Here is a 261,031-nt window from a genome sequence, read left to right as displayed (position 1 = left end):
ATTTAGTCATGCAGATATGACTGTGCCGATAGACATCATAATAAGTATCTTTCCCCCCCACTTTAGAGATTCAGAGAGGGCTACAGTCAATGGAGAGTATTGCAAAGCTAATTAGAAGAATATATGCAGATATTGACCCAGACATAGCACAGTTGCTGAAGGAGGATGAGGATGCCATCACAGACATTCATGTATCCTTCGATGGCACTTGGCACAAGAGAGGATTCACTTCCAACTACAGGATAGGTATGTGAATAGACATTGTAACAGGTCTAGTGATAGACTATGAGGTGTTGTTTTCATACTGCCATGCATGTGTCATGAAAAGAAAAAGTGGAATTAGTGGGGAGGAGTTCAGGGAATGGAAGGATTCACATGCAGATCACTGTACTCAAAACTTCTCAGATTCGAGCAACGCAATGGAGCAGGAAGCAGCTAAACGCAGTAGCCAGTATGGCAGTAGCCACCTTCAATGAGGGAGCCACTGCTATATCAAATGTGATGGACAAATTGTGGCTTGACAGCACTTTGGTGACACTGGAAGCAATCAGAGAGGAGGATGTGAGGAGTGTTGTGAAAGCTGATGCTGCTTCAACAGAGTGTGCCAAGCGTAGGCGCAGGTCCCATGACAAAGTCAAGAATGTAAAGCGGGACCAGCAACAACTCAAAGAGTGCTTTTCATATGGGGCAGGCATAGCTGATTAATGTTCTGCACAGTTCAACAGCCATACAACATCCTTGAATTTGACAAATTGAACAAAGTGATATGAGAATTTGCCCAAAATGCATATTTTTGAAACAGATCAGTATTCAAAGCATATGCTCTATCGCTCGAAACAAATCTATTAAACGTACTAATGTATTTGTAAAGGGTATATTTGATGTGTATTTGTCAGTTTAGAAGTGATATATGAATAAGAGTTTAATTAATGTGACATAAATTGTCAAATTTATAGAAAATATATTTTAATTGCATTAGCCTATCTTTATCGGCCATTTTCTCAAAATGACACGTTCCCCATGCGCCAATTAATTTTTCTTAGTCTTCCAAGGACGTACATTCACATTATTCCACATACAGGTTCTTAGGTCTTATAGTCAGACTTTAACTGAGGCCTTTTTTATATACTGTGACGTTTTGATTTTAAGTGTCATTTTATCTGTAAATATATGCAAAATATGCATCTGTCATACATGTGAATAGTGTTTTTTAAATAATTCCATGAAAATATAATATTTTGAATGACTGATCTGTAAAAGTCTGACCTTTGAGTGTCTTATCACAATAAAACCCACCCCCAAAGTCTTCCTTAAAGCAATGTGTTGAAAAACGGATTATCTTAATATTCAAATTAGCATATTAGGAGGATTTGTCTCATTTGCTTATTTTAATATTAAAATATATAAAACTTGTAATACAATAATATGTTGTATTTATATATAATTTCAACTGGTAAAGTTTCAGTCTGATGAGACTAAAGAAAAAAAATCTCTCTTAGCCTGCTGTGCCTGGCCTTAATTGACCCTCTGATAGGGGGTTTCTAAAATAAAATTAACATTTTTGTTTGTAACAGAGGAGGCAGTCGGCATGTCTATTTGTTCCATCCGTACAAGCCCTTCAAATCACTACTCAGCCATCTCGAAAATAACATATTTTCACACAGTGCTGTGTATTTTTAACCATAAAGCATTTGGTCACCCTTATGCTGACAAGGTCCCATCGCTATCAGAATAACAATGTTGTGAATATGACAAACACGATGCACTCATGTTGTGACAGACACATTTTCATCATAACACAAGTGACACGTAACATGTCCTCGCTATGTTTACCATTTCATAACACAATCGACATCATGTCAAATCAAGACAGGCTGTATCAACCATTAGCAACAATCAATGTCAATTCTGACAATGAAATCTGTAAATGAAAAATATATAAAAACACACTATCCACCTATCCAAACTTTGTTTTTATCTTTGTCTATCCCTAAAGAGCAGCTTCACAGAAAACTAGAGACAAACACACATTCATTTATGCATATTTGCCTGTGACATTCATTCGGTAAGAAGCCTTGAGCAGCTCAGCGAACACTTGGATGAAATGGGAGCTTGTATTGTGCATCATAATACACCTCTGAGCAGAATTTATTTGATTGATATGTCAGGTAGGAATGCTACACACCAGAAGGAAAGCATATTTTAAAAACATGACCATTAGTCTTCCACAACGCTTTTGTCTGTCAGACATAAGGCTAGCAAATGTCCCCCAAAGAGGGCAAATAGGGAGAAGCAAGATAAACCTGATTAATCTCAGAAGGCCAGATTTATTTAACGAAATATGTAATACCATGGAATAACCATGTCACGGAAACTGAACCTTTACCAAAAAATACATCCTGTGCACTCACCATGATTTGTAGGACATTTCTAGGAAAGGAGACAATTTTACGTCAACACAGCTAATTTCAAAAGAACCCATAGGAAGAAAAAAATACATTTCAAATATATTTTTTACATGCTTTTTTTAGGATACATGTGAATATTTGAAATTGGCCAAATAATGTATTTCTTTAAAATATATATATATTTTAAATACACTCCAACATATATTATGTGTGTATGTGAAATGTACACTGGTCTTTCCATGACAGACTGACCAGGTGAGTCCAAGTGATCATCCCGTATTAATGTCACTTGTTAAATCCCCTTCAATCAGTGTAGATGAAGGGGAGGAGACAGGTTAAAACAGGATTTTTAAGCCTTGAGACAATTGGGATTGGATTGTGTATGTGTGCTATACAGAGTGTGAACGGGCAAGAGAAATTATTTAACGCTTTTGCTTTGCTGAAAAAAAATGACATCCATTGTGGTATGGGTCAGATTGACCCGCACAGTTTAACCACACTCAAGACAGTCAAAGAATCAAGTAAAAACAGCCAAAACTTAATTCTGTCGTCAGACCTTTCAGAAAGAAGAAATACAAGAACATTTGATTTAAAAAACTTGATTTTTAAGAACTATTTATTAAACATGTTTCCTTCTCACGAACAAGCATTTTCTGTTTCCCCAAGTAGGCATTTTTCTTGTATTTCCCAGTAACAGTAACACTTAGGTGTGATATGACCATATTGGTCAAAATTATCCCTTCAGTCTTTCTCTCCACATGTTGAACACAATGTACGTGTGTGCTTTCTGCAGATGTATTTATTGCATTCTACACAAGTGGTGCTGGTTTACCTATCTTGTCGAGGGGGGCAGAGCAAATCGTGTAGGCCCTGGAACAATTTTGATTATATTGGAAGGTGACAGTCCTCCTTGACTTTGTTGTGGTGATGGTGACCATTCTATATTACCATCTTTAGGCTTTCATATCCTCTCTTCTCTGGATGATGGTTGTTGCATGCTCTCTCCATCTGATGGAGGGGATAGTATGGCAGACTCCTCAGAATCTTCTTCACCAAAGACAAATTCACAATCGTGATCTTCAACAGCATTGTCCTTTATCTCTGAAATGTGCTCTGTCACTGTCACAGTCCAGCATTTGTGATAAGGCTTCATTGATTGAACATCTTTTGGAGCTCATTTTTGAATGTCTGTGTCAGAGATCTGCTGCTCTTGCACTGAGAAAGAGATGCTTGGGAAAGCTCCTTTTCACCCAAAAATAATTATAAAAATACAACCAGAACCAGTCAAAACAATACACATCAAATACGCTTGTTTAATTTGGAACTGTGCAAATATCTATACACATGAAAGCCTCTGGGTCAAAATGACCCACAACATCATGTTAGTATACAAAATCTACTCATACATTCCACAACACATCAGTGTGTCCACATTTTGAAATTAGGTTCATGACCCTAAATGAAGAAAAGTTATTTAATTTAATGGAGAAAAAGTGAGATTAACTAGAATATTAGACAACTCAAAAGTGGAAATGGGTCAAATTGACCCACAACATAATAGGAGTGTTTAGTGCCTTTGAATGGGGTATGGTATTAGATGCCAGGCGCACCAGTTTGTGTCAAGAACTGCAATGCTTCTGGGGTTTTTCATTCTCAACAGTTTGCCGTGTGTATCAAGAATGGTTCACCACCCAAAGAGCATCCAGTCAACTTGACATAACTGTGGGAAGCATTGGAGTCAAAATGGGGGGAGGGGGGCACAAACTCAGTATTCGGCAAGGTGTTCCTAATGTTTTGGTATACTAAATATATATCATGTATGTTAAATGCATCGGGAAATGTATTTCATGTATTTGAAAAAATATAGTCTGAAACACGGAACAATGTATTTTGGAATATATTTTCACATGTATTTGTCAATATATTTGATAAATGTATTTTAAAGTTTATTGTGATATACTTATTTTAGATCCAGCACAGGCTTCATAAAATCCATTTAAAAAATGTAATAATTAAATAATTACTTTTTGAAAATCTTCCTCTGATTTGCAATCCAAAGGGTCCCAGCTACAACATGCATGGTCATTTTGTTAGATAAAATCCTTCTTTATACCCCAAAAAGTCGGTTCAGTTGGCGACATCGATTTCAGTAATCCACTCGTTCAACATGCAGACAAAATAATCCAAAAAGCTACTGCTAATCTTTGTTAACCTCTTGATACTACCCATCCCGGATCCGGGATCGTGAATACAGCCTCAGGCTCATTAGCATAACGCAACATTAACGATTTCTGAAAATCGCAAATGAAATGAAAATAATATGCCTGCTCTCAAGCTTAGCCTTTTCTTAACAACACTGTCATCTCAGATTTTCAAAATATGCTTTTGAACCATAGCAAATCAAGCATTTTGGTAAGAGTATTGCAAGCTAGCTTAGCATTTTGCGTAGCATTTAGCACGCAACATTTTCACAAAAACCAGATAACCAAATAAATAAAATCATTTACCTTTGAAGAGCTTCGGATGTTTTCAATGAGGAGACTCTCAGTGACATAGCAAATGTTCAGTTTTTCCTGAAAGAATCTTTGTGTAGAAGAAATCGCTCCGTTTTGTCCATCACATTTGGCTACCGAAACGAACCGAAAATTCAGTCACCAAAACGTCAAACTTTTTCCGAATTAACTCCATAATATCGACCGAAACATGGCAAACGTTGTTTAGAATCAATCCTCAAGGTGTTTTTTCACATACCTCTTCATTGATATGCCGTTCGTGGAAGCCTGCTTTCAGCTGAAAATGACGCACCAATTTCGACGGAGGACACCGGGTGGACACCTGGAAAATGTAGTCTCTTATGGTCAATCTTCCAATGATATGCCTACAAATACGTCACAATGCTGCATACACCTTGGGGAAACGATAGATAGGGCAGGCTCATTCCTCTCGCATTCACAGCCATATAAGGAGACAATGGAAAACAGAGCCTCAAAAATCCTGCTCATTTCCTGGTTGCCGTTTCATCATGGTTTTGCCTGTAGCTCCTGTTCTAGGGCACCCACAGACAATATCTTTGCAGTTCTGGAAAATTCAGAGTGTTTTCTTTCCAAAGCTATCAATTATATGCATAGTCGAGCATCTTTTTGTGACAAAATATCTTGTTTAAAACGGGAACGTTTTTCATCCAAAAATGAAATAGCGCCCCCAGAGTTTCAAGAGGTTTTAACAAGCAAAACTATGTTTCTAAACAGTCTTCAGGTACCCTAAAATGCATTTAAACTATAATATTCTATATGGAACGAAGTATGTTAAATAGAAAATTAAAATTAGCAAGTGCGCGTCCTCTTCATCGTGCGCCCACAGACTGATTTCCAAGCCTGAAACCTTGAACAAAGACTGTTGACATCTAGTGGAAGCAATCTGGGAGCTGGAATTGCAAAGGACCCGTAGCGTTCCATTGAAAGAGAATAGGATCTCAAAAAAAATAATTCTGGTTGGTTTTTCTTGGATTTTTGGCTACCATATCAATTGTGTCATACAATATTTGAACATTTATTTGAATATTTGTCTCATACAATATTTGAACATTTCTTTAAACTTCAAAGTGTTTCTATCCAATGGGACCAATTATATGGGCCTGAGAAACAGGCAGTTTACTTTGGGCGTGTCAGGCAGGCAGAAATTCTGAAAAAGGACCCTAGCCCTAAGAAGTGTTTAAAGGACTAATTGGATCATGACAATTGATGTAAGTGTTATTGTTATACTAAAGAGGTAATTAGTATGTACGTCTTAGGATGTATTCATGCACTGGTGTATGGATTTGTATGTATATTCACATGCAAGTATATAAAGCATGTGAAAGACTGTGTGATTGTGCATGTAAATCTGTGTACGTGTGTACAGTAAGTATATTATTTGTGCATTGGTGTCAGTGTGTTTGTGTGCACACGTGTGTGTGTGTGTGTGTGTGTGTGTGTGTGTGTGTGTGTGCGTGTGTGTGTGAAACCTGCTGAGTCATACCTATAAATCACCCTGCTGCACTATTTAATGAGACCTGCCTCCATGTGGCTATAGCAGCACCCAGCCTACTCACTTCTCCCATCTCTACTCAGATGTCTATCTCCCTGCGCCCGGTCGGCAGACACAGCACACACATGGCAGGCTAAGGCGGAAATGCTAAACAGGCCCAGCACAGCACTGACTTACTGGTTGGCAGGCACACACGCACACCCTGCAGGGTGTCAGGGTTAAGTGGGATCACACTGATGCCAGTCCCAGCAGCCACCTCTGCGGGGCCAGTGACGGCCCCCACCAGGGGAGGCCCTGGCCGTGACCTTTCTGTTGTTTTCCGAGTTTTCCGATTGGATCAGAGTTGTCTCGCCGGGCGAGAGAAGTTGGAGGTCAGAGCTTGTATTCCTTTTTCCACATTGTGCCCCGATATTTGTCGAGGCAAATTCACTGTGACTGTTTGAGATGTAGTGGCATGGTAAAGCACAGCCCCCAGGGAGTGATGGATGTTGGATGGTGGCGGCTAGGGATATTTTTCCTGAAAGTACAAGCAGGCTCTATTTGCCTGTAACATTGGGATGGGGAATCGATCTAGCCCCAACTTTCTGGTTTGTTTGTAGGGGCACTGTAGTGTATTAAAAAAGCATAGCACAGGAAAATGTGTATTGCACCATTTGTTTTCACATAAAAGCACATAACTAGTAGAGATTAGAATAGATCACAATATTGCACAAATGTTGTTATTTCTGCTGTAACTGTACCCAACCTGACACATCACACACAACATGAAAGGCTGGGTGACACTAAACTGGCAATGTTGAAAGGGGCACAACAGAGCAACAACTCCTACATTTGTTTTCTTCCATTTTGTACATAGCTCCCTTGTTTATCACAAAAAAAACATCCACTGACCCACACACAACCTGAGAATCTGTTTATGACAACAAAAACCCATCCACTGATTCTCACACGACCTGGCAACCCGTTTGCTCCAGCCAGAGGAGATAATAGGAAGGCACCGCCTGGCCACATTGATCTCCCTGGTCACACTGGAGTAAACTGTGTCAGTGGGTCCTAATACCCAACACCCGAGCCATACCCATGCCCTCAGCGTCATATGCTGGGAGCAATGCCAAGGGGGAGGCAAGCATGCAGAGCGCCGTCAACTGCGAAACTGCAGATGCAGAGCTTTTCTCCCCATCCTCTCATGCATATTAAACTCCCCCCCAGCCACCTGCTCGCCATACATCACACCCTACTTTCTTGTGCCCTGGAATTTTAATCAAGCCACAGACAGGAAGCACCGCCTAGCCTTGCGCTCTATGGTGTGGTCATGTGAATCATTTGCCAGCCTCTCGCTCTCAAGCTCAGGGCGGGAGTAAAAATGACTTCATTTCTCCAACTATCCGCTTGGAACAAATGGGAACAGTCACACCGAAATTAGAGGAAAATAAGAAATGAAGAGAGAGAAAAATTGTCTTATCTCCCCTTCCTGGGGTAACACCCTGGCTTGTTATCTTTTCACTTGAGTTGCCGCAGCATGGCTCTTTCGCTCCCATCCTCTGAGGTCCCTAGTATCTTGCCCCAGTGAAAGTGATTTAGAGTAAGCCAAACAGAGCGCAAGAGAGCGAGAATAGAGAGAGAGAAAGAGAGAGAACAATAAGTGGGCGATCCAAATGACAGTTTTACTCAAATCTAATTTTATTTGTCACATGCCGAATACAACAGGTGTACATGTAGCGTGAAATTCTCACTTACCAATAAGCCAATAACCAACAATGCAGTTCAAGAAATAGAGTAATATAACAATAACGAGGCTATAAACAGGGTATACCGCTACCAGGTCGATGTGCAGGGGTACAGGTTAGTCAAGGTACAAGTAGGTAGGGGTAAAGTGACTAGGCATAGATAATAACAAGCGGTGATGCAATTGGTCAGGATGCTCTCGATGATGCAACTATAGAACTTTTTGAGGATCTGGGGACCCATGCCAAATCTTTTCAGTCTCCTGAGGGTGAAAAGGTGTTGTTGTGCCCTCTTCACGACTGTCTTGGTGTGTTTGTACCATGATAGTTTGTTGGTGATATGGACTCTCGACCCGCTCCACTACAGGCCCGTTTATGTTAATGGGGGCCTGTTCGGCCCTCTTTTTCCTGTAGACCACGATCAGTTATTTGTCTTTCTCACATTGAGGGAGAGATCTGCCTGTCTCACCATTGTCGATGATCAGGCCTACTACTGTTGTGTTGTCAGCAAACTTAATGATTGGCCATGCAGATGTGGATTATAGGAGGGGAATGAGCATACACCCCTTAGGGGCCCCCATGCACGCCTGAGAGGCCCCAGTGTTGAGGATCAGGGTGGCAGATGTGTTGTTGCCTACCCTTACAACTTGGGGGCGGCCCGTCAAGAAGTCCAGAATACAGTTGCAAAGGGAGGTGTTTAGTCCCAAGGTCCTTAGCTTAGTGATGAGCTTTGTGGGCACTATGGTGTCGAACACTGAGCTGTAGTCAATGAACAGCATTATCACATAGGTGTTCCTTTTGTCCAGGTCGGAAAGGGCAGTGTGGAGTGCAATAGAGATTGCATAATCTGTGGATCTGTTGGAGCGGTATGCGAATTGCAGTGGGTCTAGGGTTTCAGGGATGATGGTGTTAATGTGAGCCATGATCAGCCTTTCAAAGAACTTCATGGCTACCGACATGAGTGCTACGGAGGTAGTCATTTAGGCAGGTTTCTTGGGAATAGGGACTGTGGTGGTCTGCTTGAAACATGTAGGTATTACAGACCCGGTCAGGGAGAGATTGAAAATGTCAGTGAAGAAACTTGCCAGTTCTTTCGCGCATGCTCTGAGTACATGTCCTGGTAATCCCTCTGGCCCCGGGACCTTGTGAATGTTGACCTGTTTGAAAGTTTTGCTCACATCGGCTACGGAGAGCGTGATCACACAGTCATCCGGAACAGCTGGCACTCTCATGCATGCTTCAGTGTTGCTTGCATCGAAGCGAGCATGAAAGGCATTTATCTCGTCTGGTAGTCTCACGTCACTGGGCAGCTTGTGGCTGGGTTTTGCCTTTCCGTAATGTTTTGTAAGCCCTGCCAGAGCTGGTGTAGTAGGATTCAATCTTAGTCCTGTATTGATGCTTTGTCTGTTTGATGGTTCGTCTGAGGGCATAACGTGATTTCTTCTAAGCATCCAGATTAGTGTGCTCCTTGAAAGTGTCAGCTCTAGCCTTTAGCTCGATGCGGATGTTGCCTGTAATCCACGGCTTCTGTTTGGCATATGTACATATGGTCACTGTGGGGACGACGTCGTCAATGCACTTATTGATGAAGCCGGTGAGTGAGTTGGTGCACCCATCCATGCCTTTGGATGAATCACAGAACATATTCCAATTCTGTATTGAGCGAGTCACTGGTACTTTAGTTTTTGCTTGTAAGCAGGAATCAGGAGGATAGAATTATGGTCAGATTTGCCAAATAGAGGGCGAGGGAGATCTTTGTATGCATATCTGTGTGTGGAGTAAAGGTGGTCTAGAGCTTTTTTCCTTCTGATTGCACTTGCTGGTAGAAATTAGGTAAAACTCGACGATACCCATGGACAGGGCCAACCAGGCAGGATATAACTCCACCCAGTTTGCCAAAGCACAGCCCCCACACCACTAGAGGGATATCTTCAAATCACCAACTTACTACCCTGAGACAAGGCCGAGTATAGCCGACGAAGATCTCCCCCACGGCACGAACACGAGGTGGGTCGCCAACCCGGACAGGAAGATCACGTCAGTGACTCAACCCATTCAAGTGGGTTGATGGATGCTGTATGCGTACCATTCAGAAGGTGAATTAGCAGGACAACATTTTTAAGTGACTTTGAACGGGGTATGGTAGCAGGTGCTAAGTGTATCGGTTCGGATCAAGAACTGCAATGCTGCATTTTTTTTCACGATCAACAGTTTCCCGTGTGTATCAATAATTGTCCACCAACCAAAGGACATCCAGCCAACATGACACAACTGTGGGAAGCATTGGAGTCAACATGGGACAGCATCCCTGTGGAACACTTTTGACACCTTGTAGAGTCCATTCCCAGACAAATTGAGGCTGTTCTGAGGGCAAAAGGGGGGGGGGGGCAAAACTAGGGTTGTGGCGGTCACAAAATTCTGTCCTCCGGTGATTGTCAAGCAAATAACTTTCAGTCTCACAGTAATTGTGTGTTAATTAACATAAACACTTTTTGTATCTCCTGGCTTCCACACTGATGCAGACCTTTGGAACATCTACATTTTAAAATGTCTAATGAATCCATTTAATATAGCCTACACCTTCTCAATGCATCCATTATTTATTTTAGACAGGTCCAAAGAAGCATGATATGAAGAAAATGTAGTCTATTTCAGAAGAACAGAGTAGCATACTCTGAGTTGTCCTTATGTTAGGTCATGTTGTGGCTATGTCAAATGGCTGTGGGCTACACTAGTTCATTTAACAGACAAGATTTGCTTAGAATTACGTGCCGTTTTTTATAGTATGAAGTATATAGTATATTTTCTCCAAACGATTTGATGGAGTGCGCACATGTGGCTATTCTGTGTGAAGCGGTTAACAAAGAAATATGTACTCCTATATGCTTAATTTAGAGTTACATTAATAACTTTAGTTGTTCTACAAACATTTAGCTATACAGTACCAGTCAAACGTTTGGACACACCTACTCATTCAAATGGTTTTCTTTATTTTTTATATTTTCTACATTGTAGACATCAAAACTATGAAATAACACATGGAATCATGTAGTAACCAAAAAAGTGTTAAAGTGTTATATTTTAGATCATTAGATTCTTTAAAGTAGCCACCCTTTGCGTTGATGACAGCTTTGCATACTCTTGGCATTCTCTCAACCAGCTTCATGAGGTGGTCACCTGGAATGCATTTCAATTAACAGGTGTGCCTTGTTAAAAGTTAATTTGTGGAATTTCTTTCCTTCTGAATGCATTTGAGACAATCAGTTGTGTTGTGACATGGTAGGGGTGGTATTCAGAAGATAGCCCTATTTGGTAAAAGACCAAGTCCATATTATGGCAAGAACAGCTCAAATAAGCAAATAGAAATAACAGTCCATCATTACTTTAAGACAGTCAATTTGGAACATTTGAAGAACTTTGAAAGTTTCTTCAAGTGCAGTCGCAAAAATCATCAAGCGCTATGATGAAAATGGCTCTCATGAGGACTGCCACGGGAAAGGAAGAACCAGAGTTACATCTGCTACAGAGGATAAGTTCATTAGAGTTACCAGCTTCAGAAATTGTAGCCCAAATAGATACTTCACAGATTTCAAATAACAGACATATCTCAACAACGACTGTCCAGTGGGATTGAGAACAATACGGCGGGGGCAGCAGCAGCAGAGACAAGGAAACAGCCCTTTTCTTAAACCCTATTCTGGCAGGATTAGTTTTACTGGTGATGGTCAGGTAATGTAATGCACAAAACACCACATCTGTGGTGAATAACCTACTGTTATAATACAATCCAAGCTATTTATAATACAGCTTGGATTCAAACCAGGGACTGTAGTGACGCCTCTTACACTGAGATGCAGTGCCTAAGACCGCTGTGCCACTCAGAAGACCCATTACCTGATGATGGCTCACTGCTCTTCGTACTTGGCGGCTTCAGCCTCCCAACATCTGCCTCCGATTAATTTACTGTCTAAACTCTCCTGATCAACACCATTGCATTATGCCTCTCTCTAATGTCAATATGCCTTGTCTACTGCTGTCTTGGCTATTTTTTACTGTTTTATTTCACTGTAGAGCCTTCAGTTATTCTCAAAATGCCTTAGATAGCTCTTCAGTCCCACCCCACACACATGCGGAGACCTCACCTGGCTTAACTTGTCCCTCCAGAGACGAAACCTCTCTCATCGTCACTCAACGCCTAGGTTTACCTCCACTGTACTCACATCCTACCATACCCTTGTCTGTACATTATGCCTTGAATCTATTCTACCACGCCCAGAAACCTGCTCCTTTTATTCTCTGTCCCCAACATAGTAGACGACCAGTTATTATAGCCTTTAGCCGTACCCTCATCCTACTCCTCCTCTGTTCTTATTCCCCAGGCGCTATTATCCTACTCCTCCTCTGTTCCTATCCTATTCCCCAGGCGCTATCATTTTTTGACTTCTGTAATCGCAAAAGCATTGGTTTCATGCATGTTAACATCAGAAGCCTCCTCCCTAAGTTTGTGTTATTCACTGCTTTAGCACACTCTGCCAACCCTGATGTCCTAGCCGTGTCTGAATCCTGGCTTAGGAAGACCACCAAAAGTTCTGAAATCCCCAACTACAACATTTTCTGTCAAGATAGAACTGCCAAATGGGGTGGAGTTGCAATCTACTGCAGAGTTCTGTCATGCTATACAGGTCTGTGCCCAAACAGTTCGAGCAGTTCTACTTATAAAAATCCACCTTTCCAGAAATAAGTCTCTCACTGTTGCCGCTAGTAAAAGACCCCCCTAAGCCCCCAGATGTGCCCTTGACACGTATATGAATTAATTGCCCCCCATTTATCTTCAGAGTTTGTACATCCCTAAACTGGGATATGCATAACACCCCGGCCGTCCTACAATCTAAGCTCGATACCCGCAATCTCACAGAAATTATCATGGAACCCACCAGGTACAACCCTAAATCCATAAACACGGCACCCATTGATATCATCCTGAATAACCTGCCCTCTAAATACACCTCTCCTGCCTTCAACCAGGATCTCAGCAATCATTGCCTCATTGCCTGCATCCGTAATGGATCATCGGTCAAACGACCACCACTCATCACTGTCAAACGTTTCCTAAAACACTTCAGCGAGAAGGCCTTTCTAATCAACCCGGCCCGTGTAAACTGGAAGGATATTGACCTCATTCCGTCAGTAAAAGATGCCTGGTTATTCTTTAAAAATGCTTTCCTCACCATCTTAAATAAGCATGCCCCATTAAAAAATAAATACAACTAAGATCAGATATAGTCCTTGGTTCAGTCCAGTCCTGACTGCCCTTGACCAGCACAAAAACATCCTGTGGCATACTGCATTAGCATCGAATAGCCCCCGCGATATGCAATTTTTCAGGGAAGTTAGGAACAAATATACACAGGCAGTTAGGAATGCAAAGGCTTGCTTTTTCAAACACAAATTTGCATCCTGTAGCACAAACTCCAAAAAGTTCTGTGACACTAAAGTCCATGGAGAATAAGAACACCTCCTCCCAGCTGCCTTCTGCACTGAGGCTAGGAAACACTGTTACCACCGATAAATCCACCATAATCGAGAATTTCAAAAAGCATTTTTGGCCATGCTTTCCACCTGGCTACCCCACCTGGCTAGCCCTAGCCAGGTCAACAGCCCTGCACCCCCCACAGCAACTTGCTCAAGCCTCCCCCATTTCTCCTTCAACTAAATCCAGATAGCTGATGTCCTGAAAGAGCTGCAAAATCTGGACCCCTACAAATCAGCTGGGCTAGACAATCTAGACCCTCTCTTTCTAAAATGATCCTCCTCAATTGTTGCAACACCGTTTACTAGCCTGTTCAACCTCTCTTTCATATCGTCTGAGATCCCTAAAGATTGGAAAGATGCCGCGGTCATCCCCCTCTAGACCCAAACTGTCACAGACCTATATCTATCCTACCCTGCCTTTCTAAAGTCTTCGAAAGCCAAGTTAACAAACAGATCGCCGACCATTTTGAATCCCTACGTACATTCTCCACTATGCAATCTGGTTTCTGAGCTGGTCACGGGTGCACCTCAGCCACGCTCAAGATCTTAAACAATATCATAACCGCCATGGATAAAAGACAATACTCTGCAGATGTATTTATTGACCTGGCCAAGGCTTTCGACTCCGTCAATCACGTCATTCTTATCGGCAGACTTGACAGGCTTGGTTTCTCAAATGACTGCTTCGCCTGGTTCACCAACTAATTCTCAGATAAAGTTCAGTGTGTCAAATCGGAGGGCCTGTTGTCCAGACCTCTGGCAGTTTCTATGGGGGTGCCACAGGGTTCAATTCTCGAGCTGACTCTTTTCTCTATATACATCAATGATGTCGCTCTTGCTGCTGGTGATTCTCTGATGCACCTCTACGCAGATGACAACATTCTGTATACTTCTGGCCCATCTTTGTACACTGTGCTAACGAACCTACATACAGCTTCAATGCTATACAACACTCCTTCCGTAGCCTCCAACTGCTCTTAAATGCAAGCAAAGCTAAATACATGCTCTTCAACCGATCGCTGCCTGCACTCGCCTCCCCATGTAGCATCACTACTCTGGACGGTTCTGACTTAGAATATGTGGACAACTACTAATACCTGTCTGGTGTCTGGTTAGACTGTAAACTCCTTCCAGACTCACATTTAAGCATCTCCAATTCAAAAGTATATCTAGAATTGCTTCCTATTTCGCAACAAAGCATCCTTCACTCATGCTGCCAAACATACCCTCGCAAAACTGACTTTCCTACCGATCCTTGACTTCAAAAATAGCTTCCAACACTCTACTCAGCAAATTGTATGGAGTCTATCACAGTGCCATCTGTTTTGTCACCAAAGCCCCATATCCTACCCACCGCTGCGACCTGTATGCTCTCGTTGGCTGTCCCTCGCTTCATATTCGTCGCCAAACCCACTGGCTCCAGGTCATCTATAAGTCTCCGCTAAGTAAAGCCCCGCCTTATCTCAGTTCACTGGTCACCATAGCAGCACCCACCTGAAGCATGCGCTCCAACAAATATATTTCACTGGTCATCCTCAAACTCCTCTTTTGGCTGCCTTTCCTTCCAGTTCTCTGCTGCCAATGACTGGAACGAATTGCAAAAATCGCTAAAGCTGGAGACATATCTCCCTCACTAACTTTAAGCATCAGCTGTCAGAGGAGCTTACCGTACATTGCTCATCTGTAAGTAGCCCACCCAACTACCTCAATCCCATGTTGTTGTTGGTTTTTTGCTCCTTTGCACCCCAGCATCTCTACTTGCACATGTATCTTCTGCACACCTATCACTCCAGTGTTTAATTACTACATTTTAATTATTTCGCCACTATGGCCTATTTATTGCCTTACCTTACTACATTTGCACACACTGTATATATACTTCTCTATTGTGTTATTGACTGTACGTTTGTTTATCCCATGTGTAACTCTGTGTTGTTTGTGTCGCACTGCTTTGCTCTATCTTGGCCAGGTCGCAGTTGTAAATAAGAACTTGTTCTCAACTGGCCTACCTCGTTAAATAAAGTTGAAATAAAAAAATAAAATAAAAAATCTTTCCAACTCTCTCTTTCCCCTCCTTGCCTGTTTTGACCACACCCTTTCCCAGTCCCCTCCCACTCACAAGGCAGGCAATACGCTTGACCTAATTTTTTACTAGAGGCTGTTCGCCAACTAATCTCACTGCAACCCCCCTCCAGGTCTCTGATCACGACTTTCTTTTCTGTCTCCCTTTCCTCCAACCCTAGCCACTCATCCCTAACCAGATGGTCATGTGCCATCTCAATCTTCAATCTCTCTCTCTCACACTGCTCTCTCCTCTTCTATCTTATCATCTCTCCCTTTGCTAAATCCTGTCTCCTGATTCTGCCTCTTCGACCACACTATCCTCCCTTTCCACATCCGGTGACTCACACTGGTCTCTTTCCTCCCAGCCAGCTCAGCCCTCCCCTCCTGCTCCGTAGCTGAGTGACTCATCGCGAGCTTATAGAACAAGGCTGCGGTCAGCTGAGGACCTATCATCCTTTCACTCCCTCCTCTACCTTCTCTTCCCCTTCCTGTATCTACTGCTAAAGCCACTTTCTAGCACTCTGGCTTCTGTCTCTAACAAGCTTCTTCCTCTAACTCTAGGAAACTATTTTCCACTTTTTCCTCCCACCTTTTAATGCCACTCCTTCCTCCCTCTCTTTGGACGACTTTGTCAACCACTTTGGAAAGAAGGTTGATGACATCCAATCCTCATTCAGCCTTTTGAATCCACTGGTCCCACTCACACAGAACTACCCTACGCCTTGACCTCTTTTTATCCTCTCGCTCCAGATGAAATCCTGCAACTAATGAGGTTCGACCCCCAAAAACCTTCCCGCTCAATCCCAATCCCCTCCTCCCTTCTCCAGACCATCTCTGGAGTCCTTTTTCACATTCCTCACTTCCCTCATCAACTCATCCCTGACCACTGGCTTCATCTCCTCTGACTTCAATCAACAATTGATGACTCTGACGTCAAAAACTACAGACCGGTATCCCTTCTATTTCTTTCATTCCAAAACACTTCAGCATGCTGTCTCTGACCAACTCTCTCGCTATCTCTCTCAGAACGCTCTTCTTGACGCTAACCAGTCAGGTTTCAAGATGGGTCACTCAACCGAGACTGCTCTTCTCTGTGTCACGGAGGCTCTCCACACTGCCACAACTGACTCTCTAAGATCTATCTGCTGCCTTCGACACCATGAACCATCAGATCCTTCTCACCACCGTCTCGGGGCTGGGTGTCTCAGGCTGCACACTCTTGAATTGCATCCTACCTGGCAGGCGATATGAAGAGGATATTTTTCTGTACCACGTACTCTCCCTACTGTTATCTCCTAGGACTCGGTTCTAGGCCTGCTCCTCTTCTGTCTATGCACCAAGTCATTCTGCTCCGTCATATCCTCACATGGTCTCTCCTATCATTGTTATACAGATGACACCCAACTATTTTTCTCCTTCCCTCGTCTGACACCCAGGTGGCAACATGCATCTCTGCATGCCTGACAGATATCTCAGCTTAAATGTTGGCCCACCACCTCAAGCTCAACCTCGATAAGACATAGCAAGCTCTTCCTCCCGTGGAAGGCCTACCCACTCAAAGACCTCTCCATCATGGTTGACAACTCCATGGTGCCCCTGCCCAGAGTGCAAAGATCCTTGGCATGACACTGGACAACACCTGCTGTTCTCTGCTAAAATTAAAGCAGGGACTTGCTCCTGCAGGTTCATGCTCTTCAACATCCGTAGGGTATGACCCTACCTCACACAGGAAGCAGTGCAGGTCCTAATCCAGTCACATGTCATTTCCCATCTGGACTACTACAACTCGCTGTTGACTGAACTCCCCGCTTGTTCCATCAAACCCCTGCAACTTATCCAGAAAGCTACAGTCCGCCTGGTGTTCAAACTTCCCAAGTTCTCCCATGTCACCCGTTCCTCTGCACACTCCACTGGATTCCAGTTAAAGCTAGAACTGCCCTATGAGTGTTAGGCAAGTACCGTGGGCCAGTGCCATGGTCTTATTGTGGAAGTAAAGTCTTGAAATAGATCCCATTTGAACACCATTCCTTGGGAGTTTATTGAATTGATAATACAGAGTATGTAGTCCACTGTCTTTTTAAACTCCTAAGAATGATGTATTGGATGTCGAGGCTTAATTAGATATGCAAGCAGGACAGACACCTGGGTCCACTGAATATGAAACATATCCATATTTCCGTTTTGGCGTAGGGCATTGCAAATGTGTAAAGAGGCAAAAAAGTTGCACAGTAAGACTTCCTTTGAACCACTGGCCCAATGCCAAGTGACAGGCATTCACCATGCTTGTATTGGTTGTTATAAGGATAGCACATCTTCTAATGTATTATCAATGCATACTCGAAGGCACTGTAAATGCAGTGATAAGTAAGTTAAAATTGGTAACTTCCTCCATGTATTATTTTTTTTATAATAAAGTTAGGTTACACTAAGATGCTCTCATACATGTATTTTTAAACTGTGATTACTTTAGTAGCAACAGTATACTTACATAGTAATTTGTGCAAAATACCATACAAGGTTTATGAAAAATCATAAAAACAGTTATAGGTTCGCCAATATCTTCGTGTCCATCTGATCTGTCATCATCTTTCAAGGCCTCACAAAAGGTGTGAGATTTATCAATCAATACCCTGGAGCAACAGATTTATTTGGATGTTGTGGCACAACTAAGGGATTATTTTTCTCTAATTTAGAAATGCATCTCTTTCTCACATGGGATTGGTCAACCGAAGCACGAGGTGCTGAAAAAGTGATGATGCACATATGACCGGTTTAATGCTATGATGGGGGTTGTGACAGAACAGAAAAGGCCCATAACAACAACAACAACAAAATGATCAAAGATGTATTCCAATTGCACTGCTGAATCTAAAGTAGGGGGGGGGGGGCAATATACCAGCCAATCCGCTAGGCTTGTAATCATATTATGGCATGATGATATTTACATTTACATTTAAGTCATTTAGCAGACGCTCTTATCCAGAGCGACTTACAAATTGGTGAATTCACCTTCTGACATCCAGTGGAACAGCCACTTTACAATAGTGCATCTAAATCATTTAAGGGGGGGGGGGGTGAGAAGGATTACTTATCCTATCCTAGTTATTCCTTGAAGAGGTGGGGTTTCAGGTGTCTCCGGAAGGTGGTGATTGACTCCGCTGTCCTGGCGTCGTGAGGGAGTTTGTTCCACCATTGGGGGGCCAGAGCAGCGAACAGTTTTGACTGGGCTGAGCGGGAACTGTACTTCCTCAGTGGTAGGGAGGCGAGCAGGCCAGAGGTGGATGAACGCAGTGCCCTTGTTTGGGTGTAGGGCCTGATCAGAGCCTGGAGGTACTGCGGTGCCGTTCCCCTCACAGCTCCGTAGGCAAGCACCATGGTCTTGTAGCGGATGCGAGCTTCAACTGGAAGCCAGTGGAGAGAGCGGAGGAGCGGGGTGAGGTGAGATATGACCAAACAGATCAATTTGACCCCTCTAATAATATACTATGAGGAATTTGATGGATTGAAAATTATATTCCCATGGTAGCTACTGGCTTTCTGTGGCTTTACACTACACAGTACTAGGCTACTCAATTCCTCATTTCATTATTGGATCCCCCCACCGCCAATTATCCTTGGTTTGGTACTAGTTTGTGCTTGGTTTGGTACTTGTGGTTTGTGAAGGAGGCTTGTAAGCAGAATGGAGACAAAACAAAACCCTTAATTCTGTGGGCTAACTTGTAACAAATAAAGAATTCAAGTCAAATCATAAGAATGATATAGAAAATGATATTTTTCTAATTGAGAAGGATTCTATTGAAATGTGGCGGGCGAGAAACAAGTGATAATTGGTACCGGCTATATTGGGCTCAATTTTGTGAGTTCAAAGACAACTTTGGTAGTAATATGAACTTTGAAACAAGTGGTGTCTAGTAGGCTACAGAATTAGGGAAGGGTTGATTCTCTGAACAGCAAGTAATAGGCTCAAGCAAACCTGTTTCTTTCCTCAGTCAGGGGCAGCCTGGCTGTCACAGACTCTGCCCAGGCGCAGCAACCTATCCTCCTTATTTGTTTAGAAAAAAAATGTGTATGCCAAAAAATTGTTGGGGAAAGCAATCATCATATTTATACAACCTAATAATAAACCTAAGAAGAACCACCTTCATATTTTATTTCAAATGAGAAAATCTGCATATGTAATCTCTTTATTGATTGAAATGCGTGTGACATTGCAAAGCAGTAAGCTGGTTTATTTATCCTTCACTAATTACTTCTTCTTGATTTCAATATGGAAGGGAAACCAGGGTAAAAGGTGTTCTTATACCATATTTTAGTGTAACATTGTAGCAGTTCATTCAATTGGGAGTGGTAAGGGTGGAGTGGTAGGATGTTCCCCCATGATGAAAGAGGGTAATGACTGAAAAGGTTTGGGAAGCACTGATCTAGCTAATGATTAGTACAAATGGCCCCCCAATGGCCCCCCAATGGTGGAACAAACTCCCTCACGACGCCAGGACAGCGGAGTCAATCACCACCTTCCGGAGACACCTGAAACCCCACCTCTTCAAGGAATACCTAGGATAGGATAAGTAATCCTTCTCACCCCCCCCCCTCCCCCTTAATGATTTAGATGCACTATTGTAAAGTGGCTGCTCCACTGGATGTCAGAAGGTGAATTCACCAAGTTGTAAGTCGCTCTGGATAAGAGCGTCTGCTAAATGACTTAAATGTAAATGTAAATACAGATGGGCATGTTTCACCATATTTATTTGTATCCACTAAGCTGCATCAGTTGGGCTACAGGTAATAATAATTATTGCTAAATAAAACACCAGCATGATAATGTTGTTAGGCTCATTTTTGGAGAGGTAGATTATATTGTATTGGTGTTCCCATCATTTTATTGTCACTAATTGTGGAGTAGAAAAGTCACCAGGTCTGCATTCAGTACAAAATAAATGTAATGCAACGTAAAGATTAAGTGGAAACTGTGCTGTTCTGAATAACCACTTGAAAATCGGAAAGAGGTTGGGTTGTGGGTTCAACATGCACCAATACCTTTCAAATACATCACTCATTGCTTTAAGCAATACCCTGCCACACTAACAAAACAGAGCAAGTGTAAAGTCTGTTGAAAAATGTTGAAGAATGTGTTGTTTAGTGCAAGCCATTACGCAACATACAGTGGTTCCTCCATCAAAAGTTGCGAGCTTACGCCGCGGGACTTAGAGGTAATTTGTGCTTTAGTATGGTACCCTGCATCACCACTTCATTGCTTCAGACCAGCGCACACGGGAGTTAGTGCACTGATTATGCTTTTGGGTCCAACTGTGTCTCATACTGACAATGAATAGGTGACATAAACCTAAATAGAAACGGATAATTGTGCATGACTTCAGTATTACTTACTAAAACTGTTGTCACACTAAGGTTTTTATAATTTTATTTTGTTAGGATTATTTGGCTCTAACTGTACTACTGTAGGCTACTCCCAAGACACTGCATAGCAGTGCAAGCTGCGTTGCTACAGATGCTGGTTTAATACCTGTGCTGTCCTCGACTTGGAGACCCATGAGATATTTGTTGGTGTTTTATTTTTTCTCCCTCAAAAAACAAAAAATAATCATTCTAAATGACAAACTGGCTTTATTTACAAATTAGTAACAATTTCTCACCCCATGTTTAAAAAATGGCCTTTTTCTCACTCATTTTATGTTGTTTGAATACGAAATCATCTCCAAAATATTTAAGAGGCATTGCACTAATAATGGCACTGAGTAGGGAAACGTTCCCACTGTTCTGTTCTTAATGCCGGTCTGCACATTCAAACTAAAACAGTGTAACTAATAATTGCATCTTTATGCTTTCATTAATAAAATAATGATAAAAATACTCTTTCAAAATGCCAATGTTTATTTAGTTATGGATCCATAATGAATTACTATGGGAATAAATATCACTGAATTACAGAAATATCCTCTATATGTAATTATTGGCGGAGAGCCACATCATATTTTCTGATATACTGTAGGCCTACCGTAGACGACATGAGTCTCACTAGTGTTGAGTAATGAGCTGTTAAAAGTGGTCTAGGTCTTATTTATTTAAAGAGCATATTTATTGAAATAACTTTTTCAGCAACATTTCACGCTGCTCTGAGACAAGCATGGGGACTGGTCTTGATAAATCAATGAGATTTTTATTTTCACTGAATCTCCGTTTGGGTATTGGTTAGACTAGAATTAGAAAATTAGGGTGTATGAATGTTATGCTCTTAGTGTGAGCTTTATTTAACTAGGCAAGTCAGTTAATAACACATTCTTATTTACAAGGACAGCCTTCTCCTTCCTTCCTTCCTTCCTTCCTTCCTGTCGAGGAATTGAATCCCAGTTTCCCACGAACACTGGATTCTTTAGCTAAATAGCCCAGTACTGTACTCCCGACCGTCACCATATATTCTGTTCCATCCTAACAGGAACCCAGAGGAGAGGGTTTTTCGTTTTCCTCGGAATAGAAACACCATAATATTAATCAAATGAATCCCAAACTCTAAAAGTTATTGGAAAAGTAGACATTGTGATTACAATAAAGCATGTAAACAAGGTGCTGTGTTTTTATTTACAGGTTTTCAAACACTTGTAGCCTGATTAGCAGGACAATAGACTCTTTATAGCCCGGCTACTGTAGGTGTGAACATCCACCTACCTGCAATGTATTCGATGCTTAAGTACTCTGAAGTGTTACATTTCTAACTCAAAATAGCAGTACAGTATTTCTTCATCAACATCTTTATTCTTTCGTTAATAAAATAATGATGAAAATACTCTTTCAAAATGCTGATGTTTATTTAGTTATGGATCCATAATGAATTACTATGATAAAAAAAATCTGTGAATTACAGAAATAATGGAACAAAGTTTTCTCATGAAGGTTAACAAATTGTTGCTTAGTGGAAAATACTCTTTCAAACACACAGTCATGTTGTACAGCGCCCTTATGGCTATTAAGCAAGGATATATTTTGGCATTTATGGGCGGCACGCAATTGGCACAGCATTTCTCTCCCTCTAAAAATAGAAATGAATGTTTTGGCCTTTGCAAATATTATTTTGACCTTTTATTCAGATTACCATCACTCTCCTTTGTTTGTTTTTTGAAAATGAAATAACCTCCAAAATATTGTTATATATTATCAAGTTGATGACACAGTCATATAGCCAACACCTACATAAAGCTGAGTGACTCACTCATTCATTGTTTTGGATCTAAATAAATAAGTACCAACATTCTTTCTGATAGTCTTTAATAAATAAATGTTTTGTTTATCCTGACCTGAACACCATGTACAGTATTATAATGGCCCATTAGCAGGACAATTTACCTTTACCAACACCTTTCTGTATTTTGATCCTTTGTTCCGGAGTGGATGGGGGCTCCCGCAGTGCAAAATGCTTTGCTATAGATGCAGGTACGATACCCGTGCCGGCCGCCACCGGGAGACCAATGAGGATGCTTTTGGTTTTAATTTAGAATCCTCCAATCCTCTATATGTAATTATTGGTGGAGAGTCACGTCATAATTTTCGATATACTGTTGGCCTACCGTAGGGGACATGAGTCTCACTAGTGTTGAGTAATGTGCTGTTAAAAGTGGTGTAGGTCTTATTTATTTAAAGAGCATATTGAAGTTAGAAGCAATGGCCTGGAACTATTTTAGCACTGTTTCATGCTGCTCTGAGACAAGCATGGGGACTGGTCTTGATAAATCACTTAGATTTTTATTTTCACTTAAACTCCGTTTTTGTTATTTGTCAGACTAGAATTATAAAATTAGGGTACAGAAATGTTACGCTCTTTGTGTAACCTTTTTTTTGAATGAGGCAAGTCAGTTAAGAACAAATTCTTATTCACAAGGACAGACTATTCCTTCCTCCCCATCTGGGAATTGAACCCTGATCTGCCATGTGCCCGGCCTGCACGACATGGGGATTCTTTAGCTAAATAGCCCAGTACTGTACTTCCGACCATCACGTTGTACAACGCCATATTTTCTGTTCCATCCTAATTGAAACCCAGAGGGTTTTTAATTTTTCTCGGAATAGAAACACCACAATATTAATCAAATGAATTAACCAAGTGCCAATCAAAAGTTACCCGACTCACCTACTCATTCCAGAATTTTTCTTTCTTTTTAATATTTTCTACATTGTAGAATAATATTGAAGACATCACAACTACAAAATCAGTTTAAAACAAATTCTTACTTACAAGGACAGCCTACACCTTCCTCCCCACCAGGGAATTGAACCCAGTCTCCCACGTGCCCGTCTCCCGCGTGCCCCCCAGTCTCCCACATGCTCAGTCCAGAGGCGGCAGAGCCCCTCAGTCCAGAGGCGCCAGAGCTCCTCTGTCCAGCGCTGCCAGAGCCTTCCTCTCCAGCGTTGCCGGAGCCTTCCTCTCCAGCGTTGCCGGAGCTACCCATCTGCCCAACGCCGCCTGATCTGCCCGTCTGTCCAGAGCCGCTAGAGTCTCACGTCTGTCCAGAGCCGCTAGAGTCTCACGTCTGTCCAGAGCCGCTAGATTCTCCCGTCTGTCCAGAGCCGCTAGAGTCTCCCGTCTGTCCAGAGCCGCTAGTCTCCCGTCTGTCCAGAGCCGCTAGAGTCTCCCGTCTGTCCAGAGCCGCTAGTCTCCCGTCTGTCCAGAGCCACTAGATTCTTCTGTCTGTCCAGAGCCGCTAGAGTCTCACGTCTGTCCAGAGCCGCTAGAGTCTCACGTCTGTCCAGAGCCGCTAGATTCTCCCGTCTGTCCAGAGCCGCTAGAGTCTCCCGTCTGTCCAGAGCCGTTAGTCTCCCGTCTATCATGAGCCGCTAGAGTCTCCCATCTGTCATGAGCCGCCAGAGCCACCAGTCAGCATGGAGCCGCCAGTCAGCCAGGATCCACCAGAGCCGCCAGTCAGCCAGGATCCACCAGAGCCGCCAGTCAGCCAGGATCCGCCAGAGCCGCCAGTCAGCCAGGATCCGCCAGAGCCGCCAGTCAGCCAGGATCCGCCAGAGCCGCCAGTCAGCCAGAATCTGCCAGGATCCGCCAGAGCCGCCAGTCAGCCAGAATCTGCCAGGATCTGCCAGAGCCACCAATCAGCCTGTTTCTGCCAGAGCTGCCAGTCAGCCAGGATCTGCCAGAGCCACCAGCAGTCAGCCATGATCTGCCAGAGCCGCCAGTCAGCCAGGAGCTGCCAGAGCCGTCGGTCAGCCAGAGGCTGCCAGAGCCGTCAACCAGCCTGAGCTAACTCTCAGTCCTGAGCTACCGCTCAGGCTGAGCTACCCCTCGGTCCTGAGCTACCCCTTGGTCATGAGCTACCCCTCGGTCTTGAGTGGGGGGGAGGGGGTACGATCACATTCTGACCATAGTTCTTGTGCGTTTTCCTTGTTTTAGTGTCGGTCAGGACGTGAGCTGGGTGGGCATTCTATGTTGTATGTCTAGTTTGTCTATTTCTATGTTTGGCCTGATATGGTTCTCAATCAGAGGCAGGTGTTAGTCATTGTCTCTGATTGGGAACCATATTTAGGTAGCCTGTTTTGTGTTGGGTTTTGTGGGTGGTTGTTTCCTGTCTTTGTGTTTGTTGCACCAGATAGGGCTGTTTCGGGTTTTTCACGTTTCTTGTTTTGTATATTGTTCTATTTTCATCTTTCATTAAAGATGTATAAAGATAACCACGCTGCATTTTGGTCCGCCTCTCTTTCACCAGAAGAAAACCGTTACAATAATATTTTCCATTCCATCCTAACGGAAACCCCAAGGGTTTCGTTTTTTCACTATTCTCAGAATAGAAACACCATAATATTAATCAAATTAATTAAGTCAAATTTCTTAAAATCAATCCCATGTACTATGTTATTACAAAAATGTTTACATTTCTGTAGTAATGCCAATATGGGAGACTATCAAATGCTTCTCAAAGTTGCCCTCGAGTGGTCGAACTAGCAGTAACTTGCATTAATGTAAAAAAATGTCTAAAAATGAAGGAACAGTATGACACAACTTTTAAAGGAGGAACACTGTAGCAAATGTTAAATCAAACTGAATGCACCCCAGAACTAACTTTCTCACAGTCGTTCTACAAACAAATTGTCAAGCGTGATTACTTTCTGAACTGTTAGAGCTAGACCAACTGTTGAAAATAATTAAGAAATGATTGGGATATCATTTGTGGTTGGGATATATTAACCCAATTAACAGGAAAGTATTGGATGTGTTTTCCCTTCAAAATTCACCAGAAACAAGACGTGTGTGTGTGCGTGTGTGTGTGTCATGGTTGGGGTCAATCCAACAATGAATTTGAATTTAATTTGAATTGTCCACACCCCACAGGAAGAAGATCTTTAATTTAATTTGAATTGAAGGAATTGAAGAAAGTATAATTTAATTTAAAGCAATTCAAACCAATTAAACTGAGAAGTGACATATCAGTCTAATTCATTTGACAAATATATTATCAAAAGGATATGCCACTCACTTAATAATGCAAATAATTACATATACCATTTCAAAGATGTCAAACATTATTTAGTTTTGTCATGAGATGTTAGACTGTTCCCTTCCATACTGCAGGGTGGCGGCAGGGTAGCCTAGTGGTTAGAGCATTGGACTAGTAACCGCAAGGTTGCAAGTTCAAACCCCTGAGCTGACAAGGTACAAATCTGTCAGCCTACCCCTGAACACGCAGTTAACCCACTGTTGCTAGGCCATCATTGAAAATAAGAATTTGTTCTTAACTGACTTGCCTAGTAAAAAAAAAGTGCTTGATCTAATACATTTTGGGAAATGTATTTTTTCTGATATTTAAAAATATTAAGGGAATTATTAATTATTATAGACAACCCACAACATGATCTTATAATATTTCCAGACCACTACAAAAATACTTGATTGTTGTAGGAAAATACGTTTTACTAATGAAATGTTTGAACCTTCTGCTGTAACCATACGTGATGTCAAAAAAATATTCTATGGTGTGTAGAATAAATAAGCAATTTGAATTTCATTGAATTAAATTCTACATTAATTCAAGAGCAATTCACAACTCAATTCAGAATTGACCCCAACCTTGGTGTGTGTGTGTGTGTGTGTGTGTGTGTGTGTGTGTGTGTGTGTGTGTGTGTGTGTGTGTGTGTGTGTGTGTGTGCAAACATGGCTGACTGTCTTTTTTGCGGTGGAATACCTGCATTGCAGTGGCTGTGCATAGCGGCCATGGCTCAGTCAACAGACAGAGCAGTGTGTGTGCAAAGCAGAGCAGGGCTTGTGCAGGGTCAGAATGAAAGAGCAGCACATGGAGGTGAAAAATGTCATGCCACAGCCATTTATTCTTACCCAATTCCAAATCAAAGCAGGTGCTTTCAATACTATCTAAAATATAAGAGAACCTGCAACAAATAACATGTTAAAATAACATGGATAAATGATGTCGATAGGTAATGTGTGATTTGTTCAATTTGTAGGCCTAATTTGCCTATCAACCTCCTTCACCCTTTTGTCAATTGTAACCAAATCTTTTTTTCACAGTATCCATATTTGTTATGTACTATGCATCAAACATTTGAATTATTCTGATAATCTTTATAACAAAGCCTCATCAGAGTACAAATAATTAATTCCCATTCAACAAATGTGTAACGTGGTGTATCTGTACCTCACCTTACTGTAGATGATGTCATCACTGTTGATGATTAACAGGAAGGAGTGGAGAGACAGCAGTGTTTATTTAGCTCCGCTCCGGTAGCCTATTCAACCTGAACCCCCGTGTCATGACACCTGCTCCTGAATATTATTTATATAAAGTTAGCACCGCAAGCTCCTGAGTAGCCTTGTCAGTGTGAATGGAAGCTGTATGTATGATGATATAGGCCACGATCATAGAGCCAAGATATTTGGCAAAACCATCAAAAATCCTTACTGTTTATACAATAAGCCAAATCAAGTAGTAATCCAGGTCATTTTGACACATCTCTATCCCTCTGTAATCTTTCTTTCTTGGTAAACAAATGTTTTTTTTGCTGTGATTCTGATGTTTATATGTGACCCAAAGAAAATGGTTCTTCAATAATGGTGTCTCTGTGACATCTCTCTCTCTCTTTCTAACAGTGGCCCCCACATCCCCTAGTCTGCGTTCAGAGGTCTTCAAGCCTTGCATCGATGACAAGGACCTGGCCTTCTGCCTCAACGAGGGCGAGTGCTCCATCATTGAGACAGTAGCAGGAGTGCACAGACACTGCAGGTAAGTCTCTCGGTGTGTCTCTGTCTGTATTAGTTCACTGTGTCTAACTTGTCCTAGCCTGAAGATTCAGACCTTACACTTGCAATAATTACATATTACCTGTAAGGTTTGAATGGCAGGCTGCAGTGATCAGGACACCGCGGAGCAGGCGCAAGAGATTGTGAGGAAAACGTACCTCAATCCAGGGACGGGAGATGGCGCTGTACTCATAATTATCCCATTATCCAAATTGATACATCGAGAAGATTGAAATACTGCTAGTTTTTAATTAACCGGGTACTGCACACATACTTTTTTTCATAACAAATGTTTTGAAGATTAAAGCTTTCTGATAATGTAGCAATAATTTTAAAAAAAAATTCTACCCCCCACACAAATACGTTTTTAGTTTTTTTTGCCTCATGGAAATGCTGTACCATACGGGTACTAAAACACCAAGGAAAATCGGATATTTTCAGAACATTTCTTAAGTCAAATATAGCAGAAACAAGCACTCTTTTCATTATAGGAAATGATTCTGGCATCCATTCTTCCTCGCTGTCACTGTCCTCAAGCTCACTGTCCTCACTGCTCAATTAGGCTCCTTTAGCCCTGTCCATTGCCTGTGAATGTCAGTGGATATGTTGGCAAAAACATTGACCAATGCAGTAAATTGCCCTGACAAGTAGCCTAACTGCACAACGCTGCCCTGAGGCAACAAAAATAAAACTACCTTTTTTAAATATAAACTAAATATCTTCAAAACCTATCAAATATGCTTCATTAGAGATTCCTACAAAAGTACATACTTTTTATTGTCAAGTTATCTCTATTTAAACATGCAAAATAATTAAATGTATCTTACCTTTCACTCACACCATGCGCTCACGTTGCTCTGCTTCCTACCCCAACTCATACATCATACCAACTTCTGTACCTCATTTGATTGTTTACAGGATTGTTACATGTCGTTGCATATTGTCATTTATAGGATCAAAATATATATATAATTATATAGGGGCCAAAAGGTTTTCTGTTGCACGAGGGCAACGATGTGCAGTAGAGGGTTATACTGCCATTTTCGTCAGCATACTAGGCTAGCTAATTCTAATGCATCCCATTGGATTCGACAACACTTCCGGTGGCTACTCACCCCAATGCTACCTGTCACATTTTCATGGAATCCAATGGGCTGCTATAGTATTAGCTAGCATAGCATGCTGGGGAAAACAGCAATTTATATAAAAAGTAGCAGAATTCCAATCATCTTGATTCACCATTCAACATTTTGGGATAATTAGGTGTACAGCAACATATTCCCTCCCTGGATTGAGGTACGTTTTTCCAGCCATATACCACGCCGGGCTCTGGCAGTTTACATTCTGGCATAGCACCACTAAACTTGTCATTGCTTATTTCAGAAGATGTTTCGGTCGACTTCTTTATGTATTAAAGAAGGATATTAAAGAAGGATATGGATATTGGGTGACCTGGTGGCACGACAAATGCACAACTATATAGTTAAATTATACCTAACTTCAATGTTGTGTTAGGTACAGAAAAGCACATTTAATACACACATAGCAGTGCAATACATTGACATAATTAAAAAGGGAACATGTATACTGTCACCCAATACAATTGCATTATGTTCTATGTATCAGACACATCTTCCTTGTTGTGGCAAAGTGGAGCCTATTCTCTTCTCTCCTCTTTGCTTCTCTTCCCCACTAAGCACGAACCTGTCTTTTGGACACCTACTGTCCGGACTGGTCGTCTTCTTTTTTTGGTGTGGTCTGTTCCACAGATGTAGAATTTTAGTCCGGTCCAGACCAAATCAGAAACAATCATAGATGTCTGGCCCAAACTTAGACGTCTATGATTCACAAGTTTGGACAGCACAACACAGTACAGTAGAACACAGTACATTACCGTACAATAAAGTATAGATTAATACAGTAGAGTATAGTTTACCCGAATGTACTCTATTCTACTGAACTACACTGTACTGTACTCTACTGTACTGGACTGTGCTGTACTGTACTGTGCTGTTCAAACTCATGAACCAGCCTAGAAGTCTATGATTGGTTCAGATTTGCTCTGTTCTGGACCATACTTGTTTGGAGGCAAAACAAATTCAAATAATACCCAGCATGCATTGCAAGTGTTAGTTTTTACATTATTATTTTGCATTCAACTGGTATATAAACAACAACATATCACAATCATAGAAAGAAAAAAACATATGTTATTGAGAATGGTATTGTAGATGAAGTGGTCTGTTGTTTTCAACTACAGGATGGACTACTATGAACATCATGCCATATTTATGTTCAAACACTATGTTTAAACTTTCATTCAGAACCGAAAATGAATGTAATTTTCACTTCCGGAAAATACGTCTTTTCAATGTCCAGAAAATACATATTTTTACCTTTCATTCAGAACCTAAAATGTATCTAACATCTACATCTGGAAAATATGTATTGTAGATGATTTTCTACATAATTTGCATACTGTGTCTCTTCTATTCAGCTGCAACAAAACACAACCTGCTAGTTTCACAGCTAAACCTACTTAACATAATTGATGAGGGATAGAATGGAGCTGTGCTCCGAGTTTCACCACGATGACCGGTGCAGTTGCTCAAAACATTACACTTTTGTGACAGACCATCTCTCCAACCACACTCATGGGTATAATTAACGAAGGAATCCATGGTAGAGAGGAAGGATAGGGGTGACTTAACCCGAGGACTAGTCCGCTTTGCAAGTGCCAGTGTTTTGAAGCAATGATTACAGGTTTCTCTCAAGAGCTTCAATTGAATGGTTATTTTTCTGAATAACTGGATAGTAAATGGTTCTAAATACATGGGACCGTGACGGAATAATAGCGGCTTTCTCACATATGGAGCTAAACTGTTGTACTATTATTGTTGTGAATTCCTGCTTTTGTAAATAACAGTAAAGAGGTTGGAAAGATGATAGTGAAACGTGCCGGTGCCTATCACTGGATGGGTCTTCCACCAATCACAGTTTGGCCGCATCCGAGCATCTCTGATGACCATATACGGATTAAATCAAAGATAATTTAATCAGAGAAGAGTCCAATAGGATGCCAATATCAACCTTTTCTCTTGTTTTCTCCGACCCTGTTTAAACATGTGGGGATAGATGAAAGGCAATACTTTATTTTCTCTTGAATTACTTGATTTTGAAAAACATGGTCATTGTGGATGTTGTTTCAAACACAATGAAATGGAGAGTGCTTTCTAAGGTGATGATAATTCAAAACACCTGTATGCTTATGCATAGGCCTATATATGAGGCCAAGCCAAAAATGATTGTGCCATTATACAACACATAGCCTACCACATATTACCCATGACAGAAAAACAGAAAAGAATACTGATTTACAATATCTTTAATACATAATTAGCCTACAATTATAGTGAATTTGTATTTGGTTTTGAATCCCATAATGTGGAGGGCATTTTTTGTATTTTCATAATTGATAGGCTTACATATTACCATTAGCTCTAGAATATCTCACCACCGTGTGTTTCCATCTTCTCCCCTCTCTCCTTCAATCCAGAGAGACGGGCTGTTAACAGTTTAATGAAACATGTTTGTTGTGAAAACATGTTACTATAGATGTTACCAAGCAGATTTCACTTTGTTTCCCAAATAAAGCACTGGGTAGCTGCAGGAACAGGGTTGGAGAGCCCATGGCATACAGAGTTTGGACGAAATATAACCTGTTGCCAGGTGAAATAACTGGAGTAGCCTACCAACATGAGTGAAACGAACCGGCAGGAAAGTGGCCTCCACTCGAGTGTATAAAGATGACTTGTCTTTTTCCCCCTGCCCCTGTTCCTGCCATTTGATAATGGGCCATTCTAAATCGGAACAAATGTTAAATATAAGTAAGGACGAGACTAAATTGAGAATAGTCTGATGGGTGAAAATATGATCACTTGATGAGACAACAGCATATGCAGCCTGAGGCAAGGAATGTGCAGCCTGAGGCAAATCATCAATAGCCTATGGTCGCATCATGCAGCCCATATATCTTTTGATTGTTAAGGCATTCTATGGATTGTTTCTAGCGTATTGAACGAGTTTCAAATTATCACTTTTACGCTCAACATAGCCACTTCATATGCACACTCACTCCAGAAAGGGAAAAATATTCTTTCTATTTTATTCAGCTAAGTTCAATTATATTCTTCTTACTATTAATCATAAAATATAAAATAATGGCACAGAACTTATAAGCATATCTTGTCTGCTAAATTCTACAGCTTAGGGCATGGCACATAGCAAGACAACATACCAACTTTTCTTCTTCTGAAATACAATTTCTTCCTATCATAATGTTTCTTTAGACCTGCCTAAAATAAATAATGGATTTATTGTGATGGTGCATATTCAGTTAATTATTATACTTTTTAAATGTAGATGTTCCAAAGGCACGTATCAGCGCTTGTATGCTGCTTGTATGTGTGGAGGCCTGGCGATGCTAAACGTGTTTATGTTTGTGGTCAATTACTGTGAGACCGGCATTCTTTTGCATGACAATAACCCTGCCAACAAAATGTCACAGATCTAGTTCAGAGGCATAATTTGCTAACTGATCTCGTTTCCTGACACCCACATAATGAGTTTGATGGAAGAGGTAGATGAAAGAACCCATCATAACTGTATGCCGTCCTACACTGGCTTTAGATGAGAAGCTGCAGATATTCGTCAATACACATACTGTATTAGAAATTATATCACCAAACGGTTATCTTGTACTATAGAGCTGTCAACTATGATGTCCATATTAGGACAGTCTCAGCTTTACAAGTAGTTGTGTCAGTCTCACAATGACACTACTCCTTGTGAGGTTGAGCCTGTCCTAATATGGACACCTTAGAGAACAGGAAGGGAGTCAATGTAATGTGATTATAACATTAAGGGTTTGATAATGTCTAACACCGTACCCAAACCATCTGTGTGCACCATCGTGAGCAAATTGATTTTGTCCTCCCACACCAAACGCGATCACGACACACAGGTTAAAATGTCAAAAATTATATTAATTTGGGGACAGGTCGAAAAGCATTAAACATTTATGGCAACTTAGCTAGCTGGCTTGCAGTTGCTAGCTAGTTTGTCCTATTTAGCTAGCTTGCTGTTGCTAGCTAATTTGTCCTGGGATATAAAAGTTGAGTTGTTATTTTAACTGAAATGCACAAGGTCCTCTACTCAGACAATTAATCCACACATAAAACGGTCAACCGAATCTCTCCTTCTTCCAGGCTTTTTCTTCTTTGGACTTTATATGGGGATTGGCATCTAACTTTCATAGTTACCATGATGACCAACCGAACTCAGTTCATCTTTCAATCACCAATGAGGAGATGGCACATGGGTATCTGCATCTATAAACCAATTAGGAGATGGGAGAGGCAGGACTTGCACTGCGTTTAGCCTCAAAAATAGAACTGACTTCCATTTTAGCGTTTGGTAACACAGTCGCTCGTTGGCGTAATAACATGTATATTTACATTTATTTTTGCAACGCTCGAGCATGCAACGCGAGCAGTGTTGGTGTGCTCGTAATAACTGTCAACAATTGCATAATTGATCTGTCAGGTGGTTGGGGAAGGTATTACGTTGAAGCGACGGACATTCATTGGGATTGCAGATCTCTCCGTCTGCCTCCTAGGTTGTCTGGCTCTCTCTACTGGCTTGCTTCATTGTGTTAAATATGAGGAATTTACATTTGACTTTTTTTTTCGTGCTGGTCCCCTGTGGGAATTGAATCCACAACCTTGGCGCCATGCTTTACCAAATGAGCTACACGGGATCACGGGTTTACTGTTCTCGGTGTATATGTCAAATCCTCAAGACACACAACAGCATAAGGTAGTTCTTTTCTTACCATTGCTATGGTAACCTCTCTCTTCTCATTAGGCTGTCAGACCAACAACAGAGAATGCGTGTGCGCGCATATATTCACACACACACACACACACACAAGCATGCTACGACATGCTGACAAAAGTCTCAGTATTCAACATTAAAACTGTGCTTGCTGTTTTACGTAACTCCCGTTTCATGGAGCAATGCACTCTTTGATTTTGAAATATGCCTCTATTCTGTTATCCATTCATGTCTGTTTTAAATATGTGATAAATTGCACATCATTAAAATAATCCCAACATAATTTAAATGAATAAGTCTCAAATTAAATATTAGATTGAAAATATGCATATTCGATTGATTCATAAGCAATGATGTGGCAGAGTAGCCTAGTGGTTAGAGCTTTGGACTAGTAACCAAAAGGTTGCAAGTTCAAATTCCCAAGGTACAAATCTGTCGTTCTGCCCCTGAACAGGCAGTTAGCCCACAGTTCCTAGGCTGTCATTGAAAATAAGAATGTGTTCTTAACTGACTTGCCTAGTAAAATAAAGGTAATAAAAAAATAAATGTTGTCAAAGTGTATTAGGGCACCATAATGGAACATTCTAAAATTTCTATCTTCTCATTGAATTCATGAGGGATTCTAACTGAATATACTGACACCTACAGGAGACAGCAGTGCTGTATGGGATTGTGCTTTCAATACAGCACACTGTCAATGCATTTTGATCTTATATTTTTAGGGTGAGCACTATGTTGCTATTCCAATGAATACACTGAAATCTACTATGCAGAGACAAATGGGTATACGATTCTGTTGGCCAATACAATCCTAAATATCTTGGTGTGTGTGTGTATGTGTGTGTGTGTGACTACATTTATATGTGAATGGATCTTGGTGTGGGAGGCTGTACATATTTTATTTTACACATAAATCTACAAAGATTCAACATTCACACTAATTTTGTCTTTCATTTTTCAAAATAGTTTGAACTTATAATAGGAAAGAGAGTAAAAGACATTCTGAATATTTAGTGAATAAATAGTTTTCTGTTTTAAAACCCACTAACAACAATGGTGATGACAAATAACAGGGAAATAGATATAACACACAAACACACAGGTATGCATACACACACACACACTTGCATGCACAGAAACAGACACACACTCACACAGAGGGATCCAGGAGCCCCTGACAGGTATTAACAGGATCTGATATTAATTATATTAATGAAGACATCTTCACTTTTTTTTCTTCTTTGCCTCTCTTCCCCATTCTTTCTGTGGGAATCCAGTTCCACGATTAAATTGTCACCGCACCATCAGACCTTGACAGCTGCACTAATCCATGTGGCTGTCGCTCCTCAACTCATCCGTTCTGAAAGAGGAAAGTGTTTGCCAGGCTCGGAGCCGCTGCGAAGCCATACTCTAGGAAAAAACTATCTAGAACCTAAAAGGTTTCTTCAGCTGTTCCGAAAGGAGAAACCTTTGAAGAACCTCTATTGGTTCCACATAGAACCCTTTTGGGTTCCATGTAGGACCCTTTCCACAGAGGATTCTACGTGGAACCCAAAAGGTTTCTTCCTGGAGCGAAAAATAGTTATCCTATGGGGCCCGCCGAAGAACCCTTTTGGAACCCTTGTTTCTAAGAGTGGAGTGGGCCATGCATAAGAGTGGAGTGGGCCATCCACCATCTCTCCCCCACGCAATAAGAAAGGGAACGTAATTAAGATTTGCGAGCAGCCGTATTACCTGTGAGCAAAACCCATGACAGCCCACCTGAGGCATTAGTCTCACAATTATATGATCTAATGTTGCAGCAGTGAGTGAGCCGGGGTGCTGTTTGAGTGTGGCTGAGTTTGATAGCCGGTGTGCTATAGGCCTCAGGAGTGTCGCAATCGGGCCATGAGTGGTGCTCAATTGTGATGCCACATGACTGGGAGTTGAAAGGCAGTGGAAGCGTGAAGGATTACATTTTCAATTTAGACGGATGATGCAGCACACCGGTCTCCAACAGGGTGTGCAAGCTTTTGTTTCAACGTAGCACTAACACACCTATTTCAACTCGTCTTGTCCAGTCTAATTGCATGATAAGTTGCTGAATTGGATGTGTCAGTGTTGAGCATGAACAATCAATCAAATGTATTTATAAAGCCCTTTTTACATCAGTCGATGTCACAAATTGCTATACAGAAACCCAGCCTAAAACTCCAAACAGCAAGCAATGCAGAAGTACCGTGGCCAGGAAAAACTCCCTAGAAAGGCAGGAACCTAGGAAGAAACCTAGAAAGTAACTAGGCTCTGAAGGGTGGCCAGTCCTCTTCTGGCTGTGCCGGGTTGAGATTATAACAGTACATGGCCAAGATGTTCAAACGTTCATAGATGACCAGCAGGATCAAATAATAATAATAATCACAGAGGTTGTAGTGTGTGCAACAAGTCAGCACCTCATGAGTAAATGTCAGTTGGCTTTTCATAGCCGAGCATTCAGAGTTAGAGATAGCAGGTGCGGTAAAGATTGAGTCGAAAATAGCAGGTCCGGGACAAGGTAGCATGTCTGGTGAACAGGTCAGGGTTCCATAGCCGCAGGCAGAACAGTTGAAACTGGAGGAGCATCATGACCAGGTGGACTGGAGACAGCAAGGAGTCATCAGGCCAGGTAGTCCTAAGGCATGGTCCCAGGGATCAGGTCCTCCGGGAGGGATATAGAGAGAGAGAATACTACAATTCACACAGGACAAGACAGGAGAAATACTCCAGATAAAACAGACTGACCCTTGCCCCCCCAACACAAATGATTGCAACAAAAGCCTGCACACCCTATATCTCCATGATTGGAGTTGGAGATTTAATTGATAGACTAGATTAAGTTAAGAATGAAAAGACAATACTATATCTGTTTTTATCTGTGACTTTGGTGCATTTTACAGATCTAAGTATAAAACTCTAAACTGATAACACGTGTAATTAAGAACCTTTGATTGTGCATTCGTTGGAGATTAAAGCATCTTTCACCCCTGAGTCATTCATGCAAAATCTTTTTTTTTATTCCATGAAAACATTTTGTTAAGTCACCAATTCATCAGATAATGTTTAGTCATTTTAACTAATATTTAAATCCAATAGCAAAAATACAAGATACAATTTTCAAAACAGATCTTTTTGAACGGCTTAATTGAAGGAATAGTAGAAGGTAACATACTTTCCCATCTAGTATTTGTCTAGAACATCACATGCTGCACTTTTTCAGGTTCACTGTGAACCACATTTTCTATAATTTGTATCCAAGTAAGGTTGTTGAGAAATATGTTGAGAAATACAGGTTCTTACAGGTTCAGCATCCTTATACAGTACACAAATAGAACAAATCCTCATAAATAAGGGTATTGTACAGCAATAGGCTACAGTTTGTATATTGCAATAATGAAACATTGTACAAGATCACCTTTTCTATGTGACTTGAGAACGGTCTCTCTGCTTGACATCAATCATCAGCTTACTGTGTATCTATGAAATTCAGATAATGTGTGGAATATACTGTTATATACAAAACAGGTTGTACATTGTACACAACACCATCATTTCTAATTATTGTACATAATAACCCTTTCAACTTTGTCCTATTGAAGCATACTGGCTGGAGGATCACGATGTAGTATTTACAGCCACAGCATATGATTGTGCACTGTGAAAAGCACATACTTGAATATGTATGCAAATTGAAAGTACTTTGGGGAGTGAATTTTGTTAATTAATTTGTTGTTCTGAGTCCATAGAAAAATGAAATTAGAGTTTTGAAAAATTAGCCATTGTGGTGATCAGATTTTTGTGCTAAAAGTTGTGCACCACAATGCATCAAAATGTGGCCTACACAAAAACGTTTTGCCCTGAGTGCCATCACTACTTTACTTTCATCTAAAGGCATCCGCATGCATCCCATCCAAAACAGCTCGGAACAGTTTGTGTTTAAATTATGATGCCAATTTATGACATTTTTGTTCTTTTGGCCATCGTCAATGTTTTTATTAGCTGTTTGTGTACACAGCAAGCCGACCATTGGAAGCCAAAGTCAGTTATTGGCCAACAGTAGGGATTCTTGATTTAAGTGTTCGTTGTCATTCACTTAAGAAATACTGCACCAAACATCCCAGTTAGATGAACAATTGCATACATGGACCTACATGCTTTGTTTAATGGTTTGAAGAAGTGGAGCTTTGGACGTCATTGATGGTGTACTTCTGATAAAGTGATCGAAGTTAGCTGTGTGCTGATGCAGTGTGCTGATGCATGTATCACTTTATCAGAAGTACATCATCAATGACGTCCAAAGCTCCATTTGATCGCATGCTTCTTCAAACCATTAAACAAAGCATGTAGGTCCATGTTTGCTGAGCTAGGCACCAGCCGAACTGAAGCATGCGGAAGTCTTAAGGGAAAATAAAAAAATGAATATTACTACCTGTGAGTGTAAATGTCATTCCTGTTCATGTTAAGTTTACATAATCCAAACCAAAAAAAACACGTCTTTTTTTCGAGAACAATATCATTGTTACATATTATAACAAGTTATACCACCTTATTGCCTCCCAACAATGGGAATTACATAAGCTTTTAGGAATCTCATACACTTCTATAAGCCTGACATTTACTCTCAGGGGTGGCTAAAAATAACTATCTCAAAGCCATGCCCCTACTAAACTACGCCTCCAGTCTTCTGATTTGACCTGCTGGGTCATATCTCAATAAACCAACACCAATAACTAGTGATGTTACATTTGATGCCGGAACTCCGAGGTATGCATCAAATCTCTAAGCAGCTAACTTCGAAGCAGTGTGCAGATGCGTGTATCACTTTATCAGAAGTGCATCATCAATGATGTCCAAAGCTCCATTTGATCGCATGCTTTTTCAAACCATTAAACAAAGCATGTAGGTCCATGTATGCTGATGATTCAACTATATACGCATCAGCAACCTCAGCCAATGAAGTCACTGAAACCCTTAACAAGAAGTTGCAGTCTTATTAGAATGGGTGGCTAGTAATAAACTGGTCTTGAACATCTCTAAAACTAAGAGCATTGTATTTGGTACAAATCATTCCATAAGTTCTAAACCTCAGCTGAATTTGGTAATGAATAGTGTGGCCGAGATGGTCTGCTTTTGTTTTACACCACACTCCACGAAGCTAGTCCTACAGGGTGTAATTTGATCTTATTTTGATTATTGTCCAGTCATATCGTCGTGTGCTAAAAATAATGACCTAGTTAAGCTGCAGATGGCCTAGAACAGCCCCACTCGTCTTTCTCTTCATTGTAATCAGAGGGTAAATCTTTTTTTAATTCAAATTTATTAATTGAACCTTTATTTAATTAGGCAAGTCAGTTAAGAACAAATTCTTATTTACAATGACGGCCTACCCTGGCCAAACCCAGACGACACTGGGTCAATTGTGCACTGCCCTATGGGACTCCCAATCACGGCCAGATGCATGCCAGTCTCTCTTTGCTAAGAGTTGAGGAAAGACTGACTCTGTTACCTCTTGTTTTTACAAGAAACATTAATGTGTTGGAAATTCCAAATGGTTTGCATAGTCAACTTACACACAGCAATGACACACACACTTACCCCACCAGACATGCCACCAGGGGTCTTTTCACAGTCCCCAGGTCCAGAACAAATTCAAGGAAATGTATAGTATTATACAGCCATAAGTGCATGGAACTCCCATCCATCTTATATAGTGAACAGCAAACCTGGTTTCCAAAAACATTGGAAAGCAACATTCCACTGCACAACGCCTCTCCCCATGTCACCTACTTGTTGTGTGTACAGTATGTACTGACATGTATACTACATGACCAAAAGTATCTGGACACCTGCTCGTCGAACATCTCATTCCAAAATCATGAGCATTAATATGGAGTTGGTCACTCCTTTGCTGCCATAACAGCCTTCACTCTTCTGGGAAGGATTTCCACTAGATGTTGGAACATTGCTGCGGGGACATGCTTCCATTCAGCCACAAGAACATTACTAGAGACTCAGAGCTACAAAATGGTATATCATACACTGCATTTCTGAGGAACAATGGGAAAGTAATTCTGCTTTGAAAGTTGATACACTTGTAAACTCACTTTTAAGAAAATGGCCTTTGAATTTTCTAGTGAGGTCGGGCACTGATGTTGGGCAATTAGGCCTGGACCGCAGTTGGAGTTCCAAATCATCCCAAAGGTGTTCAATGGGGCTGAGGTCAGGGCTCTGTGCAGGTCAAGTTCTTCCACACTGATCTCGAGAAACCATTTCTGTATGGACCTCGCTTTTTGTACGAAGGCATTGTCATGCTGAAACAGGAAAGGGCCTGCCCCAAAATGTTGCCACAAAGTTGGAAGCACAGAATCATCTAGAATGTCATTGTAATGTAGTGTTAAGATTTCCCTTCACTGGAAAAAAGGGGCCTAGCCCGAACCATGAAAAACAGCCCCAGGCCATTATTCCTCCTTCATTAAACTTTACAGTTGCCACTATGTGTTTGGAAAGGTAGCGTTCTCCTGGCATCATCCAAACCCAGATTTGTCTGTCGGACTGCCAGATGGCGTGAAGCTTGATTCATCACTCCAGAGAATGCGTTTCCACTGCGCCAGAGTCTAATGGCAGCAAGCTTTACACCACTCCAGCCGATGCTCTGCAATGCGCATGGTGTTCTTTGGCTTCTGTGTGGCTGCTCGGCCATGGAAACCCATTTCAGGAAGCTCCGACGTATAGTTCTTGCTTCCAGAGGCAGTTTGGAACTCGGTAGTGAGTTTTGCAACCGAGGACAGACAATTGTTACACGCTATGCACTTCAGCACTCGCCTCTCCCATTCTGTGAGCTTGGGTGGCCTACCACTTCGCAGGTGAGCCGTTGTTGCACCTAGATGTTTCCACTTCACAATAACAGCACTTACAGTTAACTGGGGAAGCTCTTGCAGGGCAGAAACTTGACAAACTGACTATTTGGAAAGGTGGCATCCTATGATGGTGCCACATTGAAAGTCACTGAACTCTTCAGTATGGGCCATTCTACTGCCAATGTTTATTTTATTGAGATTGTATGGCCGTGTTCAGCTGCAATGGGTGCAGCTGAATTCTAGTAATTTGAAGGGATGTCCACATACTTTTGGCCATGTAACATGTATATACAGCGCAGTCGGACAGTATTCAGAATCCTTGACTTTTTCCACATTTTGTTATGTTACAGCCTTATTCTAAAATAGATTTTTTTTTTAATTTAGTGTCTCATCAACCTACAGACAATACCCCATAATGATGAAGAAAAAAATGTTTTTTGAAAAATGTTTTAAAAATAAAAAACTTAAATATCACATATTCATAACTATTCAGACCCTTTACTCAGTACTTTGTTGGAGCAACTTTGGCAGCGAAGTCTTGGGCACAACTGTATTTGTGACTCACAACCTGGATTCGGTCTTATGTAGAAAAATTAGAAATTGTGTTTTTTACATTGGATAAAAGTAGAGACTCAGAGCTACAAATTGGTATATCATACACTGCATTTTTGAGGACCAATGAGAAAGTAATTCTGCTTTGAAAGTTGATAAACTTCTAAACTCACTTTTGAGAAAATGGCCTTTCAATGTTTTGGTATCTAGTGAAGAGATCTTCTTTGTTTACACCCACCCACTCAGCATTATTCACACCCTCTTAAGCTTTAGGCCCACCCCATCTCGATTTGCTCTCGTAGGGTTCAGAGTGCACACTTGACGCTTTGGTGGATGATTTGTTTACCTATGGATAACATGAAAACAGCCTAACCAGCTCTGCAGGCATCAATTTTATTACGCTTTTTTTGCAGTCGTTTACTGACACTGGCCATATTCAATGGGTGTTGTACCCCTCTCCTTAAGACATGTAGCGAGCTAGGTAAACAATGAACCGAGCTAGGTAAACAATGTGTAAGATCACACACATCACGTAACGTTAGCTAACGAGCCAGCCAGATAATGTTAGCTAGTTAAAACCTCTTGATACTCCCCATCCCGGATCCGGGATCGTGAATAAAGCCTCAGGCTCATTAGCATAACGCAACGTTAACGATTTCTGAAAATCGCAAATAAAATGAAAATTGCCTGCTCTCAATAGCCTTTTCTTAACAACACTGTCATCTCAGATTTTCAAAATATGCTTTTGAACCATAGCAAATCACTAATTTGTGTAAGAGTAAACTAGCTTAGCATTTTGAGTAGCATTTAGCACGCAACATTTTCACAAAAACCAGATAACCAAATAAATAAAATCATTTACCTTTGAAGAGCTTCGGATGTTTTCAATGGTTACATAGCAAATGTTCAGTTTTTCCTGAAAGAATCTTTGTGTAGGAGAAATCGCTCCGTTTTGTACATCACATTTGGCTACCGAAACGAACCGAAAATTCAGTCACAAAATGTCAAACTTTTTCCGCGAAACATGGCAAACGTTGTTTAGAATCAATCCTCAAGGTGTTTTTTCACATATCTCTTCATTGATATGCAGCAAGGGAATTTCAGAATCGCATGGAAAAATACCAGCATCGCACCAATTTGAGATGACACCTGGAAAATGTAGTCTCTTATGGTCAATATTCCAATGATATGCCTACAAATACGTCACAATGCTGCAGACACCTTGGGGAAACGACAGAAAGGGCAGGCTCATTCCTCTCGCATTCACAGCCATATAAGGAGACAATGGAAAACGGAGCCTCAAAAATCCTGCTGATTTCATGGTTGCCGTTTCATCTTGGTTTTGCCTGTAGCTCCCGTTCTAGGGCACCCACAGAGAATATCTTTGCAGTTCTGGAAAATTCAGAGTGTTTTCTTTCCAAAGCTATCAATTATATGCATAGTCGAGCATCTTTTTGTGACAAAATATCTTGTTTAAAACGGGAACGTCGTTTTTCATCCAAAAATGAAATTGCGCCCCCAGAGTTTCAAGAGGTTAAACAACAATTAACATATTACCACATGGCGCAGAGTGCCAAATCATGTTGTTACTACCCTGCATGAATATGCTGGGAGCTAACCAACTAGGTTTGATGTTAGCTAACTAACAATTAGGCTCTAACTAGCAAAGCAAACATCTCTGGGGTGTGAATAACAACGTCACCTCAGGAGACAGCAGGCTAATATTAGCTAGCTAGCTAACAGTACACTTTAGCTTAAGACATGTTACTAGCTAGTTAGGTAAACGATTAACCTAGCTAGGTAAACAACATGTAAGATCACACACACATCACACAATGTTAGCTAATGAGCCAGCCAGATAATGTTAGCTACTTAAACAACAATTAACATATTTTGGGTAAGTCAAATAAGAACAAATTCTTATTTACAATGACGGCCTCCCAAATGGCAAAAAGCCTCCTGCGGGGGCGGGGATACTATATAAATATATATATATAAATAGGACAAAACACATATCATGACAAGAGAGACAACACAACACTACATAAGGAGAGACCTAAGATGACAACATAGCAAGCCAGCAACACATGACAACACAGCATGGTACCATACAACATGACAACAACGTGGTAGCAACACAACATGGTAGTAGCACAAAACATGGTACAAACATTATTGGGCACAGACAATAGCACAAAGGGCAAGAAGGTAGAGACAACCTTACATCACGCAAAGCAGCCACAATTTTTAGTAAGAGAGAGTGCAATGTGTGCAGTGATGTGGCCTTTAGAGCATTGGTGGAAAATCTGATCGCCGAATGGTAAAGAACATCTAGCCGCTCAAGAGCACCTTTACAAGCCCGATCTATAAATTATGTCTCCGTAGTCTAGCATGGGCAGGATGGTCATCGGAATCAGGGTAAGTTTGGCAACTGGGGTGAAAAAGGAGAGATTACCATAAAGGAAACCAAGCCTAGATTTAACTTTAGCCTGCAGCTTTTATATGTGCTGAAAGAAGGACAGTGTACCATCTGGCCATACTCACAAGTACTTGTATGAGGTAATGACCTCAAGCTCTAAACCCTCAGAGGTAGTAATCACACCTGTGGTGAGAGGAGCATTCTTCTTACTAAACCACATTAACTTTGTTTTGAAGGTGTTCAGAACAAGGTTAAGGGAAAAGAAAGCTTGTTGGACACTAAGAAAGCTTTGTTGTAGAGAGTTTAACTTCTTGGTGACAGGGGCAGTATTTTCACGTCCGGATGAAATGCATGCCCAAATCCAACTGCCTGCTACTCATCCCCAGAAGATAAGATATGCATATCATTAGTAGATTTGGATAGATAACACTCTGACGTTTCTAAAACAGTTTGAATCATGTCTGTGAGTATAACAGAACATATTTAGCAGTCGAAACCCCGAGGACAAACCATTCAGATATATTTTTTAAGGTCACCCTCTTTTCAATGGATTTTCATTGGGAATCCAGATTTCTAAGGGACCTTCTTGTAGTTCCTATCCCTTCCACTGGATGTCAACAGTCTTTAGAAATTGGTTGAGGTTTCTCCTTTGTGTAATGAAGAAGTACGGCCATCTTGAACGAGGGTCACTTGAAGTGTACTGTTAGATAGAGGCGTGTGACCAGAAAGCATGCTACAGTTTGTTTTCTTCCTGTATTGAAAACAGATCATCCCGTCTTCAATTTTATTGATTATTTACGTAAAGAATATACCTAAAGTTGTATTACAAAAGTAGTTTGAAATGCTTTGGAAAAGTTTACAGGTAACTTTTGAGATATTTTGTAGTCACGTTGCACAAATTGGAACCAGCGTTTTTCTGGATCAAACGCTCCAAATAAATGGATATATATCGATGGAATTAATCAAACAAAAGGACCATTTGTGATGTTTATGGGACATATTGGAGTGCCAACAAAAGAAGCTTGTCAAAGGTAAGGCATGAATTATATTTTATTTCTACGTTTTGTGTCGCGCCTGCAGGGTTGAAATATGGTTTCTCTCTTTGTTTACAGAGGTGCTATCCTCAGATAATGGCATTGTTTGCTTTCGCTGAAAAGCCTTTTTGAAATCTGACATGTTAGCTGGATTCACAACAAGTGTAGCTTTATTTTGCTCTCTTGCGTGTGTGATTTAATGAAAGTTAGATTTTTATAGTAATTTATTTGAATTTGGCGCTCTGCATTTTCCCTGGCTTTTGGCCAGGTGCGTCCCACATATCCCAGAGTGGTTTTAACACAAAATCCGGGGAGGGGACAGCTAAGTATATGGCTGTATAATCTGCATATAAATGGATGAGAGTTTCCTACTGCCTGAGCTATGTTGTTGATGTAAATTGTGAAGAGCGTGGGGCCTATGACCGAGCTATAGGGTACTCCCTTGGTGACAGGCAGTGGCAGAGACAGCAGATGTTCTGACTGTATACACTGCACTCGAGAGAGCTAGTTAGCAAACCAGGCCAAAGACCACTCAGAGACACCAATAAACTTTAGCCAGCCCACAAGAATGGAATGGTCGACCGCATCAAAAGCTTTGGCCAAGTCAATAAAAAAATATATTTAAAAAATATTTCTTAGAATCAAGGGCAATGGTGGCATCACTGAGGACATCAAGACATCAAGAAAGCCAGCCATCAAGAAAGCCAGTCAGTTGATTATTGACAAGTTTTTCCAACACTTCTGATAAACAGGGCAAAATAGAAATAGGCCTATAACAGTTTGGATCAGCTGATCTCCCCCTTTAAATAAAGGATGAACCATGGCTGCCTTCCAAGCAATGGGAATCTCCCCAGAAAGGAGAGACAGGTTAAAAAGGTTGGCGATAGGCTTGGCGATGATAGGAGCAGCAACCTTTAAAGAAGAAAGGGTCTAAACCATCTGAGCCAGATGTTTTTTGGGGGTCAAGTTTCAGGAGCTCCTTCAGCACCTCGGACTCAATGACCGCTTGCATGGAGAACGTTTGCAGTGGGGCAGGGGAAAAAGAGTGAGAAGCGTCAGGGCTAGTCGCATTACACGGGGTGGGAGATGAGGAAATGTTGGTTGGGCAAGGAGGCATGGCTGAGTCAAATAAGAATCCTGATTTAATAAAATCGATCTTCTTAGGGATAGCCCCCTTTTTTCAATTTTTGCTTCAAATGACATACTAAATATAACTGCATGTAGCTCAGGCCCTGAAGCAAGGATATGAATGTTCTTGGTACCATTTGAAAGGAAACACTTTGACGTTTGTGGAAATGTGAATTGAATGTAGGAGAATATAACACAATAGATCTGGTAGATGAAAATACAAAGAAAAAAAACTTTTCTACCACCATATTTGAAATGCAAGTGAAAGTTCTAGCCATCATTCTGGTTGTAATTCCGATGGTGTCCACAAGACGGTAGCAGTTTATGTGCAATGTTTTAGACAGATAACTTGAAATATGCGAGTTCTCCATGACATTTAGTGTGAAGTCACCCAGGTACATATGGGAAAATCGTGAAGGAGACAGTGGCATTCATATTACATTTTTCTGCAAGAATATTGAACTTGTATTTAGCTTTTCCAGTATTAGTAGCCATATTAAAAGTTCAACATTCGCAAAACAACCAGTTTTCATAAATCTGAATATTTGTACAATTGTTGTGAGAAAGGAAAAGGCATGCTGTCGCAAAAGGTTAGCACCTACATTTTGCGACAGACACAGGGTTTCCAGATACTCCCGTAAAGCCCAGCTCATTGGTTATCTAGCTAGCTTTGTTTGACCCCGATTGGTGCTTATTTGACAAAGTGACAGTGGTTCAAGTGAAGACCACCTGCATCATCGGCGTGCCATGAAGGCGGCAGTCTCTGACCAAATATGGTGTCCTATAGAATACCAACATCTCACTAAAATACACAGCCAATTTTACCAGCCAAAGAGATAGAGAGAAAAAGCACATAGAGATAAAAATGAATCACTAACCTTTGATAATCTTCATCAGATGACACTCATAGGACTTCATGTACATGCATGTTTTGTTTGATAAAGTTTATATATATATCAGGGAATCTGAGTTTACATTGGCGTATTAGATTCACTAGTTCCAAAAACATCCAGTGATTTTGTATAGCCACATCATTCAACAGAAATACTCTTCATAAATGTAGATGATAATACAAGTTATACACATGGAATTATAGATATACCTCTCCTTAATGCAACCGCTGTGTCAGATTTTTATTAACTTTACGGAAAAAGAAACCCATGCAATAATCTGAGACGGCGCTCAAAAGTAAAAACACCACATCCGCAAAGATGGCGTCAACATAAACAAGAAATTACTTGATAAATATTCCCTTATCTTTAACTTCTTGTGTCGAGCAATCCAGGATCCGGGATTCTATTTATAGCCTCAAGCTCATTAGCATAAAGCAACGTTAACTATTCATGAAAATCGCAAATGAAATGAAATAAATATATTTGCTCTCAAGCTTAGACTTTTGTTAACAACACTGTCATCTCAGATTTTCAAAATATGCTTTTGAACCATAGCAAAACAAGCATTTGTGTAAGAGTATTGATAGCTAGCGTAGCATTTAGCGTAGCATTTAGCGGGCAACATTTGCACAAAAACCAGAAAAGGATTCAAATAAAATAATTTACCTTTGAAGAACTTTGGATGTTTTCAATGAGGAGACTCAGTTACATAGCAAATGTTCAGTTTTTCCTGAAAGATTCTTTGTGTAGGAGAAATCGCTCCGTTTTGTACATGTAGTCTCTTACGGTCAATCTTCCAATGATATGCCTACAAATACGTCACAATGCTGCAGACACCTTGGGGAAACGATAGATCGGGCAGGCTCATTCCTTGCGCATTCACAGCCATATAAGGAGACAATGAAAAACAGAGCCTCAAAAATCCTGCTCATTTCCTGGTTGAAGTTTCATCTTGGTTTTGACTGTAGCATCTGTTCTGGGGCACTCACAGACAATATCTTTGCAGTTCTGGAAAAGTCAGAGTGGTTTCTTTCCAAAGCTATCAATTATATGCATAGGTGAGCATCTTTTTGTGACAAAATATCTTGTTTAAAATGGGCACGTCTTTTTATCCAGAAATGAAATAGCGCCCCCATAGCATCAAGAGGTTAATGATCTACAGTGCCTTGCGAAAGTATTCGGCCCCCTTGAACTTTGCAACCTTTTTCCACATTTCAGGCTTCAAACATAAAGATATAAAACTGTATTTTCTTGTGAAGAATCAACAACAAGTGGGACACAATCATGAAGTGGAATGACATTTATTGGATATTTTAAACTTTTTTACAAATCAAAAACTGAAAAATTGGGCGTGCAAAATTATTCAGCCCCCTTAAGTTAATACTTTGTAGCGCCACCTTTTGCTGCGATTACAGCTGTAAGTCGCTTGGGGTATGTCTCTATCAGTTTTGCACATCGTGAGACTGATTTTTTCCCATTCCTCCTTGCATAACAGCTCAAGCTCAGTGAGGTTGGATGGAGAGCATTTGTGAACAGCAGTTTTCAGTTCTTTCCACAGATTCTGGATATGTTTATTTCTGAACCATTCCATTGTAGATTTTGCTTTATGTTTTGGATCATTGTCTTGTTGGAAGACAAATCTCCGTCCCAGTCTCAGGTCTTTTGCAGACTCCATCAGGTTTTCTTCCAGAATACAGGAGTATTTGGCTCCATCCATCTTCCCATCAATTTTAACCATCTTCCCTGTCCCTGCTGAAGAAAAGCAGGCCCAAACCATGATGCTGCCACCACCATGTTTGACAGTGGGTATGGTGTGTTCAGGTTGATGAGCTGTGTTGCTTTTACGCCAAACATAACGTTTTGCATTGTTGCCAAAAAGTTCAATTTTGGTTTCATCTGACCAAAGTACCTTCTTCCACATATTTGGTGTGTCTCCCAGGTGGCTTGTGGCAAACTTTAAACGACACTTTTTATGGATTTCTTTAAGAAATGGCCAGATTTGTGCAATATACGACTGATTGTTGTCCTATGGACAGTCTCCTACCTCAGCTGTAGATCTCTGCTGTTCATCCAGAGTGATCATGGGCCTCTTGGCTGCATCTCTGATCAGTCTTCTCCTTGTATGAGCTGAAAGTTTAGAGGGACGTCCAGGTCTTGGTAGATTTGCAGTGGTCTGATACTCCTTCCATTGCAATATTATCGCTTGCACAGTGCTCCTTGGGATGTTTAAAGCTTGGGAAATTATTTTGTATCCAAATCCGGCTTTAAACTTCTTCACAACAGTATCTCGGACCTGCCTGGTGTGTTCCTTGTTCTTCATGATGCTCTCTGCGCTTTTAACGGACCTCTGAGACTATCACATTGCAGATGCATTTATACGGAGACTTGATTACACACAGGTGGATTGTATTTATCATCATTATCATCATCATTTAGGTCAACATTGGATCATTCAGAGATCTTCACTGATCTTCTGGAGAGAGTTTGCTGCACTGGAAGTAAAGGGGCTGAATAATTTTGCACTCCCAATTTTTCAGTTTTTGATTTGTTAAAAAAGTTTGAAATATCCAATAAATGTTGTTCCACTTCATGATTGTGTCCCACTTGTTGTTGATTCTTCACAAAAAAATACAGTTTTATATCTTTATGTTTGAAGCCTGAAATGTGGCAAAAGGTCGCAAAGTTCAAGGGGGCCGAATACTTTTGCAAGGCACTGTAATCCATAGACGGTTGTTTTCTCCATCTCCTTAGCTATCAAACTAATTCCACTGATTTCAAAACTCGGTCCCTCAGAAAATGGTGAGTGACACTTATGCAGTTCTACTACGCAATATATATATATATTTAAGGATGCGTTAAACAGGATTACCTACACATACTAACTAACGATTTTATATGTATTTATGGCATACACATTTGTTATTTAAGCACTTGAAAGTTCACATGTTCCAGAAGGCATTTCTGCCCCCAAAAAACACATTTTTGCTAAAAAACTAAAGTTTACGTTCAAATGGCTGTCCTGTGAAGTAGTGATTTGCGACATACGCCTCGTTTCCTGAAAAATTTGGTTGAAGGCTTTCCAACTGCATTAGCCCTACAATAAGATCATTGGCATGTTTGACCCAATTGACTTTGTACCCCTTTTCCTTAAACCTTTGTGTGAGCTACAGTGCCTTCAGAAAGTATTCACACCCCTTGACTTTTCTACACTATTGTTCACTGTCCTACACATATTAACCCAAAATGTGAAAGTGGAATTAGGATTTAGACATTTTTACAAATTCATTCAAATGAAAAGCTGAAAAGTCATGACTTAATATGTTCTGAACCACTTTGTTATGGCAAGCAATAAATAAATTCAGGAGTAAAAATGTGCTTAATCTAAATTCATTGTCCAGTATACAGTAGCTATTACAGTAAAATAATGCCATGCTATTGTTTGAGGAGATTTCACAGTTATTGAAAAGTTATTAATAAACCAATTAGGCCCATTTGGGCAGTCTGGACACAACATATTGAAAAGAAACGTAATAGTTCATTGGATCAGTCTAAAACATTGCACATACACTGCTGACAACTAGTGGCCAACATCAAAATTGCAACTGGGCTGGAAAAATACATTATGGCCCTTCTCAAAGATGATGGAACACAAAAAAATACAAGAGAACTGTTTGTTTTTGCATCATCTTTTATCAGATCTGTTGTGTTATATTCTCCTACATTCAATTCACATTTCAACAAACTTCCAAAGCGTTTCCCTTCAAATGGTATCAAGAATATGCATATCCTTGCTTCAGGTCCTGAGCTACAGGCTGTTAGATTGGGTATGTCATTTTAGGTGAACATTTTGAAAAGGGGCGGATCCTTAAGAGTTTAACAAGTCACATAATAAGTTGCATCAACTCACTATGTGCAATAATAGAATGACTACCTCATCTCTGTACTCCACACATACTGTAGAATAATCTATAAGGTCCCTCATTCGAGCAGTGAATTTCAAACACAGATTCAACCACAAAGACCAGGGAGGTATTCCAATGCCTCGTAAAGAAGGGCACCTATAGGTAGATTCTGTCTTTGTAATATTCTGTTTTTGTAATTTTCCTTTCATTTAAAAATAGTAGGATCCCTTGGGAGTCTTTTGTAAATGAATCATCCCTGAGTTCTTAGAATTTTCTTTCCATAGTCCTTTTCATTTTGCATCGCTATTGCACCTCCTTTGTCAGCAGGTTTTATAATGATAGTGGAGTCCTTGTTGAGTTCCATAAGGGATTCTTTCTCTGCTTTGCACATATTTTGGGATACCTTGTATTCTGGTTTCTTAGCCAGGAGATGATGTGTTGATCTTTCTCAACTAGTATGTTTCAAGAGGGATTTCTTTTGTGCTTTTCCTCTTAAAATATATATTTTCCCTTATCATGTCCTCAGAGCGAGAGTCAAGTTCATTGTCATTCAGGTTATCAATTAGGAGGAGAAATGATCACTATGTCCTGTCTGGTTATATTGGCAGGTGCATATGACCAACCCCATTACCAAAGAACTCTGTCAAGCTCAAGCTGAGGAAAAACGTTTGGAAGTCTATAACTGCATCAAAGTCATTGGCATGTGATGTTGGGATGAGTGACAGTCAAATCAAACAAAATCACATTATTTGTCACATACACATATTTTGTTCCTAGCTGCAACAGTGTAATACACACATCTAAAACTAAAATAATGGAATTAAGAAATGTAAAAATATTAGAATCAAAACAAAGTGTACTTATCATGTGTATGCCGAATAGAACAGGTGTAGACCTTACAGTGAAACGCTTACTTACAGGCCCTAACCAATAGTGCAAAAAAGGCATTATGTGAACAATAGGTAAGTAAAGAAATAGAACAGTAAAAAGCCAGTGAAAAATAACAGCAGCGAGGCTATAAAAGTAGCGAGGCAACATACAGACACCGGTTAGTCAGACTGATTGAGGTAGTATGTACATGTAGATCTGTTTAAAGTGACTATGCATATATGATGAACAGAGAGCAGCAGTAGCGTAAAAGAGGGGGTGGTGGGTGGCGGGTGGCGGGACACAATGTAGATAGCCCAGTTAGCCAATGTGCGGGAGGACAGGTTGGTCGGCCCAATTGAAGTAGTATGTACATGAATGTAAAGTTAAAGTGACTATGCATATATGATAAACAGAGAGTAGCAGCAGCGTAAAAGAGGGGTTGGGGAGGGGCACACAATGCAAATAGTCTGGGTAGCCATTTGATTACCTGTTCAGGAGTCTTATGGCTTGGGGGTAAAAACTGTTGAGAAGCCTTTTTGTCCTAGACTTGGCACTCCGGTACCGCTTGCCATGCGGTAGTAGAGAGAACAGTCTATGACTGGGGTGGCTGGGGTCTTGTACAATTTTTAGGGCCTTCCTCTGACACTGCCTGGTGTAGAGGTCCTGGATGGCAGGCAGCTTAGCCCCAGTGATGTACTGGGCCGTACGCACTACCCTCTGTCGTGCCTTGCGGTCGGAGGCTGAGCAATTGCCATACCAGGCAGTGATGCAACCAGTTAGGATGCTCTCGATGTTGCAGCTGTTGAACCTTTTGAGTATCTCAGGACCCATGGCAAATCATTTTAGTTTTCTGAGGGGGAATAGGCTTTGTCGTGCCCTCAAGACTGTCTTGGTGTGTTTGGACCATTCTAGTTTGTTGTTGATGTGGACAACAAGGAACTTGAAGCTCTCAACCTGCTCCACTACAGCCCCGTCGATGAGAATGGGAGAGTGCTTGGTCCTCCTTTTCCTGTAGTCCACAATCATCTCCTTAGTCTTGGTTACGTTGAGGGATAGGTTGTTATTCTTCCACCATCCGGCCAGGTCTCTGACCTCCTCCCTATAGGATGTCTTGTCGTTGTTCAGGCATGTCGTGTCATCTGCAAACTTAATAATGGTGTTGGAGTAGTGCCTGGCCATGCAATCGTGAATGAACAGGGAGCACAGGAGGGAACTGAGCATACACCCCTGGGGAGCTCCAGTGTTGAGGATCAGCGTGGCAGATGTGTTGCTCCTTACCCTCACCACCTGGGGGCGGGCCGTCAGGAAGTCCAGGATCCAGTTTAGTCCCAGGATCTTTACCTTAGTGATGAGCTTTGAGGGTACTATGATGTTGAATGCTGAGCTGTAGTCAATGAATAGCATTCTCACATAAGTGTTCCTTTTGTCCAGGTGGGAAAGGGCAGTGTGGAGTGCAATAGAGATTGCATCATCTGTGGATCTGTTTGGGCGGTATGCAAATTGGAGTGGGTTTAGCGTTTCTGGGATAATGGTGTTGATGTGAGCCATTACCAGCCTTTCAAAGCACTTCATGGCAACGGACATGAGTGCTACGGGTCTGTAATCATTTAGGCAGGTTGCCTTTGTGTTCTTGGGCACAGGGATTGTGGTGGTCTGCTTGAAACATGTTGGTATTATAGATCAGGGACATGTTGAAAATGGTCAGTGAAAACACCGCCAGTTGGTCAGCACATGCCCGGAGCACACGTCCTGGTGATCCATCTGGCCCCACAGCCTTGTGTATGTTGACCTGTTTAAATGTCTCACACATTGGCTATGGAGAACATGATCACACAGTTGTCTGAAACAGCTGATGCTCTCATGCATGCCTCAGTGTTGCTTGCCTCGAAGCGAGTGTTACGAAACCCTTTGGCCCGGCAGTCTACCTGCTTCAACAGCAGCTAGCTAACTAACCAAAAATACAGTGGGTGGTCCGCCCAGTTCTAACTAGTGAATGTAGACAAAGTTTACCTACGGGTAGTGTATGCCCATGGGCAACTTGTCTTGGTACCCCCTTTCCCACCATCAAACAAACAGTCAAACACCATAACAAAACAATACTCACAGGATAACAGACAAAGTGAAATGTAGTTGCAAAAACCAAAAGAGAGATCTCTGCATACAAATAGAGATGGAGAGAGACATTGATGACTGATTGGGGAATGATGATTGCCACCTGTGAGGAGGGGAGAAGGAGAGAAAATAAATACACACAGGATACACACAGGATACCTGTATCCGTAACACTTCCACCCTTATTAAAAGAGCAACCCATGGGGATTGAGACCAGTCTTTACAAAACATACCAAAAATCATAATTTACACACGAGACAAAGCATCTGCTAATACATTATCAGAACCCTTTTTGTGGCAGATCTCCAAATTATAAATTTGCACAATAAGGGCTGCTACGCATAAGGCGCTGGTTCTGGTTGTACATCTGGTGGAGAAACATTAAGGGGTTATGGTCAGTATATACAATTACTGGTAGGGCACTGGAACCAATATATACTTGAAAGTATTGCAGAGATAACAAAGCTAGAGCTTCTTGTTCAATAGTTGCATAATTTCTCTGACATTTGTTACATTTTTGTGAAAAATAACAAACAGGATGATCCACTCCACTCTTGTCCTGCTGCAGTAGAACAGCACCAGCACCTCTGGCATTAGCATCTACCTCAAGTTTAAACGGTTGTTCAAAATCCGGAGCAGTAAGTACAGGGGTATTACATAAGAGTGCTTTAGCAGTATCAAAAGCTACCTTACAATCAGGGGACCACTCAAACAATCTTGCCGGACTGAGTAAATCGGTCAGTGGAGCAACTACCGCAAATAATTTTTTACAGAAACTATGGTAGTAGCCAACCCTCCCAAAAAGAGGCGTAGCTCTCGTCTGGTGGTAGGTGAGGGGAATGCAGTTATAGCCAAGACCTTGGCATCAACAGGGCACACCTGTCCATGCCCGACCTCTTTGCCGAGATAGGTAACAGTAGCCTTCCCAAACTCACACTTTGCTAAGTTCAGGGTTAGAGAAGCAGTTGCCAAACGTTCACATACTACCCTTAGAGAGTAAACAAGATCTGACCACTCAAACAAATAAATCACTTGATCATCAAGGTAAGCACTAGGAGGAGATGTGTCTTCTGATTGATGACTGATTGGGGAATGATGATTGCCACCTGTGAGGAGGGGAGAAGGAGAGAAAAGAAATACACACAGGATACACACACACACAGGATGCCTGTATCCGTAACGGCGAGCATTGAAATGATTTAGCTCGTCTAGTAGGCTCGTGTCACTGGGCAGCTCGCCGCTGTGCTTCCCTTTGTAGTCTGTAATAGTTTGCAAGCCCTGCCACATGACACGAGCATCGGTGGTACGAATACTGGTATACATTCAATCTCTCTGTGTCTTAATCTCTCGCAATATCTCTCTCGTTATTGAGCTCTCTTTTGGTTTTTGCACCTACATGTTACTTTGTCCCCACCTCTGAGTATTGTTATTTTTTTATGGTGTTTGTTTGACGGTGGGAAAAGGGGGTACGAAGACAAGTCGACCATGGGCATACACTACCCGCAGGACTACTTTGTCTAAGAACACTATGTAGAACTGGGCGGACCACCCCTGTATTTTTGGTTAGTTAGTAGGCTGTATAGTAGTAGGCTAGTCTAGCTTAGGGGTATTTTTGGATATTTGTTTCTTTCCTTGGGTCCAGCTCAGCCCCCCCCCTCCCCCTCCACCTTTACCATGTGTTTGCAAATAAACCCTGAGTGTTTGACGGTAGATATTAGTTGTCTGTGGTTATTTCGTTCTCACCGTTACTTTGTCAGTATTACACTTTGCATGAGTTATGTTACGGGTCTCGATACCACCCCCCCTAGACTGCTGGGCCAAAGGGATTCGTAACAGTCGGAGACGGTGTAGTATGATTCAATCTTAGCCCTGAATTGACGCTTTGCCTGTTTAATGGTTTGTCGTAGGGCATAGCAGGATTTCTTGTATCCTTCCAGGTTAGAGTCCCGCACCTTGAACATGGCAGCTATACCCTTTAGATCAATGCGAATGTGCCTGTAATCCATGGTTTCTGGTTGGGGTATGTACGTACAGTCCCTGTGGGGACGACATCCTCAATGCACTTACTGATAAAGCCAGTGACTTTTGTGGTGTAATCCTCAATGCCATCGGAAGAATCCTGAATGTTGCCTGTAATCCATGGCTTCTGGTTGGGGTATGTACGTACAGTCACTGTGGGGACGACATCCTCAATGCACTTATTGATAAAGCCAGTGACTGATGTGGTGTAATCCTTAATGCCATCGGAAGAATCCCGGAACTTGTTCCAGTCTGTGATAGCTAAACAGTTCTGTCGTTTAGCATCTGCTTCATCTGGCCACTTTTTTATAGACCGAGTCACTGGTGCTTCCTGCTTTAATTTTTTCTTGTAAGCAGGAATCAGGAGGATAGAGTTGTGGTCGGATTTACCGAATGGAGGGCGAGGGATAGCTTTGTACGCGTCTCTGTGTGTGGAGTACAGGTGATATAGCATTTTTTCCCTCTGTTTGCACATTTAACATGTTGATAGAAATTTGGTAGAACTGATTTAAGTTTCCCTATATTCAAGTCTCCGGCCGCTAGGAGCGCTGCCTCTGGGTGAGTGGTTTCCTGTTTGCTTATTTCCTTATACAGCTGACTGAGTGCGGTCTTAGTGCCAGTATCTGTCTCTGGTGGTAAATAAACAGCCACGAAAATTATACCTGAAAACTCTCTAGGCAAGTAGTGTGGCCTGCAATTTACCACAATATACTCTACTTCAGGCGAGCAAAATCTAGAGACTTCCTTAGATTTCATGCACCAGCTGTTGTTTACAAATATGCACAGACCGCCCCTCCTCGTCTTACTGGAGTGTGCTGTTCTATCTTTCCGGTGCAACGTATATCCCACTGGCTGAATATCCATGTTGTCATTCAGCCACAGTTCCATGAAAAATAGGATATTACAGCTTTTGATGTAGGATATTCGTGATCATACCTCGTCTAATTTATTGTCCAATGATTGCACGTTGGCGAGTAGTATTGACGGTAACGGCAGCTTTCCCACTCACCTTCTCCGGGTCCTCACGAGGCATCCGGCTCTTTGAATACTGTGCCTGCATCATTTCCTCTTGCAAATAACGGGGATGTCGGCCCTGTCGGGTGTTTGGAGAATGTCCTGTGCGTCCTGCTTGTTGTAGAGAAAATCTTTGTCTAATCCGAGGTGAGTGATCGCGGTCCTGATATCCAGAAGCTCTTTTTTGAAGTAAGATACGGTTGCAGAAACATTGTGTACAAACTAAGTTACAAATAACGTGGGAAAAAAACACATAATAGCACAATTTGTTGGGCACCCGTAAAACTGCTGCCATTTCTTCCGAAGCACTTTTTCTGTGATTGAGCAATATCAGCATTGATACAGTAGAAGATAATATAGTATATACATATGAGATGAGTAAAGCACTATGTAAACATTATTTTAAAATGATTAAACATACTAGTGTTCCATAAAAAAAGTGGCCAGTGATTCCAAGTCGATGTACAGTGCCTTGCGAAAGTATTCGGCCCCCTTGAACTTTGCGACCTTTTGCCACATTTCAGGCTTCAAACAAAAAGATATAAAACTGTATTTTTTTGTGAAGAATCAACAACAAGTGGGACACAATCATGAAGTGGAATGACATTTATTGGATATTTTAAACTTTTTTAACAAATCAAAAACTGAAAAATTGGGCATGCAAAATTATTCAGCCCCCTTAAGTTAATACTTTGTAGCGCCACCTTTTGCTGCGATTACAGCTGTAAGTCGCTTGGGGTATGTCTCTATCAGTTTTGCACATCGTGAGACTGATTTTTTTCCCATTCCTCCTTGCATAACAGCTCAAGCTCAGTGAGGTTGGATGGAGAGCATTTGTGAACAGCAGTTTTCAGTTCTTTCCACAGATTCTGGATATGTTTATTTCTGAACCATTCCATTGTAGATTTTGCTTTTTGTTTTGGATCATTGTCTTGTTGGAAGACAAATCTCCGTCCCAGTCTCAGGTCTTTTGCAGACTCCATCAGGTTTTCTTCCAGAATGGTCCTGTATTTGGCTCCATCCATCTTCCCATCAATTTTAACCATCTTCCCTGTCCCTGCTGAAGAAAAGCAGGCCCAAACCATGATGCTGCCACCACCATGTTTGACAGTGGGTATGGTGTGTTCAGGTTGATGAGCTGTGTTGCTTTTACGCCAAACATAACGTTTTGCATTGTTGCCAAAAAGTTCAATTTTGGTTTTATCTGACCAGAACACCTTCTTCCACATGTTTTGTGTGTCTCCCAGGTGGCTTGTGGCAAACTTTAGACAACACTTTTTATGGATATCTTTAAGAACTGGCTTTCTTCTTGCCACTCTTCCATAAAGGCCAGATTTGTGCAATATACGACTGATTGTTGTCCTATGGACAGAGTCTCCCACCTCAGCTGTAGATCTCTGCAGTTCATCCAGAGTGATCATGGGCCTCTTGGCTGCATCTCTGATCAGTTTTCTCCTTGTATGAGCTGAAAGTTTATAGGGACGGCCAGGTCTTGGTAGATTTGCAGTGGTCTGATACTCCTTCCATTTCAATATTATCACTTGCACAGTGCTCCTTGGGATGTTTAAAGCTTGGTAAATCTTTTTGTATCCAAATCCGGCTTTAAACTTCTTCACAACAGTATCTCGGACCTGCCTGGTGTGTTCCTTGTTCTTCATGATGCTCTCTGCGCTTTTAACGGACCTCTGAGACTATCACAGTGCAGGTGCATTTATACGGAGACTTGATTACACACAGGTGGATTGTATTTATCATCATTAGTCATTTAGGTCAACATTGGATCATTCAGAGATCCTCACTGAACTTCTGGAGAGAGTTTGCTGCACTGAAAGTAAAGGGGCTGAATCATTTTGCACGCCCAATTTTTCAGTTTTTGATTTGTTAAAAAAGTTTGAAATATCCAATAAATGTCGTTCCACTTCATGATTGTGTCCCACTTGTTGTTGATTCTTTACAAAAAAATACAGTTTTATATCTTTATGTTTGAAGCCTGAAATGTGGCAAAAGTTCGCAAAGTTCAAGGGGGCCGAATACTTTCGCAAGGCACTGTATATAGGGCAGCAGCCTGTAAGGTGCAGGGTTGCGTAACCGTGTGGAAGCCGGCTAGTGATTGCTATTTCACAGTCTGATGGTCTTGAGATAGAAGCTGTTTTTCACTTTCTCTGTCCCAGTTTTGATGCACCTGTACTGACCTCGTCTTCTGGATGATAGCGGGGTGAACAGGCAGTGGCTCAGGTGGTTGATGTTCTTGTCCTTCCTGTGGTCCTTCCTATGGTTGATATTTTTGTCCTTCCTGTGACATCAGATGCTGTAGATGTCCTGGAATGCAGGCAGTGTGCCCCCGGTGATGCGTTGGGCAGACCGCACCACCCTCTGGAGAGCCTTGTGGTTGTGGGCGGTGCAGTTGCCGTACTAGGCAGTGATACAGCTCGACAGGCTGCTTTCAATTGTGCATGTTTCCTGAAGTCCACAAACAGCTTCTTGTTTTGTTGACTTTAAGTCCCTTACCTAAGTCAGGTGAGCATCCTGTTGGACAAGTTTATTACTGTGTCTTCCTCCGTGTGAGTGGTGGAGGACTTTGCGTGTTGCAGTCTTCCTGCATGGTCCTCTCCTGCATTTCTTTTGGGGAAGCAGGGTGAGTGGTGGTTGTGATGACAGCCTATTCAATGACATCGTACGTTCACCAAAAAATACTACATATTGGTCACTGGAGTTAGAGATGAAGGTGGAGGTTGATCGCCACATCAGTGGTCCTTTAGGAGTGCAGCTGGGCTGGTGTTTACCCTTCCATCTTGATCGTGGGGGAGTGCCGATTGGCTGTCTCCGGCCATCCCTCCAGAAATACACCTTCTGCTCCTTGTAGTCCAAGTATCCCACAAAAACTTTTTCAGCTTGCTTGTCTTCGTCTCATCTGCAAGTTTGAATGTTTTCCACATTGCTCAGAATGTTCTCTCTTTTGTCTTTGGCGGTGATCTTGCTTCCTAGATCAACTTTTAGCTGTTTCACTTGATCTCTGGTCATGCTCAATTGTTCTGTCACTTCATGTATGGTCAGGGCCATTAATTCAAAAGATAATTTATTAAGAATCTTGCATCATCGGTCGTAAAAAGAGGGGTTGTTCAAACCAAGAGAAGGTGCTTTCAGGAGAGGACCATCCAGGCTGCATCACATCCGGCCGTGATTGGGAGTCCCATAGGGGGGCATAGAATTGGCCCAGCGTCGTCTGTGTATGGCTGGGGTAGGCAGTCATTGTAAATAAGAATTTGTTCTTAACTGACTTGCCTAGTAAAATAAAGATCAAATAAATGTTAAATAAAAAAATGAATACAAAAATTGTAATAATCTGTATTCATTATCTTGCTTTGGTCAGCAAGTTGAGTCAGCTATTTCAGCCATAATGTCAAAGGACAGGTAGACTCGTAAAAAATGAGTCTCAAAAAGGAGTGCTGCATCTTAGACAGTTCATGTTCAAAAGCTGAAGAAAACTGCAAATAAATAATGTTCCTATAGTTTTGCACATAACATATTTAATATAAAAGTATTACAATTGTCTACATATTGTAACAAAGTGATAACTATCCCAACATTAGTATATGCATAGGCTTTTGAAGAACTCATTCACTTGTGAAAGCCTTATTAAAGCTACAAAAGTTTGTTCCATTTTAACATCTGAGATTAACCAGAATGACATTCACTCTCACAGGTGGACAACGATAACTATCTGAAAGCCACGCCCCTACTAGGCCACATACCTGAGCTGACCCGCTGGGTCATATCTCAATATTTTTTTTATTTCACCTTTATTTAACCAGGTAGGCTAGTTGAGAACAAGTTCTCATTTGCAACTGCGACCTGGCCAAGATAAAGCATAGCAGTGTGAAAAGACAACAACACAGAGTTACACATGGAGTAAACAATTAACAAGTCAATAACACAGTAGAAAAAGAAAAAAAGAGATTCTATATACATTGTGTGCAAAAGGCATGAGGAGGTAGGCGAATAATTACAATTTTGCAGATTAACACTGGAGTGATAAATGATCAGATGGTCATGTACAGGTAGAGATATTGGTGTACAAAAGAGCAGAGAAGTAAATAAATATATAAACAGTATGGGGAAGAGGTAGGTCAAATTGGGTGGGCTATTTACCGATAGACTATGTACAGCTGCAGCGATCAGTTAGCTGCTCAGATAGCAGATGTTTGAGGTTGGTGAGGGAGATAAAAGTCTCCAACTTCAGCGATTTTTGCAATTCGTTCCAGTCACAGGCAGCAGAGAACTGGAACGAAAGGTGGCCAAATGAGGTGTTGGCATTAGGGATGATCAGTAAGATACACCTGCTGGAGTGCGTGCTACGGTTGGGTGTTTCCATCGTGACCAGTGAACTGAGATAAGGCGGAGCTTTACCTAGCATGGAGATGACCTGGAGCCAGTGGGTCTGGCGACGAATATGTAGCGAGGGCCAGCCGACTAGAGCATACAGGTCGCAGTGGTGGGTGGTATAAGGTGCTTTAGTAACAAAATGGATGGCACTGTGATAAACTGCATCCAGTTTGCTGAGTAGAGTGTTGGAAGCTATTTTGTAGATTCGAGGATCGGTAGGATAGTCAGTTTTACGAGGGTAAGTTTGGCGGCGTGAGTGAAGGAGACTTTGTTGCATAAACAACCAAACCATGCTCTTTTTAAAGAAAACAACCCAACTAAGTAACCCAATTCCTAGTGATAGCGGTGCAGCTAACTTTGAAGCAGTGTGGCGATGCGTATATCACTTTATCAGTAGTGTTTTCAAACCTTGTGCGTTTTTCAGATTCCAAGCTGCTTTCAAACACTTACCTCTACTGGACATTGTACTTACAATGTTTCATCTAAACTGTGCGTAAAATATCAGCCCACAGAGAGAGGCATGAGATTAAACTTCACTCAACTTTCTAGAGCAGTGGTCAACAACCTATGGATCGTGTTTGACAGGTCGATCTCCAAGGCATTCCTAGTCGATCGCCATACATATCTGTAAAAAACCCAACGATAAAGCTTATAGTTCCTTTTTTCTTTTTTTTGTCTCGGGCTGTTGGCGGTAAGTGCACCTGATTCAGCTGGCCAAACTGTTGCCATTTTAAACCATTTCATGTGTCTGAAGGTAAACGGCAGGCCCTTCCCGGCGGGCCCTATAGGCCTTCTGCAGGTCAATTGGATGGATCAGATAACCGTGTCTGAAGTAACATAGCAGGCATAAAAGAAAGCTACAGCAAAGTTGATACTGTGAGATTTCAAAATGTTTAAAACCGTGACTGTGTGGGTTCATGTTTAAGTACTCATCACTGTCAACACCTTTGTATTCAACACTTTTATAATCTATAAAATGTGTGTTCTTCCTATTTCCACTCAGCTCTACAACAAGAACTGCAGCAGTAATGAATGAGTAGGAAAGTGTGTCTATAGGCTTGCGTTGTTGTTATTATTAGCGGCTTGGGTCTTTTTAATGTCAAGGAATATTTCGCTTTCTCTGTTCATAGGAGTAACATGAATTTGTGAGTGAGGCAAAAATAATGCGGTATGACTGGAGTTTCACGATTAGCTGGAAGAGGTATCACTTTTCGGTCAGTGTCAGTGGAGGAAAGGGAAAGAGGAGGGATGTTGAGAGGCTGACCCTCAGTCTGCTGCTCTCTCCCTCTGAGACTGACCATCATATGCAGTCACCATCAACCCAGTAAAATAAAAAGCAAATTATTTAAATGTATGCTCACTCAGCTGTGCTTCACAAGTAATATAACAACCAATCTATTACTGGTGTGATCATATAGCCTACCTCAAATGTTTTTATATAATTGTAAAAAATGGCCTGAACAACAATGCATTGACAGGGCATTTTAAGCAAAGGTAATTGGTCATGTATTGGGCCTACAGCTTACTGTTACAATACTGTTTTTAATTGGTTAATGTTGCATAGGCTTACGTTATTTAAGTCATGTTGAAAAAATCTGAGCGGTAGATCTTGACTCAGAAAAGGTTGGGGACCACTGTTATAGTGTTGACAGGGAAATCTCTATCAACATTTCTCTTTACTGTGGCAAGTGTGATCGAATCAACGCAATATTAACCACTTTCAATCCAATTTACCAAAACAAAACAAACTATGCAAGATATGTTGTAGGCAGAACGCATCGGAGAAGGATTCTATTGCATTGATACAAACTACTCAGTGCATACTATACACAGATCAGTGCGGAATAAACAATCAGAGCTGCAGTAGCCCAACAGTTGAAGTCAGACGTTTACATACACTTATGTTGGAGTCATTAAAACTTGTTTTCATCCACTCCACAAATTTTGTAAACAAACTATAGTTTTCGACAAGTCAGTAAGGACATCTACTTTGTGCATGACACAAGTAATGTTTCCAACAATTGTTTACAGACAGATTATTTCACTTATAGTTCACTGTATCACAATTCCAGTGGGTCAGAAGTTTACATACACTAAATTAACTGTGCCTTTAAACAGCTTGGAAAATTCCAGAGAATTATGTAATGGCTTTAGAAGCTTCTGATAGGCTAATTTACATAATTGGAGTCAATTGGAGGTGTACCTGTGGATGTATTTCAAGGTCTACCTTCAAAGTCAGTGCCTCCTTGCCTGACATCTTGGGAAAATCAAAAGAAATCAGCCAATACCTCAGAAAAACAATTGTAGATCTCCACAAGTCTGGTTCATCCCTGGGAGTAATTTTCAAACGTCTGAAGGTACCACGTTCATCTGTACAAACAATAGTACGTAAGTATAAACATCATGGGATCACGCAGCCGTCATACCGCTCAGGAAGGAGAAGCGTTCTGTCTCCTAGAGATGAATGCACTTTGGTGCGAAAAGTGCAAATCAATCCCAGAACAACAGCAAAGGACCTTGTGAAGTTGCTGGAGGAAACAATAACAAAAGTATGTATATCCACAGTAAAACGAGTCCTATATCGACATAACCTGAAGGACCACTCAGCAAGGGAGAAGCCACTGCTCCAAAACTGCCATAGAAAAGCCAGACTACGGTTTGCAACTGCACATGGGGACAAAGATTGTACGTTTTGGAGAAAAGTCCTCTGGTCTGATAAAACAAAAATAGAACTGTAGCAAATCTGTGGGCAGAACTGAAAAAGTGTGTGTGAGCGATGAGACCTGACTCAGTTACACCAGCTCTGTCAGGAGGAATGGGCCAAAATTCACCCAACTTATTGCGGGAAGCTTGTGGAAGGCTTCCCAAAACATTTGACCCAAGTTAAACAATTTAAAGGCAATGCTACCAAATACTAATGGAGTGTATGTAAACTTTTGACCCACTGGGAATGTGATGAAAGAAATAAAAGCTGAAATAAATCATTCTTTCTACTATTAATCTGACATTTCACATTCTTAAAATAAAGTGTTGATCCTAAATGACCTAAGACAGGAGATTTTTGCAAGGATCAAATGTCAGGATAATAGTAGAGAGAATGATTTATTTCAGCTTTTATTTCTTTCATCACATTCCCAGTGGGTCAGAAAAACTCAGTTTAAATGTATTTGGCTAAGATGTATGTAAACCTCAGACTTCAAATGTATATGCAAATAGACCATTGCCATATATGGATCTGTGCCATTTACTTTGAACTGGACTGTGTTTACAGCATGAGTGATTGGAAGTAGATGCACTTGTTTTGAGATCAAAGCGAGAGCTCCATGTAGTCACGTGTACACATTTTGTTCATATCCTTTGCTAGTTAGTGAGCTATTAACCCAGTTATAGATAATTTGTTGTCAGCAATAGGGGAGTGATTGCTTCCTACAAGAGCACAAAACATATACATTTTTAGACGTCTTTGAAAAGTGAGTCAGGTAAAGAGCTTTTTTGTCTCAAAGGGGCAGTGTTGTATTTTGAGACAGGCTTGAATAAGCTAAGGCAGAGGGTAGCATCATTTGTCAGATTTTCTGTAATAATGGTATGGGAATAATAATGCATTTTATTTTGTAAAGTGGTTTCTTGCATCAAACAACACAACAACATGTTCAGTCACCTCCTTGTTTAAAGGACAAGTGGATAAACAGGTTAACCTCTCTGGTACAAGTGGGATGCTAGCGTCCCACTTCGACAACAGCCAGTGAAATTTCAGGGTGCCAAATTCAAAACAACCAAAATCCCACGATGAAAATTATTCAAACATACAAGTATTATACACCATTTTAAAGAGAAACTTCTTATAAATCCAACCACAGTGTCCGATTTCAAAATGGCTTTACAGCCATTTTCCAACCAAGGAGAGGGCTCACAAAAGTCAGAAATAGCGATTAAATTAATCACTAACCTTTGATGATCTTCATCAGATGGCACCCCCAGGTCTCCATGTTAGACAATAATTGTGTGTTTTGTTCAATAAAGTTAATATTTATGTCCAAATACCTCTGTTTTGTTGGTGCGTTTAGTTCAGAAATCCAAAGACACAGTGCGCACTCTCAACATCAAGCCGAAAAGTCAAAAAAGTACAATAAAAGTTAGTAGAATCATGTCAAACGATGTTTAAAATCAATCCTCAGGTTGTATTTGTCAAAAATATTCAATAATATTTCAACTGGACAAAAGCTTCGTCAATAGAAAATGAGAATCAAAAACGGCGCATTCCCGATCACGCATAGGACTCATGTCTGGAAATTAATACTTATTTTCCACCATAATTTGCAAATAAATTCATTAAAAATCCTACAATGTGATTTTCTGGATTTTTTTTTCTCCTTTTGTCTGTCATAGTTGAAGTGTACCTATAATGAAAATGACAGGCCTCTCTCATATTTTTAAGTGGGAGAACTTGCGCAATTGATGGCTGACTAAATACTTTTTTTGCCCCACTGTACCTATTCATCAGATGGACACACTTCCTCTCCCAGACACCCACATGCATGTGTGTTTGAGCACCAACACACACACCTCACTCCCTTTCTTGGCTTCCATGGCAACCCTGACGTGAACCTTCCCCCAATATAATCTTTCCCCCACGGGAACCACACCCGTTGGCATTCTCACGAACAATCGCAACATTGTTTCAATAATATATAGAACTTTTCTCGCAGCTCTGGTATATAAAGCTTTTTTTGGCCTTGCTTCCAATTTATTCTGTCGCAGCACAATGACCAAACTATATACTTACTGTATGTGAGTCTCTTGACCATATCTTTGATCATGACACTGGTGAGGAGGAGAGAGTCCTTGTTAAACTTTGACACAATGTGGTCTGTGATAAATAGCACAGTAGGTTTCATCTGAGTATTTGTTATAGTCAAAATAATACATAATTATGCTTTTTTAAACTCAAAAACGAGTTGTATGAGCTCAGGTCAATGAGGCCTACGGCCATAAATAGCAAATATAAGTTCTAAACTGGTAATGTTCACAATAACTTAAATTGATAAAAAGATCTAACACAACATTAGGTGATGTGTTATTATGGATTTATAATTAGCTATAATGGGGTGGTCATTTTGGACCAGGAACACAGAATTAATTAACATTAAACGAACACAACAGGTGGGTTAACAAAAAGTAGGCTGTGTCGTACCCTCACATAGGCCTACCACCTCAATTTGAGCACTGGTTTTAACTTGACACCAAGTCCTTCACTGACACAGAGGAGTGTTGACACTATTGGAGGAACTCTCTCACAAATCTATGGACAGCCAATCATTTTGTCTGTCAAACAAGTAGGCCTACCTCACAAAGCACTCTTGCTGTTAGTTAATTCAAATTAAAATAATGATTGTTTAAATGTATTACTTGAATTAACCTAATTTCAGCACCATGTTCTGTCCACCTAGCGATTGATTGCGCCACAGCTGACGCTTCATGTCATTGAAGTTACTCAAATCTGGCTTATTGTGAGGTCAATATCTCTGATAAAAACTTTAATCGTGGGCAACGAAACATGTTGTTTCATGGCCTTTGGAAAGGCAAATATCAATGGTGCCAGTGTGATGAATATGAGCCCGGAGCCAACGGCAGCAACCCATGTGAGTACTGTGGCATAGGCTAGTGTATAAGGAAAGTACCCCTTGACAGGGCTGGGATGGGATGAATTATAAATGAAAACCTGCAAAACAGCTCATGTAAAGCAGGAGGAAAAAAATGCACCACCCTCCCCTGTGCCCAATAAAAATCCACATAACCCTACCCAAAGCAAAAAAAAATGTTACACCTCCCCTCCCCTATTTTGGACCCCCTCTCCCCCCAGTAATGTTCAAACTGTCAGTGATTGATTCAGACTTGGGACCACTGAGGTATAAAGAACTGGAGACTGCGTCCGACATGTTTGCATGTTTGTCATAACGTCATCCAAAAACATGGCAGACATTGGATGAAAATGAAATGTTAATATCCTGTTAGTGACAGGAAAAATATCAGCCTGAGCCACAATTATTTTAATAATTCAATTGATGTTTTGTGGACAAAGGTGATGACTAAAGTGACTTACTTGAAATGTTCAAATCTTACTTCTCTATGTGGCCGTGTATGGAAATTGTCTTTCTAAGACGGGTTTCAGTTAAACTGCAGTACCGATGCAAGACAGTAGGAGCAGTCGAAATCGTGCCTCTAGACTGGAACCACGTCCCCCGATTTTCTTTCTATATCCAATATTTTTTTCTGCCTTTCCACATTGTTTTACATGTGACCCTTATCAGATTTGTGCACTTACACTAATGTTTCCTCAGAAGTAGCACACGGATGCAATGCTCATTTCCTTAAAATTTTGAGATGGTTGTCAAGGTAACAGTAGGTCATGTGCAAAAGAAAATACATCAGAGTAAACAAATGTAATCTAGCAATCAGGTTTGTACCAATATTGATATCCACATATGGAGCTGGTATAAAAGTCTTTTTTTGCTGTTTATACATTAGGGAAAAGAACAGATAGGTATCAGATATGCAAATAATTGGCAAAAGATCTGAACTAGGCTGCCTTTGTAAACGCATCTAAAGTGTGTGGACTGTCTGACCAATCAGTGATATTAAATTAGCCAAATGGACTAGCAGGATGGGAAAGGAAATACCAGATGGGAAAGGAAATACCAGCAGTGCAACGATCTTTGAGGCCCTTATTCAATAACGCTGTAATAACATAGCAACATTGTAGTGAAATTCGAAAACAAAATTCACATTCACTCCCAAGTGCCCTTATTTGTTATTTGTCTGCGTTAGACCTTAGAACTTCATATTAGTGGTGGAGAGTGCTTGGGTATATCACTAACCTAACAATACCACAATATCATGGGCCTGACTACCAACCAACACCCAGACAGACATCACACGCACAGTTGCACACACAGAAATGCATGAGTAGAGACATACTGCATGTATACATATGAATCTGTTTTTCTCTCTTTCTCTCCCACAGACATGGCTAAATATTCATGGGGTGTCTATTTTGATGTCGCAGTGGGTGCCTTGGCCATGATTGCCGATGGAGCACTGGCGGAATTGAATTTAAATCAAATGAGTGAAGTAAGGGAGAGAGTGATGGAAGGAGACAGAGAGAAGTAGGAGAGAGACAGTGTTTTTCCCTCAAATTATGCAGATTGTCAGCGCGACAACTTGACCAGATTAATCTTCATAACTGTGCAAACAATAAAACGAATGGGAATAAATGGGCTGTTATCATAATAGATGGACGCTGTTTAAAGAGCCTGGACCAGGGAGGTTGCCTGGTCCCAGATCTGCTCGTGCTGTTTAGCCAGCTCAATGATCATAGGAGTAAGCAAGACAGCACAAACTGATCTGGGACCAGACTAGGGAGGTTGTGCAGTACTTTATGCTGCAAATCCCAATTTAGACAGAAGCTAATGGCTTCTGTCTTGTCCATAGAATCAAGATCAGTGTTGGGATTTGTTAATTGAAAAAGTAATATAAAAAAGAACACGCTACATTACCATATTACTTTGCATTGAAAGTAACGCGTTATATTACTCGTCATATTACTTTGCTTTTATGACAAAAATCTCAAAAGCTCATAATTTTTTTGACTGTCGGAAGGAGCGAAGCGAGCTGTGCACGATATACCGAAGATAGGATACTAATATCTAAAGCCCTGTCCACATGGACGATACCAAAAATTCATAATTGCATTGTGCCTTAGGATAATTTTCTTGTCCCTAAAAACGTAATCAATAGGTGAATTTTTCGACTGGATGCGCAGCCTTGGGAGCACAGACAGTTTCGTAATCGGACAACTTTTTTCCCACTGTGTACATTCACTGGATATATTCACTGCAGTATTAAGCCTAATATTTAGCTAAAGAATGATGGGTTAATATGCATACGCTTCCAACTTAGGCTACACATCTCCAGCTTGTCTGTCTTCACTATTCTTTCAAGCAATTACACACCTGTCCTCTCTGTTGCTTCAACGATTCCCATTAAATCTTGTGGAGTCCCATGAGAGAGGGTGTTGGTCAGAACTTGGTATATCAAGCCGTGTTAGCTGGGGATGGATAGTCTTTAACAATCCTTGGACAGTGTACATACAGACAGATGCACGCATGTACACTCCTGTTTGATATGATAACTAGCTAGCTTTATCCTTTATCTAGATGATTGGTGGCTTTTAATATAAGTTCCCTGCCTTGTCTGTCAGTGAAGCCACCAAGCATTGAAGGAAGGTAGCTAGCTAACTAACGAAAGCTACTTGTTGGTAGCCCTTAATATAAATGAGCTGGCAAAAGCTAGGTACTGGAGTGATTGTCAGGTAACTTTAGTCACACCACCAGCACACGTATCCTGTTGCAGCCCCTCCTCTCCACACCCACATTGTCTATGTTCATTAATTCAATATTGTGGATAACATTAGAAAAATATATTAATGCAGTCCAACTGATTATCCGTCTTCATTGTTTAAGTTTGGATATTGATTGAACGAATGGTACACAGATGACATACAGTATGTCTGCTTAATTCATTCAATTGAGGGCTCCCAAATTGTATACAGTCCTAATTTCCTGCAGCAAGCAAAAAAACAACAAACCAAACTCTGTGGCTATTTCTAAATACCTGCTAATGAACCTCTGGATAGGCTCATGTACCTTGAATTGCTGTGTATAAATACAGTATCTACTACAAATTATCCTTTGCTAACGTTCAAAGTCCTGTAGTGCACTGAATATTCATCACTATGTACACGTTTGTCTTTTTTTCTTAACGTAATGTAGTGTTGTCTGTTTGATAGGCCATCGTTGGAAATAGGAACACATCACAAAAGACTCGCCTAGTAAAAGCATGGTAGAAAATATTGCTGTGAAAAAATTCTGGGTCCCTAGAAAAAAGGTGTTTTGATTCAAATTACTATTTGCTTGTGACCTATTTTGTTAAATGATGATTTAAATGGTCTAAGCGTACTTTCACACCTGTGTGTTAATAAAAGAAAGAAAGCAACCATTTTCATTACCTTACAGTAAAAGAGAGACAGAGAAAGAATTAACATCCCTCGGCACAACAGGAGCATAATTGAGCATGTTACATGAATCTAAATAAAGGTTACAAGTAAAAAATGATATGTAATTAAGCTTTCTTTCAGCAATCTCCCAGATTTACAGGGTAAACAAATGAAGGCCGATGATTTTCCCCCAGTTGTACTCTCCACGGACGCATACTTAGGGCTTTAGTCAAAGCAGCCATTACGTTTCACTCAGTCTCAAGAGAGCACAAAAGACCCCAAAATTGCAGACTTACATTTGGTTTTCTTTGCTGCTAAAATGCTTTGCATTGTCACCCTCCTGAATGTATTTAGTTATTTGCTTAACAAGTCAAAAAATATGTTGCATGGACTCACTGTGTGCAATAATAGTGTTAAACAGGATTTTTGAATGTCTACCTCATCTTTGTACCCCACACATATAATTATCTATCTCAGTCAAGCAGTGAACACAGTGAACACAGATTCAAACACAAATAACAGGGAAGCTTTCCAATGCCTCACAATAAAATGGCACCTATTGGTAGATGGATAAAAATCAATTAAGCAGACATTGAATATCCCTTTGAGCATGGCCAACTTTTTAATTACAATTTGGATGGTGTCACCGAGTCACTACAAAGATCCATGCATCCTAACTTGCTTGACAGAGAGGATGGAAACCACTCAGGGATTTTACCATGAGGCCAATTGTGACTTTAAAACAGTGACAGAGTTTAATGACGGTAACAAGAGAAAAGTGAGGATGGATCAACGACATTGTAGTTACTCCATAATACTAACCTAAATGAGTGAAAAGAAGGTAGCCTGTACAGAAAGAAATATTCCAAAACATGAATTCTGTTTACAATAAAGCACAAAAAAACAGCGACAAAGGTGGCAAAGAAATTAACTTTTTGTTCTGAATACAAAGCATTATGTTTGAGGCAAATCCAACACAACACATTAATGAGTACCACTCCTCATATTTTCAAGCATTGTGGTGGCAGCATAATGTTATGGGTATGCTTGACATCCGCAAAGAATAAGGAGTTTTTTGTTGTTGATAGAAAAGTAACAAATAGAGCTAAGAACAGGCAAAATCGAGAGGAAAACTTGGTTCAGTTTGCTTTCCATGTCACACCCTGACCATAGTTTGCTTTGTATGTTTCTATGTTTTGTTTGGTCAGGGTGTGATCTGAGTGGGCATTCTATGTTGTGTGTCTAGTTTGTCTGTTTCTGTTTGGCCTGATATGGTTCTCAATCAGAGGCAGGTGTTTGTCATTGTCTCTGATTGGGAACCATATTTAGGTAGCCTGTTTGGTGTTGGGGTTTGTGGGTGATTGTTTCTGTATTTTTCACACCAGATAGGGCTGTTTTTGGTTTTTCACGGTTCTTGTTTTTGTATATTGTTCTATTTTCATCTTCATTAAAGATGTATCTAAATAACCACGCTGCGTTTTGGTCCGCCGCTCCTTCAACAGAAGAATCCCGTTACATTCCAGAAGACACTGGAATACAAATTCACCTTGAAAATCTATGGTGCGACCTGACAATGGCTGTGCAGCAATAATCAACAACTAACTTAACAGAGCTTGAAGAATTTCTAAATAATAATGTGCAAATATTGTACAATCCTGGTGTGCAAAGCTTTTAGAGAAAGACTCACAGCTGTAATTGCTGCCAAAGGTGATTCTAACGTGGATTGACTAATGGGTGTGAATACATACAGTACCAGTCAAAAGTTTGGATACACCTACTCATTCAAGGGTTTTTCTTTGTTTTAATATTTTCTACATTGTAGAATAATAGTGAAGACATCAAAACTACGAAATAACACACATGGGGTATGAATTCTTTTTGCATTTGGGATGCAAACATGGTATTCCAAGGTTAGCGTTCATTCATAAAAAGCACTTGTCAAAGCAGATAATCAAGGGATCACACCCCGCAATGAGCAGTGTGAACAACTCAACATAATGAATACAATCTCGCATAGTTTATTAAGGTCTGAGCATACATTCACCACAGAGAATATTCAGGCGTGTGTTGTCTCACCTCAAGATGTGCACTGAAATACTGACTGGCACTGAAATGACATCTGCTCATTGTGCTCTTGAGGAGCATGTATGTTCACATACACACCTGTCAGGAAAGAAAAACAGATATGAAATTGTTTCAGAGAGACTCCATTGATGCTTACTGTTTGTTGTAGTGGGCATGGCAGTGGTTTAATGGCTCCGATTCCTCTTCTTTTTCTGCCAATATCTTTCATTTTCCCTCCAAACAGCAGTCCACTCGGAGCCAAGAAGAATATCCCACTTTAAAAGAGGAATTCTGCCAACCTGTGCTGCTATCACATTATTCTGTACACCAGGGAGAGACTACAACACCTTTTTCATCCAAGGATTGGGTGGGAGGTGGTGGGAGGATCGAAAAAAAACAACCTTTTCTATCGAATCTTAATGACAGCGCAAGGTCACAGCCATATTTCACCAGCATTGGGAGAATCAGTGAGTTGTGCAAAGCCTCCACCATAGTCTGCATTGCTTATACATTCAGAGAAAGGTGGCTCAGCAGCAAAAGCAGCAACAGACAGGGAAGAATAACAATATCGTTCAGGTAGAACGCATCGCACCACAAGGGCCCTTCTCTGCATGCTGTCAAACCCAGGGGCATGTTGCTCATCAAATCAGGACAGTAAGAGATGAATATCTTTTTTCATATTTTTTTTCCAAGGAGGGTTATTTAGACAGTAAAAGAAACTGGTGGGGATTGAACAAACCCTCGGGGTTGTAACATGTGAGCATACTGCTGGGAGTGTTACCACTAGGCCTTGCAAGCACCACAGAAATGCTTATCTTTAATCTCAGGTCGACGAATAGGAGCTGGATTTTCTATTGCCATGCAAAACCCAACAAGAGACCCAACCCAAAGTGACATTGATGACAAGAAACTGAAGCTAGAAACGGATCATAGACCTGCTAAGAAGCATCACCTTTTTCTTGACTGACAGATCCCCTTTTACACCATCACAAGTTAGCGAGCTGAGCTATGAGTTTATGTTCCATGATGATGCAGAACACTTTACATGAGTGGACAGAGGTACTCTTAAGCTCTCAAGAAGAGTTTGCACTGTTTCAAACACATCAAGAAATCCCCGGTATCTGAGCAGAGGGGAAATCTCCCTCAGCCCCGGATCAATCAAATTACAGTGATTGCTCAACTAAAAGTTTTGAGATTTATGCTGAGGGATTTAGAGGTAATTTGTGGTTTAGTATCGTGCCCTCGGTCACTTTGTCACTGCTACAGACCAAAGAGCACTGATTATGCTTACTGAAAAATACTCTTCCAAAATTAATGGAAGAGGCATGTGGAAGGGGGAAAAGACAGCATTCAGAGATGATGATTGACTGAGTCAAAAGCAGCATTGTCTCTTATCGATGGTGGTTATGATGTCATCTAGGACCTTGAGCGTGGCTGTGGTGCACCCATGACCAGCTCTGAAACCAGATTATATAGCGGAGAAGGTACAGTGGGATTTGAAATGGTTGGTAATCTGTTTGTTAACTTGGCTTTCGAAGACCTTAGAAAGGCGGGGTAGGATAGATATAGGTCTGTAGCAGTTTGGGTCTAAAGTGTCTCCCGCTTTGAAGAGGGGGATGACCGCGGCAGCTTTCCAATCTTTGGGAATCTCAGACGATACAAAAGAGTTTGAACAGGCTAGGAATAGGGGTTGCAACAATTTCGTCAGATCATTTTAGAAAGAGAGGGTCCAGATTGTCTAGCCCGGCTGATTTGTAGGGTCCAGATTTTGCAGCTCTTTCAGAACATCAGCTATCTGGATTTGGGTGAAGGAGAAATGGGGAGGCTTGTGCGAGTTGCTGTGGGGGGTGCAGGGGAGTTGACCGGGGTAGGGGTAGCCAGGTGGAAAGCATGGTCAGCCGTAGAAAAATTATTTTATCTCAATTATCGTGGATTAATCGGTGGTGACTGTTTTCTAGCCTCAGTGAGGTGGGCAGCTGGAAGGAGGTGCTCTTATTCTCCATGGAGTTTACAGTGTCCCAGAATTTTTTGAGTTTGTGTTACAGGATGCACATTTCTGTTTAAAAAAGCTAGCCTTAGCTTTCCTAACGGCAAGTTGGTTAGGATGATATCTATGAGGGTGCGCGTGTTTACGGATTTGGGGTTGTACCTGGTAGGTTCATTGATAATTTGTGTGAGATTAATACCCCATCCCTGATCCGGGAGCGTAATCATCAACTGACACTAATTAGCATAACGCAACGGACATAAATATTACTAGAAAATATTCCTATTCCTAAACACAGCTTAGCCTTTTGTTAACCCATCAGGTTAACCCTGTCACCTCACAATATATCTCAAAATATGCTTTACAGCCAAAGCAAGACAAGCATTTGTGTAAGTTTATCGATAGCCTAGCATAGCATTATGACTAGCTAGCAGCAGGCAACCTGGTCAAGAAAATCAGAAAAGCAATCAAATTAAATCGTTTACTTTCGATGAGCTTCAGATGTTTTCACTCATGAGACTCCCAGTTAGATAGCAAATGTTCCTTTTTTCCAAAAATATTATTTTTGTAGGCGAAATAGCTCCGTTTGTTCTTCACGTTTGGCTGAGAAATCGACCGGAAATTGCGGTCACTACAACGCTGAAAAATATTCCAAATTAGCTCCATAATATCGACAGAAACATGGCAAAAGTTGTTTATAATCAATCCTCAAGGTGTTTTTCAAATATCTATTAGATAATATATCAACCGGGACTGGTAGCTTCTTAGTAGGAGAGAGAATCAATTGCCGCATTTGTCCTTTATGCACAAAACACTCTGAGAGACTTCAGCTGACCACTGACGCAATGTTGACGTTCAGGCTCATTTTTCAAAATAAAAGCCTGAAACTATGTATTGCGACACTAGACACATTAGGGAAGCCACAGAAAAAGGAATGTGGTTGATATCTCATTCACTGCTAAATAGGGACGCATAGGAACGCAGAGCTTTCTAAATAAGAGCGGCGATAGCTAGAAAGCTGGTGACGTCGATCTCCGAATGCCGCCCGAACAAGTAGAGGAGCTTTCGGTGAAAGTCGTGACAGTAACCCCCTTGACGCGCGGCTCCAGCATGACACCGGCCTTGGGGATTATCCAGAGGGCAAGGCGCAGGGAGATCCGTCTGGCGACGGTGAAACTCCCGCAGCAGTTCGGGGTCCAAAACATCCGCAACCGTGACCCAGCACATCTCCTCCGGGCCGTACCCCTCCCAATCCACGGAGTACTGAAGGCCCCCTGCCCCACGCCTATAATCCAGGATGGAACGAACGGAGTATGCCGGGACCCCCTCGATATCCAGAGGGGGTGGTGGAACCTCCCACACCTCAGAATCCTGGAGTGGACCAACCACCACAGGCCTGAGGAGAGACACATGGAACGAGGGGTTAAAACGGTAATCAGAAGGAAGCTGTAACCTGTAACACACATCGTTCACACTCCTCAGGACTTTGAATGGCCCCACAAACCGCGGACCCAGCTTCCGGCAGGGCAGGTGGAGGGGCAGGTTTGAGGTCGAGAGCCAGAAATGGGCTCCCGGTGTGAACACCGGGGCCTCACTGCGGTGATGGTCCACGCTGGTCTTTTGGTGCAGCGTGGCTCGAAGGAGGTGAACATGGGTGGCCTCCCATGTCTCCTCCGCGCGCCTGAACGAGTCGTCCACCGCAGGAGCCTCGGTCTGACCCTGATGCCACAGCACCAGAACAGGCTGTGGCAGAGCTTCTTCGAGAAGAAAGCATAGGGGTGGAGTTTCGGTGGCGTACCCGAGCACTGTGAGGGCACGGCTCCTATCCCAGCCTCGGACCTTTCCACCTCTACTATGAATACCAAAGAGGGATCCGGATGGGCTAGTACGGAGGCAGAAGTAAACAGAGCTCTTAGCTGCCCAAAAGCCCTGTCCGCCTCAGCCGACCACTGCAACCGTACAGGACCCCCCTTCAGCAGTGAGGTAATGGGAGCAGCCACCTGGCCAGAACCCCGAATAAATGTTCAGTAGTAATTGATAAACCCTAAAAATCGATGCACCCCTTTAACGTGGTGGGAGTCGGCCAATTACGCGCAGCTGCAATGCGGTCACGCTCCATCTCCACCCCTGGTGTGGAAATGCGATACCCTAGGAAGGAGATGGCCTGCTGAAAGAGCAGGCATTTCCCAGCCTTGACGTACAGGTCACGCTCCAACAGTCATCCAAGTACCCTGCATACCAAGGACACATGCTCGGCGTGTGTAGCGGAGTATATCAAAATGTCATCGATATACACAACTACACCCTGCCCGTGCAGGTCCCTGAAAATCTTGTCTACAAAGGATTGGAAAACTGATGGAGCATTCATCAACCCATACGGCATGACGAGGTACTCATAATGCCCTGTGGCGGTACTAAATGCTGTCTTCCACTCGTCTCCCTCCCGGATGCGCCCTAGGTTATACCCACTCCTGAGATCCAGTTTAGTGAAGAAGTGCGCCCCATGCATTGACTCAATCGCCGTGGCGATAAGAGGTAGCGGGAAACTGTACCTCACCGTGATTTGATTGAGACCTCTATTGTCAATGCATGGGAGCAGTCCTCCATCCTTCTTCTTCATAAAAAAGAAACTTGATGAGGCGGGTGAAGTGGAGGACCGAATGTACCACTGACGCAGGGATTCAGAGACAGATGTCTCCATTGCCACCGTCTCCGCTTGCGACAGAGGATACACGTGAGTCCTGGGAAGCGCAGCGTCTGCCAGGAGATTTATCGCACAATCCCCCCGTCGATGAGGTGTTAATTGAGTCGCCTTCTTTTTACAGAAGGCGAGAGCCAAATCGGGGGATGCGCATGGTGGAGACCTGGTCTGGACTTTCCACCAGGGTAGCACCAAAGGAAACCCCTACACACCTCCCCGAGCACTCTCACGAACACCCTATGAGAGACCTTTTTTGCCAGGTATTGGTGGAGTTATGATGAGCCAACCAGGGAAGGCCTAAAACCATGGGAAACACAGGACATTCACTGGGGAAGAGACTGATTTTCTCCTCGTGACCCCACTGCGTCTCCATGGCCAGAGAGATGTTTGCCTCCCTGATTAGCCCGGACTCTAATGGTCGACTATCCAGAGCGTGTTCCGGGAAAGGTCTAACTACAGGAATAATGGGGATCCCTAAACTAAGGGCTAGCGTTCTGTCAATAAAATTCCCAGCTGCGCCTGAATCGACGAGCACCTTATGCTGGGAATGCGGGGAAAACTCAGGGAAACAAACAGGTACAAACAGGTGGTCAACAGAGGACTCTGGATGAGTGTGGCACAGATTCACCTGGGGTAACGCCAGAGTGCCCTGCCTGCTGCCTCGACTCCCAGAGAGACCGACACGGCACCAACCGGCAGTGTGCCCTCTGCGGCCACAGATGGTGCATGTGATGGCCTCTCCTCCAGCCTCCCTACGTGCAGTCCCTTCCAACTCCATGGAGCGTGGGGTGCAGGAAGATGGAACTGACAGAGCCCCCTCTGGACGTCCAAGGGTGACCAGCAGGTTATCCAACCGGATGGACAAATCCACCAGTTGGTCAAAGGTGATGGTGGCATCCCTGCAGGCCAGCTCACATCGGACATCCTTGCGCAGGCTGCGTTGATAGTGGTCAAGGGGGCCCTGTCGTTCCAACCTGCTCCGGCAACCAAGGTCCAGAATTCCAGGGCGAACTCCAGGGCGCTCCTCGTCCCCTGCCTCAAATGGAAGAACCGTTTTCCCGCCCCTCTACCTTCATGCAGATGGTCGAAGACGGCCCCAGAAGCGGCTGAACTCCTTGAAGTGGTCCAATGCCACGTCTCCTTCTCCCCACATGGCGTTTGCCCACTCCAGAGCTCTCCCCGAGTGGCATGAGATGAGGGCGGACACTCTCTCACTTCCCGAGGGAGCTGGGTGAACGGTGGCCAGGTAGAGGTCCATTTGTAACAGTAACCCCTGGCACTGTACTGCCGTTCCATCATACTCCCTGGGAAGGGAGAGACGCATCCCACTGGGACTGGCTCCGGCCAAGACGGGTAGAGGTAACTCCGTTTGCGCTGGTCGAGGCACTGGAGAGACTTCCTGTCTCTCCCAGCGGTCCATGGTCTGGACAGAGCGATCCAAGATGGCACCAAGATGACGTAACATTGCAGAGTGGTGGGCTATAAAAAAATATCCTAAACTTTGATCATCCCAGAGAGCACCATTAAATCCATTATTAAAGAAATTGAAAGAATATGGCACCACAACAAACCAAGAGAGGGCCGGCCCACCAAAAATCACATGACCAAGCAAGGAGCTCATTAATCACAGGGGCAACAAATAGACCAAAGATAACCCTGTAGGAGTCGCAAAGCTCCACATCGGAGATTGGAGTATTTGTCCATAGGACCACTTTAAGCCGTACACTCCACATCGCTTGGCTTTAGAGAAGAGTGGCCAAAAAAGCCATTGCTTAAAAAACCTCTTGGAACTCCCCATCCCGGATCCGGGATCGTGACTAAAGCCTCAGGCTCATTAGCATAACGCAACGTTAACGATTTCTGAAAATCGCAAATAAAATGAAAATAATGCGTCTGCTCTCAAGCTTAGCCTTTTCTTAACAACACTGTCATCTCAGATTTTCAAAATATGCTTTTGAACCATAGAAATTGACTAATTTGTGTAAGAGTATGCAAAGCTAGCATAGCATTTTGAGTAGCATTTAGCACGCAACATTTTCACAAAAACCAGATAACCAAATAAATAAAATAATTTACCTTTGAAGAGCTTCTGATGTTTTCAATGAGGAGACTCTCAGTTACATACCAAATGCGCAGTTTTTCCTGAAAGCGTCTGTGTAGGAGAAATCGTTCCGTTTTCTACATTGCATCTGGCTACCGAAACAAACCGAAAATTCAGTCACCTACAACGTAAAACTTTTTCCGAATTAACTACATAATATCGACCGAAACATGGCAAACGTTGTTTGGAATCAATCCTCAAGGTGTTTTTTCACATATCTCTTCATTGATATATCGTTCGTGGAAGCTTGTTTTCCTCTCTGAATCCCATGGAAAAATACTGGCAGCTGACTTTTGCGCACCAATTTCGGCGCAGGACACCGGGCGGACACCTGGTAAATGTGGTCTCTTATGGTCAATCTTCCAATGATCTGCCTACAAATACGTCACAATGCTGCAGACACCTTGGGGAAACGACAGAAAGGGTTGACTCACTCCACTCGCGTTCACAGCCATATAAGGAGACAATGGAAAACAGAGCTTCAAAAATCCTGCTCTTTTCCTGGATGCCGTCTCATCTTGGCTGAAGCTCACGTTCTAGGGCACGCACAGAAAATATCTTGGTAGTTCTGGACACGTCAGAGTGTTTTCTTTCGAAAGCTATCAATTATATGCATAGTCGAGCATCTTTTTGTGACAAAATATCTTGTTTAAAACGGGAACGTTTTTCATCCAAAAATGAAATAGCGCCCCCAGAGCATCAACAGGTTAAAAAAAAGTGGTTTGTTGTGGTGCCATATTCTTTCAATTTCTTTAATAATGGATTTAATGGTGCTCTGTGGGATGTTTAAAGTTTAGGATATTTTTTTATAGCCCAAACCTGATCTGTACTTGGCCTTTGCCTTCATGGTGTTGCTTGCTTGGTGGTGCCCATTGCTTAATGGTGTTGCAGACTGGAACATTTCAGAACAGGTGTGTGTGTGTGTATACAGCTGAAGTCGGAAGTTTACATACTTCTTAGCCAAATACATTTAAACTCAGGTTTAAACTCAGGTTTAAATGTGTAAACACTCCCTGTCTTATGTTAGTTAGGATCACCACTTTATTTTAAGAATGTGAAATGTCAGAATAGCAGTAGAGAGAATTATTTATTTCAGCTTTTATTTCTTTCATCACATTCCCAGTGGGTCAGACGTTTACATGCACTCAATGATAATTTGGTAGCATTGCTTTTAAATTGTTTAACTTCGGTAAAATGTTTCAGGAAGCCTTCCACAAGCTTCCCACAATAAGTTGGGTGAATTTTGGCCCATTTCTCCTGTCAGAGCTCGTGTAACTGAGTCAAGTTTGTAGGCTTCCTTGCTCGCACACGCTTTTTCAGTTCCAAAAGGCACGTGGGAGACTTCCCAAACAAAAGGAAAATGCTATGTCTGGCACAAACCCAACATCTCTCATCACCCCAAGAACACTATCCCCACAGTGAAACAGCAGCATCAGCAGTGGTGGCAGCATCATGCTGTGGGGATGTTTTCCTTGGCAGGGACTCCGAAACTGGTCAGATTTGAAGGAAAGATGGATGCTGCTAAATACAGGGAAATTCTTGAGGGATACCTGTTTCAGTCTTCTAGAGACTGAACTCTAAACTAAAATTAGCATACGTTGGACAAATCCAGGTAGTGACTCCCGGTTTAAGTAAAATTAGAATGAATTCGATTTTAGTTAACTGTCAATTTTGATTAGACTGCAGGTAATAAAACAAACACTTGCTATTGGCAAGCATATATACAGTTCATATCCTTATTATTAATATTTAATAAATTGATTGAAATAACGACCCAAATCTCAGTAGCCTATTCTATCTGGTTATTAGGCAACACAAAAGCTTATTACCTCGAAATCGCCTCGCTATTCATGTTAAATAAATTAACCTTTCAATTTGAAATAAGCAAACACTGGCTGCTGTATCTAGCTAAGAAAAGCATGGTAATAGTTGAATTACAATCAGAAACCCAGATTTTAGTCAGTAACATATACCCAATGCTATTGAAATGAAAAGTAAATCCCGCAAGTAACCCAATTATAATGGTTTGTAGTCTTAACATCTGCCACATAATAATGACACAATTACCCAGACAATAGCCTAGAAGTTCATCCAAGTGTTTCTTTGCAGAGATTTCACATGCACAAAGGGGATATAACAGTCAACGAGTTTAATCGACATTCATTGATTTGGAAACCGGTGAGTTCTGGCGAGTTCAATAAAAGCTGATTATATTTTCCCCTGCGACATAATAAAATTCCTTTATTACATCACATTTACTCCCCCCAAAAAATGTTTAATGTCATTACAAGTTACATCTACGTTCCGTGTTAAATTGCTCTGTATGGAAAAAGGGTTTATTCGATAAATAAAGCAACTCCTCTCTTACTGCAAAAAAAAACTAATTTTCAGGCCTTATGGGCAATTCTTTCAATGTATTACCCAGACGCAGAAAATCCCATAAGCGTTTATAGTTTCATTGGTTAGGGTAGGTCAATTCCTCATAGTTTTACCAAAAGTGGATAAACGGTAATCTGATTGAGACTATTTCCCCAACCCAATAGACAGTCATAAAATACTTCAACCTTATCTTCATCAAATTATCCATAAAGCGACCAACTCAGAAAAAAATGTCACCCCTTATGTATGTCTATGTTTGTAAGTTTGTATATTATTTCCATTATTCATCGAATCTCCAGTAATCGATTATACACATACAATCACATATATAACGTTAGAAATCTTAGGTACTCACATCAACCACTCCATGTGCGTTACCAAAGACTCTCCATTGCCACAAAGCAGCTTTGCAAACATACTCCCAGCAGAACCTCAAAAACAGTCTGGTCTTCAAGGACTCCCAAGCCTCCCAGAAAAGCCTATATAATTACTGTTACTTCCCATACATATAAAATAAACATCCCACACTCAATAACATCCTGTGATATTCTATGATATGCAGTGATGGACTGAACCGTAAGATAACGTTATATATCAAAACTTACTATACACAATTTAAATCAGTTTATCTTAACTTCAGATTTATACACTCCTTTCCACATGCACACAACTCTCATCACATTCACACAGTGCTATTCCCAAAACACACATAATCAAGATTTTCATAACCTGCAGGGAGATATTTTACTTTCAATAAGAGAAAGGATAACATATATATTTTTATTACACATGCATCTACTAATCACTAGGTTATACCATGTCACTGCATAGAATACCTTTTCTCCTTATTCCTAGGTTTTTATAATAAGAGACATTTTTCTTTTCCAAACCTACTCCATGTCCCTCAGGAATTCTTTAAAGACAATGTACACCCTTTTCACCTACCTGCCCACTTCTTACCTAAGTCAAAATAAGAGACCAAATTATCTTCGCCAACCTACTCCACAACCTACGATTTTAAAAGGTTAACATTTCTTTCAATAAAAAAAAATATCATTAGCTACAGTGGTTCCTCCCTTAAAAGTTAGGGGTACCGGCCTCCCGGGTGACACGGTGATCTTCGGCACTGCATCACAGTGCTAGCTGTGCCACCAGAGATTCTGGTTTCGAGTCCAGGCTCTGTCGCAGCCGGCCGCGACCGGGAGGCCCATGGGGCGGCGCACAATTGGCCCAGTGTTGTGCGGGTTAGGAAGGGTTTGGCCGGCAGAGATATGCTTGTCTCATCGCGCACTAGCGACTCCTGTGGCGGGCTGGGCGCAGTGCATTCTGACCAGGTCGCCAGGTTTACGGTGTTTCCTCCGACACATTGGTGCGGCTGGCTTCCGAGTTGGATGGGCATTGTGTCAAGAAGCAGTGCGGCTTGGTTGGGTTGTGTTTCGGAAGACGCATGGCTCTCGTCCTTCGCCTCTCCCAAGTCCGTACGGGAGTTGCAGCGATGAGACAAGACTAACTACTACCAATTGGATACCAAGAAATTTAGGAGAAAAAAGGGGTAAATAAATATATATATAAAAAAGAGGTACCCAGTGTCACAGCTTCATTGCTCCAGACTGCCACAAGGGGGAGGTAGAGATTACTCATTATGTATTTGGGTTCCAAGGTCATATCATATTACATATATACAACACATTGGATGCAGTCTATCACTGTGCCATCCGTTTTGTCACCAAAGCCCCATATACTACCCACCACTGCGACCTGTATGCTCTCGTTGGCTGGCCCTCGCTTCATACTCGTCGCCAAACCCACTGGTTCCAGGTGATCTACAAGACCCTGCTAGGTAACGTCCTGCTCGCTGGTCACCATAGCAGCACCCGCCTGTAGCGCGCGTTCCAGCAGGTATATCTCACTTGTCACCCTCAAAGCCAATTCCTCCTTTGGTCGCCCGTCCTTCCAGTTCTCTGCTGCCATTGAGTGGAACGAACTACAAAAATCTCTGAAACACAAAACACTTATCTCCCTCACCAGCTTTAAGCACCAGCTGTCAGAGCAGATCACAGATCACTGCACCTGTACATAGCCCATCTATAAATAGACCAAACAACTACCTCTTCCCCTACTGTATTTATTTATTCATTTTGCACCTTTGCACCCCAGTATTTCTACTTTGCACACTCATCTACTGTCAAATCTACCATTCCAGTGTTTTAATTGCTATATTGTATTTACTTCGCCACCATGGCCTATTTATTGCCTTTACCTCCCTTATCTCAACTCATTTGCTCACATTGTATATAGACTTATTTTTCTACTGTATTATTGACTGTATGTTTGTTTTAGTCCATGTATAACTGTGTTGAACTGCTTTGCTTTATCTTGGCCAGATCGCAGTTTTAAATGAGAACTTGTTCTCAACTTGCCTACCTGGTTAAATAAAGGTGAAAAAAATATATATTTTGAGTGGTTCCAATGACGAATTTTGACGCAAGCCACCCATTCAACAAAGATGGCTGACAAAACATTAGTGGAACCAGATGTAAGTTATAACGTCATAACGAGTCAAGAAAAAAAGTACAATTGAGAGGAATATGTTAGTTAATGTAGAGACAAATGTTTGTCCATATTATTTTGTCAAAGTTAATTTACGAAAATCGCTAGCTAAGATTAGCTAGCTAGCTTTAGAATGAATTTGTCATTTGTGTTTGATGTTTAGGGACTCCTGAGAAAACCAGCAAACCAGGCTGTTGTCTTGTGAAACACTGGATGTAAAGTATCTAGCTAGTGAAAACATTTACTGCGAATTGAATGTACATTGGTGTAAGCTTGCCTTGAAATGCAGCTGAAGTAACATAGTTAGCTAATAATAATAATACACAATAATTGCTTATTGTGTAGTGGAGGATAAAAAGGACCGTATGCCTATGGATGTGTAGCTAGCTACAGTATTTGGCCGATCTGTGTATGGACCCGAAAACGTTTGGTGTGATGATTAGTTAGTATGAAACTATGAACCTCAGCTATCATAGTTGTGGTATCAACTTCAAGTCTGAATGGCATTAATGAAGCCTATGGATAGAGTAGAATATATTAACTTTGTGCCAAGGATTCAAGTCCTACACACATGCACTGTAGTTATTACCACGCATGAGATTCCCATATTGTAGCCTGTACATTGAATATAGTTCACTGATCATGTACTCTTCCTTGGCAAATAAAGGTGCAGTTCAGGTATGAATCTCTGAGACATTCTTTTTCAGTCGAATCAAACTATTATTTGAATGATGCTGTGTCTGCAAGTATGTATTACAATTATACACTTCAACAGTGTTTACCACTCCTGCTCCTGGGACATCAATGATTACACATTGTAATTATGCATTAGACTAGAAACATGATTGATTTGTAATTCATATATGCAGAAAAAATCTGAGGACACAGGATAGTAATTTCAATGAGATACTTAATTTCAACCAGTGGAGAATGTGAAATACTTTATTGAAAGAAGTTCATTATCCAGGTGTTATAAATATATAAATGCATATTAATTATGAAAATTGTAATATAAATACAAGTTCAATATGTACTTCAATGCACATATGGCGTGCATTATAAAATGTGGAAGATAGATGAGGTGGGGAGAGATGTGTAGAAGCCAAAGGGAAAGAGGTAAGGACAGCGGCAGACAGCATATGATTCATGAATTACAGTGCTACCCTGATATTCAGTTCATCACAATTGCGGTGTCTCCTAACCAGCCTTGGGCCCCCAGTTGGACCGGAGGTTATCTTAAGAGCGGGTAAGGTAGCGAAGACAGGACTGGCTTCCTCTCACATCAAAACATACCTGCAGACAAGTGACAAATGGATAGAGAGCAGGATTATGCCTTGTTTTTTTTATTCTAACACGGTCAGTCATCTTAAACCAGGAAGTGAAATGCAAAACTGACCTTGGATCATTAACTCTGGGACTACTACATCTGTCTGTATTTCAATGTAAAGCATTTTTAATAACACTTCCTGTTGACCCAACCAAGTGACATCTCACCCATGATCATGCTGTGCCCTCTGTCAGCCAGCTCAGATGTGGGAGGGGTTCACCAAAACAGCTGGTATAACCTAGAGGATTTAGGGAGAGGGATGAGGTGAAGAAGAGATACTGTTATTGCGTGTGTGTGGTCTCACCTGGTGTCCACACTAAGTGGCTACAGAGTACTTTATGCTGAAAAACAATAGAAGATAATGTCAATAGAAGATACTGTATGTGATGCAGAGGCCTATCGGAGTGTACCGGAAACATTTAAATATAGAGGGCTATGTGTCTCACCACTTGATTATTGCAAGGCTAACCCCCAGGGAAATCATGACTTGGCAGCAACAGATAGTCCAGTGAAAATGGCTGTGTTTATGTGATGTAAATCTGAAAATTAGTAGCTGACATTTTAAGGTTTTTTAATTTAATGCATGTGAGACAGGTTCCATGTACAACAAGACAGGCAGAGATGGAGAAAAAGGACGCAGAACAGTTTAATTACCTCTGGTTATGGACACTTGCCTGCAATAAAGCTTCCACGGCCTGTTCCTTGGACAGTGAACATCTGGCAATATCTACATTTGACCCCTTGCTCCTTGCTCAGCTCGCTCTCTGAAGGTAAAGATAACAGTTTACTTTTTATAGATATGAAAACAATAACTGAGATTGAACAGTCAATCTAAAGCAGCAGATGACATTTTTAGGATACGTCAATACAGCCTAGTGCTGCTCAGGAGCAGAATGACAACAAGTGGAAGAGGGAAAGGAATGAGATGGGAACAGCAATTTATTGCAAATTGTGGACGAGGGCTAATAGCTGAACAATAGACTATTCAACCTTTACTAAAGAATAGTCAAATAGCCGAGCTAGGTGTGAACCCCCCCCCCCCCCTATTACAGACCAGATTTGCCCAAACAACCAAGGGGTACTGCTGAAGGAATTCTAAATTCCTCTGTTATATTTCCCAATCAAAATTAAACACTCTGTCAATACATTTAAGGGTTTGTAAGACCCTTATCTTATAAGAATGGACAGAGCCCCGGTCTTAAAAGTCAGGTAACAGCGTTTAATTCAAGAGAGTACTGCCTTAATACACATTTTACCACAGGTTATAAACTGAAAATGACATCAGTGTTTTCTAAATGTTCTCTCTCTTCTTGACACTGGTAGAGAGGCCCTATAGTTCTCGAGCCTTCCCTCCTCGCCTAAAGCCAAGGTCAGTCAGTGTAGATAAGCATTCTAGACAGTCTGGAGATCGTTCATTCATTTGTATCAAGGCATTGTTCTAAACTCCTGACTATATTATATACAATTGGGAATGGGAGCAAGAGAGAAAATTCATACATGTACAGTACATAATAGCATTTGGACTAGTCAGTCCTGATTGAAATGTATACATAATTAGTCATCATTGATAAAAAATCCCTTAACAGGTACCTTGCTACTCAATGTAATAAAGACTTTTCAAATAAGTCACCTTACACGTTATGTTGGCTGACAATTTGTTAGCTACGCTGTCCTCATGAACTACATAGCATATCATTACAGCAGTATGTACCGGTATGTTATCTAGCTACCTAACATTAGTAGTTATACATCAAACTTGCCAGTATATTAACTATAGGCCAACTACCCAAAGTTTATTGACTTGATTATTCTCGTCATTCTTAGCTTAACTAAATGGTATAGTCGTGCTTTCTCATGGACATTAGGGTGCTTTCATAAATTCACTCTGGCTATCTATAGGCTGGACAATAGAACAAGTTCAAATTTAACCAAGGCTGAAAAACGACTTAAGAATTTTTGCTAAACTTGAACACTAGCGCGAGCCCATAGCAAATTAATGGAATCAAACGTTGACAGGGCCTTTTTTGACTGGATTGATGCTTAGAATTCCATTAAATATATATATATTGTAGCACTACAATCTGTTCGTCGGACGAAACTGGAAAAAAACTACTTGTGTAGAATGTAAACATCCGTACCTCGATGGTGTCAACTGTGCTTATGTCTGTGTAATGTAAATGTATATTTGTATATTTCTGGTCTAGCGATCGATAACAAACGAGCTCGCTGCACAGACTTACATAATTACAAAGAGGAGATTCTCCTGATTAACATGGTGCCCGTGTAACAGTTTTGCTTCCGTTCCTCTCCCCTACCTGGGCTCAGTCACCCCCGAAGCATCGTTACCCACCGCTCCACAAAAGCAGCGGCCCTTGCAGAGCAAGGGGAACAACTACTTCAATGTCTCAGAGCGGGTGACGTCACCGATTGAAACGCTATTAGCGCGCACCCCCATAACTAGCTAGCCATTTCACAACGGTTACACCAGACTTGAAAAAAATCTAAATGTACACATTGCGGGATATTTGGTGAAATAGACAGACATTATATTTCCTATATTTCCCCATAGGAAACAATGGGAGGACAGCAGAGTTCCAATGTGTTGTTCATTACATTTTAACTATAAAACAACGTGAGCAGGTCTCATTGCCAACAATAGCGAAGCAGGCATTGTGGCTTTGAACAATAAGCTGGGAATAGAACATTCAGAAGGCGAGTTTGTCACGGTGCTCAATAGAATAATAGGAGCTGGCAGGGTGAAAAATGCATTAAAATAAGGCCTGTTTTTTCACGATTACTTCAAAACGACGACATGCAGCTGGGAAATATGGTCATATTATGAAACTGGGCTCGACAGCAGAAGCAATGAACTAGTTTTTATCAGAAAAAAAAAGTTAAATGTCATGTGTCCAGTCTACTATCTACACGGATTTCAGAGCACTCTCGTCTGAGTGTACCAGAGCACAAAATAATTACTTTACAAGCCCTCAAAACCCGTTGAATATGGCCAGTGTCAGTAAACATCAGGAAAAAAGCATTCAATTGTTACCAGCAGCAGATAGCCAACGTTACAACGGCAGTCAACTACCCAAGGTAAGGCCAGAATGCTCAAGCCAACCCTACTTATCGGCCCGAATGTCCAGTGTGCACTCCGAGAGTGAAACGGTCTGAATTTACAATCTGACAATTTCTCTGAATGGAAACACCAGAATATTAATTAAATTAAGCCAAATTTCTTCAAATCAATCCCATATATGTTATTACAAAAAAGGTTTTAAATTCTCTGGAAATGCCAATACAGAATACTATCAAATGCTTCTCAAAGATGCTCTCTGGTGATCAAACTAGCAATAACTTGCAGTACCAGAAGAAAATGTGTGAGAATTAAATGACATGCCACAGAATTCTGCAGCAGCACGCATGGTGTGCCGCAGTATGAGACAACTTTTAAAGGAGGATCCACTGTAGATGACATTTTTTCTTTCCCACTCAATATTTTTGCCTGAACTGCCCACTCAACATTACCAATGTTCAATTAATGCTGTACACTTTCATGTTTATTTATTGAAATCTATGTTCGAAATGACGTATCAATCCGCCAAAACTCCCTCCAGGGTTTCCCCGAGATCTATCAGCAATAAAATGGAGTTAGTCACCCATATTCCTTGTCTCCAATTGTCGTGGAATATTTGATTCAAAGGATAGAGACTTTTAGATCTCTTCTAACAATCACACTTTAATATGGCTTAATTATTGCCATAATGAAGCTGGTCGATCCCACACTCTGAAGTGTGACACCGAGAGCTCAAAGAGTAGAACTGAGCCACAGCATTTTATATCAAAGTACATCCTCCTGAATGCTCATGACACACAACAGATGTGTAGAATTATACAAAGGTGCATTGTGCTGTCAAGCAACAGACAGCTAGATTTACAGTGTGCCAGGTTTCTGTCTCTAGGTCATTCACTGCTTGTTTATACTAAGTCCTTCCCTCAAATTATGAAGTCCAGTATTCATCTGCCATGTGGGAGAAAAACTGGAGGGAGAGTCTGCCTAGCACAGCGCCAACATTTCATGCAGACACTAATCACAGAATGGAATGCAGTATTTAGGTTTTATCACCAAGGCATCATAAATCAACTGTCAGCATTTAGCCTCTGATGCTCCTCTCATAAGAACAGAGTGTGAAAGTACTTAATATAAGAATACATTCTAATATAAAGCAATGTGAATAACATGTTGTAATTTCCACCACAATACTCTGCCCATCACAAGTGCCGGGGAAACAGCTGGTTGAGTTTGACACCCAAGTTTGTTTGGTTGACTCAACTGCTGGGTTGCAGTTGTGGGTAACTTAGTTGGGTTATTTTCTTCAAAAACTGCTGAGTCAGCCTCCTGGGTGGCATAGTGGTCTAGGGCACTGCGTCGCAGTGCTAGCTGTGCCACCAGAGACTCTTGGTTCGCTCCCAGGCTCTGTCGCAGCCGTCCTTGGAGGTCCTTGGGGCGACACACAATTGGCCTAGCGTCGTCCGCGTTAGCGAGGGTTTGGCTCATCGCACACTAGCGACTCCTGTGGCAGGCCAGGCGCAGTGCACGCTAACCAGGTCACCAGGTGCACGGTGTTTCCTCTGACACATTGGTGTGGCTGGCTTCCGGGTTTGATGCGCGCTGTGTTAAGAAGCAGTGTGGAGGATGCATGGCTTTCAACCTTCGTTTCTCCCGAGCCCGTACAGGAGTTGTAGCGATGAGACAAGATAGTAACTACTAACTATTGGATACCACGAAATTGGGGAGAAAAGGGTAAAATTCATAAAATAACATTTTAAAAACTGCTGGGTATTGAGATATGACCTTGCAGGTCAGTTCAGAGAACTAGAGGTGTGGCCTTGTAGGGGTGGGCCTTTCAGGTAGAGAACGCATTGGAATAAATTTTTGAGAACCCAAGGGAGTAAATGTAATTCCGTTCCTAACAAAAAATAAACACAAAATGCAAGGTGTTAGTCTCATGGTTCATGAGCTGAAAGAAGATTCTAGAAATGTTCCATTTGCACGAAAGCTTTTTCTCTACATTTTTGTGCAAAAATGTATTTACAGCCCTATTAGTGAGCATGTATCCTTTGCCGAGATAATCCATCCACCTGACAGGTGTGGCATATCAAGAAGCTGATTAAACAGCATGATCATTACAGTTGCACCTTGTGCTGAGGACAATAAAAGGCCACTAAAATGTGCAGTTGTGTCACACACCACAATGCCACATATGCAATAGGCATGCTAACTGCAGGAATGTCCAGAATTGTTCCCAGATAATATATTGTTTATTTCTCTATCAAAAGCCGCCTCCAACTTCGTTTTAGAGAATTTGGCAGGCAGCTGATGAAACAGAGGACTATTTCTGTCTGGAATAAAGGCCCTTTGTTGGGATAAAGTCATTTGAATGGCTGGGCCTGGCTCCACAGCTTTTGCCCTTCCAGGCCCACCCATTATTGCGCCCCTGTCCAGTCGTGAAATCTATAGATTAGGACTAATAATCTGGCGGGTAGGCGCATTGGTCCAGTAACCAAAAGGTTGCTGGATTGAATCCCCAAGCTGACAAGGTAAAAAAAATAGGTGGCTATCGATTAAGGCAGCCCTCTGCACCTCTCAATCAGAGGGGTTGGGTTAAATGCGGAAGACACATTTCAGTTGAATGCATTCAGTTGTACAGCAGACTAGGTATCCCCCTTTCCCTAATTAATCGATTTAACTTGACTGATTTCCTTATATGAACTGTAACTCAATAACATCATTGAAATTGTTGTATATTGCTTTTATAATTTTGTTCAGTATTAAGGTTGAAACCCAACACTTGACTCAATGAGATCCTCAAGAGCAAATGTATATCCCAATGTTGTGATAGCTAAATAAGTATGTGATTACTTTATTACGATGCGCAAACATATTCCAAGAAAATACATTTGGAGTGTACAAACATTAAATGAACAGGAAAGACCTTCTTCTTAAGGTTTGCCAAAAATCATCTGAATACAGTTCCATACCATATCTTTAAAGATTAGTTTTTGTAAAAATACTTCAATAAAGACTCAAAACGATACTCCTGCCTCCGGGGTCTTTATTGGGAGTTGTAAGCTGTCTGCCAAGCTTTATACTTACACATATCGTGAGAGCAGAACAGCAAAAAGACTACACGGCGGGCCCAGCCAAAGGAAGAGTGGATTCCTTCTACACGTCGCCATCCAGCCTCTTCAGCCATCAGACTCTACAGAGAGGTAACCCGGCTCATTATACAACCAGAGGATCAAGGTAACACACCAGACATCCTTCAGCATCCAGACGTAGAGGACAGCGCATACAACACGCCGGGGACCAAGTCACAGTGCTCAAGCTCCAGAGACTAACAAATCTGATCTAACATCAGCTAGTTCTGAAGCAGCCAGATCTAAGTGCATTAGTTCTAGACAATCGAGACACTTGTGCAAAAGCAGATGCTGCACGTGCACTGACTTGCTTTTGCAATATGGGAAGCTGACAAGGCTGCATAGAAGAGCATCATAGGGTTACAGCTGAAGTAGCTAGAGGAAATGCAGGGGTAAAGGCAGACTTCCATATGCTGAAGAAGGAGAAAGCTGCCACAGGAGCCATAGCTGCGGTTCTCAAAGCAGCTGGCGATGAAAACAGATGGCCACGCCATCTGATAGAAACCCAGATGACACCTCTCAGTGCAACTCAGTGCACCCGAGAGGATATACAGTCACACGCAACCATGTACACTAATCAACCACCTCATGACACAAAGCCATAGAGACCATTGAAGGTCCAGTTAGCAGCAGTCAACATTGATACAGCCAGACGCTTCAATAAAGAACCAGACCTCCGATGTGAAAAGTCAAGAAGAGACCTACCCATCAGTCCCACGATATAATTTATCGACTTCAGAATACGATTATAGGCTACATAGGCAAAATTATCAGTGTAAGAGAACAATCACATAAGAGGGTCCAACCAAGCCCACCTGCCGTCTCGCCAGCTAGAGTCAAACACTGCGGCTGCCCACAGAGAAGATTCACCCAGACAGGACTTACCCGATATGTCAGGAGATACAGATATTACCAAGTGAAATGTGGAGTTCTGGCCTTCTGAAGTTTCATAACCACCCAGAAAACTATTGGACCAGGAAATCATTATTTCTTAGCAGCACCCAAGACTTAAATCTGACAGCCAGAGAAGAGCTGGACCTACTCTCCAAATGGCTCGGGCCAAAGTCATCTGAGCAGGCCAAGAGAATCAGATTGGGTCATGTCCACAACATAATAGCAGGGCTCACAATGGTATGGCAGAGACTTGAAGACTGCTATGTTTCACCTGAAGTAATCGAAAATGCACTTCTGAAGAAAATTGAAGATATTCCTAAAATAACAAACGAATACAACCAAATGGGGAGAGAGCTTGGGGGCAGCTAAAGCTGGTGGACCCCTGCCAGGCCCCTGGTATCTGGACACAGCTCACAGAGTCAATCATATCCTGGAGAAGCTTCCCTACAGCCTAAAAGAAAGATGGATCTCACAAGCATAAAAATACAAGATCATGGGATTGCAATTTTTTCCTTCTACGCCAAGTTCATCCTAAACAAGCAAAGACAGACAATGATCCAAGCTTCGCCTTCTTGACCACAGGAGGCTCCAGCTCCGCAAAGACTGAAAAACCACCTGCGAAGGACAATAAAGAACACCAGTGTCCATAAGGAGTCTGAAGCCAACCACACTAGTCTATCAGGGAAGAAAGTAGAGGACCCATCTGCTGAGAAAATACCACAGCTTCAGGAGCAAGACACTAGATGAGCCTTAATCTTCTTTTAAGGACAACCTTAAACTGTGCTTCAACCAGTCATCTCGCAAAAGACTGGGAAAGCGGTGCTGTGCACATCCGTCCGCCCAATGGAGAACGGAGAACTCCGCTAACAAGGGAAATCATGGCAACTAGCAAAAGGAGTGCAACACTTGCAGTAACCTCGAAGTGCACTGAGATCTGTGGAGATGCAGTCAGCTCTAGATCATGCTCTGAGATATGCTTAGTCAAAGTCTTTCCGCAGGCCGCAGAGAAGGCAGTCAGAATGTACGCTGTCCTAGACTAACAAAGTAACAAGTCTTTAACAAGAACCCAAGTTCTTCAACCTCTTTGCGGTCAGAGGCATTCCGTTCCATACACTGAAGACATGTTCAGGAGTTGTGGAGACATCCGGCAGGAGAGCATGCAACTAAACTCTTCAAAAAAAAAGAAATGTCAATTTCAGGACCCTGTCTTTCAAAATTATTTGGATTTTTATGTATTAACTTCACTGATCATTGTAAAGGGTTTAAACCAGGTTTCCCATAAACAATTAAAGAACATGCACCTGTGGAACGGTCGTTAAGACACTAACAGCTTACAGACGGTGGGCAATTAAGGACACAGTTATGAAAACTTAGGACACTAAAAAGGCCTTTCAACAATGTTGCCTATGGGCACAAATCCACTGTCACTGGAACAGACAGGACTGGCAAAAAAAGTGCTCTTTACTGACGAGTAGCGGTTTTGACTCACCAGTGGTGATGTCAGATTCACGTTTATCGTTGAGGGAATGAGCGTTATACCGAGGACTGTACTCTGGAGCGGGACTGATTTGGAGGTGGAGGTTCCGTCATGGTCTGGGGCGGTGTGTCGCAGCATCATCGGACTGAGCTTATCATCATTGCAGGCAATCACAACAATGTGCATTACAGGGAAAACATCCTCCTCCCTCATGTGGTATCCTTCCTGCAGGCTCATCCTGACATGACCCTCCAGCCTGACAATGCCACCAGCCATACTGCTCGTTCTGTGTGTGATTTCTTGCAAGACAGGAATGTCAGTGTTCTGCCATGGCCAGTGAAGAGGCGGATCGCAATCCCATTGAGCACGTCTGGGACCTGTTGGATTGGAAGGTGAGGGCTAGGGCCATTCCCCCCAGAAATGTTCGGGAACTTTCAGGTGCCTTGGTGGAAGAGAGGACTAACATCTCTCAGCAATATTTGGCAAATCAGGTGCAGTCCATGAGGAGATGCACTGCAGTACTTAATGCTGCAGGTGGCCACACCAGATACTGACTGTTACTTTTGATTTTGTCCCTCCCTTTCTTTGGGGAGGCATTTCATTTCTGTTAGTCACATGTCTTTGGAACTTGTTAAGTTTATGTCTGTTGTTGAATCTTGTTATGTTCATACAAATATTTACACAAAATAAACAGTTGACAGTGAGCAGACGTTTCAATTTTTGCTGAGTTTACATCGAGTCAATGGACGGCAGGTCCATTGAAATTGCAAGTCATCACCCTCATCTGAAGCCAGTCGCAGACAAGATTACAGAACTCGACCAACATGCAGAAATCCTCCTCCTGCTTGGAAGAGATATCCGGAAAGTGCAGAATGTCAGAGAGCCATACAATGGGCCGCACAATGCCCAATGTCTAGACCTAGGCTGGGTCATCGTCGGTGAGGTATGTCTGGACTGAGCATCTACAAAACAAATGTGCTGCACAATGGATGCACATCATTCCTTATCCCCTGCGCTAACAGCATCCAGAGCAACTAGAGATGAAAGAACACAAGACGATGGTAAGCCAGTCCCCATCTGTTGAGATATAAGAATGTGAAATGTCAGAATAGTAGAGAGAATGATTTTAGGCTTTTATTTCTTTCATCACATTCCCAGAATGTCAGAAGTTTGCCTTTAAATTGGTTAACATGGGTCAAACCTTTTGGGTAGCCTTCCACAAGCTTGAATTCTGTCCCATTCCTCCTGACAGAGCTGGCGTAACTGAGTCAGGTTTGTAGGCCTCCTTGCTCGCACACGCTTTTTCAGTTCTGCCCACAAATTTTCTATGGGAATGAGGTCAGGGCTTTGTGATGGCCACTCCAATACCTTGACTTGGTTGTCCTTAAGCCATTTTGCCACAACTTTGGAAGTATGCTTGGGGTCATTTTCCATTTGGAAGACCCATTTGCGACCAAGCTTTAACTTCCTGACTGTCGTCTTAAGATGTTGATTCAATATATCCACATGATTTTCCTTGCTAATGAAGCCATCTATTTTATGAATTGTACCAGTTCCTCTTGCAGTAAAGCACCCCCACAACATGATGCTGCCATCCCCGTTCTTCACGGTTGGGATGGTGTTCTTCAGCTTGATGATCTACCCCTTTTTCCTCCAACAAAACAATGGTCATTTTGGCAAACAGTTCTATTTTTCTTTCATCAGACCAGAGGACATTTCTACAAAAAGTACGATGTCCCCATGTCTTCTTTTAAATGGCAGTTTTGGAGCACTGGCTTCTACCTTGCTGAGCGGCCTGTCAGGTTGTCGATAAAGGCCTCGTTTTACTGTAGATATATTTAATTTTGTACCCGTTTCCTCCAGCATCTTCACAAGGTCCTTTGCTGTTATTCTGGGATTGATTTTCACTTTTCGCACCAAAATACATTCAGCTCAAGGAGAGCTCTCCTGAGCGGTATGACAGCTGTGTGGTCCCATGGTGTTTATACTTGCGTACTGTTTGTGCAGATGAATGTGTTACCTTCAATCGTTTGGAAATTGCTCCCAAGGATGAACCAGACTTTTTTCTGTGGTCTTGGCTGATTTCTTTTGATTTTCCCATGATATTAAGCAAAGAGGCACTGAGTTTGAAGGTAGGCCTTGAATTCCATCCACAGGTACACCTCCAATTGACTCAAATTATGTTATTTAGCCTATCAGAAGCGTCTAAAGCCATGACATTTTCTGGAATTTTCCAAGCTGTTTAAAGGCACAGTCAACTTACTGTATGTAAACTTCTGACCCACAGCGAGCTGAGATAAGTGGGGACTTTACCTAGCAGGGTCTTGTAGATGACCTGGAGCCAGTGAGTTTGGCAACGAGTATGAAGCGAGGGCCAGCCAACGAGAGCATACAGGTCGCAGTGGTGGGTAGTATATGGGGCTTTGGTGACAAAACGGATGTCACTGTGATAGACTGCATACAATTTATTGAGTAGGAAGTCGAGGATTGGTAGGATGGTCAATTTTACAAGGCTATGTTTGGCAGCATGAGAGAAGGATGCTTTGTTGCGAAATAGGAAGCCAATTCTAGATTTAACTTTGGATTGGAGATGTTTGATAAGAGTGTGGAAGGAGAGTTTACAGTCTAACCAGACACCTAGGTATTTGTAGTGGTCCACATATTCTAAGTCAGAGCCGTCCAGAGTAGTGATGTTGGACAGGCGGGCAGGTGCAGGCAGCAATCGGTTGAAGAGCATGCATTTAGTTTTACTTCTATTTAAGAGAAATCGGAGGCCATGGAAGGAGAGTTGTATGGCATTGAAGCTCGCCTGGAGGGTTGTTAACACAGTGTCCAAAGAAGGTGGATCAGAGACTCACCAGCAGCAAGAGCGACATCATTGATGTATACAGAGAAGAGAGTCGGTCCGAGAATTGAACCCTGTGGCACCCCCATAGAGACTGCGAGAGGCCCGGACAACAGACCATCCGGTTTGACACACTGAACTTTATCAGAGAAGTAGTTGGAGAACCAGGCGAGGCAATCATTTGAGAAACCAAGGCTCTCGCGTCTGCCGATGAGGATGTGGTGATTGACAGAGTCGAAAGCCTTGGCCAGGTCAATGAATACGGATGCACAGTATGGTTTCTTATCGATGGCGGTTAAGATATAATTTTGGACCTTGAGCGTGGCTGAGGTGCACCCATGACCAGCTCTGAAACCAGATTGCATAGCGGAGAAGGTATGGTGGGATTTGAAATGGTCGGTAATCTGTTTGTTGTCTATCAAGACAGTTCTCATCTATATTATTTGTAGCCGTCTATTTACCACCACAAACTGATGCTCATTAAAATCATATGCAATCTATGAAATGCTCATCCAGAAACGTTGGCGCTCCTAGTGGCCGGGGACATTAATGCAGGAAAACTTAAATCCATTTGACCTAATTTCTACCAGCATGTCACATGCACATCCAGAGGAAAAAACTCCATACCATATTACACGCAAACTTCATCACTAAGCTAAGGACCCTGGGACTAAACACCTCCCTCTGCAACTAGATCCTGGACTTCCTGATGGGCCGCCCCCAGGTGGTAAAGGTAGGCAACAACACATCTGCCACACTGATCCTCAACACTGAGGCCCCTCAGGGGTGCATGCTTAGTCCGCTTCTGTACTCCTTGTTCACCCACAACTGCATGGCCAAGCAGAACTCCAACACCATCATTAAGTTTGCTGACGACATAACAGTGGTAGAACTGATCACCGACAACGATGAGACAGTCTAGGAGGAGGTCATATACCTGGGCGTGTAGTGCCAGGACAACAATCTCTCCCTCAATGTGAAAAAGGCAAAGGAGCTGATCGTGGACTATAGGAAAAGGAGGGTGGAACAGGCATCCATTAACATCAATGGGGCTGAAGCAGAGCAGGTCGAAGGTTTCAAGGTCCTTGGTGTCCACATTACCAACGAACTGTCACATACCAAGACAGTTGTGAAGAGTGCAAAACAACACATTTTCCACCTCAGGAGATCTGGGTCCCCAGATCCTCAAAAAGTTCTACAGCTGCAACATCAAGAGATCCTGACCGGTTGCATCAACGCCTAGTATGGCAATCTGACCATAAGGCTCTACAGAGGGTAGTGCGTACAGCCCAGTCCATCTCTGTGGCCAAGCTTCCTTACATCCTTGACCTATATACTAGCTGTTGTCAGAGGATGGCCCCAAAAAATTGTCAAAGACTCCATTCACCCAAGTCATAGACTTTTCTCTCATCTACCGCACGGCAGCGGCACTGGAGCGCTAGGTCTACAACCAAAAGGCTCATTAACAGCTTCTATCCACAAGCCATAAAACTGCTGAACAATTAATCAAATGGCCACCCAGACTATTTACATAGACAACCCTCCCTCCTTTGATTTTTACACTGCTGCTACTCACTGTTAATTATCTATGCATAGTCACTTTACAAATGACCTCGACTGACCTGTACTCCCGCACATTGACTCGGTACCAGTATCCCCTCTATACAGCTTAGTTATAGTTATGAAATTTTCTTTTGTTACTGTTTGATTATATTTTGTAAATGTTTTCTTAATAATAACTGGATTGTAGGTTAAGAGCCGAATACAACAAGTGTAGAACTATTGTATTCAGCGCATGTGACAAATTCTATTTGATTTGCCGATCTTCGGTGTGTTTCATCCCCAGAAACCAAGTCAGATACGAATAGTATTTGACTCCAGCGCCAAGCATGAGGGCGTCTCCCTCAATGTCCTCCTCAATGGATCAGGTCGGAGTAACACTCCTCGGAGTCCTCATCCGATATGGAACTTAACTTATTGCAGTCAAAGCAAATGGGCAACCAATGTTCTACTGCTTTGTTGTCCACCAAGACCACCGCTACTACCTGAGGTTCCTGTGATATAAAGACCTCAACAAAGATATCACATAATACAGGATGAAGGTGCAGATGCTTGGCAACAGCCCCTCCCCATCTGTGACCATCTACGGCCTGAGACTAGCAGCCCAGGGTGGTAAAGAGCATGGCATAGATGCAAAACTGTTTGTCATGAGAAACTTTTATGTTGATGATGGACTTACCTCATTCTCCAGTGAGGAAGAAGCTATCGACATCCTGATAAGAACAAGAGAAATGTGACCGGAATCTGTGGGACCTTATATAGACATACAGTATATAGACTGTGGGACCTTATATGTGCCTTTCCAAATAATGTCCAATCAATTGAATTTACCACAGGTGGACTCCAATCAAGTTTTAGAAACATCTCAAAGATGATCAATGGAAACAGGATGCACCTGAGCTCAATTTTGAGTTTCATAGCAAAGGGTCTGAATATGTATGTTATTACATTTTCAAACATTTCTAAAAACCTGTTTTTGCTTTGTCATTATGGGGTATTGTGTGTAGATTGATGAGGATTTGTTTTTATTAATCCAATTTAGAATAAGGCTGTAACAAAACAAAATGTGGAAAAAGGTGAAGGGTGCTGAATACTATAACTTGGTAGCTATCAGCAGTAGGCATAACATAGATGGCAAGCAAAACAAACACTATTTAGAGATTACTAATAGTTTATCCAGTGAAGGTTAGTGTTATTAGCTAGCCAAATTGAGATGATCTGTAATTAGCTAGCTTGCCCAGCTAGAAAGCTTACTTGACATCAAATTTATATCTGTCCATGTTTGTCAGCGATGTGCCCTATACCAATATTGAAAAGGGGGATATGGGGGAAATGTATTGTATTGTGGCAGGCTGCGCTTGCCCTTAGATGAAAATGAAACATTTCAAATGGAAAGAAGTATGACATTATTTAAAACAACCTATATGTGGGGGAAAGCTACTTTGCACTATGATTGCATTTGTCTTCATGTACCAGAAGTGCATAATAATACGTGAAGCCCATTCACTGCAGCACATGGCTTCTTACAACAATCTTTTCAAAATGCACAACAGCTATAATTGCATAGCATTAAATACAGGTGGTGTAGTGTAGAAACTTCCCACTGGGCACACACTGGTTGAATCAATGTTGTTTACATGTCATCTAAATTACGTTGAACTAACATGGAATAGACGTTGAATTGACGTCTGTGCCCAGTGGTTTGTGTGGAGTAGTAAAATGCTAAATGCTAAATTAGCATGAATGCAAAACATTTATTCATAAACTGGGTGGTACATTGAAATTGATAATAACATTTCTTTCCATTGCCCATAGCAATACAAATACCAAACCATGTATTTCTTAACCGTACAATGTGTCTCCAAAGGATTATCACAAACTCACAGGTGAGCTATATAATAACGATAGGTTACAAAATATAAATTAGAAACAAATCTCATTTAGACTCCTGTTGCAATGCCGGTGTCAGGTAATTTCGCCCCAAGAGTTATTTGAATGTACTGTTCCCACCTTCTTAATTTCACGTGACATAAGGCACAAACGACAGTCCATTACCAAGGGGATTTGACTCGTTAAGCTCTGAATAGACTCATTTGATTCTGCTCTAGTTAGACAGAACAACAGAACAGAACAGTGGCAGGTAATTATGATTCTATAAAAAGGTTAGGAGAAATGTCCATTGTACAACGACACCTTCTGAGAGAGACAACTAATGCATTCTAATGCATTCTAAAGTCATGGCTATAAATCGTTAACACTTGACTTAAAGTCTTCAGTTAAGCACATAAGGTTTTAAGTAAATTGTTACCTTTTAATCTTAAACTGACATGTCTTCAGAATAAAATGTATTTTATTGAACCTCAGTTTTACCAGGCAAGAGGCAAAACGTATCCTGTGGGGCTGAGGACAAGGATTAAAAACATAACACAAAAAAATGGTCACATACACATGGTTAGCAGATGTTATTGCGAGTGTAGTGAAATGCTTGTTCTTCTAGTTCCGACAGTGCAGCCATATCTAACAAGTAATATCTAACAATTCCACAACAAACACCTAATACACACAAATCTAAGTAAGAAATTGAATAAGAATATATAAATATGAATATATAGATGCGCAATGTCAGAGTGGCATAGGCTAAGATGCAATAGATAGCATAGAATACAGTATATACATATGAAATGAGTAACGCAAGGTATGTAAACATTATTAAATTGACATTATTAAAGTGGCCTGTGGTTACAAGTCTGTATGTAGGCAGCAGCCTCTCTTTGCTATTGATGGCTGTTTAGCAGTCTGATGGCCTTGAGGTAGAAGCTGGTTTTCAGTCTCTCGGTCCCAGCTTTGATGCACCTGTACTGTTCTCACCTTCATGATGGTAAGGGGGTGAACAGGCAGTGGCTTGGGTGGTTGTTGTCCTTGATTATCTTTTTGGCTTTCCTGTGACATCGCGTGCTGTAGGTGTCCTGGATTGCAGATAGTTTGCCACCGGTGATGAGTTGTACAGACCACACCTCTGGAGAGCCCTGTGGTTGTGGGTGATGCAGTTGCCATACCAGGCAGTGATACAGCCAAACAGGATGCTCTCAATTGTGCATCTGTAAAAGTTTGTGAGGGTTTTAGGTGACAAGCCAAATTTCTTCAGCCTCCTGAGGTTGAAGAGGCACTGTTGCGCCTTCTTCACCACACTGTCTATGTGGGTTGACCATTTCAGTTTGTCAGTGATATGTACGCAGAGGAACTTAAAACTTTCCACCTTCTCCAAGTTCACAATCATCTCCTTTGTTTTGTTGACGTTGAGTGAAAGGTTGTTTTCCTGACACCACACTCTGAGAGCCATCACCTCCTCTCTGTCTCATCGTTGTTGGTAATCAAACCTACTACTGTTGTGTCATCTGCAAACTTGATGATTGAGTTGGAGGCATGCATGGCCACGCAGTCATGGCTGAACAGGGAGTACAGGAGGGGGCTGAGCACGCAACCTTATGGGTCCCCAGTGTTGAGGATCAGCGAAGTGGAGATGTTTTTTCCTACCTTCGCCACCTGGGGGTGGCCCGTCAGGAAGTCCAGGACCCAATTGCGCAGGGCGGTGTTGAGACCCAGGGCCTCAAGCTTAATGATGAGCTTGGAGGGTACTATGGTGTTGGATGCTGAGCTTTAGGCAGTGTGCACTGTGATGGCGATTGCATCGTCTGAAGTGGGTCAAGGGTGACAGGTAAGGTGGAGGTGACACAATTCTTGACTAATCTTTCAAAGCACTTCATGATGACAGAAGTGCTACGGGGCGATAGTAATTTAGTTCAGTTACCTTTACTTTCATGGGTACAGAATGGTGGTCATCTTGAAGTATGTGGAGACAGCAGACCAGGATAGGGAGAGTTTGAATATGTCCTCAAACACAGCAGCCAGCTGGTCTGCGCCTGCTCCGAGGGCGCGGCTAGAGATGCCATCTGGGCAGGTAGCCTTGCGAAGGTTTACACGTTTAATTGTCTTACTCACATTGGCCACGTAGAGGGAGAGCCCACAGTCCTTGGTAGCGTGCCGTGTCGGTGGCACTGTATTATCCAGAAAGCGGGCAAAGAAGGTGTTTAGTTTGTATGGAAGCAAGACGTTGGTGTCCGCGACGTGGCTGGTTTTCCTTTTGTAGTCTTTGATTGTCTGTAGACCCTGCCACTCGGACGGACGTCGGACGGACCAGTTGTGGCGTCATCGGGCCATTCCCGCTGTCTCCCGTAATCGTTGATTAATCCGGCTACCTGTGCTATGTGTTTTGGGGTTTCGTGCCCTTATGGATTGCGTAGATGATTATGGGTCTCGTCCTGTGTGTTAATCATTGTGTGCGTGTGTATTTATTTGAGGTACTCCTTGGTCTTTTGTTTGGGTTTCAACCATGTGTTTTGTCCACGTGTTTGTTTGGTTTTCTTCCCTGTGCTGAATTTTTTTAAACTGTTACGCATTCTTGTGTCTGTCTCCTGATCCTTCATGCCAGCGTGACAGTTTCTAGCTATTTTGTTGGTAACCTGCTTGGATGAGGGGATTGTAAATATAAATTACAAATGTTTTAGACCTATTTTAGCTTATGATCGCTGGAGACAAATGTGAAACTAGTCATATGGCAACAAAATAAGCATATTAAGACATCACCTTTTCCAAAGTGAGGTTTATGAAATGCTGACATTTGGAGACCAAAGCTATAAACTGGAAGCCATGAGCAAATAACAGTATATAGCGCCAAACCTACCGAGTTGATTTATGATTTCTAGAATGTTTTAATTATATACTCAGACTTTTCACTGTATTTTTTGTTTTACTATTTGTATGGTGTTAAATATTAACCAATATTGGTAGCCACCATCAGTTATACCCACATACAACTGCAGTTTAAACCTGGAGCCTGGTGCACGGTTCACAATGACTGGACTGTTGTCATCACAGTTCAATGATTAGTGAGGATTATTACGGTAGATTTATAGGACTACTGTTCAACCCCAATTGTAAACTTTTCTCACCTTTCAATATTTAATGGATTGAACAATTGAATATGGCAGCTTTCAGGAGGAATCAGACCACTGTATTCTTTATTCACCAATATATTTTGTGCATAAAGGCACTCAAAACCTGTTTTTTTAAATTATTCATAAAATGTCCTACTCTTAATCAAATCAAATTTATTTGTCACGTACACATGGTTAGCAGATGTTAATGCGAGTGTAGCGAAATGCTTGTGCTTCTAGTTCCGACAATGCAGTAATAACCAACGAGTAATCTAACTTAAATAATATACAACATCGGAGTATTTTTCAATCTACCAATTGGTGCTGAAAGGAAACATACAGTGGCTTGCAAAAGTATTCAACCCCTTGTTTTTCCTATTTTGTTGCCTTACAACCTGGAATTAAAATAGATTTTGGGGGGAGTTTGTATCATTTGATTTACAAGATGCAAAATATTTTTTATTGTGAAACAAGCAAGAAATAAGACAAAAAAACAGAACTTGTGCGTGCATACCTATTCAACCCCCAAAGTCAACCCTTTTTAGAGCCACCTTTTGCAGCAATTATAGCTTCAAGTCTCTTGGGGTATGTCTCTATAAGCGTGTCAAATTTAGCCACTGGGATTTTTGCCCATTCTTCAAGGCAAATCTGCTCCAGTTCCTTCAAGTTGGATGGGTTCCGCTGGTGTACGGCAATATTTGTCATTCCACCGATTCTCAATTGGATTGAGGTCTGGGTTTTGACTAGGCCATTCCAAGATATTTAAATGTTTCCCAATAAACATCTTGAGTGTTGCTTTAGCAGTACGCTTAGGATCATTGTCCTGCTGGAAGGTGAACCTCCATCCCAGTGTCAAATCTCTGGAAGACTGAAACAGGTTTCCCTCATGAATTTCCCTGTATTTAGCACAATCCATCATTCCTGACCAGTTTCCCAATGCCTGCTGATGAAAAACATTCCCACAGCATGATTCTACCACCACCAGGCTTCACTGTGGGGATGGTATTCTCGGGGTGATGAGAGGTGTTGGGTTTGCCCAGACATAGTGTTTATCTTGATGGCCAAAAAGCTCAATATTAGTCTCATCAGAGTACCTTCTTCCATATGTTTGGGGAGTCTCCCACATGCCTTATGGTGAATGCTTTAACCTCTCTGGGCAACCCGACGCGCTAGCGTCCCACCTTGCCAACAATAAATGCAAATGCACTACGCCAAATGCTAATAGCACTCGTTAAAACTCAAACGTTCATTAAAACACACATGCAGGGTACTCAATTCAAACTACACTTGTTGTGAATCTAGCCAACAAGTCAGATTTTTAAAATGCTTTTCGGCGAAAGCATGAGAAGCTATTATCTGATAGCATGCAACACCCCGAAATACCTGAAGGGGACGTAAACAAAATAATTAGCGTAGCCGGCGCGACACAAAACGCAGAAATAAAATATAAAACATTCATTACCTTTGACGAGCTTCTTTGTTGGCACTCCTATATGTCCCATAAACATCACAATTGGGTCTTTTTTTATTATTAAATCGGTCCTTGTATACCCAAAATGTCCATTTATGAAGTGTGTGTGATCCAGGAAAAACACAGTTTATAAACGCAACGTTATTTTTTTTAATTAAAAAAGTTGCCTATAAACTTTGACAAAACACTTCAAACTACTTCTGTAATCCAACTTTAGGTATTAGTAAATGTTGATAAACGATCAAATTGATCACGGAGCGATCTGTATTCAATAGCAACAAGTTTGGAAAACATAGTCCACTTTCCCCCTTCCATTTCTTCCTGCTGTGTACCCGTCGAAAAGCTGTGCCTATTACTCATATGACCAAGGATTTAGCTGCATAGAATTCACAACACTGGTGACATCGTGTGGAAGCTGTAGGAACTGTAAGCCCATCTTTATATATTATACCTTGCAATAGACAATACAGAGACTGGCAGATTGATTTTTTCTTTGTCGATTTTGTGATCAGGTTTCCTTGCGATTTTGACCACGAAACACGTTCTGTTATAGTCACAGACATCATTTAACCAGTTTTAGAAACTTCAGAGTGTTTTCTATGCACACATACATATGCATATACTATATTCCTGGCATGAGTAGCAGGACGTTGAAATGTTGAGTGATTTTTAACAGAATGTTGAAAAAAGTAGCCCAATCTCTAACAGGTTATTAAGCAATGTATTTTTTCTGGCCACTCTTCTGTAAAGCCCAGCTCTGTAGAGTGTACGGCATAAAGTGGTCCTACGGACAGATACTCCAATCTCCGCTGTGGAGCTTGGCAGCTCCTTCAGGGTTATCTTTGGTCTCTTTGTTGCCTTTTTGCTTATTGCCCTCCTTGCCTGGTCTGTGAGTTTTGATGGCCGGAACCTTTCTTGTCAGGTTTGTTGTGGAGCCAAATTTGTTCTTTTTTTAAAATAATGGATTTAATGGTGCTCCGTCGGATGTTCAAAGTTTTGAATATTTTTTAATAACCCAACCCTTTCGTTATCAAGTTTTTATAAAAAATGATTGGATGTAAAGCATTGAATTTGGCATTACTGCTATTAGCCAATAGAAATGCATTGAATAAAATATTTAATATATAGATAGTCCCCCAAAAAATATTAAGGAAGTTTGCTCAAAAGTGTCTGTCCCACAGTAGCAGTCAAAAGTTTGGACACACCTACTCATTCCAATGTTTTTGTTTATTATTATTTTTAACAATTTTCCACGTTGTAGAATAACATTGAAGACATCACAACTATGAAATAACACATATGGAATCATGTAGTAACCAAATTTGAGATTTTTCAAAGCAGCCAACCTTTACCTTGATGACAGCTGTGCACACTCTTGGTTGTGTTGTGACAAGGTAGGGGTGGTAATCAGAATATAGCTGTATTTGGTAAAAGACCAAGTCCATATTATGGCAAGAACAGCTCAAATAAGCAAAGAGAAATGACAGTTCATCATTACTTAATGACATGAAGGTCAGTCAATTTGGACAATTTAAAGAACATTGAACATTTCTTAATGTCATGCCCTGCATGTTTTTTTTCTCAAAATTCTCATGGAATGTAGGCCTACATTGAACACCACACATAGGCTGCTACTGTGGGTTGAATGATGGAACAGCTATTATCATGTCAAAATGTTATGGGATGCATTTCCTGCATTGTTTTTGATGGTAGGCCACTCTGGTAGGCCTACATTATGATCAAATAGCCACAGCAGCCTACAGCCTCAGTGTTCACATTAAAAACACGTGCTGGAAGTCGCACCGAATTTGTACAAAGTTCAAGCTTGCGCTCAGCAGACCTGAAATTTGCTCAGTGCCCAAAAACATTAGAGGGAACATTGCCAGTTTTTTTGTGTAGAGATCTCATTAATGCAGTGTAAAAACGTAATATGTTGTCTCCTTACGTGGTGAAAACAGTTTTCATGGGCAAACAAATCCAAAACAATAAAAAATTGAATACTTCTAACCGAAAGTCACCTTACCTTAATACTTAAAATATAGATCAATACTGTCATTAATGTGGTTCTTCAATAATTATGAATAATACTTGTTAGATGCACATTTGGTATCGAATTGTTTAATTACTCTGGGATATTTTCAAACATCTGCACCGATACATAAGAAACTCAAAATCACCATCTCCGGTAAAGGAGAAGACCAAGAAGGCAGAATCACTTTCATTAAATGTATCCATAATGGAAAGAAAATTGCCTTTATTAATGTGTATGCTCCAAATTCAAATGATCTTACGTTTTTTGATTATCTGAACAGCATATTGTTAGAATTAACTAAATTCCATCGGGTTATTGGGACAGACATGACTGCCATTTTGGACATGCAGGACAAATATAATAAGACCAACTACAATCCACACTCAACCAAGACTCTCCAGTATATAGTCTCTGATTAGAACCTCATTGATGCTTGGCGAGCATATACAGTGCATTCGGAAAGTATTCAGACCCTTTGACTTTTTCCACATTTTGTTATGTTACATCCTTATTCTAAAATTGATTTCATTATTTTTTCCCCCTCATCAATTTACACACAATACCCCATAATGACAAAGCAAAAACAGATTTTCTGAAATGTGTAAAAAAATAGAAAACAGAAATTCCTTATTAACATAGGCATTCAGACTTTTGCTATGAGACTCGAAATTGAGCTCAGGTGCATCTGTTTCCATTGATCATCATTGAGATGTTTCTACAACTTGATCGGAGTCCACCTGTGGTAAATTCAATTGGTTGGACATGATTTAGAAAGGCACACACCTGTCTATATAAGGTCATAGAGTTGACAGTGCATGTCAGTGCAAAAACCAAAACAAGAGGTCAAAGGAATTGTCCGTAGAGCGCCGACACAGGATTGTGTCAAAGCACAGCCCTGGGGAGGAAGGGTACCAAAACAGTTCTTCAGCATTGAGGGTCCCCAATAACACAGTGGTCTCCATCATTCTTAAATGGAAGAAGTTTGGAACCACCAAGACTATTCCTACAGCTGGCCGCCCGGCCAAACTGAGCAATCGGGGGAGAAGCACCTTGATCTGGGAGGTGACCAAAAACTTGATGGTCACTCTGACAGAGCTCTAGAGTTCCTCTGTGGAGATGGAAGAACGTTCCAGAAGGACAACCATCTCTGCAGCACTTCACTAATTAGGCCTTCATGGTTGAGTGGCCAGGCGTAAGCCACTCCTCGGTAAAGGAATATGACAGCCCGCTTGGAGTTTACCAAAAGGCACCTAAAAACTCTCAGAACATGATAAACAAGATTCTTTGGTCTGATTAAACCAAGATGATTTTTTTTTAATTAAGTTGATGGACCCCGGATTCTGTGGGATGACACCAAAAGGTTTTAAAAACTTTCGCATTCGCATCTGAGTTGAATAAATCAAAATTAAAGAAGATATCAGAATTGGAAATGTTGTTAACTGCATTTAGTGCATTCTCAACAAACACTTTTTTCAGACCAGGCAGCTAATACTCTTTCTAAAGTCAAGACAGCATTTATTGATAACACAGAGAACAGAATTTTCCATCTATCATGTTAGACTCAACCATTCATTCCATGGTAATCGTCCCAGTCCTTTTCTGGCCAACAATATATAAAGTAATGATCAATTAGCTGAAATAGCAACTATTGAATCTGAAACAGTGGAATTACGATCAGAACCCAAATGAATCAATCAAAGATTATCCCGTTGCTATAAAGAACCTCCGATTGTAAATCCACACCAAGCCAGATAGTCCTTTCGATAAGAATGAACAACTCTCAACAGAGGAAGCCACCTCACTGGGAGCCCAAATCACACTCAGTGAACTCAAAAAGGCATTGGATAGAATGAATAAAGGCTAATCACCTTGATGGGCCGGAATTTCTTCTGAGTTCTAATTTAAATGTTGGAATCAATTAGGTCCACTACTGCTCGAAAGTATTAACATAGCCGTTCACAAAGGTTAATTTGGGAGAGATGTGAATACAGCACTAATTTCCCTTTTATTTAAGGTCCTGAATAGTCATTCTGATTCCCATGTAAAATAGCCATTTGAGTGACTAAATATCACCCATAATACATTTGGGGGATAGAAATGCAACAAAATATATTAAGTACATTTTCTCTCATGGCTAACTATCAGGAAGTTTGAAAAGACAGGCTGAGTGGGCGGGGAGTTTATATATACTCTTATACTCTCCTTGACTGACAGCTCTTTGAAATGCCTAAATTAAGAATCTTGGATGCAGTGAGCAGTGTTGCAGTACTCATCTCAAGCAAATTTGGTGATACACAAAGCAACTCAAACAACATTGGAATTGCAACAATTATGTTATTATTTTTTTGAGGGGGTAAGAGAATAAGTTATTAGTGTATTAAAATTAGATTTAGGGTGATGTCATCCTAGCCCCTTAATAATCCCACATCCAAGTGTTTGACATGGGGAGTGGACCAGTAACTTTTCGATAACTTTATCAATGTTGAAGTAACAATCATTTTTCATACATTGGTCATCATACTTTCATCTGGTTTCATTCAATTATCATCCAGTGTCATGAAAACATGATTTTGACTGTTCATGACTTTTAAAACAATGTAAGGATGCCACCAAGTGTTCTCATTATTGCCCCCTACTCATTGATAAATACAGATATTACACTTTTTTCCAAAATGTTGTCGGCCCAAATTGGTTCACATGGACCAAAAGTGGGTTTGTTAAAAAACGTTTATCCTTGGATAAACTCCATCAATTATTACATATCTTTTAAATGCATCATCAGAAAAAAACAGCTCTATTGGGCTGTTCTATCTCTCGATACAAAAAAAGCTTTTTATAGACTAGAATGGTCATATCTCTGGTCTGTCTTGGAACATATGGGAATTGGCTCCAATATCATTAATATGATTAAAATGCTATATGTCAACTCCTCAGCTATCATTATAACAGGAAATATCTGCTCCGCTCTGTTCAGAATCACTAGAACTAGGCAATTCAATATCTCCTTTGCTATTTTTATTATGCCTGGAACCACTTGGCCAGGTAATTAGTAAATCAAAGGAAATAACACCACTTTCCTAAAATCTACTGATCACTTCACCTCATTAAACACATACAATGTTTTAGTATATCTATCTCAATTGCTCCCCAAATGCATAAAATATCATAAAAAAGTTCAGCTTAATCTCAAATGATAACATGAGTACTGCCTCTCAATCTCTATTTATGGAACCCCAAAAATGTCCCTTTTTAAATATTTTAGAGTAGATATTTAACCAGGCGAATCAGTTAAGAACAAATTCTTACTTAGAATGACAGCCTACCCCAGACAACACTGGGCAAATTGTGCACGACCTTATGGGACTCCTAATCACAACTGGATGTGATACAGGCTGGATTCAAACCAGGGACTGTGGTAATGCCTCCTGCACTGAGATGCAGAGCCTTAAATTGGGAGCAATTTCCAAATGCCTGAAGGTGCCACGTTCATCTGTACAAAAAAGAGTACACAGCTATAAACACCATGGGACCAAGCAGCCATCATACCGCTCAGGAAGGAGACATGTTCTGTCTCCTAGAGATGAACAAACTTTGGTGCGAAAAGTGCAATTCCATCCCAGAACAACAGCAAAGGACCTTGTGGAGATACTGGCGGAAACAGGTACAAAAGTATCTATATCCACAGTATAACGAGTCCTATATCAACATAACCTGAAAGGCCACTCAGCAAGAAAGAAGCCACTGCTCCAAAACCGTCATAAAAAAGACTACGGTTTGCAACTGCACATGGGAACAAAGATTGTACTTTTTGGAGAAATGTCCTCTGGTCTGATGAAACAAAAAATAACTGTTTGGCCATAATGACCATCGTTATGTTTGGAGGAAAAAGGGGGAGGCTTGCAAGCCGAAGAACACCATCCCAGCCTTGAATCACAGGGGTGGCAGCATCATGTTGTGGGACATAAAGTGGTGATCCTAACTGACCTAAGACAGGGAATTTTTACTCTGATTAAATGTCAGGAATTGTGAAGAACTGAGTTTAAATGTATTTGTCAAAGGTGTATGTAAACTTCTGACTTCAACTGTACGTATATGGTAGCCTGGCAAATCCCCGAGCTGACAAGGTAAAAATCAGTCGTTCTGTCCCTGAGCAAGGCAGTTAATCCACTGTTCCCTGGGCACCGATGAAGTGGATGTCAATTAAGGCTGCCCCCCGCACCGCTCTGATTCAGAACGGTTAAATGCGGTAGAGACATTTCAGTTGTATACATCCAGTTTTACAACTGACTAAGTATCTACCTCTCCCTTTATATATACAGTACTACACAAACGTTTGGATCATTCAAAAGTTTTTCTTTATTTTTTACTGTTTTCTATATTTTAGAAGACATCAAAACTATGAAATAACATACTGTATAACACATACTGCTTTTCCTTCACTCATCCCAAACCATCTCAATCGGGTTGAGGATGGGTGATTGCATGGCTCTGTGCCACAATCTCCATAGACAAGCATTGGCAGTAAAATGGCCTTACTGAAGAGCTCAGTGATTTTCAGTGTGGCACCGTCATAGGATACCACCTTTCCAAAATTGTCAGGTTTCTGCCCTGCTCAACTGTAAGTGCTGTTACTGTTATGTGGAAACGTCTAGGAGCAACAAAGGCTCAGACGCAAAGTGGTAGGCCACACAAGCTCACAGAATGGGACAGCCAAGTGCTGAAGCACGTAATGAGTAAAAATCGTCTGTCCTCGGTTGCAACACTCACTACCGAGTTCCAAATTGCCTATGAAAGCAACGTCAGAACAAGAACTGTTCGTTGGGAGCTTCATGAAATGGGTTTCCAAAGCCTCAGATCACATGCGCAATGACAAGCATCGACTGGAGTGGTGTAAAGCTTGCTGCCATTGGACTGGAGCAGTGGAAACTCATTCTCTGGAGTGATGAATCACGCTTCAACATCTGGCAGTCCGGCGGATAAATCTTGGTTTGGCAGATGCCAAGAGAACGCTACCTGCCACATACTGCAATTATAAAGTTTGGTGGAGGAGTACCAATGGCCTGAGGCTGTTTTTCATGGTTCGTGCTTGGCCCCTTAGTTCCAGTGAAGGGAATCTGGTCCCTTCGTTCCAGTGAAGGGAATCTGCGTACAGTAAAATTCTAGATTATTTTATGCTTTTCAACTTTGTGGCAACAGTTTGGGGAAGGCCCTTTCCTGTTTCAGCATGACAATGCCCCTATGCAGAAAGCAAGGTCCATACTGAAATGGTTTGTCGAGGTCAGTGTGAAAGAACTTGAGTGGCCCGCACAGAGCCCTGACCTCAACCCTGTCGTGTCTTTACTATCATTAATGTGATGACGATTATTTTATCAAATAAATTAGATATGTTTAATTATGATGATTAAATTAATGCTGTAACAATTAACCCATTAGCATTCTTGGGGTTAAACACAGAATACGTTTATTTAACGTGTTACCGTTTTCTGAATTAACTCTTAAAGATATAAAGATCTCTGGTTATGCACTCTGGAAAAATGGGCGTTCCATGATGCCGACATATTGTCTGTGCTCATGTGGGTGTGGACTGGTTAAGACTTCATATGAAAAACAATTTTCTCATTTAGAAGGCTAACATCAAATTACATCTTCTCACAAATAGTTTAATGTTTAATCATATACTGTAAATTCCCCAACATTTAGATGTGAACCTGACAACTGGGAAATATACACATTCAGAGATACAGTTATGTTGTTTTACCATCCTTAATGAGATCCCAAAACAATAACTGATCTGACATAATTGTTCTTTAAGTACCCACGGATCCTTCCAACTGTTTGGATTACAGAAATATTGTTTTATTACCCAATCTGTTGATGTTAAAGTTTGGCCAAGTGTCTCTCTGTGTACCACAGTCACACATTCCAATCTCGATACTGCAGAGCCCAAGATTTTATGACCGGTCATGACAACCCCACGCCTGTGGGTTGAATTCAAATCAAATCACATTTTATTGGTCACATACACATATTTAGGAGATGTTATTACGGGTGTTGCGAAATGCTTTAGTTCTTAGCTCCAACAATGCAGAAGTTTCTAACAATTCACAACAATACACACAAATCTAAAAGTTAAAGGATGGATTTAAGAAATATATACAGTATATATATATTAGATTGATTATTGTCAGAGTGGCATTGAATAAAATACAGTAGAATAGAATACAATATATACATATGGGATTAGTTAAGCACTATGTAACCATTATTAAAGTTACTAGTGTTCCATTATTAAAGTGGCCTATGATTCCAAGTCTATGTATATGTATATAGGGCAGCAGCCTCTAAGGTGCAGGGTTGCGTAAACGGGTGGAAGCCACCTAGTGATGGCAATTAACCTGTTTATCCACTTGTCCTTTAGACAATGGAGGTGACTGAAAATGTTGCTGTGTTGTTTGATGCAAGAAACCACTTTACACAATAAAATGCATTATTATTCTGATACCATTACTACAGAGAATCAGACAAATTATGCTAACCTCTTCCCTATTGGCTACTTAGCTTATTCAAGCCTGTCTCAAAATACAACACTGGTCTTTAAGACAAATAAAAGCTCTTTACCTGACTCGCTTCTCAAAGATGACTAGAAATGTTTACATATTGTGCTCTTGTAGGAAGCAATCACACTCCTATTGCTGAATACAAATTATCTATAACTGGACTAATAACTCACTAACTAGCAAAGGATATGAACAAAATGTGCACACGTGGCTACATGCAGCTCTCGCTTTGATCTCAAAACAAGTGCATCTATTCACGACCGCTCATGCTTTAAACACAGTCCAATTCAAATTAAATGGCACTGATCCAAATCTGGCAATGGTCTATTTGCATGTAGGCCAGCTTCAGCTCCGATTGTTTATGCAGCACCATTCTGTGTAGAGTACTGGCTGAGTAGTGTGTCAATGTAATAGAATCCTACTTCCGATGCATTCTGCCTACAACAAAATCTCTTGCGTAGTTCATTTTGGTATGTTGCATTAAAAGTGGCAAAAATTGTGTTTATTTGATCACAATTGCCACAGTAAAGGGAAATGTTAATAGTGTTAACAGGGAAAACTCTAGAACAAATGGTCACCAACCTTTTCTGATCCCTTTGAATCAAAATTCAAGCCAAGATCTACCTCTCAGATTTTTTGAACATGACTTAAAAATGTAAGCCTATGCAAAATTAACCAATTACAAACAGTACTGTAGCAATGAGGTTTGTGCAGTTAGCTAAAGGCCAAATACATGTATACCGCATAATGGCTTTGCTTGAATTGCCCTGTCATTGCATTGTCGTTCAGGTCATGAATTATTTTTCAAAATTTGAGGTCGGCTATATATATATACAGTGCCTTGCAAAAGTATTCGGCTCCCTTGAACTTTGCGACCTTTTGCCACATTTCAGGCTTCAAACATAAAGATATACAACTGTATTTTTTGTGAAGAATCAACAACAAGTGGGACACAATCATGAAGTGGAACGACATTTATTGGATATTTCAAACTTTTTTAACAAATCAAAAACTGAAAAATTGGGCGTGCAAAATTATTCAGCCCCCTTAAGTTAATACTTTGTAGCGCCACCTTTTGCTGCGATTACAGCTGTAAGTCGCTTGGGTTATGTCTCTATCAGTTTTGCACATCGAGAGACTGACATTTTTTTCCCATTCCTCCTAGCAAAACAGCTCGAGCTCAGTGAGGTTGGATGGAGAGCATTTGTGAACAGCAGTTTTCAGTTCTTTCCACAGATTCTCGATTGGATTCAGGTCTGGACTTGGACTTGGCCATTCTAACACCTGGATATGTTTATTTTTGAACCATTCCATTGTATATTTTGCTTTATGTTTTGGATCATTGTCTTGTTGGAAGACAAATCTCCGTCCCAGTCTCAGGTCTTTTGCAGACTCCATCAGGTTTTCTTCCAGAATGGTCCTGTATTTGGCTCCATCCATCTTCCCATCAATTTTAACCATCTTCCCTGTCCCTGCTGAAGAAAAGCAGGCCCAAACCATGATGCTGCCACCACCATGTTTGACAGTGGGGATGGTGTGGTCAGGGTGATGAGCTGTGTTGCATTTACGCCAAACATAACGTTTTGCATTGTTGCCAAAAAGTTAAATTTTGGTTTCATCTGAGCAGAGCACCTTCTTCCACATGTTTGGTGTGTCTCCCATGTGGCTTGTGGCAAACTTTAAACAACACTTTTTATGGATATCTTTAAGAAATGGCTTTCTTCTTGCCACTCTTCCATAAAGGCCAGATTTGTGCAATATACGACTGATTGTTGTCCTATGGACAGAGTCTCCCACCTCAGCTGTAGATCTCTGCAGTTCATACAGTGATCAAGAAGAAGAACTTTAGATTCCGTCTCTCACAGTTGAAGTGTACCTATGATAAAAATGACAGACCTCTACATGCTTTGTAAGTAGGAAAACCTGCAAAATCGGCAGTGTCTCAAATACTTGTTCTCCCTACTCTATAACAACAGAGTTACACATGGAGTAAAACAAACATACAGTCAATAATACAGTAGATAAATAAGTCTATATACAATTTGAGCAAATGAGGTGAGATAAAGGACTTAACGGCAATAAATAGTAAATAGTAAATACAATATAGCAATTAAAACACTGGAATGGTAGATTTCACAGTACAACATGAACACACTGGTAATAGATATGTTGCTGTAGTATTTGTGAAGCACAGCTGAATGAGCATACATTTAAATGACTTACTTTTTATTTTTATTTCACTGGGTTTTTTATTTTACATTTATTATATATGTTGTTACTTTTCTCCCTTTTTCTCCCCAATTTCATGGTAACCAATTGGTAATTACAGTCTTGTGTCATCTCTGCAACTCCCTTACACACTCAGGAGAGGTAAAGGTCGAGAGCCGTGCATCCTCCGAAATAAAACACAACCAAGCCGCACTGCTTCTTGACACAATGCCCACTTAGCCCGGAAGCCAGCCGCACCAATATCTCGGAGGAAACACAATGCACCTGACGACCGTGTAAGCGTGCACTGCGCCCCCGGCCTGCCACTGGAGTCGCTAGTGCGAGATGGGAGAAGGAAATCACTACCAGTCAAGCCCTCCCCTAACCGGGACGATGCTGGGTCAATTGTGTGCCGCCCCATGGGTCTCCTGGTCACAGCTGGCTGCGACAGAGCCTGGACTCGAAACCAGAATCTCTAGTGGCACAGCTAGCATTGGGAGGCAGTGCCTTAGACCACTGTGCCCCTCGGGAGGCATTATTTCACTGGGTTGACAGTGCCTGCATCTCAAACACTTGGGGTCAACATTTTGAATGAGCCCATGCCTTATACAAAATGATGAGGTGTGGATACACACTGTGTTGCTATATGTCATCGGGTAGCTTGCCAACCATGTCTTGCTCCCATGCAGATTTTGTATTTGCCAAGGAAGGCAGATTAATATTATGTATTATGTTGTATAATCTGGAGATTGTTCCCTTCAGATATGTGTTAAAATCTAAGCACCTTAGTGGGCTCAAGTGGAAATGAAGGGAAATGTTTTTTGTCAAAGCTGCGAGTTTGCAGGTATCTAAAAAAGTGGGTACTGGGAATACTATGGTATCGAATGAGACTAATTTGTATTCAACAAATAGGTCACAAAAAAAACACCAGACCATTCCTATACCAGAACTGGAATGCTGTGTCAATCTGCGATTCTGGGAAGAGATTATTTGATGGTTGTAAGGCTAAAGTGATTTCGGAATTGCGACCAGATTTTAATCTTGATACTCCCCATCCCGGATCCGGGATCGTGAATAAAGCCTCAGGCTCATTAGCATAACGCAACGTTAACGATTTCTGAAAATCGCAAATAAAATGAAAATAATGCGCCTGCTCTCAAGCTTAGCCTTTTCTTAACAACACTGTCATCTCAGATTTTCAAAATATGCTTTTGAACCATAGAAATTGACTAATTTGTGTAAGAGTATGCTAAGCTAGCTTAGCATTTTGAGTAGCATTTAGCACGCAACATTTTCACAAAAACCAGATAACCAAATAAATAAAATCATTTACCTTTGAAGAGCTTCAGATGTTTTCAATGAGGAGACTCTCAGTTACATACCAAATGCGCAGTTTTTCCTGAAAGCGTCTGTGTGTAGGAGAAATCGTTCTGTTTTGTACATCGCATTTGGCTACCGAAACAAACCGAAAATTCAGTCACCTACAACGTAAAACTTTTTCCGAATTAACTCCATAATATCGACCGAAACATGGCAAACATTGTTTGGAATCAATCCTCAAGGTGTTTTTTCACTTATCTCTTCATTGATATATCGTTCGTGGAAGCTTGCATATTTCTCTAAATTCCATGGAAAAATACTTGCAGCTGACTTTTGCGCACCAATTTCGGCGCAGGACACCGGGCGGACACCTGGTAAATGTGGTCTCTTATGGTCAATCTTCCAATGATATGCCTACAAATATGTCACAATGCTGCAGACACCTTGGGGAAACGACAGAAAGGGCAGACTTACTCCTCTCGCATTCACAGCCATATAAGGAGACAATGGAAAACAGAGCCTCAAAAATCCTGCTCATTTTCTGGATGCCGTCTCATCTTGGTTTTGCCTGTAGCTCACGTTCTAGGGCACGCACAGAAAATATCTTTGTAGTTCTGGACACGTCAGAGTGTTTTCTTTCGAAAGCTATCAATTATATGCATAGTCGAGCATCTTTTTGTGACAAAATATCTTGTTTAAAACGGGAACGTTTTTCATCCAAAAATGAAATAGCGCCCCCATAGCATCAAGAGGTTAACAGAATTAATTCGAACTGCTAATGAAATGGGAAAAATGAACACCTTATGAAATCCTGCTTAGTGCGCTCCAGGAGTGTTTTGAAGTTGTGTTTAAACAGAGCCTTAAATGAGCTTGTGACCTTTATCCCCAAATAAGTAGAAACCTGATGCTCCACCTTAAACAGGAAATTGGCATACCCAATACCTTCTGCTAACTGATTAATGGGGCGGAGCACACTTCTTTTTTTGTTTTCTTTTTTTGTGTGTTATTTTTAACTTGTAACCAGAGAATGTCCCAAAACCTTCTAGCATGTCCAAGTGATAGGGTATAGACTCCACCAGCGTTAGAGATGTATAAAAGAAGATGGTCTGCATATAAGAACACCTTGTGAGTTATGTTATCCCTTAGTATTCCCGTAATCCTCTCCTCAAGTGGCTCAATAGCGATATCAAATACGAACGGTGATAAACAGCAAATTTGCCTGGCCCCCATATGGAGAGGGACGTATCTTCAGGTAACGTTGTTACAAAAGTCACGGAGAACTAGTTTAAAATCTTAATCCAGGAAAGGAATGATGGGCCAAACCCAAATCTCGCTAGTACTGTAAATAGATATTCCAACTCAACCCAGGCGAAAGCCTTTTCAGCATCAAGAGGGATGACGATCTCTGGCTGTCAAATTGAGTGTGCAGAATAAAGAACATTAAATAGCCGGCACATATTATAGAAAGATTGCTTACCTGAGATGAAATCAAATATTATTGGTCACATACACATGGTAAGCAGATGTTATTGCGGGTGTAGTGAAATGTTTGTGCTTCTAGTTCCGACAGTGCAGCAATATCTAACAAGTAATCTAATAATTCCAAAACAACAACCTAATAAACAAATCTAAGTAAAGGGAAGGAATAAGAATATATACATATAAATATATGGATGAGCAACGACGGAGCGGCGTAGGCTAGATGCAATAGGTGGTATAAAATACAGTATATACATATAGGATGAGTAATGCAAGATATGTAAACATTATTAAAGTGACTAGTGATCCATTTATTAAAGTGGCCAATGATTTCAAGTCTGTGTGTAGGCAGCAGTCTCTTTGTGTTAGTGATGGCTGTTAAACAGTGATGGCCTTGAGATAGAAGCTATATTTCAGTCTCTCGGTCCCAGCTTTGATGCACCTGTACTGACCTTGCCTTCTGGATGGTAGCTCCGTGACCAGGCAGTTGCTTGGGTGGTTGTTGTCCTTCATGATCTTTTTGGCCTTTCTGTGACATCGGGTGCTCTAGGTGTTCTGGAGGGCAGGTAGTTTGCCCCCAGTGATGTGTTGTGCAGACCGCACCATCCTATGTTGAGCCATGCAGTTCTGGGAGGTGCAGTTGCCTTACCAGGTGGTGATACAGCCTGACAGGATGCTCTCTGTAAAAGTTTGTGAGGTTTTTAGGTGACAAGCCAAATATCTTCAGCCTCCTGTGCGCCTTCTTCACCACACTGTCTGTGTGGGTGGACCATTTCAGTTTGTCCGTGATGTGTACGCTAAGGAACTTAAAACTTCCCACCTTCTCCACTGCTGTCCCGTCAATAGGGGGGTGCTCCCTCTGCTGTTTCCTGAAGTCCACGATAAATCTGGTTTGGTCAGAGTTAATTATGTCAGGCAACACTTTCTCAAAACGGCACGAGAAGACCTTAGTGAGAATTGTATCTCATCACAAAATGTTTATAGGGCGGAATGAGCCACCGTATAGGGGATTCTTGGTCTTTTTAAACAAAACCGCCTGGTTAAGTGTCTGGGGAAGTTTCTAACTAGAAAGGAATTCATTGTACATTGAGCTAAGGATAGGGGAAAGTTTAGAGGAGAATGCTTTATAAAATTCAATAGGGAAGCCATCAGGCCCATGAGCTTTACTGCTCTGCATGGACTGGATTGCCCGAGTAGCTTCATCGTCACTTATTGAGGCATCCATGTTAGTTTACTCATCTGAATTGAGACAGGGAATGTCCAGATTGTCTAGAAATGCATGCATACGAGATGTGTCTGGAAGAGCCTTTGACGAGTAGAACAGAGTAGAATTGCTTCAATTGATTGTCAATTTTGTTGCGATTGGTAGAAGTTAAATCAGCTGCAACACAGGTATCAGGTATGGTGCTGATATCAGCGGCTTGTCGAAGCTGGTGAGATAACAACTTCCCCCGTTTGTTTAGTGGAAAGATTGTCAAATTCTAATTTGTAGATTTCAGAAGAAGAGGCATATCTGTTGTCCAAGTCTAAAATGAGTTGAGATAGCACCAATAAGTGTTTAGTGCGCTGTTAGTTGTCATACGCTGTGTATGCTTTTAACGACTAACACACAATAGAATGAGATACATCACGGGTGCAGTTGAGCTGTAAAAAGACATCGATGTGAGCTGATATGTGTTTTTTATAGGCACTACAGGATAGTAGTAGCTGGTCAAGTCGTGACTCAGCACTGTCGGGAAAGCGGATATTTAGCTAGACAGGGCTATGGTCTGAGATAAGGATAAAAAAACTGCAAAAATTAACAAAATACCTAGAAGAAAACCTTGGACCCCTATGCTAGCCTTCCCCCTGTTGGAAGGCTGTATCTACCTCTCCTAAACTAGAGCAAAATACTACTATGTTAAACCGAACCTCAGTAGAGCTCTATCCAGGGTGAACATAATCAAGCTTACACATACGGATTCTGACGAGAACCACCTCAGTTCTCTAATGTATCTTATGCAATATGCATATTTGAACGATAACTAAACTTATATATAAAAAAGGAGGTATATCTTCCACAGTATTTTAGTAGGGTATCCTATTAAGGCATGAAAATAGAGAGCTCAGTGGTTAGCCTTGGGTAGCGACTAGGCTAATTAGTATCGTGCCACCTATAGCCGAGGCTGTCCAGCTGCAGCTAGTTGATAGAAGCTAATTGTGCCATGTACTGTAAATAACATACTATTCAAACTGTATTGTCCTTGTGAGACCATATGCATACCATCATTATTCATCCCATTAAGTTCCTGGAAGACTAATTGTCCTTTTTTGGCAACAGGGTGGAGGCACGTTTCTAATTAACATATGAGTTCACTAGTTGGTCCTTAGTCACATTAGCATGGCTAGTGTAGGGCCAGGGGCAGAGTATGGGCCTAAATTGGCTAGTTATTCCTATGTCACCTGTTCTCCTGTGGATGTAGGTGCACAACAATGTATTCATTGGCCCTGGTTGGGTCCACGAAAGTCTTCTGCTCCCCGGAGGGAGTAGTGATCTTCAGCATTGCTGGGTAGGGAATGCCAAACTTGGTGTCCAGACAGCAATGTAGGAGCCCCCTCACCTCGTTGAAGGCTGACTTCTTCTTCATTACTGCCGCTGTGTAGTTTGGGTAAATGCCATACTCCTGGCCTTGTGATGCCTTACAGAGAACTTCCTCATTTTCCTGAAAGTAGTGGAATTTGACTAGGATGGGTCTGGACGGCTACATCGGTCTGGGTCCATTCTTCTGTGCAGACTGTCAGCTTCTGTGTGCATGGTCAAGGATGGGAGCGTAATCGATGCCTAGAATTTCCTGTAGCAGTTTAGCTATGAACAGGGTAGGCTGCAATCTCACCGAAAATGCGACTGTTCCCCCGGCTGTTCTCCAGGTCCTCGACCTTGGAAGAAAATTTGATGACATCTGATGATAGCCAGGTGACTTGCTCTTTGCGCTGCCTTCCATGCTATTAAGACAGGTGTCCTGTTACTCCAAGTCTTTAATGGAGTCGTTCTTTCTGTTGACCTTGGTGGCGAGAGTAGCTATTTGTGCAGATAGGTCAGTGAATAGTGACTCCACCTTAGCCAGCACAGTCTGTTCAGACTTAATGATAGCCGCCATTACCTTGGCTAAGTCGGGGGGGATCAGAGTCTGTGTCAGTGTTCGGTGAGCCTGAGGCTTTATTAGAGGCCTGCTCTTTTGTGACTCGTTGCCGACATTTTATGATGAAAAGGCCAAACATTTCAGGGGATAAAAATTGTTTGAGTCCTAATTAAATGTTACAAAATTAACGCGGTAGGGGAGGTATTGGTGAAGTTTTAATAGTAAATTGTAATCCCTGGACAGGTGCACCGAAAAAACGCGTCTTCATAATTTGCTGCTCAGCAGAGCCCCCCCAACGTTGTTTTTTTTTACAGAAATGTTTGGCAATTGACTAGGAATGCCTTGGAGATCGACCAGTCGAATGCGATCAACCGGTTGGTGACCACTGCTCTAGAAAGTTCTGGAAGTTCCATCTCGTGCTTCTCTCTGTAGGCTGATATTTCTGCACGGGTGCGCAGTTTAGAAGGAACAAGTGAAGAAAAGGTATTTGAGACACAGCATATAACTCAAAGAAGCACTATTGATATTCCTTAAAGCACCCCAGTGTTTGAGTTTCGGGCACCGATACTGCTAGTTCACCCTCGCCATCACCATCACTCTCTCATGTAAACAGTCCACACAGGGCCATCCATCAATGTCATTAGAAACATAAGTTATGCTCGGTGCTCTCCCCCAACCCACTACTGCAATAGACACATATGAATATGACCACTACCATTCAAAAGTTTGGGGTCACTTAGAAATGTCCTTGTTTGTGAAAGAAAAGCAAATTTTTTTGTCCATTAAAATTATATAAAATTGATTAGAAATACAGTGTAGACATTGTTAATGTTGTAACTGACTATTCCAGCTGGAAACTGCAATTTTTAATGGAAAATCTACATCAGCATACAGAGGCCCATTATCAGCAACCATCACTCCTGTGTTTCAATGGCACATTGTGTTAGCTAATCCACGTTTATCATTTTAAAAGGCTAAATGATCATTAGAAAACCCTTTTGCAATTATGTTAGCACAGCTGAAAACTGTTGTCCTGTTTAAAGAAGTAATACAACTGGCCTTCTTTAGACTAGTTGAATATCTGTGGCATCAGCATTTGTGGTTTCGATTACAGGCTCAAAATGGCCAGAAACAAAAACCTTTCTCTGGAACTCGTCAGTCTATTCTTGTTCTGAGAAATGAAGGCAGTTCCATGCAAGAAATTGCCAAGAAACTGAAGACCTCATACAACGCTGTGTACTACTCACTTCACAGAACAGAGCAAACTGGCCCTACACCATTCTGTATACATCTGGCCCTTCCTTGGACACAGTGTTAACTAACCTCCAAACGAGCTTCAATGCCATACAACCCTCCTTCAGTGGTCTCTAACTGCTCTTAAATGCTAGTAAAACCAAATGCATGCTTTTCAACCGTTCGCTGCCCACACCCGCCGGCCCGACTAGCATCACTACTCTGGACGGTTCTAACTTAAGCGCTCTAGAAGGTATATTTCACTGGCCATCCCCAAAGCCAACATGTCCTTTCGCCGCCTTTCTTTCCAGTTCTCTGCTGCAAATGACTGGAAGGAATTGCAGAAATCGCTGAAGCTGGAGACTTATATTTCCCTCGCTAACTTTAAACATCAGCTATCTGAGCAGCTAACCGATCGCTGCAGCTGTACATAGCCCATCTGTAATTAGCCCACCCAATCTACCTACCTCGTCCCCATATTGTTTTTATTTACTTTTCTGCCCTTTTGCACACCAGTATTTCTACTTGCACATTATCATCTGCACTTCTATCACTCCAGTGTTAATTTGCTAAATTGTAACTACCTCACTTCTCTGGCCTATTTATTGTCTTACCTCCTCACGCCATTTGAACACACTGTATATAGACTTAATATTTTTATATTGTGTTATTGACTGTACGCTTGTTTATTCCATGTGTAACTTTGTGTTGTTGTTTGTGTCACACTGCTTTGCTTTATCTTGGCCAGGTCGCAGTTGTAAATGAGCGCTTGTTCTCAACTAGCTTACCTGGTTAAATAAAGGTGAAATAAATAAATCAAATAACCAGATTAGAAAGTGGAGTGGGAGGCCCCGGTGCACAACTGAGCAAGAGGACAAGTACATTAGAGTGTCTAGTTTGAGAAACAGATGCCTCACAAGTCTTCAACTGGCAGCTTCATTAAATAGTACCCGTAAAACAACCGTCTCAACGTCAAAAGTGAAGAGGCGACTCCGGGATGCTGGCCTTTTAGGCAGAGTTGCAAAGAAAAAGCCATATCTCAGACTGGCCAATAAAAAGAAAAGATTAAGATGGGCAAAAAACACAGACACTGGACAGAGGAACTCTGCCTAGAAGGCCAGCATCATGTCTAAGTGACCCCAAACATTTGAAAGGTAGTGTATGTATGGCAATAAGTAAGAAGACTGGGTTTGCATCCCAAATCGCACCCTATTCCCCATATAGCACACTTCCTTTGGCCAGGACACAGGGTGCCGTTCAGGAAACAGGGTGCCATTCACAACAGAATGACACTCTTACTCACGGTTGCACAAAAAGCGCTAACAGCGAATCACACCCCAAAATATTCTAATGAGCCGCCTGCCCTACATTTTAATTATCACTAAAAGAAAATAGCAATTTTCTGAACTGCAAAGGCACCCTTGAGAAACCCTATATTCTTAACGTGTACAGTCCTAGGTGACATGTGAGCCATGTATATATGAGCCAAGTATAAATGTGCTAGTATCTTCAGCTCAGTACTTGATAGATGGACCGTGTCGTAAACAGCACCCTGTTCCCTATAGTGCACCCATAAGGTTAGAAAAGGGGATATATTGGAATGACTGCATGACAGGAGGGGCAGCTGATTGACTGAACATCAAGCCCTTCCATTCCCAGTCCCATTCTCCCTTCCTCTTTAACCTCCCCCTTGCTACCATAAACCTTCATCCATTTTACTCAGTTGCTAATTAATGAGCTAGTTGGTAATTAGTCTCGAAGGAGTATTCCCCATCCCTGCTTCCCTTGCCCAGACAAAGAGTTATATTTCTCCCCGACTCTAGCATGTGGTGGTAAAAGCACTATAGAAAGTTAACACTACAGCTCCAACAAATTGAAAATGCACTTTGTGTGATATTGGCTCGTCTGCGCCACCTTGGAAATGTAATTAGCGTAATAAAAAAATCCATAAAAGTCTGTTTGCACTAGAGACATCTGCATCTGCGGTGGAAGGTGGCAGAGCTACAACGATGTCCTTAGACTAGGAAATATCCCAAAAATCTGTATTGTCTTGAAAACGTCTAGTGTCTGAACCTTTTGGGCTACATATGACCCCTCTATGGAAAGAATACATTCTCATGAACAGGAGAGTGTTCTCCACTTTGCTCTACACCTCCCACAAGCATCACAGGACTTGTCGAAGTCGTTACCACCGATATGCCAACTTCTGACTGTAGCGTCAGAACGGTTTGGGCTACACGCTAAAGACGTCCAAATACTAGATTCAGTTTGCTCCTACCAGAACTTGGCTAGGTGTAGCGAATGTCTGTGCCTCGCATATTCCCTTGAAAATAAATGTGCTTATATTACTCTTTGTCCCTCTTGAGACAGCGTACACAACAACATACATTTACACTTTCCCAAAATAGTCCAGGTAAATCAAGAGATCTGGCATTATGTTTGTCAATTTTGCAGAGAAGGTCATTTTCGCAGAATTTTTACATCTAGGATGTTTGGTGCAGTATCTCTCAAGTAAAAAAATGTGCATGAAAACTAGTTGTCCATCTGCTCGAACAGACTAAATAAAACCTGCCGAACACCAACACGAATTAAACTGTTTTGACTGGGATATGATAAACTCAATGAAGAAAAAACATTATTTTGCAATGGGATTGTTTTTTCTCCCGGTCAATTTGGCCAGCAACAATTTTATTTATTGGCTTATTATTTTGTTTATCTACCAGAAGCCGTAAATAACCGGCAAACAGAAACCTCTCTCTCTCTCTCTCTCTCTCTCTCTCTCTCTCTCATAAATATGTACACAGACACACACACATAATGATAGGAAATTGCCTTTCTGAAAAACAATTAATTTCTCTGAGCTTTTAACACAATGCACATTAGTGACATATGCTGGTCATCAATAAATATAAATAGATAATATTCATCAAACTCCATGGCACAGTGTTTAGTTGCTGGTGTTAATAGCCTACAATCAGTTAGAATAACAGGTTTGTATTTTACATAAGGCCCAAAATAATTCCTTTAAGTTGACTATTTTTGAAAAACTGCAATTCTATGGCATTATTCAGGTTGCTTAAAACAGAAGTTTATACAATACCAAATAAAATAAAGAGTTTCAACAATGGGCAGAAAGTGTGGTTTCACATAAAACTATCTCCGAATAGAATGCCTTTACCAGGACTCGACCCCATATCCTGTCGTCTCTGAGTGTCCCTGACTCTACCTGCTGTGCTACTGTTCAATGCAGTAATTTGAACAAATCCTAACTTGATTTCAAAGTACAGTATGGTGTCCAGTAAAGGTCGGTCTTTGAAAGCAACTTGGAATCGAAGAAAGGACCAGAACCACGGTGAAATCAGTGGTATCTCACATTTTGCAACACAGTTTGTATCAACCAAAACTTCGGACATTATTGATCAAGTGATAATATTACTTTGAAATGAGCATCGGTACATTGTATCAGATCAGTAGTGCTTCGAAAACTGCATCGGAGCTCCGGTATATATCGTCCAATCACTAAACTCACTCACGCACAGCCATCATCATGCACATCCTTTATCGTATTCAATCACACAATCGACTTGCACATTCGCACAAACGCATTTGTCTACAAAGCATTGTTTGAATCTTATTGAAGGATGTCAGCTTGTTTCACAATGACACAGAGACAGAGACAGAGGGGGAGAGAGAGAGACAAAACAAAAGGAGAGTGGAGATAAACAGATAGCCAGACAGACATTTGAGTTGTGACTCAGAATGCTAACGAGGCATTTCAGCATAGAGAGGGTAGGAAGGTGTGACTAGAAACAGGAAAATGTGAGACGCAAATACTCTTTCATGCCTCCTGGTGCCATGATAGCGTGCTTTATGTGTGTAACAAAAGCAATCTGGTAACACCTTTTTGTATAGTCTGCTAATTTGGTGTTTACTTAAGTCATCCCTTTTTTGTTTCTTTTCACTGAAATTCACTATAATTTAATAGTAATACTGTACAAATAACCAATATGTTTGTGCTGTCTACCCAATAAAGATAGCCTGGAACCAGGCTATTACCATTACATTTAATTATTTGGTATAAGTACCAGAGAGTGCCCATTATATTCACAATATACCAGGTCTATTTCATACCGGCCAGGTTCCTACCAATTGAAATGCACTTTCACATTTGCATTCACGTGGAAAAACTTTCATTAAGCTTTCATCCAATGCATCTTACAAAACATTGACAATGACACATAATATATTCAGAGTGGCTCTGCAATATGCTCTAACCCACTGAGCCATTGGATCCCCAGTTCCCACCTCAGAAGCAGGCAGACCACTGAGGTTGGACGGTTGTCTGTCAAAACAAGACGAGAAATAAGTCGAAAATCAGGCCATCAAATTCCATCAAAGGTCCGAATCAAATCTTAGTTGAATCCAAATTATTTGTGTGGTACTTTTTGGGGTCAAAATATAATTTGAGTTGAATCAAACAGACTGGTACGGCACTTTCTAATACACTTTGTTCTACATTAGTCGCAAATCAATGTTTGAAGGAGAGAGAGAACGTTTTCTTAAGTATCCTAGGTGAATTGGGCGGCAGGGTAGCCTAGTGGTTAGAGAGTTGGACTAGTAACCGGAAGGTTGCAAATCTGTCGTTCTGCCCCTGAACAGGCAGTTAACCCACTGTTCCTAAGCCGTCATTGAAAATAAAAATTTGTTCTTAACTGACTTGCCTAGTTAAATAAATGTTAAATAAAAAAATGGAACTAAGATGCTGCCAATGATTTTGACTGGCATTGATTGTGTATGGTCTATGGTTTGACTGGGCATTTTTTAAATCGAAGATTAGCTACCCAAACCCATAAGAGAAAACCCATAAGAAATGTTACTTAATTTGTTTCAGTACAATCTAAATAAAACTGTAACAAATATTACAGAAGGACGTCACTGAATATGTTGATTGGGTGTCTCATTTGACGGACACAGTATACATGCAACCAACTGATTTTCATTTTGTGGAACAAACACAATGAAAAAGAAATGCCCTTCAAATGCCTGTTGCCATGAATTTCAAACAAATAGCTCTGTCTGAGGAAAATCCTTGCAGTGTCGCTAAGCATTTGGAGTTGGTGGTGAAATTGGACCAACGCGGTGACTGCTGCTCTTGGGGATGAGAATAGAACAGATACAGAGCATGCTCAACTAAGTCTACAGGCCATATGGGTGCTTCTGCTGAGCTAAAGGCGAACCTGAAATATAAATGAATGGAGAGAAAAAACAGATATCCAACACACCATCCAGTGCTGTAGATTTATTTGGCACAAACTTAGGAAAGTACAAAAGTGTGTGTGTGTGTGTGTGTGTGTGTCAGCATGTGGATGACGCTCAGGGAAAATAACAAACTCATTTATAAGACTGAATGTGTTGCGGTACTGAGCAACTTAGGTCATCATATGGGTGCTTGGCCAAAGGGTCGTCTAAAAATATAAATGTGTAAAAAAGACCAGAACTCATCAAAAATCAAATCAAATCAAATGTATTTATATAGCCCTTCGTACATCAGCTGATATCTCAAAGTGCTGTACAGAAACCAAGCCTAAAACCCCAAACAGCAAGCAATACAAGTGTAGAAGCACAGTGGCTTGGAAAAATTTCCTAGAAAGGCCAAAACCTAGGAAGAAACCTAGAGAAGACCCAGGCTATGTGGGGTGGCCAGTCCTCTTCTGGCTGTGCCGGGTGGAGATTATAACAGAACATGGCCAAGATGTTCAAATGTTCATAAATGACCAGCATGGTCGAATAATAATAAGGCAGAACAGTTGAAACTGGAGCAGCAGCACGGTCAGGTGGACTGGGGACAGCAAGGAGTCATCATGTCAGGTAGTCCTGGGGCATGGTCCTAGGGCTCAGGTCCTCCGAGAGAGAGAAAGAAAGAGAGAATTAGAGAGAGCATATGTGGGGTGGTCAGTGCTCTTCTGGCTGTGCCGGGTGGAGATTATAACAGAACATGGCCAAGATGTTCAAATGTTCATAAATGACCAGCATGGTCGAATAATAATAAGGCAGAACAGTTGAAACTGGAGCAGCAGCACGGCCAGGTGGACTGGGGACAGCAAGGAGTCATCATGTCAGGTAGTCCTGGGGCATGGTCCTAGGGCTCAGGTCCCCCGAGAGAGAGAAAGAAAGAGAGAAGGAGAGAATTAGAGAACGCACACTTAGATTCACACAGGACACTGAATAAGACAGGAGAAGTACTCCAGATATAACAAACTGACCCTAGCCCCCGACACATAAACTACTGCAGCATAAATACTGGAGGCTGAGACAGGAGGGGTCAGGAGACACTGTGGCCCCATGCGAGGACACCCCCAGACAGGGCCAAACAGGAAGGATATAACCCTACCCACTTTACCAAAGCACAGCCCCCACACCACTAGAGGGATATCTTCAACCACCAACTTACCATCCTGAGACAAGGCTGAGTATAGCCCACAAAGATCTCCGCCACGGCACAACCCAAGGGGGGGCGCCAACCCAGACAGGATGACCACATCAGTGAATCAACCCACTCAGGTGACGCACCCCTTCCAGGGACGGCATGAGAGAGCCCAGTAAGCCAGTGACTCAGCCCCTGTAATAGGGTTAGAGGCAGAGAATCCCAGTGGAAAGAGGGGAACCAGCCAGGCAGAGACAGTATGTCATTGAGCTAAAATAGATTTATTTGATACACTCAGCGGAGGCATAGAACCGAAACGTCTTGCTTCAGGTAAACCTAAAATCTCACAAAACTGAATCATGTGAAGTCAAGTGTCTCCTGAAGTGTCTCTCGTAGATCTAACAGCACGAGGCCTGCCTACCTGGGTTCAAATAGTATTTAAAAGTGGAACTCACATCATTTTAGCAACATGGAATGTTTTAAAATCTGTTCATATACACCCCACAGGAAGAATATGACACCTTTTTTTCGGACAAAATTGATAAATTAGATATTGTCATTTTCACGTTTTCATAAATGTATAGAATGTTTGGGAATGATGTATGTGTGTGTGGTTTGTGTGTGTGTGTAAGGCATTTGTGAAAATTCTATGGCAATATAGAATGGGAAAGCGGCTGTTCGTTTAGATAAGTAATAGACACTGCAGTAAATAAAACCACAACAAAAAGAACATATGTCCTGTCCAGGACCGGAGTCTACGCAGACTGGTGCACCATAGCCAATCAGAGCTACAGTAAGCCTATATGCAAATTCAGTGTATTCAGAAAGTATTCAGACCCCTTCACTTTTTCCACATTTTCTTATGTTACAGCCTTATTCGAAAATGTCTTATATCGTTTAGGCCCTTGATCAATCTACACACAATACCCCATAATGACAAAGCAAGAACATGTTATTTGAAATTTTAGCAAATTTCTAAGATGCAAAAAAACTAAATATCACATTTACACCCTTTAGTCAGTACTTTGTTGAATCACCTTTGTCAGCGATTACAGCCTCAAGTCTTCTTGGGTATGACGCTACAAGCTTGGCACATCTGTATTTGGGGAGTTTATGTCACGCCCTGGACATAGAGAGGCTTTTATTCTCTATTTTGGTTAGGCCAGGGTGTGACTAGGGTGGGCATTCTATGTTCATTTTCTATGATTTGGATTTCTGTGTTGTTTGGCCGGGTGTGGGTCTCAATCAGAGGCAGCTGTCTATCGTTGTCTCTGATTGAGAACCATACTTAGGTAGCCTTTTCCCACCTGTGTGGTGTGGGTAGTTATTTTCTGTTTAGTGTGTTTTGCACCTGACGGAGCTGTTTCAGTTGTTCTTTTGTTACATGTTGTATTTGGTGTTCAGTTAAATAATTAACATGCACCTTGGTCCTCACCTTCTTCCACCAACGGCCATTACAGTTTCTTTCATTCTTCTCTGCAGATCCTCCCAAGCTCTGTCAGGTTGGATGGGGAGCATTGCTGCACGGCTATTTTCAGGTCTCTCTGCAGATGTTAGATCTGGTTCAAGTCCGGGCTCTGGCTGGGCAGCTCAAGGACATTCGTTGTCCTGTTGGAAGGTGAACCTTCACCTCTGCCCGAGGTCCTGAGCACTCTGGAGCAGGTTTTTATCAAGGCTCTCCCTGTACTTTGCTCTGTTCATCTTTCCCTCAAGCCTGACTAGTCTCTCAGTCCCTGCAGCATCCCCACAGCATGATACTGCCACCACCATGCTTCACTGTAGGGATGGTGCCAGGTTTCCTCCAGATGCAACTCTTGGCATTCAGGCCAAAGAGATCAGTCTTGGTTTCATCAGACCAGACAATCTTGTTTGTCATGGTCTGAGAGTCGTGTAGGTGCCTTTTGGCAAACTCCAAGTGGGCTGTCATGTGCCTTTTACTGAGGAGTGGCTTACTTCTGGCCACTGTACAATAAAGGCCTGATTGGTGGAGTGCTACAGCGAAGGTTCTCTCATCTCCACAGAGGAACTCTTGAGCTCTGTCAGAGTGACTGTCAGGTTCTTGGTCACCTCCCTGACCAAGGGCCTTCTCCACTGATTCCTCTGTTTGGCCAGGCGGCCAGCTCTAGGAAGAGTCTTTGGTAGTTCCAAACTTCTTCCATTTAGGAATGATGGATGCCACTGTTTTCTTGGGGACCTTCAATGCTCCAGAAATGTTTTGGTACCCTTCCCCAGATCTGCACCTCGACACAATCCTGTCTCAAATCTCAATGGACAATTCCTTCGACCTCATGGCTTGTATTTTGTTCTGACATACACTGTCAACTGTAGGACCTTATATAGACAGGTGCCTTTCCAAATCATGTCCAATCAATTGAATTTACCACAGGTGGACTCCAATGAAGTTGTAGAAACATCTCAACGATGATCAATGGAAGCAGGATGCACCTGAGCTCAATTTCGAGACTTATAGCAAAGGGTCTGAATACTTATGTAAATAAGGTTGTTGTTGTTGTTTTTAATACATTTGCAAAAATGTCTAAGAACATGTTTACACTTCGTCATTATTGGGTACTGTGTGTAGATTGATCACAAAAACATTTAATTTAATCCATTTTAGAATACGGCTGTAAAGTAACAAATTGTGGAAAAAAGGAAAGCATCTGAATACTTTCCGAATGCACTGTAAGCCACTTGGCACAAGGGCCTGCCATCATTCACTTTTAACTTTACAGGCAGTAGCAACAGCGCAACTTCAGAACGCATTCACCAAAAGCCACAAAATACACCTGAATGGATTTCAGCAAATACAGTGGGCCAAAAAAATATTTAGTCAGCCACCAATTGTGCAAGTTCTCGCACTTAAAAAGATGAGAGAGGCCTGTAATTTTCATTATAGGTACACTTCAACCATGACAGACAAAAGGAGGGAAAAAAATCCAGAAAATCACATTGTAGGATTTTTAATGAATTTATTTGCAAATTATGGTGGAAAATAAGTATTTGGTCACCTACAAACAAGCAAGATTTCTGGCTCTCACAGACCTGTAACTTCTTCTTTAAGAGGCCCCTCTGTCCTCCACTCGTTACCTGTATTAATGTACTAATGGCAGTCACACTCCAAACTCCACTATGGCCACGACCAAAGAGCTGTCAAAGGACACCAGAAACAAAATTGTAGACCTGCACCAGGCTGGGAAGACTGAATCTGCAATAGGTAAGCAGCTTGGTTTGAAGAAATCAACTGTGGGAGCAATTATTAGGAAATGGAAGACATACAAGACCACTGATAATCTCCCTCGATCTGTGGCTCCACGCAAGATCTCACCCCGTGGGGTCAAAATGATCACAAGAACGGTGAGCAAAAATCCCAGAACCACACGGAGGGACCTAGTGAATGACCTGCAGAGAGCTGGGACCAAAGTAACAAAGCCTACCATCAGTAGCACACTACGCCGCCAGGGACTCAAATCCTGCAGTGCCAGACGTGTCCCCTTGCTTAAGCCAGTACATGTCCTGGCCCGTCTGAAGTTTGCTAGAGAGCATTTGGATGATCCAGAAGAAGATTGGGAGAATGTCATATGGTCAGATGAAACCAAAATATAACTTTTTGGTAAAAACTCAACTCGTCGTGTTTGGAGGACAAAGAATGCTGAGTTGCATCCAAAGAAAAACCATACCTACTGGGAAGCATGGGGGTGGAAACAACATGCTTTGGGGCTGTTTTTCTGCAAAGGGACCAGGACGACTGATCCGTGTAAAGGAAAGAATGAATGGGGCCATGTTTCGTGAGATTTTGAGTGAAAACCTCCTTCCATAAGCAAGGGCATTGAAGATGAAACGTGGCTGGGTCTTTCAGCATGACAATGATCCCAAACACACCGCCCGGGCAACGAAGGAGTGGCTTCATAAGAAGCATTTCAAGGTCCTGGAGTGGCCGAGCCAGTCTCCAGATCTCAACCCCATAGAAAATCTTTGGAGGGAGTTGAAAGTCCGTGTTGCCCAGCAACAGCCCCAAAACATCACTGCTCTAGAGGAGATCTGCATGGAGGAATGGGCCAAAATACCAGCAACAGTGTGTGAAAACCTTGTGAAGACTTACAGAAAACGTTTGACCTCTGTCATTGCCAACAAAGGGTATGTAACAAAGGATTGAGATAAACTTTTGTTATTGACCAAATACTTATTTTCCACCATCATTTGCAAATAAATTCGTTAAAAATCCTACAACGTGATTTTCTGGATTTCTTTTTCTCATTTTGTCTGTCATAGTTGAAGTGTACTTATGACAATTACAGGCCTCTCTCTCATCTTTTTAAGTGGGAGAACTTGCACAATTGCTGGCTGACTAAATACTTTTTTGCCCCACTGTATGTAAACACGATTGGAGTCTTACATTTGGGAACTTCACAGTCCTATTGATAAGACAACCATGAAAATTTAGGCTCTTTCTTTCTCAGTTATGCACATCAACAACAACAAAATCAACAGCTAATGCTCGTCAGAGCAGGATGAGCTAAACATCTGAGAGCATATTAGATAAACTTTCTCAAACTTTTTCAGCTAGTTGGCCATCAAATCCCAACCCAGGTTTTGACAACTGAATGGAAACTTGCCTGCCTGCCCAGCCATTTGATCGATGCCAGTACATTTGATTGACAAGTAAGAGATATCCTAACTAGCATAGCTAGGTAGCAAAGCAATTAACATTGATTGCTAGCTAACCAAATGAAACCTGTGCATCTCTAACTGTAGCCAACAAAAACTGATATGAGGGGAGACAGTTGGTCACTCACCCACTCCTCCAATGACATGATATTCTCCCAGCAGCTATCTGGCTAATGTTAGGGACCATTTTTTTAGCTTGCCAAATAAAAGCTAGCTATATAAATAGATCCGCTATCCTAGGGTTGTCAATAAGTCAATCAGTGCACGGACCATATTGTAAAAACTCTGAATTCGCAGGCCAGACATAGCCGATTTGCTTTTCGAAAAAAAACATGCAACTGCGACCCTGTCATGATCGTCATAATAAGTGGACCAAAGCGCAGCGTGTCTGGGTTCCACATATTTTATTACTAAGTGAAACACTCAGCAAAACAGAACAATAATCTCAAACAAAACGTGACACCAACATAATGCTCACAGGCAACTATACAAAGTCAAGATCCCATAAAGCACAATGGTGAAATGGCTACCTAAATATGATCCCCAATCAGGGACATTGCCAACATAGATACAGTGCCTTGCGAAAGTATTCGGCCCCTTTGAACTTTGCGACCTTTTGCCACATTTCAGGCTTCAAACATAAAGATATAAAACTGTATTTTTTTGTGAAGAATCAACAACAAGTGGGACACAATCATGAAGTGGAACGACATTTATTGGATATTTCAAACTTTTTTAACAAATCAAAAACTGAAAAATTGGGCGTGCAAAATTATTCACCCCCTTTACTTTCAGTGCAGCAAACTCTCTCCAGAAGTTCAGTGAGGATCTCTGAATGATCCAATGTTGACCTAAATGACTAATGATGATAAATACAATCCACCTGTGTGTAATCAAGTCTCCGTATAAATGCACCTGCACTGTGATAGTCTCAGAGGTCCGTTAAAAGCGCAGAGAGCATCATGAAGAACAAGGAACACACCAGGCAGGTCCGAGATACTGTTGTGAAGAAGTTTAAAGCCGGATTTGGATACAAAAAGATTTCCCAAGCTTTAAACATCCCAAGGAGTACTGTGCAAGTGATAATATTGAAATGGAAGGAGTATCAGACCACTGCAAATCTACCAAGACCTGGCCGTCCCTATAAACTTTCTGCTCATACAAGGAGAAGACTGATCAGAGATGCAGCCAAGAGGCCCATGATCACTCTGGATGAACTGCAGAGATCTACAGCTGAGGTGGGAGACTCTGTCCATAGGACAACAATCAGTCGTATATTGCACAAATTTGGCCTTTATGGAAGAGTGGCAAGAAGAAAGCCATTTCCTAAAGATATCCATAAAAAGTGTCATTTAAAGTTTGCCACAAGCCACCTGGGAGACACACCAAACATATGGAAGAAGGTGCTCTGGTCAGATGAAACCAAAATTGAACTTTCTGGCAACAATGCAAAACGTTATGTTTGGCGTCAAAACAACACAGCTCATCACCCTGAACACACCATCCCCACTGTCAAACATGGTGGTGGCAGCATCATGGTTTGGGCCTGCTTTTCTTCAGCAGGGACAGGGAAGATGGTTAAAATTGATGGGAAGATGGATGGAGCCAAATACAGGACCATTCTGGAAGAAAACCTGATGGAGTCTGCAAAAGACCTGAGACTGGGACGGAGATTTGTCTTCCAACAAGACAATGATCCAAAACATAAAGCAAAATCTACAATGGAATGGTTCAAAAATAAACATATCCAGGTGTTAGAATGGCCAAGTCAAAGTCCAGACCTGAATCCAATCGAGAATCTGTGGAAAGAACTGAAAACTGCTGTTCACAAATGCTCTCCATCCAACCTCACTGAGCTCGAGCTGTTTTGCAAGGAGGAATGGTGAAAACTATTCAGTCTCTCGATGTGCAAAACTGATAGAGACATACCCCAAGCGACTTACAGCTGTAATCGCAGCAAAAGGTGGCGCTACAAAGTATTAACTTAAGAGGGCTGAATAATTTTGCACGCCCAATTTTTCAGTCACTGTCACACCCCAACCAACATAGAGAGCTGTTTATTCTCTATGGTCAGTGCATGACAGACCCAAACTGGCCATTTGTTTTATTTGAAAAATACTTCCCTTTATAATGTACAATTATGTACATAGGATGCTGTATACAGCATTTTAACATATAAAACAATAAATAATAATAAGATATACATAACATTGGCCAGCCTTTTCTGCTATGCTAATATATGTGTATAATATGCTGCAACCCAGATAAAAAAGTAGGTATTTAATAACTCCAAATAACAAAACATAGCTATAGGTTGTCGTAACATTTGAACTTAAAACATGTTTTTTATTGTGCACTGCATGAATCACCGGTGCGGATGAATGCAACATTGCTGTGTGGTGCACTCAAATTGTAGCTATCGTACTTGAACAGCCAACATAGGCTTCTGCTCAAATGTTGCTGTAATAGGTCTACATATTTCTGTTGCATGGTGTTTTGTTGCAGGTTCTGTTTTTTAGTTATTAATTGTCAAGCTTTAAAAACCAAAGCCAGACTGCAACATTTTACTAGCCTAACTAGGATGGTAATGATGTGTCTGTACACTTTTCCCTTGCTGTGCGCTGTAAACAGGACACACAATGCTCAATTGAAGTTGAATTCACAAAGCTCATCAGGCTGTAATTTCATAAAGTAGATAACTCAACTGTTGACTCATGTATACTCATTTGTGTGTCCTATTCAGCCCGCGGGCCTTGTGTTTGATACATGTGTGCTAGCCTATTAGCCACACTATGAATTACTTTTGATCATTGCTCTTGCTAGTTTGATTGTATTGACATTCCCAGCCTTAGTTACAGTTATCTGTTTTTGTTTAAAATATTGAGTCATTTAAACTGAAACGGTGCATCCCGAATGGGTTTTGGCAGCAAACAATATACCAGGCCAGCTGTGACCTAACACAACCTAATAGCAATATTTTTTGAACTACTAAGAAATGCATTGGTGAATTATATTAATAATAAATTGAACTACATCCATTTATAGTTGATGTCGGAAGTTTACATACACCTTAGCCAACTACATTTAAACTCAGTTTTTCACAATTCCTGACATTTAATCCTAGCAAAAATTCCCTGTTTTAGGTCAGTTATTTTAAGAATTTGGTGAAATGTCAGAATAATAGTTGATAGAATGATTTATTTCAGCTTTTAATTCTTTCATCACATTCCCAGCGGGTCAGAAGTTTACATACACTCAATGACAGTGGTGGGCCATCAGGGCCAGCAAGGCCTTCTCTGCTGGCCTAAACATCATCAGAATATAATTTAAAATATATATATTTTCCCACAAATATGTATTCAATTATTCCCCAGAGTAAGAGTTATACTTTTCATTTCATAGCTTTCCTCTTGGTTGCACTGCTTCCAGCCCCAGGTTAAGATTTGGAGGGCTGGTCTTTATGTTAGATCTTTTATCCAATCATATTTAGCCATCATGAGTTGCCAGGGGTCTAAAATCTGCTCAGGCCTTCAGAATCAACAGTGCGGGTTCTTGTAGCTTGAAGTGAATGGAATTGAAAATTTAGTGTCAACCAATCAGCTTTAGAATTGGCTATTTTACGCCTGCTGGCTGGCTCCAGTGTTACAAAGGAGCCAGCTAGCAGGCGTAGTGCGTGCACGTCTTTAGATTGGATTACCAATATTGAGAGGCAGGTCCTATGGGCAGTTCTCTGCAGAACCTCAGAACTAGGAAACTGAATTTGATAAACAAATTAATTTGCGTACTGCTAAGCTGTTTTTTCAACCCAGTATGGCGGAAGGAGGAGAAGATATCGATTTGGTCGAGGATATAATTTAACTTTTCAATAAAAGTTACAAAGCCTGTCACAGGTGGGAAAGGGGTTCGTTCGCCACTTTCAAAGTTCCAACTACGAGCGCTGTTAATGGCTCACAGGCTCCGAGAAGCACTGCTAATTGTACTGCTGGGAATGCCTATTATTTGCAAGTGATGGATTTGGTGTTTGGAGCCACACTGGCTTTGCAAACTTGAGTTGTCTAACCAAGGCAGCAACGAGACACCAAAGTACGGCTGGGCACCTACAAGCAATGGTGCTTTTGAAAACTTTTGGGGACACCCTAGTGGATCTACAGCTCAATGAACAAGCGCGCAGGGCAACGGAGCTGCACAATGAAAAGGTGACGCCTGGTTATACTGCGTTTCTGTCTAAATGTATAGTGTCTAGAGCCATGGCATCATAATGATGGTAATAAGAGGTGGATTAATTTGGGTGGGACTGTGTAGGACCTCACTGAAGGCCCAGGCCTCAGGCCCACGGCACGCCACTGCTCAATGAGTATTTGGTAGCATTGCCTTTTAAATTGTTTAACTTGAGTCAAATGTATCGGGTAGCCTTTCCCAAGCTTCCCACAATAAGTTGGGTGAATTTTGGCCCATTCCAAATGACAGAGCTCAATAAACTTCTCCAAACAAGTCAAACAACGTTTATAATCAAACCTCAGCTACCCTAATACGTAAATAAATTATACAATTTAACCCTTTCACACGTACCATCACACACACGGGTGTGATCGTTCTACAGTGGTCCCTGAAGCGTACGATCACACCCGTGTGATTAGAACACTCATTTAGAATGCTCGTTTAGAACGGCCAGTTTCGAATGACGCAACGATCAACGTTTGAGCTGGCCACACTTTTTTCAGAAACTATTTACACAAACACAGTCCTTACAAAGTTATGTCCAGAATGTGAGCAGTTTATTTTTGGATGTATTGTTCAGATATTCACAGAAGTACAGTATATATAGCATAACACAATCATCCTAACTGGAAAAAATGTAGGCTACAGTTGTCCTAGCGCTAACTGAAGAAAGATTGACCCCACACAATCTGTCATATTTTCTAGCTCTAGGCTGACATAAACTACATTATTAATTAGCTAATAGCAATTACTATGTATAATTAATCACATCACGGGTGAGCTCACCATTGATCGAAATAACTAGGAAATACACTTTATAGAAATCGAAAGTAATCCGACGATTAGTTTCAGCCCGCAGCCATGCATTTGTTTCCTCACAGAAACCGAAGATATTAAGAGAAGACGAGATGTGTTTGGTCTGTTTATAGTATGCATGTTGAAGGGGTGTGTCATCTACCGTCGTTCACATCCCACCATTAATTTCCGGAAGTCCTCAAAAAATTTGAACTCTTACCTCATTTTGCTATAGCATCTTTGGTCCGACAGACGATCAAGTGAAACCCAGAATGCATTGTATGTCAACAAACATGGCTCCACACACATAGCTGGAATTAGCTTAGCTCATAATCAGTACAACCTTCAAAACATTATTTTACAAACATACTATGTGCCCTTTAGAATCTATGCAAAAATCGGAATGCATGATTTATCACCGGTAATTGAAAAACGTGAATAAAATAGTAAATTATATGAACACCACACAAAACATTTTCTGATACAAATGGTGCGTGCAGGCAGTCAATCACGTAACCTCTCACTCCCACTCTGAGCCATTCAGTGTTGTTATGTACGTAGCTAATGAGCTAAGCTGTAGCATTAGCAATGTCTTTCAAAAGGAGACAACTCAGAAATGCAGAAATTGAGATTTTTTTACATTCTGACAATGAGTCTGAAAGTCAGGAATCAGGTTCTGACAGTGACAGATGACCCCTTGTCCACTGACAAAGTCCCAGTTCCCTTCCAAGATGCTGGTGGTGATGGAGGCAGTCCGATAGTACAGGAGTTCTGTGGTAGCTGGAAGGCTACCAGCCATTTCACCCCTCCTGGCCCTGCTGTTTGTGTTGATGAGTTCCCAGTCTGGAGTGCAATACCCCTCGCCATTTCCATCTGAGTGCTTCAAGATGTTTCTGACAGAGGAGCTGGTGGGAGACATAGTAGAGGCCAATCGCTATGCCTTGGAGCTACAGGATAAGAGAGAGCCAGGAGTGTGTGGGGGGGGGGGGGGTGCAGCCACAATTAGTGAAATGTATACATTCCTGGTGACAGTAAAGAGGAACTCCATAAGATAATACTGGAGCAGAGATCCTATGTTTGCAACTCCCTTCTTTGCCACCCTCTTTTTCCAAGACTGCTTTCTAGTTCTGCTGCTATGACTGCATTTCATCAACAACGCTACTGCCATCATAAATGACCCGTTATACAAAATAAAAAAATGTTAACAGCTGGCAGTAAAGTTCCATGACAAACGAGATGTCCATGTCCTCTCCTCTGTCCATACAGCAACCATGTCGGCCACAGGGAAGTTGGACCACCTGACGGGAGAGAGAAACAAACCAGACAGAGAAACATCAAACCAACTGCGTGCTTGACTATAACCTCAAAATGGGAGCAGTGGATAAGGCTGACATGATAAACAGCTTTGTGGAATGCACTCAGAAAACGACCAAGTGGTATAAGATATTTTTAAATTTTTCCAGGGTAGCGTCAAAATACAACATCTTCTTCTGATGCATTTAGCATTGTTTTACAGAGCTAATAGAAGAATGTAACTAGCTACATAAGCAGGATTGAATATAACACCATAAAAGGTGAGTAACGTTACCTAGCGTGTCCGCGGTTATAAGGAATATACACAAATATATTATGTTCCATACACACAGTGAGTTACAGTAGACACAGTATAACACGACACACAGAAACTATTATAACGTTATAAGGCACTTACTTTGATAGAAATGCAGTCTGGATTTGAAGATGGGTGTCGGTAGTGACGCCTCTAGCATGGAGACGCTGTGCCACTTGGGAGTCATAAAGCCAGCCAAAATACAACACATGCTAATACTTCCCTTACGCAATTAGCATTGTTTTCCAGAGCTAATAGAAGAATGTAGCTAGCCACCTAATCATTGAGTATAACACCATAAATGTTATGAAATGAGTAACGTTACATCGCGTGTCCACGGTTATAAGGAATATACCCAAAATATTATGCTATGGTAGAAACGACATGCAGAAATTATTATAACGTAATAAGGCACTTTGATAGAAACGCACACATTTCCAAAGTTATTATTGGTAACGAAAACAACTTTGATTGCGATGCAGGCGACAGGTGGAAAATATGAACACGTGTGTGTGCTGGACGGCAGATGAGCAAATGTCTGCAAACTTGAACTGCACATACAATTGAGAAGTGTTTGGGGAATTTTGTCCGGGTCAGAAATGTCTAAAAAAATCATTGTTCCGCAAAAGTAAAAATGACTACTTGAATGTGAATGAATGAGGCGGAACACAAATCATTTCAGACTGTTATTGGAAATAACAAAATTATTAGAAAATAATAAAAAATTTGACAAATAAAAACAGGCTGCGTGCTTTGGTTTGAGGGCAGCGCCTATTTAAATGTACTGTTACCGAACAATCACATTCTGGAATGGAGAGAACGTTCTAACATCACGTGCATAAAACAAACTCACGCTGGGGTGACCGTTAGAGATATTTGGAACTCACGCATGAAAGGGTTAAGACGAAGAATCGTTATTTTCTTTACCGGAGATAAACAACCAAGAACCTCTCAACCTCTCATTTCCAACAACAAGCCTGAAACTCTTTCTAAAGATTATTTTAACAGTTATATAAACTTTAGAGTGTTTTCTATCCACATCTACCAATTACATGTATATCCTAGCTTCTATGCCTGAGTAACAGGCAGTTTACTTTGGGCACAGTTTTCAACCGGACGTAAAAATACTGCCCCTTAGCCCAAAGAGGTTTTAACAAGAAATTTGTGGAGTGGTTGAAAAACAAGTTTTAATGACTCCAACCTAAGTGTATGTAAACTTCAGACTTCAACTGAATTATGCCAACATGGAGTTTTGAGTCAAATAGAACCTATTTTTAAAACCTCTTATAAAGTTGGTTTTGAAGCATAAACTACGAATTTTATATTTTTTAATGATAATGTTGTTTCATATCGGCAAAGTAGTTAAAACGCTGTAAGTTCACTTTTAAACGCTTGATTGAGCCTGCCTGGAGTGTTTGAGCCTTTTTGGGACTATTCCATTGTTAACGTTGTGCCATATGAGCTCAATCAAGTGTATACACTTGGAAGAAAACAAATACTTTTTGAACCCAGGTCTGGATGAGAGAGAGTATTTCCATCCCAGTCCTTCCAATACCTCCACTGGTACATGACATTACTGTCAGGACTGTGCTATCAGTGGGTTGCAGGCACTGCTTAGGATGGGCCAAAACTGCCCTCTTCTTTTCTCTCTCTTTCTTCCCATCCTCATTAGCATACTCGTCCTCCAATATGAGTTTATCCTCTCTCCCTCCAGTCTCTGAATCTTTTCCCCAAAAATGTGAATCTTCTTGAATGTCTTCTTTCTCTCCTTTGTTTCCTTTGAAGATGGACATACATATGCTACACATAAACTTGTACTTGCATGTATATTCTCTTCCTCCCTCTCTAGCACTGATTTGGCAGATAGTGGCTAGTTTTCAAGAAGGTTATGCTTGCAATGATCGTGCAATGTAGTTGTTTTGCCTACTTTAGTTGAATGCAATGATTTAGTTGCTCTGGATTCGAGTGCCTGGTAAATGACTAAAATAACTCAGACTCTACCCACTCTACTCACATGCATGTTGTGAGAGGGTGTTTTTCCTCCATAGACCCTGGATATTGATCTCTGTTGTCTCTGTTGCAGGTGTAAAGAGGGTTACCATGGACTACGCTGTGACCAGTTTGTACCCAAGACGGACTCCATCTTATCTGACCCAAGTACACGTCTTTCTGTATTCATCCTGCAGAAAAGTTTAAACAAAAGAGTATTAGGGAGTTATCTGTCTTCTATTTTATTTAACTAGGCAAGTCAGTTATGAACAAATTCTTAGTTTCAATGACGACCTAGGAACAGTGGGTTAACTGCCTTGTTCAGGGCCAGAACAACAGATGTTTACCTTGTCAGCTCTGGGATTTGATCTAGCAACCTTTCAGTTACTGGCCCAATGCTCTAACCACTAAGCTACCTGCCGGGGGGTGGCAGGTATGCAGGGGGGTGGCAGGTAGCCTGGTGGTTAGAGAATTGGGCTAGTAACCGAAAGGTTTGTGGATTGAATCCCCAAGCTGACAAGGTAAAAATGTGTCATTCTTCCCCTGTAAAAGGCAATTAACAACACTGTTCCCTGGTAGGCCGTTATTGTAAATAAGAATGTGTTTAACTGACTTGCCTAGTTAAATAAAGGTTACATTTTTAAATATACCTTATTACTCTGGTCAAGATAAATTCAAACTTATTGAGCCAGGCTTCACATTATCCCCTCCAGCAAAGGAGACATAAACTGTGTAGGCCAGAAGACACACAGATACATCAAATCCTTGTTTAACTTTATCAAGTCAAAGAAGAGAAAGTATCCTTGAGTTTACTTTCTCTTGTTTAAAAGTACTTCTAGCATTTTAGCATTTTGTTTGTTTACCCCTTGAGTATACTCAGTGTTGCTGCAATGTCATTGAAATTATTCCAAATCTGAAATGCCAAAAATATGTCATTACCTTTCTCTGGAATGATGGATATTTTCATTACATACCATTATCAACATTAGTACATTAGTAAATTTGGATTCAAATGCATTTATCTTTTAAGTGGTATGAATTGCTTGAGTGTAACACATGCAGTGTCCTTCTGTTGGAGAATTAGAATTGAGAAAGTAGGTGTGGCCATCACACGAACATGAAATCAATGTAAAGCTCATTACAGTTTAGTTAGTATCAAAGATTTGAACTGGTTCAGGGAACGGAACTATAACTACATTATTTGAGGAACAGAACTCGAAACGAAAGTGATCTATAGTGTTCTTCAACAGAACCGTTATTTTAAAATCATGGGACCTGGTTAATAATGTTATTTTACGTTCCGGGCATTGTTTTTTCTGTCCCACAAAAATCCTAACAAAATGCCTATGCAAAGCCCTCACTAAGTCACTTGGAAACGTATTCCAGCATCTGCCTGCTAGCTGAACATTTTTGTTAGTGGGTGTGTGTGTAAGCTACCTGCCTCTCTCCTCTGAAGAATAGGTTACTGTAGGCCTAGAGACAACATTACAAGCATGATACAGAAATTAGGGAGAGATGTTTAAAAGAATGGATTAACTTTTTCAATGCTACTGTAGTTAAGGATACTACAGTTATTATGTTTCACGTTGAATTCATTAACTGCAAAAGGGTAAGACTTGTTTTTTATTCTAGTGCGGCTCTGCACACACAAGCGTGTTAGCTAGCTAATGTTAAACCAACTTGGAAGTTCAAAGACAAAGCCGCTCCTCTGTAGGTATAATTCTTTGGGCCTAGTTCAGATAATGTAAGTCATAACAAGATGCCCAGCTCACAAAGACAAGCTTCCTCCACCCTCTCACACCCTCCCTTCACCTGCAACATTTCAGTTTCATCTTGCACCCTACACTCTGACTGGCAGCACAGTGTGTGTGTTTGTTTTTCATTATGATTAAACCATGCTGTTACGGAAAAATACAACTTGCTCTTAACGACTTTCCTATGCAGTTTAAATCACTTACCCGCTCCATAGCAAGCTGCTCTATCCGCACTGATTGGTGAAGTAATGCAATGTTGAGCTAAGTGTAACAAACATTTTGATTTCAGAGGTTTTAAAAGGAACGGAAAGAAACGATATAAACTGGTACTTCATTTTAGAACAATCTAAAGCAGTGGTGTTTAGAACAATCTAAAGCAGTGGTATTTAAAGCACTGTTTAGAACAATCTAAAGCAGTGGTATTTAAAGTCTCGGTAATTGCAGTGGGGTAGCCATTTTAATTAAAATAAATTATTTTAAATATATATTCTGTACATTACCAGTCAAAAGTTGACACACCTACTCGTTCAAGGAATTTATTTTGACCATTTTCTACATAGAATAATAGTGAAGACATAAAAACGATTAAATAACATACAGTATATAGAAAGTGTTAAACAAATCCAAATATATTTTATATTCTTCAAAATAGCCACCCTTTGCCTTGTTGACAGCTGTGCACACTCTTGGCATTCTCTCAACCAGCTTCACCTGGAATGCTTTTCCAACAGTCTTGAAGGAGTTCCCACATATGCTGAGCAGTTGTTGGCTGCTTTTCCTTCACTCTGTGGTCCAACTCGACCCAAACCATCTCAACTAGGTTGAGGCCTGGCCAGGTGGATGCCAGGTAATCTGATGCAGCACATCATCACTTTGGTCAAATAACCTTTACACAGCCTGGAGGTGTGTTGGGTCATTGTCCTGTTGAAAAAATCTCAAATTTGGACTCATGAGACCAAAGGACAGATTTCCACAGGTCTGATGTCCATTGCTCGTGTTTCTTGGCCCAAGCAAGTCTCTTCTTCTTATTGATGTCCTTTAGTAGTGGGTTCTTTGCTGAAATATGACCATTAAGGCCTGATTCACGCAGTCTCCTCTGAACAGTTGATGTTGAGATTTGTCTGTTACTTGAACTCTGTGATGCATTTATTTGGGCTGCAATTTCTGAGGCTGGTAACTCTAATGAACTTATCCTCTGCAGCAGAGGTAACTCTGGGTCTTCCTGTCCTGTGCCGATCCTCGTGAGAGTCAATTTCATTATAGCACTTGGTTTTTCCGACTGCACTTGAAGAAACTTTCTATGTTCTTGAAATGTTTCGTATTGACTGACCTTCATGTCTTAAAGTAATGATGGACTATAGTTTCTCTTTGCTTATTTTAGTTGTTCTTACCATAATATGGACTTCTGTATACCACCCCTACCTTGTCATAACACAACTGATTGGCTCAAACGCATTAAGAAGGAAAGAAATTTCACAAATTAACTTTTAAAAAGGCACACCTGATAATGGAAATGCTAAATATTTTTACATTTGTTTAACATTTTTTTTGGTTACTACATGATTCCATATGTGTTATTTCATAGTTTTGATGTCTTCACTATTATTCTACAAAGTAGAAAATATTTAAAAAATGAAGAAAACCCTGGAATAATTATGTGTCCAAACTTTTGAGTGATATTTGGACACCCTTTCAAATTAGTTTATTCGGCTATTTCAGCCACACCCATTGCTGACAGGTCTTTAAAATTGAGCACACAGCCATGCAATCTCCATAAACAAACATTGGCAGTAGAATGGCCTTACTGAAGAGCTCAATGACTTTCAACGTGGCACCGTCATAGCATGCCACCTTCCTATCAAGTCAGTTCATCAAATTTCTTCCCTGCTAGAGCTTCCCGGTCAACTGTAAGTGCTGTTATTGTGAAGTGGAAACATCTAGGAGCAACAACGGCTCAGACGCAAAGTGGTAGGCTCCACCAGCTCACAGAGTGGGAACGTTGAGTGCTGAAGCGCATAGCGCTTAAAAATCATCTATCCTCGGTTGCAACACTAACTACCAAGTTCTAAACTGCCTCTGGAAGCAACGTCAGCACAAGAACTGTTCGTCGGGAGCTTCATGAAATGGTTTTCCATGGCTGAGCTACAGCATACAATGACATTCTAGATAATTCTGTGCTTCAAACGTTGTGGCTGCAGCAAGTCCCTGCAGCAATGTTCCAACATCATGTGGAAAGCCTTCCCAGAAGAGTGGAGGCTTTTATAGCAGCAAAGGGGGAACAACTCTGTATTAATGACCATGATTTGGGAATAAGATGCTCCACGAGCAGGTGTCCATATATTTTTGGTCATGTAGTGTAGTTTCCTTACAGACAATGAAGAATTACCAAGACGGCACCGATCCGATGGATGAGTAAGTATGTTAAAATTGTGACATTGTTTGGAAATATTTACTGTGTTGATAATGCACGGGTTATTTGGTTTATTTGAAAATAATTACTTTTTGCTGAGTTGATAATGGTATTGTCAAAGACATGTAGGCACTACACTGTGTGCATATGGGAGTAGCCTAGTCTACAATAATAATGTCATTGGATGTGCTAGTATATTTATTTATTTTAATAATTACATTTTAAATGAAAATATACATACATGGTGATATAGGATATATAAGCCTAGTCTATATTTTACATTTTAACTACCCCTACACCCATGCCATTGTGGACTGGGGGTAGGGGACATTCACACCCACACTGAGTTGAATGGCTACTTCATTCAGTGATAACATTATTGTTGAATAAACTTTTATTCACTGTGTGTATTCAGGAGTAGCCTATTCTACAATAATGTCATTGGATGTACTAGAGTTATTTATTTTATTGGTGAATTGCATTGTAAATGTAAACATACAAACACGGTGATGATATAGGATATACACTGAGTGCAACATTAGGAACAACACCCCCCCCCCACACACACACACACACTTTTGCCCTCAATCCATTTCTCAATTGTCTCAAGGCTTAAAAATCATTATTTAACCTTCCTCTATGCTGATGAAATTGGATTTAACAGGTGACATCAATAAGAGATCATAGCATTCACCTGGATTCACCTGGTAAGTCCATGTCGTGGAAAGATCAGGTATTCTTAATGTTTTGTATACTTAGTGCATGTTACATTGCAATACATTGCCCCTACAGGGGGGTAGAGAAAAGTGTTTCACTGGCTGTAAATATTCACACTCTCACTGAGTTGAATGGCTGTAAACATTCACACTCTCATTGAGACTACTTAATTCACTGGCTATCTCTGGGAGCATGGTAATGAAGGCTTTTCAGCTTTTGAAATGTGTTAATGTAGAATTAATTTCTAAATCTGCCTTTCTTTTAGTCAAGAACAGGTGGATGAGTCACAAGGGTACAGTGCAGTCCCCTGGAACAATTTGAGCTCTTCTTCAGTGCCGGTGTGGTCAGAACATTGAGTGACTACAGAAACAAACTGCAGACCGGAATATTGCCAATTGTGAAAAAAACAAAAAAACTATCAACTCCAAAGAGTTGTTCAAGTTTATTGGGATTGTTCTGTACATCGCCTAAAATGTGAATATTTTAAAAAGATGGAGTTTCAAGAAATGACACCCATTTGAAGTGTAATGTGTGTGATGTGAACCCCTCTGTGTCAATGTTGAAAGGAACTACTCCCATATCTGGCACATGTAGATGTGCCATAAATGGAAGTAGATGGCAAAAGAGATAGAAATATGAAGGAAAGGGTGTGAAGAAGAAAAACACTTTGATCTAAAATGAGTGTGGGGTTCCCTCTTGTGTCCCTTTTTTGTCATTACTTATGAGAAATATATACTGAACAAAAATATAAACACAACATGCAACCATTTTAAGGATTTTACTGAATTACAGTTCAAATAAGGAAATCAGTCAATTGAAATAAATTCATTATGCCCTAATCTATGGATTTCACATGACTGGGCAGGGTTGCAGCCATGGGTGCTAAGGCCCACCCACTGGGGAGCCAGGCTCAGCCAATCAGAATTAGTTTTTCCATACCAAAGGGATTTATTACAGATAGAAATACTCCTCAGGTTCATCAGCTCTCCGGGTAGCTGGTCTCAAACGATCACACAGGTGAAATCACTAAAACAACATTGGAGGTGGCTTATGGTAGACACATTAACATTACATTATCTGGCAACAGCTATTGTGGACATTCCTCTGCAGTCAACATGCCAATTGCACGCTGCCTCAAAACTTGAGACATCTGTGGCATTGAGTTGTGAGACAAAATTACACAATTTAAAGTGGTATTTTATTGTTCCAAGCACAAGGTGCACCTGTGTAATCATGATGTTTAATCAGCTTCTTGATATGCCACACCTGTCAGGTGGATGGAATGTCTTGGGCAATGAAGTAATGTTCACTAACAGGGATGTAAACAAATGTTTGCACAACATTTGAGAGAAATAAACTTTTTGTGCATATGGAGCATTTCTGGAATCTTTTATTTCAGCCATGAAACATGGGACCAACTCTTTACATGTTGTGTTTATGTTTTTGTTGAGTACATATTGCTTTCAATGCTGACTAGAATAATGCAGTTGAAATATAAAAATGGTAATTTTGGGTGATTTTGTTTTGTTCTGTTGAAAAATGGATGCGGGCAGTAGTCCCAAAAATGTATATGATTGTTTGTTTCATTGATATTTGTGCCCCAAAATACTTGTGCCCCCAAGTACAGATATTCTCAACGCCTGGGGCAACCACAACCAGGTGTTGGATATTTTGTTAATTATGGTTTGCAGTGCTTTTCACAATAAAAAATTAAGAATATCAACATGTGTTTCCGCCTTTTTTGCCTTTATGGCACATTATCATTAATATAGGTGTCTCAAAAGTTTGTTTTGACATTTTACTTCTTGTATCTGAGCGTGGACTGAATCCATAGACATTTAGCACTTGATATATACAGAGCACTGTAGAAGCAAAAATGTTCTTGACTTACAGTGCCTTGCGAAAGTATTCGGCCCCCTTGAACTTTGCGACCTTTTGCCACATTTCAGGCTTCAAACATAAAGATATAAAACTGTATTGTTTTGTGAAGTATCAACAACAAGTGGGACACAATCATGAAGTGGAACAACATTTGTTGGATATTTCAAACTTTTAACAAATCAAAAACTGAAAAATTGGGCGTGCAAAATTATTCAGCCCCCTTAAGTTAATACTTTGTAGCGCCACCTTTTGCTGCGATTACAGCTGTAAGTCGGTTGGGGTATGTCTCTATCAGTTTTGCACATCGAGAGACTGAAATTTTTTCCCATTCCTCCTTGCAAAACAGCTCGAGCTCAGTGAGGTTGGATGGAGAGCATTTGTGAACAGCAGTTTTCAGTTCTTTCCACAGATTCTCGATTGGATTCAGGTCTGGACTTGGACTTGGCCATTCTAACACCTGGATATGTTTATTTTTGAACCATTCCATTGTAGATTTTGCTTTATGTTTTGGATCATTGTCTTGTTGGAAGACAAATCTCCGTCCCAGTCTCAGGTCTTTTGCAGACTCCATCAGGTTTTCTTCCAGAATGGTCTTGTATTTGGCTCCATCCATCTTTCCATCAATTTTAACCATCTTCCCTGTCCCTGCTGAAGAAAAGCAGGCCCAAACCATGATGCTGCCACCACCATGTTTGACAGTGGGTATGGTGTGTTCAGGGTGATGAGCTGTGTTGCTTTTACGCCAAACATAACGTTTTGCATTGTTGCCAAAAAGTTCAATTTTGGTTTCATCTGACCAGAGCACCTTCTTCCACATGTTTGGTGTGTCTCCCAGGTGGCTTGTGGCAAACTTTAAACGACACTTTTTATGGATATCTTTAAGAAATGGCTTTCTTCTTGCCACTCTTCCATAAAGGCCAGATTTGTGCAATATACGACTGATTGTTGTACTATGGACAGAGTCTCCCACCTCAGCTGTAGATCTCTGCAGTTCATCCAGAGTGATCATGGGCCTCTTGGCTGCATCTCTGATCAGTTTTCTCCTTGTATGAGCTGAAAGTTTAGATGGACGGCCAGGTTTTGGTAGATTTGCAGTGGTCTGATACCCCATTCCATTGCAATATTATCGCTTGCACAGTGCTCCTTGGGATGTTTAAAGCTTGGGAAATCATTTTGTATCCAAATCCGGCTTTAAACTTCTTCACAACAGTATCTCGGACCTGCCTGGTGTGTTCCTTGTTCTTCATGATGCTCTCTGCGCTTTTAACGGACCTCTGAGACTATCACAGTGCAGGTGCATTTATACGGAGACTTGATTACACACAGGTGGATTGTATTTATCATCATTAGTCATTTAGGTCAACATTGGATCATTCAGAGATCCTCACTGAACTTCTGGAGAGAGTTTGCTGCACTGAAAGTAAAGGGGTGAATAATTTTGCACGCCCAATTTTTCAGTTTTTGATTTGTTAAAAAAGTTTGAAATTTCCAATAAATGTCGTTCCACTTCATGATTGTGTCCCACTTGTTGTTGATTCTTCACAAAAAAATACAGTTTTATATCTTTATGTTTGAAGCCTGAAATGTGGCAAAAGGTCGCAAAGTTCAAGGGGGGCGAATACTTTCGCAAGGCACTGTAGATCGAGGCAGAGGCAAAATACTGAGCTGACGACACTGACTGTGCTAGGGGCAGACCCTACTAAACTGGCATCCTGGCTAACAGCCTGCTGCCTGGCCTGCACCCTATCTCATTAGATAAGATGAGAGCACCCCTCCAACTAGGATGGAGCCCGCCACTCCTCAACAGGCCAGGCTTGGTCTTGTTTGTGGGTGAGTCCCAGAAGGAGGGCCAATTATCTACAAATGTAATCTTTTGAGAGGGGCAGAAAAAAAATTCAACCAGCGATTGAATTTTGGTATTTTAATAGGATCCCCATTAGCTGTTGCAAAAGCAGCATCTGATCTCCTGGGGTCCACACAAAACATGAAACATGACATAATACAGAACATTAACCGACAAGAACAGCTCAAGGACATAACTAAATTTTTTATTTTTTAAAGGTGCACGTAACCTACATATCAATACATTCACACAAACTAACTAGGTCAAAAAGGGGGAAAGCGTTGTGCCATGAGGTGTTGCTTTATCCAGTGTTTTTATAACCAGGTTTGCGGTTCATTTCAGCAATATGAGATGGAACATTGTTTGTTCTGGATTTGGGGACTGTGGAAAAAAAAACTGGTGGCATGTCTGGTAGGGTAAGTGTCTGTCAGGGTGTGTGTGTGTCAGAGCTGTGTGTAAGTTGACTATGCAACAATTTGGGATTTTCAACACATTTATATTTCTTAGAAAAAGAAGAAGTGATGCAGTCAGTCTCTCCTCAACACTTTGCCAAGAGAGACTGGCATGCATAGTATTTTTTATCAGCACTCTGATTACAGTGAAGAGCAAGTCGTGGGACAGTTGTGTGAGTCTGCTGTAGAGCTCATCACTCCACCTAACTGGGAGGGAGCCAGAGATAATTACTCGATGACGACACATCTTTCTAGTTAAGTTATACGCTAAAGTTATGTTGCGCTTGGTGACCTCTGACTGTTTCATCCTAGTATCGTTGATGCCAACGTGAATAACAATATCCCTTTACTCTCTACCCTCACCAGGTTTGGCCTTGGCCAGCACAATCTTTAAATTAGACTTTATGTCGGTAGCCCTGCCCCCTGGTAAACAATGTATGATCGTTGGATGATTCTTTTAACTGTAAGTTTAATATTGCGGGTAATGGATTTACCAATGACTATGGTTGTCAATTTGTCAGAGCTAATGGTGGGAGGCTTCGGCAGCTCAGAACCAGTAACGGGTGGAGGAGAGACTTGTAGCTTATGCTCTTGACTCCGACTTGTTTCGTAATGGGGAAAACCGCTTGAACGTTTCTATCACCTGATGGAGCGACACCGGTTGAGCATGCCAGCAGCAATTCTTTCCACAAGCCGTGAGAAAATTGTCCGGCTGTGGGGGCTGTACAGGGGGGATTAACACTTCTACCTGTACTTACTGGTGGCACAGACTTGGGCTCTTGAGTGCCGCTGCAGTCTAAGGCACTGCATCGCAGTGCTTGAGGTGTCACTACAGACACCCTGGTCGAAATCCCGGCTGTATCACTACTGGCCATGATTGGGAGTCCCATAGGGTGGTGCACACTTGGCCCAGTGTTGTCTGAGGTTTGGCTGGTGTAGACTGTCACTGAAAATAAGAATTTGTTCTTAACTGACATTCCTAGTTAAATAAAGGTTAAAAAAATTGAGCAGATGCTGTTTCATCCTTTCCTACACTTAAAATGCCCTTGCATAATGATTACGTATGAAGCCAGGCTTGTAATGTGGCTTTCCTCACCATAAGTCCATAGTTCTCCCGTGTATTATGAATACAGCGACTGCAATGAGAAGGCATAATATTACTTTGCTTTTTTGGCTGGTGGTCCTGCAGATCCGTGTCCGGGGTGAAAATGTTGAATTAAAAAAGTCTAGTGAGAACAAAACTAAGGCGGTGAACTTGTTAAATACAGAGTTAGATTAAACGGTTATTAAAAGGAAAAAGGAAAAGAGTTGGTAGCCAAGTAGCAACAAACAGCACAGCAGCACGGATCCTGCTGACCACAACTATTAGACCATAATTACTGACCACAACTCTGGTCTGCACTAGCTCTGGTCCAGGTCTGGTCCTGGGCATAGCTAGCTAACTCTAGTTCGCACTAGCTCTGGTCTGCACTATAAATTAGAAAGCGTAGCCAGTTCAGAAGGGGAACCCGAGTGTAGTGGCATCAGCGGATATTGTACCAATTGGATTCATGCTCTAATAATATTACTACTAATAATACATTTTATTTAGAAGAAGCCTTTCAGGGTACTCAAGGTCTTCTTACATTAAAAGTAGGCCTAAATAAAAGCAAGTGCAGTTCATAAAATCAATTTCATCAATCAAAGGACCAGACAAAACAGGACAGATAAAATGAGGATGGAGGGGTTGGGTAGAGCATATGAACCAGGTTTAGGGGGTAGGGTTGTGAATAGGATACAGACATGGTTTAGGGTAAGGGTGTGGGTTGGGGACACACATAGGCATACATAGGTATGCTGAGAATGGGGGCAAGGAGATAAGCAAAGGAGGAGCTGAGTTCTGCACATGCTTCCTCAATGCCGGATGTCACGCGTACGCATGAGTTGGTGTCTCTTGCTGACGTGCTGCTGTAATTAGCTGTTACTCACTATGCTTGCTGCAATGATATCCCACCACCACCCCAACCTCCAACTGTTGGTTCTGTGTTTATTCCTTCAGGGGTTTTGCTATAGCATATCGTGCTCACTGCCTGTAGTTATATTATAATCTTCATATGACGCTTCGCTCTGGCAGTGAGCTACCCTGAAGGAGCAGAGCCCTAACGCCAACTTTTATAATTTAGCATATAATACCGACAAACAATAATTGTAACTCTTGAACCGTTCAAGCAAGAGGCAGTGAACTAACTTTCACATGTTCAAGCTGTCCTATCCTATCAACCAATCAACAAATCAATCAATCAATCAACCAATATTTTCATCTACCAATTTTTTTAAACTATAACCAGTCAATTTAAAACAAGCTAACAAACACACCACCATTTCTTCAGTGGTCACTGTAAGCCAAAAAAGTTTATTTATAACATATACATACAGCTAGTTATCATATCAGTAAGTCTACATACCTGTTCTACATAGTTCTTGAACTACACACAAATACCTTTAAAGAGCTGTCACCACTAGATGCACCATATTTCTAACCCCAAATAATAGCCCACAACTTTCTAATAATTACGCCATCATTCAACTAAAATGTACACTAAATTACACTTAAAATGTACAACTTAATTTACACTGAACATTTTACAAATGTAAATCGTGCATCTATTTATCTGAAACCCACAGCATGATTGATTCAGAGTTTCTTTGTTTTTCTAAGAGTTTTTCCTTAGAGCTATTTATTCTTCTGACAGAATATCGCTTAGTCCTATGTCATTCTTCTTTTAGTTTTCACATGCAACAACTTGAGTTTAGACATTTTTGTGATCTAAATGACCCACAATCCAAATTTATATAGTTGATTTAGCAATCTATGAAAGTAGGAAAACCATTTTACTACATGTATTGTAACTCTGGCTAAACACTACTGAAGTTCTAACAACACATTGACTATAGACACCAACGTCTTGCTTCCGGACAAGCTAAACACCTTCTTCGCCCGCTCTGAGGATAACACAGTGCCACTGACGCGGCCCGCTACCAAGGACTGTGGGCTCTCCGTCACCATGGCCGACGTGAGTAAAGATAACTGAACGACATGACTATCGCCCTGTAGCACTGACTTCTGTAATCATGAAGTGCTGTGAGAGGTTAGTTAAGGATCATAATATCACCTCTACCTTACCTGACACCCCAGACCCACTTCAATTTGCTTACTGCCCCAGTAGATCCACAGACGATGCAATTGCCATCGCACTTCACACTACGCAATCCCATCTGGACAAGCGGAATGCTGTCCATTGACTATAGGTCAGCATTCAATACCATAGTACGCTCCAAGCTCATCATTAAGCTCGGAGCCATGGGTCTGTACCCCGCCCTGTGCAACTGCGTCCTGGACTTCCTGTTAGGTTACCCCAGGGGTGAAGGTAGGAAACAACACCGCCACTTCGCTGATCCTCAATACAGGGACCACACAAAGGTGCGTGCTCAGCCCCCTCCTGTAGTTCCTATTCACCCATGACTGCATGGCCATTCACACCTCCAGCTCAATCATTAACTTTGCAGACGACACAAAAGTAGTAGGACTCATGACCAACATTGACGAGAGCCTACATAGAGGAGGTGAGGGCCCTGGGAGAGTGGTGCCAGGAAAGTAACCTCTCACTCTACGTCAACTAAACAAATGAGCTCATCGTGGACTTCAGGAAACAGCGGAGGGAGCACGCTCCTGTCCACATCGACGGGACCACAATGGAGCAGGTGGAAAGCTTCAAGTTCCTCGGCGTAAACATCACTGATGATCTGAAATGGTCCACCCACACAGACAGTGTGGAGAAGAAGGTGCAACAGCTCAGGATGCTGAAGAAATTTGGCTTGGCCCCTAAAATCTTCACAAGCTTTTATAGATATACTGCTGAGAGCATCCTGTAGGGCTGTATCACTGTCTGGTACGGCAACTGCACCGCAACCTCAGGGCTCTCCAGAGGTGCGGTCTGCCCAACGCATCACAGGGGGCAAACTACCTGCCCTCCAGGACACCTACAGCACCCGATGTCACAGGAAGGCCAAAAAGGTAATCAAGGACAACCACCGGAGCCACAACCTGTTCACCCCGCTATCATCCAGAAGGCGAGGTCAGTACAGATGCATCAGAGCTGGGACCGAGGGACTGAAAAACAACTTCTATCTCAAGCCATCAGACTGTTAAATAGCAAGCACCAGCCGGCTTCCACCCGGTTACGCAACCCTGCACCTTAGAGGCTGCTGCCCAAAATACATAAACTCGGAATCACTGGCCCCTTTAATAATGGAACACTGGTCACTTTAATAATGTTTAAATAATGTGTACATACTGCTTTACTCACCTCATATGAATATACTGTATTCTATTGTATTTCAGTCAATGCCACTCCGACATTGCTCAATCTAATATTTATATATATCTTCATTCCATTCTTTTACTTTTACATTTGTATGCATTGTTGTGAATTGTTAGATACTACTGCACTGTTGGAAATAGGAACACAAGCATTTCACTACATCGCAATAACATCTGATAAATATTTGTATGTGACAAATAACTCATGCTTTGCTTAAAATAGTCAAGTAAAACATTTTAAACTTCTACCTCTACCACAAAAATACTTTGCCCATGCTCCGTCCACTCCGCTTCTCTCGCTTTCCTTCCATTGAAAGGAAACATGGCGCCACACATAGCTGGCAATAAACTGATCGAAACTCAAGCAAACTTTACCACGTTTTTTTTACAAAGCATTTTGTTTCGGTGCTTTTATCTGCTCCACCACACACATCTGGTAAGGTTGAACACTGCCTCTCCTACTTAGCCTCCTGAAAAAGCTTCTCCCAATCGGGTGTGACACCTACTCCCTTTGCCTGCAGCACTGCTGCTTGGATCCCACCCAGGGATCTCCTCCCCATTTGCCCTGGCCTGTATCCCCCTCTCCGGTATAGCCCGCCACACTCTCCCCTCTCTCCCAAGCTTTCACTCGCCTCCAGCACACAGCACATACACAGACACCGCAGACTTTGGACTGATCTGAATTTTCTGTGGGCTAATTAACTTATGAAGCTTATTATGTGAGCTTTATTCAGAAATGCTTTAATTAACTAGTATAGGCCTACTATTTATTTGATCTCAGAATTGTATAGCCTACTGGACTCATAGAGAGCTACTGTCTCAAGTTATTTTGTTGGGATGATTGACTCTGAACTTAAAACGGCTAACCCCAAGCCATTTTATTTTTTTCTTGTGCTTTATGCTATTTGCTCCATCACTCCTGAGCACTTTGTTGACTATGAACTTACTAATTTACCCAACCGTCGGACAGACAATGTTTGTTCCCACACTTGCGACTCTGACTCTCTATTGGTTACACTGACTTTTGGCCTCCTATCCTATTCTAACCACCTCTTGACGGCTTCGTATTCATGTTACCTGATTCAATTGCTGTACAATATGATCTTGTTGCCATCTGATGCACATTCAAATGTCATAAAAAATAAAAACACTTTCAGTGCTCAGTTGTCTCCACCAAGTCGGTCCCCAAACAATTTGATTTGCTGGTTTTAAGCATTAAGATTTCAAATGGCTCTTTGTTGCCTGTTGCTGAGTGTTATCATCCACCATTAGCACCAGTATGTACCCTACCTGCCCTAAGCTCTCTTCTGGCCCCTTACACAATGTCTGACTTTGTCCTGCTAGGTGACCTAAAACTTCCTGACCAAGTCTTAAAACAACGGGACTCCCTAAATCTCTCTCAGATTTTTACCAATCCAACAAGGTATGACTCCATATACCCAGAAAAGGCTACTCTACTTGATGTTATCCTCACAAATAATTGTGATAGATATCCGTCTGGTGTTTTCTGTAATGACCAAACTGATCACTGCTTTACAGCCTAGCGTCCCAGCTGGCCAACATCCGGCGAAAATAGTGTAGCAGTTTCAGGGGTTGTGATGTGTATGGACGTTATGTGCCTGCGAGGTTTATTTGTTTTTTGGCTGCCAGGACCACAGACAGCAATGCCAAATATGCCCCAGAGGCAGGACCACAGACAGCTCAGGGGACACTTCTGGACTGCAGCAGAATAGCCACGTGTCTCCAGTTGTAATCAGAGCCAAACTGCAGACAGGTGAAACCAATCAGTTCCTCTACTTAACCACACCCTGGGTTTTCTTTCATTGTCTTTTTTTTGCATACAGGGGAGAATGAGGTTTTAAAGAGGAATAGGAAATATGATTTTCAACAAGGATTGAACCCCCAAATACAAGCTTGAGGACCTTCCACTGGCGGCGAAGGGTGTATTTGTTTGTTTTGAATCTCAAGAACGCTGCCAAAGCCTGATAGTAATAATCCGCTCTCGTAATAAACTCTTCACTTGGACAGGTGTTGTGTGTTTGTATGTGTAAAACCTGCCTTACAAAAGAACCCAGCGCTGAAAACGCTACAATATCTTCTTGTGTGGCACTGACATTAGTGTTGTGGTTGAAACCAATAAATAAGCTTATTTGACAGGGATGATATGATTTGGCCCGCTATAAAAAAGTGTTGATATTTTAATGTTATTACATTTATTCACTTGCTTTATGTCTTGAGAATAAAATGTTTTATTTGGTTCACAAACTCTTTATGCACACACACAGAAAAATGACATTTTTTAATACATTAAAACCATTAGACTAGCTATATCAAAACCAAAAATGGATAAACAAGGAAAGTGCAATAAAAACTTCAGCAAACAAGAGCTTGAAGTGATGGTGGAGGAAATAGCAGCCAGCAAAAGGTTGCTGTTGGGGAGACTTGATATCTGCGGGGACACTGCAGAGACCAAAAAGAGAGGATGGGCGAGAGTGGATGAGTCTGTCTCTGCCATCGGGGAATGGCAAGGGACAGTGATGCCGTAAAAAATAAGTAGTCCAACATCAAGTCGGCTGCTAGGAAAAAGGGAGCTGAGAGAAGCAGGGAGTTGAAGAAGACTGGGAGGGGGGGGGAGTGTCGACCATTCATGTGGACCAGCTGGAGGAGAAGGTGTTGTTCATGATAGGAGGGACGGTGGTAGAGGGACTGCAGTTGGACATCGACTCGGACAGCATGACCGGTAAGTTAGCTAGCTAGCTAATTTGCCAAACATAGCTAACGATGTGGAAGTTAGCTAAGTTAGTCAAGTTTCTTTTTTCAAATTGACAAGCTAACTAGCTCTATAACTCTTATAGAATGTTGTAATAGATAGCTAACTAGATAATGCAGGTTTAATTCATTTGATTGCTGTATTTAAATGTCCGCTAGCCAACTGTGTCTGAGGCAGTGTCGCAAGAAAACTTTCATGGTTACAAAAGTATCCAGTTGTGCAGCTAACGTTACACTTGTTTACTTCTCTCATCATGTCGACCCGACAGCTCTTGAAACATTGTTGTCATGCTGACACAATGTGTTTGACATTCCAGTTAGAGCACTGGACCTCATCCATATGCCCCTGTGCCCGGATGCGGGAGCCATGGATCATCATGATCATATGACAGAAGAACAAGCAGAGGTAGGAGCTTGTTTGATTTCTCATTTAATAAGTTTATTAATATTCTATAATAGGCCTAGAATACATATCATTCCCAAAACATATTCATTGTATTTTCTCAACAGATCATTACTGAAGATAAAGGAGATACACCTGTCTCCGATCTTTATCCATCATGACACCCCAATGGACGAGCCAGTGCCACCACGGGCAAGGAGATTTGCTGGTGTGGAGGAGATGGTGGCTCTCCAGAGGACGCTCCTGGGGGTGCTCACGGCCCTGCACAATGTGCAAGAGGAGCTGCTGAAGGTGGAAAGCAAGAGATTAGCCCTGGAGAAGGATACGTTTTTCATGGAGAAGCGAAGAAGACTAGAACATTAATATTCTAAAATAAATATGTTTCGATATCGTAACAATCTTCTTTTTTGTCATGTGAATCTCCTCCTTATGAGGTCATTCCTTGCTTGTAGACCAGCTTTTCATCTACCAGTGACGTGGGAAGTCCAGGACCCAGTTGCACAGAACAGGGTTCAGACCTAGGGCCTGAACTTAATGATGAGCTTGGAGGGTACTATGGTATTGAAGGCTGAGCTATAGTCAATGAACAGCATTCTTACATAGGTTTTCTGCTTGTCCAGATGGGATAGCGCAGTGCGCAGTGCGATGGCGATTGCATCGTCTGTGGATCTATTGTAGCGGTATGCAAATTGAACTAGGTCTAGGGTCTCAGGTAAGGTGGAAGTGACATGATCCTTTTAACTAGCCTCTCAAAACACTTCATGATGGCAGATGTGAGCACTACGGGGCGATAGTCATTTAGTTCAGTTAACTTTGCTTTCTTGGGTACAGTAACAATGATGGTAATCTTGAAGCAAGTGGGGGCAGCAGACTGGTATAGGGAGATATTGAATATGTCAATCCAGCCAGCTGGTCTGCGCATGCTCTGAGGACGCAGCTAGGGATGCCGTCTGTGCCGGCAGCCTTGCGAAGGTTAACATGCTTAAATGTCTTACTCACCTCGGCCACGGAGAACATTCCTTTGGAGCGGGCTGCGTCAGTGGCACTGTGTTATTCTCAAAGCCGGCGAAAAGGGTGTTTAGCTTGTCCGGTGGCAAGATGTCGGACAAGCTGGATTTCCCTTTGTAATCTGTGATTGTCTGTAGATCCTGCCACATTTGTCTTGTTTCTGAGCCGTTGAATTGCGGCTCAGACACGAGACACCTGAATTTGTGTCCAGTGACACAAATTCCCACGGTGGCAATGGTCCAGATGGATATGGTCCTTTATTGGCACTGTGGTACAGGATAAGTAACAAACATAGGCGTCTACGACTTAGGAAATATGTTGTTATTTTAAATGTACATTAAATACATTAAATTAGACTAAGAATCTGATTGAATTACAACTTATTTTGAACGTAAACATGTGCAACACTGCATCAACATTGCTAAAGAACAAAAGTTGTTGCATAATTGTCTATGCAAATAGTGTACTGTGAACCATTGTGCATGGGCTTTGAATATATATATATATATATATATATATATATATATTTTTTTTTTAAATAAAATAAAGTGTTTTCGGAGAACAAATGAGAGTTGAACAAAAATAATAATCTGAATGCACAGAACGTCACTGTGGGCCATGCAATCTTCATGTATAAGTCACTCTGGGCCTTGCCCTACATTAATGAGAGAAATTACACTGTCTATCTCTTGCCAATGCTTTGAACTGTGGCACAAATGGTGTGAGAGCAACTCTGACACACTGGTTACAGGTGTTCATTGGTGTGCCTTGTGCAATATTTGTTTTTAATAACATTTATTGTGGGGAAGGCTGATTCACAGCTGTATGTGGAGCCAAATATGGTCAGGATGTATAGTGGCAGTTTCTTGAACAGGACATCAGCTGCAGGCACTATCTTTCCCCCGAAATTGACAGGGTCACAATCACCAGCCTGCTCCTTCAAAGCCACATTTTCTTGCAGCTCAATCCACTAAATTTGCAGTGATGCAACCTATCTGAAGATCTGACAACTTTGTCACATTTGTGACCAAGAAGGGGTTCTAGATGAGCAGCAGCAGTTCTCTTCCAACAAGTCATGAAAGCAAGCCTTGGATGAAATCAACATGTTTGGGAACATCTTTGTCTCCCTGCGTTTGCGTCAGAAGATTGGGGAAGTGGTCAAGTTCTCCCTGGAGATAATTTTTGAAAACCAAAGATTTCTTCTGTAAAGTCTGGACTGCTGTTAGCATATCGCACATTGTGTTGTTCCATCCCTGCAGCTTAACATTCAGTTGATTAAGGTCTGATGTAATGTCTGAAATGTCAGAAATGTCAGAAAACTGAGTTGTTTGTCACTCTTTTGCTCTGATAAGAAATCTTAGATTTCCTCCTGAATGTTCCAAAAGTGTTCCAAAACCCTGCCTTTACTGAGCCATCTCACATTGTTGTGCAGTAGTAAGTCATCAAAACTGTCATTGGCCTCTGTCAGAATGCCTCGTAGCGGGCGGTGTTGTAGGGATGATGTTGCTCTCAAAAAGTGTATCAGTTTCCATCATCATTGTCATGACCTCCGAACACTATTTTCCCAGACTGGCACACAAGAGAGATTTATGGATGATGCAGTGATATAATGTCAGGTCAGGGTGGTCCTCTTTCAAATGTGAAGCCAGTCCCCTCCCTCTTCCTATCATGGCTGGAGCTCCATCTGTGGTGATGGAGACCAGTGACTTGAGATCTATCCCCCTTTTTGTCAGCATCCCTTTGATGGCCTCATGGATAACCTGTCCCCGTGTGTGTCATTATAGATTTGTTAAGACCAACAGCCACTCACAGAATTCCTTCTTTGTTTCGTTAAAATATCTGACAAACATCAGAAGCTGTTATCTGTTGATGCATCCATAGCTAATGAAATGCTTGGTGCATTCTGAATGGCCTCATCAAGTTTTGAAATGAAATCTTCAGCTAATATTTCAGTTCTCCTCATTGCTGTGGAATCTGACAGTGGGATCTGTTTGATCTTTTCTCTGAGCTCATCTTTTTCAATAAATTAAATTAAAAAATGTTGCTCAACAATTTACACACAACACCCCATAATAACAACGTGAAAGCTTTCACGACTGGCTCGCTTGGAAAGAAAGCGGGTCTCTAATTAGGGTATTTATCTGTCAAGGTATTAGGACTGTGTAAGCAGCAGCAGCTAGCGGTGGCCAGAACCAGGCTCCCTCTCACCACCAACTAAAGAAAGGATTAAGATTTGATTCACTCCTGCTATTATTTCCCCAGCGGCACAGATTTGTTCTTCGTAATCACCCCAAACGACTAGAGACGTGGAGCATGGCCTCCTCATATTCTCCATGGTTACTCAAGGTTCCACATGATGGCACAAATACCTCCCAAGGGTGCCTTGAGATGCCAGAGCAAAGGATGGGGGGGTATTGCTTCATGACTGTACACATTTTCCAGACCTATCTCGGTGATGCCAGAGGAACAGATGTGCATCAGTGCTTAATGACATCATCTGTGCAGGCGATAACAGTAGAGCGATTAAAGGAGATAAATGTTGGGTTGTTGTGGTGGGAAATCGGTGGGTACGCGTGAATCGGCAATACTGAACTGGCAGCATCAATAAGAGACTGTTCCGGGCCTGTCAAAAGTCTTTTCACCGCAATGGTAAAAACTTTGTCTCAAATGTCACAACCACCTCTCACAATTGGTAATGGCATAGCTAAAATCTGCAATCATGCCTACCCCTGTCACTACCATTTCTCCCTCTTTTATCTCATTCAGATTAATGCCATTCTCTGGAGACCACTTTAAACTAAATGGGAGCACCACTGGCAGCTAATACTGACTCATTCAGTTTGCTTGCCAGTGTGTTTTAATCGTTTGGCCATTTTACATTTTTGTCGCACTTTACATGAAGGTACCCTTGAGTACACCTTTATAAAGGGTTGTAACATACGTTTAGTTTTCTGTGAAACCAATGTATATTATGGGATTATGACTCGTATGACATTGACACATTTGCCATGATACTGTCAAAATGCATCTCCTAACATACGATTTTCACACTGTTTGGAGTTTTGCTTCTCCCTTCTTTCTTGACTGTGGCCACCAAATAATCTGTAACCAGGACCTGCAAGCCGCATTCTATTTTCAAACCCAGACCACCTCTGTCAGTTAAGGAATTAAGTGTGAGGGTTTAATTTACATTTAAATTAGATTCTATTACAGTGACGTCAAAAGGGAGGAGGAGGATGAAGGATGAAGGGAACACGAGTGCTCCTCTTTATCTATCGCCCCAGCTCTGGGATTGTGGAAAAATGCTTTAATGCATGGAGAAAAGGCGCACACGGTCTCTGTGTGTGTGTGTGTGTGTGTTTAAGCCTACATCAGTCTGTGTGCGTGTGTCTGTCTTTACTGACAGTCTTGTGAGCAGAAGAACTGGGATAACTAAGTAGAATATTGAAACAAACATAAGGTTGGGGTCAGAGAGGTGGTGAGCGAACAATTATCACTACAACATAGGTACTAGTTTTATTGTCTGGACTTGGAACATGAAAGGCATTTTAGGTCTGTCTCAATTCTAGTATTAATTTCTATGTTTGAAAAAACAAATTCAACAGAAAATAAAAGGGATTTTGGGGAGGTGAGTCAACCAAAGTCCAGGTTCTTGTAATGTAGCTGCAGTGCTCCAGTGGGTAAAGCCTGAGTGAGTGTTATGACTGTGTTTCATATAAAATGCTGTTCAATAACGCTGTATTGTCTTCCCACTCTTTCTCTCCCCTTATTCTTCCCATCTCCTCTCTCTGTACATTGCTCTCCCTCACTTTTTCTTAATCTATTCCCCCTCTCTCTGTCTCCATCCCCCTCCCTCTCTCTCACTGTATCCATCACTTTTTCTCTCCCTCTCTTATTCACTGTGTCCTTGGATGGAGCAGCGGGTGAACTGGGCATCGAGTTCATGGGTAAGTAAACTTTTAATTTATGCAGTAAATCTATCTTTATTTTCTCTCAACCTCTCAGAAATTACCTTGCTCAAACAATACAATCGAGCAAAACCCTCTTTGCTCACCTGGGAAAAGATTAACATTCTCCGGTCACCATGGATGCATAGGTGCATCCTATCTGCATGGAAGCTAGTATTGTCTGCAATCGAAAGAAGGACTGGTTAGTGTGTGTGTGTGTGTGTGTGTGTGTGTGTGTGTGTGTGTGTGTGTGTGTGTGTGTGTGTGTGTGTGTGTGTGTGTGTGTGTGTGTGTGTGTGTGTGTGTGTGTGCGTGCGTGCGTGTGTATTTTTGTGTGTCTGTTTGCAAATGCATTGTCCAATGTTGTGTGTGTGCACGTTCTCCTGTGTGTGAATGCGTATATACACTACATGACCTAAAGTATGTGGACAAATGCATGTCAAACATCTCATTCCAAAGTCATGGGAATTAATATGGAGATGATCCCCCTTTTGCTGCTATAACAGCCTCCACTATTCTGGGAAGGCTTTCCACTAGATGTTGGAACATTGCTGCGTCGACTTGCTTCCTTTTAGCCACAAGAGCATTAGTGAGGTCGGGCACTGATGTTGGACGATTAGGCCTGGCTCGCAGTTGGCGTTCCAATTCATCCCAACGGTGTTTGATGGGGTTGAGGTAAAGGCTCTGTGCAGGCAAGTCAAGTTCTTCCACACCCATCTCGACAAACCATTTCAGTATTGACCTCGCTTTGTGCACAGGTGTCAAGATGAAACAGGAAAGGGTCTTCCCCAAACGTTTGACATAAAGTTGGAAGTTCAGAATCATCTAAAGGGCCTAGCCCAAAGCATGAAAAACAGCTCCAGACCATTATTCCTCCACCAAACCTTACAGCTGGCACTATGCATTAGGGCAGCAGCGTTCTTCTGACATCTGCCAAATCCAGATTTTGTCCGTAGGACTGCCAGATGGTGAAGTGTGATTCATCACTCTAGAGAACGCGTTTCTACTGCTCCAGAGTCCAATTGCATTGAGCTTTTCACCACTCCAGCTGACGCTTGGCATTGTGCTGACGCTTCTTGTGCTAACGTTGCTTCCAGAAGCACTCAGTGGTGCTGTTCTTTCAGCTTGTGTGGCCTACCATTTCACAGCTGAGCCGGTGTTGTTCCTAGACGTTTCCACTTGACAATAACAGCACTTACAGTTGACCGGAGCAGCTCTAGAAGGGCAGAGTTTTGATGAACTGACTTGTTGGAAAGCTGACATCCTATGACGGTGCCACATTGAAAGTCACTGTGCTCTTCAGTAAGGGTACCACATTCTACTGCAAATGTTTGTCTATGGAGATTGCATGGTTATGTGTTCGATTTTATACGCCTGTCAGCAACGGGTGTGGCTGAAATAGCCGAATCCACACATTTGAAGGGGTGTCCACATACTTTTGTATGTATAGTGTATGCATTTATTCATATTTGTGTATGTGTCTATATCCCTGGAGTGTATTCCTCGCTGCACACTGTGTTCTCATTTAAATGATTGGAAATGTCCCATGGGCATGTACACCATATTTAATGTCATCAAGCTATACCCTAAATCCCAAACCAACGCCTAGCACATACCTCTACTGCATATAGGCACTTGAGTCGATGTGAGCGGAGTGGATAGGTCTATGCAATTTAGTGGTAGCTCAATTTTGCCTCTTGTCACAATATAGATTATGCATTATCGAATTTTTTGCTTTTCGGTAGCATAGTTGTCAAGAGGGTAATCAAGTGTGTTTGTAAGGCAAAGGTCCCGGGTTCTAATCTCGATATAAACTGGTGTGATAGGAAGTGGTAGGCCCACAGTACGACTATGCAACCACAGTGACATCCGTCACACCTATCCAATCCTCTCAAATCTATACTGGTGCCCCATGGAAAGGGCTAGGGGTTGACTTGGGATTCACACACAGTAACAGTGGCGTTAGCAATACAGTCGACAATATGATGTTTTGGGGCATCTGAAAGAAATATACACTCTTTGGTCCGATTTTACTTGACACAGAATCTACAATGAACATGCTTTTCAGTTCAGGACTACACTTAGGCTGGGATTTATTTTCAGAGGCACCTTTTAAAGGCATTTTCCCCTTTAAAAGTAAAGTTCAATGTTCTGCTCTATAAAGCGGCTTGGATTGAATCCCGGCCTAGGCTTAATCTGTGTCCAGGAAACCAGCCCTATGAGTCCCGTCAACTGAATTGTCACGTCAAATGTGCGTGTCATGAATATCCCCAACTCGACTGGGAAGAATTTCATCCATCCACCTGCCCTTTCCCACATGCAATGACTAGTGAAAAAATTCAACCTGTTTGCTGCATATTTTTCCATTAACACCGGCTTCACACGCTGGCTTTACTTCACACACTTCCACTTATAGAATAAATAAAAGGGACAGGGTAGAGATGGAGACAGTGGAAAGAGAAGCGAGACAGCGAGGCAGACGAATCTCTCTTCAATTCAGTGATTTTAATCTGGGTGTTATATGAGTTAAATAGCACTTACACTGTGAGTGGGTGTGTATTTGAGAGAAAGAAGGGAAGATCGGTGAGGAAGAGAGAGAGATCAACATCAGAGAGGATTTGATAGAGGTCTCTCCATCTATCACATCCTCTCTGATGTCGATCTCTCTCTCTCTTCCTCACAATCCTCCCTTCTTTCTCTCAAGCACACACCCACTCAAAGTTTGTGTAGTGACTGCGATTGAACTAATTCACCACCCAGATTTAAAATCACTGAACTGAAAAAGCGCATCTGCCTCGCTGGTTGGTGACAACTGTTAACACTATCAACGTTTCCCTATACTGTGGCAATTGTGAACATATTAACACAGTATTAGCCACTTAAATGCAACATACTGAAACAAAATTAACTATGCAAGAGATTTTGTTGTAGGCAGAACACATCGGAGTAGGATTCTATTAGATTGACACACACTACTCAGCTCGTACTCTACACAGACCGGTGCGGCATAAACAACCAGAACTGCAGTAGGTCTATATGCAAATAGACCATTGCCATATATGGATCTGTGCCATTTACTTTGAACTGGACTGTGTTTACAGCATGAGCGGTTGTGAGTAGATGTGCTTGTTTTGAGATCGAAGCAAGATCTGCATGTAGCCACATGTGCACATTTTGTTCAAATTCTTTGCTAGTTAGTGAGTTATTAGCCAAGTTATAGATAATTTGTAGTCAACTATAGGAGAGTGATTGCTTCCTATAAGAGCACAAAACATATACATTTCTAGACATCTTTGAAAAACTAGTCAGGTAAAGAGCTTTTTTGTGTCTTAAAGGGACAGTGTTGTATTTTGAGACCGTCTTGAATAAGCTAAGTAGCCAGTAACCAGAGGTAGCATAATCTGTCCAATTCTCTGTAATAATGGAATGGCAATAATAATGCATTTTATTTTTTAAAGTGGTTTCTTGCATCAAACAACACAACAACATTTTTAGTCACCTCCTTGTTTGAAGGACAAGTAGATAAACAGGTTAATGTCAAGACCTGCATGTTTCATGGAATGTAGGCCTACATTTAACACTACACATTGGCTGATAGAACAGCTATTTCCATGTTAAAATGTTATGGGATGCATTTTCTCCATTGTTTTGTATTGTAAGCCACTCTGGTACACCTACATTGTGATCAAATAGCCACAGTAGCCTACATGGCGACTGTTAAAGCTGTAATGTAAAGCGTGTACAGCCTCAGTGTTCACAGTAAACGTGCCCTGGAAGTTGCACAGAATTTTCACAATGTTCAAGGGGGCTCTGAGGTACCGGAACACATGAGAAAATGTCACCTTTATAATAAAGCATTGCATGCATATCATCACATTTGCGTAGTGGCATAGAGAAGCAGAGTAGAGAGGTGCTAACAGAAATTGCACACATGGGAACATTTTAGTAGTCTAGCCCACTGGGAACAGAATTCAGATCAATGTCTAGTTTTGATTTACATTTGGTTGAGTTGTCAATTAATGTAAATTCAATGTGAAATCAACCTAAAAATTAACATCATTGGATTTAGGTTAAAAGTTGTGTGAAAAAAAAGACAAAACGCCCTTAAATTGATGACTTTTTGCAAATCCAATGAGCGTTCCAAGTAGATTCAACGTCTTCACAGACTTTTTTGGTTGAAATGACGTGGAAACACTGTGGAATCAACTAGCTTTTGCCCAGGGGGAGGGTCCACATTTTTTGCCTTTTATAAATCCATTTCATGCAGTTCTAACTCATTTTACATGACTGGAGATTTTGGCAGAATCTTTTATAATGCAGCACAAATTATCAAAATGACAGGCTACTTTGACAATGACGAACATAAGAATTTGAGATCAATAAAAACTACCTCAGACAAATATGTTAGTTGGTTAAGGTAAGGTTTAGGCTGAGGGATTATAGGGCTGAGGGAACATACACATGATTTCCATATGATCATATCACGATGTACAATGCATTTCCTCTTCAGCAGGAACAAATCACTTTTACAAAATAATAAGAATTGGAACAAAAACGCAGGTAATTTCACAAAAACATACAATAGATATTTTATTTTTATTTAGAAAAGTTAAGTTACAAGTGTGCACTGCGGGCATCTACAATACAATGCAACATACTACAAAATCACTACATTATTTAGCCTAAGCATACAATGTGTGACGTCACACAATTGCCATTTGATTACCACAGAAAAGTTAATTACCTATAAATAAGCTTTCTTGAAATTAGGCAGGTTTCCATTGATCCAGGTTTATTCTACAATAGTGACCTAAGATCACACAGTTGTCCGGAACAGCTGATGCTCTCATGCATGTTTCAGTGTTACTTGCTTCGAAGCGAGCATAGAAGTTATTTAGCTCATCTGGTAGACTTGTGTCACTGGGCAGCACTCAACTGTGCTTCCCTTTGCAGTCTGTAATGGTTTGTAAGCCCTGCCACATCCGACGAGCATCGAAGCCGGTGTAGTGCGATTCTATCTTTGCCTGTATTGATACTTTGCCTGTTTGATGGTTCGTCGGAGGGCATAGCAGGATTTCTTATAAGCTTCCAGGTTAGAGTCCCGCTCCTTGAAAGCGGCAGCTCTACCCTTTTAGCTCAGTGCGAATGTTGCCTGTAATCCATGGCTTCTGGTTGGGGTATGTACGTACCATCATTGTGGGGACGACGTCATCGATGCACTTATTGATGAAGCCAGTGATTGATGTGGTGTATTCCTCAATGCCATCTGAAGAATCCCGGAACATATTCCAGTCTGTACTAGCAAAAAAGTCCTGTAGTTTAGGATCTGCTTCATCTGACAACTTTTTTATAAACTGAGTCACTGGTGATTCCTGCTTTCATTTTTGCTTGTAAGGAGGAATCAGGAGGTTAGAATTATGGTCAGATTTGCCAAATGGAGGGCGAGGGAGAGCTTTGTTCGCGTCTCTGTGTGTGGAGTAAAGGTGGTCTAGAGTTTTTTCCCCCTCTTGTTGCACATTTAACATGCTGATAGAAATGTACATTTCCCTGCATTAAAGTCCCCTGCCTCTAGGAGCGCCACCTCTGGATGAGCGTTTTCCTGTTTGCTTATGGCGGTATTCAGCTATCCTTATGTGAGTGTCAAGCAGAGACACATTGGGTCCTATTTTTACAGTCTTTGGTATGACTTGCTGGGGATTGAACTCCCAACCTTCCAATCTCAGGCGGAACACTAACCATAAGGCCACTGGCTTGGTTTTATGTTTCAGGTCAACATTCACAAGGTCTCAGGGCCAGCCGGATTACCAGAGCATGTACTCTGATTATGCGCTGACCAACTGGCAAGTGTCTTCACTGACATTTTCAACCTCTCCCTGTCTGAGTCTGTAATACCAACATGTTTCAAGCAGACCACCATAGTCCCTGTGCTCAAGAACACTAAGATAACCTTCCTAAATGACTACCAAACCATAGCACTCACGTCCGCTATTGTTATTTACTGCTGCTATTTAATGATTTGTTATTCTTATCTTTTACATATGATGTATTTTCTTAAAACTGCATTGTTGGTTAAGGGCTAGTAAGTAAGCGTTTCACTGTAAGGTCTACCTACACCTGTTGTATTCGGTGCATGTGACAAATTCAATTTGATTTGATTCATTTTTTTAAATATATAGATTGGTGGTAAGGCCATGCGATAGACTAGCATCCCATCCGGGTGTGTGCTTGTACATCAAGCTTCATCGCAATAAACAACAGGAGATAGCCTCCTGCTCCTGAGACATGAAATGGATAGGTTGGTAGCGCATACAGGCTGTCGCCCCTATATTAATGAGCAGTTTATAATGGAAAAACTTCAACACTTTTATTAGGCATTCTATCTTTTTGCGACCAATTTTTTTTTGTTGTTGTTTGATGTCATTATGTCCAGCTGTTTTTATCGACACAAGACAGTTAAATCGAAACACACTGTGGCAGCCAATTGTTGCATCTACTTTCTATGCAAACTTTCTAAATCTCAACAACAAAAATCACTGGGCAAGTTCATGTAAACCTAGCTATAGACCGTTAGCATAACAGATTGATTAATCACTTTCATATACAGTAGGTTTGGGAAGTCACACATTAATCTAATTGGCAGATTTCACAACCAGACATTACTGGTTTAATTTATCGACTGTAATCAGTTGGATTGGATATCAATTACTCTCTGTAACATGCAGAATATAGGGCACAAACCCATAATTCTGTGGTAGTGGGAAGCAATGTGCCTTTAAAAATGTTTTGCCTCTGAGCAATTTCAGGTCTGCTGAGCTGCTGCTGCTGAGCCACTACCACAGAATTATGGGTTTGTGCCCTATATTCTGCATTTTACAGAGAGTAATTGATATCCAATCTAACCCAGGTGTCAGGCTAGACTTGTGAAATTTCTGTGCATGTTTTCTGTGAACACTGAAGCAGTACCTGCTTTAAGTCATAGTTTTTACAGTGGCCTTGTAGGCTACTGTGGCTATTTGATCACAATGTAGGTGTACCAGAGATGCTTACAGTACAATCAAAAACAATGGAGAAAATGTATCCCTTAACATTTTAACATGGAAATAGCAACACATGAAATGCCATTTGCCAAACTTGTATGCCATCAGTACATTTTGAGGCTCCCGAGTGGTGCCAGGGTCTAAGGCACTGTATCTCAGTGCTAGAGGTGTTACTACAGACCCTGGTTCAATTCCAGGCTGTATCACAACCAACTGTGATTTTGAGTCCCATAGGGCTTCGTTGGACACTGTGTTAACAAACTTCCAAACAAGCTTCAATGCATTACAACACTCCTACCGTGGCCTCCTACTGCTTTTAAATGCTAGCAAAACTAAATGCATGCTCTTGAACCAATTGCTGCCCTCACCCGACCGCCCGACTAGCATCACTACTCTGGACGGTTCTAACTTAGAATATGTAGATAACTACCTAGGTGTCAGGCTAGACTGTAAACTTTCCTTCCAGACTCACATGAAGCATCTCCAATTAAAAATGTAATCTAGAATTGGCTTCCTATTTCGCAAAAGAAAGCCTTCTTCACTCATGCTGTCAAACATACCCTCGTAAAACTGACTATCCTACTGATCCTTGACTTCGGCGATGTAATTTACAAAATAGCCTCCAACACTATACTCAGCAAACTGGATATAGTTTATCTTAGTGGCATCCGTTTTGTCACCAAAGCCCCATATACTTCCTCCCACTGCGACCTGCATGCTCTCGTTGGCTGGCCCTTGCTACATATTCGACGCCAAACCCACTGGCTCCAGTTCATCTATAAGTCTTTGCTAGGTAAAGTCCCACCTTATCTCAGGTCACTGGTCACCATAGCAACACCCACCGGTAGCACACGCTCCAGCAGGTATATTTCACTGGTCATCCCCAAAGCCAACACTTCCTTTGGCCGCCTTTATTTCCAGTTCTCTGCTGCCAATGACTGGAACGAATTGCAAAAATCACTGAAGCTGGAGACTTATATCTCCCTCTCTACCTTTAAGCATCAGCTGTTAGAGCAGCTTACCAATCAATGTACCTGTACACGGACAATCTGTAAATAGCACAGCCAACTACCTCATCCCCATATTTTTATTTATCTTATTGCTCTTTTGCTCCCCAGTATCTCTACTTGCACATCATCATCTGCACATCTATTTTTTCGCACTGCTTTGCTTTGTCTTGGCCAAGTTGCAGTTGTAAATGTGAACGTTTTCTCAACTACCCTACCTAGTTAAATAAAGGTTAAAAAAAAAATACAATTAAGAGGTGAACGATGGTGAATGGGTGAAGACAAAGAAGAGCTCTCCGGTACATGTACCAAATCATTTGATTCTTATTTTTATTTTACTGGGCTTATGGTGCCTGCATCTGATGGTCAATCTGAACGGAGGAAGAGAGCAGCAGGCTGAGGGTCTGCCTCTCAACATACCTCCGCTCGCCCTTTCCTCCACTGACACTGACCAAGAAGGGACATCGTCTTCCAGCTGATGGCGAAACTCCAGTCGCACCGCATTATGTCTGCCGCACGCACAAATTAATGTTGTTACTCCTATGAACAGAGAAAGTGAAATATTCCTCCATATTAAAAAAGAACCAAGCCTCTAATATTTACAACACAAGCCTATAAACACTTTCCTACTCATTCATTATTGCTGCCATGCTTAATGTAGCACTGGGGGTGGAAATAGAAAGAATGCACATTTTATGGCTGTGTTGAATAAAATGTGTTGACAGTAAGAACAAACATGAACTCACTCATAAAAATAGCATATCTTTGCTGTGTTCGTTGACAGTCTCTCTCTATTCATGGTTTTAAATGTTTTGAAATCTCACATCAACATTGCTGTAACGCTCTTTTATGCCTGCTACATTACTGCAGACACGGTCATCTGAGCCATTCAATTTGCCATCGGTAGGCATATAGTGCACTTGATTTGCTATCTGGGCCCGCCGGGAAGGCAGGGTATTTACCTTCAGACACATGAAATTGTTCAAAGTGGCATAGTTTGTCTACCTGGCTCTACCTGGCTTCAGCTACTAGAGCAGCTGAATTGGGTGCACCTACTGCCAACAGTCAGAGACTAATAAAACAAAATAGGGACACAAGGCTTTATCGTTGGGTTTTATACAGAAATGTTTGGCGATCGACTAGGAATGACTTGGAGATCGACCAGTCGAACACGATCGATCGGTTGGTGACCACTACTCTAGAAAGTTGAGTGAAGTTCAATCTCATGCATCTCTTTATGGACTAATATTTCTGCATGGCAGTCCCGGGGAGCTGCACTGCATTCTTGGTTTAGATGGAACATTGCTGCTGACCACAATCACACAATTACTGTTAGTACAACAACTGACCACAACAACAAAACTTCTGACCACAACCATACAACTGCTGACCACATCTAGTGACCACAACCACACAACTAATGAACACAACCATACAACTTCTGACCACAACTACAGATCACAAACACACAACTACTGACCACAACCATTGAACAAAACTACTAACCACATCTACTGACCACTACAAAAATACTGACCACTCCTACATATTGCACAACTACATAACTACTGACCACAACCACACAACTACTGACCACAACTACTGTCCACAACCACACAATTACTGACCACACTACTGACCACAACCACACAACTACTGACCACAACCACAACCACAAAACATATGACCACACAACTACTGACCACTCAACTACCGACCACAATGACTGACCACAACCACACAACTTCTGATCACAACAATACAACTGCTGACCACATCTAGTGACCACAACCACACAACTGCTGACCACAACCACACGACTTCTGACCACACCACTATTGGCTATACATTATACACAACTACGGACCACAACAAATGACAACAATGACTGATCACCACAACATAACTACTGACCACACAACTACTGACCATAAATCCTGACCACAACCAATACAAAAAAATGTAACATAACTACTGGCCACAACCGCACAACTACTGACCACTCAACTACCAAACACAAAAACTGACCACAACCACACAACTTCTGACCACAACCACACAACTACTGGCCACAAATCGTATCACCATAACTATTGACCTTCACAACCGCTGAACACAACCACCTGACCACAATTACTGACCACAGCTACTGACCATAATTACTGACCATAACCACACAACTACTGACCGCAACTGCACAACTACTGACCGCAAGACTGCTGACCAATACTGACCACAACTACTGTCCACAACCATTGAACAAAACTACTCACCACAACTACTAAACATAACCACACAACTACTGACCACATCTTCTGAACCATACAACTGACAACAACCACCCAACTACAAGCACTGACCACACAACTACTGATCTAACCTACTGACCTAACCTACTGACCACAACCACACAACTACTGACCAAAACTACTAACCATAACCACACAACTACTGACCACAATTACTGACCAAAACCACACAACTACTGACCACAAAGACAAAACTACTGACCACAACTACTGCCCACACAACTATTCACCATAACCACACAACTACTGACCACACATCTAATTACCATAAATACTGACCACCACAACTACTGACCACTACACAACCTGGCCACAACTACAGACCACCACTACTGACCACAACAATGACAACAATGACTGATCACCACAACACAACTACTGACCATAACAACACAACTACAGACCATAAATCCTGACCACAACAATACACAAAATGTCAGACATTTGCATAAATAACCCACTAACAGTAACTCTTGAACCACAACACAACTAATGACCACAACTAATGGCCATAACTACTGACCACAACCACACAATTACTAACCAAACAACTACTGACCATAACTACTGACTGCACAGCTACACAACTACTGAACTAGCTGACATTAACCTACGGACCTAAGCTACTGACCACAACCACACACCTACTTACCACAACTACTGACCACACATCTAATCACCATACCTACTGATCACCACAACTACTGACTACAAACACCTGGCCACAACTACTGACCACAACAACTGACCACAATTACTGACCATAACCACACAGCTACTGACCACAACACTTCTGGCCACTACTGACTACATCTACTATTCACAACTACTGAACACAATCACACAACTACTGACCCCACCTACTGACCACACAACTACTGAACCACACAACTACTGTCACAGTTGTTTGACGAAGTTTAAAGGTACAAAAAGTACAATTGGTTACACACTACGCCGTGAAGGACTGAAATCCTGCAGTGCCCGCAAGTTCCCCCTGCTCAAGAAAGCACATATACATGCCCATCTGAAGTTTGCCAATGAACATCTGAATGATTCAGAGGACAACTGGGTGAAAGTGTTGTGGTCAGATGAGACCAAAATGGAGCTCTTTGGCATCAACTCAACTCACCGTGTTTGGAGGAGGAGGAATGCTGCCTATGACCCCAAGAACACCATCACCACCGTCAAACATGGAGGTGGAAACATTATGCTTTGAGGGTGTTTTTCTGCTAAGGGGACAGGACAACTTCACCGCATTATAGGGACGATGGACGGGGCCATGTACAGTCAAATCTTGGGTGAGAACCTCCTTCCCTCAGCCTGGGCATATATAAAATGGGTCGTGGATGGGTATTGCAGCATGACAATGACCCAAAACACACGGCCAAGGGAACAAAGAAGTGGCTCAAGAAGAAGCACATTAAGGTCCTGGAGTGGCCAAGCCAGTCTCCAGACCTTAATACCATTGAAAATCTGTGGAGGGAGCTGAAGGTTTGAGTTGCCAAACGTTAACCTCGAAACCTTAATGACTTGGAGAAGATCTGCAAAGAGGAGTGGGACAAAATCCCTCCTGAGATGTGTGCAAAGAAACGTCTGACCTCTGTGATTGCCAACAAGGGTTTTGCCACCAAGTACTAAGTCATGTTTTGCAGAGGGGTCAAATACTTATTTCCCTCATTTAAATGCAAATCAATTTATAACATTTTTGACATGCGTTTTTCTGAATTTTGTTGTTGTTATTATGTCTCTCACTGTTCAAATAAACCTACCATTAAAATTAAAGACTGATCATTTCTTTGCCAGTCAGCAAACGTACAAAATCAGCAGGGGATCAAATACTTTTTTCCCTCATTGTATATCAAGTATACTTATATAAATTAACTAGAATTACAGTACATAAATGTGAATACATTTGCATAAAAGAACCCACCAATAATAACTTTTGATATATTCAAGCTAGACACCATCCAACCTTCACATATTAAGGGTATCCTAACTTTCAATTCATAAAAATTAATAAACAAAAATTATACACATTTTCAGAAATTAGCATTAAATAACTCACTAATAGTAACTCTTGAACTGTTCAATCTAGAGACACCAAACCAACTTTCACATGTTAAGGCTATCCTATCTCCAAATTCGTAAAATATTTTAACAGCTATAGCTATATAAATGTGCATAATTAACATAAAATAACTCACCAACATTAACTCTTGTTTCATTCAAGCTAGAGAAACCAAACAAACTTTCACATTCTTAAAAACCTTTATCAATAATAACTAAATAAATTTGTAAAAAATAACTGACCAACAGTAACTCTTGAACTGTTCGAGCTAGAGACACCAAACTAAATTTCACATGTTCCGGCTAATTCCGGCTAATTTCAATTAATCAATCATTCACAAGCTAGCATGCACACCACATGTTCTTCAGGAAATGTACTTTTTGTAGTTATTATTATGTTTATTTTTCTGCCGTTTTGATGAAAAAAAATTCTAACCACACAAGGTCTGAGACGAAAAGAAAAGACATAACACTTCTAAATCATTGTTCAGCATACAGCTTGGCACACCTGTGAGCAAGGTAGGCTAACCATGTGTGAGTTGTACCAAAAAAAAGTGTTAACTTTATTTGATTCAATCATCACTGAAGTTTATGTGTGTTGCCATTTTGGCAGTGTTATGTTTGTTGGTGTGTACTGTTGTGTACTGCATGCTAACGGTAGCTAACTACCTAGGTAGTAACTAGCTATAGCAAGTTAGCTAGCGAGCTAACATCAGTTGACATGATCGATTGTGCATGGGTGGTTGTGCAAAATAGTCTTTGTGTCTGATAATGGTAACAGTTGTATCTGAGTTGGTTATACTTTTAACTTATTGAGTAATGTTAGTGTCAGAGGCCTTATTACTAGAGGCCATAATACTGTAGCTTAGATAGGCTACTCTTGCCGTATTATGAAGGGAGCTAGCGTTATCCACTGACACTATAGCTAGTAGCTAAATAACTATGCTAGCAACCTACCTAACCAACTAGCTAGCTAAGTAATGGTGTTGTACAACTATACTCAGCAATGTGACTTTGCGCTAGCAGCACAACAGATATTGAGACAAGAGTGAGGCAAGACTTAGCACTCACATAGTCACACACAGTATCTGCGCATGTGCACAAGTTCCCTTCGTGCTGTTACAATGTAATAGATACAGGACCCAAAACAGAGGAGAAGTTGAGCCTCACAATTATAAACTCTTAGTTGCGGAAATTAGCTAAGTTGTTTGGTGTTTTTGCAAGTGGATTTTATTAAAGTGTTTTGATTGCTCCTAGTGTCTGAAACTTTGAAAGTGCCACAACTTTCGCACAATTGGTTAGGTGATAGCTAGCAACCTTAATCTTAGCTGGCTAACTAGCTACGTTTAAACATAGCTGCCTGATGTTTGTTCACATTGCTTAGGCCTACAGTCTGTTTTAAGTGTATTTGCAACAGACCACCAAACCTCATGTAGGCATAGGGCACTAATCGAATTGAGGTTAGGTTTAGAAACGAGTGTGCAGTTTCACTAAGGTTCACATAACATTTAAAGTGGGTCAGATGAGACTGCTGTCAGCATGTTGTTACACTGAGAACTGACCTATGTGAAACGAGCCACAATAACCATTAGCTAGCCACAATAGTTGAGTTTGCAGTTTGCCCTCAAAATAAAAGTCCCTCAATGAAACTGATGCAAACTGATTAGAATTGTGGAATCGTGCCATATTTAATATTTAAGCCAATTATCTTAAACAAGACTGGAATGCTGTAAAATAATTGTGTATGTGGGTTTGACTATGTGCAATTATGTATGTATGTGAAAAAAATCATTATGAAACACTATCAATACTCCTAAAGCACCTCTTCAGGTACTATTGACACTTTTGCCATCTTAACTTCTCAACTCACTTCAACATTTACCAACAATGAATAACAGTACTTAACTTTAACCCCGGGAATGCCTGCTTGCAGCTTTAATTATTATTATTAATATTACGTCACAGAACATTTACATGCAAAGATGATAAGGTGATAAGGCCTTGGAGGGTACAACTTGGCATAATAGTATGATTTCAACAAACCATTTCTGTATGGACCTCGCTTTGTGCATGGGGTCATTGTCATGCTGAAACAGAAAAGGGGCTTCCCCCAACTGTTGCCACAACATTGGAAGCTCATAATTGTCTAGAAAGGTCAATTCAATGGAACTAATAGACATAGACCAAAGCATGAAAAACACCCCCAGATAATTATTCCTCCTCCACCAAACTTTATAGTTGGCACTACGCATTCGGGCACGTAGTGTTCTCCTGGCATCTGCCAAACCCAGATTCATACATGGGACTGCCAGATGGTGAAGGGTGATTCATCACTCCAGAGAACGCATTCCACTGCTCTAGAGTCCAATGGCAGGTTCCAAAGGCAGTTTGAAACTTGGTATTGACTGTTGCAACCGAGGACTGGTGATTTTTACGCGCTTCAGCACTCGGCAGTCCCATTCTGTGAGCTTGTGTAGCCTACCACTTCGCGGCTGAGTCGTTGTTGTTCCTCGACGTTTCCACTTCACAATAACAGCACTTACAGTTGACGGGGTAGCTCGAGCAGGGCAGAAATTTGATGAACTGACTTGTAGGAAAGGTGGCATCCCATGACTGTGCCACATTGAAAGCCACTGAACTCTTCGGAAAGGCCATTCTACTGCCAATGTTTGTCTATGGAGAATGAATGGCTTTGTTCTTGATTTATACAACTGTCAAAAACGTGTGTGTCTGAAATAGCCAAATCCATTCATTTGAAGGGGTGTCCACATACCTTTTTATATATAGTGTATATGCTCATAGTCCACACCCTCATGCACAATGCCATGCCAATTGGTCACATGGTGGTGCTATAACAAGTGATTGTAAATGCAAAATTTGAAAGCTCACACCCCTCATCCTGTGTGACCTACTGTAGAGTCAGTAAATTCAGTACATACAGTTGTAGTCGGATGTTAACATGTACTTAGATTGGAGTTATTCAACTACTCCACACATTTCTTGTTCACAAACTACAGTTTCGGCAAGTCGGTTATGACACAAGTCATTTTTCCAACAATTGTTTACAGACAATTAGTTCACTTATAATTCACTGTATAACAATTCCAGTGGGTTAGAAGTTTACATACACTAAGTTGACTGTGCCTTTAGACAGCTTGGAAAATTCCAGAAAATGATGTCATGGCTTTAGAAGCTTCTGATAGGCTAATTGACATTATTTGTGGATGTATTTCAAGACCTACCTTCAAATGCAGTGCCTCTTTGCTTGACATCATGGGAAAATCAAAACAAATCAGCCACGACCTCCGAAAGATATTGTAGACCTCCACAAGTCTGGTTCATCCTTGGGAGCAATTTCCAAACCCCTGAAGGTACAAACAATAGTATGCAAGTATAAATACCATGGGACCACGCAGCAGTCATACCGCTTAGGAAGGAGACGCGTTCTATCTCCTAGAGATGAACGTCCTTTAGTGAGAAAAGTGCAAATCAATCCCAGAACAACAGCAAAGGACCTTGTGAAGATGCTGGAGGAAACCGGTACAAAATAATCTATATCCACAGTAAAAACCAGTCATATATAGACATAACCTGAAATGCCTCTCAGCAAGGAAGAAGCCACTGCTCCATAACCACCATATAAAAGCCAGACTACGGTTTGCAACTGTACATGGGGACAAAGATCTTATTTTTTGGGAGAAGTGTCCTCTGGTCTGATGAAAGACAAATAGAACTGTTTGGCCATAATGACCATTGTTATGTTTGGAGGGAAAGGGGGAGGCTTGCAAGCCGAAGAACACCATCCCAAGCTTGAAGAGCAGGGGTGGCAGCATTATGTTGTGGGGGTTATTTGCTGCAAGAGGGACTGATGCACTTCATAAAATAGATGGCACCATGAGGATGGAAAATTATGTGGATATATTGAAGTAATATCTCAAGACATCAGTCCGGAAGTTAAAGTTTGGTCACGAATGGGTCTTCCAAATGGACAATGACCCCAAGCATACTTCCAAAGCTGTGGCAAAATGGCTTAAAAGGACAACAAAGTCAAGGTCTTGGAGTGGCCATCACAAAGCCCTGACCTCAATCCTATAGAAAGTTGGTGGGCAGAACTAAAAAAGCATGTGCGAGCAAGGAGGGCTACAAACCTGACTCCGTTACACCAGCTCTGTTTGGAGAAATGAGCCAAAATTCCCCCAACTTATTTTGGGAAGTTTGTGGAAGGCTGCCCAAAACATTTGACCCAAGTTAAACAATTTAAAGGCAATGCTACCAAATACTTATTGAGTGTATGTAAACTTCTGACCCACTGGGAATGTGATGAAAGAAATTAAAAGCTGAAATAAATCGTTCTCTTTACTATTATTCTGACATTTCACATTCTTAAAATAAAGTGGTGATCCCAACTGACCTAAGACAATGACTTTTTACTAGGATTTAATGTCAGGAATTGTGAAAAACTTTGGCTAAGGTGTATGTAAACTTCCGACTTCAACTGTAGGTCATTTTACTCACAAGGAACATTTTCCGCCATTTAGAATTTTGTGAAAAACCTATAAAAAGTGACTTTTGGCACAGAATGACCAATCTGCACAAAACTTGATATATACAGTGGCAAGGAAAAGTATGTGAACCCTTTGGAAATACCTGGATTTGTGCATAAATTGGTCACAAACATTTATCTGATCTTCATCTAGGTCACAACAATAGACAAACACAGTTTGCTTAAACCAATAACACAAACATTTATACGTTTTCATGTCTTTATTGAACACACCGTGTAAACATTCACAGTGTGGGGTGGGGAAAGTATGTGAACACTTGGATTTAATAACTGGTTGACCCTCCCTTGGCAGCAATAACCTCAACCCAACGTTTTCTGTGGTTGTGGATCAGACCTGCACAATGGTCAGGAGAAAATAGCTTCTGGAGAAATCATTAGCCTAGGGGTTCACATACTTTTTCTAACCTACACTGTGAATGTTTCATGATGTATTCAATATAGACAAGGAAAATACAATAATTTGTGTTTTGTTGGTTTAAGCACACTATGTTTGTATATTGTTGTGACTTTGATGAAGATCAGATCAGCTGATGTCACAAAGTGCTGTACAGAAACCCAGCCTAAAACCCCAAACAGCAAGCAATGCAGGTGTAGAACCACGGTGGCTAGGAAAAACTCCCTAGAAAGGCCAGTACCTAGGAAGAAACCTAGAGAGGAACCAGGCTATGAGGTGTGGCAAGTCCTCTTCTGGCTGTTCCGGGTGGAGATTATAACAGAACATGGCCAAAATGTTCAAATGTTCATAAATGACCAGCAGGGTTAAATAATAATAATCAGAGTGGTTGTAGAGGGTGCAAAAGGGCAGCACTTCAGGAGTAAATGTCAGTTGGCTTTTCATAGCCGATCATTCAGAGTATCTCTACCGTTGCTGCTGTCTCTAGAGAGTTGAAAACAGCAGGTCTGGGACAGGTAGTACGTCCGGTGAACAGGTCAGGGTTCCATAGCCACAGGCAGAACAGTTGAAACTGGAGCGGTAGCACAACCATGTGGACTGGGGACAGCAAGGAGTCATCAGGCCAGAGCGAGAGAGAGCGAGAGCGAGAGCATACTTAAATTCACACAAGACACAAAACATTTTCTTGTGAGAAAACCAGCAGTAGTGCTGCAAAATTAAATGGAAATCCATGTAAGTAGTATTTTTTTACTTGGTACATGGGAATTTAACCATGAAAAGAAAATGAGCACTACACGTCTTTGGTGGAAAAATGTGCATGTTGTTTTTATGTGAATTTTAGAATATTGGCACAAATATGTCGCCATTTGGATACAAATCTATGCAACAATGTCAACAATTCTACTGAGTTACAGTTCATATAAGAACATCGGTCAATCGAAAAAAATCAATTAGGCCCTAATCTATGGATTTCACATGACTGGGCAGGTGCCCAGCCATGGGCCTGGCTCCCAAGTAGGCCCACCCACTTGGGAGCCAGGCCCACCCATGGTGGAGCCAGGCCCAGCCAATCAGAATAAGTTTTACCCCACAAAAGGGCTTTATTACAGACAGAAATACCCCTCAGTTTCATCTGCTGTCTGGGTGGCTCGTGCAGGCACTATTATGCACGTTTTGTGGCGGCAGAGAAGCAAATCTCTCCAAATGTGAGCTTGACTGAATTCTGGAAAACTTGAACATCTCCACAGAAATAACTATCAACATTTTGAAAATATATACAGTAAGTAGCAAGTCACAAACAAAAGAGGTTAACAAATACAAAACGCAACATTCAAATAAAAATCACAGTCAGTAAATATGTAGTTGTAGTTTCACAAACATACTCTATGTCATCATCCAAAACAAAAGAGTCATCATCAACAAAAACAAATGGTGATGAGCAAATAAATGCAAGATAGATTTCTGGTTTACACTGCATATTTTGCAAAGATCTTTTCTACATTGCAAACACAACAGTGGTCAAAAAATGTTTTTGTGAATATGACATTTGTCACTTGACAGATTACATTTGTGAACTGCATCTTACATTTGTGACATGCATTGCATTTGTGAGTTGACTCACATTTGTGAGTGCTCCACATATTTGTGAGTGTCCTCCCTCCTGTTGGATGTTGAGCCCCAAAGCAGATGGCAAATCACTTTGGTTCAGTAATACTTAGGGTTGCATTTATATTTTACTCCATTGTTTTTGTTAGTGGCACATCTTTGATATTATCCCACACTGGTTGAATCGGCATTGTTTCTACGTCTTTTCAATGAAATTACGATGAACCAACGTGGAATAGACATCTGTGGCCAGTGGGACGCTGCCTTCAGAAAGTTTTTATACCCCATGACTGCAACATTTTGAATTAAAATTTGATTTAAATGTAGATTTGTCACTGGCCTACACACAATACCACACAATGTCAAAGTTGAATTATGTTTTCTGAAATTTTTACAAATGAATTAAAAATGAAAAGTTGAAATGTCTTGATTCAATAAGTGTTCAACTCCTTGTCATGGCAAGCCTAAATAAGTTCAGGAGTAAACATTTGTTTAACAAGTCACAAATAAAGTTGCATGGACTCACTCTGTGTGCAATAATAGTGTTTAAGATGATTTCTCTGTACCCCACACATACAATTATCTGTATGGTTCCTCAGTCGAGCAGTACATTTCAAGCAGTACATTTCAAGCACCTGGCCACGATAAAGCAAAGCAGTTCGACACATACAACGACAGAGTTACACATGGAGTAAAACAAACATACAGTCAATAATACAGTATAAACAAGTCTATATACGATGTGAGCAAATGAAGTGAGATAAGGGAGGTAAAGGCAAAAAAAGGCCATGGTGGCAAAGTAAATACAATATAGCAAGTAAAATACTTGAATGGTAGATTTGAAGTGGAAGAATGTGCAAAGTAGAAATAAAAATAATGGCGTGCAAAGGAGGAAAATAATTAAAATAAATACAGTAGGGAGAGAGGTAGTTGTTTGGGCTAAATTATAGGTGGGCTATGTACAGGTGCTTACAGGTGCTTAAAGCTAGTGAGGGAGATAAGTGTTTCCTGTTTCAGAGATTTTTGTAGTTTGTTCGAGTCAATGGCAGCAGAGAACTGGAAGGAGAGGCGGCCAAAGAAAGAATTGATTTTGGGGGTGACGAGAGAGATATACCTGCTGGAGCGTGTGCTACAGGTGGGAGATGCTATGGTGACCAGCGAGCTGAGAAAGGGGGACTTTACCTAGCAGGGTCTTGTAGATGACATGGAGCCAGTGGGTTTGGCGACGAGTATGAAGCGAGGGCCAGCCAACAAGAGCGTACAGGTCGCAATGGTGGGCAGTATATGGGGCTTTGGTGACAAAACGGAATGCACTGTGATAGACTGCATCCAATTTGTTGAGTAGGGTATTGGAGGCTATTTTGTAAATGACATCGCCGAAGTCGAGGATTGGTAGGATGGTCAGTTTTACAAGGGTATGTTTGGCAGCATGAGTGAAGGATGCTTTGTTGCGAAATAGGAAGCCAATTCTAGATTTAACTTTGGATTGGAGATGTTTGTGTGTGTACCTAGGTATTTGAGGTTGTCCACGTATTCTAAGTCAGAGCCATCCAGAGTAGTGATGTTGGACAGGCGAGTAGGTGCAGACAGCGATCGGTTGAAGAGCATGCATTTAGTTTTACTTGTATTTAAGAGAAATTGGAGACCACAGAAGGAGAGTTGTATGGCATTGAAGCTTGCCTGGAGGGTTGTTAACACAGTGTCCAAAGAAGGGACAGAAGTATACAGAATGGTATCGTCTGCGTAGAGGTGGATCAGAGACTCACCAGCAGCAAGAGCGACATCATTGATGTATACAGAGAAGAGAGTCGGTCCAAGAATTGAACCCTGTGGCACCCCCATAGAGACTGCCAGAGGTCTGGACAGCAGACCCTCTGATTTGACAAACGAGGCAATCATTTGAGAAACCAAGGCTGTCAAGTCTGCCAATGAGGATGTGGTGATTGACAGAGTCGAAAGCCTTGGCCAGATCAATGAATACGGCTGCACAGTAATGTTTCTAATCGATGGCGGTTAAGATATCATTTAAGGACCTTGAGCGTGGCTGAGGTGCACCCATGACCAGCTCTGAAACCAGATTGCATAGCAGAGAAAGTATGGTGAGATTCGAAATGGTCGGTAATCTGTTTGTCGACTTGGCTTTCGAAGACCTTAGAAAGGCAGGGTAGGATAGATATAGGTCTGTAGCAGTTTGGGTCAAGAGTGCCCCTTTCTTTGAAGAGTGGGATGACCGCAGCTGCTTTCCAATCTTTGGGAATCTCAGACGACACGAAAGAGAGGTTGAACAGGCTAGTAATAGGGGTGGCAACAATTTCGGCAGATAATTTTAGAAAGAAAGGGTCCAGATTGTCTAGCCCGGCTGATTTGTAGGGGTTCAGATTTTGCAGCTCGTTAAGTACATCAGCTCACTGGATTTTGAGAAGGAGAAATGGGGAAGGATTGGGCGAGTTGCTGTGGGGGGTGCAGTGCTGTTGACCGGGGTAGGAGTAGCCAGGTGGAAAGCATGGCCAGCCGTAGAAAACTGCTTATTGAAAATCACAATTATGGTGGATTTATCAGTGGTGACAGTGTTTCCTATCTTCAGTGCAGTGGGCAGCTGGGAGGAGGTATTCTTCATCTCCATGGTCTTTACAGTGTCCCAGAACTTGACAGAGCTTGAAGATTTCGTTAAGGAATAATGTGCAAAGCTTCTTAGAGACTTACACAGAAAGATTCACAGCTGTAATCACTGCTAAAGGTGAATATTTTTATTTAACTAGGCAAGTCAGTTAAGAACATATTCTATTTACAATGGCAGCCTACGCCAGGCCAAACCCAGACAACACTGGGCCAATTGTGCACCGCCCTATGGGACTCCCAATCACAGCCAGATGTGATGCAGCCTAGATTTGAACCAAGTACTTCCTCTTGCACTGAGAAGCAGTGTCTTAGACCACTGCGCCACTCTGGAGTCCATCCTAACACATATTGACTCAGGGGTGTGAATACTTAAAAATGTGATATTTCTGTATTTCATTTTCAATAAATTTGCAAACACTTCTAAAAACATGTTTTCACTTTGTTATCATGGGTATTGTATGTAGATGTGGGAGAAAAATGATACTTTTTAATCATTTTGAATTCAGCCTGAAAACAACAAAATGTGGAATAAGTCAAGTAGTATGAATACTTTCTGAAGGCAGTTAATGCACATCTTACAGTGTGGCTTTAAAATGCTTCTTGTCTGTGTCACGAGACCGACCATTACTATTGTGTGTGTTACTATCAAGGATTTATAATTTTTGTTGGTGGCTCACTCTGATGGTACTCTACATGCATATCGAGTGTGTCTCTACAGAGAGCCACAATACCTACAATTACTATTGTGTGTGTTACTAACTCCAGTTCATGGTACTCTACATGAATATACAGAATGTGGCTTTAACACCATATGTTTTGCCTGTGTCTCCACAGAGAGCCGTGAGACTTACCAGAGACAGGTGATGTCCATCTGCAGCATCGCCTCAGGAATCAGTTTTCTCGGGGTGGCGTGCATGGCTCTCTATTGCCGCAACAAGTGAGTGATTGTCACACCAGGTAGCTAAGAATGCCACCAAACAACAGAGGGACAATTGTATCATCATTGGACCTAAACTGTAAAATACAAAAGCATGAACCAGCCTTTTATTTTATTTATTTAACCTTTTAAATAACCTACTTAACTAGGCAAGTCAGTTAAGAACAAATTCTTATTTACAATGACGGCCTACACCGGCCAAACCAGAACGACGCTGGGCCAATTGTGCGCCGCCCTATGGGACTTCCAATCACAACTGGTTGTGATACAGCCTGGACTTGAACCAGGGTGTCTGAAGTGACGCCTCAAGCACTGAGATCCAGTGCTTTTGTCTGGGGAGCAGCGGTCTGCATTAGCATAGGAAGGTAGAGGTGCAGCCCTGGGACCTTATTTGTACATTTTGCGTACGCAACAAAAAATGGTTGCTCCATTTCACGCAAAAGTGGAGATTTAAAAAAAAACTGAACTTGAATTGAGAATGTGCTTATCCTCGTCCTTTAGACCAGTGTTTCCCAAACCTGGTCCTGGAGTACCCTCAACAGTGTACAGTTTTGTTGTAGCCCTCGACAAACACACCTCATTCAACTCATTGAGGGATTGATGATTAGTTGAATCAGTTGTGCTTGTTCAGTTACAATAAAAAATATGTACTGTTCGGGGTATTCAAGGATCACTGCTTTAGACCATGCATATATACAATTTCTTGTGGTTTATGTATTTGCATTGCAAGAAGGCATAAGTGGCTTATGCCAATGGGGAATAAATTATGACACTTATTCATAACAACAAAAAACAGGTAGCTAAATATTAAAACAATATTCAGTGATTTGCCATTAGTGAGAAGAGTGAAAATCTATTTTTTTATTTTTTATCTTTGCATCTATTTCCTATTATTTATTTAATTTCCCTTTTCTGACTGTGAAGATGTCATTCTCATACTCATACCTGTCTACAACAGGTTAGGATAGGACACCATTTGTCCGATCTCTCATTTAATCACACTGCACCAAATACCCTAGTACACCTCTGAAGGCTCTACCCACTTCCATGCCAGTCAGAAGAACTTAGGTGTTTTATCTATGAACACTCAAAAGCTGGTTTCTCCACCAACCAGTGGGAACCATGGGGTGTTAACAACACTTGAGATTGTTTTAAACCGTTATTTAACTAGGCAAGTCAGTTAAGAACAAGTTCTTATTTTCAATTACAGCCTAGGAACAGCGGGTTAACTGCTTTGTTCAGGGGCAGAACAGAGTTTTACCTTGTCAGCTCAGGGATTTGATGCAACCTTACGGTTACTAGTCCAACGCTCTAACAACGAGGCTACCTGCCACCCCGGACAACACATATAGAGATAACACATATGGAATCATGTAGTAACCAAAAAAGTGTTAGACAACTAAAAATATATTTTGTATTTGAGATTCTTCAAAGTAGCCATCCTTTGCCTTGACGACAGCTTTGCACACTCTTGGCATTCTCTCAACCAGCATCATGAGTTAGTCACCTGGAATGCATTTCAATTAACAGGTGTTCCTTGTTAAAACATAATTTGTGAAATTTCTTTCCTTCTTAACCTCTCTGGGATATGTGGGATGGTTGCGTCCCACCTCGCCAACAGCCAGTGAAAGTGCAGGGCACCAAATTCAAAACAACAAAAATCTCATAATTAAAATTCCTCAAGCATACAAGTATTTAACACCATTTTAAAGATAAAATTCTCAATAATCCAGCCACAGTGTCTGACTTCAAAAAGGCTTTACAGCGAAAGCACCACAAACTATTATGTTAGGTCACCACAAAGTCACAGAAAAACACAGCTATTTTTCCAGCCAAAGAGAGGAGTCACAAAAAGCAGAAATATAGATAAAATGAATCACTAACCTTTGATGATCGTCATCAGATGACACTCATAGGACTTCATGTTACACAATACATGTATGTTTTGTTCGCTAAAATGCATATTTATATAAAAAAATCTAATTTTACATTGGCAAGTGTTATGATGGAACTTTAGATACACTTCTCCTTAATACAACCGCTGTGTCAGATTTCAAAAAACCTTTAAGGAAAAAGCAAACCATGCAATAATCTGAGTACGGCACTCAGAGACCAAACAAGCCATAAAGATATCCGCCATATTGTGCAGTCAACAGAAGTCAGAAATAATATAAATATTCATTTACCTTTGATGATCTTCATCAGAATGCACTGCCAGGAATCCCAGTTCAACAATAAATGTTTGTTTTGTTCGATAATGTCCATCATTTATGTCCAAATTCCTCCTTGTTGTTAGCCCGTTCAGCCCAGTAATCCAACTTCATGACGCACGAGCAGAAGAAAAGTCCAAAAGTTCCGTTACAGTCCATAGAAACATGTCAAAAGAATCAATCTTTAGGATGTTTTAACATAAATCTTTAATAATATTCCAACCGGAAAATTCCTTTGTCTGTAGAATTTCGATGGAACAGAGCTCGCTCTCACGTGAACAAGTGTCACGAGATCAAGGCATTCTGGCAGACCTCTGACTCATTCCCCTCTCATTTGCCCCCACTTCACAGTAGAAGCATCAAACAAGGTTCTAAAGACTGTTGACATCTAGTGGAAGCCTTAGGAAGTGCAACATGACCAATATCCCACTGTTTCTTCAATAGGGTATGAGTTGAAAAACGACCAACCTCAGATTTCCCAATTCCTGGTTGGATTTGTTTCTCAGGTTTTTGCCTGCCATATGAGTTCTGTTATACTCATAATTACAGACATTACAGACAATTACAGACATAACTCAAACAGTTTTAGAAACTTCAGAGTGTTTTCTATCCAAATATATGAATAATATGCATATATTAGCAACTGGGACTGAGTAGCAGGCAGTTTACTTTGGGCACCTTATTCATCCAAGCTACTCAATACTGCCCCCAGCCATAAGAAGTTAAAATGTGATATTAAACCTAACCATAACATTAACCACACTGCTAAACTTACACCTAACCCTAACTTTCATTTTATTTATTTAGATATAGCCAATTTAGACTTTGTTGCTGTGGTAACTAGTGGAAACTGTTGTGCGTGTTGTTCACACTCGTATCTGCCCTCTCATTGGCTAGAATGGTACCACCTCATCTTGCCTCCTCCTGACTGCCTTCCAGTTTTAAAGACATTTATTATAATTGTTAGAGTGGCCCCCAGAGTATCTGGTCAATATAATGTCTCGTCTGTGAACTAGTGTGTCACTCCCAATGACTCAATATGGTAGCTCTAGCAGAGATGAAACAGGACGTGAGACATTTCACTGGCTCCTTTTTTTCTGGTTCATTTAAAAGTAGACCCAGCTGCTATCACATTGGTATTTACTGGAACTGACTATTTTTAGTGGGGCTTTCAAAGCAAAAGTCCCCATTGTACATCTTTGACGTACTTCTTGTTGTGGAGCTTGGCAAAGCAAAAGCCCTGACTTAAATCTTCAACATATTTCTGACTTTTATTATTATTAAGAACGCAACTCCTCTTACAGCATTTAAGCTAGAAACGCAGATCAAACTTTAAAATATGTAGACTGGCCAGCCCAACTGTAACTTTTTGATACCTTTTATACTTTCAGTTATTTTATTTATCCTTTTTTCTCAACATTCTAAATCTGCCCATTGTGACATCACTTCCAACATTCCATTCACTGTAACTGCAACAATGCAACTTTTTACACAAATTGTCTACTTTGACCACTTTGTTAACAACCTATACAAAAAGTTAGCGCATATGAAATCTTCCTCTACTTTTCTGCTTTTCAAATCTAACCTTGGAACGAAATGTATTATTCTGATAAAAAAGTTACAACTGTTTTAGTAACCACATTAACTACACTCTCTAACTTTTTATAAAAAGCAGACATTTTTACCACTTCACCAACAAGTTAGACAAACAGTGAGAGAGTATGACATCATCATCTACTTCTCTGCTATTCAATTCTGTTAGCGGAACTAACTGCTACGTATATAACGATACAGCTGTTTCAGTAACTGCAATAACACATTTCCCACAAACTATTTCCAAACGACTGCCAAACTCCCCCAACAAGTCAGACAAAAACTTGGAGCGTATGTAATCTTACTCTACTTTCAAAACTGAAAGAATTAGGAATAGCTTCAACCAATCAATAGATAGAGCTGTTTAAGTAACTCATCAAGTGCTGTCTTTTGCATTAAGTCATGTCAGAAGCTAGAAGATTCATTACAGACCACAGTTAGTGACCACAAACATACAACTACTGACCACATAACTATTGGCCACAACTATTGACAGCTACTGCACACAACTACTGACCACAAGCACACAACTGCTAACCACAACCACACAACTGCTGACCATAGCTAGTAACCACAACACTACAGACCAATACAATTACTGAACCATTAAATTACTGACCACAGCCACACAACTCCTGACAACAACAACACATTTACTGACCATCAACCATTTTAATTATAACTACTCAAATGTGCATATATAAGCATATAATACCCACGACAATAATTGTTCCTCTTGAACCGTTCAAGCTAGAGACACCATGTCACAGGCGTTGTAAGAAGCGGACCAAGGTGCAGCGTGGTGAGCGTACATTTCTGTTTTAATTTGTTAAATGTTGCCAACAAAACAAAGAAACAACAGTGAAGTATAACTTAGGCTATGATGCCTCTAACAAAGTCAACTACCCACATTGAAGGAGGGAAAAATGGCTTCCTAAGTATGATTCCCAATCAGAGACAACGATAGACAGCTGTCCCTGATTGAGAACCATACCCGGCCAAAACATAGAAATAAAGAAACATAGAAAACAAAACATAGAATGCCCACCCAAATCACACCCTGACCTAACCAAAATAGAGACATAAAAAGGCTCTCTCAGGTCAGGGCGTGACAGTACCCCGCCGCCCCCCCAAAGGTGCGGACTCTGGCCGCAAAACCTGAACCTATAGGTGAGGGTCCGGGTGGGCATCTATCCGCGGTGGCGGCTCTGGTGCAGGATGTAGACCCTGCTCCACCTGTGGCTCACCCCACTTTGGTAGCGCCTCTGGTGTGGGGACCCTCACTGCCAACCCCAGACTGGGGACCCTCGTTGCGGGCCCCGGACTAGGCACCCTCGCTGCGGGCCCCTGACTGGGGACCCTCGTTGCGGGACACGGACTGAGGACCCTCGTTGCGGGACAGGGACTGGGCACCCTCGCTGCGGGCCCCGGACTGGGCACCCTCGCTGCGGGCCCTGGACTGGGGACCCTCGCTGCGGGCCCCTGACTGGGGACCCACGTTGCGGGCTCCGGACTGGGCAGCCTCGTTGCAGGCCCCGGACTCCCATGTCCAAGATGTCCTCCATTCTCTCCTCTCCCGGGCTCAGGATCCCTGCTCCTCCTGGCCATGCTGCTTGGTCCCTTGGTGGTGGGTAGTTCTGTCATGGGCGTCGTAAGAAGCGGACCAAGGTGCAGCATGGTAAGCGTACATTTCTGTTTTTATTTGTTAAATATCGCCAACAAAACAAAGACACGGCCGTGAAGCTTAACTTAGGCTATGATGCCTCTAACAAAGTCACTACCCACACTGAAGGAGGGAAAAAGGGCTACCTAAGTATGATTCCCAATCAGAGACAACGATAGACAGCTGTCTCTGATTGAGAACCATACCCGGCCAAAACATAGAAATAAAGAAACATAGAAAACAAAACATAGAATGCCACCCAAATCACACCCTGACCAAACCAAAATATAGAGATAAAAAGGCTCTCTCAGGTCAGGGCGTGACACTCCAAACCAACTTTCACATGTTCAGGCTATCCTATCAACCAACCAATCAATCAATATTTTAATCTAGCTACTTTCAACAACAACCAGTCACCACCATTACTACTGCAGGTACTATCACTACGATAACATTTCAAGCTTGCAAGCACTCCACGTTTTCTTCAGGAAATATACTTTTCAATGATCACTGTTAGCCTAAAGAGTTGATTTATTATATATAACTACAACGAGCTATCAATAGGTCTATATATGAACCTATTCTACATAGTTCTTCAACTACCACAAAAATACTTTTTGTCATCACTAGATGCACCATCATATTTCTCTCCCAAAATAATAGCCTAAACATCCCAATCATTATATCATCATTCAACTACAATCAAACTTAATTTACACTGAACGTTTTACTAAAGTACATTGTGCATCAATTTAAACCCACAACATGAATGATTGAGTTGCTTTGCTTTCCTAAGTGTTGTCCACATGATCCTGCCTACATGATCCTGCCTTTTATTCCCATCTTCTGACAGAAGATCACTTTGTCCTCGTTACGCTCGTTGTTTGAAGGATCGGACCAAGGTGCAATGTGGTAGGCGTACATCATTCCTTTATTAATGAACACCAAGAAAAATAACAAATACAAACGAACATAGAGCACTGTAGCGCTAAACAGCAACAATACAAAAACAAGATCCCACAAAAAGGGCTGCCATCAGAGACAACGATAGACAGCTGCCTCTGATTGGGAACCATACTTGGCCAACAAAGAAATAGAATTCCGGACCGTAGATTGTTGTCACAGACTCCGGACCGTAGATAGTTGTCACGGACTCCGTACCGTAGATCGTCATCGTGGACTCAGGACCGTAGATTGTCTTCGCGGACTCCGGACTGGGAACCATCTCTGGAGGCTCCAGACTGGGGACCATCGCTGCAGGCTCCGGACTGGGGACCGTCGCTGCAGGCTCCAGACTGGGGACCGTCGCTGCAGGCTCCAGACTGGGGACGGTCGCTGCAGGCTCCGGACTGGGGACCGTCGCTGGAAGCTCCTGACTGTGGATCCTCACTGGAGGTTTCTGACTGTGGATCATCACTGGAGGCTTCGTGCGTAGAGCTGGCAGAGGGCTTACCAGGCTGGGGAGACGCACAGGAGACCGGGTGCGTGGAGCTGGCACAGGATATACTGGGCCGTGGAGACGCACCGGAGGTCTGGAGCGCTGAGCTGGCACAACCCGTCTTGGCTGGATGCTCACTTTAGCCCGGCAAGTGCGGGGCGCTGGCACAGGACGCACTGGGCTGTGAAGGCGCACTGGCGACACAGTGCATAGAGCCGGCGCAGGATACACTGGGCCGTGGAGACGCACCGGAAGTCTGGAGCGCAGAGCTGGCACAACCCGCCCTGGTTGGATCCTCACCCTAGCCCGGCGCTGACACAGCATGCACTGGGCTGTGGATGTGTACCGGAGACACAGTACGTGTAACAGCAAAGCACGGTGACTGAAGGGTCACACACTCCTCAAAGTGACTGTTTTGCTCCAGACTCCAACCCCTCCAAACTCTTTCGTCCCTCTCCACTGCCAACCGCTCCTCGCTCAAATGGTCCAAGAATTCCTCCTCGGTCTCGGACTCACCGCTCAGCACGGATGCTCACGTCACCTGTCTCCCCCAAAAAATATTTTGGGGCTGCCTCTCGGGTTTCCTCGTGTCCTCTCCTCCTGACCACGCTGCTTGGTCCGTTTGTGGTGGGATCTTCTGTTGTGCTCGTTGTTTGAAGGATCGGACCACGGTGCAGCGTTGTAGGTGTGCATAATTCCTTTATTCATATACACCAAGCAACAAATACAAACTAACGTAAAGCTCAGTAGTGCTAAACAGCAACAATACAATACAATAACAAGATCTCACAATCTAAGGTGGGAAAAAGGGCTGCCTAAGTATGATCCCCAATCAGAGACAACGATAAACAGCTGCCTCTGATTGGGAACCATACTAGGCCAACAAACAAATAGAAGCATAGATTTGCCCACACCCTGATCTAACCAAATAGAGAATAAAAAAGGCTCTCTAAGGTCAGGGTGTGACAGCATTTTTGTGATCTAACTGCCCCACAATCCAATGTAATACAGTTGATTTTTATGTTTGATTTGTGTATTTATGCACTTATGTGATGATGCTGTGCTGTGGTTTGTTGAGAAGCAAGACAAATTTCCCGAAAGGGATACAAAATAAAGAAGAATTACGAATATAGTAATCTATCAAAGTAATGAGACCAATTGTTTTACTAAATTTAACTTTGGCTATTTGTAACTCATTTGCTTTATATTGTAAAGTCAAACTTTTTAAACTTCTTTCCATTACCACAAAAATACTTTTCAAGAACTAATGCAAGCCCCACAACTTTAGTTGTAAAGTTACCATCTAGTTTCAATTGTGAAATGATTGTGTAAGACGTCTAAGACATCCACCATCTTTGGCTCTAGTTGCACAGATCTGCAATTATCTCTCAAAGCAGGTATTGGTAATTCTACATAAAATATATCTGCCTCACATATTCTTTTTTGACGATTGGCTGAAGAAAAAAATCTGTAGCTATCATGTCAAATCGAAAGGCAAACGTTCTCAAACCCAGGGCTTGGCCCATGAAAGAGTGTGGACACTGCCACACCACATACTTTTGGGAAAGACGGCACACTATGAACAGCATTTCATAACCATGTACTGCAACGTCAGAATGAAGTTCACAAAACTCAAGGGAGTATGTGGACACAGGCGAAGACCAAGACAGAGAGGAAACAATCAAATCACATGAAATTGTATTGGTTGCATACACATACAGTGGGGCAAAAAAACATATTTAGTCAGCCACCAATTGTGCAAGTTCTCCCACTTAAAAAGATGAGAGAGGCCTGTAATTTTCATCACAGGTACACTATGACAGACAAAGTAGGTATTTTCCACCATAATTTGCAAATAAATTCATTAAAAATCTTACAATGTGATTTTCTGGATTTTTTTTTTCTCATTTTGTCTGTCATAGTTTAAGTGTACCTATGATGAAAATTACAGGCCTCTCTCATCTTTTTAAGTGGGAGAACTTGCACAATTGGTGGCTGACTAAATACGTTTTTTTGCCCCACTGTAAGTATAAAAATGTAAAACAGAAATACCTTATTTATATAAGTATGCAGACCCCTTGCTATGAGACTCGAAATTGAGCTCAGGGGCATCCTGTTTCCATTGGTCATCCTTGAGATGTTTCTCCCACTTGATTGGAGTCCACCTGTGGTAAATTCAATTGATTGGACATGATTTGGAAAGGCACACACCTGTCTATATAAGGTCCCACAATTCACAACGCATGTCAGAGCAAAAACCAAGTCAGAAGGCTAGCATCCCGGAGTTGCCTCCTCACTGTTGACGTTGAGACTGGTGTTTTGCGGGTACTATTTAATGAAGCTGCCTGTTGAGGACTTGTAAGGCGTCTGTTTCTCAAACTAGACACTCTAATGTACTTGTCCTCTTGCTCAGTTGTGCACCGGGGCCTCCCACTCCTCTTTATATTCTGGTTAGAGCCAGTTTGCGCTGTTCTGTGAAGGGAGTAGTACACAGCGTTGTACGAGATCTTCAGTTTCTTGGCAAATTGTCACATGGAAAAGCCTAAGCACACAGCCAAGACAATGCAGGAGTGGCTTCAGGACAATTCTCTGAATGTCCTTCAGTGGGCCAGCCAGAACTCGGACTTAATCCTGATCAAACATCGCTGTAGAGACCTGAAAATAGCTGTGCAGCAACACTCCCCATCCAACCTGACAGAGCTTGAGAGGATCTGCAGAGATGAATGGGAGAACCCCCCCAAGTACAGTTGTGCCAAGCTTGTAGAGTCACACCCATGAAGACTGGAGGCTGTAATTGCTGCCAAAGATGCTTCAACAAAGTACAGAGTAAAGGGTCTGAATACTTAATTAAGTACATGTAATATTTCAGTTTTTAATTTTTAATAAGTTAAATGACCGTGTCTGCAGTAAAGTAGCAGGCATAAAAGAAAGCTACAGCAAAGTTGATACTGTGAGAAACCAAAACGTTTAAAACTATGACTAGAGAGGTATTATTTTTAAGTCATGTTAAAAACAAATCTGAGCAGTAGATCTCGGCTTGCATTTTGACTCAAGGTGATCTTCACTCAGAAAAGAGTTGGTTAACACTATCAATGTTTCCCTTTACTGTGGAAATTGTGATCGAATCAGCACAATATTAGACACTTTCAATGCAACATACCAATACAAAACGAACTATGCAAGAGATGTTGTACTAGGCAGAATGCATTGGAGCAGGCCTGAAATTTGCTCAGTCCTGAAAAAAATGAGAGGGAACATTGGTTGGCAATTTCATTTTTTCTAGCTAGCTAAACTGTGCAGCCAGCATTTTGTCTAAATCAATCCTATAACAATAACGAAACGTTTGGATAAACAAATAATTTGTGAAATCACTGTACTGCAGCAGATGACATGGGGTTAGTTTAGAATACTCAAACAATATGACAGAAGCAGCTTCACTTTGATTGGCTATTGCGTGGAATTTTGTTTGTGCTTGAGTTGCTTCATGTAGCAGAAAAATTTGCTTGAGATTATGTCACATGCAACCTGCAACTATAACTAAAATTGTGTGCAAGTTGTGTTGTGTAACTGCAGCCTTAGGTTCCAGTTCATTGATGCTATACTTAGAAATATGACAAAAGAGAGCATTCTTTTGTTTTGAAATGTACGTTTAATCAAAGTGATTCACTCATCCTCAACAATAACCATAGGTAAATTCTGATGCATTATATCTGAGTTTTTCTATATATTTTATTTTATGCAGTTTGTAAACTGCTGCTAACACAAGTGCAGTTGGAAACCCAAAAAGTTTCAAACCAGTGTCTGTCTCTTTCTGTCAATTCACATCGCTCACTACCTGCCACTACTTTATCACCAAAATCTCCCATCATGTGATTTTCTTCCGAACAACATGCACAACAGCATTTTAGTGGTAGCCTATCCAGCAGTGTTACTGTTAAGCTGCTTAAGCTGTCTACTCAGTTATCATAAAGTGGCATTGCTGAAATTTGGATGAGGTTGGATCTTATCAATGGGATACCAACATATTCAAATGATGATAATGATTGACATTTTAATTAAAAACTTTATTTTGAGGAATTTATTCATACTAATTCATCTTTCCACAAGATATAGTCTAGGGTTACAAATCTAGGGTTGCTGGTCATTCGTTCTATCGTTTCGGTTGCAAGAGTCGTTCAGTCTCTTTGTTCTGTTTCTATGGACGCGACCAAGTCATTCGTTCTAAATGTTCAATTACCATACTGTCTGGCAGCGTTCTTATCTTTTGCTTGCTAGCTAGCCAATTACAGCTAACAGTCATGTCCACCAGAATAACAGCAAAGTTGTCAGGACCCGGTTACGAACCTGGGTCTCCGGAGTGAGAAACAGTCACTTAACCAACTGAGCCACGAATAGTCAGCAGAACCCAGAAGATGAGGCAGACACAGCAGTACTTAAGACGGTGTATTTAATAAAGTAAAAAGGAGAAGTCCTTCAATACAAAAATGGCAAATCCAAAAGGTGGTAGGAATAGCACAAAAAAGCCTCAAGAGATACTCAAAAGCAAAAACAGAATTCCACAAGCGCATCCACCGGAATCGACAAGAATACACAGAACACTAGGGCTGGGTGCTAACATACAAACACAGAGCACAGAACTGAGGGAAACTAAGGGTTTAAATACAATCAGGGAAAATGAGGCACAGGTGCAAATAATAATGGGGAACAAGGGAAAAAACATAAGGTCAAAAAGCACAATGGGGGCATCTAGTGACCAAAACCCGGAACAACCCTGGCCAAATCCTGACAAAAGTAGCTGCATTTGCATTTGTTTAAGCTGTTTTCTAGTGACTTTACTTGGATACAACCATAACAATGAGCTAATGAGGTGCTGTTGTTCAGAGCAGGAGCTAGTCAATAAACACAGCTAACACAATCATTTCAAACTGAAACTGGACAAATTGAAAACTAGCTGCACTTCATTTCATTTTACCTTTTTTCAATTGACATTTATTTGCATACATCCATAGAAATTATGCCTGGCTGAGCTGAGAAACTCTGTCTGCCCAACTTCCAACACGTTATTTACTATGGGACAGCTGGAGATATAATTTGAATATTGAAACAATGTTGCAAATGTCAGAGAGACAGAGAGCAAGGTTTTTACAAATCTCCGCTGTTGAAAACAAAATGTTAGTCTAAAGGAAATGTAAGATAATGTCTAGATGCTTTTTATAGTGGAGAGCATTTTAACGTCATAGATTTAGCCGGTTGTAACTTGTGGAATAGACACTGGCTGGAATGCGGTTTTAACCAATCAGCATTCAAATTTCACAGTGCGGTGTAAACAAATGCCTGTGTGACTAACAGAAGTTTTATGCAACATCACTTTGATTAAACATCCACTCCGAGCACCTTTCCTTCGCCACTACCTTGGCTCTCTGCAATTGTTACAATGTAACAATAGTATAACGGCCATTACTGGCTTTGGAGGGCATTGAAGGGTTTGCCTTAAAGCGTCCACCACTATAATCCATTGGCTGCTTGATTACAAATGATTTAACATGGCTGCAAAATAATTGAGCCTTGTCATGGGTGGAATGAACAGGATGAAAATTACCATAGTTATTGACAACATTCACCATGTAGCAAAAGGGGTGACGTTTAAAGCAGTGTTAACAGTTCAATAGAAATGATTACACACATTTGATTTGCACCCTGTGACTGTGCGTACAAAGAGCTGGATAATCTGGACAACAGAATCTCATCAAGCAGTGACACGGCACCTGTAAGACGTGAATGCAGCTCAAAGACAGTGGATCAGTGTACAAGAGCCAGGGACACAAAGCTCTAACCCAGAGCAATATACTGTGCAGTAGGTATACTGTATCTGAGGATCATGAAAGCTGAAGGTGGGGCTTTGTATTAAACTCGGTATGGCCTCTCTCCCTCTGCAGGAGACACAGGGAAAAGCTACAGACGCAATTCTCTGAGAGCTGGAACCTGAGGGAGTGCGGAATCAACTCCTCTGGGCAGATGTCTAAATCTTGCCCCAGGCCTCAGAGCGGCCTGCAGCTTCAAAAGGTGAGATTAAAGAACCAGCCTTTCTTATTGTATTCTACCTTGACGTTTAAATACGGTTGAAGTCAGATGTTTACATACATCTTAGCCAAAAACCTTTAAACTCAGTTTTTCCGAGTAAAAATTCCCTGTCTTAGGTCAGTTAGGATCACCACTTTATTTTAAGAATGTGAAATGTCAGAATAATAGTAGAGGGAGTGATTTATTTCAGCTTTTATTATTTCATCACATTCCCAGTGGGTCAGAAGTTTACATTCAATTAATATTTAGTAGCGTTGCCTTTAAATTGTTTAACATGGGTCAAACGTTTTGGGTAGCCTTCCACAAGCTTCCCACAATAAGTGGGTTAATTTTCGCCCATTCCTCCTGACAGAGCTGGTGTAACTGGTGTAACTTTATAGGCCTCCATGGTCGCACACGCCTTTTCAGTTCTGCCCACAGAATTTTTATAGGATTGAGGTCAGGGCGTTGTGATGGCCACTCCAAGACTTTGATTTGTTGTCCTTAAGCCATTTTGCCACAACATTGGAAGTACAGTATGCTTGGGGTCATTGTCCATTTGGAAGACCCATTTGTGACCAAGCTTTAACTTCCTGACTGATGTCTTGAGATGTTGCTTCAATATATCCATATAATTTTCCATCCTCGTGATGCCATCTATTTTGTGTCGTGCACCAGTCCCTCTTGCAGCAAAGCACCCCCACAACATGATGCTGCCACCCCCGTGCTTCACGGTTGGGATGGTGTTCTTCGGCTTGCAAGCCTCCCCCTTTTTCCTCCAAACATAACGATGGTCATTATGGCCAAACAGTTCTATTTTTGTTTCATCAGACCAGAGGACATTTCTCCAAAAAGTACAATCTTTGTCCCCATGTGCAGTTGCAAACCGTAGTCTGGCTTTTTTTATGGCGGTTTTGGATCAGTGGCTTCTTCCTTGCTGAGCGGCCTTTCAGGTTTTTTTAAATTGTATTTTTAATTTTACCTTTATTTAACTAGGCAAGTCAGTTAAGAACAAATTCTTATTTTCAATGATGGCGTAGGAACAGTGGGTTAACTGCCTTATTCAGAGGCAGAATGGTTATGTTGATATAGGACTCATTATACTGTGGATATAGATACTTTGTGAAGATGCTGTAGGAAATGGGTACAAGGTCCTTTGCTGTTGTTCTGGGATTGATTTGCACTTTTTGCACCAAAGTACGTTCCTCTCTAGGAGACAGAACGTGTCTCCTTCCTAAGCGGTATGACGGCTGCGTGGTCCCATGGTGTTTATACTTGCGTACTATTGTTTGTACAGATGAACGCGGTAAATTGCTCCCAAGGATGAACCAGACTTGTGGAGGTCTACAATTGTTTTCTGAGGTCTTGGCTGATTTCTTTTGATTGTCCCATGATGTCAAGCAAAGTGGCACTGAGTTTGAAGGTAGGCCATGAAATACATCCACAGGTACACCTCCAATCGACTCAAACAATGTCAATTAGCCTATCAGAAGCTTCTAAAGCCATGACATCATTTTCTGGACTTTTCCAAGCTTTTTAAAGGCACAGTCCACTTAGTGTATGTAAACTTCTGACCCACTGGAATTGTTATACAGTGAATTATAAGTGAAGTAATCTGTCTGTAAACAATTGTTGGAATAATGACTTATGTCACAATGTAGATGTCTTAAGCGACTTGCCAAAACTATAGTTTGTTTAAAAGAAATTTGTGAAGTGGTTGAAAAACAAGTTTTAATGACTCCAACCTAAGTGTATGTAAACTTTCGACTTCAACCGTATATTTAAGATAAGTACACTCTTTGAAAGAAAATCCCTATAGGTTCTTTGTCAGGGGTGAGGGGTATATGTGTAACCATTTTCACCAGCAGGGTTCTTTACTGCTGTGATGGTTATGAATAATGGTTATGAATAACCATCCTGTTTTCCTCTCTTCACCATGTTTTTCTTTTATGCCATGAAATGCTGCTCATTAGGCCTGTTTCCTCTTATTTATAGACTGTGTGGAGATACACTGAGTGTAAAAAAACATTAGGACCACCTTAGCTTTCCATGATATAGGTTGACCAGGTGAATCAAGGTGAAAGCTATGATCCCTTATTGATGTCACATGTTAAAGCCTCCATTTCATTCAGTGTATATGAAGGGGAGGAGACAGGTTAAAGAAGGATTTTTAAGCCTTGAGACAATTGAGACATGTATTGTGTACGGGTGTTATTCAGAGGTTGAATGGGCAAGACAAAATACTGATGTGCCTTTGAATGGGTATGGTCAGTTATGCTAGGCACACCGGTTTGAATGTGTCAAGAACTGAAATGCTGCTGGGTTTTTCATGCTTAACAGTTTCCTGTGTGTTTCATGAATGGTCCACCACCCAAAGGACATTCAGCCAACTTGGCACAACTGTGGGATGCATTAGAGTCAACATGGGCCAGCATCCCTGTGGAACACTTTCGACACCTTGTAGAGTCCAAGCCCTGACAGTTCCCCAAAAGTTCAAATCCCCACACAGCAAATTTGTAAGTGTTAAAATCTTGGCGCTCAGGTAAAAAGAGTTGTGAGTGTTGATTCTACACACTCAAAAAAGGGTTCCAAAGGGATTTTCGGCAGTCCCCAAGGGAGAAACCTTTTTTGGTTCCAGGTAGAGCCCTTTTTGGTTCCAGGTAGAAACATTTTGGGTTCCATATAGAACACTTTGTAGAAAGGGTTCTACAAATAATTTGATAAAATATTAGTTTAGGCCTTTACTACTAAAGCCCATAGAAATGCATTGAATGACATAATGTCAAAAAGGACAGTAAAACATGTTTACTTAAGAAACAAGGTTTTGAAGTATCTGTCCTAAAAATAAATAAAAATTTTTTACACATACAATATTTAACCCATTTTGGGGGTAGGCACAAAACTACCTTCATACTTTCGTTCGTTTTTTAAAACCTGTACCGGTTACCTTCAGACAAGTCCTGTGACACTTGTGGGTATTTTAAAGCAAATTGCTATCGTGTTCGTGAGTCTCTCTTTTCACAGAGTGGTCACAATACTTTGTAGGTCCAACCGTTTGAACGCTACAGATGTTTTTTGGGATGTCTCATGGTCTGACAAACATCGCTCTAGGTTTGCCACCTGGCAAATGCAATGGATTTGGAAGCATCAAATGCAAAAAACCTTGATATATCTTGCTTAAACTGACAGATTTTGATGAGGCTTTTTTTCTTATGAAACTAGGGGGTTAAACACTATTATTACACACAGAGTCCATGCAAGTGACTTGTTATGCAAATGTTTTCTCCTGGACTTATTTATGCTTGCCATAACAGAGGTTGAATAATTGACTCAAGACATTTCAGCTTTGCATTTTTTATTAATTTGTAAACGTTTCAAAAACATTATTCCACTTTGACATTATGGGGTATTGTGTGTAGGCCAGTGACATAACATTGCAATTGAATCCATTTTAAATTCAGGTAACACAACAACATGTGGAAAAGGTGTGTTACCATGTTCTGACAACACTGTATGGTAATAAAGGGTTTAAGTTTAATTCAAACATAATCACTGAGGCATTGACTTGGTGAAGGCTTCACGACTAGAAGTTATTGAATGCAAAAATAATATATTTGTCACTAACAAACACAATCATGGGTGATTATATTTCACATTCACTTGAAAGGCATGCTGGAAAATATGCAAATAAAGCTTTACAACATACAATGATAAACCCGCCCCCAACTCAAATAAAGTGTTCATTTAAGTTGTAATTTGCAACACCCAGTTTGTGAACACTTTGGAAAGTGTTAGGTCAACACTATTTCAGTGGGTCACATACAGTATAATGTCTAAAAAAGTTTTGAATTTAATACTGTCGGTCTTAGAATTCTGATCTCAAATTTGATGTGCAGAGCATTTATGCACACTTTAAATCAAGTGCTGCTTAGCACTTCTATTTTGATGTTGGTTTTGTCCGAAAATCGGACAATTTTTGACTTCATTCTGGGCCACTTTTAGCAAAGTGCAGAAACAGATTGTTGCCAATAAATCTCTGTTATGGCTAATCGCTGTTATAAACACCTGGGGTCAGTTTTTTTTATACATTTAAAAAAATGTATTTGAATATCCATAACATACAATATACTTGCAGTGAAGCCTCTGAACAACAACACCACCAGTCATCCAACAATCTCCTATTTAGAGCAACACAACAGAAGCATCCATGGTCAACGCCCTGCTCAAGGGCACGTCGACAGAACTCCAACTAGGCCCCCAAAAAAATGGGGACGCGAACCCTCCAAGATCACAGTTCCCCACAGCTGTCCCTCCATCATCTGAGACCCCTACCAAAGTCACCCCCAAGAACGACATTTATATACATACATATAAAATGAATTCCATTCCCCACCCCCAAGAACCCTCCCCAATGCACCGACAACCAAGAAAATGAACTCATCAGAAAAAAAGTTTTTAAAAAACAGAAAACAACAATGAAAAAAAAAAAGTACCTCAAGGACAACTAAAATCATAACAGCAAGGCCAACTGTATATGTTTGAGTGCACGTCTGTCACACAGTGGCCTGAAAAAGTGTGTGAACCCTTTGGAATTACCTGGTTTTCTGCATAAATTAGTCATAACATGATCTTCATCTTAGTGTAACGGCTTTCTATAGGTGAAGGAGAGTCGGACCAAAACGTGGCGTGGCTATTGGGATTCATGTTTAATGAAAAAACACACTAAACACAAACACTACAAAACAATGAACGTAACGAAAACCGAAACAGCCTAATACTGGTGCAAACTAGTACACGACAGACATAAGGACAGGAAAAGGAACAAAAGGACAATCGCCCACGAAACACTCAAAGAATATGGCTGCCTAAATATGGTTCCCAATCAGAGACAACGATAAACACCTGCCTCTGATTGAGAACCGCCTCAGGCAGCCATAGACTAACACTAGACATCCCACAAAACCCCAAGACAAAAACACACCACAATAACCCATGTCACACCCTGGCCTGACCGAATAAATGAAGAATAAACATAATATATTTCGACCAGGGCGTGACAATAAGAGTTATGTGAAGGCCAATTAGAAGATGATCCGATTGCATTCTGTCTCCTTTTGAAACTTTTTAAAGCTTTGATGCAGGAGAAAGAGACACGAAAGTTGTCAAGATGACCAGCTTGATTAAGTCTCCTCCATGTATATCTCACTAGATCGGGATTTTTTTAGTCTCCAAATATCCACTATTTCTAATGTGTTTATAATATTTGTGATTTCCTTAAGGGCACTGTGATGATAGTTTGTAGAGTGATTTCCTTTAAGGTCCATTGAGCTACTTAACACTGTGTTATAGTCACCTACCATAATGATTTGATAATGTGTTGCCTCTAGGTTCAGTAAATTGGTATAAATATTTTCGAAGAAGTATGGATCATCCTGATTTGGACCGTATAGATTAATGAGTAAAATCTCTTTTTCATCCACTTTCATATTCAAAAAGATCCACCTTCCTTGCAAATCTTTCAGAATGACATTTTTGTTCATTAATATCATCACACCTAATGAGTTATTTTGTTCATGACAGAAAATTATTTCACCAGCCCCTTCCTTTTTCCACGCAACTTCGTCTAAGGATGTAGAGTGAGTTTCTTGTAAACAGTACATGTTATATTCATTTTCATTTTCTTTTAGCCATGTAAAGACGGATCTTTTTTTATAATCTTCTAAACCATTACAATTATAACTGATTATACTTACCCCTTACCATAACTAGATACTATTCTCAGACCATAATTCGTGCTTGTAAAGTTACTGCCATCAGAGGTATTATGACGGTCAAAACTAGAGCTTTCAAATGTCTGATATTTAGAATTCAAGAAATAGGTTCTAGCAATATATGTTTTATTCCCTTGCCTGTGAGCCAATACCACAGATATTTGAAATTTGAGACAAGATATTATTTTTGTAGTAAATCTGAGTAAGTTGATGTGTATGATATTGGATGTGATTTAGTGAGAGTGTGTACGATGTCTGTATCTGTGTAAGACTATAATGTGTGATGTCCAAATAAATAATAACCCCGCCAATTTGCACGGTTGAGTGTCTATGTGTGTAACATGTAGTGCGTATAGCCTTAATATTCATGATGATAATTGTAGTCTATATCGTATCACCATCATAGTTGCATCATAATTACCTTAAACAACATTGAAAAACACATTCCAGCATTTCCATAGCAATTGACGTTTCACATGATCATGAAAGAGACCTGTAATTGAGTACGTGTGTGTTCATATCCACCTCATAGTGTTTAGATATTTTGACATTTCCCATACTTTATTTTGTTCGTAACCTAAAGTTCCTGTAAAATTTAGTAAAGCCATGGTTTTATGGAGCTGTCTCTGAATAGCTGTCCGTCTGTAAAGAGTTTGTCCACAATGAGAAAGGCACGCTTACCCCTCTCCCTCTATTGCCTCGTTTGTTTATTTCCCATGGAAATTGGTCATTGAGCCTTAATTTGGTCCCTTTAAGCTCCCTTCGCCTGCTTTTGATCAGCTCCTTTTGTTGGTAGTGTTCAAATCAGTCGGGGACCCTTGGTCTTGTCGCTCCGGGCACCAAGTCTTGTTTACAGTCTCTAGAGGATATTTCAAGGCAGATTGCATGAATTCTCTTATCACGTCCTCTGGCTTATTCCCAGAAAATATTATATTTTCACGCATGCTACGACATTTTTAATGTCTAGCAGCGACTCCTTCAGCACCCTGTTTTTCCGTGAGTAGACAATCCATTTTAGAATCGTGAATTTTTACCTTGGCTGTGAGTGCCTTGTCCTCTCCTTGGAGCGTGAGAATTTCACTCTGGCTAAACTCCAAACTCCCCCTCAGCCCTGCTACCTCCTCACACAACTTTTACAGTGTTGCATGGATTCCAACCAGAGCACTAGCCTCTACTTCAATGGTAAGTATGTCGTCCGTGTCTGTAGATTAATCTGTTTTTCTTTTATTTGTCGGGTTAGAGTTCTTTTGTGAGGTAGTCAGATCTTTCCATGATGGAGTATGATGTTCCTCCATAACGCAAAGCTGTTGGTACTCGTCAATTTCCCTCAGGATCTCCTTAGTATCCAGGTTGGCTCTTACTGCAACCAGTTGTTTTTCAAAAGTTTTTAATGCGTCTTTCCCATGACGACGACCGGTGTCTGTAGTACAGTCACCTAGCACTGTTGTTGGCAACCAAGAGGCTGTGATTTCAAATCCAGGCTGAGGTTGAGTCCCAAGTGTGTTCACAGTAAATCATTTTACTGTAATACATATCCTATAAAATTACAATAACTTACTGGGTCCTGAGTTGCTACGTATATATTGGCACCATAAATAATATGGTCACTTTTTCTAAATAATTCCCTAATTCTTCTAAAATAAGTAAAACAATACAAAATCATTTTGATCACAACTTGTAATTTGATTTTCAACATTGCAGAACTAATTTTATTTCTGTAAACGTAAGGTTTAATTTTTATTTAGATAATAAAGACAAATGATATGGACAAAATTATTGGTAGTTGGCTGCACAGCCTTTGGCTAAGAAAACTGCCAACAAAATCTTCTTGTCGCCATCAATAAGATTGGTGCACATTTCTACTAGCAATATGGCCAACACTTCAATGTTTGATTCAGGTTTAACCCTAAACCTCACCCTAACCCTGCTGATTTCATGAAGTCTTGCACACATTCAAGGACCCACTACCAGACACAGCAACACATAGGAAGAGCCCATTTCTGAATGAGACACAAGAAAGCCTGAGTGAACTATAAAAAATTATAAACAAGCCTAAATCCATGGGGAAATGTTCTGTGGACCAATGAAACAAAATTAGAGCTCTTTGGCATTACAGATAAGCGTTGTGGTTACTGACGACCAAATGAAGCATTCAATGAAAAGTACAATCAAACAGGGGAGGATTGATAATGCTGTGGGGTTGCTTTGCTGTCTCTGGTACTGTAAGGCATCATGAAATTAACAGATTATTTGGTGTTTTGGAGTCCAATGTTCAACCTAGTGTCCAAAAACTGGATCTCCATTGAAGGTTGTGGATCTGCTCTAGAGTGGCCAGCGAAGAGTCAAAATCTGAATCGCATCCAAAACTTATGGTGAGATCTGAAAACAGTTGGTGGAGGGCACCCCTTAAACATTGAAGAATTAGAGCAGTTTGATGCTAGAAAATGGGTCAAATTGCCAGAAGAACGGTGCAGCAAGCTCATTGCTGGCTTAAAGAAGCTTGTGCTTTTAGTTATTTTGGCCAAAGGCTGTGCAACTAAGTACTAGCACTCCAGGGTGCCAATAATTTTGTCCATGCCATTTTTCTTTAATTTCTGAATAAACATTTGTGATAATAAATAATATTTATTGACCTTCTGAACCTCTCTGTGGATATTTTAGGCAGGATGAACCTGTTACTGAAGCTCCTACTGTGTTGCATTCGAGTGCTGTGGAGTGGGTGTGCGTCATTGTCCATGATCATGTGTGTTTTAGCTTGTAGACTTCTATGAACATGCCATGCATTGATTCTAGACTGCATCTGATTGTAGCACTTTATTTCTTTATGATTTTACCCCCCAAAATAATCATTTTTTCAATTTTTTCCATTTCATTTTTTTCTCTTTTTTTAAAATAGGGAACTATTTAAGAAAAGTGCAAGGGTGCCAATATATTTGGCCGCACCTGTATATACTGTATATGTCAATAAAAACACAAACAACAACAAAAACTAAAATGTGACAGACTGTTTAAGAGAGGAGGTTCCACAACTGGAAATTACAGAAGTCTCCAGCGAAACATTTCATCTCATAGTTTTACGACATCCTGGTCATGTTTGCACTGACAGACTCCGAAGACATCAATTGCAATCCTGCCTTCTCATGTCACATTCCTCTTAAGTCCTGTTCCCCCAGCCAAGTTTGTGATGGTGGTCAAAATGATCACGCTTTCCTGCACCGGAGGAGAACAAGCTGTAACAGGTCCCTAAGCGAGTCAAGGGTGTGAAGGGAGAGAAGAGTGAGTAAGCTTGTCAGCAATGAGAGCTCTGAAAAACTCCCCAAATGGAACCCTATTCACTAGTGCACTACCCTATTCACTGTGCATGATATAAGTAGGGAATAGGTTGCAATTTGAGACACAACCTAAGTCACATCCAATCGCTTTAATAATGAACCGTAAGGACGGAGGCTGACAAACATAAGAACTTTAGTCACTGGAATAACACCATTATCTGCTATTATTCTCTGTGTTCATGAGGCTTTGGGGCATTGCACTGCGCCTTGCGTGCATCAAGGATCCCAGTACAGGGGCCCTTGTGAGATAATAGTTCTAATTTTGATAGAGGAAAAAATAGAGAATTGAGGCAAAATTCTTTAGGAATCCATTAATGTAATCTTGTCTGGGATTTAATTTCTGGCCTCTGTAGATAGTCGTGGGAGAGCCGCCATGGACTGTAATCAGAAAGTGTTGACTTAATCTGCAGTTTAATTAGGGACTGCCTGGGCTGGGAGGGCCATATATCACAGGGAAACATCTCCTACATTGACTCAGGACTATTGAGGCTGCATCTGCTGAGTGTATATCGTGTTATCTTAGGCTATTGTGTATGTGTGCTTGTGTGCGTACGTGTATTCATTATGTTTGTATATGTCCACAAACTGTATGAGTTCCTAATATCTACTTTCTACTTTGGCCTTTGTTTTCTTTCACTGCAGTGCTGCAAATCTCATGGGTCCTCCCCTCCTAAAGGGGACAGCAGTCTGCCAGCTGGCGCACCCACAGCAGCTCCACCTATTCTCAACAGAGCACTCTCCAAAGGGAAACGCTTCAGGTACTTGTACAGTAGAAATTCTTCTCTCGTTCTTCCCTCACCTCTAGTTTAAATGGGCCGCTCCAGTTACAGAAGTGGATGCAGCCAGGTAAGGCATTTCATCAACCCCAAATTGGCACAATATGTTATTGAAAAAAATAAACAGTGCGTTCATGGAATGTAAAAAACGATTTATGGTAATTGTAATTGGTAATAAACATGTTACTATGCATTTAGGCTCCGTTGCAAGGCACAAAGGCCCTTATCTGCATCAAAAGCCGTCTGAATCGGGACATTTCCATTTGATTTACAGTTCTACGAAGTTAGCGGCTAGCATGAAAATCACACCGATGGCTTCACAACAGATAGGGAATTGTAAACTCAGCAAAAAAATAAACGTCCTGTCTCTGTCAACTGCATTTATTTTCAGCAAACTTAACATGTGTAAATATTTGTATGAACATAACAAGATTCAACAACTGAGACATAAACTGAATAAGTTCCACAGACATGTGACAGACAGAAATTGAATAATGTGTACCTGAACAAAGGGGGAGTCAAAATCAAAAGTAACAGTAGGTATCTGGTGTGACCACCAGCTGCATTAAGTACTGCAGTGCATCTCCTCCTCATGGACTGCACCAGATTTGCCAGTTCTTGCTGTGAGATGTTACCCCACTCTTCCACCAAGGAACCTGCAAGTTCCCGGACACTTCTGGGGGGAATGGCCCAAGCCCTCACCCTCCGATCCAATAGGTCCCAGACGTGCTCAATGGAATTGAGATCCGGGCTCTTCGCTGGCCATGGCAGAACACTGACATTCCTGTCTTGCAGGAAATCACGCACAGAATGAGTAGTATGGCTGGTTGCATTTTCATGCTGGAGGGTCATGTCAGGATGAGCCTGCAAGAAGGGTAACACATGAGGGAGGAGGGATGTCTTCCCTGTAACGCACAGCGTTGAGATTGCCTGCAATGACAACAACCTCAGTCCGATGATGCTGTGACACACCGCCCCAGACCATGACGGACCCTCCACCTCCAAATCGATCCCGCGTCCAGAGTACAGGCCTCGGTGTAACGCTCATACCTTCAACAATAAACGCGAATCCGACCATCTCGTCTAGTGACAGTGGGTTTGTGCCCATAGTCAACGTAGTTGCCTGTGATTTCTGTGAGGACCTGCCTTACAACAGGCCTACAAGCCCTCAGTCCAGCCACTCTCAGCCTATTGCGGGCAGTCTGAGCACTGATGGAGGGATTGTGCATTCCTGGTGTAACTCGGGCAGTTTTTGTTGCCATCCTGTACCTGTCCCACAGGTGTGATGTTCAGATGTACCGATCGTGTGCCCTGGCCACATCTGCAGTGCTCATGCCTCCTCGCAGCATGCCTAAGGCACTTTCACACAGATGACCCTGGGCATCTTTCTTTTGGTGTTTTTCAGAGTCAGTAGAAAGGCCTCCTAAGTTTTCATAACTGTGACCTTAATTGCCTACCATCTGTAAGCTGTTAGTGTCTTAACGACCGTTCCACAGGTGCATGTTCATTAATTGTTGATGGATCATTGAACATGGGAAACAGTGTTTAAACCCTTTACAATTAAGATCTGTGAAGTTATTTGGACTTTTATGAATTATCTTTGAAAGACAGGGTCCTAAAAAAGGGACGTTTCTATTTTTGCTGAGTTTATATTTATATATTCAAATAAGATTGCAATTGCAATTGCAATAGATGTTGGTATATGAGGTGTTCATGTGCCATGTATTTCTTTATAGTTTCCTGTTTGTGATATCCAAGACGGCATAACAGTCATGCGTCTTTGTCTTTATCTTGTCGTGTCCCGTGTATATCCTCTTGAAACTCTAGGGGCGCAATTTCATTTTTGGATGAAAAACGTTCCCGTTTTAAACAAGATATTTTGTCACAAAAAGATGCTCGACTATGCATATAATTGGTAGCTTTGGAAAGAAAACACTCTGACGTTTCCAGAACTGCAAAGATATTTTCTGTGCGTGCCCTAGAACGTGAGCTTCAGGCAAAACCAAGATGAGACGGCATCCAGGAAATGAGCAGGATTTTTGAGGCCCTGTTTTCCATTGTCTCCTTATATGGCTGTGAATGCGAGAGGAGTAAGTCTGCCCTTTCTGTCGTTTCCCCAAGGTGTCTGCAGCATTGTGACGTATTTATATGCATATCATTGGAAGATTGACCATAAGAGACCACATTTACCAGGTGTCCGCCCGGTGTCCTGCGCCGAAATTGGTGAGCAAAAGTCAGCTGCAAGTATTTTTCCACAGAATTCAGAGAAGAATGCAGGTTTCCACGAACGGTATATCAATGAAGAGATATGTGAAAAAACACCTTGAGGATTGATTCCAAACAACGTTTGCCATGTTTCGGTCGATATTATGGAGTTAATTCGGAAAAAGTTTGACGTTGTAGGTGACTGAATTTTCGGTTCATTTCGGTAGCCAAATGTGATGTACAAAACAGAGCGATTTCTCCTACACACAGACGCTTTCAGGAAAAACTGCGCATTTGGTATGTAACTGAGAGTCTCCTCATTGAAAACATCCGAAGCTCTTCAAAGGTAAATGATTTTATTTATTTGGTTATCTGGTTTTTGTGAAAATGTTGCGTGCTAAATGCTACTCAAAATGCTAAGCTAGCTTAGCATACTCTTACACAAATTAGTCAATTGCTATGGTTCAAAAGCATATTTTGAAAATCTGAGATGACAGTGTTGATAAGAAAAGGCTAAGCTTGAGAGCAGGCGCATTATTTTCATTTTATTTGCGATTTTCAGAAATCGTTAACGTTGCGTTATGCTAATGAGCCTGAGGCTTTAGTCACGATCCCGGATCCGGGATGGGGAGTTTCAAGAGGATATTTTTTTTTTCTTCGTATATATATTTCGTATATATTTTCAAATATTTTTTAACCAAATGTGGTATGGATCTGCTATTTTCTTTACATTAGAACCGGAACCCCGAAACAAAGCTAGACAGCTAAATAGCTACTAGCTAGTAGTCAGCTAGCCACTGCTAGCGGTCATCAGCTAACCTTTAGCCCGGTCAACTCCTGCCAGGCTGCACAGCGCGATTCAACCAAGAGCATACCAGACTTATTTTTCTCCAGCACATCTCTAGATTCCTACAGCAAGCTCTGAACCTTTGTACTTGGATCATCGCAGCTAACTTGCTGCTATCCGAGTGGCTACTAATGGCTAATGTCTCTGTCCCGAAGCAAGCACAAGACCAGTTAGCCTGAAGCTAGCCTATGCTAGACCCATCTCCCAGCCAGTTGAAGAGATCCATCAACCACTCCTTGGGCTACAATACCTATTTTGCCAATTGGCCTGGACCCCTTTTACTGCTGACACGGAGCTCCGCTGATCCATCACGACTGGTCTACCGACGTAATCAGCCCAAGGGTGGTTTCAACAAGCTCCTCCGTCGCGATGTCCCCTGAGTGTTCATCTGCTAGCCTGCTAGCCGTGGCCCACTAGCTGTCGAGATCATATCGGACTGTTAGCTGACCGCCAGAGGGGGCAACAACAGACTATTCCGTCGCGACGTACCACTAAAGCCCTTCTGATAGCCTGCTAACCCCGGCCCGCTAGCTGTCTGAATTGGCGTGTCTCCAGCCTGCCTAGCTACTCACTGGAACCTATGATCACTCGGCTACGCATATCTTTCCCTAATGTCAATATGCCTTGTCTATCGCTGCTTTGGTTAGTGATCAGTGTTTTATTTCACTGTAGAGCCTCCAGCCCTGTCCAGTATGCCTTAGCTCACCCTTTTGTTCCACCTCCCACACATGCGGTGACCTCACCTGGTTTAAATGGTGTCTCTAGAGACAATACCTCTCTCATCATCACTCAATGCCTAGGTTTACCTCCACTGTATTCACATCCTACCATACCTTTGTCTGTACATTATACCTTGAATCTATTCTTCCGCACCCAGAAATCTGCTCCATTTACTCTCTGTCCCCGAACGTACCAGACAACCAGTTCTTATAGCCTTTATCCTACTCCTTCTCTGGTGATGTAGAGGTTAATCCAGGCCCTGCAGCGCCTAGCTCCACTCCCATTCCCCAGGCACTCTCATTCCCCGGGCACTCTCATTTGTTGGCTTCTGTAACCGTACAAGCCTTGGTTTCATTCATGTTAACATTAGAAGCATCCTCCCTAAATGTGTTTATTCACTGCTTTAGCACACTCCGCCAACCCGGATGTCCTAGCCGTGTCTGTATCCTGGCTTAGGAAGGCCACCAAAAATCCTGAAATTTCCTTCCCTAACTATAACATTTCCGACAAGATAGAACTGCCAAAGGTGGCGGAATTGCAATCTATTGCAGAGATAGCCTACAGAGTTCTGTCATACTATCCAGGTCTGTGCGTAAAACCCTTCAGCGAGCAGGCATTTCTAATCGACCTGGCCCGAGTATCCTGGAAGGATATTGACCTCATTCCATTACTAGAGGATGCCTGGTTATTCTTTAAAAGTGCTTTCCTTGCCATCTTAAATAAGCATGCCCCATTCAAAAAAATGTTGAACCAGGAACAGATATAGCCCTTGGTTCACTACATACCTGACTGCCCTTGACCAGCACAAAAACATCCTGTGGCGTACTGCATTAGCATCAAATAGCCCCCGTTATATGCAACTCTTCAGGGAAGATAGGAACCAATATACACAGGCAGCTAGGAAAGCAAAGGATAGCTTTTTCAAACAGAAATTTGCATCTTGTAGCACAAACTCCAAAAAGTTCTGGGACACTGTAAAGTCACTGTAAAGTCCATGGAGAATAAGAGCACCTCCTTGCAGCTGCACTGAGTCTAGGAAACACTGTCACCACCAATAAATCCACGATAATTGAGAATTTTTCTACGGCTGGCCATGCTTTCCACCTGGCTACCCCTACCCCTGTCAACAGCCCTGCACCCCCCACAGAAACTTGCCCAAGCCTCCCCCACTCCTCCTTCACCCAAATTCAGATAGCTGATGCTCTGAAAGAGCTGCAAAATCTGGACCCCTACAAATCAGCCGGGCTAGACAATCTGGACCCTCTCTTTCTAAAATGATCTGCCGCAATTGTTGCAACCCTTATTACTAGGCTGTTCAACCTCTCTTTCATATCGTCTGAGATCACCAAAGATTGAAAAGCTGCCGCAGTCATCCCCCTCTTCAAAGTGGGAGACACTCTAGACCCAAACTGTTACAGACCTATATCTATCCTACCCTGCCTTTCTAAGGTCCTCAAAAGCCAAGTTAACAAACTTGACCATTTCCAATCTCACCATACCTTCTCCGCTATGCAGTCTGGTTTCCGAGCTGGTCATGGGTGCATCTCGGGCATGCTCAAGGTCCTAAACGATATCATGACCGCCATCAATAAAAGACTATACTGTGTAGCTGTATTCATCGACCTGGCCAAGGCTTTCGACTCTGTCAATCACCACATTCTTATCGGCAGACTCAACAGCCTTGGCTTCTCAAATGACTGCCTCGCTTGGTTCACCAACTACTTCTCAGACAGAGCTCAGTGTGTCAAATCGGCGGGCCTGTTGTCTGGACCTCTGGCAGTCTCTATGGGGGTGCCACAGGATTCAATTCTCAGGCCGACTCTTTTCTCTGTATACATCAATGATGTCTCTCTTGCTGCTGGTGATTCTCTGATCCACCTCTACGCAGACGACACCATTCTGTAAACTTCTGGCCCTTCTTTGGACACTGTGTTAACTAACCTCCAGACGAGCTTCAATGCCATACAAATCTCCTTCCATGGTCTCCAACTGCTCTTAAATGCAAGTAAAACTAAATGCATGCTCTTCAACCAATCGCTGCCCGTACCTGCCCGCCTGCCAAGCATCACTACTCTGGACGGTTCTGACTTAGAATATGTAGACAACTACAAATACCTAGGGTCTGGTTAGACTGTAAACTCTCCTTCCAGACTCACATTAAGCATCTCCAATCCAAAATTAAATCTAGTATCGGCTTCCTATTTCACAAACAAAGCATCCCTCACTCATGCTGCCAAACATACCCTCGTAAAACTGACTATCCTTCCGATCCTTGACTTCGGCAATGTCATTTACAAAATAGCCTCCAACACTCTACTCAGCAAATTGGATGCAGTGTATCACAGTGCCATCCGTTTTGTCACCAAAGCCCCATATACTACCCACCACTGTGACCTGTATGCTTTCGTTGGCTGGCCCTCGCTTCAATTTCGTCACCAAACCCACTGGCTCCAGGTGTCAGCGATTGGGTGCAGAGTGAAAGAGGAGTCAGGCGCAGGACACAGGTATAGAGTAATCCAACTGAGTTTACTCAAAGAATAAAGCAAAATTCCAAAATAGGAACATACAACACAACTCTAACACAAACACAACCACTAACGACATGAACAATCATGGACAGAACAGAAATGTATGTCAGATGGTTAAATAGGGAATGTAATGAGGGAATGTAAAACAGGTGTGTGTGTAATCAGACAAAACAAAATGAAACAGAAAAATGGATCGGTAGTGACTAGAAAGCCGGTGACGTCGACCGCCTTACACCACCCGAACGCGGAGAAGGGCCGACTTCGATGGAAGTCGTGACACCAGGTCATCTATAAGTCTTTGCTAGGTAAAGCACAGCCTTATCTCAGCTCACTGGTCACCATAGCAGCACCCACCTGTAGCACGCGCTCCAGCAGGTATATTTTACTGGTCACCCCCAAAGCAAATTCCTCCCTTACTAACTTTAAGCACCTGCTGTCAGAGCAGCTTACTGCACCTGTACATAGCCCATCTGTAAATAGCCCATCTATAAATAGCCCGTCCAACAACCTTATTTATTTATTTTTGCTCCTTTGCACCCCAGTATCTCTACTTGCACATTCATCTTCTGCACATCTATGACTCCAGTGTTTAATTGCTAAATTGTAATTACTTCACCACTACGGCCTATTTATTGCCTCACCTCCCTACTCTTACCTCATATGCACACTGTATATAGACTTTTCTATTGTGTTATTGACTGTACGTTTGTTTATTCCATGTGTAACTGTGTTGTTGTTTGTGTTGCACAGCTTTGCTTTATCTTGGCCAGGTCGCAGTTGTAAATGAGAACTTGTTCTCAACTGGCCTACCTAGTTAAATAAAGGTTGAATAATTGCTGAAGAGAAACTACAGTGTGGGAACGACAGTGTGGCCATTTAACCTGTTACGGATGCGATGCCTGTACAGGCGTCAAAATCAGCACAATTCCAGAGCGCCAACTAATAGTACTCAATACAACTCAAACTTTCATTAAAACACACATACAAGGTACTCAATTAAAGCCACACTCATTGTGAATCTAGCCAACATGTCAGATTTGTAAAATGCTTTTCGGCGAAAGCATGAGAAGCTATTATCTGATAGCATGCAGCCCCCAGAAACACACGAAGGGGACGTAAACAAAGAAATTAGCGTAGCCGGCGCTACACAAAACTTTTTTCGATTAAATCGGTCCATATATACCCAAAATGTCCATTTATGAACACCGTGAAATCCAGGAAAAAAAGTCACGTTTCTCAACGTCATTTTTTTTAATTAAAAAAGTTGCCTATGAACTTTGACAAAACACTTCAAACTACTTTTGTAATCCAACTTTAGGTATTAGTAAACGTTAATAAACGATCAAATTGATCACGGAGAGATCTGTATTCAATAGTTGCAAGTTTGGAAATCGTGTCGAAGTTTGCCACTTTCATTACTTCCTCTGGGAGACTTCATGACAGGATGTGCCTATTACTCAGATAACCAAGGATTTAGCTGCATTGAATTCACAACACTGGCGACATCGTGTGGAAGCTGTAGGAACTACAAGCCCATCCCCATGTATTATACTTTGTAATAGACAATACAGAGACTGGCGGATTGATTTTTTCTTTGTCGATTTTGTGATCAGGTTTCCTTGTGATTTTGAGTCCGAAACACGTTCTGTTATAGTCACAGACATCATTTAACCAGTTTTAGAAACTTCAGAGTGTTTTCTATCCACACATACTAATCATATGCATATACTATATTCCTGGCATGACTAGCAGGACGTTGAAATGTTGAGCGATTTTTAACAAAAAACTGCGAAAATTCGCAGCATCCTTAATTAAGCATCTATAACCAATGACCCAATTGTTATCCATTTGTGAACCTTTTCAATATTTTTACCAATGTTTTCTGTTTCTGTCTTACGTATACTTCAACATGGCTCGTTCCAGGAGTAGCTCCCTGTCCCTCAGTCCAGTCCAAAGACACTGGGACACTCATCACATGAGGACCCCGCCCATCTCTCGAGGACTAAGGGTTGCTAGCCCCGCATATAAGCACCTGGAGGAGGTGGAGTCTGCAGAGATGGAGGCAGAGTCTTTAAGAGGGTATGTAAGGGCGGGAATCAGAAAACCAGTCAATTTGGTGTATTTGTATCTATTATGGATCCCCATTAGCTGCTGTCAAGGCAGCTCCTCTTCTTGGGGTCCAGCAAAAATAATGCAGTTTATACCTTTTTAAAAACATGAAAATATTCACAGATTTCACAGCACACATCTCCTTCACATAGAGTTGATCACGCTGTTGATTGTGGCCATGTGGAATGTTGTCCCACTCCTCTTCAATGGCTGTGTGAAGTAGTTGGGAACTGAAACACACTGTCGTGCACGTCAATTCAGAGCATCCCAAACATGCTCAATGGGTGACATGTCTGGTGAGTGTGCAGGCCATGGAAGAACTGGGACATTCTCAGCGTCCAGGAATTGTGTATAGATCCTTGCAACATGGGACTGTGCATTATCATGCAGAAACATGAGGTGATGGTGGCGGATGAATGGCACGACAATGGGCCTCAGTATCTTGACATGGTATCTCTGTGCATTCAAATTGCCATAGATAAAATGTAATTGTGTTCGTTGTCCGTAGCTTATGCCTAGCCTTACCATAACCCCACCTCCACCATGGGCACACAACGTTGACATCAGCAAAACACTCGCTGACACGGCGCCATACACATGATCTGCGTCTCTGAGGCCGGTTCTGCTCTATTCTCTAAAATGACATTGGAGGTGGCTTATGGTAGAGAAATTAACATTAAATTATCCTGCAACAACTCTGTTGGACATTTCTGCATTCATAATGCCAATTGCACACTCCCTATAAACTTGAGACATCTGTGGCATTGAGTTGTGTGACAAAACTGCACATTTTAGAGTAGCTTTTTATTGTGCCCAGCACAAGGTGCACCTGTGTAATGATCATGCTGTTTACTCAGCTTCTTGATATGATACACCTGTCAGGTGGATGAATTATCTTGGAAAAGGAGAAATGCTCACTAACAGAAATGTAAACAAATTTGTGAACACAATTTTAGAGAAATACACTTTGTTTGTCTGTAACATTTATGGAAGAAAAAAAATTCAGCTCATGAAACATGGGACCAACATTTTGCATGTTGCGTTTATATTTTTGTTCAGTATAATATCCAAGAGTATAAATCTTCTGTTTACCTTGAACTAACTTGAGCAAAATTTACTTAAATTACTTATTGCTGCAAAATGTAACTTTTTGGGCTTCCCAACAAAATTCACATAGAAATGTGAGTTATAGATTTGTCTTTCTCATTGAAATCAAGTCTAAGGAATGGTAGATCTGTTCTATTGCTATTTCTAATGATTCTATGAAGTTCCGTTTTTGTATCTTTTACTTTCGGTTTTGTACACAAGCTGAAAATACAATATTTGTGGTTAAGGAAAATATATTTCACAGTGGTTTAGATGGTACAATGATTCTCTACACTACATTTGCTTGTTTTGTCAAACATACAGAAGTTAGGCGAACTATTAGAATTTTAGCAACCAGGCAATGCCGGAGTGATTTTTGCATAGTGCATTTTTAACACAATTAAGGTTATGTACTTCCAAAGTATTACCTTGGTCAATTTTTTTGTAACTCAAAGATGGTCTACGAAGTGCTAGATAGACAGTAAAATAGGGAAAAGTTTAAAGTGCAACCAAGCTTGTATATTTTTCCCTTTATTCTGAATATCGAGAAACCTATTCCTTGCTGTAGCACTATTCCACATTTGTCATCATTGCCTTTCCAAACACTGCGTCAGTGGTGAAAAATATAGTCACTCCTTTGCAGCAGATATTCAGCACATGCCAAGCCATAAGCATTAACCATGACTCTGCACTATTGGCCCTGTCTTCAGAATGCATTCAGTCTGGGATATTGACAACACAGGGTCTTAACAGTTAGCTCTGTGTGTGATTTAAATGCCCGCAGCTATTGAAAACACATTCTAATACTGCTTACTGGCAGCGATTAAAGAAAGCATCTCAGTCATTCAATTGCACGAGAAGTCCAAAATGAGATTGAATAGAGCAGTCAACATGAGACAAAATCCCGCTGGCACTTTCTTTGCAGAGGAGTATCCAACAAATGTTCTCACAAGACGGTGGGCACCTGATGCAGCATTATGATTACATTATTAGGGAGCAACCCTAGAGAGCGGTCAGTGGTGTCAAAATAATTTATTGATTATGCTTTAGAAAGAATAAGAATAGAGGAGATACTCAACTGTACTTTACAGTACTATACTGATTGTCAATTATTGTGAGAAACCCCTTACACACACACACACACACACACACACACACACACACACACACACACACACACACAGGCACATGTTAAGAGGCTTCGGTGGTTAAGTGCCTTGCTCAAGGGCACAATGGCAGGAGATGGTACCTGGGATCAGAGTGATGCATCAGAAGTTGAGGCTTGACACTGTCTCCATTGTGACAATATATTATTTATTGTAAATCCAAGGTTAGAAAAGACAGATCTCTTTGAACACAAAACCCCCTTTTATGGGATCCGAGAGCAGCCAGCCCTCCGGTGGCCAGTTCACTTCCCACTTTATTGGGAACTATTTATTCTAAAGTTCAGTGTTTCCCTTTAGAAAATCTTTGTTAAAATGTGAACTTACACATTCCTCCTCATGTTACTACAGTACAATGCACCATATTTCCAGGTAAGGGACCAATCATACTAATCATGACCAATCATGCTAATGCTGATTGAAAAACTGAGAATTGGAGCGCAAGCTATGATACCCTGATTCAACTGCTGAAGTTAGCAAAGGAGGCACTGTAGTGAGTGTGAAGGAATGACGGCAGCGTTCAAAGCGCTAAATGACATCAAACTGTAGCCTCACCAACATTGTGCACGCCCGCTAGTGTGTTAAATTTGACGTTCCAAATAATACGGCTGATACACCAGCAAAAAAGGCCTAGAAAAGAATCAAATGTCCAAAGTCATACCTCAAAGTAAGCTATTCCTATTTAACCAAGGAGTCTTTGTGCACGACTGCTATTGTTTTGAATTCAACATACCAAAAGATACTGCTGGTTACCATTATTCTCTATTTTTTCTTAGTAAATGCCAGACAAACACCAGTTAAAAAGGCCTGTAAAACAAAGCATTGCCCAATCATATCTCCATGTCACTGACATTACTGACAACACTATTCTTATTTTACCAAGGAGGTTTAGTTAGCATAATTTGCTGACAGCTTGGAACTTGAGTGACAATGTGACTATGTAAGATGTCTGTCATTATTGCAATCCCAAATACATCCCAAATGAGACCCCTATTCCCTACATAGTGCGCTATTTTGACCAATGCCGTATTCATGGTTGCACCTCCATAAATCGGTCGCATAACAGCATTGTTATGAGCATTCTAAAATCAAATCAACGTTTATTGGTAATATGCTAGGATACAGGGTGAAAACAGTAATGTAAAATGGTTACTTGCAAGATCTTCTCAATAGTTCAATAAACATTTATATAAAAAATATATAAAAAGTAGTACAAAATGTAGTACAAAAAGTAGTACAAAACATAATATACAGTTGAAGTCGGAAGTTTACATTGACGTAGGTTGGAGTCATTAAAACTCGTTTTTCAAACACAAATTTCTTGTAAACAAACTATAGTTTGGCAAGTCGGTTAAGACATCTACTTTGTGCATGACACAAGTAATTTTTCCAACAATTGTTTACAGACAGATTATTTCACTGTATCACAATTCCAGTGGGTCAGAATTTTACATACACTTAGTTGACTGTGCCTTTAAACAACTTGGAAAAATCCAGAAAATGATGTCATGGCTTTAGAAGCTCCTGATAGGCTAATTTACATAATTTGAGTCAATTGGAGGTGTACCTGTGGATGTATTTCAAGGCCCACCTTCAAACTCAGTGCTTCTTTTCTTGACATCATGGAAAAATCCAAATAAATCAGCCAAGACCTCAAAAAAAATTGTACACCTCTGCAAGTCTGGTTCATCCTTGGGAGCAATTTCCAAATGCCTGAAGGTACCACGTTCATCTGTACAAACAATAGTACGCAAGTATAAACACAATGGGACCACGCAGCAGTCAAACCACTCAGGAAGGAGATGCATTCGGTCTCCTAGAGATTAACGTACTTTGGTGTGAAAAGTGCAAATAAATCCCAGAACAACAGCAAAGGACCTTGTGAAGATGCTGGAGAAAACAAGTACAAAAGTATCTATATCCACAGTAAAACAAGTCCTATATCGACATAACCTGAATGGCCGCTTAGCAAGGAAGAAGCCACTGCTCCAAAACCGCCATAAAAAATCCAGACTACGGTATGGGGGCAAAGATTGTACTTTTTGGAGAAATGTCCTCTGGTCTGGTCTGATGAAACAAAAATAGCACTTGGCCATAATGACCATCGTTATGTTTGGAGGAAAAAGGGAAGGGCTTGCAAGCCGAAGAACACCATCCCAACCGTGAAGCACGGGGTGGCAGCATCATGTTGTGGGGGTGCTTTGCTGCAGGAGGGACTGGTGCACTTCACAAAATAGATGAGGAAATACAATTATGTGGATATATTGAAGCAACATCTCAAGACATCAGTCAGGAAGTTAAAGCTTGGTCGCAAATGGGTCTTCCAAATGGACAATGACCCCAAGCATACTTCCAAAGTTGTGGCAAAATGGCTTAAGGACAACCAAGTCAAGGTCTTGGAGTGGCCATTGCAAAGCCCTGACCTCAATCCTATAGAAAATTTGTGGGCAGAACTGAAAAAGCATATGCGAGCAAGGAGGGCTACAAACCTGACTCAGTTACACCAGCTCTGTCAGTAGGAATGGGCCAAAATTCAGCCAAATTATTGTGGGAACCTTGTGGAAGGCTACTCGAAACGTTTGACCCAAGTTAAACAATTTAAAGGCAATGCTACCAAATACTAATTGAGTGTATTTAAACTTCTGACCCACTGGGAATGTGATGAAATAAATAAAAGCTGTAATAAATCATTCTCTCTACTATTTTTCTGACATTTCACTTTCTTAAAGTAAAGTGGTGATCATAACTGACATAAGACAGGGAAATTTTACTAGGATTTAATGTCAGGAATTGTGAAAAACTGAGTTTAAATGTATATGGCTAAGGTGTATGTAAACTCCTGACTTCAACTGTATATACAGTAAGAATATACCGTAGACTATGAAATGTGCTAAAGTTAGTAGTTATATGGATGAACAGCTTAAATAATAATAAATTGTAGCAGCAGTGTGTGTGTGTGTGTGTGTGTGTGTGTGTGTGTGTGTGTGTGTGTGTGTGTGAGTGAGTGAGTGAGTGAGTGAGTGAGTGAGTGAGTGAGTGAGTGGTGAGTGAGTGAGTGAGTGAGTGAGTGAGTGAGTGAGTGAGTGAGAGAGAGAGAGAGAGTGAGAGAGAGAGAGACCCGAAAGTTGAGTGGTGCCCGGTCAATCTTAACAAGGGTTAATTATTGTTTTGTCTAAATTACACTATAATGGCTTGGAAATAAGATTGGAAAATTAAATTAAGCAAATAATTAGTAGGAAACAACTTAGTCATCATTACGATGACATTGCCATTAGCTAGCAAACTTTGTCAAAAATACCTAGCAATGCTAATGTTAGCTAGCTTAAATCCAGTGCTTTTCCCTAAATCTTAGCTAGTGAGCAAATGTTAAACCAAATCTAAAGTCAATCTGACAACATCTCAATGATGACCAAAGGCTTTTCAGCAAATTATTTGCCTCCAATTGAAAATGCATTGAGTACAACGTTCAGTCAGGAGTCAGTCTTCAAAATAATGTTCAAAACAATATTGTGCTGAAACGTGCATCCCATGAGTAGACCCTGGTCAAAAGTAGTGCACTTCAAAATGAATAGGGTGTCATTTGGGATGTAACCATAGCTCTCCCAGAGCATATTTTGCACTTAAAAGTCCCTGGCAGTATTCTTATTAACATGCCAACCTGATTGAGTATCACGGTGACTTGTAGATACACACTGCTGTCAAACTCTTTATATATGACCTATTTCCATAATTAACATTCTTAAACAGTGCAGCATGCAGGCAGCTCAGCATATTCTTTCAACGGCTGTGAGAAGATCTCCTCCTATAGCACTGCACAAACACACGCAAACACATACAGTATGCAGACTAGTATGCATGCATACACACACTATGCACACGCACATTCAGTGAGCAGATTTTTCACGCATTACACACACACACACAGTATGCACGTGCACATGTAGAGTATGCACATTCCGTCACGTGTCCGCACACATACACACACACACACACAGTATGCGTTCACAAACAAACAAATACACACACACACAGAGACACATGCAGAGAGAGAGAGAGAGAGAGAGAGAGAGAGAGAGAGAGAACTAACTAGGATAATTTTTTTAAAGCCGCAGAGGAGGAATCTGTAGCCATAGGCAATTATTGGTAACATGAGGCTTGCAAATGCTCGGGGAACGAGTGGTATAAGAGGGTTTTTTCTTCACCAACGTGCAAAGATTGTGACCGATTTATTTGACGAGTTGAACAAATTAACTATTGATAACCCGTTTACAGATCCATCCGCAAAGCAAGGCCAATGGAAGTAGGATTGACCTATTTCTATACTTAACAGCCATACAACACTAACATCCCCACCCCCTTTGTTGCCATGGAGACACCCTCTCTCCTGGAATGAGGAATGAGCAGTAAAAGAAGGAGAGAGAGTGAGAGGGAGCGAGAGAAAGAGAACACAAAGACAGAGTTAGGGAGTGAGAAAGAGAGTGAGAGAGTGAGGGAGACAGAGAGAGGGGGGAGGAAGGGAGAGAGAGAGAGAGAAAGAAATAGACCAAAGAGAGAGAGAAAGAAAGAAAGAGACCAAAGAGAGAGAGAGAAAACAAGAGTGGGAAAATGGGCATGAGAATCACCTGTGTTTTTGTTTTTGGCAGTAAATCCCCATAGAGCATTGCCAGTTTCATTAAACACTGTCAGAAACACATATTTACCATTCACATATGAAGAATGGATTGAAACCTAATTTGTCATGAGAGTTATTTTTAGATATTTTACAATGCCCAGGCTTCCACCTATAATACAGAAGAACGGGGAACGTAATTAAAAATGTAAACTCAGTTATGGTACAAATGGTCTCTGAAGTCAGACAATAATAATGGCTCACTCCTAAAGGCTTGTTGAGCGGGTCTTAGTAGGTTTCACTAACAAACGTATGAGATTTAAGACACTTTTTAGAGTTGAGCTCAATACAGTACCATATGTTTCTGTGTCAGTATATATAAGACATCTTATTCTAGTGAGCTTGGACACAATAGTCTCTGGTGTACAGGTATATGGTTTAGCTTTGGTATGGAATCTATTATCCAAGATGGCGTAGCAGTCAGACGTCTTTGTCCTGTCATGTCCCTTGTATATATCGTTTTACATCTTTTTCGTCGCATATCCTTTAAAATATTTTGCTAAACCTCAACATCTAAATACTCTCCTGTAACCCGCCTCACCCAATGTGGCGTGGATCTGCTTTTTTCCCCCTAAAGTATTTATATTTACTTCGGATCTGGAATCCCTCAACTGAAGCTAGCCAGCTAACTACCAGCTATCAGTCAGCAAACCATTGCCAGCGGTCATCAGCTAACCTTCAGCTCGGAAAGCTCTCATCAGTTCGAACAACGTGACACTAACCAGAGCATAACGGACCTACCGCAAACTGAACATTTTCATCAGGATCTTCACAACTAGTTAACCACAATCCCGGATGACTACTCCAGGCTAGCGTTTCCATCCCAGAGCAAGCACAAATTAGCTTGAAGCTAGCCCGGCCGGGGCTCCTGTGCTACCACCGAAGTATACTCCTGGGCTACCACCGAAGTATACTCCTGGGCTACAATATCCGGACCCCTTCTACAGCCGGTAAGGTGAAATAAAAAATAAAAAAAGACACAATCTTTTTTGATTCTTGTTTACTTGTTTCAGTCCAAAAACATCCCCAACACTTAAGCATAGAGATGGGGCTGGGGAAATGTAACCACTCTCAAAATCATAGCTGGAGCAATGGATACAAGGACCGACAGTCCATGAGAATGACATGATAATTCAAAACTAGGATTCAAATGACAACATAAACATAATCGAGTAATTTAACTTTAACTTCGGTTTCGGAAAATTAAGACAATTGTACTAAGCTCCCAAAACATTTATAAGTTATATTCTTCGAGAATAATATTGCAGGAAATACCCCAGATTGTGCCTTTAAAGCCAGATAGCCCAATGGCATTATTTTACATTTTACTTTCAAATAATATCTTTAACTCTGCAACACTTTCGGTTCTTCAGGCAACGTTCCTTGATTCATATGCACTCACCAACCTAATGCTAGGCCTAATTTCAACATTTCTGCTATCTGGACATTCAGGTATTCTTTCAGGAAGGTTTTCATATACCCACTCAAACCCGGGTCAGGCATACCCCAGCTTTGATGCTAAAGCCTTAAATCTCTGATAAGGTTGTCACAAGAGAAAGAATTTTCACTTAAACATTTAAGCAGCCAGAGAAGACTGTCCATGCCGTAGATTATAAATAACTACAAAATATTATGAATTCCCAGATTAAATTTAACCAGTGTTGACAGATGTTTTTTAGGCTTTAATTGTATGGTAAGGATTTATCTCTCTCGTGAAAATTAGAAATCATGCAATAAAGGTCTGGGAACAAAAGGTCATAATCTCCACCCATTTTTTTTCTGTTCTCTGCATCCCTGCAGGTTTGACACTGGAAGGGGTGGAGGTGACGATCGCCAGCACAGCGGGTTCCCGAATATGCAAACCATGTCTCGTTCTGCAGAGAAGAAGGGATGGAGGGATGTTCCCTGCACCCGTCTTGACAGAGGAATAACACCCGCTCCTCCCTCTCTCCGCACGCACTCCGTCCCCATCATCCCCTCTCTCCAGGAACACGACCGCGAGAGGGGTCACGTGGACGGGAGCAGGGAGAGGGTGTCGCATGGAGGAGGTCTTGCCGGGCCAGGTTACATGGCGCAGGCACCTGCCGGTAGCAGCAGCCACACCCCCCCTAACTCCTCCACCTCTGTGTGTGTACTAGAATTAGAGGACAGACCCAGTCATGTGCGTCCCTACAACATCAAGACTGCACTGGTGTCAGAGACAAGCCCTATTCACACGCACCAGGGCTCCTCTGAAACTCTAGTAGGGCCAGGGGACCTGTTCCAACACTCTAGCCTTGTGGCCTCTGGGACAGCAGAATCCGGATCAGGTGTTGCCGGGTTGAACAGCACAAACACTTTTATTGCTGTGACCGTGCTGGAGTCCAAGAAAAAGAGCATGCGGTATACACCCAGACTGCTCTACAGCTTTCCCAAGAGCAGGGGTCCTCAGGCAGGTGTCCAAAGAGAGGCCCAGGGGCTTGGTAAACAAAACATTGCCCTGGTGAATGGAGGGGCAAACAGCTTCCTGTCAACAGTGGTGGGAAAAGGTGCTGGAATTTCTTGTGCCAAACTTTTTGCCAGCTGATTGGATTATTTCTTGCCAACTTGCAAGGAGAGACTCCGCCCACCTGCATCGATGACACGGGAGGGGGTAGAACCACCTGCTTAACTAATTGGCCCCTAGTTTCTGTAAAAGAGCCACAGCAGCCTGGACTGCAGAGAGGAATTTATTTATACATTTAAGACACTGAAAACACACACACATGTATGTGAATAATGTGAAACAATGCAGACAGACATAAAGACCAGTGGGAGCTTGATATAAACGTGTATTTGAAAAAAATATAAATGATTTATATGCACTATTTAAACAAAGCTTCTACTTAGAAATCAAAATAGTGTGTCATATCTATGTTGTTTCTCTATTGTAAAGAAATCAAATTATACATGTCATATGTCCTATAAACATATATTTGACATGATGACGTGACAAAATAAAGACTACAGTGTTAAAGGGTGTGTGGTTGATTGAAGTTCTGAAACATATTTCAGATTCATCTTTGTTGTCTGTGTCTCTCAAGTCGTTGTGGGTATAGCCTAGTAAATTGTATAGCAAAATAAGTTTATCCTACATGACACATTTTGTCAACAGGTGCTGCCTATGGGATTATTCACTGTGCTGAATGAGGTCTCTCGACAACATCTTCTTCCATCGAAAGATGAATCAAGTCACACTCAGAGCATCTCATGCCAGACCACGGCAGTGTTCCTCCCTGGTAAAAGCAAGGTCCTCCATTTGATAAAGAGCGTCAGACGGATTGAATCATTTACTTGTTTATCTCTTCCCCAAAACAGCCTCGTTAATTAAAGTGCCGGTCTCATTAATTTTGCATCAGCTGTTTAGAAAAACTGTAGCGAGGAGAAAAGTTTTTAACTAGCCAATCTTCAGGTGAGAACATTTATCAAGAGGAATTAATCAGGCAAAAGATGAAAGCACCGGCGCATGTCCCTGGTCCTGTTCACAACAAAGTAGATCAACACAGAGGGAAAATGTTGTCTTTCCCTCCATATTAGTAACACTTTTTTTCTCCTCAACTGTTTTTTATCAGTTCTACAAGCAGTAAAATGACTGTGCAAAATGTACCAGTTACTAATGAGTGGGAAATGGGATGGGAGGATTGCAGAGGGTGAGTAGCCTAATCATACAGAAAGAGAAAAAACAATTTTAGACGCCATTTTGATCAATCAAATCGTATTTGTCACATGCTTTGTAAACAACAGGTATAGACTAACTGTGAAATGCTTACTTATGGGCCCTTCCCAACAATGCAGAGAAAAATATAGAACAAATAATAGCACAAGAAATACATACACAATGAGTAACAATAACTTGGCTAGATACACAGGATACCAGCACCGAGTTGATGTGCAGGGGTACGAGGTAATTGAGGTAGATAAGAACATTATAGACGAGACGATAGTCTCGTCTATATTAGGTTTTGATTGGCCAATGCAAGCAAGTGAGTTTTTCCCCTCTTTTCCCCGTCAATACTCCATATTCTTGAACAACATTTGAGGCCTCAGCTGAGAACTTCATTCCATAAATGGTCACCAGGTGGCACTGCGATCGGTTCACAAATTTTCTAAGAAAAAGGGTTTTTAATTTATTAGCATTATCCAATAGGCATTTTTTTTAAATGACCTCCAATATATTCCACAAAGTTGTCAACACTGACACTCGAATCTCAGAGAACGATTAATTATGATCACCTCCTTCCGTTCGAATACTCGAGAAAGATGTTGTTGTTAAAAACAATATTTTTTTCTGCATCTTTAACAGCAAACAATGATGGAAAGCTAACTAATTACATGGCGCTAACTGGCTAATACTTTATTTTTGTTAAGGAGAAACTGAAAAAGATAGACAGAATTAGGATTACAAATCATACGTTATAATTCAAAGTGAAAAATGCAGCATTTCTTCATTGGTGATCTATTTGTTCTATGTATCACGCTTTGAGGCAAAACTGAAACCTAGCCACTCTCTTGTATCTTAGCAACAGGAGCTAGCTAGCTTGCTACACATGTTTTTTTTGCTAACTAGCTAACGTTATATCCCAACAACATTGACATTCAATATATTTATTTCTCAGCCATATCTAAGCCATATTCAAAATTGAAATCAAGCAGGATAGCCTTTATTGAAATTGTTTGTTGACTTTGTAACGTTTGCCAGGCTCCCGGGTTTGCAGCATCGCATTAGTGGAAACTAAGACTGTTCTTGGGGCAGGTTGTAGCTAGATATTTTTGAGTCATGTTGGGAGCAATTTTAGATAACCCTAAACCTTTTCATAACCTTAAACTAATTCTCCTAACCTGCTGCTTAAATTCTCCTAATGCAGCTAGATATTTTTGAGTCGTGTTGGGAGCAATTTTAGATAACCCTAAACCTTTTCATAACCTTAAACTAATTCTCCTAACCTGCCATGTTAATTATCCTAACCTGCTGCTTAAATTCTCCTAACCTGTGCTACAAAAAGTCAAACCTGCCCTGAGAATAGTCTTGGTAATACAATCCAGGGGTTCACGTTTCATCCTAGCAGCCCAGCTATAGCACAACTTGGCTAGCTAAGTCGTTTTACCTTGACAAGATTGACCCTCCACATACTGTTTTGTTCAATGATCTCAGCCACATTCACAATTCAATTCAAGGCAGATTAACTATTTAGCAGGAATGAGCTCAGATGGGCTGGAAACAGATTGTATTGTATCAAATCGACCTCTCCACCGTAGGTAGCTAGCTAGTTAGCTACATTAGCCACTGAAACCACTGCTCAAATTTCAATCAATAGAAGTAGAATGTTATAGAATGTTATAGCTATGTCTATTCTTACCTTGATCGTCAGTATTAGCTACTCTTTGCCCATATCTCCAATATTATTTTGAGGCTCACCCTAAATAATACATGTCCAGGCAATGTTCTGCACCAAGATGGTTGTTGACTGATCTTTCAGCATCTTAGCCTGACTTATACTGACCTTCTGACAATTGTGTAATTCATAAACGACATAACTATTGAAATGCAAGCAGCAGGTGATGAGACTAGTTACAGAAAGTATTACAATACCAAAACATAAAAACCATAATATTTCATTCAAGTCAACCTTAACAAGATGATTGTAATACAGTAATCAGTACTATTGTCACATCCTGATCTGTTTCTGCTGTATTGAGCTTGTCCCCACCCTCTCCAAGTGTCTCCCATTTTCCCCATTATTCCCTGTGCATTTGTACCTGCGTTTTCTGTTTGTCTGTTGCCAGTTTGTCTTGTCCTGTCAAGCCCTAACAGCGTGTTCCCATGTTTTCTATGCTCTGGTTTTAGTTTTTCTTAGTCTTCCCAGTTCTGACCTTGCTGCCTGTCCTGACCCTGATCCTGCCTGCTGTTCTCTACCTGCCTGACACTGATTTGGATTAAAACACTTTGCCTGCCTTGACTTAACTTTTGCCTGTCCCTTGTACAATAATAATCTCTGAGACTCGTACTATCCACCTCCTGTGTTTGCATCTATGTCTTAGCTTGACTCCTGATAGTAAGAACTGACCATGACTGACCAGCAGACTCGGACCAGCCCCGCAATGCCATCTCCTCCCAAGGAGACACCATTGGAAGACACAATGGCTTACTTTAAGGTCTTATGGAAGGATTCCAGACCTTCCAGACCGTGCCGTCAATACATTGCTGGAGCAATACCGTGGATTGTCTGTTAGGCAGCCAGCCTAACAGTAACCTCCCAGCCCCTCAGTAACCCCGCGGTCAGCAGCGCGTTTCTCCAGCCCACCTCGGCTTCCCGAGAACCCCGCTTACCTCTTCCGGAACGCTTCGCTGGAGATTCAGGAACCTGTCTGAAGTTTTTCTCCCAGTGCTCCCTCATCTTCGAGCTACAGCCCTCATCCTTTCCCTCGGAGCACTCGAAGATAGCGTATCTTGTAACGCTTATGTCCAGGAGGGCTCTCGCCTGGGCTACGGCGGTGTGCGAACAACAATCTGCCATGTGCTGAAGGCTGAAGGAGTTTGTGGCGGAGGTGAAAAAAGGTTATAATTTCTCCGTTGTCCGGGAGAGAGGCTGCTCGGAAGTTATTCCTGCCTCGTCAAGACTCCCTTAGTGTGACAGACTATGCGGTTTATTTCCGCACGGTGGCCACCAAGAGGAGGTTAAAGACAAGCTACCAGCCTGACAGCTGCCCACGGATCTTGATTCACTCATCTCCTTGACCATTTGGATCGATGGGCGGCTACGGGAATATAGGAGGGAGAAGAGGTCTGACTCCCACTCGATCGCCCAAGGATCCCACCTCGCCACCGAGGTATCCCAGAAGTTCCCGGCATCTACGTGACCGAGAGAATCCGAGGTTACCTGAGTACCCCTGGGAATCTCAGAGATCTGCCGACTCACCTCTTCCGGAGCCTATGCAACTCGGCAGAAATAGATTGTCTCCTGCCATACGTTTACGCAGATTTAACACCAAGAGTTTTCTGTATTGTGGCACTACAGGTCATTACGTGTCTACCTGTTCATTAAAAGATCAGGCCCATCAGTAGGTATGAGTATGCTGGTGGGCCATACAGAGAATTTCCCATCCCTCTCCATTCCATCCTGCTGTGGGGTGACCTGTCAAAATCTCGCCAGGTATTCATTGACTCTGGGGCCGACGAGAATTTTATGGATACTACCCTGGTGTCAGAGCTGGGTATCCTCACTCAACCCCTTTCCATTCCCATGGAACGAGGTGACAGAGAGAGGCTGCCCGGAAGTTACTCCAACTTCGACAAGACTCCCGCAGTGTTGGATTTCTGCACATTGGCAGCTGAGAGTGCCTGGAACCCAGATGTGCTGTTTGACATGTTCCTGCACGGAATATTGGAGGAAGTAAAGAATGAGCTTGCATACCGGGAACTACCGATGGATCTCGACTCGCTCAACGTCTTCACCATTCAGATCGATGGGCGACTACGGGAACGAAGGGAGGAGAGGAGATATGATTTCACTCGCTCGCCATAAGATTCCACCTCGCCTCCGAGGCATCCCGGAAGTCCCCAACGGCTACGTTGCCGAGAGAACCCAAGGCTATCCAAGTTGCCCCAAGAGGGGAAGGCTGTCGATTCACCTCTTCCCAAACCAATTGAACTAAGCAGAGCTAGGCTGTCTCCAGCCAAACGGCTATACAGGATTCACACTAAGAGTTGCCAGTATTACAGGACTACTGGTCATTTCGTCTCCACCTGTCCACTAATAGACCAGGCTCACAGGTAGGAGTGAGTACTCTGGTGGGCTATATGGAGACCTTTTTCTCTCCCCTTACTCATACCCCTTTTCATGCCATTTTGTTTTAAGGAAACCAGTGAAAATCTCTACGGGTACTCACAGACTCTGGGGCCGATTAGAGCTTTATGGACGCTAACTTGGCGTCCACACTAGGCATCCCCACTCAGCCCATTCCCATGGAAGTTAGAGAGCTGGATGGGCGCTCTATAGGCAGAGTCACCCATAATACCACCCCCATCAACCTAAGAGTGTCAGGGACCCACATCGAGACGATCCAATCCCTGCTCCTCAGGTTCCCGTGGTATTGGGATTCTCTTGGCTCCAGCAACACAATCCCCTTATTGACTGGTCTGCTGGTGCCATCGTGGGTTGGAGTATGTTCTGCCACGCTCGGTGCCTGAAGTCAGCGCAGCCTGCATTGGGACATCTTCATAGGAGCTTGGAAGTAGCCCTGGATATCTCCGCCATTCCAGAGTACCAGGACCTCCGGGAGTTCAGTAAGACCCGGGCCACTTTGCCTCCGCCGCACCGACCCTATGACTGCGGGATTGACCTTCTCCCAGGTACCATTCCGCCCCTGGGACGACTGTACTCTCTGTTGGGTCCGAAGACCAAGGCTATGGAGACCTACATTGAGGACTCCCTAGCAGCAGGGCTCATCCGTCCTTCTGCCTCCACCGCAGGCACAGGGTTATTCTTTGTGGAGAAGACGGACAAAACCCTGCAATCTCCTTTGAGTATTCCCTGGGTTATCAGCCCCTGCTCTTCCCTGAGCAGGAGGAAGAGGTTGGCATACCTTCGGCCCAGATGTTTGTCCGCCGCTGTCGTCATACCTGGAAGAGAGCCTTGTCAGCCCTTCTCAAGACCACCTTCAGGTATCAACAACAAGCAGACCACCACCGGACCCCGGCTCCCCAGTTTTGTCTCAAGCAGAAGGTATGTCTGTCCATCAGGGACCTGCCTCTCCGGGTAGAGTCCTGCAAACTTTCCTACCGGTTCAACGGCCCTTTCCACATCTCCAAGGTCATTAGCCCTTGTGCTGTTCATCTTCTGTTTCCCCGTACCCTCCATATACATCCCACTTTTCATGTGTCTAAAATCAAACCCATGTCTCACAGCCCTTTGTCTCCTGTTTCCAGGCCCACCACTCACCCCGTCTCATCAACGGCCTACATGGTGAGGCGTCTCCTGAAGGTTCTACCTAGGGGCAGAGGATTCCAGTACCTGGTTGATAGGGAGGGTTATGGTCCAGAGGAGTGGTGATGGGTCCCCGCTAGGGACATCCTGGACCCAGGACTCATCGCTGATTTCCAACGTCGGCACCCCGGTCAACCAGGTATGCACCCATTTAGGACGCAAGGTTGCGCACCTGGGGGGGGTACTGTCACACTCTGATCTGTTTCACCTGTCATTGGGCTTGTATCCACCCCCCTCCAGGTGGTCGCCCATCTTCCCCATTATCGCCAGTGTATTTATACCTGTGTTCTCTGTTTGTCTGGTACCAGTTTGCTTTGTCCGTCAAGCTTACCAGCGTTTTTCCCCTTGCTCCTGTCTTTTTCTATAGTTCCTGTTTTCTAGTTTTCCTGGTTTTTACCAGGACCGATGGTTTTTACCGACGCCTGATAAATATGAAGGGGATTTGGGAAGATGCCGTTCGTTTCTTATGCAGTGTGGATTAGTGTTTGATCTGCAGCCCCATTCTTACGCCACTGACAAGGCTAGGATAGCCTTTGTTATTGAACTGCTGCATGGAAGAGCTCTGGAATGGGCTTCAGCCGTTTGGGAACGACAGAAGACCTGCATGGCTTCATACCAGGAGTTCACGGGAGAGATGAGAAAGCTTTTTGACCATCCAGTCCGAGGTAAGGACGCAGCTAAACGTTTGTTCACTCTTCACCAAGGAGCTCGCAGTGTGGCAGACTTTATGATCGAGTTCAGGACATTATCTGTGGAGAGTGGTTGGAATGAGGAGTCACTACAAGCGGCTTTTTACCAGGGGTTGTCGGAGCAACTCAAGGACGAGTTGATATCCTATCCAGAGCCTAGTGACCTAGACAGCTTGGTCACTTTATCTATTCGGGTAGATAATAGAGTCTGAGAGAGAAGGAGGGAGAAGCAGTGGGGCCCATCCAATCAATCAGCAACTCGGTTACCATTCGGTTCAGGAAGTGAACCAGAACGTATTGATCGTTATTCCCCACACGGGATTCGTGGAGGGGTCTTGCCAGCAGATCCTGAACCAATGCAAGTGGGGCGACACGGGCAAACTAAGGAGGAGTGCCAACGTAGACGTGAGACCAACAGCTGTCTCTACTGTGGTAGCTCGGGACATTACATCTCCGCTTGTCCACAGCGCCCGTTAAACTGCCCGGCTCGCTAGTTTTGGGAGGAATGTTAGCGAGCCAGTTTCAACCTCTCAAGAGCCCTGTCAGACCTCGCTTTCCTCCTACCCTCATAAATAAGAATCAGAGTTTAGCGATTAACGCTTTCATCGATTCAGGTGCCGATGACAGCTTCATTGATGCCGACTTAGTGGAACAGCTGGGGCTTTCCAAGGAGCAATTACCGGAAGCCATTGAAGCAACCACTCTGAACGGCAGTAGTCTGGCACGGATCACTATGAGGACTGAACCGGTTAAGATGTTGTTGTCGGGGAATCATTCAGAGTTTATCTCCTTCTTCATTCTGTCCTCGCCCCATGTTCCTCTGGTTCTTGGTTACCCCTGGCTGAAGGAACACAATCCCTCATTTGATTGGGTGACGGGTAAGGTAACTAGTTGGAGCATTGATTGTCATGCTAACTGCCATAGGACTGCCTGTTCTCCTGCCGTTTCCAGTCAGGTCAGTGACTCTGCTCCTCCTGATTTGTCTCTGGTTCCAGAAACATATCACGAGTTGGGTGAAGTTATTCAGTAAACAGAAGGCTCTGTCCCTTCCTCCCCACCGACCTTATGACTGTGCGATTAATCTGTTTCCTGGAGCTGCCTTTCCGAAGGGACGGTTATACAGTATCTCTCAACCTGAACGTGAGGCCTTGGAGACCTACATCAAGGAGTCTCTAGCTGCAGGTCTCATTCGGCCCTCGTCATCACCTCTGGGAGCAGGATTTTTTTTTGTGAGCAAGAAGGATGGCTCTCTTCGACCGTGTATTGATTATCGGGGTTTGAATGATATTACGGTCAAGAACAAGTATCCCCTGCCCTTGATGAGCTCGGCTTTCGATTCTTTACAGGGTGCTACGGTTTTTACGAAGCTTGATTTACGTAATGCTTATCATTTGGTTCGGATCAAAGAGGGGGACGAGTGGTTGACTGGGTTCAATACTCCGATGGGACATTTCGAGTACCAGGTGATGCCGTTTGGACTGACCAACGCTCCTGCTGTGTTCCAAAGTATGGTGAATGACGTTCTGAGAGATATGATTGGTATTTTTGTGTTTGTTTACCTGGATGATATCCTCATCTTCTCGAAGGAGCTTTCTAGCCACGTTCAGCATGTCAAGCAGGTCCTGCAGCGGTTATTGGAGAACCGTCGGTTCGTGAAGGCTGAGAAGTGTGATTTTCACGCCCACACAACGTCCTTCCTCGGGTACATCATCTCCAGGGAAGAGATCAAGATGGACCAAGAGAAGGTTCGGGCGGTTCGAGATTGGGTCCAGCCCTTTACGAGATTGCAGCTCCAGAGATTCCTGGGGTTTGCAAATTTTTATCCGCCTGAAGCTGATCCGATTAGACAGTAGTCTCGTCATATCACAGAAATCCTATCAGTCTAGGCTTATGTTGAGGAAGTGTATTAAGTCAATAGAAAAAGACTGTGTTGTTTTTAGGTAAAAACAAAAGGAAAGTTGATCCGATTAGACAGTAGTCTCGTTATATCATAGGGGTCCTATCAGTCTAGGCTTATGTTGAGGAAGTGTATTAAGCCAATAGAGAAAGACTGTGTTGTTTTTAGGTAAAAACAAAAGGGTTGAATGAATGAATGAAAATAAACGAATGAATGAGAAGAATGCTGTAATATAATTCTGTTGTAATCTTAAATTGACTCGTTATTCAAATAGGTTTATTTTTATTTAACATGGGTTAACTTCTTGAAACTCCCCATCCCGGATCCGGGTTTGTGACTAAAGCCTCAGGCTCATTAGAATAACGCAACGTTAACGATTTCTGAAAATCGCAAATAAAATGAAAATAATGCATCTGCTCTCAAGCTTAGCCTTTTCTTAACAACACTGTCATCTCAGATTTTCAAAATATGCTTTTGAACCATAGAAATTGTCTAATTTGTGTAAGAGTATGCAAAGCTAGCATAGCATTTTGAGTAGCATTTAGCACGCAACATTTTCACAAAAACCAGATAACCAAATAAATAAAATCATTTACCTTTGAAGAGCTTCTGATGTTTTCAATGAGGAGACTCTCAGTTACATACCAAATGCGCAGTTTTTCCTGAAAGCGTCTGTGTGTAGGAGAAATCGTTCCGTTTTCTACATTGCGTCTGGCTACCGAAACGAACCGAAAATTCAGTCACCTACAACAACTTTTTCCGGATTAACTACATAATATCGAAACATGGCAAACGTTGTTTGGAATCAATCCTCAAGGTGTTTTTTCACATATCTCTTCATTGATATGCAGTTCGTGGAAGCTTGCTTTCCTCTCTGTATCGCATGGAAAAATACTGGCAGGTGACTTTTGGCACCAATTTCGGCGCAGGACACCGGGCGGACACCTGGTAAATGTGGTCTCTTATGGTCAATCTTCCAATGATCTGCCCACAAATACGTCACAATGCTGCAGACACCTTGGGGAAACGACAGAAAGGGTTGACTCACTCCTCTCGCATTCACAGCCATATAAGGAGACAATGGAAAACAGAGCCTCAAAAATCCTTGTCATTTCCTGGATGCCATCTCATCTTGGTTTTGCCTGAAGCTCACGTTCTAGGGCACGCACAGAGAATATCTTGGTATTTCTGGACACGTCAGAGTGTTTTCTTTCGAATGGTATCAATTATATGCATAGTCGAGCATCTTTTTGTGACAAAATATCTTGTTTAAAACGGGAACGTTTTTCATCCAAAAATGAAATAGCGCCCCATAGATGTAAGAGGTTAATAGGAGAAATTATCAGTTCCCTGGGGTTATGGTCTTTGGGTAAATACAAAATGTGTTCATTCTGCATGTAAAATATAAAATGGAAATATATGTTAACAAGTGATAACAGTTACTCCAAATAGTTTATTGGAGTGGGGGTCTCTGCGAGGGTTATGTTGATAACTACATAATCTATAACTTGTCTGAGAGATCGCCAGTAGAATAAGGGAGCTATCATGGAATGTGATGTCAGAATGCATTAATGCTTGGGAGAGATTATCAACACAACAAGTGTGTGTGAAACTCAAACCCACCCTACTGGCTGAATAGTGAGGGGTAACTGTGTCTGATGACCTGTGAACTGTATCTGGAATGATATGTGCTGGGAGAAGAAAGACTAAAGGGGATTGGGGTAATGACATTTTATTACCAGGCCACTCATGACAGAAAAACAGAGGCAAAAGGGCGCATGGTAAAATAGATATTACTGGTACTAAAAGTTTTTAGTATAATGTTAATTATTAAAGGGATTATGTATTGAATTGAGAAGGTCAAATTTGAGTTAAAGTAAGCACTAAGGACTGTTATCCTGAATATTGGGTTGGACCATTTATAAACAACATTTAGTTAAGTTTTGGATATAGGACTGTCTAGGGAAGCTCTGGAAACTAATCCTGAGACAGGTTGATTGACAGAACTTGCAGAATATTAGATTAAAGGTTTTTGTTTCTTTTGTTTTACAATGTCATTGTAGTTGGAGTGATACATTGGAATGATATAAGTAATTGAATAAAAGGTATAGTCTGTTGTGCGATAACACCCAAGGATGAAGAAGAAAGAGACCAATATGGGCGTAGAACGAAACGGATGGACGTTTTTCTCAGGTTTAATTACATTAAAAATACTGGTAATTTATTGCAAATATGCAGTTATTATAATTTACTTTACTATTTTTCTTGTTTGGTCAATTTATTTTTGTTTTGAGGAAAATAAGTGTATATTGTGTATATTGTGTATATTGTGTATATATTGTGTATAGTGTGTATATTGAGGGACTGATATAAATTGACTAAAAATGATTTAAGAATGTTTAAGTATGTATCAAACTATGGAAGGAAATTAGGAGTAGTGACTTATGTGTTATGGGTTAGAAAAACTGTAACTACATTGGGGGCTCATATGAAGGTTATGGTAGTGGATGGGTGTTATTTCTAGAAAAAATGTATATTAATAGACAAGATAATTCACAGAAAAGGAAGGACAGTTGGTCTTGTAAAAATATAGGGATATAAAATATAGGGACAATTCTAAAAGTAAATAGAACATTACACATACCTAGATTATGGTAAAAGTAATAAGTAGTGGCATTTTGAACACTAGAGCAAAAGTTTAAGAAGCTTAGGACTTAGTTTTGTTAGGATTGGATATTCTTCCAACTGGAAGACACTTGACTGATTACATGTTATTCTTACAGCAGTTGCTGTAGGGACCATAATTTGGCTATCATTATGAATATTTTTGTGGCAAGAGGCCAGGTATTTGAGACAGAATGTTTACATAGGGCTGTTATTTAAAAATTAAGATTTAGTGATCCTGCTATAAGAAGAAAGTCTGTTGTCAGGAAATAACCCATGTGTTAGTGTGTATGTCCCCAGGAAAAAACAGCACATAAGAGGCCAGATGGAAGGGCATGGGCTGAATTCTGGAGACTGAGTGTACATCAAGATACACCAGGCTGGGGAAATACTTCTTACAGCACCTGCAGTGGTAAAGATCGCCATGTCTCTCTTTGGTGAGCTTGAAAACACCATGACAGAGGACGTGAAACAAAAGAGAGAGAGAGAGAGAGAGAGAGAGAGAGAGAGAGAGACTAGATTCCACTGTAGACATACTGGGTTGAGTTTGGGGGTTACTTGTTTTATTTGTTAATCTATCATGTGAAAAAGGATAGATGTTAGGGTAGTTGTACTCTAAACAACATGTTGAAGGCTCGATGTGAAAGCCCATTCAGTGTTGAATTACTTCAAGAAGAAATAATGTTGATTAAGGTTATACACATGCTTATCAGTTGAAATAGAGCAGATGGGGAACTAAGTAAAAAATGACATGATTTGGGAACACCTCTCAGAACCTGCGGCCGAAAGGGGAAGACTGGATAAAAGCACGAGGAAGCTAATTAGGGCTTCCATTTTTGTGGAGTCCAGCAGAAAAGTATCCTGGAGGTGTAGAGTCAGGTGAAGGGAGAGTGGGAATTGTCATGGTCTTAGATTTCAGTATTCATGAATACAGTCATGCATAACACATAATATTGTCAATACTGTTATGTTTTGTCCTTTGTTTTCCAAGTCTTATGTTTAGGAAACCAGATGGAGAAGGGTTCGCCAGCTTCAGCTGGAATGTCAGTTTGTGTGATGAGTGATGGAAGTAAGAGAATGTATGGTGTAGTCATAGAACAGAGGCCATAAGTCTCTAAGTCTGAATTCCCCACAGAAAGAAGGCATAAACCTGAACCAGGACGAGAGGTTCCACATCTGATGATCCAAGGGGACCAGAAGGACCTCTCCCAGTGATACCAGGAGATCTAGTCTACGTTCGAGTGTTCCCGAAGGACGTGGGATCAGCCGGGGAGAGAAGGACCCTACGAGGTGGCAACAGCCACAAACACGGCCATCCAAGTGAAAGGAAGCAAGACGTGGTATCATCTAAACCACTGCACCCGAGTCCCGACAGAGAGAAGGATACAACCATACAGAGATCAGGACACAGAGGATGTTGATTCACCAGGTGGGAGCCCGGAGGGAGCAGGAGCAGCGGACATGATCAAAGCGCCAGAGAGGAATCAAGAAAATGGCAGACCAGTTACAAGCCAAGATACGATGAGTGCATCAACTAACGCACTCAGAAGAAGCACCAGGGGAAAAGAGGCTGAAAAGAAAAAAGACAAACAACCAAAGCCTCCTCCAGTAAGTCCAGAAAGCCCAGAAATGGGGGGGTAACATGTCTGCTACTCCTGATGATATACCTGTTGGGGCAGACCTTGTTGACGGAAGCCCTCTACAGTGGGACCCCGAGGTATCACCTAAACGGCCTGAGGAGGGAACAACAGGCAAGATGAAAGAAATGGGGTTTCCCCACAATTGACTTTTCAGCCCTTACCTGGTCTCCATAATGAACAATTGAAATTAGGACCACAAAAGAACAGTGACAATGGTAGAGTGAGAACACCTAAGGACAATATGAAAATGATGCACGTACTCACAATCAAGATAAATGATAAAAACAGGAAGAGAAGAGAGGAACCTGTTGAACAAGATGAAAAGACAGGATTTTTGACAGGTTTAAGTTTCATGTTCCACCACAAATTCTAACAGAACCAGGGGAACAAAGGACAGTTTCTGTATGGAAGAAGAAACCTCTACCGGAGGAGCGACTCTGTGGATGGACGCATTATATAACAAAGGGAGAAGCTGTTTGGGACCCCAAAGGATGTGACCTGACATTAATCAAATATGTGGAAGAGTGGGAGTTTATCATGAACAAGATAACTCCAGCAGAAGGTGAAGAATTTGTAGTTGAAATAACAAGAACAGGACTGAGTGAAGGAAACAGTTACAGATATATTAAATTGGGTCCTACACCAGCACCTGAACAAGAACAGCTTGTGACAACCAAAGCAACAATGGTGGCGGCTGCTGTGACGACCACAGCAACTACCACTAAGATGACATCAACTGCTCTTATCAAGCAGACCATGGTAACCACAAAGACACCTGACACATCAGAACTAAAAGGATTCGTTAATGAGATTTGGATTTTTTTTTTACAAACTCTAATGACCTACTTGAAGACAAGAACATTGCAAAGATGACAGACATAGACATATCAGACTCAGAACCACTCAAGGACACCACACAGGAAGAAGAGGTAAAGAATGAATGGTACAAATGGGCGAAGTATACGGCAAACAAACACAGAATGGACAATTGTATATTGTGTAGTAAATCACCTTTGTCGGATCTCATAATAGTCCCTGAACCAGCATCATTTGAAAACTGATCATTGTACCAAGACAAAGTATTATATTCGCTTGTGTGACATAGAATGTAGGATTGCTCAGGGGAGCACTAGAGGCAGAACCGTATTGAACGAGACTGGGTTGGGAGACAAGGATTGTGCTGTCTATAACATTAGAACTGAATTAAATGGACCTCAGTTAGAGGGAAGTACTGTGGTTAAAGGAAAATATGAATGTTTTTACAGCCAGAACACCGAAGGAATTGATGTAGGAAACACCACTGCAGAATGTGATACTATTTGGGTACTAGAGACAGCAGGGGTCCGTCGAAATAAAGATAAAGGGTTGATAACGAATAGAAAAGGGTTGTGTGGTAAAATAACTCAGGTTGCGCCATCTTTTATTATGCTAAAAAATCAAGACAGAGGTATTGCGGATAGTTTCTGGATGTGTGGGGAAAAAAACTGTTGAATGTACTGCCAGATGGATGGACTGGTCTTTGTGCCTTAGTTAGAGCAATTCAACAGGTTACCATTATTAAGTCACCGGGGGAGATGACTATGTTAACTCTAGAGTTAAGAGGGCGTATGAGAAAAACCCTGAGGTATACCTTGATGCATTTGGACAGCCTAGAGGAGTACCTCGGGAGTTCAAGGCAAGAGATGAAATTAAATCTGGATTTGAATCTATATTTTTGTGGATAACACCAAATAAGAACTTAGAGTGGATTAATTATATATACTATAACCAACAGAGATTCATTGACTATACTCACTCGGCTCTAACGGCGCTGGGGGAACAGGTACAGGCTACCAGTAAAATGTCTTGGAAAAATAGACAGGCTCTCAATTGGCTTTTGGCAGAGAAGGGTGGAGTTTGTGTTGTGTTCGGGGATGATTGTTGCACCTTTATTCCCAATAACAATGCGCCTAATGGATCCTTTGCAATCGCTATGGCTAAACTTAAAAGTTTACGAGCAGAGGTTAGGGCAAATGCTGGGTTTGACTCTCATGTTTGGGATTGGTTGAACTTAGCATTGGGAAAATGGGGAGCTATGTTTGCTAGGATGGCCATTATGCTGTGCGGGGGGTTATTGGCTCTGGGTATTGTATTTTGTTGTGTTTTACCCTTGGTGAAATCACTTGTGATCCAGACAACGGTTAAACAGATGTCTGTAAGTAGAGCTGACCCTCCGGTGACAGTTAATCCTGTGCCGGGTAGCCCTGGCCACTATACTGATGAAAATGGACAGTTATGCAATGCGGTTGGTGGACCCCTTGACTGCCCCTTTGGTAATCCAAACTGCCTATATGGAGTGGTCCCTGGAGGTGGTTACGCTTGCCATGGTTTTTGTAAGGATGGTTTACCTGTATATGCTGTCATTCTAAATTCATAAGAAAGTCTACTGATACATATCCACAAAAAGGGTAATTTCCATAGTAAGTACAAAAGGTACTATGTAAGGTTCAAATATATCTACTTTTGCTCACGGCCTTGTGTTTTTGTATGTTTTGTTGAATGTTTTTGATAGGTATATCAATGAATATATCTGGTTTCTTTTAATTAAAAGTTAGTTTTGCCTTCTAAATACTAGGTTAATTTCAAAAACATGTAGGTAACAGTGGGATATCCTGGTTAAAAGTGTCGACAGACCATGTCCTTAATCTTCTAACAGAGGTTGGTTTCGCTGGTATCACGTTTGTTGGAGAGGTGACTGAGAGGGAGGATCATGTTGAAAGCTTAAATTTAGAATGATGTTGTGTCAATTTTATTTTGTAACTGCATGGAGGCCTCGTGTTTTCTCATATTCAATTTATTATTATACTCATTGCTTTATTATATATATTTTTTCTTTTTCACATACCTGAGATAACCTCAGGCAAGGCTATGTACCTACATGCTCATGCTTCAACAAAATGTAATGTATTGTTTTTTTTGTTTCTGTACCGAACTAGATCTTTTACTCTTATGAAATACTAGAGATGTTTGGTCTAGTTAGGTTTTCTTTAAATGTTTTTAATTGGATCTTTTACTCCTATCTATGTTATTGTTTGGAGATGTTTGGTCTAAGTGATTTGTAAGCTTTATTTTTGTTAATCAACTGTTGGTATTATGCTCCGCCTTATATGTCCTTTTAGTTTTTGGTGCTTAATAAGCTTAATAAGCACCAGAGGAGGGTTATAGATTATAAAAAATTGATTTCGGTTTTCAATTTCAGTTTAGATTATTTGGGTTGAATACTGTAACAACACAGAATAAAACAATGATTAAAGTCCCAAGATGGTAGTGACTGCCCATTACTGCTTATCACTTAGTTTCCATCATTTATTCACAAAACTTTACTAAAATAATTTCTGTTATGTATAATACATTTGTTTTATTTAATGACTTTATTATTTCATTCCAACTCATATCATCTCTATAGATCTGCTGCATTTGCTGTCTGACAAGATCACTATTTTGTAGTTCTTCAAAATAAATAAGGCATACTTTGACTGCTGAATACCAACTATTATTCACTTCGATAATGTATTTTCAGGTAGAGATACCTCGCGAAGCAGCAGCGGCTCTCTATACCCTCAGAAGATCTTTCATTCTTCTGCCTCTTCTGTAGCAGGAATTAAAGAAACACAGAACGTACAGCTGAATGGCACCGGATGAGATGATGGGCTCTTAACCAATTGTGCTGTTGTGTGTTTTTTTTCACATTATTTGAAACTTATTTTGGACATAATGTTTCTGCCACCATCTCTTATGACCAAAAGGAGCTTCTGGATATCAGGACAGTGATTGTACTGGACAACCGACAAGGTCCTCATCCCCGTCATCCACAGGAGAAAGAGAAGGAGATATTTATTTTATTTATTTTTTATTTCACCTTTACTTAACCAGGTAGGCTAGTTGAGATCAAGTTCTCATTTGCAACTGCGACCTGGCCAAGATAAAGCATAGCAGTGTGAACAGACAACACAGAGTTACACATGGAGTAAACAATTAACAAGTCAATAACACAGTAGAAAAAAAGGGGAGTCTATATACATTGTGTGCAAAAGGCATGAGGAGGTAGGCGAATAATTACAATTTTGCAGATTAACACTGGAGTGATAAATGATCAGATGGTCATGTACAGGTAGAGATACTGGTGTGCAAAAGAGCAGAAAAGTAAATAAATAAAAACAGTATGGGGATGAGGTAGGTGAAAATGGGTGGGCTATTTACCAATAGACTATGTACAGCTGCAGCGTTCGGTTAGCTGCTCAGATAGCAGATGTTTGAAGTTGGTGAGGGAGATAAAAGTCTCCAACTTCAGGGATTTTTGCAATTCGTTCCAGTCACAGGCAGCAGAGTACTGGAACGAAAGGCGGCCAAATGAGGTGTTGGCTTTAGGGATGATCAGTGAGATACACCTGCTGGAGCGCGTGCTACGGATGGGTGTTGCCATCGTGAACAGTGAACTGAGATAAGGGGAGCTTTACCTAGCATGGACTTGTAGATGACCTGGAGCCAGTGGGTCTGGCGACGAATATGTAGCGAGGGCCAGCCGACTACAGCATACAAGTCGCAGTGGTGGGTGGTATAAGGTGCTTTAGTGACAAAACGGATGGCACTGTGATAAACTGCATCCAGTTTGCTGAGTAGAGTGTTGGAAGCAATTTTGTAGATGACATCGCCGAAGTCGAGGATCGTTAGGATAGTCAGTTTTACTAGGGTAAGTTTGGCGGCGTGAGTGAAGGAGGGTTTGTTGCGGAATAGAAAGCCGACTCTTGATTTGATTTTCGATTGGAGATGTTTGATATGAGTCTGGAAGGAGAGTTTACAGTCTAGCCAGACACCTAGGTACTTACAGATGTCCACATATTCAAGGTCGGAACCATCCAGGGTGGTGATGCTAGTCGGGCATGCGGGTGCAGGCAGCGATCGGTTGAAAAGCATGCATTTGGTTTTACTAGCGTTTAAGAGCAGTTGGAGGACACGGAAGGAGTGTTGTATGGCATTGAAGCTCGTTTGGAGGTTAGATAGCACAGTGTCCAAGGATGGGCCGGAAGTATATAGAATGGTGTCGTCTGCGTAGAGGTGGATCAGGGAATCGCCCGCAGCAAGAGCAACATCATTGATATATACAGAGAAAAGAGTCAGCCCGAGAATTGAACCCTGTGGCACCCCCATAGAGACTGCCAGAGGACCGGACAGCATGCCCTCCGATTTGACACACTGAACTCTGTCTGCAAAGTAATTGGTGAACCAGGCAAGGCAGTCATCCGAAAAACCGAGGCTACCGAGTCTGAGAATATGGTGATTGACAGAGTCGAAAGCCATGGCAAGGTCGAAGAAGACGGCTGCACAGTACTGTCTTTTATCGATGGCGGTTATGATATCGTTTAGTAGCTTGAGTGTGGCTGAGGTGCACCCGTGAACGGCTCGGAAACCAGATTGCACAGCGGAGAAGGTACGGTGGGATTCGAGATGGTCAGTAACCTGTTTGTTGACTTGGCTTTCGAAGACCTTAGATAGGCAGGGCAGGATGGATATAGGTCTGTAACAGTTTGGGTCCAGGGTGTCTCCCCCTTTGAAGAGGGGGATGACTGCGGCAGCTTTCCAATCCTTTGGGATTTCAGACGATATGAAAGAGAGGTTGAACAGGCTGGTAATAGGGGTTGCGACAATGGCGGCGGATACTTTCAGAAATAGAGGGTCCAGATTGTCAAGCCCAGCTGATTTGTACGGGTCCAGGTTTTGCAGCTCTTTCAGAACATCTGCTCTCTGGATTTGGGTAAAGGAGAACCTGGAGAGGCTTTGGCGAGTAGCTGCTGATTGACTGCGTGTATTGGTTCCTGACTTCTCTGAACAGTTGGGGGGCGGAGCTGTTGGCCGAGGTTGGAGTATCGGTCTGTGTATATTTGTAAATAACAGCTGGTGCCCAAAATCTAATATTGTCTCAAAGGTTTGCTCGCCTGAAGTAGAGTATCTCACGATAAGCTGTAGACAACACTATTTATCTTTTCTATGGGCCAGGCGGACGGCATGGCCAGCCGTTGAGAAATGCTTGTTGAAGTTTTCGATAATCATGGATTTATCGGTGGTGACCGTGTTACCTAGCCTCAGTGCAGTGGGCAGCTGGGAGGAGGTGCTCTTGTTCTCCATGGACTTCACAGTGTCCCAGAACTTTTTGGAGTTGGAGCTACAGGATGCAAACTTCTGCCTGAAGAAGCTGGCCTTAGCTTTCCTGATTGACTGCGTGTATTGGTTCCTGACTTCTCTGAACAGTTGCATATCACGGGGAGTATTCGATGCTATTGCAGTCCGCCACAGGATGTTTTTGTGCTGGTCGAGGGCAGTCAGGTCTGGAGTGAACCAGGGGCTGTATCTGTTCTTAGTTCTGCATTTTTTAAACGGAGCATGCTTATCTAAAATGGTGAGGAAGTTACTTTTAAAGAATGACCAGGCATCCTCAACTGACGGGATGAGGTCAATGTCCTTCCAGGATACCCGGGCCAGGTTGATTAGAAAGGCCTGCTCACAGAAGTGTTTATATCAGGGATGTAGGTCGGGATACATTGTAAGGACTGACAGCGAGTGGGTAATCTGCCTCTACCGTCAGTCCTATTAGCCAACATACAATCATTGGATAACAAAATAGACAAGCTACGATCACTAATATCCTACCAATGGGACATTAACTCTAATATCTTATGTTTCACCCAGTCATGGCTGAACGACAACATGGATAAAATACAGCTGGCGGGGTTTACGCTGCATCGGCAACAGCAAGATAGAACAGCTGCCTCCGGTAAAGACAAGGGGTGGCGGTCTGTGTATATTTGTAAATAACAGCTGGTGCCCAAAATCTAATATTAAGGAAGTCTCAAGGTTTTGCTCGCCTGAAGTAGAGTATCTCACGATAAGCTGTAGACAACACTATTTACCAAGAGAGCCCAATACTTTTCTATGGGTTTAATATGCAGACCTAAGCTTGTCGTCTGCCTTCGGGACGACTCCCGTTGTTAGGGCGGAGACATGAGTATCTAGTCATTATTTACATATCTCTGACTAACGTAACACCGACATAATCTTTTAGGGAGTGGTAGATGTGATCAATAATGGTTGCAAATGAGATCAGCTGTGTGTGTGAATTTAGCCCATATTGATGGTTTAACGAGACTTCAGTTGGCGATAATCTAGTTCCATTGATGGTTGCAGGATTGTTATTTTATTATATTCCTATAGGCTACATTTTGCAGGCTACCTGTTAGCCGATCAATGGTCACATATTGAAAGATGTAAAAACGGATAATCTACTGTTTGTGTTTCGCTGGCTAAATTGACGAGCTGATTTGGGCCATTAGTTGATTGACAGATGTAGGTTTACTGTAGAACGATAAACTGTCCTCCGTTGTGGATGCTCTTTCATGCTCTTATGTATAATTTGCAGAGGTGGGTAGAGTACTGAAAATCTGTACTTAAATAAAAGTACTGTTACTTAAATTGTAATTTACTAAAGCAAAATTAGCCTTCTTCAGAAACTACTCAAATAAGAGTTAATAACGTATCTGGTCAGAAAATGACTTAAGAACTAGTGTCAAATTTACACCCCATGGTAAAACTAAGACAGTAAACCAAAAGGACAACAACTTAGTGCAGTACATTTGACATTCATTTATTATTAAAGCCTGCCAGCACCATCTTGCAGATGTCCCCCCGCACAGATACTCTGTGGAGATTGACATCAAACAGAATCTGTAGGCTGTGCAGCAATTCCATAAAAAGTTATATGGTACTCGAGACACTGGAATCATTTCACAATTTCAATAGCATAATGAAAATTAATTTCACAATAGAATTTCAAGGATTATGGTGAATGCATACAAAAAAATACAGAAAGTACATTTGACAAAAGCTGTATCCCTTCTAGACAAAACCGGATTTACTCTCCATCCTCCTTCTCTTCCAAAATTCTCCTTTCCACTTTGAAGGGTATTTTCTTTTCTTGGATGGCCCGTTCTCCTTCCCACTCGATTGTGTTGCTACAAGCTGTAAATAAATATAGCCTTTCTACATTACTCTTGTGATTTCTTTTGCATTTCTTGTTGTGAAGTGATATAGCAAATATAAATACAGTAAAATACACACACTAAAGGGTAAGAAAATGTATTTTGAGCAAAATAGTTCAAACTTCGAGTAGGGCATTCAAGAAGTGGGATTGATGGGAAGTGGCAATGTCATCTGCCTCCCCCTTGCTTCAGGAAAACTAGAGGAGCAATAGAAAACAAAAGAATCATCTCTTACCTGGACCACCTATTGAGATGTGCCTTTTAAGTAAATCAGGTGTGAAAAGGAGATGGGTGTGCAACTTTTAATGGTTATACTTAATTAGAACCATCCATGAAGGGTTCTACCAAGAACCCTTTTATATTTGAAGGGTTCCTCCTAGAACCCTCTATGAACAGTTCCACCAGCAAAATTAGCCTTTAAAATTAAACTGTTTATAACAAAATTACATACATCACCAGGTCTTTCTTGCCGTAAGGGCATTTTTACACAGGTTTGTTTGCTTTAGTTCGAATCAGAGTTCGGTTATCTGTTACAATGTATTTTCTTCATTTGGTCTGGTTGATTTCACATTGCCACATCTCAAGCGTAGGGCAAGCTCACCACAATTTGTTAACAAAGCCATGCGTTCGTGCAGGTCGTTCATTTATTGGACAGAAATGTGTCAGGGAGTCCCAAATCACAACAGTCATGGATCATCAGATGTGCTGTGTTGTGACCCTCTCGCTATTACTTTTAAATTTGGTGCTCTAACCAACATAGAACACAGTTGAGCAAAATGAGCACTTGTCCCAACTACGTGCAGTTTATAATGTGGTGCTTCACTATTACAGCATTAGATGCACTGCTTGTACCAGACAATGAAGGCTAGTACTGATGAGTTCTTTCAATTGTATAGCGACCCTGGACATTTTCCATGCAAGATCAATCAGGTAATCAGTCATGAGCTGATGAAACAATCAAACTGCCCCATTGAGCAGCCCAGGCAAATTGTGTTCTAATAATAGGAAGAGGCTAAATTGCTATTGATTATTTATATTATGTTTAGGCCATTCAAAACAAAATAAAAGCATAATTAGACTAAAATATAGTTATAATAATGCAATAGTGAATAAAGATTATCAATCAATCAATAATTTATGTGAATCAAAATAATCTGATGCAGCCTAGTCTACTAAATGTATTGTTCCCAATTGGAGACACATTCTTTAGCCTTGAAAGAATACTTTCACCTACTGTCACAGGAGATTCTGGGCACATCCCCATTAATTTGATTAGTGGCAGTGTCACGATCGTCGTAGTGACGAGACCAAAGCGCAGTGTGATGTGAATACATCTTTTTAATGAAAGACAGAAAACACGAAGTACACTAAACAAACTGCTATCAAAACTGAGTGCAAACATGTAACATCACATAGAAAATAACCCACAAAATACCCAAAGAAGATGTCTGCCTAAATATGGTTCCCAATCAGAGACATAGATAAACAGCTGCCTCTAAATGAGAACCAATCTAGGCAACCATAGACACCAAGATGGTAAAAAGCCCATAAACCTACAAAACCCCTAGACAGTTCAAAAACACATACATCACAAGTCACACCCTGACCTAACCAAAATATATGAAGAAAACAAAGAATACTCAGGTCAGGGCGTGACAGTACCCCACCTCAAAGGTGCGGACTCTGGCCGCAAAAACCTCATCTAAAGGGGAGGGTCCGGGTGGGCCTCTTTCACGGCGGCAGCTCGGTTGCGGGATGTGGACCCCGCTCTACCTCAGTCTTGGCCTACTTAGATGGCGACTCAGGAGCGGGGACCCTCGCAGCGGGCCCGGACTGAAGATCATCGTAGAGAGCGCCACTGGACGGAAAGGCGCCTCTGGACTGAGGAGCGACTCTGGCGGCTCAGGACAGACGGGAGACTCTGGCGGCTCAGGACAGACGGGAGACTCTGGCGGCTCAGGACAGACGGGAGACTCTGGCGGCTCAGGACAGACGGGAGACTCTGGCGGTGCTGGGCAGGCAGAAGGCTCTGGCGGCGCTGGGCCGGCGGGAGCACCTGTAGGGATGAGACGGAGAGACAGCCTGGTGTGGGGGGCTGCCACCGGAGGGCTGGTGCGTGGAGGTGGCACTGGATAGACCGGACCGTGCAGGCGCACTGGAGCTCTTTAGCACCGAGCCTGCCCAACTTTACCTGGTTGAATTCTCCCGGTAGCCAGGCCAGTGCGGAGAGGTGGAATAGCCCGCACTGGGCTGTGCTGGCGAACCAGGGACACCATGCGTAAGGCTGGTGCCATGTACGCCGGCCCGAGGAGTAGATGCGTAAAGCCGGCTTGGCACCTGGCTGGATGCCCACTCTAGCCCGGCCGATACCAGGAGCTGGAATGTACCACACCGGGCTGTGCCCACGCACTGGGGAGACTGTGCGCTCCACCGCATAACACGGTGCCTGCCTGGTCCCTCTCTCTCTCCGGTAAGCACGGGAAGTTGGCACAGGTCTCCTACCTGGCTTCATCACACTCACCGTGTGCCTCCTCCCAAGAAATTTTTGGGGCTGCCTCTCGGGCTTCCAGCCACGCTGCCGTGCTGCCTCCTCATACCGGCGCCTCTCTGCTTTCGCTGTCTCCAGCTCTGCTTTGGGGCGGCGATATTCCCCTGGCTGTGCCCAGGGTCCTTCGCCGTCCAGAATCTCCTCCCATGTCCATGAGTCCTGCGTTCTTTGCCGCTGCTGCTGCTGCCCGTTACCACACTGCTTGATCCATTGTTGGTGGGTTATTCTGTCACGATCATCGTAGTGAGGAGACCAAAGTGCAGCGTGATGTGAATACATCTTTTTAATGAAAGACGGAAAACACGAAGTACACTAAACAAACAAAATAACATGACGAACGTGACCGCTATCAAAACTGAGGGCAAACATGTAACATCCCATAGACAATAACCCACGAAATACCCAATGAAGATGGCTGCCTAAATGTGGTTCCCAATCAGAGACAACGATAAACAGCTGCCTCTAATTGAGAACCAATCTAGGCAACCATAGACATACATAAACACCTAGATGGTAAACAACCCCATAAACCTACAAAACCTCTAGACAGTACAAAAACATATACATCACCCATGTCACACCCTGACCTAACCAAAATATATAAAGAAAACAAAGAATACTCAGGTCAGGGCGTGACAGGCAGCACATGAGTGACAACTCAACTGACAGAATGGCTCCTCAATTTCAGGATGAGAAGAGATACCTTCCTACACCTGTGTGATGTTCTTTGGCCCAATCTGACTCACCACTAACTGTAGACAGGCAGTCCCTGTAGATATACGAGTGGCATGGAGTTATTGTGATAAATGGAGGTTTCCACAGTATACAGTTGCTATAGATGAGACCCATATTGGCATCCTGGCTCCAACTGATAATCTACTATAAGGTGTAGTGGACAACAACTTGAAATATCAGCTGGCCAGGAACTGTCCACGATGCCCGGGTTTTTGCCAATTCATCTCTGTACCAGCAAGGCCAGAGAGGCACACTGTTGCCGGGATGGACTGAGATGTGATTTATTTATAGTTTTTTATCCCCCAATTGGTAGTTACAGTCTTGTTCCATCGCTGCAACTCCAGCTTTGTGCCACAGGAATGGCCCATCTTGGGTGGCTCTTGTTCCCCTCACTCTGCTAATCAGTGCTCTGACTCCCACTGCTCTGCTCATCATCCATGTCATTGAGTTCGGTTTGTTTTGCATTACTACCTTTAATGGAAAGTGAAATCATGTTAGTGATCATCTTTGACATTATGTATTGCACTGTGTTGTTGTCAATTAATTGATTTAATGCTAGAACCACTGGGCCTCGAGGTACCCCCCTTCAAGCTAATGAGCAGTCATTCTGACTGCAACATTCTAACATTGTAGTTAATACATGTCATATATGCCATCACAAAAATAATCATTTCGTTGCGGTTATGAAGGTAACATTAGAAAAACAATTTTTATTTATTTAAATAACACAATAGCATTTATGAGGGAGGAGGATTATTTTTTGTATGAGCATGGCCTTATTTCTATTACAGCATGTCATTCACATTCCATTCACCCAGTTTATTCCAGTTTTGTTCCGTTTGCTTCCATTTTTCTTTTCAACAGAATCGGCAGAATGAATACACCCCTGATCACACGCAGACACAGTTCATAGCAGCCAGATCAGATCATTGTATAATTCCTTCACGTATCTACTCGCTCAACTTTTCCCTTCGCTTGTGGACTTCAGTGCACAACACATCTGTCTGTGACCAAAAACTTCCCAAGCCACACCTTCATATCATTACCGCTAACCACTACACACAGTCTACATTGTTGTCACCATATTAGCTAACGCCATGTCAACAACATAACTACTTCAACTAACGTGTTAGTAAAACTGCTATAATCATGCAGTACAGTGTACAGTCAGCAAGCAGTTACACTTGTGGGCTCCAGTAGCAATACATTTATAAAACCAAAAACTTACCTTGACTTAGAAGAGTTCCAGTGTTGGATAGCCATGGTCAGCTAGGTAACATAGCATCCCTCCGTTTAAGCCAGGTGTTTGAGTAGGCTAAACTAGCTAGCTGAATTCGCTAGCTAAGTAAGTAAAAGTTTAATATATATATATATAGTTAGCTCTCTCTCGCTTCTTCATTTTCTAATACATTAATTTGTTCAAAACTGTTCAAGTATTGTCTTTCTCTCTGAGTCAACTACTCACCACATTTTATGCACTGCAGTGCTGACTAGCTGTAGCTTATCAAATCAAAATGTATTTGTCACATGCGCCGAATACAATAGGTGTAGACCTTACAGTGAAATGCTTACTATCAGGCTCTAACAAACAGTGCAAAAATGGTATTAGGAGAACCATAGGTAAGTAAAGAACTAAAAACAACTGTAAAAAGACAGTGAAAAATAACAGTAGTGAGGCTATATACAGGTACCGGTTAGTTGGGCTGATTGAGGTAGTATGTACATGTAGATATGGTTAAAGTGACTATGCATATATGATAAACAGAGAGTAGCGTAAAGGAGGTGTTGGCGGGTGGTGGGACACAACGCAGATAGCCCGGTTAGCCAATGTGCGGGGGCACTCGTTGGTCGGGCCAATTGAGGTAGTATGTACATGAACGTATAGTTAAAGTGACTATGCATATATGATAAACAGAGAGTAGCAGCATCGTAAAAGTGGGGTTGGGGAGGCACACAATGCAAATAGTCCAGGTAGCCATTTGATTACCTGTTCAGGAGTCTTATTGCGTGGGGGTAAAAACTGTTGAGAAGCCTTTTTGTCCTTGACTTGGCACTCCGGTACCGCTTGCCATGCGGTAGTAGAGAGACCAGTCTACGACTGGGGTGGCTGGGGTCTTTGACAATTTTTAGGGCCTTCCTCTGACATCGCCTGGTATAGAGGTCCTGGATGGCAAGCAGCTGTCATGACGTTGGCCTGCGGAATAGGTTTAGGACAGTCAAATACCTCTTCCCCCCTTTTTCCTCTCTCTAACCTACTGATGTTACATTTAAAAAAAAACCTTGGTTAACATAGAGATTCTGGGAACATCAGAATGTGGGGGTAATGAACTATATTCTGGTAATCCGAACAATTGAACATACGCGGTGGTACTTAATGAATATGATGTCAGTTCGGTTGTCATCTGAGACATTCTCATCAATGATAAGATGACCTAAACTCTACAGTGGAAAGTCTACACATCAGAGTTATCACATGGAATTGTTGTTCAATTTAAATGTTTGAATATTAAATTATTTGTAACGGGATGGAAATGGAATTTTAGCTTCTAAAATGTGAGATGTGGGTTTTCATAAGTAAGGGCTGCTCACTCAGTGGCACGCCTCTGTGAAGGGAAATGGGCTATAAAACTTTTCAAACACACCCTCTTCTCCCTTCCTATATAAAGCCTTGACGACAACATAACTTCCTGTTCCGAGGAGGTAGGATGACGATCCTATGTCAGAATGGTTCAGAAAATAAAAACTACAGAACAAAGCCAACATCAGCATGAGCTTTGGTTGCGAATGGTATGGAACTTTGAACTCTTACTCACTACAGAAGTGATACCTCCCAGCTGTTGAGTTAGCGAGCGCAGCTGCAAACGCAGGATAGGAAGGAACAGACAGAGTATCCCATCTACCGCACAATGACGTTACTGCAACTTATCCAAGTGACCACCAGAGACATTCTTCAAAGGACAGAGGACTCTATTTGGCAACACGGTCTTCCATCTACCACCAACCTAATGAAGCGCAGCTCAGAGTAAATATTTATTGCATTTTCCTTTTCCAAATAGGCGGTAATTTAGAATGCATAATATACTGTATTTACGATAGCACAGTTTCGCCTTTGTTCCTGTCTTCCCGTTCTTTCACTCAACCCAGCCTTTTCCTTTGTGTAACAAGCTGTCATATTTGTTACGCCCGCTAGGGATGTTTTCCTATGACGTAATTTGTAATCAAGTTATGATTTAATTATGTGTATGTGAATTCTGTGTGATTAGTTAGGTATTTAGTGAATAAATAATTCAACCCAATTTTGTATGGCTGATTCAAATTGTTAGCCAGGGTTCGTGCAGATAAAAGAATTTACAACTTTTAGATGAGACTGAATTGAGGTGCCGATTGATATTGACTGCTATGGATGTAAAATATTACTAGGTCTTTAAGAGTTTATTCTGAAGATAACAGCTCTATAAATATTATTTTGTGGAGCCCGACTCTCTAGTTAATGATATTTACATGATTAGCTCAATTAGATAATAGTAATTACAGAGAAATTATTTTATAGAATAGCAGGTCATATCACTTAATCCGACATAGCCAAAGACACAACACAGTTTAGCCCCAGTGATGTACTGGGCCGTACGCACTACCCCCTGTAGTGCCTTGCGGTCGGAGGCCGAGCAATTGCCGTACCAGGCAGTTATGCTTTCAGTACTAGATTCATTCTGTGATACTTTGGGTGGACAACATGTCGGTTCATGCTGCAAGAGCTCTGATAGGTTGGAGGAAGTCCTCTGGAAGAAGTCCTAAATACTGTGTAAACCTATGGAAGGGGGTGAGAACCACGAGCCTCCTAGTTTTTTTATTGAAGTCAATGTACCCAGAAGAGGACGGAAAGTAGCTGTCCCCCAGCTACACCATCGTGTTACAGAGTGCTGTTGAGGCTACTTGTCACGTTGTATAAATGATTGGAGACAGGTGCAGGAATTCGTAATAGGGGGGGGGGGGTTAATACTCCACCCCAAATATACACAACATGCCATGAAAAGACACGGGGATGAAGCCCAAAACAATCACGTATACAAAAACACAGGGATGTAACCCAAACAAAAGAGCGAGGTAAAACCTCTAATTACACAGGGCAAGACCCGCAATACCAATACACGGGATGAGACAGTAAATATCAAGTGCACAACAATACACGGGACCCATAATAACGAGTACACAATACACGCAGCACGAAAGCCGAAACAAAGCACCGATACTCAAGACCAACAGACATGGAAACAAAAACCGCCAAGACAATGGTGAACAGAGGGCACATATCTCCAATTACTATTCAGGGGAACTGGAATCAGGTGTGCGTAATGAGACAGTTCAGTGACGCCTCGAGGCCGGTGACGTAGACCTCCGGAACTGGTGCACGGAATGAGCAGCAGTACCGGAGGAATCCGTGACACTACCGTAGACCTTCATTACAAAACAGTGTTTTAATCAATCATTTAGTAGTAGTTTTATCTAAAAATTATAACTTTAATGTTTCACAATTTTTATTAAATTCACTGCAGATGATACTTCGCTTTCTCCTCTGAGGAGCCTCCACTATTAGCTATACTCTGAGTGTACAAAACATTAGGAACACTTTTTTTGCCCTCAAAACAGTCTCAATTCGTCGGGCATGGACAAGGTGTCGAAAGCGTTCCAAGGGGATGGCCCATGTTGACTCCAATGCTTCCCACGTTGTGTCAAGTTGGCTGGATGTCCTTTGGGTGGGGAACCATTTTTGATACACATAGGAAACTGTTGAGCATGAAAAACCCCTCAGCATTGCAGTTCTTGACACACTCAAACCGCTGCGCCTTGCACTTACTACATTACCCCGTTCAAATGCACTTAAATCTTTTTTCTTTCCCATTCCCCCTCTAAATGGCACATACCTATAAGGGCACAAGGCGATACCCAGATGCAGACACAGGAGGCAGATGGTTTGAGTCTTTGTTGTTTATTTATAATCCGAAAGCAGTAGGCAAGAGAATGGTCATGGACAGGCAAGAGGTCAAAACCAGTCCAAGAGGTAAAGAGTGGCAGACAGGCTTGATGTCAGGTCAGGCAGGCGGGTACGGAGTCCAGAAAAACAGGCAGATTCAAAACCAGGAAGACGAGAAAAAGATAATAGAAAACAGGAGCACGGGGAAAACATGATGGTTGACCTGAAAACGTACAAAACGAACTGGCACAGAGACAGGAAACACTGGGGGAAATAAGCGACACCTGGAGGGGGTGGAGACAATCACAAGAACAGGTGAAACAGATCAGGGCGTGACAATACCATTCATGTCTCAATAGTCTCAAGGCTAACCTCTCCCCTCCCCTTCATCTACACTGATGGAAGTGGATTTAACAAGTGACATCAAAAAGGGATCATAGCTTTCACCTAGATTTACCTGGTCAGTCTATGTCATGGAAAAAGTAGCTGTTCCTAATCTTTTGTACAGTCAGTGTATGTAAAAACAGAAAACCACAAGGAAACAAAAAATTATAGTGTTCATTCATTGTTATTAGGGGAATGCCTTTGTTACATCTATGACACAGAAAGCATATGTTGGAACACGTTAACAGGTTCTTTTTATAACCGCCACAAAAAGAATACCCTAACCACCAAGACGCACAAACATCAGTAGCCTAAACATCATTATAAGTGCCAAGTGTGCTTGATAAATAGTGAAAAACAGCACAAAAGCAACAATGGCATTATAATGAATGTGTCGTTATGACTGTAGTCAAAAATCGTCAATTACTTATATGTTGGATACACATTCAATTTTGCGGTGTAAAGCTTCATTTCATTTGCATATATTTTTATTGTGCCTTTTCTTTTCAAGTGAATTGTAGAGTTGCCACCCATGGCTATTTGTTACTGACAAACATGGTTGTTTAAAGGCCTGTGGCTTTCACCTAATGAGTACCTAGGCGAATTGTCACGTTCTGACCTTAGTTCCTTTGTTTTGTTTTAGTATGGTCAGGGCGTGAGTTGGGGGGCGGCAGTCTATGTTTGTTTTTCTAGGTTGGTTTTTGAGTTTGGCCTGGTAAGATTCTCAATCAGGGGCAGGTGTCATTAGTTGTCTCTGATTGAGAATCATACTTAGGTAGCCTTTTTCCACCTGTGTTTCGTGGGTGTTTATTTTCTGTTTTGTGTGTCATCACTAGACAGGACTGTATCGTTTGTTCGTTCTTCCTAGTTGTTATTTTGTTTAGTGTTGTCACGCCCTGGTCGAAGTATATTATGTTTGTCTTCATTTATTTGGTCAGGCCAGGGTGTGACATGGGGTTTTTGTGGTGTGTTTTGTCTTGGAGGTGTATAGCATAGTCTATGGCTGCCTGAGGCGGTTCTCAATCAGAGTCAGGTGATTATCGTTGTCTCTGATTGGGAACCATATTTAGGCAGCCATATTCTTTGAGTATTTCGTGGGTGATTGTTCCTGTCTCTGTGTTTGTTTGCACCAGAATAGGCTCGGTCGCTTTGGTTTTTCTTTTTTCCTTGTTTTGGAAGAGAACGTGAGACGGGTGCGCCATTCTCCTTGCGGAGATGGTGCAAAATTCATCAACACGGTCGGTCCCTGGGATTGGGCTGGCCAACATGATTCGGTTTGCTTGGAAGGAAAAGGAGTTGGAGCCTTTAGGACGGGAAACTTTTGGAAGGACAATATTGATGGGGATTCTAAAGCTGACGGTGAAGGACGTGTTTTGTTTCCAAGGCAACTCGTTGGAGGGAGCATACGACGTGGCACTACATACAGAGGAAAAACACGATGATATCCTGAGAAGGGCAAGAGCAGCGGGAGGTGAGAAGCCGATGAGCCACTATGAAATAACAAGCCTGGCGAAGAACAACTTTAGGGTTGTAACTGTCAACATATACAACCCATACGTTAAGGACGAAGAGGTGAGGGCCTTTCTGGGGAGATACATGGATAGCGTCTCCTCAGCAAGGCACCTCAAAGACTCTCTTGGGTTTTGGAATGGGAGGAGAGGTTTCCAGGCCCTCCTCAGGGAGGACCCAAAGAGACATGGTGGCGACCTCCATCCTCCTGCTATGTTCTCCCTGGGGGCTGACAGGGGGATATCTTCGCCTCATGCAGCGCAAGAAAATGCAGATTTTGTGGATCTGGGGACCACGAGGCGAGGGATTGTGACAAGCCTAAGGGGTGCCACGGGCGTGGCTCGTCAGCACACCTGTGGCGAGGGTGCCAGGCTCGTCAGAGGTCATACGCGTCTACGGCTGGTGGGGGAGCAGGGGCGGGGAATGGGGGAAGAAGAGGAGGGGAAGGAAGCACATGACCAGAGTACAGGTCCAGAGGGGAAGAACGCAAGGAAGGAGGAGGAGCAAGAAGCGGCGGATGGAAGAGATAAGGAAACGGAAGGCACGGGAGTAGGAGAACCAGGAAAAGCGGCGGAAGAAGGCAAGCGAGTGGAGGAGCAGGAGAGAGAAGAAAGCGAGGGAGGGGTGAAGACGGTGGAAGAGCAAGTGGAGTGGGGGGAAAGTGCCCTGGTGGAAGAGATGAGGGGTATGGTGGAGGAGCTGGCGGGGGGGAGGGTGGTATCTCTCCACTACCGCCATCACCAAAGAAGAGAATGAAGAGGAGGGTGCGATTGGCTGACAATGAGAGGGAGGAGATGGTCAAGAGAGTGATGGGGGTGGGAGAAACCTCTGGGTTGCTGCTGGTTTCCCCAGACCCTCAACTTCTGGTGGGTGGGGTCACACCTAACAAGACTCAGGACTGGGTACAGGAGGAGGTGGGGAGTTTTTTGTTTGGGGACTCAGCCTCCCCTATTTTTTTCCAAACCAGCTGCAGCACTGGGGAGGGGGAGGAGTGTGGGGGTAGACCCAGGGTGCAGGGCACCCCGGAGCCAAACACTATTCCTGCATCCTGGGTTGGTGAGATGGAGGAAGAGGGGGGGATGTCGATGGTGTTTTCACAGGTAGATATGGAGCAGGGGAGCATCGGGTGATTCTCCTGTTTCTGTTTTTTTATGTCTGGGTTTAGTATTTGAGTGTATTACATGTTTTTATTTCATGGGGTCTAATTTTACTTTTGTTAGTTTAAATGTAAGGGGTTTAAGGGATTTTGTTAAGAGGAGGGCGGTTTTTAGTTATTTGGAGGGCGTGGGGTTTGATTTTTGTTTTTTACAGGAGGTTCACCTGAGGGATGGAGGGGATATTAGTAGGTTTAAGGGGGAGTGGGACAAGGGGGAGTCGGTTTGGGCTATTGGGGGGGTGCACTCATCGGGGGTAGGGATTTTGTGTGGGCACTGGGAGGTAAAAGTGGAGGGTTCTTTTGTGGTGATGCAGGGGAGGGTTATAGGGGTGGCTGTCACGATAAGGGATTGTAAATTTAGATTAGTGGTGGTGTATTGGCCACAGGTGGTGGCAGACAGGAGGGAGATGGTGGACTGTCTGGCACCCCTGTGTGTCACAAATAGGAAATTAGTGATAGGTGGTATTTTAATACAGATTTAGGAATAGGGGGGATAGCAGTGCAGGCGCCATCACCGGGCTAATGGCTTGCCATGGTCTGGTTGATGGTGGCCTGCACACTTCTCCGAAAATGGCCGGTCCTACATTGCGCAAATCCAGGGGGGTTGTGCGGAGGCTCGAATATGTTTTTGTACCCAGGTCTTTGGGTAAGTTGTCTGGGCGGCTGTTGCCTGTTTTCTTTTCGGATCACGACGGGGTGCTCCTGCAGGTGGGGTCGCCAGTCTGCCTCTTTGGTAGGGGTACTGGAAGTTAGATCGGGAGGTGCTGGAGGAGCAGGCTTTTGTTGACGGGTTTTTTGGTGTTGTTTGGAGGCTTGAAGGCCTCCGGTCCATGTGCGAGGGGGTGTTAGAGTGGTGGGAATTAGTTAAGGTGAGGATTAGGGCTTTCATAATAGGGTATTGCAAGAGGAAAAAAGGGAGGAGAGGAGGGAGATGGATCGTATCCAAAGGTTAATTGAACTCGAGTACGAGGCAGGCAACCTCGGCAGGTCATTTGACTGGGAGAGATCCGCAACCCTAAAGGCGCAGCTCAGGGTGTTGCAGGAGCGGAAGGCGCTCGAGTTTTCCTGGAGCGTGCGCATAGTGGCTTTCTAGAACACAATGAGACTTGTTCTGCTATGTTCTTTAAGTCATTTAGGGCCAGACAGAGTAGGAAGG

At 41.7% G+C, this 261,031-nt stretch overlaps 1 protein-coding gene across 1 annotated transcript; it reads left to right on the top strand.

The window, feature by feature from the left end:
• Positions 1-27,189: 27,189 nt before the first annotated feature.
• Positions 27,190-227,599, top strand: LOC135559382 (pro-neuregulin-3, membrane-bound isoform-like). The gene is made up of 9 exons (XM_064993541.1): positions 27,190-27,199; positions 27,870-28,002; positions 142,452-142,525; positions 163,875-163,901; positions 186,338-186,440; positions 199,281-199,407; positions 209,150-209,265; positions 217,507-217,662; positions 226,411-227,599. Exons 1-9 carry the CDS (start codon positions 27,190-27,192, stop codon positions 227,174-227,176), a joined length of 1,512 nt encoding a protein of 503 aa, XP_064849613.1. The 3' UTR covers positions 227,177-227,599.
• Positions 227,600-261,031: the final 33,432 nt, after the last annotated feature.

Source organism: Oncorhynchus masou, chromosome 18, assembly GCF_036934945.1.
Source record: "Oncorhynchus masou masou isolate Uvic2021 chromosome 18, UVic_Omas_1.1, whole genome shotgun sequence".
NCBI lineage: Eukaryota > Metazoa > Chordata > Actinopteri > Salmoniformes > Salmonidae > Oncorhynchus > Oncorhynchus masou.
The sequence above is the reverse complement of the archived record's forward strand: the minus strand, read 5'-3'. Positions and strand labels throughout refer to the sequence as shown.

Bases quoted from the DNA above. Each gene is read 5' to 3' on its own strand.
- LOC135559382 (XM_064993541.1), top strand. The intron at 28,003-142,451 runs GTAAGTCTCTCG...TCTCTGTTGCAG, and splicing joins GGAGTGCACAGACACTGCAG to GTGTAAAGAGGGTTACCATG. The intron at 163,902-186,337 runs GTAAGTAAACTT...GTGTCTCCACAG, and splicing joins ACTGGGCATCGAGTTCATGG to AGAGCCGTGAGACTTACCAG.